The sequence below is a fragment of the Notechis scutatus genome, chromosome Z (genome assembly GCF_049901735.1).
Source record: "Notechis scutatus isolate UNSWTSFEM ecotype Mainland chromosome Z, rNotScu1.2, whole genome shotgun sequence".
In the NCBI taxonomy this organism is placed as follows: domain Eukaryota; kingdom Metazoa; phylum Chordata; class Lepidosauria; order Squamata; family Elapidae; genus Notechis; species Notechis scutatus.
In genome coordinates, this window is record NC_142025.1 from 29,962,454 (window position 1) to 30,206,246 (window position 243,793).

The window sequence follows — 243,793 nt, forward strand, 5'->3', positions numbered from 1 at the left end:
CTAGGAAAAAAAATGCAAGTAAGCCAAGAGCAGAAGTCATTATGTTAGGTTTAGAAAAAGGAGCAACCTGACCTAATTAATTTTGGGTACAGGGATGTTTTATGGTGGGCCCAACTCAACTGTGGCTGCCATTTGGTGAATTAGCATACATCTAGAATTACACTCAGCAAATTGTATAATTCAGAATGACTATCTACATCTACTATCTATATTTCATAAAGAAGCAATAGATTAAACCATCAAACAATGATTTAGCAAGCTCATATGACATTTGCAAGATGTCATGTGAGCATGCTAAATTCATGAGACATGTTGGCATTTTGTAAGAAAAATAATTTTCAAGGGAGGAGCAGAGGCATTGTTTGGGAAGTGATCACATGTTCTAGCATTTGCATGCAGTATCACCGAGACCTCGTGTAGCATAAAGGGTACATATTAGCTATGCAAATTATGTTATGTTTGAACTTCTTAATATTTTCTCTTAAGTACCTTTTCTACTTAACTTTTAGGGGAGGAAATAATAATTGATCTATGGTCAGTCTAAGGAAATACCTGGATATTTTCATGGGACTGCTATTATTTACATTTTCATATAACTAAAGACTTTTAATACCATGTTCCTAACTGTGTGATATTGTTTCAGATGTAATTGCTTCATAATTCAGAAGAGCATTCATTAGTACTAATGAGTCGAGCCTCAAAAAACTTAAGAATACAGTAGACTTAACTCTTTGAAAAAGTAAGGTCAGTTACTTTGCTTTTCACATGACATCCCTTTTCAGGAAACTATTAGTATTCCACTTGTTTTCAGCAGAGAAACATGATTGTGAAAACTAGGACTATAATGCCTTGTATTAATTAAATTAATCAATAATTCCACAGGACCCTGTTCAAAATCCATGCAGTCTTGTAAGTTTACTTAAATGCAAAATATTGGAGTCATTTGCAGAAAAGGTGGCTTTTATGAGTTTGGTTCTCATTATACAATGTTGCAGATAGAGAATGAGCATATGCTGAATTAGTCTGGATTAGTTTGCTTTTTAGGGGGCGTGTCTGGAGGAAATATAATTTAGTTGCTGCTCTGTGGCTTTTAAAGTAACTCTTGGGAAACCTCTGCTTTGCTCTGCCTCTTTCCATTTTTACAGTTGTTATAATGTCTGCACTTCCTTTGTTGTTGCAGCTACATCTCACTCCCATTTTCAAAGGGAGTAAACTTCTAAAATTGTTTTTAATTGCTGCTTTGGCCAATGAAAAAAGGCTCAATAACAAAGATTGCCACTATGCATTTTTATAATATTTTAAAACTCTCTTAAAAGCCTTTGTGGTTATTCTCAACAACAAACTTTCAACTGCTGATCTACAACTGCTGATCTACAAATTACAAATCATGTACAAATCAGAAGGTCCTGCAGTTGAAATTGCACCACTAAAGGAAATGGTTACATTATATTCTTCACATGCTTTACTCTTAGCCAAGTAATTTCGGTTCCTGAAGAAATCAAAACCAGCTCATCATAGGTTGATTTTTGGTACTGATATTCAGATTGGCTTAAGCCCTTTATAATTATTAACAGAATCTGAAAAATTATAGCAATACAGTGTCATGCTTAAAGGAAAATTACAGGTAGCCCTTAAGTTATGATCATTTGTCCATTCAGTTATGGTGGCACTGAACACATGTGGTCCTCACATGTGGTTACAACTGTTCAGAACTTCCCTCCCCAGTCATGTGATAAAAATTCGAGCCCTTGCAACCCAATTAGACTTACAACTGCAGGGGCATTTGAACTCATTTTGGATCATGAGATGGGTATAATATAAATTTGATAAATAATTCTCCCATCTCCTACCAGGATTGTTTTCCTCCTAGGTCTATTTTCCTCCCATACCTATCCTTTGGCCTCCCTGCCCTGCAATGCCTCTGCCATTGCCACCTTCTTGCTCCTACTGCTGACCAAGCATGCCCAGCCTGGATCTTAATGCGGCAGCTATTGGTCATCCAAAATTTTCTGAGGTTACACACTTATTTCCATTCAAGACATGGGGAAGAAGACTTCACATGGCCAGCAGTTGCATCATGAAAGGCCAGGCATACCTTATCAGCAGCAGGAGAAAGAATAGGGCAAGTCAGCTGGCCTCAAAGTGTAAGGTGGTGAGGGTGACTGCATCTGGGCTGCTTCACATGCAATTCAAGGGCTTCTTTCTTGCAGTTCAACAGCCACAGCATGGCAAGCAGCCCCAGAGCCATGTAATTTAGGTGCTGCTTGCTTGCAGGACCAGAATGGTAGAGTTGGGGGGAAAAGAGTATTGTCTTACCTGAATGCTCCTTCTCAGCACAGCGATGGAGAATCCACAGATGGGTTGACACATGCCTTTCTGCCCAGAGACTGAGTCCTCAATCTTTTTTTTTTTTAAACAAATTTTATTAATTTTAAAGACAAACAAAGCATCATTAGACATTAAAGACATTAAACCTCTTTCCATTATAAATTTTTACAAGGCAGATAAAACATTATTTTATACAATATAATTCTAATATATCCCATTTCCACTTAAATATTTTTTAGCAAATTTCTCATTATTTCTCTTTACATTATTCAATAACATTTCTTCTATATTTATCCATTTTATACTCATCATATTCATATTTCCCTCTGCCTTGTTTACAAATATTTCTCTCGCTTTCTCCCAAGGTTTTATTAAATCTCAATCAAACATACACACACAAAACACAAAAACATAAAACTTCTTTTTAAAAAGTAGCTTGGCCCCGGATTACCTCTCTTTGTATGGACTTCAATTAAATTCATGTTCAACTTATATGCCATTACCTATCTTATTACCCTTCTATATCTTCATTATAACTTCTCCCGCTTTCCACTCTTCTTAATTCTATTTTATTTATTTCATCTTAATTTAAATCATTATATTTGTATCTTTTGTCCATTCTTTTCCAATTATCCATTTATCTCATTCATATTAGAAAAAAAAAAAATTCTCCTGAAATCACTAATCGAAGTATGATGCCTTTCCATCGCTCCCTAAATTAACATTTAAGGTAACACCTAGTTCCCTATCTAATTCTGCTTAGTACATTCTACTTACTAAAATAGTAAATCCATAAAGTAATTAAATATATAATTAAACATTAAATCTCATAGCAATCCAATTGTCTATCTGAAAAACAAATATCATAATAAGTTCATACACATATCCACACAATAGTCAACTCTATACTTAAACTAAGTATTTTAAACATTCCTTTTAATATTTTATTAAATCTTAAAATCTATCATTATTAAACCTTTAATGTTTTAATCTTTACTTAAATCTTATAAAATTCTAATTTTCTATTTCTAATACAAATACTACAATACTATCATGTACCTTGCAGAAACATTTTGGAACAAAGTTATGCATTACCCATTATCCCTAAAAAAAGATTTCTTTTCCACATCTTGTTTCATACCTTTGTGGTTTTTCCCCCCCTTCTTCCTTCCTATCTTATCCCTTCTGGTCTTTTTACCCCCCTTAGCTTCCCCTCTCTGTTGTATTTCTCTTTTCTTTTGCTTTCTAACATTGTATTGATTTTGCATCTTATTTTTCTCTTTCTTGGATGTTTTTTTAAGTCTTATGTCCTTTTTAATCAACTTTGTAAACTCGTTAAAGATGGCTTCTTCTTCTTCTTCTTCTTCTTCTTCTTCTTCTTCTTCTTCTTCTTCTTCTTCTTCCTCTTCCTCCTCCTCCTCCTCCTCCTCCTCCTCCTCCTCCTCCTCCATTAATTGCTGTGTTTGTTGATAGGTGGCAAGCGCCATTTCTAAAAAGCGAAAAATTTCTCTCACACCGTCTTTTACCTTCTTTTTTTATTTTACCATATTCCTCTCTCAGTTCATCAACAGATAAAGCCATTATAAACCTTTTCTTCTTCTTTTTTCTCTTCTTGTTCTTCTTAAAACAACCAAGATAATTCAAAGCTTGAAACAATTCCCCAAAATCCCAAAGTCATCAAACAATCCAAACAAAGCACAAAGTTCTTCACACTTTTTCTTCCTGGGGTAATATCAATTGGCAAGGGGAAAAAAAAAACCCCAATCTGTATTTTAAAGTCTTATTGCAATTAACTTCCAATCTCAAAATCTTCCAGGCATCTCCTCCAACAAAATCTTAATAAAATTTTTCCTTTTGTCCTCTCCCTTCCCACTTATAACAGAAAGCTTTAAATTTTTACCTTCTGTAAAATAGCAGGATTTTCAATATCCATTTGTTAAATCCATGTGGAAGGAGAGTAAACTTTCTCTTTAAGCACTTTCACTCGCCGCTTGTAAATCTCTTCTGGAAACAAAGTATCTTTCAAAAAAATCAGGATTTTCAGGATAATACTTGTATCTTATAGTCCCAGTTCAGCCAAAAAACTTTCGCTTCAAAACTTTCTCCTTCTTCCTCCAGCACAATCTTGTCCAGCTGTCAGCTTCTTTGTGGCGGCCATTGCTGACCGCCACTCCACCGCCTTGAGAAAAGAGGGTTAAGCCAGGTGGGGAAGGGGTCTGCGAAAACCCCAACCCCCTGTCCGGATCCCTCCTATCTTCGGCTGCCTCTACGGGGCAACCTTACCCTCCAAACCCATCCGGATCGGAGGCACCAAGACAGCTAGCGCAACAGGGATCGCGCAGGATCGCGAATCCCTGCCACTGCCGAAGCCGACAAACCGGAAGTCCCCCTTGAGTCCTCAATCTTTTGCCACTCCCCTTGTCAACTGCCACTTTCCCCAGTTCACGATGAAGGCGCGGCAATCTGAAGGACTCTTCGGTGGCATTGACTCTTCTGGTGTTCCTGTGCTGGATGAGGAACCTGACTGCCTCCCAGGGAGGGAGTGGATTCTCCATCGCCATGCTCTTTTTCCAGCACGACGATTGGAGAATCCATGGATGGGACATACCAAAGCCTTGTGTCCTAAGGGTGGGGATTGACATGGTCCTGAGTCCCCCTAGCTACATGCACTCATTGAAGCACTTGCCTCCCAAAGGCAGCCTCAGCTGAGGCAAAAGTGTCCAACTTATAGTGGCGCACAAAAAGAGATGGTGAGGACCATGTTGCCGCCCTACAGATTTCTTTGATTGAAGCTTGCATTGCCCATGCGGCTGTGGTTGCAGTGCTTCGAGTGGAGTGAATGGTTAATCGTCTGGGTACTGGAATGGACTGTGTCTCATAGGCCTTTGCAATACATGCCCTTATCCATGGCCTATGGTCGATGAAGTGACCTTTGAACCCAGAGAAGGTTGGAATGAGACAAACAGTGATTTGGATTTTTGGTGAGGCAAAGCCCATTTTATGTATCTGCGTAGGGCCCTCCTTACATCCAAAGTGTGCCACCTCTGTTCCAGTGGATGGGCAGGACCTGGACAGAAATTTGGCAACACTATCTCCTGGGCCCGGTGGAACCAGGAGTTGATCTTGGGGGATGAAGGAGGGATCCAGACGTAGAACCACCCTGTCTGCATGGAATGTACAGAGTTCCTCCCTTACAGAGAGAGCAGCCGATTCTGAAATTTACCTGGCCAATGTGATGGCAACTAAAAGTGACCTTGAAAGACAAAAATCGCAGACTCGTAGACCTGAGAGGCTTGAAGGGTGGTAAGGTAAGGGGGTGTAAAACCTTAGCTAAGTCCCAGGTTAGATACCTATGAACAACAGGTGGCTTTAAATTAACCGCCCCCCTTAAAAAGGAGCACACCACTAGATAGTGTGCTATGGAGCCTAAGTCTCCATAAAAGGCTGCCACTTGTCTTCAGATAGTATTAGGGGCTAACCCCCTATATAGATTCTCTTGCAAGAAGTCCAGGATTTGAGGGATGGAAACTGATGTGGGGTCCACACCTGACTTAGCACACCAACTGCAAAATGCCTTCCAAGTAGAATTGTAAATTCTGTTGGTAGAAGGCCTCCTGGAAGCCTGTATCATCTATATCACCCTTCTTGAAAAGTTGTCCCTTGTCCACCTTTCAAGTGCCAGGCAGTCAGTTGGAGCCACTGAGGCTCCAGGTGGACCAAGACCCCTGGGCTGAGAGAGACCCTGTCTTGAGAGATTCTCCAAGGCTGGGACACAGAGATGAGGTCTGCATACCATCTGGGCCAATGGGGTGCGATGAGCAAGATCTCTGCCTGCTCCATGAGAAGTTTCCAGATTACTCCCGGTATGATGGGTGGAGGAGGGAATGCATATGACAAGCCCCTGGGCCATGGACAGCAAAGGGCATTGACTCCCTATGCTCCCAGAGTTGGAAACCTCATGAAGTATTTGGGCAGTTGTGAGTTCATCGGGATGGCGAATAAGTCCAGGATTGGACAGCCAAAACTCTGGCACAGTTCCTGGAAGATGTCCAGGTGCAGCTGCCACTCAAAGTGGTCCACTGTGCTCTGGCTGAGAAAGTCTGCCTGCACGTTTGCCAGCCCCAAGATGTGTTCCACCTTGATGGAGCTCAGGTGAGTCTCTGCCCAGAGAATTAGCTGGTCTGTCTCATGCATGAGAGTCCTCAAATTGTCCTCCAGTTGATATGCACTTTTGCGGCCACATTGTCTGTTAAGATTAATAGGTGTTTTCCCTCTACTGTGGCTTTGAAGTGACGAAGAGCAAGGTGGATCGCTTGGAGCTCCAGCCAGTTGATGTTGTTTTTCAGGTCTGAGACTATTGTCCTTGAGCCAGTTGCTGCTGGAGATGGGCTCCCCATCCAAACAGGCTGGCATCTGAGGTCAAGTTCAGGCTCCTTGAACAGTGTCCCCCTGGCTATTGCTGGGGATACCCACCATTGAGGGACCTGAGTGTTTCCAATGGAACTCTAACCTTGGCGTTGGAATTGCTGCCCCGTTCTCTGGAATGGCAGGAGGAACCATTGCAGAGTTCTTAGGTGCGATTGGGCCCATGGGATGATGGCTATATATGAGACTATCTTCCCCGAGAGCTGAGAGAGAACTGCCAATGGAACAAGACGTTCTGTCCTGATTTGAGTGACTAAGGACTTGATACTGTCCTGTCGCTCCAGGGAAAGATAGACCTCGCACAGCCTGGTGTCTATCACTGCTCCTAAATGGAGCAGTCGAATGGTAGGTATCAGATGACTTTTCCGAAAATTTATGGAAAAAATGTGTTCCTGGAGAACATGGATTGTCGTCTCCAGATCCTCCTGAACAAGCTGGGGCGAGGATGATTGGATGAGGATATCGTCCAGGTAGCACTGGAGGCGCACTGGAATGGTTCTGAAATGCACAGCCAGTGCTGCCAGGATCTTTGTGAAGGACCTGGGGGCCAAGGCTAGACTGAACACTAGAGCTCTATACTGGAAAGGGTGATCCGAGTAACAGAATATGAGGTACCATCAGTGCCAGGAATGGAAGGAGATGTGGAGGTATGCCTCCGTCAAATTGATGAATGACAGGAGGTCACCCTTCCTGATGCCCTCCAAGATTGACTGCAGAGAGCATTTTGAACCTCTTATATGTCAAATGGATGTTTAACCTTTTGAGGTCCAGAATTAGTCTCCAACCCCCCGAGGACTTTGGAATGACGAAAACAATCGAGTAAAATCCATGCCCCTGTTAATCTTCTGGGATTGGCTCGATGGCCTGGATGTCCAGGAGATGTTGAATCGCCTTGTCCATGAGATCCCTCTTGATGGAGTTCCTGGAGGTGTGGCAGCGGATAAAGTGCCACGGAGGAATGGAGAGAAATTCCAGAGTTAAGCCGAATCTTAAGTGTATTCAGAATCCACAGATCTGAAATCATCTTCTTCCACTGGTGGGCAAATAGAGTTAGACGCACACCAAAGGGGGGTGAGCTCTGGCAGTCACTTGAAGTGGTGAAAGGGGCACCCCACGCTCCACAAAAGGGCCACTTGGTCTGATGTTGCTGTTGTTGTCTGAAGCTATCCCTAAAGGTAGATCTGTCCTGTTGGTCAGATCTGGGGGGGAAGGGCGCTGAAAGGAGGAGTGATTGGTAACATTGTCCAGCTGATGAAAGGAAGACCAATGTCCATAAGGCGAAGCCCACCTATGAGCCCTTCTAGTGACAGAGGACAAGACTTTATGCTTGTCCTTGTTCTCTGTTAGGAATGGGTTCAAGGCCTCTCTGAAGAGAGAAGAACCCTTATAGGGAGCAGAAGTCAACCTCTATGTGGTTTTGATGTCTGCCTGCCATTGGCAAAGCCATAAAAGTCTGCGGGAGGTGTTGTTAGAGGTGAGAGCCCTAGAGGAGAAACGGCAATGAGGAGTCGGCCAAAAACTCAGCTGCTGCCACCAGTTGATTAATGTCTTGGTGAATGTATGTCTCCTCTGGAGGAACCCTCACCTGCAACTCCGTGAACCAAAGTATTTTGGCTCAAGGATATCCTTATGAAAAAGGAGGTGGCAGTGGCCGCCTTAACTGCCCAGGAATTTGCTAAGTGTGTCCAGTGGAAATTAATTTCCGCCTTCCTGTCCTTGGCCTTCAGAGCCTCAGCAATGTCCCCAGAGACTGCTGAGGGGGAAATAAGGAAGGCCAGAGGGTCATCCACTGAAGGCAACTCCAAGGTGTCTGACAAAGAAGGAACCGTATTAAACTGCCTCCTGTCATTGCTACCCAGCTTGGGGAACAGGCTGGTTCCACTGTCACTGAACTACCTCAAGGAAGAACCTGGGGCAGGGGTTGTTTTCCTGCGTAATAACAAGTTCAGAGAACTCAGCCTTGTCTGACACCTGAGGATCCAATAGTTCCACAGGTGTGGCTGAAGTACTCCCAATCTGGGCAGTGGCCTTGGCTTTATGAAGGAGGGACTTGAACAGGACAGGACAGAAGAGTCCAGTGAAAGGTGGACGGTAAGGGACAAGGTCAAGGTCATCATCCGATAAACCTTGCTCCATCTGGTCCACTTCCTCTAATACAGATGCCCTGTCTCTGAATGAGTGGGTGGGAGATGTAGTTTCATGTACCTGCCTAACCTCCCTAGTATACAGATAGTGATGTGACTGCTGAGGAGGGATCTCAGAGGTAACAAAAGCAGCACGACTTCTAAGGTGGAGGGTATTGGCAACTCCCTGGGAGATAGCTAGTGAAATGAGGAATTTGAGTTCCTCAGATAGACCAGGCCCCTGCCTATCTATTGGGTGGAGCCCCACTGCAGTAGGAGTAAAGGTTGCCTCAGGGATTAAAGCCCTCTCCCTAAGCTGGGGATCAGCTCCTTCAGTTGTCCTATAGTCAAAGGGAAACTGCTCTGTCTGAACCTGACCTTCAGTTGGAAAAATAGAAAAATGTTCCCTATCGGCCTCTGGTGATCAGCTCATAGGAACTGCAACACTAGTTTGCAAAGCTGACTGGGGCGGGGGGGATAACTGTTTCAGTCAAGACAAGAGATGTAATACTTTCCTGCTGAGCCTTCTTCTGCACCCTGGAAATTTGTTTCTCCAGAACCTTCATTCTTCTATTGGCATTCTTTTCTTCAGCTCTAGAAGGTTTTCTAGAGTAGATAGCTTTGGCTTTGATCTTGCCAGCTGCCTCCTGGCTGGCTGATCTACCTCTTCTGGAGCTGGATCTCTTGTTGGGAGGAGAAGAAGAGGCTTCTTGCCCTGCCATGCTGTTGGCTGACAGAAGCTGTTCAGCCATTTTGACAGCGCCTTGATAATTGCTGCTTAAAATGGGGCTAAGTAGGGCTGGGCTTTGTGGTGGCACATCAGCACAGGTAGCCAGCACACTCTTCCTGTAGCTCCGCGTTCCTGAAACTGCCCAGTGAAAAATCTGGCAGCAGAAGATGGCCAAGCCAAAAGGGGCTGTCAGAGTGGGCTCCAGAACGCAAGGGGTGCTAAAAGGTGAACCGCTAAAGCTGCTGAAGTCGCAAAGCCTGAAAAGTCAAGAAAAGCCTAAAAAACAGCTGTTGAGTGGCTTGCAGCGCATGGGAAAAACTTTCCATGTCAAAGGCACGGCTGCAAGCGAGGAAGGCTACAGGGAACGGCTTGAAGGAAGAAAAAGGTGAAAAAGGTGAAAAAAAGTCTTGGCAGTGCTTTAACAGTACTGCGAGAGCTAACCTGCCAGCACAAAATGAAGGATTGAAGAATCCACGCTTCTGACCAGAGATTGAAAGATAATCTTTGCCACAACCTCTCAGGGCAAGACTGAGTCGTGAACTGGGGAAAGTCAGTTGACAAGGGGTGTGGCAAAAGATTATGGGCTCAGTCTCCAGGCAGAAAGGCGTGTGTCAACCCATCCATGGATTATCCAATCGTCGTGCTGGAGAATAGACAATTTGTGGAGTTGAATATGAGGCAGTCCCTTTCCTTGGAAGAACTAAAGCTAAGAGGTGGGAGAGGGTAAGCTGTGAATTGCTTGGATTGAGGTGGGACTTCAGCTAAAGACTGATGAGATTTGAATAACGAGAGCAATAAGTAGCGACAAGATTGCTATTGCTAAACCATGTGACATGGAGCTTTGTGATCACATCACTTAGCAAACAGTTTCAATGAACATCATAACTTAAGGGCTATTTTTATAAAGCAATTTATTTAAGGAGACAGGTTGAACTGTCTTTACTGGAAACAAATATTGCATATTGCTTTAGTAGTAAACCAATATTGAAAGAAACCTTTTTCACTGAAACTGAGTTGTAGAGAGCAGAATACTTTAATAGAAGGTGCCAGCAAATAAACCTACATATGCTGAATTACACTAAGATCATCTTTTACATTGGTACCTCCCAGTAATCTTTATATTATTTAGGACAGTAAAGCAGTCAAAATAAATAAATATATGACCAAATCCAGTTGCTGCTCCACTTAAGCAGACTATCACGACTTTTTGTGGTTGGAAGACTTTCATAGAACAAATGGATACTTGCACTGTCAGAAACAAGTCTCAGCATGTTCAAAGGACCTCCCTGTATTACACTCTAAATTTCCCATCTTATACTGTCATTAGATTAACATCAGCCTACATACAATTGGGGAAAACATACGAAGCTCAATAGGTTTTCACTTAATCATTTTCTTTTTTGCACCATCAAATCTTTGATGGATTACTGTGCATAAATTATGTTTCAAAATCTCTCTTATGTAAGATAAAAATCTAGCTGAGGACATTCTTTCAGAAAAATAATCTAGAGAATAGAAACCAACTGTATTTTCACCAGGTTCAATACTAGCAAGTATCCTGTTCTCTTCTAGAGCCCGTGGTCTTTTTTATAGTTTTCAACCATATATTTTTGGGTTATAGTTAATGTCCAGAAATAGTAATGGGAGTGTGTATAAGTAGATAATGCAATAAACTTGACGTTTAACACTAATTAATGGACTACTTGTGTGATTCTTTAATTAGTATCCCTTTATTATTTTTACAAATAACTCAAGGGGGTGAACAATCCAACATACCTTCCTCCTATTTTTCCTACAACAATCCTGTGAGGTGAGTTGGGCTGAGAGTGAGTGGCTACCCAAGGTCACCTAGTAAGCTTTCATGGCTAAGTTGGCATTGAACTCAGTTTTCTAGTTTCTAGCCAGGCACTTTAATCATTAAACCAAACTGTTTTTTCATCCTAGGGAAACCACCACTGAGTGTATGAAGAACAAAGGATTAATAGTTAAGATGTAGCATTATCAATAAGGAATCTCTCTTACAAATAGGGATAAAAATGGTTGGGATGATGCCACAAAATTATACCAAGAGCTGCAGTGGCGCAGTGGTTAGAGTGCAGTACTGCAGGCTACTTCTGCTGATTGCCGGTTGCCTGCAATTTGGCAGTTCAAATCTCACCAGGCTTAAGGTTGACTCAGCCGTACATCCTTCCAAGGTTGTTGGGGACAATATGCTGACTCTATAAATTGTTTAGAGAGGGCTGTAAGCACTGTGAAGCAGTATATAAGTGTAAGTGCTATATACTCTGAACAAAATATTAAAAATGGTTTAAAACTCTAAAAATTTAATTAAATGTGCTTCAACTAAATTGCAGTTTATTATTTTGAAGCACATATAACTGCTTATGGCATAAACTTCAGAAGGCAGATCTTGGGTTTGTAATCTTCATATTAGAGTATGAATTTAAAACAAATCACAGCAATATGTTTAAAGGTACTGAATAGCTGTGCCAGGGGTCCTCAAATTTTTTAAACAGAGGGGCCTCATGGTCCCTCAGACAGCCAGGGGGGCTGAACTATAGATTGATCTGCCTAAAGACCAGATGGGTGGGGGTCTGGTCAATTTAGCAGTCCATTTTGCATTTGTGTTTCCTAAGCTGTACTTGCTCAATCTAAGGCAGAGGTATGAAAATTACTTTTATTGAGGGCCAGATCAGCATTGTATCTGTCCTCCGTGGGCAGGATGGGAAGGACATGGCCAGAGTGGTCTTGATAGACTTGATGTGGCCAGGGGGCATGACCCACTTGACATCGCTCACATGGGTGCTGCCTGTGGGTTTGGGCAGGGTTGGGAAGGGAATCAAAGGGTCTCTGGTGGGTGGGGTGGTGGACGGGAAGCTCATCCTGCAGGATGTGGTGAAGGCGGGGGGGGGGCAATTATAACCGGAAACACATTGACCATTGTGCACTCCTGTGTGTGCAAGAGGAATGGTTTCCAGCTGCAGACACAGCCTGCCATCCCTTCAGCTAGCACACGCTATGGCTCTGGAGCCAGTTGCCAGCACTGGGCTGGCTGTCCAAGCAGCAAGTGGAGGAGGGAGAAAGGAATGTGATGCGGACTGCTAGATGCGCTTATTCCTGTTTTGGCTTGTGGTTGGAGAGCAGGTCGCCACTGGTCATCTTTTCCTCAGCCCCCTTGTGAATCTTGCCCTTTGAGCATGTTCTCCTCACTCATCTGACTAGAGTGGTGGATGCACAAGGGGTACTTTGCCAGCAGGCCCTGCAGGAAATGGGGGGGGAGCATGGCATTTCTCTGTCCACTACCAGACCCAACATGCAGTGCCCATCCAGGCTTCCCCAAAGCATGGCGGGAAGCAGGGTAGGAAGTGGTGCCCATTCCAAAGTTGGGAGCATACCAATTTGGGCAAGCCCTGCTGACTCACCCGCTTGCATGAAGGGAAGCCCACTACCCTTGAGCCGCGCCTTCTCAGAATGCCGGCTGACCGGGGAATTTGGCTGCAACCTTCATCTTGGAACAGAACTGCAGTTGGGAGAGCTGCAAAACAGAAGGCTGCCATCAGTCCAAGGAAGAGATTGCAGCCTCGGGGTCTCCGTCTGAAGGAGCTGTGTCAGTCAGGCAGAGCCCTGAAAGGACTCTGGAGCTGCTGCCTCACAGGGCAGGGCAGGCCTTGGCTCTCCCTGCAGAGCAGCCCAGATGAAGGAGGCATATCATTGAGGGTCTCTACCCCTGGCAGCTCCTGGGTTGCAACTCCGCCGCTTGGCAGACCCTCCCAGCTTGAAGGAGGCAAAGCAGCCAGCTAGAAAGGTGCATTCCCCTCGTACACATCGGCACCAAGGCCGCCAGCAGCTCACGCAGGCCCATTAGGTCACTGCTGTTGCCGCCTGGAGCACCAGGCCTGCCCACCCCAAAGGAGGCAAAGTGGCCTTTCTACAGGCCGAGTTGGTAAAGCACGCTCAGGCCCACCAGGCAAAAAAGGGCCACCGTAAGTGGGGAAAGCCAGGTCCCCATCGGAGCCCTGGCTGCCCAGGCCCAGCAGAGATGAGGGGAGGCACACAATCCTAGCTGGGCTTGGGTGGCCATAGCCACGGGGATAAAGCTTTCTGCACTTGCAAGCTGAAACAGATGGGACAGAGTAGGCAGCAGTTGCCCCACACCCTCCTCACCTTCTCTTCTCTTGCAGTGGCAGCAGTAGCTGAGGGCAGAGGCACAGGGGAAATGCATGTGGTCATGCCTGCTGAATGCGTTGGGCAGCCACCTGTCCTGTCCCAGCCAATGGGATGGAGCAGATGTAACCAGAGGTCAGCATCACATGCCTCCCCTCCACTGTGCCTGCTGCTGGTGCCAGTGCTGCCACTGTCATGCCTGTTTCTTGGAAGGCCAGTTGCAGAGTCCCTGCTGACGGACACCTGCACCTTGGCGGATGCCACTCCTTTTGCATCACCTGCTGCAGCTGCCAGCGGGTGAGGGGCAGCCAGGGACCACAAGGGTATTCCACCTACACTGCCCTTGTGCCCGGTTGCAGCCGTTGCAGGTGAAGCACTCCTCCCAAGGCCCCCATCAACCTGGAAAAGCCAGCCATACAAGTAGTGGCTGGGAGGAGAGAGGCAAAGTGCAGGCTGGAAACATTGCAGGGGTGACCCGTATCTGGCCCACAGGCTCTAGTTTGAGGACCTCTGAGTTACTGGACCTAGAGATTAAAACTTTATTAAAACCTGAGACCAGCAAGGAATCAGTTTAGGCAACTAATACGGGAACCGTATCATAAAACATTTTAATATGAATACCTCACATCCACAAAATAAGAAAAACTATTTACAAAATTTTGTTTACAATTTGGTCACTTTTATATTAGCTTTAGACATGTACAGATATTCTTGTGCCTTACTCAGGCATTTATTGGCAGATTAATTGCATGTTTTTATATGCAATGGCTCTCCCTTAGTGCACTATCCCAGAGTAAGCATGTTGTATTTACATTCCCCTTTTATTTATGGCTCAACACAACAAAAGAAACCCCAAACAATAGCACTTTCCAATCTGAACACTGCCAAGTTTCTTAATCACACAATTCTGTCTTCAGTAACACAATTTAGTAAAATGTATATACTTCTACAGTTTTCCTCTCCAATTTTTACAAATCATGTATCAGCAATGGGTTTAATTGTCCAAACTACCCTAAATCAAGGAAAGTATATACAACATAACTAGATCCCCCCCACCGCCCCGCCCTGATCAAGGCACTTTTCTGGGCAATGACAAAAGCTCCTTCCCTTGCCATTATAACAAATGTAGAAACTGGATTTGTTTCTCTTTTAATAACAATTGTATTTTCTGCATTATAGTTCTTGAATTATGGCATTTTACATATATAAAGAATGCTTTAACCAGCAATATTATTTCCATGAAAATAATTCAATTGCCTTCATATACAGAGTTGCTACATTCACAGTTTTCAGAAATTGTAATTAGTTTCTCCAGTTGTGCTTTTAAAACTCCAAGATTGATTCCCTCCCCTTCCCACAAAAAATAGTAAGTGCAAAGAAAAATGTCTTGTGCAACTGCAACAGTTACAGAGTTATAAACTCCAAAGGAATGAGAATTTTCTTTCATTCTCAGTTTCTTTCTGCTGTCTTTCCAGATATTGCTTATGAGCTTTGTCAAGGCTTTGAAGATTCAACATTTGCAGATGATACTGGTTTATTCAACCCACATGAAATAGCAGCATCGTGGATTTGCTTTAGGTTCTCCAATGCCTCATTTTTAGCATACTTGAGAAGATCAGCTTGGCCCTGTAAGAACAAAAGGAGTTTCATTTATCAATATTAAGTCCACCAGCCTTGATTTATCTTACAATAGCACCCCTCTTCACGAAGATGAAAAACAGATCGCTTTCAGCTAAGACACATGAAGATAATACGGCTGGGCTGCTCTGTATCCAAGTGGTCAAATACATATTTTTAAAAGACAAGAATCTTTCCCACCAAACAATTTTTGGCAAAAGCAAACGTTTTTGTATTTTGAGTGGAATCCAAGAACCATGGAAACCATGAGAAATTTATTATTGCTTGTGATCCAGCAATTATAATGATCATACATTGTACATCTTGTTTTTTCAATGATGAAATTAAAACACTGCACATTCAACTGGGAATTCCAAAGTGTCTAGAGTAGCATTTTTCAGAAACACAGAACTGGACCAGCACCCATCAAAGCATACCATACATCTGAAAGATTTTGAATTATTATTATTATCAACTGTTCTGTCTCGAATCTCACATATTGGGAAAATTCAGCTTGCATATCAGATATGTAATTATGAAAGCAAACTGATAAAAATTATTAAGTCATGCAAAGTTTCTATAATGGAGAAGGTAGAAAATGTACACCTGTCTTACAGTCAGGATAATGTAATCATAGTCATAGCAACTCCTAAGAATAATGAAATCCAATGATATTTTGATCAATGATAGGTATTTATAGAAATTAAAAAATATATATTTTTGCCTAAGACAAATAATTGGACAATTAAAATGGAAAAATCAGAATACCGATTATATTTGGCAATTTAGTTTGTTGTGCAAGAGACATTTATCAATGGAACTTTCACTTTAATTGCATTCCTTAATTTATCAAAATAAAACTGCTTTTTATTTTCCCATAAAAACAAGACCATTAATTTAAAACATAGTAGAATAAATATGAATAAATGAATCATATACTTTATCAGAATCATTTCCATAAATCTGAGTAATGCGTTATTTATTTTACTTATTTTACTTCATTACTCTTGTCATAAATCAAGTTTGTATTTGCTGAAATTAACCTGGTGAATTGCATTTTGAATTCAATCTGCAAAGCAAGATTTGCAATCTCACTATTAAGCAAAGTGAACAAAAACTTTGTTATTTCATTGAAGCTTGCCCACTTCTATTATTGGTAAACCAAGTTATTTCAAAATAGTGGGGAATTTAGAAGCAAGTAGCAAATAATTGGCTATTCAATTTTAGATTGATATGGGACAATAGCTGATGGCTCACATTCATAGCAGAATAACTTAACTTGATCAATAATATACCAAACATTGCCACGGTTCAGAAATATCTTGAAATGAGTACATGACTAAAATTTGGACTGTAGAAACAATGTCATTCTGCATGTTAAATATGCTCCTCAAATTCTTTTAGGTACCCATAATGTCAACTCTCAATGAGATCAAAAGATAGTTGATTTAACAAAGAAGATGGAGATGGCTGCAACTGATAGTAATATTAGATTTGAAGATGCTTAATGGATCTGTTTTTTTTTAAAGATACAACATGTTATTATTGTAGTAGCTCAGGAAAAATGGCTGCAGAAAGCAACAACAGTGACCCAGTGCATTGGTGTGCATGTGCATGCTGTATATATTCCAGATTCAATACAGAGTGAAGGAGTTTGCCTAAGAGGAAAGCAAGCATATTAGATAAACTGAGCTAGCACAAGTAAAATAAAAACCATACTTTTGGCACAAAGGAAAAGATAGTCAGAGCCTGACTTCTTAGTGAGCTGGAAAGAGGAGATATGGTTAGCAGCTTCTATTTGTGCACTAGTCTGATTAGACTATGACAAATTGCTTTATAGATCAGAAAGAAATATTTTAAGTGTTACACAATCCATGGTCAGAAAGAAATATTTTAAGTTTTACAGTCCATCTTTGCTGATAAACAATATTTTTCTTTACCAAATTTCTGCAGTTGTAGTTCCTGTCACTCTTGCATAAGAGAATGAAACATCCTACCTACAGAGTCAGCATAAAGAAGGTCTTGTAGATCAGTTAAGAATATGAATCTAAATGTATCTTTCCACAGGTATTCAGGAGCATGCTACACACTATTATCAGCAAAGCAATTTTTTTCTTTTGAAGACACCAACATTGACAACTTCCATGTTTTACAATACACTTTTTATAGACAAGTCTGCACTTGCAATATTTTCTGCAAAATATGATTTAAAATTGCTCTACAAGCTAAATCAAAACTGTTCAGCACTAATCATAATCATGAATAGACTGTAAATATTAAATACATTACTTGTAGTTTCAGAACACTTATACTACAATATATAAAATACAATTTATGATCTACATACCTATTCCTAATACTGTAACTTAATTTTAATAAATATTAATACTGGTGATTAATAAAATTTTAAATTATTTTTAAAATTCTATCACAGGTATGTAAAACCATAATTTTATCCAATATTTCTAAGCAATTATATTTGAATTATGGATAATTATGATACAAGCAGAACAAATTATGTGCTGGTCCATATAGCCTCTATGGGCCTATTTTGCTTTGCAGGTTAAATTTCCAAATGAATGGCTTCCAGTTGTGTTGAGCCTTCTGTCTGTGTTGACCCAGCAAACAAAACAATACCAGGAAAGGGAAGAAATCATTGAATTAATCAGTAGGAGGACAAAATAACCCAAATTTCATTAATTATGGTTTTTTCCCTGCAAGAAACAGAATAGTCATATTCAGAAAGTTTTAAAACTCTACTTCTATGGGCTATGTTGGAACAAAATTCAAAAAGTTAGTGTTTTGTTATAGGAAACAATGCTTCTTGCTCCTTCATTTTTTACAAAAATAGATATGATTTCTGCAGAGTGCTACCACCAATCAATCTACAGAGAAAGTGACCAAGGGATGATTTCAATATTCTAAATTCCAATCGCAAGCAACAAAAGCAATAGTTAAGCAAACTTTTTGTGCAATCTTCTGCAAAATCACATCACTCAATTAATAGTATTATTTTGAACAAAAATTATGAAAACACAACTATAAAAATACACTTTACTAGTTACTAGCTCTCTACATTTGGTAACCAGCCTACATAGCTCAACAAACAAGCAAAAAGAACATAATTCGACCAATGTACTTTCTGAATTTTAATACCCTGAAGGATATAAGTACCATGGGAAGTTAACTGTGGAATGCTAAAACACTCAAAACAATGCCTCATTATTGTCCCAAGATCAAAACAAAATGCTTTAGCGTCAAATGTTTAGCTTAGAACATTTCAAGCTCAGAACATTTTGCACATCTCTCCAACCAAAAACTGAATGCTACTATGTCTTTTTCAAACTGATCATATTTCAGAACCAATGAGCAAGTGCTTTTAAAACATCAGCAATCTTAGAACTATTTAGGAAAGTTCAAATTTCTGCATAGCTGATCCCATCATATTATTGGAAACAAAAACTAAGTATAGATGGATTCTATATTCAAATTAAGCTACTATTCTTAAAAATCAATCAATCCTAGTTTACCGTTACAAACAATATAACTAATATGGACAAAGTAAATTATATGTACTAACCATTCTTAAAAGCTCTGCAACAGGAGCAGAATAACCTTGAAAAGAGGTTAAAATGAAACTACTTTTTAAAACTGAAAGGATTTCAGAAGGTTATATGGTGGGATAGAAAGAGCCTGAAATGTTATATTATCAAAATAGATCCCACTATTCAATGCATAGATGCTTTCAGAAACAAATGAAATTTTTGTCCATAAAATATATATTGAATTAGATGGTAAATACAAAGAAGCAGCTGCACTAATTTTGTCACATTTCTTTCCTTTTGGTGAATCAAAGACACTCCAGATGACAAATGGGAACAATTTTGCATTTTAATCGCATGTTTTAATTTTTATTTTAAAAAGCTCACTTTACAGTATGATTTTATATTCAGACAGGACTTACAAGGAAAAATGTCCTGCAGTTAAGCAGAGAGAGAACCATGAGGCAAGTATATTCCATTACTGAACAAGAAAATCTGTTAATACTTTAATTTCTGTGGTTAAATCATTAAATTCTATTGATGAATTTTGCTAAAGATTGAAAAAGTACTTAATTTCTCTCTTAACTGTTACTGTTAATGCAGCAGCTGCTACTTTAAAAAACATATGATAGCTTTACAGCATCTTTAAAACACTTATCACTTCAGAACTTAACACTTATCACACATCAGAAAAGTTAGTCTTCATCATTCCAGGCTTCTAAATGGAGATTTTCATTATGAAGGGCTCCCTACTATTGAAATCACTTTGTATTTATATTTATTTATTTGATTTTTATCACATATTTATATAATACTCCTTCCTCTTCCTATTTTTTTCACAACTCTGAGAAGATGGGTTGGGCTGAGATAGCCTTTCAGAAATAAATGTATGACTTTGAGAAGAATTGTTTGCTTATCCCTCTTGCAGGAATGTATCACCTAAACAGGCATATTGTCCCATTACTTTGCTTTATGCTCAAGTCACCGTTTCCTCGATCTCAATCCTTTTCTTCCTCAAAATATTTTCAAAAATCAGCTCAAATATTCAAAAAATATTCAATTGATGCTACAACAGACCACACCTACTATTATTTACATAATAGTAATATTCTGTAAATTTCTGCATCAATTGTTCTTTTGAAACACCAAATTACCTCAGTAAAATATTCTTTTAGTAACAAATTAAAGGGAATAATTTATGATAGAAAAATACTTCAATAAACAAATGTTACCTTTAAAATGGTAATATTCCAGGTAAAACTCTCCACTGCTTTTTGTAGTTTTCTCTCTTTCAATCCTTCCTTTGCTCCTATATTTTGTAAGTTCTCATGGAACTCCATTGCTGGGGAGTAAGAAATATTTAAACCTTCTTATTCAACTTTTAATGTTTTTACTGTAAGATCTTTTTTTTTGTACTAAAAAGGAAACACACTTATTAATTTCCTATCAATCGATGACTTATCAAAATTAGAAAATACATTAAAAACAGGAATGAAATTAAATTATGCTATTATTGTAAACGTATTAAAATAATTTGTTTTTGATGTTATATACAAAGGGATCTCAGCATGTTTTCAGTTCAGAAACTAGAAACACTGCAAAAGAATTCATATTCAGTCAGTCCCTGGTTGGCTACCTCCTCAATCGGTGACTATATGCAAAATCATTTTTGGAACACTGCAGTATTTACAGCAAAATTTCTTGGCCTGAGAAGAACAGCATTGGGTAGTTCTGATCAGTTTCAGGCAGCAACATGAATCAGTGGGAGGGTTCTAATCAATTAAGATCATAGACCTCAGCTTGTTAATTTTCAGTTAGCACATTTTAGGGCAGCATTCCATTGCAGAGGAAAGCAGCTCTGAAAGAAATGATTTGTTTAAGCAATCTCTTTGGCCAGCAGCAACCAGTGACTTCACTGTGTCTCCCTCAGTCATGTTTGCCTAGCAATCATTCTGCTTAACATCAAAGTCCCTGGAAGTCACTAAATGAGGAGAGGATGTATACAGTTCTCTGCAGACTGCTTTTAAAGAAAAATGGTAATTTTTAATCTTCAATTCTATTTAAGGTATTGTTTCTTTCCATTTGAATTAGTGGCTATGTATTGGTAGCCATAGGACCTACATCACTTAAGTGGAGACTCCAGCCACTGTTAACTTCTTAGCCAATTTCAGCACATTTACTTTATCTGCCCAGTTGGAGGCTCAAGAACTACAAGACAGCTTGAAATATTGAATTTGTGTCTGAAATCATAGTCTCTTCACCTGCAGAAAAAATACAAACAATTCTCTGCCTGAGATACCCTTCTAAGAACAAAGATGTATTGCTTAATACATACTGAACAAAGAAACTGAGTTTCAGCTAAGAATGTTTTATTGTGTAAGCTATATTGATGGGAAACATAATTCTCAATTTATTGATTATATGGCAGCAATAAAGAAATAATACTGAGAGCAAGTGCTTTAGTGCTTGTAAGGCTCACCTTGCCCCTGACAGTTTGTCAGTGGGAGGAGGTTTTCCGCTTTTTAAGGAAGAGTGTTGGGGATGGGGAACGGAATGGTTCTCAGAGAAGGCAGAGGAGGGCAACCTATTTCAGTGGTGTTGGATAATGGGAGATACAGGAGGCAAGGAGGGGGTTGGCATGTGGAACGCAATTTCAGTGTTTACTACAGTGTGTGTGTGTTCTCCTTGTAATTTACCAGTACATTTTGGTTTTGCCTTCTTCAGAATTGGAACTGTAATACATTGGAGAAAAGTAATTTTTTAGGCAGGAGATCTGGTCCAATGGATCCTGTTTAAAGCCTCCACAAAATGTGAGAGCTTCCTGGCAGTCTTGACGATGTTTTGTCCACAAAACCTTTAATAGAAGCCAAAGATCTTTCAATGTGCTGGCAAAGCTGTTTCAATGTGGAAAAGGACCTGTCTAAACTAGGCCTCATTTCAATCTAATGCATCAGGTCTCTCTCTCTCTCTCTCTCTCTCTCCCTCCCTCCCTCCCTGACTGGCTTTGCTCTTTCCCAATGTGCCTGCGGGGCCGGCACTTCGAACATGGATGGATGGATAGAGAGATAGAGAGACAGAGGGAGACAGATAGGTAGTTAGGTAGGTAGATAGATATATTGGTAGATAGGTAGATAGGTAGGTAGGTAGGCAAACCTTTTGGATGGATGTATGGATAGATAGGTAGGTAGATAGATCTATATTGGTAAATAGGAAGGTAGGTAGGTAGACAGAAAGACAGGCAGGCAGGTAGGTAGGCAAGAAGGCATCAGGCAAACTTTTTGGATGCATGGACAGACAGACAGACAGAATGCGACAGCAGTGGCACTTTGGGAAAGTAGAGCAAAGCCAGAGTGACTTTCCCAACGTGCTGCCGCCGCTGCAGTTCAATGTGCCGGCTCTGGTGCAACAGTCAATGGGATGAGCCTGCAGTATTGGCACCTCAAACGCCCCCCTGCTGCCTCTTAGCACCCCTCCTTCAGCAGCCGCTTCCAAGCAGTGCCCTTCCCACCTCCCGTAATCCCCGACATCACTTTGCACTGACTTCTAGGCCTTGGCCCACCAAGCAAAACCTCCCGACACTTGCCTCTACCAGGAATGCTCAACATATCGAAAGGCCCACCCTACATAATTCCTGTGACACAACGAGGCGGCGCATGTGCTTTTACCTCGCTTCCTTGGGGGCGCTAAGAGGCAGCAGGGGGGTGTTCGAGGCACCGGCTCAACAGGCTCTGATGCAACTGTCAATGGGGTGACCATTGACTGTTGCACAGGAGCCTGTGGAGCTGGCGCCTCGAACGCTCCCCTGCTGCCTCTTAGCACCCCCTAAGGCATCCCACCGCCCCCCAGGGAACCACTGTTTTAGGCCCATGTTTCTCATGGTTTGTGAAAGCTCCCCAGGAGGTGACAGGCAGATGGACTCTGGCAGTGATTAACGCTTCCCTATAGGAGGGGTAGTGCTCCAGCACTTTAAGGAGGCTGTGGTCTTCCCTCTTAAGAAGCCATTGCTGGATTCCACCCTACTGGATAATTTCCGATCTGTCCCAATCTTCCCTTTTTGGGGAAGGTTGTTGAGAAGGTGATTGCATGGCAGCTCCAGAAATTTCTGGATGAAACGGATTATCATGACTCCTCAGGCCTGGATTTGTGACAGAAATGGCATTGGTAGTACTTTTGGATGATCTCTGGTGTGATGGGGGTAGTGCATCCATCCTTGCTCTACTTGACCTCTCGGTGGCTTTCAATACCATTGACCATAGTATTCTCCTGAAGCGGCTTCGGGGGCTGAGAGAGAGAGGCCTTGTGTTATCATGGTTCACTTCCTTCCTCTGCGGCCGCTCCCAGTCAGTGTTGATAGGTCACATCTACCTGACCCATCAGAGCGGGGAGGTATCTCCCTGAGGGAGATACACCTGGTGGGATCCAGAAGAATGGCCTTCTCCGTGGTGGCTCACTCTCTCTGGAACATCATTCCCCCCGATATTGGAATGACCCCTACTCTAATACTCTCCCAGAAGGTGCTGAAGTCCTGGTTCTGCCGGCGGGCCCAGGGAACCCAGAGTGGGATGGAGTCCATTAAATGGCTCATGTGATCTACTGTCGTGGGGTGGGGGGTGTTTTTATTGTATTATATTAATTTATTTGATTCTTTTTACTAATTTTATTGTTTTAAATGAGGTTTTATATTCTGTAAGCTGCTTTGAGTTGCCATAGAAAAATAGGCAGCAATATAAATTCAATAAACAAACAAATAAATAAATAAATAATACAGATCCATCCAACTTGCCCTTTCTCTATTTTTCTGGGACAAAAAAGTAAAATATGATTTGATTTTATTGTGTTGTATTTTGAAATGCCAATCAATATTGCTTATATTAGTAAAGAAAATCATTGGCATAAATCTTAAAATTTTTGCTTGTGCAAAGCAAAATGATAGTGAATAAGCTTTCCATTTTAGCACCAGGCTATGCACAGAACTCATATATATTTGGATTTTGTAAGTTGGGAGTATCAAGAAGGAAAAACTAAATAAGTCTCCATATTTTATTGTTTTAAATGAGGTTTTATATTCTGTAAGCTGACTTGAGTCGCCATAGAAAAACAGTCAGCAATAAACGAACAAATAAATAAATACTACAGATCCATCCAACTTGCCCTTTCTCTTATTTTTCTGGGACAAAAAGTAAAATACTATTTGATTTTATTGTGCTGTATTTTGAAATGCCAATCAATATTGCTTATATTAGTAAAGAAAATCATTGGCATAAATCTTAAAACTGTTGCTTGTGCAAAGCAAAATGATAGTGAATAAGCTTTCCATTTTAGCACCAGGCTATGTACAGAACTCAAATATATTTGGATTTTGTAAGTTGGGAGTATCAAGAAGGAAAAACTAAATAAGTCTCCATCTTTTACAATACTAGCATAGAGAAGTTTATGAATGAAAATAATGTATTAACCACAGCATAGAATCATCCTATGTTAGCCTTAGCAATCGTTTTTTAATCTAAAAAGTTAGCATTTAAAAAGATGTTAAATTAAAAAATAGTAATACCACCAAATTAAATATAACTTTTAATACACAATAAAATGTGTTTTCCATAAAAACTATACATTGTTATCCAAATTCATGTACATTCAGAAATAGGCAGCTGGGCACATGCATGCAGGTCACAGATATTTTTGGGGACAACTTTTACTATATGCTCAGAAAAGTTGGGCAGCCTTTGTCTAGCAAAGAGTTGGCCATAGGCTTTACAGAAAACTTGTCATTTAGTTGTAGCTACTGAATGGAAGTTTTGAGTGATAACAAAAGTATGCTCAGCAGCTATTGATAGGTGCAATTTATCCTTCAAATATGGAAAATGAAAATAGCATTCATCTGCCTTTTTTTCACTGACATGTGTCAACTACTAGCAAAAAGACAGAAATGATTACTATACAATATAGAATTATAATGTGTTTGTCTTAGATTAAATGTACTGTTGCAGAGTTAAATGTTTGGGTTAAATTAAATTTGGTATTGCAGAATTATTAAGAATCAGTAAAATTATATATCTGTAATTATGCATGCTAAAATGTAGCATGCGAAGAAATAACTACAGGTGGTCTTTGACATGTTACCACAACTGAGCCAAAAATTGATGTTGCTAAGCAAGATATTACATGAGTTTTGCTCCACAATCTTTCTTGCCATTGTGGTTAAATGAATCACTGCAGTTGTTAATAACATGGTTGTTGGGTGAATCTGATTATCCATTGACTTTCCTTATCAGAAGGTCACTAAAGGTTATCACATGATCCTGGGACACTGCAACAGTCATAAATATGAGACAGTTGCCAACCTTTGAATTTTGATCACGGGGATGCTGCAATGGTCGTAAGTGTGAAAAATGGTCATGTTACTTTTTTCAATGATGTTGTAATTTTAATCTGTCATTAAATGAACGATTGTAAGTCAAGGATTACCTGCACAAGAGAAGGTGAAAATAACAAAGCAACGCCTAATTTATATTTTATCAATGTAAATCTTATAAAATCTGGTACAATTGAAAAACATGTTTAATTTTAATAATAGTTGCTGAAAGAGTATCAAGCTTCATGTTATTTACTTTTTTCTTAAGACTTTTTTCTTTGTGACATCCCATTTGTGGAACATTTTTGTATAATTTCCTGTGCCAGGTTTCTATAGTTCTTCTATTAGTTCTATTTTATCTAGATAGTTACATATTTAGTATTTTTTTACTGTAGTATTTATTCTGTATTGTATTATTTATTATGTGAACTGCTCTGATAAACAATTGCCAAGAAATACTTCAAAACCAACCAACCAGCCAACCAATCAATCAAAAGTAAGTAAGTTATTTTAGATAATGGTAAGAAGTATGATGATTCACTTCAATGTAGCATATAGGTTTTATACCTTTACAAAGAAGTACTCAATGGTTCTTATGGGTACCTTTGGCACAGCTGTTCTATTACAAGGAGATTTACAACTCTCTGAGTTCCCCTTGTATTTACTGTGGCAAAATATGCAAAGTGAGATAAATAATTACAAAGGTTCTTTCTAGAAGATCTCATGATACTTCTAAAATCAATTAATTAGTTATTTTAATGTGATTTTATCATAACTCCTGGGCATAATTAGTATGTAAAACTTACATGTTCACCATTATAAACAACATATAGATATATTGAAGATTGCAGTATGTTTTTACTACTTGGTTCAATGGCTCAACTTGAAGCAATTAATGATAAAGAGCAAAAATTACACATACATACGAAGAGAATGAGTTTGCTTTCTTGCTGTTTTCACAAAAGAAAAATGTTATATTATAGTTAGAACAAGTGCAAATGAAGATTATAAATTACTAATCTGACTTCAAGTTTTCTAAACAAAATTTAGTATTACAGTTTAATCTTCATACAATATTTTGGCTTCAGATGCCAAATAGGATAAACCATCATTAAGAATGCAGTATGAATGTTTAAACAAATCCCAAATTTTTCTACATAAACTTGAAACAGATGAGTTAGAACATATGTGCTTACAGAGGAAACATGAATATTACAAATTTGTGAATTTTTTACAATGCAGTATTGAAAATGCCTTTTCATAATGTAACTGGCAAAGACCTGATGTCTTTTAATATGACTCAATTTTTCTATAATTTTGTATAATTACATACATGTTCATACATACAGCTATGCCAGAAAAAGTTTGAAAAAATATTTTTTTATTCTAGGGCCACAATGTTGGAAACATAGAAGACTGATTCCATACAACAAAATTTAACCAATATCCAAAGAAAAGGCATCTTCTTGATTGGAAACATGGAAAAACAGTGGCCATTTTACCTATTTTTTCGTATTAGTGGAATTCTATGTGAGCTACAAAACTGGTAATTTATGCCATTACTCACTATAATGTTCTGGATACAAAAATAGCCAAAGTGTAAAGAGATATTTCTTAAAGAAATGTGACATGCATATTAGAAGTGTTTTAACCAACAACTATTTCAGAGTATCATCATCTGTCTTTCACATACAACAAAAGGTTATTCAATTATTAGCGTTACTTCTTATATCAGAAAATCCTACTACAGCACAAACAGCAAAATGCCAACATAATTTACATGATTGGGGTTTTTTGTTCCAAAGATTGTGTAATTGTACATTACTATAGAGTGACTTACTGTAAATCTGGGTTGCATATTAAGCTAGGTCCTAAAGTTTTCTTACCTTCTTAAAATTAGTTTATTCTATTTCTTATAAGAAAAAAAAAGACAAAAGCAAACAGTTTAAATGAAATCTTAACAAACTTCAAAGTCACATTGCCAATTGATTTTTCCTAAATGAACTGTTCAGCATTGTTTCTTATACATTAATGACTATTATTTATATCTTACTGATGCAATTTCTTAATTTTATATTACAAATCAATATTTCAAAGAAAATAATTTCTTGTCACAGCTGTTAAGTGAATCACTGCATTTTTTAAGTTAATAACACAATTAAGAGAATCTGGCTTCCTCACTGTCATTGTCAGAAGTTTCAACAGATGATCACATGACCCCAGGACACTGCAACCATCTTAAAAACAATTGTCAGTTGCCAAGTGGTTAAACTTTGATCACATAACCATGGCGATGCTGCAAAGGTTGTAAATGTGAAAACAGTCATAAGTCGCTTTTTTCAATGCCATTTGTAACTTTGAGTGATCATTAAATTAACTGCTGTAATATGAGGACTATCTGTATGATCATACAGGACAGCAGATATGGTGGAGAAATGTTACTTAATGTCAAAGGATTGATATAAAAGAATGAATTTGGGTTGTTCTAAGAGTTTCAACACACATAAAAATCCAACAAAAGAGTGTACTGCTATGTTCCATACAAATCATTCTTTCATATAACCAATTCATCTGCTGCTGTTGTGTCCCCCCGCCCGGGCTCTTACCTGACCTTTATTTCCTGCTTTTTCAACTGCAGTTGCTTTGTGCGACACAGCTGCAGTTGAAAAAGCAGGAAAAAAGGGCTTTTCCAACTGCTGTGCACTTGCACATAGCGCTGCTCAGCTGTCCAGCAGCTCAGCAGGTTGTAAATTGCACTTGCACGACTCACGCATGCACGTGCGACGCTAATAGACAGAATCGGTAGTTATACAAGTCGGATCCCATCCCTCATTTTGCAAATTCTTTAAGCCGTACATTTCTTCTGCTTAGTAGAATATATAATACATAATAGAATATCTAAGCCACCCAGAGTAGCCCCACAGAGAAATGGGTGGCTAACAAATTTAATAAACAAAATACAATTATATATAAAGTATGTAATAGAACAATTGCATGCAATGCAAAGTAATTTCCTTACCTGCTCTTTGACACTGAGCAATTTTTTCATATACAGTATCTGCATTTTCTGTCAGAATCTTTATCATATTAATCATCTGCAAAAACAAAGTTAGCTTTTGTGAATACTGAAGTGTACATATAAAAGTCAACTATTATCCCATTAAAACCAGCCATCTGCCCTGACTGGCAGCAGATCTCTAGCACGTGTACAGCTAAAGATGCCAAAGATTAAACTTTGGTATATATAATGATATAGTATATGCCACTGAAATAAGATTGCACCTTTACATAGATTAGGGAGAGGAGGAAAGGAGGAGTTTTTAAAAAAAAATATTATTTGTAATATTTATTTCTTTAGATTCTTTATGCCCCATTTATCTTAAAGCTAAAAAAATGTTGATGTGCATTTTTGTTTAAAACATTCAGATATTCATTCCCATGTCCCAAAAATTAAAAATCCAGATGATTATATCATAAATAATGTTGGAACAAAAATAAGTCTTGTTTTATTTTGAATTATCTACAGTTTTTTTTTCTTGGTGTATTTGCTTGTGTAAAACATTGAGTTATGCCACTTACATCATTGCCACAGATTCAACCAAAAAATTCAGGAAGCAACAACAAACAGAGAAATTTTTAAATTTTTTAAAAACATTAATGAATGAAAGAAAAGTAAGTATTGAAAGAATCCTATATGTAATCAGTTTTAACACAGACCTATCATCAGCATTAACAACTAGTTTTGTGAGTCAGCTCTAAAGACTCATTGTAGTAATCATCAAGTTATCAAAAAGTTCCGATCAATATGTTGAACTTCAGGTCTGAAAATAAATTACAACCATATTTTCTAAAATACCCTAAACCGAATGACTGAAAGTAACGCTCCAAATTTTTCTTTTAAAATGCTGTATTTTTCTTTTAAAGTGTTATATGTTTTTCAGTCTCATTTTCAAGGTTGCTAGAGTTGTATGCAAAAATGAGTCCAGCAAACGCATATTCATTCATACAATAAAAGCCATTGCAAAAACCAATCCCAAACAAAAAAAACTTCGCTCAAGACCAGACTTATCCATACTGCAAAAAATCTGTTCCTGTGAACTCCACACAGAACTCAAAAACCGTCTAGACAATGGAGAAAAGGATCTATACATTGACTACAGAGCTGATCGCATCAAAAGAAAGTCATACAACCCACAATTCTGCATCCAACCCCACCCTATCCAATCCAACATCACTCAAAACTAGGCACACGTGCCCCTAACTACCTCTATTCCAACCACAACTGGCCTTAAATGCAAGCTACTCAATGCAAGAAGCCTTGTAAATAAAATACCTGAATTTCTCCTCTTACTTATAAATACAGCTAAATTCGATATTATATTTGTCTGTGAAACATGGCTCAACGCATTTCTCCTTGACTCCATTACCACAGTAAGAGACTATCATGTTTACCGATCAGATCGTGAAATCCGTAGAGGAGGTGGTGTTGCTATTTTCTATAAAAAGTCCTTACATCTAAAAAACATCCAAGTAAACCAGGAGCTTGCTATTCCTGAGACCATCGTCTGTGAACTGTTCTTAAATACCACATTTCAGTTCTTACTATGATACAGAGCCCCCGATTATGACATCGAACATGCAAACAAGCTAAATACACTACTAACATGGGCAGCATCCTGCCCACACACTTTTATCTTTCTTGGTGACTTCAATCTACCTCATATTAACTGGACCCTTAACAAATGTACAACTGAACCCACACATGCAACCTTCTACAATGCAGTAACATATCTGGGACTAGAACAACTAGTAACCAACAACGCTAGACTTAACAACTGCCTCAATCTCATCTTCTGCAATAGTTTGAATTCAATTTACGGAATACAAATTAAAGAACCCTTTTCCAACAGTGACCACAACATGATTGACTTTTGTCTCAACATACGTCCACACAAAAATCATCACAATGACGGAATCCCCAATTATAACTTCAAACAAGGCAACTATGATCTTATAAACAACGATCTCTCATCCCTTGATTGGCAATTTCTATTCACTGGATGCAATACTGTAGAAGACCATTACAACATATTTTTATTTGAAGTCAAAAGAGTCATCGAACTATATGTGCCAATAACAACTCCCAAAACCAGAAAAAACAAATTACCCAAAACAATAAGGAAGCTTCAATCCAAAAAGAAATCACTTTGGCAGAAAAACAAATCTAGTCACATTGCCAACTTCAAAAGCCAATACAAAAATTTATGCCACCAGATAAAGACTGAATATACCAATTATTACATTAAACAAGAAGAAAACCTTCTACACACCAATTCCACCCCCACTTTCTACAATTTTGTAAACAACAAACTAAAAGACTCAAGGTCCATCCCACTCCTGAAAGGACCTAATGGTAAAGACTGCAATGACGACACTATTAAAGCTCTATTAAAGCTCTTTAACACATTATTTGGCTCAGTATTTGTAAACAGCAACGGATCATGCCCAGTATTTCCTAGTCGAACCACAGACAACTACAATGATCTAATACATATCGATTTTACAGAAGACAATGTTGAAAAAGCACTACGCAATCTAAAACCATCTCTATCTATTGGACCAGACGGAATATGTGCCTACTTCTTTAAAAAGCTACCCACTGGCATAGCCGAACCTCTAAGCACAATCTTTGAAAAATCTTTTAGGACCAGCTCCTTGCCAAAACTATGGTCACAAGCCACGGTTATCGCCATCTTCAAAAAGGAAGACCCCAGCCTAGTTGAAAATTACAGACCAATCTCTTTATGCTGCATCACCTGTAAAGTCATGGAATCAATTATTAACCAATCCATCATCCTCCACTTAGAAACAAACAACCTGCTCTCTAATAAACAATTTGGTTTTAGGAAAAAACTATCATGTAATCTGCAACTCTTACACTGCAAAAACATATGGACTACACAACTCGATCAGGGCAAAACAATAGACGCAATCTACATAAAGCTTTTGATTCAGTGGTACACAACAAACTACTACTAAAACTAAAATCTTACGGTATCTCTGGACACCTGCATTACTGGATAGAAGCATTCCCATCATACAGACAACAAATGGTCAAAATTGGCACCGTCCTATCAAATTCTGTACCTGTCAACAGTGGTGTCCCCCAAGGCAGTGTTCTAGGACCAACTCTTTTCATACTCTACATAAATGACCTCTGTGATCATATCAACAGCAACTGCGTTCTCTTTGATGATGATGTGTTGAAAGGCTGGAAAATGCCTTTCTTCTGAGGGTTCGGTTTTCCTGCTGGGAGAACTCCAGTGCAAGGATTCAGACAACTGCTTGGAAGCTGGTTCTTTTTATTTTTCAGGAAGGCGAGAGATAGCAAGAAGTCTGCGTTCCTGGGGCTAGCTCCCTTTGTATAATAAACCCCTGATTTTTATACTTTTTCTCCTTTTGTGTGTGAGTACTTGTGTTTGTATTTCTTAATGTTTTAAATCCTGTCAGGGTTGTCTTCATTTCCGCCGGAGGGTAAACTCCGTGGGGTGCAGAAGGCAAACTTTGCAGGGTAGTTTGATTGGATTATCAGTTTCCTAATGTTTTCTTATATTTGTTTTGTGGCAATCTCCTGTCTGCTATGGAATTTATTTCGTGTCTTTTGTCTATTTGTTTTGCTGATTTGGCATGACCTGTTGTTTGTAAGGGATTTCTTTTTCTTGTTTCCCTAGCTTTCTTAATTACTTGGCTTTTGTCTAGGGGGCTTCTTTCAATACCTTTTATTAAATCTCTTTTCCTATGCAAGTTTGTTTTATGGCTGGCCTGATGTTCCCTTTGGGCTTTTCCTGCTTGGGTGTCACCACTGTCATGAAGTTCCCTTTCCACAGATGTAAAGCTATTTAACACCACAGACAATACTGCTACCCTTGAAAAAGACCTTGACTGTGTATCAGAATGGTCAAACAAATGGCAACTTCAAATCTCAACAAATAAATGCTCTGTCCTACATATTGGCAAAAAAAATCAGAAAATAAAATACAGGCTGAATAGTCAAGACCTTGTTGATGATCCAAACTCTGTCAAGGATCTTGGAATACTCATCTGTAATAGCACCTAAGTGCTAGAGCCCTTAGTGAAATTCAAGCAATGCAATTCCCATGTGTACAGGTTGTCAAGATTTAGCCTTTTCTTTATACCATTATCTTGTTTCATCAATTTTTTTACTATTTCCCTATTTAACCAATCATCTTTTCTTCCCACTGACAGATCTGTGATTACAGAGCTATGATTTTAAGCAAGCAATATTGGCAATTATCCAAGTATTAAAATACACGCTGAATAGTCAAGACCTTGTTGATGATCCAAACTCTGCCAAGGATCTTGGGGTACTCAACTCTAATGATCTAAGTGCTAGAGCCCACTATAACTACATAGCCAAAAAGGCGTTTAAGAGTTGTTAACCTAATCTGACACAGCTTTTTCTCTGGTAATATTACACTAATAACTAGAGCAGTGGTTCCCAACCTTTTTTTTGCCTGACTAATATTCAAATACAGCTCATCAGTCCGGAACCCATATTACGTATCTGACATTAACACAGTTGAGAAAGGCCAGAAATATTTCACAAGAAGAGTTCTCCACTCCTCTACTCGTTGCAGAATACCTTATGCAACCAGACGTGAAATTCTAGACCTAGAAAACCTAGAATTATGCCGCCTTCGGTCCGATCTAAGTATAGTATATAAAATCATACATTGCAATGTCCTACCTGACAATGAATATTTCAGCTTCAACCATAACAACACAAGAGCAAACAATAGATACAAACTCAAGGTTAATCGCACCAAACTTGATTGCAGGAAATACGACTTCAGCAACAGAATGGTCAATGTCTGGAATATTCTACCTGACTCTGTGGTTTCTTCCCCAAACCCCAAAAACTTTAACCTTAGACTGTCTACTATTGACCTCACCCCTTTCCTAAGAGGTCTGTAGGGGATGTGCATAAGTGCACCAACGTGCCTACTGTCCCTGTCCTATTGTTTCTTTTAATTGTTTTATTTTTCTTATATGTATCCATGTATTCATAACTATGTTTTTACTTATATCTATTATCTTGTAAGCAATTGATGAAAATAAATAAATAAATAAAATAAAAAATAAAAGTGCTTTTTTTCCTGAATGTTGTCCCATTGGAATTAATTTTCTATTTGTTTCTATCAAAGTTATCTTAATTGTCAGTATAGTAGGTAACAGCTATCACAAAGAAACCTCTGCAGGTGTATGTATTTTTTGATATCAACAATTGAAACTTCAAACCTGGGTTCTAAATGTGCAGGTATAACTTTCCGCACATTAGAATAATATCCCAATATCCTCAAGACTGTTCTTGAGTGGAGAATACTCTTTTCACTTGGATTTTGGATGGAAAAGAAGATAAGTTTCTTCTTACCAAAAATCAAGCTTTCAAATTAATTATTTCAGTTTCCCCTTAATACTAGGAACCAACCATTTTGAATGTTTGATGCTAGTACAACTCAAAACACTTGAGTAATCAAGAATAGATTGTTATCATAAATAAAGTCAGCAAAGAACATATCTGCAATTAGCTATTGAAGAACCAGTATCTCCATGCAATATGATGAGCCATGTAGAGATTACATGATCAGAATATTAGCAAGAGTAAAGAGCAATAGCAATAGCACTTAGACTTATATACCGCTTTATAGTGCTTTTACAGCCCTCTCAAAGTGGTTTCCAGAAAGTAATGCTAGAAAGCAGCACAGAAAAGAAATAAATTGCCCTTAACATGTCAAGTCTATGCTTTTCTTACTAGCTCTTATCTTATGGGGTTCAGTTCTTTCTTGATTTTTTGGCATTGAACAGAAACCTACTCCTAAAATGATTGTGTTTTTTTTAGGACTTATAGACAATGACCAAAAGATAATAACCAGTCAGCAAGCTCTTTAATCCAGGGATTGCCAACCTTTTGGACTTCAGGGACCACCAAACTCATAATTTTAAATCCCACGGACCAGAGACCCAGGGAAAATCCCCAAAAGTCTGCAGGAAAATTCCCCACCCTGTTTTCCTACCAATTGATCATTCTTTATTTGGGATCACAGGATACCGTCTCCAGCTCTGTTCTCAGGGAGAGGGGAGAGAGAGAGAGACTTTTGGCTTCATGCAAGGAAAGCAGCAGAAATCTTTCTTTTTCTCCCCCAAACTCCACCAGAAATGAGTCTTTGTGAGACTTGTCACACCGGCGCAGCCTCTTGGAGCAGGATGCCTTGCAGGGTTCCAAAGACTCATTTCTGGCAGAGTTTGGGGGAGAGAAAGAAAGATTTTTGCAGCTTTCCTTGCGTGTAGCCAAAAGCAGAAGCGGAAAGCAGTCCAGTGGCCAGGCAAGGTGTGTGGGGCAATTGGGGCAAATTGCCCCCCTCCACCCTTTCCCCCTCCCCTTACTAGCTCGTGTTGTTCGCAATGCAAGCGATGCAAGCCATGTGTTCCCACGGGCCATGTGAGCGGTGCAGCCTTGTGTTCCCGCGCAGCCTGGATCAATTGCTTTGGTGGGTGCTTTGGGGATATTTCTCTGTAGACCACCAAAATTTTCTCATGGACCACTGGTGGTCCCCGGCCCACTAGTTGGCAACCACTGCTTTAATCCACTGCCTTTTTTCTTAAAAGTACTGTACATTAATATTTCCAGACTAATTGCGCAACACATGTACGACATGCCATTATGAAAGTTTCCGGTGGAAGCATGAAATGGATTTTAATAATTCAAGGATAGACTTTCTTCATAATGCCAATTTCCCTACAGTGGTGTACAGCATGAATCCATTATTTATATCTAAAAATATGATTGTTGTTGTATTGTGATAGTTCAAAGATTTCCCTAAACTATTTAACTGCTACATCAAATTATTTAAGAGGGATGAAGGGACTTCTGGTGACGAGATATGGGCGAATGGAGGTGCTGAAGCTCTTCCTGGGTTTCACACTATCTCCTTTTGCTGTTGGAGTGACCCTTAGGGGTGCACGCATCTTGTAGAGAAGCGTGCCAGTGTGGGGAGACTCAAGTCGCGGTGTGGAAAAGGTGATTCTCATTGCGACCTAGAGAAACCCTGTGGAGACCGACAACGAGAGGCTGTCAGCAATGGCGGTCCTAAAGCCTTGATCGTTGCATACAAGAGGAAGCGAGTGAGTGACAGACTGTGGTGAACGAAGAGTGCGAGTGAAAGAATTTGCGATCCTGATTGAGCGTTGAATATTGGAGTATCTTAGTTAAAGTGAAGCCTGAAAACAGCGGCCAAAGCAGATACAAGCGGCGGCGAAAGCGAAAGGGCTCATGAGACGGAAGAAGGTAAGGACGCGAGCGATCGGACAGAGAAGATAAGAGAATCGGAGGGATCTGAGAGACTGATAATAATTGGGGGAGAGAAAAAAAGAAGAAGAAAGAATAACAATTTAATTTAGGGGAACTCTGAAGGATTTGAATTGTGGACTTTGGGGAAAATTGGAAGGACGAATTGGAGATGGGGGGAGACTTGAAGTAAGGAATTAAATTACAACTTTAAATATTCCACGAATGAAACTGAATAATTTACTGGTCTCCTTTTGGATTATTGGATTGGAGCTGTAGTAAGTGGAGATGATTTATTAAACAAAGAGACTATTTGAATCTAAAAATTGACTTGTAAAACTTTTAAACGAAAGGAGAAACAACTACAGCGGAAAGTGTGGTGAGATAGTGAAATCAGAGACATTACTCAGCAACTCTGTGCTTCCGGTGCACTTGGTGAAGGAATCCTGAAGAACTGAACAATTATATTAAGACACTTTAAGCCTTTAAATTTGCGGATTGCAACAATTATTTCTTGACATCAACTTAACTGATTTTTGAATGTGGTAAATGTAATTTATATACATTTAATTGATACTTTAGTAAATATTGAAGTTATATTTGGTTATAACACACACAAAAAAGGGAGGTGATAATTAATTATTTAGGTATAGATATTTGATTATAGGCGTTGATTAGATTGAATTAAATAATTAATTGTGATTAATTGTGATTACTATAGATTAACTAATTAATTATTGTATAGTAAGGTTGATATATCTTTATTTAGATTTGTAAGTACTTGAAATATTATTTCATAACACTATTTTGAGATTTGGGATTCTATAGCACTTATGGATATACAGGTCAATAGTATTTAAATATAAATAGAGGAATTTGATATATTATTAAGATTTACAAATCCATATATTTGATTTAGAAATTAGCTGTAAAAGTGTTCTGCAGAATATATATATATTGATAAGAGAGGTTAATCCTGTAACATATCATATTAATTAGCTTAGTGGCCATTTATAGTTGATACTTCTCAATAGTGAATGTTAATTTGGGACAACATATTCAATATAATACAAAAACAAATTTTACAAGAAATGACCTCTGTCACTAATACGTTTAAAACTGGAAAGAAGACCTCTTCAATACAAACAACTTCAATGCCATCAACCTCAGTGATGGCACTAAAGACAATTGAAGAAACTCTACCTGGAGAAAAACAACCTACCATCATGAATGCCAATATTCAATCGACCCTTCTTACTTTACAAGAGTCCATGCTGAAGGAAATACTGGTAAAAAATCATATCGAATCAAGAGCTGACACAAATGAACTAAAAGAAGAGATGGGAAACTTAAAGGCAGAAATGAAACTAGACATCCTAAAGTTGGATCAAAAAATTGAAACAATACAGCAAGCGCTAGAAAGGAATGAATCAACAATCAAGGAAGTTGAGAAAAGAACGGAACAAATGGAAAAGAAGCTGGAAATGGTTGGTCAGCAATTAAGAAATGTGAGTAAAGAAATGGACAACTCCTTGGTATATTTGGAAATGGACAAGGCTGCAGCATATCTGAGATTCCAAAATATAATGGAAATTAAAGAAGAGGACTTAGAACAAGTGATAGCAGGAATATTAGCAGACCTGTTAAGCCTGGATTCCTCAACGGGTGTTAAGGAAAACAAACTAAACAGAATGTACAGCGAAGTCAGATAGGAAGACAGGTAAATGTGTGAGATAAGTTTTCCAGTTAACACGCAGTAAAAATACAGATACGCTTGTGCTATCAAAAGTATAGTTTATTCCATTTAAGAAGTATAGCATAGTCATATAAACGGTCCATTAGTCATATATCAATTTCAGTCAAGTCTTGTCGGGGATACTCTATTTGCAAAGTCCGTGTTGAATAGCCAATGTCAGTTCACTTACAATAAATCAATCCAATCTTTATTTTCTCTCCGTTGAGAAAAATCAACACTCCTTCTTCTCTCCCCGTTTCAGCAAGAACGCAGTCATCAATCCATTCAGTAATTAGGGATCAGTAGGCCAGAGAGAGAGAGAGAGCTGCATTTGCCTCGCTTCATATATAGTGCTTTTACAACCACACCCTTGAATTACATTCTTGCAGTTAAAGTTACACACACTTTAACTAACAAACCATGATACCATTATTTATTATTTTTACCTAAACCAGTTAGGGTAAACAATGTTATCCCTAACATTCTCCCTTTTGGGTAATAATAATAATATTACAATAATATAACCATTTACACCTTTAAATCATAATTGTTACAACTCTCTTTAAATTTTACAACACCTTGAGCTTTTGTAAACTGGTCTGCAAAGTTTTCTTCCGTCATGCAGTACTTTCAGTTTAATTAGACCATTTTTTTACAGATTCTCTAACATTTAAGTATCTTAAATCAGTTTGCTTTGATCTAGTCTTTACAGCAATATTAGTAGCTAATTGTATAGCTGCCTGGTTGTCCTCGCACACAATAATAGAATCTTTAACAGTTATACCCATGTCTAATAATAACTGTTTGTACAGAATTAAGTCAGTGCATAGTAATGACAGACATGAAAATTCTGCTTCCATCGTGGACAAGCTGATATGCTGTTGTCTGATTGACCTCCACCCTATTAAAGTATTACCAAATAATATAGCTATCCCAGATGTTGATTTTCTAGTGTTTATGTCAGTTGCAAAACTTGCATCTGCATAGGCACTAAGATTCAAATCACCTTTTGGCTCTAGATACAATGCATGGTGCATTGTTCCTTTAAGATATCTTAAAAGAGATATCCTAAGAGGTCTGTAGGGGGCGTGCATAAGCGCACCAACGTGCCTACCGTCCCTGTCCTATTGTTTCTCTTATTCTTTTATTTTTCTTATATGTACCCATTTCATATATTCACAACTATGTATACACTTGTACTTATTATCTTGTAAACAATTGACAAATCAAATAAATAAATAAAATAAATAAATAAAATTCTCTTTAATGCTTGTCAATGACATTGATGTGGATCATTATTATATCGTGCCAGCTGATTAATACTATAAGCTATATCTGGCCTTGACCAATTGCTTATATATGATAAGCTACCAATCAAAGATTGATATATGGTCTTATCAAATTTGGGACTTTGAGCATCAATTTTGCAAATTTCCTGACTCATTGGAGTCTTTGCAGGCTTACAAAGTTCCATTTTATATAATTTAATTAATTGGCAAATTTTATCCTCTTGAGATATCTTAAATCCTTTTGTGGTTTTGTTAATTGACAATCCTAGATACTTTTTAATTTCACCTAAATGCTTTAATTTTATCCTTTTTGGCTAATAATGAAATAATCTCAGTAGCTTCATTATTGGTCTTAGTAATCAAAACAATATCATCTGTAAATAATAACAATAATGACACCGCTCCATTATTTTCTCTTTTAAACATACATGGGTCTGCTAAACCAGATTTAAACCCTATATTGTTTAATTCTTTCACAATATATTGGTTCCATTCATAGCCAGATTGTTTCAATCCATATAAACTCTTCTTGAGTTTCCAACAATCATTGCTATTTACTTTATTATCATTTATACCAACTGGTTTTTTCAAATATATTGTATGCTGCAATGGTGCATGTAGATGTGCAGTTTCTACGTCTAAATGGTTAACTATATAATTATTCTTAGCTGCCCATACTAAAGGTGCTCTTAAAGTTGTAGCCTTAAGATTTGGTGCAAATACCTCATCATAATCATATGTATTTTGGTTAAATCCTTGTGCTACTAACCTAGCCTTATAAATTACTTTCCCATTATTTCCAGTCTTTACTTTAAATATCCATTTGCATCCAATGGATTTTTCTCCTGGAGGTAATTTAGTTTCTTCATAAACCTTCATTTCCTTTAATGAATTTAACTCTTTTTCCATTGCCTTTTGCCAATTCTCCTGATCCTTTTGCCAATGAGATATGTTGTGTACTCATGGACATTTTTACAAATTTTTTGTTATCATTTGTAATACAGTGGAGACGCACCACTGTCAACCACCCATAAATTATTTTTTACAACTCCATTACTATACATTGCTAACTCATAATTCTTATTTCTTCTTTGATGGCTTCCAGCATTCTGGCTTGCATTCTGGCGCTTTGGTTTCTTACAAAATCTTGCAAAATGTCCTCTCCCTCCACAATTAAAACACTTTTTAATTGCGAATGCAGTAGGAGATTCATTATTTTCCTTTTGAGGTTGCTCCTCCTTAACTGATCTCTTTCAAGCCTTCTTCTGGCCTCTTCAATCAATCTGCCAGTGATATCAGTTAAAGTTAGGCTTTCTTTAGGCAATATTTCAAGGGAAGTTACGTAGTCATCAAAACTTTCGTCTAATGAAGATAGAATTATGTAGACCTGGTGTAGCTCAGAAAATTAACTCCTTCTCATGAAGTTCTTGAAAAATGCTTTTCATAGTATTCAAATGACTCAGCATATCACCATTCTTTTGAAGATACGTCCGGAAAAGCTTCCGTGTTAGATTTATGTGAGCACCGTTATCTCTGACATAAATCCTCCTCAGTTTTTGCCAACACCCAACTGCAGTTTGCTCTCCGTGTATATGAACAAGTTGCTGATCAGTTAATGTTAGTCCTATGATGCAAAGAGCTTGTTCATTTTTCTGTTTAAATTCTTCTATCTTTTTACTATCTTCCTCATCTTCAGAATCCCATTCTTCTACGCTTGGTGGGTTTTCAATTATGTTCCACAGACCTTCTTCGTAGAAGTAGACTACATTTCATAGACCATGAAACATAGTTTGTTCCATCCAGCTTGATATAAGGGACAAACTTTGTAGACTGACTTGTGCCATGTTTCACTATATGGAAATAAAACTACAATTGATAAAACACAGCTGTCTGTTTACTGTAACGTGTAACAAAAATCTCACTTTTACATAAACCTGTTTTTATCCTAGTTAAACTGACTTTGCATTCTCTGGGCCCATAACCAGTGTTAAGCCTGGATTCCCCTTAACGGGTAAGGAAAACAAACTAAACACAATGTACAGCGAAGTCAGATAGGAAGACAGGTAAATGTGTGAGATAAGTTTTCCAGTTAACACGCAGTAAAAATACAGATACGCTTGTGCTATCAAAAGTATAGTTTATTCCATTTAAGTATAGCATAGTCATATAAACGGTCCATTAGTCATATATCAATTTCAGTCAAGTCTTGTCGGGGATACTCTATTTGCAAAGTCCGTGTTGAATAGCCAATGTCAGTTCACTTACAATAAATCAATCCAATCTTTATTTTCTCTCCGTTGAGAAAAATCAACACTCCTTCTTCTCTCCCCGTTTCAGCAAGAACGCAGTCATCAATCCATTCAGTAATTAGGGATCAGTAGGCCAGAGAGAGAGAGCTGCATTTGCCTCGCTTCATATATAGTGCTTTTACAACCACACCCTTAACTACATTCTTGCAGTTAAAGTTACACACACTTTAACTAACAAACCATGATACCATTATTTATTATTTTTACCCAAACCAGTTAGGGTAAACAATGTTATCCATAACAAGAACTATTGGAAAAAGATAAGGACGATATTCTGAAAGAGTTAGACGAAGTATACAGAGTGAGCACAAATTATGCAAGACGACATAAACATCCAAAAGAGGTCCATGTGAGATTTGCCAGAAGGAAAGTTCGAGATATTATATACAAAATTTCTAGAGAAGAAACAATTACATACAAAGGAAAAGAAATCTTGGTGCTTAAACAAATGCCAAGAAGAGTGAGAGAGCAGAGGCAAGATTATAAATTCTTGGCGAACCAATTAAACCAAAAAGGTATCATATTTAGATGGCTAATCTCAGAGGGAATGCTAATCACTTGGGAAGAAAGAAAAATTAAAGTAGACTCCGTGGAAAAAGCCCAAGAATTCTACGAACGATTGATAGGCCATGAAGAATCTTGTAGTAGAGACGAGTTAGAAATGAATTCGCAAGATGACCAAGACTACAAAAAAAAAAAAAAATAGAGATGGGAATTGTAGGAATTTGAAAAATAAACATCAAGAGAGAGAAGAACCGAACACGCACAATCAGCCACAAAAAGAGACAGGAGTAACGATGAAGAAAAGAAAATACTATCAATTAACATAAATGGCCTAAACTCTAGGATAAAAAGGAAAAGAATATTAACCAAATTAATTAAACAAAATGCAGATATAATATGTTTACAGGAAACTCATATAAGGAAGGAAGAAGAAAAATATCTAGAATGCCCCAAGCTAGGGAATTTGTATACGTCGCCAACAGATTTTAGGAAAAGAAAGGGATAGCAGTATATGTGAAAGATGATATGAAAGCAGAGACAATTTGATAGACCCCAATGGAAGAATTCTGGTGTTACAAATTTGGATTAAATCAATTCCAATTCTACTAGTGGTAATTTATGCCCTCAACGATAACCGAAAGGAATTTTTTAAACAATTACATGGGAAATTAGTGGAATTAGATAAAGGAATATTTGCATCTTGGGGGATTTCAATGCTATTGTGGACCACCAGAAAGATCATAGTGTAGTGGGGGGAGAGAAAAAAAAGAGAACTACCAAAAACATGAAGAAATTATGATTGAATTAAATTTGATAGACATGTGGAAGTAAATTAAACCCCGAGAAAAAGCAATTTACATTTTACTCCAATCCTCACTAATCATGGACACGAATCGATATGATGTGGATGAATGGTGAATTAGTAAATGAATTAAAAGAGATTGAAATTTTACCAAACGAATGGGCAGATCACAATCCGATTCAGATAGTGTGGAAAGGTAGGAAGAAACCAAGGAAAAGGTGGACCTTAAATACACAGCTAATTAAAGAGAAAGAATTTATGAATTGGCGAGGAATTAGACTATTTTTTAAAAGAAAATAATAATGAGGCAACTGTGAAACAGAATATTTTGGATACAATGAAGGCAATAATAAGAGGCACAATGATATCGTACACTGTTAAAAGAAATAAAGAAAAATATGCCCAACAAAATAGATTAGAACAAAGAATCAAAGAATTAGAAATTCAGCTGCAAAACACCCCAAAAGATTGCAAATTGAAAAAACAGATGATAATAACTAAACATAAATTAAATTTAATCAAACAAGAAGGAATGGTTTCAAAGTTAAATACAGCCAGACAGATATTTTTTGAACAGGCCAATAAACCAGGAAGGTGGTTGGCCTATAAACTTAAAAAGAAAAACAAAAAAAGATTGATCTACCAATTAATAGATGAGAACAGGGATGCCCAACAAGGGATAGAACAGAAAAAAAGAAATTGCATGTAAATTTTATGAAAATCTTTATAAAAAGGAGGAGGTAAATGAGGATATGATAAGAAACTATTTGGGTATTACTAAAGATAAAATAATCAAGGAGGAGATGAAGGAAATGTTAATTAGAGATATTACGTGGCCCGAGTTAAAAGCAGCAATAGAAAACCAAAAGAATAATAAAACCCAGGACCCGATGGGATACCAGGGAACTTTATAAGAAAATAGGAGAACAAATAGGACCTCTCATGGTGGAAGCATATAATGAGGTCCTATTATCAGCAAGAATGCCGGATTCATGGAAGGAGACACTGATATCGCTGATTCCGAAAGAAGATTCAGATTTACGACATATACAAAATTATAGACCAATTTCCCTGTTAAATACTTATAAAATATTTACCACAATTATAGCAAATAGATTGAAAAAAATATTGAATGAATATATACATAAAGATCAACATAGATTTCTTCCCAACAGACAAATTAGGAACAATTTAAGAATAGTATTAAATGTTTTGGAATACTACGAAGCCCACCCGGAAAAACAAATAGCCCTTGTAGAAGAAGGGCTATGACAATCTAAATTGGCAATTCCTTATCCAACAAATTTACAATATGAATTTAGGCATTAAATTTGAAAACATGGTGACTACAATTTATGATTCACAAAAGGCGAATATAATTAATGGAGAGTACACGCGCTCAATAAAAATAGAGAAAGGAGTCAGGCAGGGATGTCCATTATCTCCCTGCTCTTCATATTATCTTTGGAAACATTGCTTACACGAATTAGACAGAACCCAGGAATAAAAGGACTAAAAATTAAAAAGAAGAATATAAACTCCAATCATTTTATGCGGATGATATGGTATTTTTCATAGAAGAACCAATTGAAACAGGTCAAGAATTATTGAAAGAGTTAGATCAATTTGGGGAAGTTGCAGGACTTAAAATTAATAGGGAAAAACCAAAATTAATAATTAAAAATCTAACAGAAAAACCAAAACTAAAATTGGAAAGGATAATGGGATTGCAAATAGTAAAAAAAGTTAAATACTTAGGAATTTGGTTACAGCAAATTATTTAAAATTGATCTTTTTCACCTTTATTAATTTTGGTAGCATTGTTTTACTCAAGAAATTACGTATATCTAGTATTAAAACATGAAGATTTTATTTCTCTTGCAAAACTCCACTTAAAGGACGCATCTGAAACAGATATTCTTCCTATATAAAAGAACAAATTTTGAAAAATTCATAAAATACTGGCATTTAAAGATATTCATCTCTTTTACAATAGTAGTACCTATTGTACATTTATTTGGCATTAAAATGTATGCTGTTCAAGTTCTGATATGTTAATAGCTACATCTAATGTTCAAAACTGATTTTCTTTCGTCTCAACATACTCTTAATGCACTTTTGTTATATAAATTCATTTGCCTTAGAAAAAGGAACCGAATTCAACTACAGTGTTCCTTCTATCACAGGCTTATGTAGGGGTGGGTTTCTACTGGTTTGCACGGTTCTATAGAACCGGTTGTTAACGTCACCGGTAGTACTAAGAACCAGTAAACCGACTCCTGCTTGGCCCCACCCGTCTGCGCCGCTCCTACGGGCCAAAAACCAGTTTTTATTACTGCACATGCACGAAAATCCCTTCACTCGCCATGGCCCAAGGGTTGCTGCCTTGCCTTCCCACCACCGATTGGTAGTGAGGAGGCAAAGGAGCACCTCCTGCTGGCTCGTTCCCCTACCTCCTCCTGCCGCCGCCGCCAGCCGATTCCCAAGTCTGGGCTGCTGCCTCACCCACCACAGCCCAAGGGTTGCTGCCTTGCCTTCCCACCAACAATTGGTAGTGAGGAGGCAAAGCAGCAAGTCCTGCTGGGCTGGTCCCCTACCTCCTCCTGCCGTCGCCGCCAGCCCGGTCGAGAGCTGACTCCTGGGCTGGCCATCCTCGCCACAGCAAGCTAGAAAACTGAGGAGGACCCCGGCATAGTTGGCTAGCCAACTTGCCTGTTTCCTTTTTGGTAAGTTGCTTTTTTATATTTATGTATTTATTTATTGTTTTACTATCTGTTTTTATTTTTATTAATCATAAAAACAAAACAGATACTAAAGAAATAAACATACATATAAAAATTATTTTACTATTCATCTTGATGTTTTAAGAAAAGGAGAAACATCAAGATGAATAGTAAAACAATTTTTATTTATGTGTTTGTTTATTTATTTAGTATCTGTTTGTTTTTATGATTAATAAAAACAAAAACAGATAGTAATATATATATATATATATATATATAAATACATAAATAAAGAAAAGGAATTTATCAAGCGGAGACAGGCAACTTCTTGTTACATTGATGTTGCTGTATACAACTTATAACATCAATGTAACAAGAAGTTGCCTGTCTCCCTTTTGGTAAGTTGCTTTTCTTTATTTCCTTTCCAATTTGCATTAATCCTTATATCATGCTAAATAACTGGCTACTAAGCGAGCACCTGGTCATTAAGTGAGGACCACTTAAATTTGGGTTGCCAGCCACATGGCCATGCCCACTCTAGTCACATGACCATGTAGCCACGCCCAATCAGCAAGCCACTCCCACCCGTCACATGACCACCAAGCCACACCCACAAATTAGACCACGCCCACAGTACTGGTTGAATCCCACCCCTGGGCTTATGTAAAACAAATTTGATTGTAAGATATTCATTTTAATTTTGCCTTGATTTTAATTTTAAATATAAAAAATAAAAACTGCCAGTTAATTTTTTTTATTTCTGCAAGTCACCTTGAAAATTGTAGATAGAAAAAATGTTCAACCAATAATAATAAAATATAATTGAAAACAAACAAAAAGCTTTCAGGGTTATTAGCTTCCTTCTTGAGTCTCATTTAAGTCATTTACAATCCACTCTTTAAGATTGGCTTAACTGAAGAATGTTTTGAAGAATTTGGGGGGGGGGGGGAGAAAAAACTTTTTATTTTTACACTCTACTGAATTTTTTCTGATTCCAATCCTAATTCAAACCAATCTTGATTTGGATTGTTTTCCATTTCAATTCATTTCTTCATTGTCTCCATCTTTTTCTGTTACAATTGCCTTATATACTACATATGCAAGGGTGGTTTAAGGACAAGATCGGGGAAGCTAGAGATCAGTCTGTGATTTATTTTTCCAGGAAAAATAAATTATTGGGACAGACAGAGGATCACAAATCTAGTTAATTAACAATATTACATAGTGATACAGATATGTATCGTGATCCCTATTGATATTAATATGGCCAGATACAATATGACCAACTTTCTGGCTAAATGTTATTAAAATTATTTGTAATGGAACATTCAAATACCAAAAACTAAAGCATTACTTGTAGTATCAACTTTACTTCCAAGATGACTCTGGATGGATAAAAGCCTGAAGTTTTGCTTAGACTCATATATATATATATTTATATTTATATTTATATATATATATGTGTGTGTGTGTACACACACACACACACACACACACACACACACACACACACACACACATGGGGAGGGAGATAAACAAGTATGATGGAGAACATGTTGTAAAACTGACTGTACTACTGGAGCAGCCTGGCAAACAGATATTTTGTTCACAGCAATTACAGCATCCATTTTGAAGGCATATTCTTGTCATCCAGTGAATGTCCATCCATCCATCAACTCATGGCAGCCATTTTATGACAGAATTCATGAAACATGCTAAAATTCCAAAGTTGTTTAATGATTAAAAATAGTTGTCTGTCTCAAAGATATTTATCTACCATTTGGAATAGATTAAGCTTTTTGAGATGGACTGGTACATGCATCATGTAAATCAAGAGGAAATTAGCATAATTTCAAATAATGCTTTTTTCTGTTCTTGGTTAGTATGCCAAACTTATTCTAATCTTTGGTGGCTTTACACATTCTTCTAAATTATGTTTCAAATATTCTTAATTGCTGTAGAGACATGTTGTTAAAATTTAGCATACTACGTTAATGTACTACAATATACATATTATGTAATCAGGTTGATAAATAAAAGGTAAAATGTTTTTTAAACATTATTTAATTGAAAAAGTATAAAAATAATCTATGAACGAACACATAGATATTATAAAAAATGTGATTTGCAAGAATACAAAGGTGGAAATGGAAATTATAGTAAATTATATTTTTGGCTTCTGATCTCATGCCTTATTCCTCTTTTTATATTTTATATAACATACCCAAAATGTGATGAATATATCCTTATGCATGTTTATAATAGCAGTCACCTATTCATTTTCTCCCAAAAAATAATTTTATTTTTATAACTTCCTAATGTAGCAATATGTTCTGGGATTGGTAAAGGACAGGCCCTCCTTTCCCCGTACTAAAATATGAATTTTTGTACAGTGCAGAAGAAAAAAGAAACTTGAAATAAAACAAAAACCAATAGTAACCTCATTACAAGACAGCTCTGATTAGGCCCAGACTGTCCAAGACAATTCATAATGAAGCGGAATCAATATTATTTGCTTTAAGTGCTGTTCAAAATTGCCAAAATAAGGAAATATTTCTCGCTGTTACTTATACAGTACTAATTGTGATTATACTATTTTGGCAAAGATTAAAACAGTGAATCTATTGTAATTTTCAATTAATCTAAAAAAGTGTACCATTAAAAAAGCACGTATCACATCATGTCTTGAAAATGCTAATATAGTAAACCAGAACTTCAGAATTTGTACTATAAAGTACTATAAATAATAAATAAATGATGTGGGGAATAAAATTTAAAATAAGAATAAATGATAAGATATAAGGTAATTAAACTACATTTTCAGATAAATTATTGGCTTTTAAGAAAAGATTAGGAATATTTACAGTTTGAATATTAAAGTTGACTTTCTGTTTCAGGCAACTTTTGGTTCTTCCTTTAAAAATTATTTTTGTTTAAAGCAAATTTAGTCTGGACAGCTGTTTAAATGGTATTCAAACTTAGAACTATCCTCAATCTTTCAAACAGAAGACTGTTTTCTATAAAGGAGGGACTAATGGTCATTCCTAGAATACATAGAACTCAAAAATGCACTGTTTGTTGTACTTTCAATTCTATGGTAATGGAGATAATTACTACTAGGAGTGAACACTACAATCCTGCAGCATCAAAGTAAAAATGATTCAAACCATTAAAACACACAACTTTAATGTAATTTTCAATGAAGCTGCATCTTTTTTTTTTTCAGGCCTAGTCACAAGCCTTTAAAAACTGTGTGCAGTAAATAGCAGAAATGTATAGAACTCATATCAGAAATAAAGTACCGTATATACTCGAGTATAAGCCGAGTTTTTCAGCACATTTTTTGTGCTGAAAAAAACCCCTCGGCTTATACTGAGTGAGATTCCCTCTGAAAAAAAAATGGTGTGGAGCTCCGGAGCTGGGCAGCCGCTTCCCTGCTTCCGTGTTTCCTTTGCAACTTTTAAGCATGGGGGTAATCGGAAGCAGAAAAGTTCTTGCATGAGGATATAGTTTTTTCTTTTTTTAACTGTTTTTAGGGGGGGAAAGACCCACCATGTGAGAATGCTCAGACATGAAATGTATCCACCCGAAAATAAGTGTGTGTGTGTGTGGGGGGGAATTTTAACAGAGGGAAGATGTAGGGAGAAGGCAAAAGTGACGGAAGATCCTTCAGGGGAAACTGAGGGGGAGACTCACCCTTGGTCCAGATGAGCCCCTTCCCACCCCTAAGGAAGCAGAGGCAGCCAGCAAGGGCAGGCAAGCCCCACTTCACGGACTCTGTCCGTCCTCGCTCCTACCACCACTCTTCACCCATCTCAGCCACGGTCCATCGCGCAGCCCAGAATCGCCCTTCAGGGGGCAGCAACGACGCCAGTGCTTCTCGAGAGAGAGTCGCCGCGTGCATGCGCCTGGCCAGGCTCAGAAAACAACGCAGCCGAGTCGCTTGGCTCGCCAGCCGCTTCTCAGTTCAGCTGCTTCAGTCCGCCGGGGGAGGTGGTGGCGGTGGCTCGCATTGCTCTCTGAGCTCTAGAGTTTAGGCTCGCGGGCTCTGAAAACAACGCGAGCCGAGAGTCACTCAGCTCAGCTGCCAGCCTCAGCTGCTTTCAGTCCGCTCAGGAGGAGGAGGAGGTGGTGGTGGTGAAGTTCACGCTTGTTTCTGAGCCTGCAAGCCCAGAGCCTAGAGCTCAGAAAACAACGTGAGCCGCTGCCACCACCTCCTCCCCTCCTCCCGAACGGACTGAAAGCAGCTGGGGCTGAGGAAACGAAGCTGAGCGGAGCCGAGTGAGCCTGGCTCGCGTGTTTTCTGAGCCCGCGAGCCCGCAAGCCTAGAGCTCAGAAAACAACGCGAGCCGCCGCCACCACCTCCTCCTCCTCCTGAACGGACTGAAAGCAGCTGGGGCTGAGGAACGGCTGAACGGAGCCGGCGACCTCGGCTCGCGTTGTTTTCTGAGCCCAGAGCCAGGGCGCTTTCATTGCACAGCGGAGCTTGTCTCGGGAAACACCGGGCATCGTTGCTGCCCCCTGAGGGCAGGGCGATTCTGGGCTGCGTAATTGGGGGACTTCGTGGCTTTGGGTGGGTGGGTGAGAGCGAGGATGTTGACTTTAAGCGCTGCCGACCAAGTGTTTCACAAATACCAGTGGGACCTCTGTCCACCACCACCCCTCCCTCTTTGCCTCCTTCCTTCTGATCAATCAGGTTTTCCCAGTATTTGCTCACAGCTGCGTTTTCTCTTCTGTGCTAGGTGTTGAACGCGGGATTTCTGATTCCCCTTACACGCGTGTGGATATGCCGCGGGCGCTTTTCCCAAACGCCCACGGGCAGAGAACACTGACTTTCATGATAGTGAGATCATTTCAAATTATTGATTCACTCAACCTGAGAAGATGTTGATGACAGTGGGAGGCAGGAGTCATTTTCTCCTTGCAGCAGCAAGAGTCGCCTATGATCTTCTCTCTCTCTCCCGTAATAGTCAAGCTTTTCAGCACGCTGTGATTCCGCCTCGCCGCTTAGACCTTGCAAATGCAAAACCCCGGGATTTTGCATTTGCAAGGTGCAAAGCAGCGGCAGCGGATCGCGCGTGCTGGAAAGGGCTTGACTGTATTACGGGAAAGAGAGAGAGAGATCATAAGAACGGCTCTTGCTTTTTCTTGCAAGGGAGAGAGTGACTCCTGCCTCCCACTGTCATCATCTTCTTCTTTGGGTTAGTGAATCAATTAAACCTTTCATGATAGTGAGATCGTTTCCCAAATTTCCCTTAAATCAGGGAAGAAATCAGAAACAAACCTTTGGACTGAGAATAAGCCTGTTCCTATAATGCCATTTTTGTCCACTGCAGTGTGAAAAGTGTGAAAAAACACTTCTTTTTCTTCATCTTCTTGTTCCCTATTTACTGGTCTCTTTCAAAGAGGAAATTGTGAACATCAAACTTATTCTCAACTGTCCTAGTGAAAGTTTTTATTGGTATCTATTTTTATTTTTGAAATTTACCAGTAGCTGCTGCATTTCCCACCCTAGGCTTATACTCGAGTCAATAAGTTTTCCCATTTTTTTGTGGTAAAATTAGGCGCCTCGGCTTATATTCGGGTCGACTTATACTCGAGTATATACAGTACTTCTTTGAAGCATGCACAGTTCAAATGAAAAATAAAAGCAGTTTTACATTTTGTTGCCACTTTCCAAGTGCTATAGCAAAAAATAAAATACAAAAAATTAAAAAAACAAGTCAGCTATGCTGCAGTAACATAATTCGAACTATTTTTCTTATAAAATTTCTACTAAAAACATAACACAATATTTTCACAATTTCTAAAAGTACATTTAGATTATAATAGTAATTTTTTTTATGAAAGTTAATGCATTTTCATGATAATGTTACTATAGATTACAAGGATATGAACAGCATAACTATGTTACTCTACTGGCAGTCCTTGATTTATGACCACAATTGGAACTAGAACTTTTATTATATGTCATTGCGGCAATAAATCATAATAAATTTATGATAATTTTTATAGCAATCATTAAACAAATCACACAAATGTTAAGCAAATTGCAGAATCAAAGCAAATTCAACTTTCCCATGGGTATTTTTTGATGGAAATTAGCAAAAAAGGTCACAAATCCCAATCATTTGGACCATAGACACTGCAACTCATTGTAAATGCGAGCAAATTAATTAAATATGGCCAATACATTTTACTTATAAACAAATAAGTAAATAAATAGAACGAACAAATGAATGAATGAGTTGCAAAGCGTACAAATTGCAATCACAATCACAGATGTGATACAACAGTCATAAGTATGAATACAGGCCGTAAGTCACTTTTTCTGAAATGTTGTAACTTTGAATTGTTGTTAAACATTTTCAATTCAAGGACTATTTGTAGTTTAATTTATGTCTCACTTTCTTATCTAAAAATCCTTCAAGATAACATGATCAATAACCAAAATCAGTCTGAACTTATTAGCAAAACCAAGCACAACATTGCATGCATCTTTTGAGTAAGATATATTCTCAATTCCACATTGTTTATAAATGGGTTATCTACACTTGGTTGTTATTAGTTCATTCCAAAATTGTCATATATAAACCATATGCATTTTAGAAGTATAAATCTTCATCCTTAAAGAATGCTTTTTCCCCTCTATACCAGGGGCTTGGACCTCAGGGACCACCAAACTCATAATTTTAAATCCCAGGGACCACTAACCAGTTCTGTGGGCATGGCCTAATTTGTGGGGGTGGCTTGGTGGTCATGTGACTGGCTGGGCATGGCTTGTATGTTAAGTATTATAAATATTTATATATTGAATTTTTTTATAGAAGAAGAGCAACTTTTACCCAAAATCAGGAAAAGCAGGCAGGTAGCTGCTTACAGCATCACAGATTCATTCAGAGATCTATCTATCTCCCATTGGCTAGCTCAGTGTGTCACATAAAATTTGCTAGCAAGCAAACTCACAAAATTAACTCACAACACACCATGTATGTAAATATTAAATGTTTTATAAAAAAAGACCAACTTTTACCCAAAATCAGACAAAGCAGGTTGGCAGATTGAGTTGCTCACAGATTCATTCAGAGATCTATCTGCCATCGGCTAGCTCAGTGTGTCACATAAAATTTGTTTGCCATGAGTCTGCACTGAATAATAGAAGCTTCAGTCCGAAGGGAGGTTCGGCTGTGCTTAAAGCAGAGCTGAAGATTTAAAGACTAGCTAGAAAGCAAGATTTCGTGCTTTCTAGCTAATCTAATCAACCATTTCGTGCTTTCTAGCTAATCTAAATCTCCCGGCACAGCAGAACAGCTGATGGTCGGAAAAAGGAAAAATAGCAATTTAGCAGGCAAGTTTGCCAGGTAAGGAGTGAATGGGGGGGAGGGTTCCTGTGGGCCATGGGGATGGCACAATCTTGTGTTTCTGTGCTGCCTGGATTAATTGCTTTTGGGGGGTACTCTGGAGGTAAGATTTCTCTGTGGCCCCCCAAAATGTTCTCGCGGCCCACCAGTGGGCCATGACCCACTGATTGGCGACCGCAGCTCTATACCTTGTCTCTGTATCTACCTCATAGGGTTGTAGTGGTAAGACAAACAGTAATGAACACTTCATATGCAAATTCTATATGAAGATAGGATAGCAATCTAACAAATAAATAAAATACCCCAATGTAAATCCAATTGTTTGTCATTCAATAATATATACTAAAAATTTGTAAGACAAATTCTATCCTGTTCATGTCCCTGTAGAAAAATTAATATAATGCAATGTAATTCCATACTATCCAGAAATATTTTAATTAAATAAAATGTTCATTTGAAACTAGCAGTAATAATCATACCTTTCATTTACAATGTGGTAAATCTGATGCTCACTTTATTCCTTGCAATCATTATTCATTTTCATTTTTACAGTGTGGTATTTTGGTGAAAAATGTTTAATATTTCTTTGTGGCCCATATTACGCCACTGCTTCATGTGCTACACTGGTTGCCAATTTGCTTTCAGGTGCAATTCAAAGTGTTGGTTTAAAGCCTTGCATGGCATGGGTCAGACTACTTGAGGAACTGTCCCACCCTGATGGAATTGGTCTACCCTACCCACACTGGCAGAGGGGTCTACACCGGATCCCATTAATCATGAAATTTTGGCTCTCAGAATCTGGAGAAGAGTCTTCTCTGCCATGGCTGAGATTGACTCCTATTCTCTTAAGTGCCTTAAGACCTGGCTCTGCCAGATGGTTTGGGACCCAACGGGGGAGCTTCATACTGGAAGTGGTTGACTAATTAAAACTTAATCCAATATACAGTTCCCTCCTGGCCATCTTGTGGTTAATGATTTTATCTGTTGTGGGTTTTTTAAAAAGAAAAAGATTGATGATTTTAACGTTTTCCAATGTTTTTATGTTCTAAGCGCCCAGAGTCACAAGACATGAGATGGGCAGAATTTTTTTTCATAATTTATGGTTTAAGTTTCTATTCTCCCCCAAAAGCAAACATTCTAAGCAAAATACAGAATACATTTTGTTTGTATAGTTTAAAATTTTAATTTGAAGTTCTACTATTAAGTTTATAGTGATGAATTCTGATAGTAATTCCTATATCTTTAGAGAAATAGGGCATCAGATCAAATGAGAAACACATCTTAAAGTTGCCAAGATTTACAATGTACTGAAATACAGTACAGAATCTGCCTTAGTTACACAGAACCTACACATCTGAGAAGTTGGGGAGAAGATCCTTATGTTATTTTTAGTACTTATAATGTGTGAAGTGGTTAATGGTATTATTCTCTAGATTTTACTTTTCATAAGAAATGGCAGTTGTGTGTCACAAACCAAGAAGAAAGCAAAACTTGAGAAAATATAATTGGTGCTATTTCTTTGATTTACTAAAGAACAATTTTACTTAGACTCAACCACATTCACAACTAGATTTGACTTGCACTTAAGACCACATTTATTTCAGCATGATTTCAATAAGTATGAAATGTTTACATAAAAAACCCCAACCATTTAAAAAATCTTTTTTGTAGAATCATCTCTACCATATGAATGATTTTTGTATTTCTATTAATTTAAAATGTGTATCAATTTTAAAAGGTTTTTTAAACATGGAAGGGCATTGGCTTACCTGATACGCTCTTTCTCAGCATGTCGATGGAGAATCCACTCAGGTTGACACATGTCTTTCTGCCCAGAGACTGAGTCCTCGATCTTTTGCCACACCTCTCCTTCAACTGCCAATGCCCCAGTTTCGACAAAGGCACAGCCATCTGATGGACTTCTTCATGGTGTTAGCTCTGCCCCTCCTGGACACTGGACCAGACAGTCACCAGGGTAGGTGTGGATTCTCCATCAACATCCTGAGAAAGGGTGTATCAGGTAAGCCAAACGCCCTTTCTCCAGCATGCCTATTGGAAAATCCACACTTGGGACATACCAAAGCTGGCTGTCCCTATGGGCAGGAAGCGGTCTGGTCCTATGTCCCCTATGCATCTGTTGGGAGTACCCTCCTGATAAAGGCCGCTTCAGCCGAGATGAAGGTGTCCAATTTGTAGTGCCTTACGAAAGGAGATGGGGAGGATCATGTTGTTGCCCTGCAGATGTCCTCAATAGAGGCCTGCGTTACCCACGCAGGTGTAGTAGCTGCACTTCTTGTAGAATGGGCGGTTACTCATCTGGGTACTGGGAGAGCTTGAGTCTCATAGGCCTTGGCTGTGCAAATCCTTATCCAACGGCCTATGGTCAATGAGGTAATCTTGGTACCCATAGAAGATGGTTGAAATGACACAAACAGAGATTCTGTTCTACGAATTGAAGATATTCTTTTGATGTATCTGTGGAGTGCCCTCCTCACGTCCAAGGTGTGCCACCACTGTTCCAGAGCATGGGACGGACAGAAATCCAGTAGCTCTATCTCCTGGGCCCAATCGAATCATGAGTTTACCTTGGGGACGAAGGAGGGGTCCAACCATAGAATCACTCTGTCTCTATGGAAAATATACAGGTCCTCTCTAACAGACAGGGTTGCCAGTTCCAATATTTGCCTGGCCAAAGTGATGGCCATTAAGAAGGTGACCTTGAAAGTCAGGTATCACAGACTAATAGTCCGAAGTGGTTCAAAGGGTGCTGAGGTGAAGGCCTGTAGTACCTTAGACAGGTCCCAGGTGGGGTACCTAGGTACCACAGATGGTTTTAAGTTAACTACACCTCTGATGAAAGTATGCACCACCAGGTGGTGGCGAGGGATTTCAAGTCCCGTAAGTTAGCATTGTGGACAAGACCGCCACTTGTCTGCAAATGGTGCTAGGGTATAACCCCTTGTCAAGACCTTCCTGTGTGAAGTCCAGGATCTGTGGAACAAATACTGCAATAGGGTCTAAGCCCTTCCTAACATGCCATTTACAAAACTCTTTCCAGGTACAGTCGTAAACTCTATTAGTGGAAGGTCTCCTGAAAGCCTGGGTTGTCTGTATCACCTTCCTTGAGAAATTGTCCTTCCTCAGGATTCTCCTCTCAAGTGCCAGATGATCAGTCACTGAGGCTCCGGGTGGACCAAGACCCCTGGACTGAGGGAGATCCTGTCCTGAGGAATCCTCCAAGGACAGGATACTGATAGGCTGACCAGGTCTGCGTACCATGGCCGTCTGGGCCAATGGGAAGTGAGAAGCAGAATTTCTGCCTTTTCCAATAGAAGTTTCCTGATCACCACCGGAATGAGGAGAAGAGGAGGGAAAGCATATAATAGGCCCCTGGGCCATGGACTGTGGAAGGCGTTGATGCCCTCTGCTCCGAGTTTGCCGGGGTGGCGAACAAGTCCAGAACAGGATGGCCAAATCTCTCAGACAGTTACCTTGTCGCCGCTGAGATGTGCTCTGCCTTGATGGATAGCAAGTGAGCTTCTGCCAGAGTCCCAGTTGCTCCACCTCGCGCATGGGACCTGGAGTGGGTACCCCCTTGGCGGTTGATATGCACCTTGGCAGCTACATTGTCCATCAGGATTAGTATATGTCCTGATACAGCATTCTGAAGATGTCGTAGGGCAAGATGGACTGCTTGGAGCTCCAGCCATTTTATGCTGTTCTTCAAACCTGCCTGAGACCATTGTTCTTGTGCCAGTTGGGCTGGAGATGGGTGCCCCACCTGAAGAGGCTGGCATCCATGGTCAAGGTCAGGCGGCTGGGCTTCTTGAACAGGCTTCCCTTGGTTATTGCTGGGGAAGCCCACCATCTGAGGGACCTGAGAGTCTCTAATAGCACCCAAACTGGTACTGGAGGTGCTGTCTCCTGATCTCTGGGATGGTAACAGAAACCATTGCAGGGTTCTGGAGTGTAGCCATGCCCAAGGAACTATAGCTATGGATGATACCATTTTTCCCAGGAGCTGTGAAAGCACCGCCAAGGGAATGGGCGTCGGTTCTTACCTGATACGCCTCTTCTCGTGGAACTGCGTAGAGCATCCAGAGAGTGGGAGGTGCTTCAGTCCTTCCTTCTCACAGGCTGAGTTATAATTGAAGAACGCTCCTTCCTCCACGTGGCTCCTCCATGCGTTCTCCCAGTTTCGCGAAGACGAGAGGGCAACCAGAATCCTCTAACTGAACTAGTAAACAACTCAATTATATACAATAACGATCATTGGCCGAAAACAGAATTCCCTACCAGACGAACCAAGAAGGGTGGGGCTGGATGCTTTCACGCAGTTCCACGAGAAGAGGCGCATCAGGTAAGAACCAACGCCCATTCTCCGTAGAACTGCTGCGAGCATCCAGAGAGTGGGACATACCAAAGCATGTTTGTCCCTACGGGCGGGACTCCATCTGGATCGGAATCTCCTTAGGATCCCCAACCACTTGCTGTAGGACTCGCCTGTTAAAGGACGCTTCAGCCGAAGCGAAAGTGTCAATTTTATAGTGGCGATGAAAGGTGACGGAGATGCCCAAGTGGCGCCCGGCAAATGTCAAGAAGCGAGGCTTGAGTAGCCCAGGCTATTGATGTAGCTGCGCTTCTGGTGGAGTGAGCCAGTTATCCCACTGGGGATTGGAAGAGCTTGAACTGAATAGGCCTTGGAAATGGTTGCCCTAATCCACCGGCCTACCGTGGATGGTGGTACCCTTCTGACCCAGCGTTTTAGGCTGAAACGACAGAAACAGGGACTCCGATCTCCTGATGGATTGCGTGCGACATATGTAAATACGCAACGCCCTTCGAACATCGAGGTGTGCCACCGCCTCCCTATCATGCAGAGGCTTTGGACAAAAATTAGGTAGGACCAACTCCTGCGCCTGTGAAAGGCTGAATTGATTTTTGGTAAAAAGAGGGGTCTGGTCTTAAGACAACTCGATCGGAATGAAAATGCACAAGTCCTTCCTCACGGATAGAGCTGCAATTTCAGATATCCTTCTAGCTGAGGTGATCGCTACAAGAAAGACCACCTTAAAAGTGAGAAACTGGAGCGGTACTCCCTGAGAGGTTCAAAGGAGGCCTAGTCAAGGCCAGGAGAACTTTGTTAAGGTCCCATGTTGGATATCTATGCACTACCGAAGGGCGCAAATTAGAAGCCCCTTTTAGAAAGGCCTTAATGCGAGGGTGGTGGGAAAGAGAGCTGAAGGAGCCGCCAGCCACCACCGCTGAGAGGGCCGCGACCTGTCTTCTCAACGTGTTGGGAGAGAGACCTTCATTTAGACCATCCTGTAAAAAGGCTAGAATTTGTGCTATAGAAGGAAAGCGTGATTGACAGAGGATTTCCGGCACCACCTACAGAAACTGTTCCAAGTTGCATCATAAATTGAGTAGTGAAAGGCCGCCTGGCAGCCAGAATGGTATTTATGACCTGGGTAGACAAGCCTTCTTCAATCATCGCTTTCCCGCTCAACCTCCAGACGGCTAGTTGCAGCCACTGTGGTTCTGGATGAAGCAGAGGTCCCTGTGACAGGGAGATCTTGTCCAACGGGATCCTCCACGGCGGGACCACCGATAGATTGCCGCGAAGATCCGCAAACCACGGCCTCCTGGGCCAATATGGGGCCACCAGAAGGATCTCCGCCTCTCGAACAGCAACTTCCGAATTACCCTGGGGATCAGCGGAAGGAAGGCGCACAGGAGGCCGTGGACAACGCAGGGCCATCGTGGTTCTCTGCCCCGTGGGAGAGGAACCGAGAGAAGAACCTTGGTGTCTGCGTGTTGAGCGGCGAGGCAAAGAGGTCTACCAGAGAGACCCGAACCTGTCTGCTGCTTCCCTGAACAGCCGCGGATGCAGGCGCCACTCTGCTGGGTCCAACGTGGCCCTGCTCAGCCAGTCTGCTTGGACGTTGAGACCCCGGAAATGTGCTCTGCCCTGATGGAGGAAAGATGTGTCTCTGCCCACCGACATAGTCGTCGGCTTCTCTCATGAGGAGGATGGAGTGGTGCCTCCTGACGGTTGATATGGGCTTTGGTGGTGGTGTTGTCCGTAAGGACCAGAATGTGGTGCCTTCTCACCTGAGGAGCGAAAGCTCGCAGGGCTAGGTATACCGCATGAAGCTCCAACCAGTTGATGTTGTGTCGCCGCTCCGAAGGAGACCAAACTCCTGGGCTGACAGAGACTGCAGATGGGCCCCCATCCGGAAAGGCTTCAAATGCCTGTCGTAAGAGTGACCCTTTGGGGCTCCTTGAATAGATGACCTCTGTTGGTAGAAGGTCGAGTCCACCAAAGAAGGGATGAGAGAACCCTTGGAGGTATCCTTACCACTGACTTGATGTGCTCCTTCCCGAGCGCTGGTACGGCAGAAGGAACCACTGCAAGGATCTGGAATACAAATGAGCCCATGGGATAATAGAAATGCAGGAAACAAGTTTCCCCAGAAGCTTGGATAAACTGAGTAAAGACGCTTCCAGTTCGCCTGATAGTCTGATAGTCCGGATAGCAGTATGAATACTATGAAGCCTCTCCTGGGAGAGGAAGACCTTACCCTTAACAGAGTCAATTACAGCCCCTAGGTGGGCTATGCGGGTGGAAGGGCTAAGTTGGCTCTTCTCCCAATTCACTAAAACCCGTGATCCTGCAGCACTGATAGGGTAACACTAGTATCCTCTCGGCCGCAGTCGGGAAGGGATACGATAAGGATATCGCCGAGGTAACAATGGATGCGGATGGGAACCTGTCTAAGATGGGCTGCCAGAGCTGCCAACACCTTCATGAAAGACCTCGGGCTGAAACAAGGCCGAAAGGAGGGCCACATACTGGAAATGTTGGTTATTATAACAGAATCTCAAATACTTTGAATATGAGGAATGAATGGGAATATGGAGGTATGCCTCCGACAGGTCAACTGACGTGAGCCAGTCCCCTTCCCTGATACCCTGTAAAATAGACTGTAGAGTCTGCATCTTGAACTTCTGGCGCCTGACAAAGCGATTAAGCCGCTTGAGATCTAAAATAGGTCTCCAACCCCTGAATGTTTAGGCACCAAGAACAAGAGGGAATAAAAACCTCTTCCTCGTTGAGAGGATGGGACAGATTGGATGGCCCTAATGTCCACACAGCTTAAATCCAAAGAATTACACACAGCCAGGAAAAAATATTTTTTAAAATAAAACAAAATGGCGCCGGCCACGAGGCGGTTCCAAAATGGCCACCTGGCATGACGCGAGGCAATCAGAGGTGCACCAGCCCTATTCGCCTACAAAGCAATCAAAGGAACAACGAAAAACCAGGGCTGGGAGAGGAAGCGTTGCTTCCTCTAATGCGTTCTAGGGGGGAATGACGATAGCGCGATAAATAGAGGCGCGGAGCCAAGCGGCTGGATAAAGGCACGCTCGGAAATGCAGAGAAAGGGAGGAGGGGTGGGGTGGGGCGAAGGAAAGCTCCGAGCCCTTAAACCCCTTCCTACAGGCAAAATCGCCTCACCAAATTAAATTTAAGAGCACACTATCAACGCAGGGACAAGGAGGAAAGGAATAAAGGCAAACCTGAAAAACTTAGAAGAAAAATTCTGAAAAACGGCCAAGGAACAAAGAGATCGCTGTCTGCTTTCTTGAAAGGCTGAGTGAAACTGGGAGAATGCATGGAGGAGCCACGTGGAGGAAGGAGGAGCGTTCTTCAATTATAACTCAGCCTGTGAGAAGGAAGGACTGAAGCACCTCCCACTCTCTGGATGCTCGCAGCAGTTCTACGGAGAATGGTTTGTTCCACTTAGATTTGATTCACCAAGGACTTGATGCTGTCCAGGCATTCTAGGGAAAGGTAGACCTCGCATAACCAGGTATCTATCATCGCGCCTAGATGTAACAGGCGAGTGGATGGCACCACAGAAAAACCTGTGGTCCTGAAGGAGGTGGATTGTTGTCTGCAAGTCCTTCTGTGCCTGATGGTAAGGGCCACACTGAAAGAGAATGTCGTCTAGGTAGCTTCATTCACATTTACAGCTAGATTTGACTTGCACTTAAGACCACTGTGATGACCAGGGGCATGGCACAAAGGCAACACAGTCACATAAGTAAAAAGAGTCCCTTGAATAACTCCAGTTTTGTCCCCAATGTCCATGTTACCTTCGGCTGGAGAAAAAACTCTCTCAAGAACAGTCTAAGTGGAGGAAATTCAATCCAATACCAAAGTACATACAAACTGTAAATAAAAATCCACACAAACCATGCTGCAACAATTAATTTGACAGGGCAAGATAAGAAATTGCAGACTTGAAAGGCCAACAAAACACACACAGTTGGGAAGATGCCAGGAACACAGATAAGCCATGACAATAATAGATAACTCACAATTTGCTTCCAACAAGTTGCTGTGTGCAACTTTCCTTTTTAAACATTGTGTTCCCAGCTGCAACTAATGAAGGGAATCAGGGCCCTTTCCTCCTCCATAAGCCACGCAACTCACATTGCTCCCTTCTCCATTCCTCCCTGCATGCCCCAGGATGAAGGGGTGGGCCTGGGTCTTCCTCCGAATTCCCTCTCCCTTGCTCTACCTTTCCCCTGGTCTGCCCAGCTGGACTGTGCCCTTCCCCAGTTTCTTTCACAGCCAACTGAGCCACACTTCCACTCCCTGTCAGCTGCTTGGTTTCCCCCTCTAAATCAGAGTCCGCAGGGGCATGACAACCACATTTATTTCAGCATGATTTCAGTAAATATGAAAAGTTTACATTAAACATTTTTACATTGTAAAAAACATTTTTGTGGAATCATCTCTACCATGTGAATGGAAAAGTTATTCTAATCTGCAAAAACGTTATTAGAAATAAAACTGAATTTTAGCTACAAATTTCAATACAGAATGTGATTTATAGTTCAGAACTCAGTGATAACATTAAATTCTAAAAACAAATTAATTTTCCATTTTTTATTGAACTACAAAGTTACACACAGTATTATATATACATGTAGCAAAATTACTAAATCAAATCAATAGCAAATGCCCAGGCAAGATATATGCAAGCATGTTTCCAATAAATTTTGCTTAATTACAATAAGTGGTTTGCATAAATCAGTTACTATACTAACTTCAAACTCCAAGACATGCTCAGCAAGAATCCAGATAACTATAAAGGGCAGCAAAGATAAATTTTTGTGTCTCTAGCCCAGATCTGGTAACTACAATTAATTTCCCGAAACAATTCCTCCATGTTCTTAATGGTAATTTTCCAAGCAGCAGATGGGTGTTGAGGAAGTATTGCAGAACACACACACACACAAATATATGTGTGTGTGTGTGTGTTTGTGTGTGTGTGTGTTTCAAACTGAGAAAAAATGGTAGATTACTTACTGTTTCATATGATGTGATAATTTTTTTTAAAACTTCTGGAACAATCCCTTGCAATTCCATTGTGGGATACTGATCACTGAGATTTACCACAACCAAGGTTGTATTATCGGATTTCACTAAGCGGCTAGACATTGCCAGAATACATTGTATAAGATTTGCTACAGGAGCAAGCCCACACAACTCTTTGAATGAAACTACTGCATTCTATTTGGGAGAGAGAAAGAGAGACAGAGAGAAAGGGTGAAGTGATGCTGTACTGGTCAATTAATAGATTTCAAATAGTTTATAATGTAGAAGTTATAAGAGCTAAATTATTAAATAATACATAGATAGGCCCTGGGAAAATAACTACTTTCCCTAAGCAAACAATGAGCTATGTGTATTTGCAGCATTTATAACAAATACTCGATATTGTAAATACATTTTAAAATATTGCTAAGGAACCAATTATTTTAACTTGCAATTGACAAGAACAGCTTGCTTTCTAAAGCAGAAAAATACTGAGGTATCCATATTATAATTTTACATTATGGTCTCCATTTCAAAACCTTCTATGTTGAAAGTTTGTCGTGCATATTTGTCATACAATCTTCTTATCCTTGGAGGTTAAATAACTATGGATCATTTACTTAATTACCGAGGTTTTCTTAAAAAAATCAATAATTACTTATTTTGCTATAAAAAATATGAGAGATAAATGTTTTTATCTTTCCCATTTGTTGAATCTCAGCTCCATTTCAAACTCTGATTTCTAATTAAAGACAGTAGTGAAATAATGGATTGCTATTCCATTATATAAATGACTTTTTTTAAAAAAAAATATTGAAACTTAGTTGAGGCAGCTAAATAAGCCTGTGTCTACAACTGTGAAATTGCTCGACATAGGAAAATATTCTCTCCACAAGTAATTTTCCACCAAACATACATCTAAGTTCATCCAGGCATTTAATTAATGTATGTTTTTGCATAGGTGGATGGGTAGATGGGTAATTATGGCAAGAAAATGCATTGATACAAATGCCAGAAAAATGAAGAAAAGAAAATGATCCCCACAGTACTATTTAGATTCAACATTTTCCCCATTATAATGGAATCAGCTTATCTTCATCACTTCACTAAACATAACATCTGATATATACATTGCAAATCATGGCTAAAAATAAACAACTGCCATTTAATAAAGAAGACTTTAAAGAAAAACAATTCATCATTTTAGCCTTGAAATTACTGTACTAAACAGACTCCTGACCTAAGGAAATAGGTTCATTTACTTGATTGACAAAAGTTTACACAGTGTTTGGGTGCATCAGCTATTTTAATTGCCCATGCCAGTTTTCTTTGGAAAATTGCCCAAGGATACTATCTGGCAACAATTTTTATACTGAAGGACTGACATTTAATTATTGACTGAATGTTAAGTTACAATTAAAAGCTTGTTCTCACCACTATGTATTCCAAGTTTACATAAGTGCTATTTACTGAAGAGGTATCCTCAGTAAAAATACTCAATTTTAAAATAAAAATAACCTGCCCACGTTTAATTTTTTTTGTATATGTTATTTATTAGATTTTTGTCCCACCTATATTATAAATAATTCCACATGATAAACATACCCAATACTCCTGCTTCCTATTTTCCTCACAATTAAAACTGTAAGGTAGGTTGATCTGAAAAAGACTGCCTGGCCCAAAGTCACCCTACTAAGGAAATTCATCAGGTAACCTTAATATTCCTTTATAAACTATTATTATTCCTACAAACTAATATTCTTTTTAAATTCTGGATTCATAATTAAGTGCACATGGAAAAATATTGTGTATGAAAGAAGATGAAAAGTCATACCTGCATATTTTCTCTCAAATCTGTGGCATCCCGAATGGGCTGAAGAGCATTCTTGAATACTTCATCAATACTTTTAATCCACAAAGTCCTCATACAGGCATATTCCCTGGATTTCTTGCTTTTTCTAACAGAAAGTCCCCGTTTATGAGGTTTCCCTCCACCTCTTCGATTAGTGATAGCAACATGAACAAACAAGGAAGCATATGCTAGAGCTTCTCCTGTTAGAGACTGAAGCGGGACATGACGATAACCTGGTTGTAAACATTCAAAAGGAATTGTGTACTGCCCAATGAATTCATCTCCAATGTAATCATCATCTAACACAACAAAGCGTACCATAGCAAGTTCAGGTAGGTTAATCTGAAATTCAAAACTCTCATCAAAAATAGGATTGTCTCCATTTTGGTGGACAGTTTTTGTCCTTTGTTCTGCACAGTCTGCTGGAATCCCATGGATTTCTACATACACATAAGGATCTACTATATCACCTTTGGCACCTGAACCTTTTGGCTTTGGAAAATTCTGCCCACTAATAATCTTAACATGAAGAAGCTGAGGTGATACACCAGGCACTGAGTCCTTTGTATTTGCACTAAAGAAAGATACTTCCTCCCGCATGATAGCGGGTCGCAGCACATAGCCACAATTGCCATTTTGTCGAAACCAGCCAATGTTGAGGTCCATCATTAATCCAGGTGTCTGAAAGTTCATTGCTACAATTTGACAGCCACATTTCCAGAAATCCTGTGGGTTCATGTTACTAGAATCAATCCTCATAGGGCTTGGGAAAACCCTTGCAAGAAAGCGTTTATTATAATTCACAAAGTCTCCAGGATGTTCATTGGCATATTTGGTGGCAACCACTTCATTAAAGGAGCAAACTTCCCAGTATTTCTGAAGTTGAAATGAAACCTGAAAATCTTTGAACTGAACTGATTTACATATGCTTACCAGTTCCGATAGTTCTTTACAAAGCTGAAACCGTTTCACTGGGACAACATTCTGTAGTTCCACTGCCTCTTTTCCCATTCGCTGTGACATTTCTGCTCCTTCATCTTCATCTGTAACATCTCCCTCTAGCCCAGAGCAATTAGACGATAACTTCTTGGCTTTAATTAGTATTTTTCCTTTAAGATATTCAGGAGATGGCAGGTAAGACTCCTCTGTATTTGGAGGATTCACATATAATTTATCCTCCAGAATCTTCTTCATATGCTGGACCATCACATTCTGTTGCTTGAGAGAACAATGATTTTCCAAACACAAAATAAGAGGATATTCCGAAGCGAAAAATGCATATGTGTTAATTATGTCAATTACACTACGGAAAACGATTTGTGAAGTCATTGTGTGACCAGTATAAATTACAGGCTCATTGTCAGGACCATCCCAGACATCCAACTCAACACTGCGGCATCCCATTTTTAGAGCCCGAATGTAACCAGTGATATCAGATGGCCCTCGAAATTGATCTTCTATCAAGTATGTATTGTGAGAAGAGTTTATGAAATAATGAGATAAAGTCTGGTTCATGTCCTGGCACACCTTTTTGTGCTCTGGATCAAATATATGACATTCTGGGGAGGTAAGATAATTTGTAAAACCATCTATGGAGAGCCAGCCTCTTTTTTGACCTTCTTTAGATAGTTCATATTTGTGAATAATATCAAGGCTAGTCTTCTCTGTGACATGAGCCATACCCTGTTCTGCTTCTAAAAACATCATAAGGTCCTTGGTATCAAGAAATTCTTTATTACTAGAAAACTGAACTAGTAAGAAATAGATCTCAGGACGAGTGCAAAGCTCATGGAAAACTTCAACAAATTCAATCTTTGTGATTTCTGTATCAGGCTTGTCTTTTGATCGCTGCAGTTCTTTGAATTTTAATTCAATTTTATTTGTTTTTAAACCAGGATTTAATTTTTTTATAAACTTCACAGCTGTATCCAAGGATATCCGCCCCATATGATCTATATCTGTTTCATTAAACATTTGGGAGACCCATGAGGTGCGCATTTTATCTTGCCTACTTTCTAGCATGTCCAGTGTATGTTTTCCATAAGATATCAAATACCTTAGGCCAGTAACCCAAATATTTGCAACATCTGCAGAGTTTGCAACCAGATCAAGAGATTCATAATTGTCTCCATAAATAATAGAAAATGCACAATCTTCTGAAATTTGGTCAGAAATTCCATTGCTACGAAAAATGTCTGTATTTTTCCCTATTCTCACTTCTTTGACTGATTTGATGTCAATCTTTGCTTTTTCAGAATCCTTCTTTGAAGGTTCCCATCTTAGTGACTGCATATCTGCATCTAAAAGAAAATATCGATTGTATATCCTAGAGTTGGATCGAACTTTTCTGAGTTCTGAACCTTCAACCATAGCATTAATACAGTCACTTGCACTACTTATCTTCTTCTCAGTAGGCATGCTGCTGAACGAGACTGTTTTTTTCCGTTCCCTTTTTTGTTTTGTGCCATCCTGGAAATAGAGAAGAGAGAAAATATAAAATTACATGGAAAGATTATAGAAGGGGACAACCTGCAGAAGGATGGATGGATTCACTTACAGTAGCAATGAGGACATCATTGGAAGATTTAAAAGTTCAGGTTACAGATAGATTTTAACAACTTGATGGTATATAATCCATCAATTAATCAAATCAATATAATATTGTACATGGATAATCAGCAACATCTTTCCATAAACTAAGCCAGGTGAAATGTCCTACTAATATCCTACTAATGTAATGTCCTAAAATGATAACAGAATGAAGAATTATAATTTTCTTCAAGAGTAAAAATAATTTCTGGTAATAGAACTGAAAATAAGTGTTCTTCCCAAGCTGCAAATAAGACAGAGGTAAAAAGAGGTAAAAAAACCACATTAAAAAATGGAGCAATTTCCTGACCTTTCTAGAGAGCAAATATGGAAACAAGATAGAGAAGCAATATAAGAACTCCATTTCATTTTCCAAGCCTTGAGTAACTTTGAGCTAATCACTGTATACCAGTACAAGTATATCACAGCGTACCACTATGCATACCAATATAATAATTGAGAGTCAGGTATAATGCTGTCCTAGAAACCAGGAGATTGGGTTCTTAGGCTTGAAGATGAATTGAGTAACTTTGAGCCAATTATTGTCTTTTAACTCAATCTATCTCAAAATGCTATTGTGGAGCATACAGAAGGTAGGAATATTAGGCATGTTCACCAACTTCAGTTGACCAAATATATAAAAAGGCAGGAAAAATATTTTTCATCAAAAGAGAAATAGTGAGTATATATTAAAAATACATTTTTAGAGACAGTTTTGTGCGGTGATTAAGAGTCAGATTGTGACTCTGAGTCCTCCGTGAAACAATAAAATTGCTTGTGTGACTTTAGACCTGTCACTCAGTCTCAGCCCAACCAACTTCAGAGTTTTTGTCTCAGACAATAACATTAATAACTGTTGCAACCTACAGAATTAAAGAACAGTAGGACTTTTTTTAATGAAGAAAATATTTCAAATAATAATCATTTTGACAGAAATTCATAGAAGTAATGCTCAAAGACAGTTATTGAAGTAATATTCAACAAAACTACACATGGATTCAGAATAATATGATTTAAAATGACAATATAGTACAATACAGTACTTGAGACAATAAGAGATATGGAGTATCAGACTATATATTTGAAATAATAACAAATAGAACACATAGAATGATAAAAAACAATCACTCTAAAGAACATATAGCCTACTAAAAGCCAGGAACATTATCTTCAGAGTGTAAATCAAACTTTCTAATAAATATCAGTGGTGTTTAACATAAAATTAATTTTGGTGCATGCTGATCTGCCATTGCGTTTTTTCCTTTCAAAAAGTTTTTAAATTTGATTTTTAAAATATTTTATTATTAAAAAATAGTTTATCTAACTTTAATTATAGTGTGCCCTTTTTATACTAACCTATGCTTTATTGTCATACTTGTGGCTGTGAACAGATGTCATTTTTCCCCCCTGAGTAGTTTTATTTGTTCCTCCTACTAGAAAAGTCACCAAATTACTTTCAGCTGTCATAGCCAGTGAAGCAGTGACCTTGATGGAAGGGAAGATCAGTTACCAAGGCAATGAGCAGGTAAACATTGCAGAAACTCAGGTGAGGTAGTAATATGAAAACATTTCAGACAGGGACACACTCCTGAATTTACATGAAGATAGAAGAGGAAGGAAGAGAAGCTTTTTCAGACTTGCATAGCTCTCATGATATTGTTAATCTTAATAAAAGTAGTTTTAGGCACATGTGGCATCTGTTTCATGGGGTAGTCTATCTTGCATAGCTAATATTGCCTTAAATAAAAACTATTTTAACTTTCTGATTCCATTAGTGAATAATTGTATTCCATTATTAAAAAACCCCTATACTGCGTCTAGATCAGTGGTCACCAACCGGTGGGCCGCAGCCTACTGGTGGTCCGTGAGAAAATTGTGGTGGTCCGCAGAGAAATGTCACCCCCAGAGCACCCCCCAAAGCAATTAATCCAGGCTGCAAGGAACATAAGTTTGCCTCACCAACATGGCCCGCAGGAACCCTCCCCGCCCACTCACTCCTTACCTGGCAAACTTGCCAGCTAAGTTGCTATTTTTCCTTCCCCCCCCCGCCCGACCATCAGCTGTTCTGCTGTGCCGGGAGGTTTAGATTAGCTAGAAAGCAGGAAATCGTTGGATTTCTTGCTTTCTAGCTAATCTTTAGATCTTCGGCTCTGCTTTTAAGCAAACCTCTCTTAGGATGGAAGATTCTATTATTCAGTGCAGACTCAGATAGCCGATGGCAGAAACACAGATCTCCAAGTGAATCTGTGATTCTGTGAGCAACTCAATCTGCCTGGCTGCTTTGTCTGATTTTGGGTAAAAGTTGCTCTTTTTTTATAAAAATAATTCAATATTTACATACATGGTGTGTTGTGAGTTAATTTTGTGAGTTTGCTTACAAGCAAATTTTATGTGACAGACTCAGGTAGTTGATGGCAGAAAAATAGATCTCTGAATCTGTGATTCTGTAAACAACTCAATCTGATTTGGGGGTAAAAGTTGCTCTTTAATAAAAAATTCAATATTTACATAAATATTTATAATATTTACATACAAGCCATGCCCAGCCAGTCACATGACCACCAAGTCATACCCACAAATTATGCCACGCCCAAGAACAGATTGTTAAGAAATTTGAATCCCACCCGTTTGTGTGTTTGTGTGTGTGGGACAGAGGGAGAGAGAGAGAGAGAGAGAGAGAGAGAGAGAGAGAGAGAGAGGTAGGTTAGATCAGATATCTCTCTGTCTTTCTCCCATCAACATCACCAAGCCACCATCAGTAAAATTCATATTAGTGGTCCCCAGGATTTAAAATTATGAGTTTGGTGGTCCCCGAGGTCCAAAAAGGTTGGCAACCCCTGGTCTAGATTACATCTTTGTTGTTATAGTGTATCACAAAGTAAAATTTTACTTATTTACATTTGTGTTCATAGAACTCTTTTCTATATTCATTCAATAGCTCCACATTTAAAAGGTAAATTTCAAAATTTTACATCTCTTTTATTAATTAGTTTGCTATTTTGTTTTTATCATCCAGGTTTTATTTGTTGTATTTTGTTACCTGTACTCACTAATTGCATAAATTTGTTGTAAGGACTTGTCAGGCTCCAGACACGCCACAACACATGCTGGAGACCGACAATGTCGGGCAGCGGGAACTGCTATTTACCTTGTTACCAAGTTCACCCCAGCCGCCCCTATGGAGAGACTAGGATGATGTCATCAGGAGGCGACAGGGAGATTGCAGCTGATAGTCATGCTGACTATGGAGAAACTAGAATGATGTCATCAGGAGGTAACAGGGAGATTGCAGCAGGCTGGGAATGGGTGGCAGTTATTGAATCCAGGACTGAAGGAGGGACGAGCGGTGGCTGACATTTGGAGAATGGCCATGGTGGTGGGTAATCTGGGCACAATCATGGGATAATAAGGAAGGATAGTAAGCACACAGGTGAAGGGAGCTGCAGATAGGAGGATGTTAGTATAACGAAGGACCGGATGTTAGGCAGCCTAGATGAATGGGAGGGGCGGAACTAGGGTATTTAAAGTGCTGAGAGGCAGTGGCTCTCAGCGCTGGCTTTATTTGGAAATATCCTTACTCGTTGTTGCATTGTTTTGGTTGCTGGAATAAAGCGAAGATTACTCCAAACTGAGTCCTGGCTGCTTTTTCCAGGTGGGAGACAAAGACACCAGAGGCAGCTGAGAGAACTTTTATAGATATTTTAGAAATGATATATTACACAAATTACATTTGTCCCTTATTAGGACCAAAAATTGATGAAAAAATAATTTTATGGTTACATAATAAGCCATAAATAAGAAGAATTGAATTGAATTCTTTATTGTCATTGTACATATATACATAGTATACATACAATGAAATTCACGTAACACCCAGATGGGTGTATTGGTATTGGGTGTATGAGGTGCATGTAAAAATGTTATGGGTTTAAATTCTATATTGGCCTTGAATATGGCAGAAGCAAAAATAACTAGCATGGTTCAAAACAAAATATAAATCAATTATTCTCCATATTATAAAAACAAATATGAATGGAAGTCACATCAGAGTGTAAGAGGCTAAAAGGAGGCCTGTCCCTTCTACAGAAGCACAACTTAATAAAAAAAACCTCTAATGATAGTCAAATTAATTGATGTTATTACTAGAAAAAAACATTTTTGAGAGCCAGCAGTGTCTAATAAAAGTTAAACAAGGGAGACTCAAGGTCTAGTTATTCCACCATTAGGAACAGAAGCCAGCTGGGTGACCCTTGGCCAGTCAATTTCTAAATCCAAATCAGTATCAGAGCCTTTGAGAAGCAACCTGAAAAGTCAAGTCCCCCTTGTTGCATCATATATTGATAATTTTGTCTAAGAACAGGATGAGTTTAGCACAAAATAAGCAGAATCTGCAAGTAAGCAAGGCAAATGCACAGAAATAAAATACTGCTGCAAAATATTTGTTTATTAAATGTATTGGGCAAGTTTTCCTCCAGGAGTTTGAGAAAGCAAACAAAGCATTTAAATACATGAGAATATATGCAGTTTACTGCCAGAATTCATGAGATCCTGTGATCATCCATGGGATTCTATGAGGATCCCATTAAGCATTATTCATGGGATCACCACTCTCAGGACTCAAAACAGGATTTATACATACAACCAAAAGTATAGGTCCAGTATGTATAAAAGACAAATGAAACAATCAACATCTTCAACGAGACAGAAGAAAACAGAGCACAAGCACATCCCATGATTGTACAGAAGTTTCAAAGATGGTTGTTAAATACCTTTTTAAAAAGCCATTGTAACTTCACCCAGTCATTAAACACCCCAGTCTTTAAGCCAAATTACTTGTATTGTATAAACAAATTAGATGTTTAACTGTTTTCATCTTATTGTAAATAAAGCTTTGGGAAAGAAAACTATTATAAGACTTATTAAGTAATAATTTATAATGACATTTGCTCTATTTGTGTTAAGTGGGTCATTTTTCTCCCATGAGCTTTTCAGAGCATCCAGTGATGGGAGGTGCTTCAGTCTCTTCTAGGAAGGCTGGGCTTAAACCTGAGGATGCTCCTCCTCCTCCTCCACGAGACTCCTCCTTAGCATCTCCAGTTTTAGCTCAGCCTTTCTTCAGACAGGTTGTGTTATTGTTTTCCTGGTCGGAACAGAACACTGGCGATTTAGCTGATTTATTTCTTAGGTCAGGTACCATAGTTTCTGTCACCAACTAGCCCCCACCCCTGGGAACCTCCAAAAGTCATTTCGCTTGTTTTTTACGAGAGCTCCAGCCTCCCAAGGCTAAAGCCTCATAAACGCAGGTTATCTTTCTGATCTGCCCTGAGGCTAAAAGCCTCCGATTTCAGAGCCGCAGCCTTAAACTTCTTAACAAGGAGGCTTATCTCTCCGATCTCCCAGCCGGCTGAATAAACGCTCTTTTTTTTTTTTTAAACAAGTTTTATTAATTTTTAAAACACACAAATTATCATTATTCATTACATGTTTAAACCTTTTTCCCTTGTAAATTTAACAAGTCAGATAAATTATGATTCTGTTTTAAACCATTTCCATATAATATACCAAAACCTCTTATTCAATTTCTCTTTACTTCTCTTTACTCTTATTCAATATCATTATTATTATTTCATCTGTTTCTTTCTGACTTAGTTACCATTATTCTCATTCTATATTTCTACAAGTTTTTATCAATTCTCCCCCCAAAAAAGACATATACACACAACACACAAAACATAAAAGAAATATCTTTTTGGAAAGTAACTTGGACCCAGGTGTCTCTCTCTTCATGGACTTCAATTATATTCATGCTCATCTTACATATCATTACTTATTTTATTTACCATTCTAAGCCTTCTATATTAACTTCTCCACATATTTCACACTTCTTAATTCTACCTTAATTAATCATCTTAGTTTAAATCATTATATTTGTATCTTTTGTCCATTTTTTTCCATCCCTTTGTCTCATCCCTTATGAAAAAAAAGAGAATCAGTTTCTCCCGAAATCATTAATCAGAGTATGATGCCTTTCTATCTCCCCCTAAGTTAATCAAATTAATCTTTAAAATAATATCTAATACCCAATCAGATTTTGCTTGGTACATTCTATCTAACTAATACATCCAACACAATTAAGTGCATAATTAGAGAATAAATCCAAATATTAAAAAGAAATACTATAATAAAAATTTTATAATAACATCAATACCATAATTTTATTAAACTCTTTAATTAAAACAATATTCTAAACCTCTCCTATTATTAAGTTTTAAAACCAATCATTTTTAAACATTTTAACATTTTAATCTCTTATCAACTCTTAAACCATTGCAATACTACCATCTCATCTTATGTACCTTGCAAAATCTTTTTTTTAAAAAAAAATTATACTTTATCCATTATCCATAAAAATTCCTTTTTCCATTTAATTTCAAAACGTTGTAGCTTTTCTCCACCTTTTCCCTTTCTTTCTTCTCCCAACAAACCTTTCTACCCCCTTCTTCTAGCCTCTGCCTTACCGGCTTCCCTTCTCTGTCGTATTTCTTTTCCCTTTGTTTACAATCATCATATTGGTTTTGCACTTTATTTTTCCCTTTCTTAAATGTTTTTTTAGATCTTAAGTCCTTAAATCCTTTAGTTTTCTTCTTTTCTCTTCTTTTCTTTTCTTTCTCTCTTCCTTTTTTCTGGATCAAATTCTGAGATTCATTAAAGATGGCTCCTTCCTTTCTTTCTTGTTCCTCTGCTGTCTTCATCTGTTGTAATTTTTGTTGATAATTAGTAAGCGCCATTTCTAAGAAAGAGAAAGCTTCTTCCACACCATTTCTTAGTTCCTCATCAGAAAGAGCCATTATAAATCTTTTCTTTTCTTTTCTCCTTCTTTCTTCTTACAACAACCAGAGTATTCAAAAGAAAATAAAAAAGATAAAACAGTCCCAAAGTTATCAATCAGTCCAAACCAAGGCAGAGTTCTCACTTTCTCCTTCTGGGGTGATATCAATCAAAGAGAAAGAAAGTCCAAATCTATTTAAAGTCTTGTTACAATATATTCTAGTCTTCAAATCCTTAAGGCATCTGCTCCAACAAATCTTAGCATACAAATATTTTCTTTTTAATCCTCTCTTCCCACTCATCGCTTAAAACCAATTTCCACCTAAAAAATAGGTTTCTTAATATCCAGTTATTTATTCCGTGGGAAAAGAGGGAAAGCTATCCTTTCAGCACCTTCAAGCAGCCGCTTTTTCCTCTTCTGGCAGGTATTATTCAGAAAGTCATACTTTTCAGGAATTTTATTAAATATGTCTTAGAGTCCTAGGAGCCAAGAAAAACTTTCTCCTCTCAATCACTTTCTCCACTTCCTCCTGCGCATTCTTACCCGGCTGCCAGCTTCTTTGTGGCGGCCATTACGGACCGCCGCTGCACCGTCCTGGGAAAAGGGGGTTCTGCCGGCCAGGAGGATCTGCAGCACCCCAAACCCTTCTCCGGATCCCCCCTACCTTCAGCTGCCCCTGCAGGGCAGCCTAGCTCCGCACTCCGGCTGGGTCGGAGCCCCAAAAACGGCTAGCGCGGCAGGGATCGCGCAGCCGCTAAATCCCTGCCGCCGCGAAGCCGACAAACCGGAAGCCTCTGAATAAACGCGCTCTTAAGGCTCGGAAGCCTTAATTTAAACAGTGCAGCCTTTTTCCTTTTATTACGAGGCTTTTCCCGCAGAACACTCAAACATTAGGGCACATCAAGATGTGGCTAAATTAATCGCCACTGCAGAGTTTTCCGCAGACACTACCTTCAATGTAGTTAAATTTTCCTCTAGGGCCGTTGCTTCCCAAATTGTGGCTAGGTTACTTTGGCTTAGGCATTGGCAGGCAGACGTCAAGCACAAGTGGCGGTTTGCCTCAGCTACCATCTCGGAGAACAAACTATTTGGCAGTGCACTTGAAACCCTCCTAATTGAAACCAGAACCAAAGAGAAAATTCTTCCCTCTCTTTTTTGTCAATCAGAGTCCAGATCACAGCCCTTCTGTAGGGGTTCTTTTCGCCCCTTCTATCAACCCTACTATCCAAGATTTCAAAGACAGCCTGGATTCAGATGACAGATAGAATTGAACCTGGGAACAGATATAGAAGGGGACTCCATCCTAGGAGACAATTTCGAGGAACAGGATCTAGGCCCTTCCGCAGGTCCAATGTAACTGACCACAATGAGATTCCCATTGGCGTTGCCTTAAAATGTTTGTCGACCAATGGGTCTCCTCTACAACTGACGCATGGGTCAGGAGCACAGTATCATTTGGTCTGGCACTGGAGTTCAGCTCCACCCCTCCAGATTTTTTTATGAAGTCCCCAATTTCCAGGGACGCAGAGAAAAAGGTTTCTCATGGACACAGCCATAGCACATCTACTAGAGATCCGGGCCATACAACCCGTCCCTTCTAATCAAAAGGGTCTTGGTTTTTGTTCGCACCTCTTTGTGGTCCTTAAAAGTTTGGGGGGATGGAGGGCAATCCTGGACTTAAAACATCTAAACCAATTTTTAGTTTACCAAAAATTTAAAATGGCGACTCTCCAATCCAACTTACTTAACAACAGAAAAAACGATGTCCTTACTCCCATAGACCTCACAGAAGCTTACTTACATATCCTAATTAGGCCCTCACATTTCAAATTCCTTTGTTTCTGTTACAGCGTCCATTATGAATATATTGTTCTTCCATTTGGCCTAGCTTCAGCTCCCAGAACTTTTACAAAGGTCTTGGCTGCCTTGGCAGCATCACTCAGAGATAGGTCCATCCGACTTCAATGCTACTTGGATGACATTCTTATTCTGGCATCTTCCATCAATCAAGCAAATTTGAACATTCAAACTACACTTGTAACCCTCTACTAGACTCATTCACCTGGTCGAAAAGTCATTTAACACCCTCTATTAGACTCATTCACCTTGGCACCATCATTGACACCCTGGAAGGCAAAGTTTTCCTCTCCCCTGACAGACAACAAAACACCTGAGATTTGGCTCAACAGATCAGAACTCTTAGGAAAGTACAACTATGTCTCCTTTCTAAATTGCTCGGAAAAATGATTTCTTGTATTTCTATTATCCCTTGGTCCCGGTTCCATGAAAAAACCCTGCAATGGTTCCTGTTGCCATACCAACACGCTGGGAGAGACGACGCCAAGACTCGCGTAAAAGTTCCATCAACCATCCTCAGGTCTCTACGATGGTGAACATGACCCGAAATCAATAAGGGCTGCCTTTTCAATGATCCACTCAGGTCCATTGTTACAACAGACGCCAGTCTAGTGGGATGGGGCCCCCACTTCCAATCACATACAGCGCAAGGCCTTTGGACGGATTCAGAGAAGGCACACAATATCAACCAGCTAGAACTGAGAGCGGTGTACTTGGCACTCTGACAATTCCTCCCGCATCTCCATTGCAAACACGTGCTCGTCTTAACAGACAACATACCTACAAAGGCCCATATCAACAAACAAGGGGGTACTCATTCCAATCTACTAATGAGGGAAGCAGAAAGACTATTCTGTGGGCCAAAATCCATCTTCTTTCTCTAAAGGTGGAGCACATATCTGGAGTAGCGAATGTACAAGCGGATTGGCTCAGTAGAGCCATGTTAAAACAATCAGTGGCGTCTGGACCCCAAGATTTTTCTGGAAACTACTCAGAGGTTGGGCCAACCGGTTGTCAACCTGTTTGCCTCCCCACTCAATGCACAGCTTCCCCGATTCATTTCTTGTTACCCATCGCAAGGAGCGGAGATGTGAACGCTCAGATGTCACTGGCCCACCGGACTGCTATACGCCTTCCCTCCCCTCCCCGTGATACCCAAATTGATTCATAAGTTGCTTTCAATCATGTTCAAACTCCCTCCTAGTGCCTTCTCCCTTGCCCTCCCTAGTCCTTATATAAGATGAGGATGTGGATGTTTAGGGACTCTTTGAACTCCACAGCCATTCACTGAGATTCAACAGAATGGCCACTTATCGAAAGGAGGGAAAAGGAGAGAAGCAACAGCAGTAATGGCATTTTTCAGTAAATCTTGGTGAAGTTGTCTAGCAGGAGAGTGTGCCATTGTTATAAAAGAAGCCAAAAGAGAAAGAATGCACTCGTGATGCCATCTACACTTGAGGCTAAAGTAAAAAAACAGTGGGCCTCCAATTCCTAGGCTCATTTTCTAGGACTATCCAGATGGGCAGTCCCATTATGGCACTTTGCTTACCCTGTTCATGGCAGGACCCAGTTTGTGCTTCAGGTGCAAGAGTTTCATGAGACAATGAAATACTCAAAGCCACAAACCTCCATACTTCTCTGTTAATTAAAGGGATAATCACTAAGTGCCAATTGCAATTTCTCTCTCTGACATAATGCATTTACATCACATTTTTAGCTTTTTTCCATTAAAAATAATCTGAAATTCTTTTTATAAGAGGGAAGTATGTGTCAAATTAACAAAAACCCTTCCCATACATTTGTTGCTTGGTGTATCAGGGACAAAAAGATAGAAGGAATGCTTATCAAATTTGCAAATGGCACACAACTGAAGTTAGCTAATATTCCCAATAGAGAAAAGAACTGAAAGTAATAAAATGAAAATTGATGGAGATATAAAATTAATTTAGGAAACAAAACTCTAATAATGTAAATACTGCAGGCTTGATTGCATTACTGGCAAAATGGTTTCGGAATAAAAGATGACCACAAGCCGAAGATGAGCCAGTGGTATGCTGATATTGCAAACAGAAAACAAGAAGCAGAAAGCCTCAACAAAAAATCTATTAAGGAGGAAATTCACCAAATACTTAAAGGACTGACACCCAGGAGAACTTTCTTGTTCCCAAAGTTATTAGAAAGCAGGATCCGAATAAATGCTGGAAAGAAGCAATTACCTAGTGAAACATTATGCTTATGTTCAGCTAGAGATTAGACTGCCATTTGTATGACATACATTATTTTGGATTCTGCATGAAGTGTAGAGAGGTGATACTCAGTGGATTAAATAACATTTTCCAACTCCATATTCTATTGTGGTATTTTACTATTTCAAAAATAACCTAAAACATGATGCATATCAAACATTTTAGTAGTTCTAGGAAAAACAGATAATAGAAGAAACTATGGATATTTTTTCTCAAATAATGTAACATATTTTCTACCCATTTCAAATCATTAAAAATTTATTGATAGAAATTAAACTAGCAACATTTTCTGGGGAAAAGGGGGGATTTTATGACAACTGGTTATAAAGTAATTGATCATTATAGGAATATATCAAATAATTTCCTAGGAAAATGTGCTGTACTCTCCATATCTAAATCATGTTGATAATCCCTGGTGAGATTAGAGTGCAAGTGCTGAGTTTAAGTGTGTTTAAGAACACCTTTGAATGGGAAGCCAGTCACGAAATATAAAAATACTTAAATCTTAACCAAGCAGAAACTAAAACCACATACCAATATGCACAGACACATCAAAGTACCAAACCTAAACAACGGACACTATTTTTTTTCTGTCACTTGTGTGTTGGTACATTCATAAACATACACATTTAATATATTTCTGGCAGTCAAGCTGCAGATTTTTTTTTTTTTACCCATTCATATGTAATGCATTTTTCCGATAGGAATCTACAAAAAAACAGAAGTGGCTCACTTTTCAGGTTATCAGGGAGTGGCAACAGGAAACATCTTTTGTTTCTGCGTAGTCTGTGATATTTATTACTAACTACACGCTGTATAGGTAAATGCCACCATTCATGTGGTCTCAGAGCAAGCAGAGTTTGATCCAGCTCAGGGTGTCAAACTCGATTTCTTGGAGGGCTGGATTAGCATTTTAGTGCTCTTCTGCGGGCCAGCAGCAGGGGTGGGGTGAGGGCAGGATGGATGCCTCCTGCAGCCTCCTGCCAGCCAAAACAGGGTTAAAACAGGCCCCAATCCTGCAGGGACAAGGGAGGAATATGGGGGAGAAATAGGTGGAGGACCTGTTGCAGCATCCTTATGGTTGGTCTTAGGGGCAAACAATTGCATAACTTTGGAACTGGGTCATAAGTAGTTCATAAGCGATCACTCATAATGAATCAAGGACTACCTGAATTTCATTGCAATGTTGGTGGTTTCTTCTGTTTTCATTATTGCTTTCCTTCATACATATAAAAGTGAAGATATATCTTTTAGATTTCAGTAATCTATTACTTCATTTGGAACTAAAATAAAAAATGCCATAACATAAATTCACTCAATAAATGTTTAATTAACAATTATCTCTATAAAGAGTGCAAAAAATAAATATAAGCATTAAGAAATGTTCCTCAAATGTTCTAGCTAGCTTTTTTCTCATTGCTTCAGTTCCAGAACGTCATTTCTACTGAAAAATGGTAGAGAAATTAAAGGATTAATATGTGCTTTAACTTGCTTTAATTTAAATTGGAAGAGTATGCTAATGAGCTGTGACAGAATTCCAAATAAATTGGACTGAAAAATATGAAAAAATCTGGTGGATATTTCTGGCCAAGTAAAAAGCTTTATGACAAATATGTGGCCATTTGCTTGATTATAGAATTATTATTATGTAAACATATTTTTGACACACATACAAAGAGGTTTGTTGCCATTATTGTTGAAGTATATATGTTGAGGGATTATAAGATTATTTTTTAAAACATCATCCAGCAAATTCCCAATTCATGATGGATTTAGAATTCTATCTAAAGAAAATTCAGAATTTTCCAATTTTCCACATTCTTCCCAAAGGCTAGGTTAATAAAACATTATGGCAAAACATTCACAAAATAAAAACACTTTAAAATCTTGACTATCCTTTCACTTCTTAACAGTATCTACAAATTAGGAAAGTTAACACATAGATAATTCCATAATTTCATGTCTTATGTTTTCCCCCAATATTCTTACTAACTTACACATTAATTTTTACAGATTTTTATTCAGAAATGCAATATGCAATTATACTTTTAGTAAAATAGAGTAATTAAATAAATTTCAAATACATTAGGATGTTTTTTGTAAGTTTCATTTTAAAGCTACCAGAACAATTAAGAGAATACCTACTTTATGAAATAAAGTATAAAGACATTCTTAACTGAAGTGCTTCTGAATGCAAATGTGTATCTCTGACATGATGCGTTGGCAATTTTTCTGTCTAGCTAGTATAATAATTTTCAAACTTTCTAGCAACAGGAGACATGGTTCCAAAAGGGTGAAATTGAATGCCAAGAGCTCTTTCTCGCATTACTTTATTCTGAGATAGGAATATGAATATAATATGAATCTCCAAGTAGCCTTCCATCTATGAATTAATCAGATATGATCTCGCTTAGCTGCCTGATGAAATCAGACAGATCTATTTGGTTCAGAATAACAACAGATGCCTACATAAAATAAGTAATTTTTGTATACCAAAAAACTTTTAACCCAGCAATTTAAGAGAGACTCTTTCTAAAAATATCTCTTTCCTTCAAAAAGGATAATTAGCCATTGGAAGGCTAGAAAGGGTTAATAATTTGATTTTTTAAAAAGTCTTTCTTAATCCCATCTCCATTGGGGTGTATGTGGATGAATCCCTCTGAATGATAGCAAAGTATAATGATTTATCTTCATTTTGTTAAACTATGAATCTATAATATCTGCTATGAACAATATTCCAGAAGCAATATACATGCCATTTGCTCTTCTTAATTGATGAGAACAGTACTACGGATGTTAAAATTATTATTAGGTAATTTATTTTGTGTTTTTAGGATAGGTTTTGCCAACCATCTGGCATATTTTAAACCAGATACAGCATAATATTCAAACATTGTGTAGACAATTTTGTGTTGCCATCATTTTCTGCTAAGATTTAATATTAGAAAAAAAATGTGAACTTTGAAAAAAAACTACAAAAGCCTTCTAAGACATGTTTAATAAAAATAAGTTTAAATATACTGATAGAAGAGAATATTTGTAGCTCAGGACTGAATTGGGGTCCTTGGTGTTTTCTGATCTTGGTTGTTTTCTTGCAGACATCTCATTACCAAACTAGGTAATATCATCTTATGTATTTTATTATAAAAAATCGATTATTTATTTTGGGCCTTCTAATCGGTGTTGACTCCTGGTATACCTGAAGTAATTCCTATAGATTTCTTGAAAGATATTGAAGGTGATTTACAATTATCTTCTTCCTAGGGCTATCAGAGAATGGACCCAAACCACCCAGGTGTACCTAACGTGGGTATAGAATTCATATTTTCCCTATTTCAAACATCATGCCTTGACTACTATTCCAAACTTGACCTCTTTACTTCTTTTTTTAAGTCAGCCAGAAATATGTATGTCTTGGGATAGAAAATAAAGTGAGGGGGAGCTATCTATATAAGATATCATCCTTAGAAAAGCAAACCTAGTAAGAACTTTTTATGCCTATACAATATATAATCACAGTGAGTTGAAAGGAATAGGTTTCTGAAATAACCTTATATAATACAGCAATCCTTTTCCCAAAACAGAAGAAATTCGTTGGGTTTATGAGGTATCTGCAAGAGCAGATATATACAATCATTACTCATTGCATATACAGTACTGCTCTTTCTAGACAAATTAAATGCCATGTATATTATACATTAATATAATTACACTAGTTCTTAGAAAAGCTAAATTAGATTTTAGATACCCTAGTGAGTTTCTAAAATATTCATAGCTACTCCCTTTTACAATAAACTTTATGAAGCAAGTTAAAAAATTCTATAAGTTTTTTCTCCCATACATACTGTATATCAATATCAATGTCTATCTTTTATAGGTATAATTGCATTTTTGGAGATCATAAAATTTTTTCACTGCAAAATTCATATTGACTTAAATTGGGAAACTGGGAAAAATAAATAACAGCATTCCTATACAGTTATCAGAGAGAAAGTACTTACAAAATTAAAACAAATATTTTTTATGTTGTTAGTCATCCAACAATAATTAAGAAATAGCCAATTTATCAACATATATTGCTGTTCTTATCTATATGTGTTGAACAGTGCTGGAAAAGCCATTATCTGTACATTTACCATTGTTTATAAATGGCGAAAAGGTGGAGAAGGTTGGTAGTTTTAAATTTCTGAGCACTTATATCTCGGAGGACCTCTCATGGACTGTGAACGCTAACATGCTTGTGAAGAAGGCACAAAAAAGGCTGTACTTCCTGAGAATGCTCAGGAAGATACATCTATCTCTCAGTATTTACTTCTGTCCTACTACCACAGCATCACTGAGAGTGTCCTGACATTTGGCATTCTTGCATGGTATGGGAGCAGCTCTTGTAGCTGACAAAAAAGCTCTACAAAGAATCATTAAAATTGCCCAGCCCTGGACAACATCTTCACATCTCGCTGTTTGAGGAAGTCGCATAACATTCTCAGAGATTCTTCCCATCCTGCTTACAATCTTTGTGAACTGTTGCCTTCTGGAAGAAGGTATAGAACAATTAAAACTCGGACCGTACATTATCTAACAGCTTTTATCCCAAACGTATAATTGCACTTAACAATGAACTTAAAGACCACCATCAGTGAGCCGTTGGGACAGTATTACTTGGTCTGTTGTGTGGATTCTTGTGTGTTTAGGGGGCGGGGTAATTTGGTGGGTGGGGGTGTGTTTGGGGATTGTCATGTGTGTGCGTGTTGGGTCTGGTCTCTGGGTGTTATGTGAATTTCATTCTATGCGTATACTGTGTATATACTTACAATGACAATAAAGTATTATATCTTATATCTTATTATCAAGGAAAATGTTCACAAGTAGAAACTAAGTTGATATCTCTTTCTTTCCCAGGAACTGATAGCTCTCATTCTCCTCACTCTATTTGTAGAAGAAAGAAAATAATCACACTCCCACTCATATGGGATGGCCAGCACAGTCCAAAAACTGTGGAAGACTGGTGAAAGGAAATGGGAGTGCCAATGGAGGCTTCATATGGAGGACTACTGCAACAGAAGAAAAAATGGGAGCAGCTTCTATATTCTCTCCTGCCTTCTCTATTGACTTTGCTTAGGGGAACCCAGCAGAGAAAATTATAATCATATTACTATGGTTCCCTGTGACGTCATGGTTTTTGAGCAAATGAATATAAGCTGGGGACAAGCAACATAGATTAAATGTCATATATTCTATTTTCTGGCATAATACATAAAAATATCCAATTATTCTTCTAAACATATTTACAATGAAATGGGCGTTGGTAGAAGTTACCCTAAATGCCCTTTCTATCTATGCTGTGAGAGAGCCCAGGATGTGTTGACTCCTTCCTATGACGTCATTTAGCTGAGTCTGTACTAAGATATAAAATCCAGCCCCCGGAAGAAACCCCAGCTTTGGCAAAGATACTTGACAGACTGAAAGGTGGTTCTGAAAGCACAAATGAATACAGAAATATGACTTACCCTCTCCGGACGAATCAAGGGAGGGGCTGGGCTCTCTCACAGCATAGATAGAAAGGGCATTCAGGGTAACTTCTACCAACGCCCATTCTCCTCCATGCTGCATTGAGAGCCCAGGATGGGACATACCAAAGCTTGCATGTCCACGGGTGGGTCCTCGTCCGGCTCATCACACTGACTGTTGAACCACTCATTGAAGCACCTGTCTGCCGAAAGCTGCAGTTGCCGAGGCAAAGACATCCAGACGGTAGTATCTGATGAAAGGAGACGGAGATGTCCACGTGGTCGCACGACAGATCTCCTCCAAGGGTGCTTGGGTCGCCCAGGCAGCCGAAGTGGCTGTGGTTCTGGTAGAGTGCACCGTCAGACCTCGAGGAACTAGAAGGGCCGCAGCTTTGTAGGCCTGCTCAATGCAAGATCTGACCCACCTGCTAATAGTAGAAGAGGCCTTCTGCCCCAAGTGAGAAGGGAAAGGAAACAAAATGGCTTCAGACTTCCTGAAGGAGGAAGTGCGCTTAATGTATATTCTAAGAGCCCTACCTACATCTAGTGAGTGCCACTGCTGCTCTAAGTCATGGTGCAGGAGGGGGCAGAAGCCAGGCAACATAATGTCCTGGGACCTGTGAAACAGGTGTTAACCCTTGGAATAAATGAGGGGTCCAGACTGAGGACAACCCTATCATCGTGAAAGGAACAAAGGTCCTGTCTGATGGAAAGAGCAGCGAGCTCGGATACCCGCCTGGCTGAAGTGATGGAAACGGGGAACACTACCTTCAGAGTCAGGAAACGGAGAGACAATGTTCTAAGGGGTTCAAAAGGGGGCTTTGTAAGGGCATAAAGGACCACATGAAGATCCCAGGAAGGATACCTGTGAATCACCAGAGGGTGCAGGTTGGAAGCCCCTTTCGAAAACCTCCTGACTGAAGGGTGATGGGATAAAGAAGGAAGCGAACCCCATGAAAGAACCAAGGAGAGGGCCTCAACCTGCCTGTGTAAGGTGTTGGGGGCCAAACCTTTCTCCAGATCATGCTGAAGGAATCTAAGAACCTCTGCCAACTGGGTTAAAGCGGGAGAGAGAGACCCTCCCTAAGGCACCATCGGGAAGGGCCTTCCAGGCAGTATCATAGATGCGCCTTGTGGGAGGTTTGCGAGATGCCAGGATAGTGATGATGACCTTTTCAGGAAGATCAGCCACCTCTAGCTGCTGCTGCTCAAGTGCCACATAGTCAGCTTGAGCCACTGGGGCTCCGGGTGGAGCAGAATCCCCTGATGAAGGGAGATTAGATGGGCTGGGATCCTCCAAGGAGAAGCCACCGACAGGTTGATCAGGTCCGCAAACCAGGACGTCCTTGGCCAATAGGGTGCCAGGAGGAGGAGCTCCGCTGTTCCCCCAACATCTTCCGAATTACTGCCGGAATGATGGGAGCGGGGGGAAAGGCATAGAGGAGACTTTTGGGCCATCTGCACCGAAGGGCATTGGTCCCGTCCGCTCCCTGGCAAGGAAGCCTGGTGAAGAATCTGGTGACCTGGGCAATTTGAGGAGTGGAGAAGATCCACCTCCGGTGTTCCGAATCTGAGGGAAAGGCCCCTGAATAGAGAAGGAGGAATAGACCATTCTGCCTGGCCAACTAGGCTCCTGCTAAGCCAGTCGGCCTGGCAGTTGTTGATCCCAGAGAAGTGGTCCGTCGAGATCGACAACAGGTGTTACTCTGCCCATAACCCCAACCGTAGAGCCTCTCCCATGAGGGCTCTGGACCTCGTCCCCCCCCGCAGGTTGACATTAGCCATGGTGGCCATGTTGTCCATAAGGACTAGAACATGAGAGCCGGTCACTGAGTGCCTGAAATGCTTGAGAGCTAGAAAAATGGTTCTGAGCTCTAGCCAATTTATGGAAAGGGCCTGCTCTGACCTGGACCAAGGTCCTGAGCTATCTGGCCCTGCATATGGGAACCCCAACCCAGGAGGCTGGCATCGGTGGTTATCACTAGCCTGTCTGGGACCCTGAAAAGAAGTCCCTTCCAGATTAACGGGGAACACCACCAATTGAGAAATCTCCGGGACCTTGATGGATGAGTGGCTGGTTCCTGCTCATTGGTAGGGAAGCAGGAACCATTACAGTGGACAGGAGTGGAAAAATCCGTGGCTCTGGAGATATGACAGGGTAATTTGCAGATCCATCGCGATTGGCTGCATGGATGAAGGAGGACAGAATCAAAATGTTGTCCAAGTAGCATTGGATCCTCACTGGAACAGAAAGCAGAGATGCCATCAATGCTGCCAGAACCTTCGTGAAGACCCTTGAAGCCGATGAGAGGCCGAAGGGAAGTGCTCGATACTGGTAATAGGTATTCTGATAACAGAAACGGAAGAACTGGCGATGATGAGGCCAAATCGGGATGTGGAGGTAAGCCTCCATGAGATCAGTGGAAGAGAGCAGATCGCCCTCCCGAACGCTCTCTAAAATAGAATGCAGAGTCTGCATTTTAAATAGCCTGTATTTTACAAATTGGTTGAGAAATTTTAGATCCAGGATGGTTCGCTACCACCCCTGAGGTTTTGGGAACGATGAAAGGCGAGAATAAAGCCCACGTCCCCATTGAGAGGGGGGGAACAGGTTTGAATAGCTCGGATTTCAAGAAGGAGTTGAATGGCCTGATTCATGAGGTCTTGCCTTGAAATGTCCCGAGAGACAGGACAGATCAAAAAAAAATTTTTTTTTGGGGGGGGGGGGTACATTAGGAAGTCAAATTGTAATCCTGACCTAATAGTGCTGAGCACGCAGGCATCCACTGTTGACTCCTCCCATTTGGAGGCAAAGGCGGCTAGGCGACCTCTGATGGGTGGGGAGAGCGAGGGATTACTTAGAGCGACGGCAGGAATGACCTCCATCCTCCCGAAAGGGCTGTTTACCAGTATAAGGAGCTGGGCGATACTCTTCCCAGAGGAAGAGAGAATTTTATGTTTATCTCTGGTTTCAATAAGGTTCCAGAGCATCGCCAAAAAGCTTATCGCCCGCGAATGGAACTGAAACCAGCTTCCATTTACGGCGTGACTCCGCCTGCCAATTTCTGAGCCATAACAGTCTTCTTGCTGCTACTGAAGATGCCATGGCCCTAGATGCAAATTTGGCGGAATTGAGAGTGGCATCTGCAGTGAATTCTGCCGCTGCGATAATCTTATTAAGGCCTTGGTGAGACCGAAGGTCAGATATAGGCAATCTAATCTGGAGTTGGTGCAGCCACCATATGGATGCCCATGTGAGAGTGCCAGAAAATGGAAACGAGGCCAGAACCGGAATGTCAACAGAAGGCACTGCCAGGGAATTGTCCAGGGCTGTGCTGACGTTGTAGAAACGCTTATCCAGAGAAGATGGGCGAGGACCTGCCAAAGGGGAAGCGCACTGTTCCTTGACCATGTCCAGGAACAAAGTGGAAGAAGGCAAAACCCCTGCATGCACTACAGGCTTGGAGAAGAATGAGTCTCCCTGGCTAGAGGGAATTCCTTGTGGCTCAGGAGCCACTTCCTCTGGCGACAGCTTGGCAGTGACCAAGGCCATGCTGAGTAATAGCCTGAAGAGAGAAGAATTGAAGACCAATGCAGAGGATGTCTGCTCTGGGCGAGAGTCCTCTTCCTCTGAAAGATTTTGGTCAAAGGTCTCGCCCTCTTCACGTTCTGAACGAGAGGAGTAACCGTGTTCAGATGGTGAAGCCCTTTCCTCCTCATCAACCTCCTCCCATCCTGGTAGAGAAGAATGGACCCTGAGGTCCTGGGGCCTGTGTAAATCAGGGTGATGAGGCAACTTATAGATTGAGAAGGGAGAAGGGCCTGAACCCTTTCCGGAGGTCGAAGGATTTGCTTGAAGCCTTCAGCCAATCCCTGCCTAATGGCCAAAGAGACAACATCTTGGATATCCCCTGGTCTATGCTCAAAGGTAGGGGCAGAAGGCCGAAGGCCCGCTGCTGAGGGAGTGAAGGTGGCTTCAGGCCTAGATTGAGAAGAGGTTTGAGGCCTGGAGGGAGGGGGAGGAGCATAGGGCCCAGACGCCTGTCGGAAATAAGGCCCAGATCTGCTTAGATCCTGAGGATCATTGTACTGCAAAAGCCTCAGGAGACCAGGATGGAGGATGGAAAGGCTCAGAGATAACTTCTCCTCCCCTGGGAGGGCTTGGTTGCGGCCCACAGGTATCACCTGAAACCTGCTGTAGTTGCCCTCCCTTCTGTTGAATAGTTCTGTTGAACTGCCTCTCTAGGGCTGCATGTCTGCGCTTTTCTGCCCTCAACTCAGCCTGAGTTGCCTTCTTAGGGGCTAGAGCCTTAGCTCTGATTTTAGCAGCCACCTCCCTCTGGACTGATTGGGTGCGTTGCCTACAACTTTTTCTCTTATTGGCTTAAGAGACTGTTCTATTGGGGGGGGACTCTGCCTGACCCTTATCTTGCTCCATTTGAAGAATAAAGGCTCTTACGATGGAAAGAAACTGTTTGTAAATTTTTTGTATTAAGCCCCTTAGGGTATAAATTGGCCCCCGGGCTTACAAAATGGCCGCTCACCTCATGGTGGAAGGCTTCAATCCAAGATGGCCACTGACTATGGGAAACAGGCTCCGAGATCAAAGAATTTCTCCTTAGGCTATAAAGAGCCCCGAGTGAAGTCAGCAAAGGAAAGGGCAGTCTCTGGCCACACGATCAGCTGGCTGATGCTGGTATCGTTTTGCCGATCGCTTTTCACGACTGCTCAAACCACAGGAGGTCTACAGATGCTGCCCAACTTGCCTGAACAGCACTCTGGCAATGCTGCTCCCAATGCTGCAGGAGAGAGAGAGAGCCCTGCTCTCCTGGAAGAGCAGCTGCCCAGATCCTGGGAGCTGCTGAAGCGAGGAAAAATGGTACTGAAGATCGCTGGTGAGTGCTATCTACAGAACCTCAGCTGGCTGAAGCTGTTATCGGTTTGCCGATCGCTTTTTACAACCGCTCAAACCGCAGGCATGGGGGAGGTCTACAGACGCTGCCCAACTTGCCTGAACAGCGCTCTGGCAACGCTGCTCCCAACCTTGCGGGAGAGAGAGAGAGAGCCCTGCTCTGCAGGAAGACCAGCTGCCCAGATCCTAGGGGCTGCTTGAAACGAGGAAAAACGGCACTGAAGATCGCTGGTGAGTGTTATCTAACAGAAGCTTTCAGAGACACAGCTACTGACTGAAAGGAGCTGAGTCAAAAGCTGGGGTCTCTTCCGGGGGCTGGATTTTATATCTTAGTACAGACTCAGCTAAATGGTGTCATAGGAAGGAGTCAACCCATCCTGGGCTCTTGATGCAGCATGGAGGAGAATAAAAGATAGTAATAAAATTGAATTAGTTGAACTAGTTTCATTGAACTAGTTCAAAATGGGGAACAGAATGAGACAGAGATGCATTAGTCTGCATACATTTAAAGTATACAGCATGTATACCAATGGGGTAATTATTAAATGATAATGGCTGGTATTAAGATTGAAAGTCAGAGCATTAATATTTCAGATATGATGACTCCAGTTTGTTAGCAAACATAAAACTGAATAAACTTTAGAAGAGCTTATTATGGGATTATAAAATGAAAAATCCAGAAACTTGTTAAGCTTAATATCAACCAGCATGCTTCATTAACACAGTTGTCAACCCAGAAGAAAAAGATGGTAGATTGTTAAGCTTTCTTTGGCTCAGGAATAGATAAAAATGGCTAATGTGCTGCAGAATTAAAGAAAAAAATATTCTAAGGAAAGGGGTTATAATGAAAATATAATTTCATAAAAATAATGAAATATGATATTTACTCACAAAAACTGCAGTAGTTAAACCAATGGTCTTTCGAGTGGTATATAGCTTTGAAAATTGGATATTGAGAAAAAGAAATTAGGGGCCTACGAACTATAGATAAGAATACAATTACCAGAATTACCACAAAGTAGAAGAAGCAATTGATCTGTCCTGGATAAATAAAGATTGACTATTCTCTCGAGGAAGTATTCATCAAGCAGAAATTAATATACTTAGATGAGTGTAAGTGGGTGAGTATTAGGAAAAAATGTTTTATGTTGCAAATATTCAGGAAATGGAAAAAGGAAATGACAATTGATAGCTACCTGGATATATAAGATTATATTTTACATTTCCAAATAAGATTCTGGAAATATTCTTGGGAAAACTATGAAGTTTTTTATTAATAAAGTCAGTAAAAATAGCAGGTATTTGAGAATTCAAAAGTTAATTCAAAAGTTCAATCTTGACAGTATTTTATAAGCAAGACATACTTCCGGATTAAAAGAAAAAATAAAATTATGTTGTTACACATTGTTAAATTATTTTATTTTAAAGTTTTTCTTTCTTTTTTTGCCACATTTTCAACATAAATGTGTCATCTTAAGAAACCATGCTAATAAGTACAGTCCTTTAAAGGATTCTCTTGGAGTGTCTACTTTTATTGCATAAACATTGTGCAATATGTTTTGTGAAATCTATCATTGGAGTAAATTATATTCAGAATTGAAGAACTAAATTACAGTAATTTTTTAACATAATAAAAAGCCAAAAATGTTTGAAGAGCTGCAAAATCTAATTAACACTTTTAACACATCAAAAATATTTATACCTACTGCTGAGCTTCATAAATCTAGTAACGTTATTTTAATGCTACAATGATAGACGAGTATTTGCTCCTAAAACACTTTTAATCATTCCTATAATCTCAATGCTATTTTCAATAATTTAAAATAACATATCAAGTCCCTGCAATAGGATAAATAGATGGATGGATAGATTGTTATGAAAGGAGTTGCCTGGATTCAAGTAAGAAAAATATATTCATCAACTGAATTGTTATATAATTTAGTATTTTGTCAAAAGTTAATGTTAATTATGGCTATGTAGGAAAATATTAAGCAGCAATGAATATGATTATTCAAATGAATATGCCCAAAATCATAATTGTAAAAGCAGCAATGAATTTTAGTAATTTCTGTTCAGCAATGTCTATGTCCATTCCGCGCCATCCAGTCAGAGCTGAAGAAGCTCCTTGGATATGAAGCGAAATGTCTTCAAAGAAAAACTAGAAAGTCCAGTCATTCTTTTTAGTTCTTCTCTGAAAATGAGTTTTCATCCACTCCTTGCACATTATTTTATGTAAGATATTTGCATTGTAGCGAATCTTTTTTCATCATATGATCACTTTGTCTTAATTTCAGATTCTATTCATGGATTTTCTAAAAACTACTTCTGTGTACAAATTTAACATAAAACACGTCTAATTTTAGGATGATAAAAAGAGGCAGCATATACGCATTCATAAAGCTGGTTGGCAAGTCATGATTAGCCAAGAGCCAATTTTACATCTGCTGTAAGATAAAATGTTTCTCCCATGAGCTGTTCAGAGCATCCAGTAGTGGGAAGTGCTTCACTCTTCCTAGTCAGGCTGGGCTTAATTATTAGGATGCTCCTCCTCCTCCACACAGGACTCCTCCCTAGCGTCCCCCAGTTTTAGCTCAGCCTTCATAGAGACAGGCACCTTTTACTTTGGCCAGAATAGAAGCTAAGACTGTTAGAATTAGGACTTTCAGGTTTGAATTTCTAAATTGCATTTGGGAGACTCCACTCGTCTTCTAGGAGCCTCTGCAATCTGACAGTTTGTTGTATCACTAGAATCGTCAGAGCTCAACAGCAACTTGGAGGGACTGCGAGCCTCCGAATTTAAATTGAGGCGGCAGCCACCAAGGGCACTTATCTGCTGATTGCTCTTGTGCCGCTCCGAACAACGGGCACACAGACAACAGCTGAGACTCTCCCCGCCCCAGAGAATACTGGCCCCTTCCAGCCTCACGATCTCGCACTGGTCATCAGAAATTGTTTTATCGTGTGAGCACGCCACGTGGTGACCAGGCGCCATTTTAAACAGACCACGTGGCATTTTTCCTATTACAGCCTGTGAGAGGTTTTTCCCTGCGAGGTTTCCCTTCCTGGGACCAGGGGACTGACAACCTCACCCCCAATTATATCTGGGGGGGGGGGTTTGTGATTAAAATGTGTTGGCTATCCTCACAGCATTCCTACAGTCAGCACCAGAGGTGCAGGTCAGATGTTATAGGAAACTTAGTCTAGAGAGCTGCTCTCAAGTTAATTATAACTTGGTCATAAGTTTGATGACAATTTGTTTAATGACATTAAAAAAACAAATAAGAATAATATAATAAAATAATTTAAAATCAAATTAAATACCAATAGGGTTAATAAAAAAAATAAAAAAATTAGAGGGCTCTTTATATTTGATAGGATCCACTGCCCCTTCAGGAAGCAGGCTCCTAGGTGCGCCAACCACCTTGCATCAAAGTCTCATTTCTATAAAAATTGACAGTATCACTACCATAGCAGGGGGGCACAGCTCAAGGGCTATAACAGTATCCAAGGGCTTGGGACAAATCCACGGACCCCAAGAAGCCCTCAAGGGCGGAGGAAATAGATGCCCAGAGATGCCATCAGGCTATAGAAAAGCAAGTAAAGAAACAAACCAGGGAAACTGAACAAGCCGCATCTGTCCAGATTCTGCCCAGTACGGCTCGGGCTCCCAGCCCCCCCATCTCTACCCCTGGACTTGTCCACTCAATCTAGGCATAGCATTGCTAGACAGGCTCCTTTCCAGCTCCCAATGGCTGAACACACTCAACACAGAGCACCAGAGACAACATTTACTCCCACGGCGGCCGGCCTGCATCAGGAAGAGGATCTCCCTGAGGAAGTCCCCGCCACAATGAGAACGTGGATGGAGCTGGCAATACAGAAGGGCGTTGCGGCATGCATACAACAATCAACATGGGCCAGGTGACATTCTGCAGCTTCGGACTGCAGGTCTCTATCGGAACCGTCTTCATATATGATGGATCAGCATTTCCCTCAGGTATCTCCCCAAGGGGAGTTTCCCACCCTTCCAGATAGAATCCCACTGGTTTCCAAGAACAGGGGGACCAAGAGGAGCAGCTGGATCAAATAGAGGAGGGGTCAATATAGAATATTGACCAGGGGTTATCAGAGGTGGACCCATTGGAAAGGGGCATGTCTGATGACGAGGGTCTCATGCTCGACCAACCTGTTTTTACAGGACTGTTCCGCCCACAATTATTCAAGTCCCTGTTATTCAAGGCTAAGAACACCGCACATCTTGACACATCTAACCCTTCTCCACTAACTACAAGGCCTCAAGACGAGTCAGAAGATTTAATTTTCTCCCAACCCATCCATGAAGCAGACGTGATACCCATCCCTCATGTTTTCAGACTTAATCCAATGTCAATAGGCCTCCTCGGCGTCATATCCCGCTTCAACAGGATATGGTAAGAAATTTTATAATCTGGCTCCCAATTTTTCAAATTCTTTAAACACTCCTGAAGTAGATGACCCGATAGTGGCCCTAGCATCCTCCTCCACCATTCCCACCGAGGCGGAGGAGGCTCTGAAACCTGAGGAAAAAAGGGCAGAACTAGCTCTCCGCAGAGCACACGTGTCAGACACATGGGCCATTAGAGTGGCTATGGCCACGTCCTTTTTACACGATCTTCCCTCAGATGGCTTCGCCACCTGAGGGATGTAATTCCAGCTTTCAATATCCGAGCACATCAGGACATTGCCAAAATAATTGCAGCGGCAGAGTTTTCTGCAGATGCAACTTTCAACGCCATCAAATTCTCTTCAAGGGCTATTGCATCTCAAGTTTCAGCCAGGAGGTTATTATGGCTTAGTCAAGCAGGCACCAAACATAAGTGCCTCAGCCCCTCTTTCAGAAGAGAAATTGTTTGGCAGTGCCCTTGACCCCCTCCTAATTGAAACAAAGTCCAAGAAAAAGATACTTCCCTCTCTTTTTCAGAAGTCAGAAAGCAGAACTCCCCAGACATTTCAGAGGGGCTGTTTTCATCCCTTTTATCAGGGACCCTACTATTCAAGATCACAGAGGGCGCCAGGAGTCAGACAAGGGCTGCAGCAGGACAGAATCAAATTTGCAGACAGGTATAGAGAGGGAGGACAGACCAGAAGACAGTTCCATGGAGCGGGAAACAGGTCCTTTCGCCGCCCTAAGTAGGAATGTGAGGAAGTACCCATTGGGGGCCATTTAAAATTATTTGCCAACCAATGGCAGGCCTCTACACCTGACTCTTGGGTCAGAGACACTATTAGATTTGGTTTGGCTCTGGAGTTCCAATCCACCTCCCCCGAACTTTTTTATGAGATGCCCACTTTCTAGGGATTCCGAGAAAAGAACCCTTATGCAAACTGCCATTGCCCATCTTCTGGAGATCCGGGCCATTCAACTGGTTCCACTGGAACAACAAGGTCAGGGGTTTTACTCACAACTTTTTGTAGTCCCAAAGAATTTGGGGATGGAGGGCAATTTTAGGCTTAAAATGCCTTAATCGATTCCTAGTTTATCGTAAATTTAAAATGACCACCTCACAATCCATTCTCCTTAGTATCAGACAGGGCAATGTTTTAACATCTATTGATCCCACAGAAGCATATTTACATATCCCAATCAGGCCTTCCCACAGTTAATTTCTCAGGTTTTGCTATAACAACCTCCACTATGAGTACATCACTCTCCCATTTGATTTGGCTTCTGCGCCTCGAACCTTTACCAAGGTCTTAGCGGCCCTAGTCGCTTCCCTCGGAGACAGACCAATCCGACTACAAATCCTGATGACATTCTAATCCTGTCATCATCCATTCCAAAGGCCCATATGGATACTCAAATTACACTAAGGACCCTTCAACACCATGAGTTTTCTATAAACTGGGAAAAAAGCCATTTATGTCCTTCGACTAGATTAATTCACCTAGGAGCCATTGTAGATACCGTAGAATGCAAGGTCTTCCTTTCCCCAGACAGGCAGGAAAGTATCAGAGGATTGGCCCTGGAGATCAGAACCCTTAGAAGAGTACCCCTAGTACTCCTGTCTAAACTATTGGGGAAAATGATTTCCTGTATCTCCATTATATCTTGGGCCCGATTCCATGCCAAACCTCTGCAATGATTTCTGTTGCCATACCAACGCTCCGGAAGGGACAATTCCACAATTCAAGTCACAGTTCCGCCAGATGTTTTGAGATCCCTTCGCTGGTGGACAGTTCCCACAGTCAACAAGGGTTGTCCTTTCAAGGACCCACACAGATTAACTGTCACAACAGATGCAAGCCTGATCGGATGGGGAGCTCACTACCACTCCCAGTGGGCCGAAAACAACCTACTCTCCCTCAGAGCAGAACACATATCGGGATTGTGAAACGTCCAGCTGGACTGGCTCACCAGGGCCACAGTCAACCATCTGAATATCTTTCAGGAAGCAGTACAGAAGTTTGGCCAGCTGGTAATTGATCTTTTTGCCTCCCCTCTCAATTCCCAGCTACCGCACTTCATCTTGTGATACCCATCGTAAGTGGTGGAGGACGTCAATGCCCTCCGCTGTCATTGGCCTCCAGGACTTCTTTACGCCTTTCCACCTCTCCCGGTAATCCCCAAGTTGATCCAGAAGCTTCTGGAGGAGAGGGCAAATTGTTGTTGGTGACTCCGCACTGGCCCAGATGAACATGGTTCACAGAGTTATGGGACCTGTCAACAGAGCAGCCGTGGAGAATCCCACCGTCCATGGTCTCCCTCTCTCAAGGTCCAGTTCACCACCCAGACCCACAATGGCTCAATCTAGCCGTATGGAGATTGAGCGAAGATGTCTGAGAAACGAGGAAATTTCCAATGATGTCATCGACACCATACAAGTGGCTAGATGCCCTTCGACAAATCGGATATACGACGCCACCTGGTTCATTTTTTGTCATTGGTGTGTTAGGTTTCACGTAGATCCCACCTCTCCATCAGTAGCACAGCTGTTGGATTTTTTTTGCAGGAGGGCCTGAACAAGAGCTTATCACCAAATACCCTAGGGAGACAAGTGGCAGCTCTAGTATTTTATGATCAGAACAGATCCAACCTTCACTCTGAAAGTAAATTCGGCATTCTATAGAGCTCAGGACCTGATGCTCCCAAATTTTTGTCTGGCCCATCTCATAGACTCGAACACCAATGGCATTGTCTGGATGTAAGACGGGCTCTACGCATATACTTAGAACGAACAGCAGCCTCTCGAAAAACAGAGGTCCTCTTCGTGCCTTTTCAGCCTAATATCTTGGGGCACAAAATTTCCTTGTCAACTATTGGCAGGTGGTTGAGGGCTACAGTAGATAAATCATACGAATCTCATTCACTACCAGCACCCAAGGGCATAACTGCTCATTCTACCAGGAGCACGGCAACATCTGCAACATGGGCCACGCAAGCGCGAATAGAGGAGATCTGTAGAGCGGCAACTTGGGCTTCTTCATCGCCCTTCATTAGAAACTATGAAATTGATGTTTTCACCTCCGCTGAGGCTTCATTTGGTAGGAGGGTCTTACGAGTCCATAGGGACTAGCAGCGGGCGTCAAGCCAGACGGAGTCCCTCCCTTAGGACTGTCCAAGCTTTGGTATGTCCCACTACTGAATGCTCTGAACAGTTCATGAGAAAAGGGGTGTTGGTACTTACCTGATATGCCCATTCTCTTTGAGCTGTGAAGAGCATCCAGCCCCACCCAAGTTCCGTCTGGTGGGGGTTCTATTCCAGCCAAAGGTCTAGATAGGGTGAAGTATAGAAGGGTTCGTAACTTCGACCTTGCCAAAACTGGGGTATGCTAGAGAGGAGTCCCATAGAGGAGGAGGAGCATCCTAATAATTAAGCCCAGCCTGACTAGGAAGAGACTGAAGCACCTCCCACTACTGGATGCTCTTCACAGCTCAAAGAGAACGGGTGTATCAGGTAAGCACCAACTCCCTTTTTGCTATTAGTATTTTATCCAGAAATATGACACATGCTATAGGATTAGTTTTCAACAAATTTCATCAATAATCCTGGGTCAAGGCACCAAGAATATTTGGAGAGAAAATTGCAATAACTGCAGCTAAATTGTGATAAAATTTTGTATGAAACATTTTATGAGACAATATGTTGTTCAACTCTTATATATCTGAGATTATATATATGATTATCTACACCATTTTAAATTTCTGTCTGATGTTGAAATTTTTTTTTATAATGCTGATTTATTCAGGCAATCCTATATATAGTACAGATCTACTTTAAATAAAAGCAAACCCTTTGCAAATATTAGCTGAATGAGGGAAAGTAAAAAAACTAATTTTAAATTTGCGTCTTTCTTTGCTCATTTAATGCTTCTCCCTTCTTTCACTTTCTATTTTATGGCTTTTCTTAATCCATTTCCTCCATCCACACTCACCCACACACAAGTTTTCTATTACAAGTAGAAGCTGCTAAAATGAAATCTTCAGTAAATTTATTTGAGATTTCTTCAGGAAATAAATATTATGATCACTTTAACTTTTTAACCCAGGTTTTGGACACTGATACATGTAATTTCATGGGCTTGCACATTTCAGGTAACCAGCAGGCTTACAGTAAGCAACTTCTACCCTAATTTTGCAATATTTGCCTCTTGGCCATAAAATGGTGGAAAAGTAGAACTGATGTTTTAATTAATTTAATTACCAAACCTATTGAGGATTAATCCTTCCAGGTCAGCTGAAATCTTTTACTTAAATAATAGGCCTTAAAAAATATTCAAAGTCTTTGTATTCTAGTTTGCATATTATAAACCAATAAATTAGATACAGAAGGCTCAATTTACTATTTTGATTCTATTAGATTATACTATGGCAAAATCTACCTTTTTAATAGAACAGGATTGATGTAAAGCCTCTTTTGGTAAAATAATATTGCTTGGAATCTTTTTCTGCTAAAGTTAACACATACAACATACTAATACAGATCAATAAGGATAATAGGACTATGTATGTATCTCTTTTAATCAACATACCACTTGCCATAGAATCAGAAGAGTAGATGAAGCCTTCAGAGACCTTAAATTTTCTATAATTACAAAAAGTACGCAATGATCACATATACATACATGTTGTGGCTCAGATTCCCGAGCCTGTGCTGTCAGAGGAAGAGGACTTGGAAGATGAGGAGGAAGAACTGGGAATGCCTTCCTCCCCAGGACCTTCCTCTCTGGCAATGCCTTCCTCCCTGATAATGCCTCAGGTTTCATCAGACAACCGAGAGGAACAGCCTGAGATTAATCAGGAGGAAGGCATATCGGAGCAGCCCCTGACAGGGAATCAAGAGGAAGAATGTTGGCTTGATCCTAAGCAGCGTCGTAGGGAGAAACGTAAGCAGCAACGTAGGAGGCATGGGAGGGTCAGAGAGTGAGCTGAGTCATTGAGCCACACCCCACAGGGGATAAAAGTGGGTGTGTTGTTGGCTGGAACTTTGTACGGGACAAAGTTTAATCTTACTTCAGGTTTTCTTTGTGAATGATTTTTGTGGTCTGTCTTGTAATTTTCTGTGAGTAGCTTTTTACTTGTTATCAGTTCGGACTTGGCAGGCAGAGCGTGTTGGAATGCCAAGGAGATTATCAGTTCCAAAGAATTAACTCTGTGAAGTCCGAGCCAGCTTGCCTGCCTGTGTTTGTGTGAGTTTGTACTCTTTCATATTTTGGGAAAGAAGAAAGGTGAGACAGAACACATACATATATGTGCCCAGTATGGCACAGGGACAGGAGGAATTACTTGACTTATTTATCCTACTGCTCAAATCAGTCAAGGTTGGCACACTTTGTATTTGGTGCTTTGAAAAGCCCTGAAGACCTGGCTGTTCAAAAAGAATATTTGTAGTTCAGGATTGAATGGCAGAGTCCTTGGTTCTCTCTGAGCCTGGCTGTTTTATTGCAGATGTTTCATTATCAACCTATACAATACAGACAGTGCTGATGATGTTACCTAGTTTACTAATGAAATATCTGCAAGAAAACAACCAAGCTCCAAAGGCAACAAATACCTGGCTATTTGCTCAGACCTTTCTCAAACATAACTGAAGCCCTTTGTTCTTTTTTGTAGTTTCCTTGTTCTAAATATCTAAGTTAGCTACCCAGAGCCTCTAGTAGAGGGGTGTCAAACTCAAGGCCCAGGGGCCAGATCCGGCCCGCGGGGTGATTATATCTGGCCCGCAGGGCCACCTTGTAAACGGCGAAAGACTGGCCTGCGGTGCCTCTGCCAGCAAAAACAGAACTCGGGTGGGCTGCACACAGCCCTCTTGAGCTCTGTTTTCATTGGCAGAGGGTTACTTACAGGAGGCCGTTGCAGCCGAAAATGGAGCTCAGGGCTCGGGCCACCACAGGCACCCCGACACGAGTGATATCGAGCTGACCACACCCACTCTGGCCATGCCCACTCTGGCCCTCCAAGGTAAAATACAATTCTGATGCGGCCTTCAATGAAATCGAGTTTGACACCCCTGCTCTAGTAGATGTGCAGCATATAAATGTAAAAATTATTATTACATATAACTGGACAAAATATATTGTCATGCCCCTGTCGGAATCTGATTCAGAGGGGGAGGCCAAACAGCTGACCGAGTGGGAGTGTGACTCCGTTGGCTGTGGAAGAAACTAGGGAAGGGCAAAGTCCAGCTGGGCAGAGCAAGGGAGAGGTAGAGCAAGGGAGAGGGAATTCAGAGGAAGACCCAGACCCACCCCCTTCATCCGAGGACATGAAGGGAGGAACAGAGAAGGGAGCAATGTGAGTTGCATGGCTTACAGGGGAGGAAAGGGCCCTGATTCCCTTCATTAGTTGCAGCTGGGAACGCAGTGTTTAAAAAGGGAAGCTGCGTGCAGCAAGCTGTTGGGAACAAATCATGAATTTATCTGGTCTCATCATGGCTTATCTGTGTTCCTGGAGTCTTCCCAACTGTGTGAGTTTTGCCATGCTTTCAACTCTGAAATTCCTTCTCCTGCCCTGTCAAGTTAATTACTGTAGCTTGGTTTGTTTTGATTTTTAGTTATAGTTTGTATGTACCTTGTTTTGGACGGAATTTTCTCCAGTTAAAGGCTGTTCCTGGGAGGTTTTTTTTTCTCCTGCTGAAGGTAACCTGGACAATGGGGGCAAAGTTGGAGATCATGAAGGGACTCTTCTTGCTTATTTGACTGTGTTGCCTTTGTGCCATGCCCTGGGTCATCACATATATAGATAATGCTTTCTTTCCATATGGATGATATGTAAGTTGCATTCTAGGTTAGGGAGGTATTCTGCCTCCATTTCCTCCTTGTGGACACTGATTGCTTCAATAGATTTAGCCCAGAAAGTATGAAAGTCATTACTTGTTTGCTTTTTCATCTGATTCTATCCCAACTTTTATTTTATGGAAATCAAGAGGAAGTGTTTCATTTCTGATTTTATCCATAATTAGAATATATGGCCAAGAAATGTCAAATACAATTCCATATGGGCTAATAAAGATAGCCCTTTGACTTACAATTGTTTGCTTAGTGACTGTTCAAAATTACAATGACTGGAAAAAGTGACTTATGACCATATTGTATATGAGTGTTGCAGCAACCCCATGGTCACGATCAAAATTTGGAGTTAGCAAATGTATGAATGTATATATGATGGTTGCTGTGGCCTGGGTCATGTGATCACCTTTTGAGACTTTCTGAAAAGCAAAGTTAATGGGGAAGTCAGATTCACTTAACTATATCATTAACTTAACTGCAATGGTTCCCCTAATAACTGTGGCAAGAAAGATCATAAAGTGGGCCAAAACTCAATAATTGTCTTGCTTAGCAATGCAAATTTTGGAATGAACTGTGGTTGTAGCTTGACTACTTGTAAAGTAATAACATGAAAGTTTTCATAAAGTGGCCTGAGTTTCTGCTAACCATTACTCAAAAACACATGCTATTTAAAATTCTTTACTTATTAACTTTAGGGGACATGGTTATTCAATCATTAACTTTTATATATAATAAAGTAGTAATGCAAAATCCATCATTTAAAAAATAGATTTGTACTGGAATAATGCTGTTAACAAATTAAAGTAATTACTTCCATTCTTCCTCTTCCCACAAATAATCTGATGTTCACAAAAAGAGACTATTTTTCTCTTTGCCAAAGTATTTTGCTTTGAGCCTTATGCGTTATGGTATTTTCTTCTTAATAACAGCATAATATTCTTAAGCCAGACTGATTTGTGTCTGTACCACTGGATATAAATTGAAAGGCACTTTTATAAGAATGAGATTTACTACAATATGATATACATTATTTAGGCAGTATACTAATCCAACCCATAAACAAATACATCATGTTCTTTAAAGTTTTCATTCAATGCTTTCCATATTATTATTGGATTTTTTTCATTGTAGCTTTTGGACATTTCTTACCACTCTTCTTCATAATATTCCCCAGAAGAGAGTGAATATATGAAATGTTAGGATATTAAGATATTACAATATTGAAATTGCATTATTATGGCTGGCTTGTTTTGACTGTAGGAATAAAAACAATTCACCTATTATTATACAAAATTAAACGATTAGATTGAAACTAATCATTATAGTCCAATAACCAACTATTCTATAGTGTCTTTAGAGAATTCAAATCACATTACAAAAATATGATTGGTTGAAAATCTATCAAGATTATTCAAATAAAGAAGCACATTAATTAGCAGCATTATGATGCTCTTTCTTCAGTTTGAATTTGACAAGTTCGTTCAGAATACCATCATTTTTAAGACAAAGTAGCAGATACATTTATGATAATTTAAATAAAGAATATAAAATGGAAAAAAATTTCAACTATACAAATTCATTTTTCCACAACGGCCAAACAAGGAAGGTAGTGTTAAGGTTAATATAGATTTTAAGGATTATTACACTAGAAGTGCCATATTGAAAATATGGAGCAGATATAAATCCCAACTGCCCAGCACAAGAAGCATTTTACAAAAAAAATACGTAAAGAAAAATGGTTAATTTATCAAAAGTTGTTAGAACAGGAACATGGAAAATGTAAAGTGAACTCAAAAGAAAAGTTTCTTTATGATAAAATGAGCTAGGAATTTTGGACACAATATACTACCGTGTTTCTCCAACAATACGGCCTCCACCAATAGGAAGACCCAGCATGTTTTCTAGGCATAAAATCAAATTAAGCCCCTCCCCAAATTTAGGCCTAGTTTAAAACATGCAAAATAGGGGAAGGGTGGGGGGACTTGCCATTTGGACTGCCGTTGGAGCTGCCACCGCCGTTTGGAGCTGCCGCCACCATTTGGAGTGCCGCCGTCACGTTTGGAGCTGCCGCTTCCGTGTTTGGAGCTGCCGCCGTGTTTGGAGTGGCGGTGGTGCTCCAAACAGCAGCAGTGCTCCAAACGCTGGAAGCGGCAGCTCCAAACGTGACGGCGGCACTCCAACGGCGGCAGCTCAAGCGGCGGCGGCGGCTCCGCTTCGTGTTTGGAGCTGCCTCTGCCGTTTGGGCTACCGCCGCTGTTTGGAGTGCCGCCATCACGTTTGGAGCTGCCGCTTCACGCATTTGGAGCACTGCCGCCGTGTTTGAAGTGGCGGTGGTGCTCCAAACAGCGGCAGTGCTCCAAACGCGGAAGCGGCAGCTTCAACGGCGGCGGCGGCTCCAACGGCAGAGACAGCTCCAAACGGCGGCAGCAGCTCAATGGCACTCCAAGCGGCGGCGGCTCCAAGCGGCAGAGGCAGCTCCAAACGGCGGCAGCAGCTCCAACGGCACTCCAAACGGCAACGGAATGGGCAGAAGGGAAAGCAACAGCGGCAGGTGCCAAACGTCTTGGGTCTGCAGCAAAGGTGTTTGGTGGGAGTAGGGAGCTCTCTGCGCTTCGCCATGATCGCCCGTTAGGAGCGGCTGGTGGCGAGGCTGCCGCGAGGCGCTCTAGATGAGGATGAAAGGGGAAAATTAGAGTTACCCCCGAAAAGAGGCGGCCTAGCCGTTTTTTCGGGGCTCAAAAAAAAATAAGGCCCGGCCTTATTATGTGAGAAACACAGTAGAAGAAAAGTATGTACGTAACAGGAGTGAAATTGTTATATAGAATTTTTACAATGATGCGTCACATGAATCTAGAAAAATCATCTAGAATGTATAAAAGTATTTCAAATTTATGTTTGACGTGTGAACAACATGAAGGCTCACTTTATCATGCCTGGTGGACTCATAAAGGAGTTAAAATTTCTGGGTTCAAAAATGTATAATAAATACATATATATAAACATTTTTAAAAATCAACATTCAACTGAAACAGAAACTTTTCTTGTCCAGATTGATGGATAGTTGATTAGAAAAAAGATTGTTCCTATATATGATTTCTGTTGCAAGACTAATATTTTTGGGAGAAATGTAAAATTTATTAAATATTCACAAGTATTCAAGATGCTTGGTGAAGAGGACCTAACCAGCAGAAATGGCAAAAATAACTTGTTTATTTAAAAATATCAATTAACATTTTTTCTGTGATTAAAAACCCATTATGAACTTTTTTTCTGAAAACAGAAAAATAAACTTGTGATTTATGATTTGAAGATTAGAAAAAATAGTTTTGGGGGAAATATGATGCAATCTCATAGATAGATAATATCATATTTATAACTGCTGTGAAAAAGATCAGAAGCTTCTTTCTTTTCTATTTTCTTTTTTATTGGTTCTTTCTTATTTTTCACTGTTTCATTTATAATATTTGTATTATCTTGTTAAACTTTTCTCTAATAAAATAATAAAAAAGAAAAAAGCACCTTCTCATCCTTGTACTCTGACACATATAGGAAACTTTGTAGAGCCTCATTAAGATAATAGGTGTAAAGGTGTAAGTTTTCCTTAGAAGATATGTAAAGGAGCTAACTGATGTGAGTTCAAATTTGAAATAAGGTTGTAGAAAAAACAATAGCATGACAGCACTTAAGATTTATACACTGCTTCCGCAGTCTAAGCAGTCATCATATTGTTCCCCAATTACTGACTTCAAAAGGATGGAAGGCTGAGTCAACCTTGAGCTGGTCAGGATCAAACTCCTGGAGTGAGCAGTAAGTTAGTCCTGCAGTACTGCATTCTAATCACTGCGCCACCAAGAGGGAGTAGAGACCCTTCAAAAGTATGAGCTGAGATTAGATAGTTAAAATGTAAAACATTCCTCAGAAGACCTCTTTTAAACCATCCCTCAGAAGACTGTACTTCTTATCAAGTTTCATAGTTCCTACTGCCACTACATATCTCCCAGGGGCTTTCCATTTTCGGTCTCCCTCTTCCAGTGTATGAGAAATAGGATTCTCATACTGTACCACCTTTCTGGTAATTAAAGCATAAAAATGCAAAATGTTTCAACATATTAAAACTTATATGTATTTTTATTTGTTAAACTGATTTGCCACACCATCTTGTCTTGGGGCTATTCTAGGCAGTTTACAATAAAGAATGAAAGGCATGTAAACAGAAGAAAAATAATAAATGAATACAAACAAAAAAAAGTAGTGTTTCCCCGAAAATAAGACCTAACCAAAAAATAAGCCCCAGCTTGATTTTTTATACCAATGTAAGCCTCAGTCCCAAAATAAGCTGTACTTAAGACCCCATTCACTCTGTTGCACCTGGTAAAATCAAGCTAGAGTGGGGATGAGGTGCTTACCTTCGGACAATTTCAGCCAGGCCTTGCAAACCCTGGCACCTACCTTGCCAGCCCACTTCTTCTGCGGCCACTTGCCAGCGCATGTGCGCATTGCCCCATGGCCTCTGTTTCACTCTCAGAGGCCTTCAAGACAAGGCCTCTGAAGCCGAGAAGAGCTCAAAATTGACGGATTCAGTGTTCCCTGGCCTCAGAGGGCCATTAGAGCTCATTTATCTGTTGCAGAGGCCTTTCCTGAAAACAGAGCAAAACAGAGGCTAGAGATGCTATGAGTGAGTAGCATCGTGTGTGTGTGTGCGTGCATGTGTGTACATGTGTGTGTGTCTGTGTGTGTGTACACATATATACAAAAAGACCTGGTCTTATTTTCAGGAAAACACAGTAGGAACATATGTGAAATAGAATATGTAATGTTTCAGGCATATTGTAAGACAGTGCTGGTTTATTACAAATAAGTATGTTTTGTGCCAAGTGTGTAAAACAGGGAAATATTTAGATGTTTCAGATTAATATTATATGAATATTCTAGAGAGATTTGCAAATCTTCATATTCTTTGACAAATGGAATTAAGACTGAAGTTACCCACTCACTTTCATAATTTGTAGCAAAATTAAGAATTAATCAATTTAATTAAAAATTAAGAATGTTAGAATGCATGAAAAAACAATCAACCTAAAATAAGTTCTGGCTATACTTTTATTAGTTCCACTGGAATTGCAACACCTCAAGCATTTATTTCTCTGTCTCAATTTTCCTTTCTTGGAAATTTCCAATTAATCAGAGTTTAAGGAAATGATGAGAGTTACATATGTATCCAACCTCAGTTTAAATCTTCATCTATATCCTATCACATCTTAAAATAAATAGTCTATTTGTTTTAGCAATAGAAGTAAGTACTTGAGTAATCTGAATGTATGTGACCTTGTCTCACTGAGGAAATGTATGTTGAAAATATCTTCAATATTTATGCAGGCATCTGTATCTTTTCTGAGTCCTGCCAACTGGCAGAGAAATCACATTCATAAGAGTCCCAGATAGTAATTCTTCAGCTCTTATCCAAATAACATGCTACTGTACTTAATGCCAAAACATACAGGAGTGGCTTATGGTTTTAAGTCTGTTTACAGAAATGGGAAGGAAGGAAGGAAGGAAGGAAGGAAGGAAGGAAGGGACTGTTTAACATATAAATTTAATTAAGGGAAAGGTTGTCATCTTAAAAAAAAACGATATGATAAAATGACACAAACATTTTGGGGAATGTTAATTTGGTATTCAGGTAAAAAGTGTAGGAAAAGGATTGTTAAGAATGGCAACTGGCTTTTGAAGGATTTGCTAGTACCAAAGGTTTAAAAAGGAAAAATGGGTCTAGGATAAAAACGACATTTAATTTCATTTTAGATTTAAAATGAAAATTAAATTATTAATCATGTATTTCATTAAAATTATAGTTTGGTTCCAGTTTCTCCAAATATTGGGTTCTCAGGTTGTGAGAAAAATGAGATTGATGAAGTTAGCAAAAAGGAATCATTTACAGTTTTCCCCATGCACTTTCATTTTTTGCCATAACTCAAAGAACAAAGAATCCTCCATTTTAATTTAATTAGAGACACTTTTGGATTTCAGTTTATAATGATTTGCTAAACATGATTAAGAATTACGTTTCTATGCAAGAAGTCTTCATATAATTGAATCCGAAAAAGTAGGTTGTAAGTTATTGTAGTTAAGTGCGTCATCGTGACCTGATTCAATTTTACAAATGGTTGTTATGATGGATACAAAGTAAGTTGCCATGGTTGTTAAAGAAAGCTACTGTCCTAAATATTATTTTCTGCTGGAAATTGACAAAAACATCACAAATCATGGTCACATAATGGAACATGACAACTGTTCAAAAATGCAATCCAGTTTATTTTTCATGAAATTAACGCTGTAAATAAGGTAAATAAGGTAAATAAGGAACCTTTTATTTTAAAAGCTAATATGATCTGTGAACTTTCATCTAAAACCTTCTAAAGGTAATGAACAGTACCTTAAAATGCACCTGGAAGCAGACTGGTAACAAATACAGATTGTGCAACAGTGATTGTATGTGCCACTCTAAGTTTCCCTAATTGGCCATATTCTGTACCAGTTGTAGCTTCCAAATACTGTTCTGGGTTAACTTCATGTGGAGGCTTTGCAGCAAACTAACTGCGAGATGAACAGGGCGTAAGTAACTGTGCTAAGTAACAAATACATAGTAATTCCATGTGTCCAATCAAACTTGGCCAATAAAAAATTCTATTTCTATTCTATTCTATGAGTACTATGATGACATAAGGGGATCAAGCAAGATAGTAACATAATGAGATTTCAGTATTCTACAACATATAGACTCTTAGAATTTTCTTTTAGAAAAGGTAATAGATCCAATTTAAAAGATACCTTGCTGAACCTTTTCTCAGTTCTCTATCTATTTCTCATTCTCTTTTATAACCAATATAATCTTGACTTTGCATAAAATCTTTTCCATAGCCTGGTACCACTATATTCAATTTTTCAAGTTGGAACTGCAAGCTATATTTGCTGCAAACCTAAATAGCTCCTGAATTATTCTCCAAATAATTTTAGGAGGTCATAGCATCTTTCCCTCCAATTGAGGTATACATTTTTTTCTTTCAACTAATTCTCATCTTAAGTGTTACTTATACTTACTCTTTTTAAATCTGAGAATTATTTTGAAATTTGGGGCCTTTTTCTTTTCTACTTCTACAAACAACATGAGTGATCTGTTGTCTTATCGATTTCTATTTTTCCCAGTTACTAGAAATCACATTATTATTATAGAGCTAAAGTGACCTGTGCTCTAATAATGGCAGCTTACATACAGTTCCTAAGAGGTTTCTTACTACACCTTTTTATGTTTAGATATTTTTATTCTACTTTTGTTATTTTTATAAATAAGGTGGTGAACATATCCAATATTTCTTCTTCCTCCTGTTTTCCCCCAACATCACCTCGGTGAAGTGAGCTGAGCTGAGAGGTAGTGACTAGCTCAAAATCATCCATTTGGCTTTCATGCCTCAGGCAGGACCAGAATTTATGGTCTTTCAATTTCTAGCCTGGTATCTTAACAATTATAACAAATTGCTCTTTACAAATAACTCTTCTACAAATGCAGAAGACTGCATATTTACAGTTTTAGTAGTTAAGATTGTTTTTGCCTCTTATCTACCGTGTTTCTCACAAAATAAGGCCGGGCCTGATTTTTTTTTTGACCCCCTAAAAAACAGCTAGGCCGTCTTTTTGGGGGTGACTTAATTCCCCCCCTTGCATCTTTGGGTGGGCGGGCAGCGACAGCTTGGATGCTGACCTCGGCGTTGGTGGGGCACTTCGTATCGGGAGACCTTCCGCCACCATTGCTTTCCCTTCTCCCTTGCTGCTGCGGTGTTTAGAGCAACGCCGTGGCGTTTGGCACAGCCATGTGTGGCCAGCCTGCAACCGGAGCCCGGCGGAAACACTCAGCTTCAGGCGCTCCTGTCACCGCCTTCCCTTTGCCTTCGAAGGTAAAGCCAATTATTTTAAAAACGACACCCTACTACAACAAAGACTCCCCTGCCTGAGAGGGCAGCCCAACCCCACGTGGGGAGGTGAATCTCCTGGGGCTGCAGCACAGGATCGGCCCACCTCGGGAGAAGCACCCAGCCGCCATCCCTGCCCGGCGCCAGGCAGAGCGCGAAGAGCTTCGCCTGGGGCGCCCAGCGCAGCTGACAGGCAGGCCCTCCTTCCCAGCAGCAGAGCTCTCACCAAGGCAGCAAGCGCCTCCCCGCAGGACCCTCCGCTCATCCCGCCAGGGGCGCGCCAGAGCTTTGCGGGTTGGGCAGAGCCAGGAAAGCGAGCCGCGGGTGCGCGCCCGCCTGCCAAGCAAAAGAGCTGGGCCGACCTGAGCTTGGCTTCCTTCCCAAGTCCCTCCAGCGCGAACCCAAGGAGGCCACCAGAAGAGACTGCCCGAGGCAGTGATAGGGCCCACCCGTCTGCGGACAGGGAGGCGAGGTAATGGCAACGCTGCTTCCCTGGCTGGAGGAGAGAGCCCGAAGCTGCCCGTCCTTTCCACCCCTTGCCCAGCCCGTCCCCACGCATCTCCAAATGCGCCGGCAGCTCCAAATGCTGCAGCGGAATGGGCATCAGGCAGAGGCGCTGACTCAGCAGGGCTCAGCTCGGAGAACGCGGCGCAGGCCATCGCCTTGCCTCCCTGTCCACGGATGGGTGGGCGCTATCACTGCCTTGGGCGGCCTCTCCCGGTGGCCCCTTCGGGTTCGGGATGGAGGGACTTGGGAAGGAAGCCAAGCTTGGGTTGGCCCAGCTGTTTCACTTGGCAGGCGGGCGCGCACCCGCGGCTTGTTTTCCCGGCTCTGCCCAGCCCACAGGGCTCTGGCGTGGCCCTGGCAGGATGAGTGGAGGGCCCAGCAGGGAGGCGCTTGCTGCCTTGGCGAGAGCTCTGCCGCCGGGCAGGAGGGCCTGCCTGTCAGCTGCGTTAGGCGCCCCAGGCAAAGCTCTTCACGCTCTGCCCAGCGCCAGGCAAGGATTGCGGCTGGGGGCTTCTCCCGGGGTGGGCCGATCCTGCGCTGCAGCCCCGGGAGATTTGCCTCCCCACGTGGGGTTGGGCTGCCCTCTCGGGCAGGTGAGGCTTTGTCGTACCAGTAGTAGGGTGTTGTTAGGGATAACATTGTTTACCCTAACTGGTTTGGGTAAAAATAATAAATAAGGTATCATGGTTTGTTAGTTAAAGTGGGTGTAACTTTAACAGCAAGAATGTAATTAAGGGTGTGGTTGTAAAAGCACTATATTAGAAGCGAGGCAATTGCAGCTCTCTCTCTCTCTGGCTTACTGATCACTAATTACTGGATGGATTGATGACTGCATTCTTGATGGAACGGGGAGAGAAAAAGGAGTGTTGATATTTCTCAACGGAGAGAAGATAAAGATTGATTTATTGTAAGTGAACTGACATTGGCTATTCAACACGGACTTTGCAATTAGAGTATCCTCGACAAGACTTGACTGAAATTGATATATGACTAATGGACCGTTTATTTGACTATGCTATAATTCTTAAATGGAATAAACTATATTTTTGATAGCACAAGCGTATCTGTATTTTTTACTGCGTGTTAACTAGAAAACTTATCTCACACATTTACCTGTCTTCCTATCTGACTTCGCTGTACATTCTGTTTAGTTTGTTTTCCTTAACACCCGTTGGGGAATCCAGGCTTAACACTGGTTATGGGCCCAGAGAGACTGCAAAGTCAGTTTAACTAGGATAAAAACAGGTTTATGTAAAAAGTGAGATTTTGTGTTGTTACACGTTACAGTAAACAGACAGCTGTGTTTTATCAATTATAGTTTTATATCCATATAGTGAAACATGGCACAAGTCAGTCTACAAAGTTTGTCCCTTATATCCAAGCTGGATGGAACAAACTATGTTTCATGGTCTATGAAATGTAGTCTACTTCTACGAAGAGAAGGTCTGTGGAACATAATTGAAAATCCACCAAACGTAGAGGGATGGGATCCTGAAGATGAGGAAGATAGTCAAAAGATAGAAGATTTTAAACAGAAAAATGAACAAGCACTTTGCATCATAGGACTAACATTAACTGATCAGCAACTTGTTCATATACGTGGAGAGCAAACTGCTGTTGGGTGTTGGCAAAAACTGAAGAGGATTTATGTCCGAGATAACGTTGGTGCTCACATAAATCTAACACGGAAGCTTTTCCGCATGTATCTCAAAAGAATGGTGATATGCTGAGTCATTTGAATACTATGAAAAGTATTTTTCAAGAACTTCATGAGAAGGAGTTAATTTTCTCTGAGCTACACCAGGTCTACATAATTCTATCTTCATTAGACGAAAGTTTTGATGACTACGTAACTTCCCTTGAAATATTGCCTAAAGAAAGCCTAACTTTAACTGATATCACTGGCAGATTGATTGAAGAGGCCAGAAGAAGGCTTGAAAGAGATCAGTTAAGGAGGGAGCAACCTCAAAAGGAAAATAATGAATCTCCTACTGCATACGCAATTAAAAAGTGTTTTAATTGTGGAGGGAGAGGACATTTGGCACGATTTTGTAAGAAACCAAAGCGCCAGAATGCAAGCCAGAATACTGGAAGTCATCAAAGAAGAAATAAGAATTATGAGTTAGCAATGTATAGTAATGGAGTTGCAAAAAATAATTTATGGGTGGTTGACAGTGGTGCGTCCCACTGTATTACAAATGATAACAAAAAATTTGTAAAAATGTCCATGAGTTCACAGCATATCTCATTAGCAAACAAATGGAAAATGAAGGCAAAAGGTGAAGGTATTGCTCATTGTTCTAGTATAAATGAGAACATAAAAATGTTATATGTACCTCAACTTAAATTTAATTTGCTTTCAGTTAGAATGTTGGTTAGATTAGGATACATAGTTACCTTTAGGGGAGATACTTGTTTAATTAAAAAAGAAGGTAAGAAAATTACTGCATCTTTAAGAGGTGAGTTATATGTGTTAAATGATAATGGTTTAGAGGTGGCTAACATAGTTTATGATAATAAGAAACCTCATGATGAATGTATTCACTTGTTACACCGACGGTTAGGTCATTTAAATTTTAAAATGATTAAGAGAACTGTTCAACTATCTAAAGGAATAAGTTTGAAACCTTGTAATAAGTATTTGCAATGTTCTGCTTGTAATCAAAACAAAAGCAAAGTTATACCGGCAAATAGAGTTGATGGATTTACTACCAAAGAGCCTTTAGAGGTAGTATTTGCCGATATAATAGGTCCTAAAAAGCCAAGTGTAGGTGGTGCTAGATACATATTAAGCATAATGGACCACTATTCAAGGTATGGTTTCTGTTTTTTAATGAAGAGAAAAACTGAAACGTATACAAATTTCTTTAATTGGTTAAAATTTGCAGAGAGAAAAACTAAAAAGAAATTAGTAACTCTTATAACAGATAATGGTACGGAATTTACAAATAATAAACTCCAGAATAGACTTAGAATGGCAGGTATTCAACATAAAAAGTCTGCACCATATAGGCCTCAACATAATGCATTTATCGAGAGACGAGGCCAAACACTGCAATCAATGGGAAGGACAATGTTATCTGATTCTGGATTACCTGACAATTTGTGGAGAGAAGCTATAATGTATGGGAATCACATATTAAACAATGTTGTTAATTCAACAACAGGTGAATTACCATTCACTCTGTGGCATGGTAGGAAACCTGATTTGAGTTATATTCACACATTTGGTGCACCAGCATGGGTGCATATCCCTACACAACTCAGGCACAAAGGACAACATAGAGCTAAAAGATTAATTTTTGTTGGCTATCAAGCAAACCATAGATCTGATAGATTCTGGGAACCAGGTACATCTAGAGTATACTGCAGTGCTAGTGCACAATTCCTAGAACATATAGGATGGAATAGATTAGAGCAGGATTCAGATAATGATGTAATTATAGAACACTACAAGAGGCAGAAAGAAAAGACTAGTTATAAGAAAAGTCCAATTAAGGAAGAAGTCCATGAAGAGCAAATAGAATCAGATCAAGAGGAGAGAAATGATCAAGAAGAGATAGATAGTCAAGAACAGGAAATAAAGGAAAGTCCACCTGTAAGTCCTGTTATACCTAGACGCACAACGCGTATAACTAGACCACCTGAAAGATATCAGGCAAGTATTGTTTGCCAAGTAAATAAAGTTCCTACTAGCATAGATGAACTTAAGATGTATCCTGCTAAGGATCAGGTGAATTGGCAAAAAGCAATGGAAAAAGAGTTAAATTCATTAAGGGAAATGAAGGTTTATGAAGAAACCAAATTACCTCTAGGAGAAAAATCCATTGGGTGCAAATGGATATTCAAAGTAAAGACTGGAAATAATGGGAAAGTAATTTATAAGGCTAGGTTAGTAGCACAAGGATTTAACCAAAATGTATTTGATTATGATGAGGTATTTGCACCAAATCTTAAGGCTACAACTTTAAGAGCAGCTTTAGTGTGGGCAGCTAAGAATAATTATATAGTTAACCATTTAGACGTAGAAACTGCATATCTACATGCACCATTGCAGCATACAATATATTTGAAAAAACCGATTGGTATAAATGATAATAAAGTAAATAGCAATGATTGTTGGAAACTCAAGAAGAGTTTATATGGATTGAAACAATCTGGCTATGAATGGAACCAATATATTGTGAAAGAATTAAACAATATAGGGTTTAAATCTGGTTTAGCTGATCCATGTATGTTTAAAAGAAAATAATGGAGCGGTGTCATTATTGTTATTATTTACAGATGATATTGCTTTGATTACTAAGACCAATAATGAAGCTACTGAGATTATTTCATTATTAGCCAAAGGATAAAATTAAAGCATTTAGGTGAAATTAAAAAGTATCTAGGATTGACAATTAACAAAACCACTAAAGGATTTAAGATATCTCAAGAGGATAAAATTTGCCAATTAATTAAATTGTACAAAATGGAACTTTGTAAGCCTGCAAAGACTCCAATGAGTCAGGAAATTTGCAAAATTGATGCTCAAAGTCCCAAATTTGATAAGACCATATATCAATCTTTGATTGGTAGCTTATCATATATAAGCAATTGGTCAAGGCCAGATATAGCTTATAGTGTGAATCAGCTGGCACGATATAATAATGATCCACATCAATGTCATTGGCAAGCATTAAAGAGAATTTTAAGATATCTTAAAGGAACAATGCACCATGCATTGTATCTAGAAACCAAAGGTGATTTGATTCTTAGTGCCTATGCAGATGCAAGTTTTGCAACTGACATAAACACTAGAAAATCAACATCTGGGATGGCTATATTATTTGGTAATACTTTAATAGGGTGGAGGTCAATCAGACAACAGCATATCAGCTTGTCCACGATGGAAGCAGAATTTTCATGTCTGTCATTACTATGCACTGACTTAATTCTGTACAAACAGTTATTATTAGACATGGGTATAACTGTTAAAGATTCTATTATTGTGTACGAGGACAACCAGGCAGCTATACAGTTAGCTACTAATATTGCTGTAAAGACTAGATCAAAGCATACTGATTTAAGATACTTAAATGTAAGAGAATCTGTAAAAAATGGTCTAATTAAACTTGAGTACTGCATGACTGAAGAAAATATTGCAAACCAGTTTACAAAAGCTCAAGGTGTTGTAAAATTTAAAGAGAGTTGTGACAATTATGATTTAAAGGTGTAAATGGTTATATTATTGTAATATTATTATTATTACCCAAAGGGGGAGAATGTTAGGGATAACATTGTTTACCCTAACTGGTTTGGGTAAAAATAATAAATAAGGTATCATGGTTTGTTAGTTAAAGTGGGTGTAACTTTAACAGCAAGAATGTAATTAAGGGTGTGGTTGTAAAAGCACTATATTAGAAGCGAGGCAATTGCAGCTCTCTCTCTCTCTGGCTTACTGATCACTAATTACTGGATGGATTGATGACTGCATTCTTGATGGAACGGGGAGAGAAAAAGGAGTGTTGATATTTACACGGACTTTGCAATTAGAGTATCCTCGACAAGACTTGACTGAAATTGATATATGACTAATGGACCGTTTATTTGACTATGCTATAATTCTTAAATGGAATAAACTATATTTTTGATAGCACAAGCGTATCTGTATTTTTTACTGCGTGTTAACTAGAAAACTTATCTCACACATTTACCTGTCTTCCTATCTGACTTCGCTGTACATTCTGTTTAGTTTGTTTTCCTTAACACCCGTTGGGGAATCCAGGCTTAACAGGTGTCATTTTTAAAAGAATTGGCTTTGCCTTTGAAGGCGAAGGGAAGGCGGCGACAGGAGCGCCTGAAGCCAAGTGTGTCCGGCGGGTTCCGGTTGCAGGGAGGAGCCCTGGCTGGCTGCGTATGGCTGCGCCAAATGCCGTGGCATTGCTCTAAATGCCGCGGCAGCAAGGGAGAAGGGAAAGCAACAGTGGAGGAAGGTCTCCTGATACAAAGTGCTCCACCAACGCCAAAGTCAACGCAGGCAGCACCATATCCGGGTATGCAACAAAAGTACTTCCTAATGGCAAGCCCCCCCGTCATTGCCCCCCATTTCGCATGTTTAATATAGGCCTTAATTTGGGGGGAGGGGCTTAATTTGATTTTATGCCAATAAAACATGCTGGGCCTTCCTATTGGTGGAGGCCATATTGTTGGAGAAACACAGTATTAGTATGGAACATATACTAGGAAAAGTATCTGACAAGCTGAAGGTTCAGTTTAGATCCCAATTTAAATAAAGAATTATGTCATAGATTCAGCCACTTGCTCCATGGCCAAGCAAAAACAACTGTCTTAATCCACATTCTTTTTACAGAAACATCAAAGAATGAGAAATAAAGTCTATAATGTTTATAAAAGAATTCTTCTAAAGCTTCTGCAGGGATTAAAGGGCAACTTACTATGCTTCAACTCCCAGAGAAATGAATCCACAGAAATAGTTAGAGGAACAGTCTTACTCAATAAAAAATAAATTGCTTATTAAAAATTAGTTTCTAAGTACCCTATTTTGACATTTCATTCAACCTTTTTAATAGTATTTACTTATACACAAATATTTCAGTTTTTTCTCTCTGTACTTACAGTATTTTAGACCTTTAAAACATTTTACATTGTTTTTCACACACACACACACACACACACACACACACACACAGAGTTAAAAAAACTGAGATAAGCAGTGTGTTGGGATACAACACAGTACCCTCTCCTTTGATCAAATAGAACAGTGGTTTGGAGATCCCAGGAATTTGAAAGGACATATAATAAGAAAAAGTTTAAAGATTTCCTTCATTTTAAAAGCAAGTTCATCATCAAACACTTTTTACTTCAAGGATAATTACCCCAAAATAATTTTATATATACCAATGAAGGAAGGAATTTTCCATGGTTAATATAGTTGCATGTAACTGCAAAAAAAAAAAAAAAAAGCGATCTCAAAAAAAGCAGACTTTTGTTAGGAATGATAGTCACCTAACAGTTGGGTTGGCAATATATAAACCAGGATAGTTATCTGATACTGTTGTATCTTTAAGAGAATGCTGTAATTGTGATTGGCTGAGGTTCCTTTGACGGCCATAAGATGGAGCCAGAAACCTGGTTTGCTCTCTTCTTGCATTTCCTTGTTGCCTTTTGCATGAACGTCGTTCTGCTTCAATTGCTGCGAGTCCTGCAAACTGTTAGCAAACTCCGTTTACTGAACTTTGTTTATGATACTGCACTTCATTTTTGAATTATCCCTGGACTGATTGATACTACCTGCTTTAACCATGTATGATTTGGACTGTTTGTTGGACTTTTTTTACCCGTTTACTGGAAGTAAAACCTACATTTTACTATTCAGTGTATCTGTATGCTGATTGCATGTTATTCAACACCACTCTCACTATGTTCCCCTGAGTGCACTCATTCTCCTAACGGGGAATACTTCAACAACTTTTGAGGAAAAAAAAGCAGAATTTTAAAATTCTTATATAAAATCAAGATCATGTATTAGGATCTTGCTGACACAGAAAAAACAATTCAAAATGATATAATAACTGGATGCAAAAGGACACAAAATATAAAAGACATAATTACAGCAGATCAACAGGAAGGCAATGAAAAATCAATAAAATTTGTCCTCGCCACAATCTAAGGAAACTGTTTTAGTCTATTGTTTACAGATGGTAAATAATTCTTTGATTGCCAACTTAGATAAAATGCATACAATGTTAGAAATGCTGTAACTAAAAAGTAACATATTACCACATGTAGGGATCATGCAAAAACATTCAAAAGCATTACACCATAAAAATTTAAAAATACATAAAATAAAGTCTGAACTAAGCAACAGATATTTCTATTAGGAATAAGGCCAGAAAATATAAATGAAAAATATAATTTATTAAATGCATATTGAAAGCAACCAGAATAAATCTTACAGAGCACTGAAAAAGAGATACTTTGTCTGCAATACCAGATTCGGATGCCAAAATGGGAAAATATGCTGCAATGACAAAACTGACTATATCTATAACAGATGCCTAAGATGTCAAGCAGGATTAGCATCTTTGTGTACAGAATAGCATACAGCAAGGCAAATTATGTTTGTTAGGGCTTAAATAGAAATTAACAATTACCAGTCTTTAATACAAAAATTAAATATAGTTAGTGATTGGGAATATACCGAAAGGGGGGGGGTAAATTAACAGAAAATATAATTTATTGTAAATCTAAATGTAGAATTTAATTATTCCTTCCTTTGGAGTTTAATATCTTGACAATAAAACATGAATTATAAAAAATAATACTGAAGATCTTTTAGTCCATCTGGCACTGAGAACATGCAGTTGTTAAAACAATATTGCAGACAAAATGTTTATTTTTTATAAAAGGAAAATTGAATAAGAGAATATTAGTTGTTGCTTCAAAATTCGTCCAATCAGGGACAAAAAGATTTCTTCATAAAATAGATTTGGCGTAGAGAATTCGAGACTCGGAAGAAATTTAAACACACTGGGGAAAAGGGGACAGACAAAAATCCAAACTACAACATTAATTGTATAAAAATTGCAAGCTCAAAAGTTAACTGATACATGGAGAGCTTTGCAACCAATTAAATGGACTTATGTATTACTTAAAACATTGATTTGACTCAAGAATTGATTATATATATAGCTTTCTAAATTCTTAATGAGACAGACTCAGCAAACGGAAATTGATCCTATCTATATAATTAGACGATGTAAAATTGACTCTAGTTAAAATTGAATAACAATATGCCCTGCCCTTATTTCTGGCAATCAATACCTAGCTCCAAGTAGCAGAATAAAAAATATCCATCTTAATAACAATTTTATGGAAAATGAAAGAAAACACCAGTAATAAGTGAATTCAAATAAACTTATAAACTAATGCTAGTGTTGATTTAAAATGGAAATGGAAAAGAATAATATATGTTGTAGAGCAGATGCAAAGCAGCATCCCTTTTATAGTTTTCCCTCTGGAATTTAGGAGAGAAAACAGAACATGTTGCTTCCACTTCAGGGAATTCAGCAAATGAGGTTCAAATCAGAGAAAATAATATATTGGAAACTGTTTCTAGACTCTGCTGGAGACAGAAAAAAATGAAATTCTTGACTTTGAGATTTGCTGATTAGATTAACTTCTACAAAAATGGCTAATATTACTAAGTATTTAAAGATTTGAGGCTGTAATTTTGTATTCTACTGTACTGGAAAAAGTTGGAACTCAGTGCATATTTTGTTTTCCCTTGTACAGGTGAAACTCAAAAAATTAGAATATCGTGCAAAAGTTCATTTATTTCAGTAATGCAACTTAAAAGGTGAAACTAATATATGAGATAGACTCATTACATGCAAAGCAAGATAGTTCAAGACGTAATTTGTCATAATTGTGATGATTATGGCTTACAGCTCATGAAAACCCCAAATCCACAATCTCAGAAAATTAGAATATTGTGAAAAGGTTAAATATTCTAGGCTCAAAGTGTCCCACTCTAATCAGCTAATTAAGCCATAACACTTGCAAAGTGTTCCTGAGCCTTTAAATGGTCTGTCAGTCTGGTTCAGTAGGAATCACAATCATGGGAAAGACTGCTGACCTGACAGTTGTGCAGAAAACCATCACTGACATCCTCCATAAGGAGGGAAAGCCTCAAAAGGTAATTGCAAAAGAAGTTGAATGTTCCCAAAGTGCTGTATCAAAGCACATTAATAGAAAGTTATGTGGAAGGGAAAAGTGTGGAAGAAAAAGGTGCACAAGCAGCAGGGATGACCGCAGCCTGGAGAGGATTGTCAAGAAAAGGCCATTCAAAAGTGTTGGGGACTTTCACAAGGAGTGGACTGAGTCAGTGCATCAAGAGCTACCACACACAGACGGATCCTGGACATGGGCTTCAAATGTATTCCTCGTCAAGCCGCTCCTGAACAACAAACAACTTCAGAAGCATCTTACCTGAGCTAAAGAAAAATAGAACTGGTCTGTTGCTCAGTAGTCCAAAGTCCTCTTTTCTGATGAGAGCAACTTTTGCATCTCATTTGGAAACGAAGGACCCAGAGTCTGGAGGAAGAATGGAGAGGCACACACTGCAAAATGCTTGAAGTCCAGTGTGAAGTTTCCACAGTCTGTGTTGATTTGGGGAGCCATGTCATCTGCTGATGTTGGTCCACTGTGCCTAATTAAGTCCAGGGTCAACACAGCCTTCTACCAGGAGATTTTGGAGCATTTCATGCTTCCTTCCATAGATGAGCTTTTATGGGGATACTGACTTCATTTTCCAGCAGGACTTGGCACCTGCCCACACTGCCAAAAGCACCAAAACCTGGTTCAATGACCATGGGATTACTGTGCTTGATTGGCCAGCAAACTTGCCTGACCTGAACCCAATACAGAATCTATGGGACATTGCCAAGAGAAAGGTGACAGACATGAGACTGAACAATGCAGAAGAGCTGAAGCAGGCTGTTGAAGCATCCTAGTCATCCATAACACCTCAGCAGTGCCACAGGCTGATAGCTTCCATGCCACACAGCATTGAGGCAGTAATTGCTGCAAAAGGGGCCCAAACCAAGTAGTGAGTACATATGCATGCTTATACTTTTCAGAGGTCCAATACTGTTCTATGTACAATCCTTGTTTTATTGATTGCATGTCATATGCTAATTTTCTGAGATTGTGGATTTGGGGTTTTCATGAGCTGTAAGCCGTAATCATCTCAATTATGACAAATCATGGCTTGAACTATCTTGCTTTGCATGTAATAAGTCTATCTCATATATTAGTTTCACCTTTTAAGTTGCATTACTGAAATAAATGAACTTTTGCACGATATTCTAATTTTTTGAGTTTCACCTGTATCCTATGGGGATACAAACCTGGAGAGCTGGCAGCCCAGGTTCAAGCCCCAAATGCCATGTGATTGGCTAAGCTCCCATCCTCATCCTAGCTCCTGCCAACATAGCATTTTGAAAACATTTAAATGCAAATAGATAAATAAGTAACACTTCAATGGAAAGGTAACAGCACTCTGCGATGTTATGCTGGCCATATGATCACGGAAGTATCTTCAGACAGTGGCTCAATGGCCTTAAAACAGATGAGCACCTCCCCTTATAGGCAGCAATGACTAACGAAATAAAATCCACACTTTTACTTCCCCTTTCTTTTCCTTTCCCATTTCCATATTATCTTTATTTTCATTTGTATTTTATAATAAAAAATAAAATGACAATTGTGTGACCACAGAATAAAGTAGGCTCATTTCAACCAAGAAAAAAAAATGAATTCTTAGATCTGCAATCAACATAAAGCAGCTGTTTTCCATCTTATGCCTGTTGATAATCTTATGTACAACAGATTATAAGTGTTAACAAGAGAATGCATCAAATATTTTCTACCTAATCTATTCCTATTAGTAATTTTTAATTTCTTTTCTCCCATATAAGATAATGACATTGCAACATTTTGCATCTCCTAAATAGTATTACTTTGCAACAGCCTAAATTCTGAGAATGAAATTATCCTCTTAAAAAAATAGTGCCATAATCTTGAGTTTATAGAAGTTGAAATTTAATCTGTACAACTTCTTTTCCTTGATGCTATTAACAAGAGATCTGAAATAGCTGGTGTCTGTCTGTCTCTGTGTATGTGCGAAATCATGTAAAACAAGGATTAGGAGGTGATGACTTTCAGGGAATGTATGTTGAGCTAGCACAACTCTGATTAAGCAGAGACAATGACCACAGCAAAATACAAATAACAGGTCCTACAGAACCTGTTTGCATCTACTGATAAGGAGAAAATGGGACATTACCCACATGTGCTCCAGATAGCAGCTCCTCATAAAGTGCTGCAGGGTTGCTGCAGTGCTTCTCACTTCTCTCCCATTCTACTCTATCAGGACCCGGCAATACTTGGCCCTGCTCTCCACACACATCCATCACCCACTCACACTGTTTGAAGCTCTCTGGAACTCATGTTGAGGAAAAAGCAAGTCACGTGTCCTGGCAGCAACCCAAACATGGACAGCATTTTGTTGCACCTGCTTGTGGGTGGGGATATAAAGGCAACCCACTAGACAACCTGCTTTATTTTGCTACGTTAATGAGGTGTGCACAGCACCATAAGCTTTTGAATGTTGCAGAAAGCTTCTGAATCATTCTGCAGACCTAATTAAGGCAGCAAAGTAAAGCGGTTTGTTCTGGGGCCATCTGGCAGCAACCCAGAAGTAGCTCACATTTTTGGGCCGTTTACAAGTCCTTATAAAGTGCTCCATTTTACTGCCTTAAGGTCTGCACAGTGCAAAACTTTCTAACAGCTTCAGAAAGCCACTGGAAACATGGTGGCACTTTCCAGAATCCTCTGGAAAGCTTCAGAGCTCTTCAAAAGGTAAATGGTGTTTGGCTTGGTAGAGTAGGAAAGGCCTATGGAGAGAGACCTAAAGGGTGGGAAGCAGACCACAGAACATCTCAAGAAGGTGGGAGTGGCCTTGGGAGGGCTAGGGCAGGCTGGCCTCCAAGGGCCTGCCCCATCCCAACTAATGAAATGCATGATAATTTAATGGTTCATTGGGGAGAGCTGGGAGGGAAGGGTTGTTAATTGAGTTGTTTCATTTAATGACTTGTGACAAATGACTGTAATAGGTAAGCTCCAGTCATATCTTGGGGACCATAGCCATTTGCTCTTTAATAGAGAAATGTCTGTTAGTTATTTAACAGATGAGCTACCTAAAAATAAAGATGTGATTTCTTTAGTAACAGAAGATTCCCTTCTAGGAATATATAATCTTTTCTCTCTTAATACAGTTCTTTCCATACAGATAAGCACATTTATTAAATACAATCTTAATCCTGACAAAATACTTAATCTCATAATTTTCCTCTTATGTATTTTATCATTTAATGATGCTCTACATGAGAAATATTATGAAATACATTCTTTAGCAATTTAACTGTTGTTGTACCAACTATGAGAAATGATCTTTAACGACCTTCTGATGAGCAAAGTCAATGGGGAAGCCAGATTCATTGACCAACTACACGCCTAACTTATAAACTGAAGTGATTCACCGAAAAACTGTGACAAGAAAGGTCATTAAACAGGGCAAAACTCACTAACAAAAGAAATTTTGGGTTCAATTGTGGTCGTGAGTTGAGGATTACCTGTATGTGTAAATATTGATAGAAAGATAATGAACAATATGATTCCTTATAAGGAATATACAAACCAGCATTGAAATCAGTGGATATGACTATGTAAAAGTATCCTGTTGATTTTGAAAAGTTGTTATACGAAAGTTAGGTGATAATAGGTTTCTCAACAAGAGATGGAGACAAAAATGGACATTGAATGAACATAGATGAATACAGATGTGATTACAGAGTCAATTTGGTGTATGGTTTAAGCCGGGAGTGTCAAACTCGCTGCATCTTGTTACCAAGAAAAGCTTGCCAAGAAAACTGCAGGAATTTGCCCAAGCAGTCTCCACAAATTAAATATAACTGAAAAGAAGAAAAGAAAAATCTAGTCTGATAGTATGTTGAAGTAATTTGAGAATGTTTAAGAATAAAGATATGTGTGTGCATGTTTGTATATGTATGAATGTAAATGAGTTGTATTGAGAAAGTTATGGCTAGATGGACTTAATAAGATGTATCAGAAGAAACAAAAAGTTTAAAGCATGGGTATCCACATTCAGCTTGGCTGGGCAGCACTCACTGAGTGAAGAGGTATTGTTTTGGGCTGTATTTAAAGTATATAAAGTAGTCAATGTATATTATAAATCATATAATAATTTTAAAAGTTTACGATCTTGTGAAGCCACATTAGTTGCCGTTCAGAACCACATCTGTGATTGGATGCCTGATTTAAAGAATAAAAAGCAATATATATAGCAATATATGGACATGGAAATAATGATAGCTTGCAGGGTTAATATGGTATACATATACAAAGTAATGCTAGTGGAATAGACTAGATTCGCTATATAATGCTATTATTTTCCTTCCTACCTCATATCTTTAATTTCTTTGAATAGCATTTCCTTACTTCCTCTGTGCAATGCAGACAGTTGCTTATCATAAAAGGAAAAAGCATAACATATATGTTTGCTTTGCTTTGTTGATTTTACATAACAAATACATTTTATAATAAAATACTGTAAGCACACATGGAGCTATTTATAGCGGGATATGCCTGCTTTATGTTAAGCTTCAGTCCAAAGCTGGAGTGCTAAAAACATTATTTTTAATAAAGAACAAATATGCAGTTTATTTCCTTTGGAATCCCAAACTGAAAAGCTACATTACAAGAAATTATACCTATGCTGCTTCAGTGGGAAAAAATAGAATTCAACCTCAGAATATTCAGGCAATAAAAATTTTGTATGTTTCGAGATGTATTTTTCACTAGCCATTCTTTGGCAATTACTTATACATGGCTGTTATATTTACAGGTAGTATTTGACTTATTCGATGGACTCCAAAAAAATTCACAATCAGGTTCCAAAGTTATGGTCATTGCAGTGCTTCGGCAATCATTTGCCTTTATAAGCAACTATGGTGGCCACCCTGCCCATCTCTCCCTATACTCCTCCACTAGGTTCTGTTTCTCATTCCATTAAGCACCACAATCTCCTCCTTACTTACCTTTTGAAGATCTCTAGCTCAGTTTAAGACAGCATTGAATTGTGGCTGCTTTAAAAGTGGCAGCCATTTCCAGGATTGGAGCATATGGCCAGAAATGAAGCAGCCTGCTCTGCTTCCTTAATGTGAGAATCAAATAGCTACAGAGCGCTCAAGGTCACTGTAAAGCTTCCGGAAGCTTATGTCAGGGAAACAGAGTAGGTCTCTTCATTCCTGGACCAAGTGGCAGAATCCCAGAAGTGGCTGTCATTTTGGGGGAAATCACATTGAATTGTGGGTACTTTGAAAAAAAGCCACCACTTTCTTTCTTTCTTTCTTTTTAAAGCAAGTTTTATTAATTTCAAAAAACAAACAGATCATCATCAACCATTACATATTTGAACCTTTTTCCATTATAGATTTAACAAGTCAGATAAAACCTTATCTTATACAATACATTTCTATATTATTTCATCTATTTCTTTCTGACTTGATTATCATCACTCTCTTTCTATGTTTCTACAAGGTTTCACCAATACTCTCAAAGACATAAACAAACACAAACATACATATAAAAAATCTTTTAGTAAAGTAACTTGGCCCCAGGTACCTCTCTTTATATGGGCTTTAATTATATTCATGCTCATCTTACAGATCATTACTTATTTTATTTACCATTCTGTATCTTCCATATAAACTTCTCCATACATTTCACTCTTCATAATTCTCTCTTATTCAATCCATCTTAATTTAAATCATTATATTTGTATCTTTTGCCCATCCTTTATTATCCCTCTATCTCATTCCTTATAATGAAAAAAAAAAAATTTCTCCTGAAATCTCTAATCAGAGTATGATGCCTTTCTATCCTCTCCCTAAATTAATTAAATTAACATTTAAAATAACACCTAATACCCAATTTGATTCTGCTTGGTACATTCTATCTACTAATTTTTACTTTTAGTAACAATAAAAACAGAGTAAAAATCAAAAATGTTTAAATACATAATATCCTCCTAAATACGTAGTTAAATAATAAATCTAAATAATAAATCTTATAGCATTCTCATTGCCTTTCCTTCAATATTTTATTACATTTTAAAAATCAATCATTATTAAACATTTCAACATTTTAATTTCTTATTAACTCTTAAGCCATTCTAATTTTCTATTTCTAATACGGATGTTACAGTACCATCTTGTGTACCTTGCAGAATCTTTTTAAAAAAATTTATGCTTTACCCATTATCCCTAAAAAGGATTCCTCTTTTCCCATCTAATTTTAAAACTTTGTGGCTTTTCTCCGTCTTTCCCCTTTCTTTCTTCCCCCACCAAATCTTCCTACCCCCCTTCTTCTAACCTCTGTCTTGCCGGCATCCCTTCTCTGTTGTATTCCCTTTTTCTCTTGTTTGCTATCATTGTATTTATTTTGCATCATATTTTTCTCTTTCTTAAATGTTTTTTAGATCTTAAGTCCTTCATTTTCCTCGCTTTCTTCCTTCCTTCTTTCTTAGATGAATTTTGGGGTTCATTGAAGATGGCGTCTTCATCTTCTTCTTGTTGTTCTTCTACTTCCATCTGTATTGTCTGTTCGTAGTTAACCAACACTATTTCTAAAAAAAGAAAAGCTTTTTCCATACCATCTTTACAGGCTGCTTTTGTTTGCTCATATTCATCCCTCAGTTCCTCAAAGGAAAAAGCCATTGTAGATCTTTTCTTTTCTTTTTTCCCCTCTTTCTTCTCACACCAACCAAAATATTCCAAAAGAAAAACAAGACAACCCCAAAGTCCACAATCCTCAATCAATCCAAGCCAAGCCAAAATTCCCCCTTTCTCTTCCAGGGGTAGTATCAGACAAAGGAAAAAAGAAAGTTCAAATCTGTGTTTTGAAGCCTTATTAAGATTTTATTTCTGTTTTCAAATCCTTAAGGCATCTCCTCCAACAAAATCCAACCAGATAAATATACTTTTTGTCCTCTCCCTTCCGACTTATCCCAAAAAGCTAGTTTTACCTGAAAAAAAAACAGGTTTCTCAATATCCATTTATTAATTCCGTCGGGGGGGAGAGTAAACTTTCCTTTCAGCACCTCAGAATTGCCGCTTATTTCCTCTTGTGGAAAGAATCATACAAAAAGCCATCATTTTCAGGAATTAAATTAAATATATCTTAGAGTCCTAGGTCAACCAAGAAAACTTTCACTTTTCAAAAACTTTCTCCTCTTCCTCCAGCGCATACTTGCCCAGCTGCCGGCTTCTTTGTGGCGGCCATTACGGACCGCCGCTGCACCGTCTTGGTAAAAGGAGGTTCTGCCGGCTAGGGAGGGGGTCTGCAGCACCCCCAAACCCTTTCCCGGATCCCCCTACCTTCAGCTGCCCCTGCAGGGCAGCCTTGCTCCGCACCCTTTCGGGTCGGAGCCCCAAAAACGGCTAGCGCGGCAGGGATCGCGCAGCTTCGCGAATCCCTACCGCTCGCAAAGCCGACAAACCGGAAATCAAAAGCCACCACTTTCTGAATTGTGCTCCACAACCCAAGAACAAAAAGGCCTGCTAGATTTCCTGAACATAAACTCTAAAAATTTCCATAGAAGTCTGGAGTTTGCATGAAGAAAACAGAGCAAGGCACTCTATTCCTAGGCCATATGGCATGATCCAGACATCAGCCACCATTTTTGGAGCACCCATAATCCATTGTTGCCAAAAATAGTGGCTGCTTCCAGGAACACACTACATGAGCAAGACATGGAGCAGCCTACTCTCCTTTCCTAATCTGAACTCCACAGATCTTCAAAAGATTAAGCGTACTATGGATAATGTAGGGAGTGAGGTGAGCTGTGGGTCTGATGTGGGCTACCTTGGGATAGGGCAAGCCTTGGGAGGCCCAGGGCAGGACCTGAGCTCAGTTTCCTGGGGCTTCTCCCAGTGTTCCTGAGGTAACTCATGTTCCACTTATTGCCTGCATCAGGAATAACAGCATAGGGGGTTGTGAGGCAATCAAATGAACACTTAATGGCCATCATTATATTTGACCATAATGAGCAGACTCCAATACAGTTGTCCATTGTGAACTACTTTTATATTTAAAACTGGGCATCAAAGGTTGATGAAGTAAATGGGAAGAATTTTTAGAGAACAATGCCTTAGATATGTTTATTTCCAATAAAATTGCTTAAGCAGTCATGATTTCTATATTCAGAAGCCATTAAACTGGTCCACGCAGGACCATGAGGCTGCCCTGCCCACATCACCCCACCCACCCTTCAGCCAAGCACAGGACTTACTTTTGCAGGACACTCCAGCTAGAACTGGAAGGCCAATGTTTTTGGCTGGCAGAGTGCTTCTGGGGTGGGGGAGGCCAAAACAGGGCATACAGAGGCCCTGGGAGGCATCCCCACATCCTGTTTTTGGCTGGCAGAGTGCTTCTGGAGAAAGGACAGGCCAAAAACAGGTGGGCAGAGGCATCCCTGCACCCTGTTTTTGGCTGGCAGAGTGCTTCTGGGGCTGGGGGGGCAAAACAGGGCACACAAAGACCCCGGGAGGCATCACTGCACCCTGTTTTTGGCTGGCAGAGTGCTTCTGGGGGCAGGGAAGGCCAAAAACAGGCCACGCCTTTTGCCAACAGAAGAAAGAACTTGAAGATTTGCCAGGGACTTCAGTCCACCATCTCTACACTGGGGAGGAAAAACCGAAGGGCCCCAACGGGAGAGGCTGCACATGCTGTGTAATTAAGCATCGCTTCCAAGAGTCGTGCTTAGTGCCAGGTACGTGCGTGCTTTCCATTCATCTTGGGTGATACAGAGCAGAAGCAGAGAGGGGTGAGAGGACCGAGAGAATGCCGCACTCCAGCACGGCGCTCTCTCGAGGCAGCCGGACCAGCCCAGAAGAAGCAGATCCCCCAGTCACGGACTGAATGTGGGGTCCGAGGTGGGTGGAGGGCGAGTGGGCACCCTTAGTGGAGAGTGCCACCCTGGCACTAAGCATAACTCTTGGAAGTGATGTTTAATTATACAGCATCGGAGCCTCTCCCACTGAGACCCTTTGACTCCCCCTCTGGCGGAGCGACAATGGCAAATCTTTGAGCCCTTTCCTTGGCCAGAGAAAGGTGCAGCCCTTCACTCGCGAGGAGAGCTTTGCAGCCTGCCTCCTTTCGCTCCCAGGAACAATGGCATCAGCCGCTCTGAACAAGCCTCTTTCCTTACTTCCTTCCCTTCTGACAGCCACATGGTGGGAGGACTGCACGAGTGATGCAACGCTGGGAGCTGAGCGCATTTCAGCCTCTGAGAGGTGCCTCCTGTCCCCACCCTCATCCTGGTCTAATGGCAGGATTTGTACATTGGGTGGTGTCCCTCCACCTCCGCTTCTTAGCTCCAGACTCTGGGCAGGGATCAACCAGTGTGCTCCAAGCCAGCAAGCAGCCATGGCGGCCCTGGAGCTCCCAGCCTGGCCTGAAAGAGGCTCCTGCAAGCCAGCAGGCACCTGTTGGAGTAGCGGGACTGGGATACATGAGAGAGCTATGGAGTGGGTGCCTTTTCTCCCCCCTGCTCCCACTTCTTGGCTGCCCCTCCTTCTCTCACTCAGCATTAAGCAATTCCAGGGTGGTGGCCGATGAGGCTGAGGATGGCTGTCTCTGCCCCTGAGGGAGAGGCAGGAAGGGCAGTCAAGTGGTGGCGGCGGGGTGGAAGAAAGTGGCAGGGCGACTGTTGCGGTACCTGCTCCCTAGCTCACTCGTGTCTCAATGGCTGTTGTGCCCCCACTTTGGGGCTTCCTTGCCAGATCTTCTCCGAATGATGCCTGCCCTATCCAATCCTGCCTGCCAGACGTGCGGAGCCCTTGCTCGAGCCTGTTGTGTGCGTTTGGCACATTCAGAGGAAACTCCAGGAAAACCAGTAAGATTCCAAAAGCGGATTGAGACTGGTGTGATGTGAATAGAATGGAATGGAAATAGGAGAGAATGGAATGGGAATGGGAATAGGATTTGATGGAATAGCAATAGGATGGAGTGGGAATGGGAATAGGGTGGAATGGAAGGGAATGGGAATGGAATGGAATTCAATGAGGTATCCCAGGTGGCCCGCTGGATTTCTTGCTTTCTAGCTAAGCACAGCCGAACCTCCCTTAGGACTGAAGGTTTACTTGCAAGCAAATTCAGTGCAGACTCAAGGCAAGCAAATTTGAGAGACTGAGCTAGCCGATGGCAGAATGAATGATTCTGTGACTGAATGATTCTGTGAGCAACTCAATCTACCTACTTTGCCTGATTTTGGATAAAAGGTGCTTTTTTATATAAAAAAATTCAATATTTACATACATGGTGTGTTGGGAGTTAATTTTGTGAGTTTGCTTGCTAGCAAATTTTATGAGTTTGCTTGCAAGCAAATTTTATGTGACAGACTGAGCTGGCCAATGGCAGATAGATAGATTTCTGAATGAATCTGTGATTCTGTGAGCAACTCAATCTGCCTACTTTACCTGCCTACTTTACCTGATTTTGGGTAAAAGTTGCTCTTTTTTATTAAAAAAAATCAATATTTATATAAATATTTATAATATTTACATACAAGCCATTCCCAGCTAGTCACATGACCACCAAGCCACACCCACAAATTAGGCCACACCCACAGAACTAATTAATGGTCCCTGGGATCTAAAATTATGAGTTTGGTGGTCCCTGAGGTCCAAAAGATTGACAACCCCTGGTCTACAGCATTACATTATTACTATAAGCAGCCTCAATTAGTTCATAAGAATAACTGTCTTAGGAAACCAGTTAGGGAACTACAGTAATCTTCTCTATGCTGTTAGTGAAACTATATACCAACCATTAAAAACATTAAATATTCCAAAACAAAAAACTCACAATTTTTTGGAAAATATATATTTTAGTTTTCACTGCTTCTATTCTTAATTTATTTATATTCAACCTTTCATATTCACCAACATATCTAACAGACCTTTCTCCTCCTATTTTTCCACAACAACAACCATGTGAGATGGGTGAGCCGAGTGTGAAGACCGGCCTAAGGTCATCTATCTGGCTTTCATGGCCAAGGCAGGACTTGCTCACAGTCTTTTGGTTTCTAACCCGGTGCCTTAACCACTAGACTAAACTGGTTCTTTTAATCCAGAATTATCAGACAAGCAAATCTAATAGATGATTTTATTTATTCAATAATTTGAATCCTAAATTTAGACAATACTTGTTTCCAAACATCTATCAAGGCCTGAATGAAAAATAATGCCTCCAATGTTATTAGCTGCCAAAAGATGGCAGTACTGACATGCTACAAGCTTGGATGGGTTGTTTAGCATCTGTTCTTTCACTTCCGTTGATAAAGTTGCTGTATGAAAAGGTTGAATTGCTATGAAATGGGAGCCAGCAATAAACACTTATCAATGCATTTTATACAATGCATCATGACAGAATTTTTTATCATTGAAGGAGTCCCTTCAATGACATTCAGTGCTAAATGTAGGCTGTTTATATAATGGCTCTGTTGATGCAAGTACTGTGCATGACTGGGCCAAACTATGTAGATGGTGAACCAGAAAGCACTGATTTGTGTGATTAAGCATGAAGTGCATAATCTATCACAGTAATCAACAAGAAACATTAAATTGGTAAAGGACAATCAGTGGATTAGTTGAAGGGTAACCGTTAAGCTCAGCATTTCACAGGAAGGTATAGGCTATATTATTGGAAGAGTCTGTAAAATGGGTTCACTGCATGTGACAGCAGAGATGAAAGCTTTGAGAATTGAAATTTGTCAGTAATCATACTATGAAAATAAAAATGTCAAATTTTTTTTCACAACATTGTGACAACCAAAGATGATGGGTCCATCATCATGAATCCTTCATTATGATTCAAAAATGAAGTGTCAGTTTATCAAATATGATCATAAATCTTCACCAGCAGGAAAAAAATAATCAAATCCCAGGCTCTAATTTTAAAAAAACTTGTGGTAAAATATTTGGAGATACATATTATTCACATGGACTTCTTTCAACCTGTTATCAACTCAATGTTATACTGCAACATTCAAAAATATAAACTTTGTTAATATTCAGAAGCACAAGAAAGAAATTTTGCTACAACAGCAGAATGCAAGGCCTCATATCTCAGGACTCACCCAATAGGCATTTAACAAAATTGAATATCATCTTACCTGTTCCTCCATATTGTCCAGACCTACTACTATGTAACTTCCATTCTTCCTCAAAATTGAAGGAGTACTTTGTAAACAAAAGAAGTAGGAACTGAAGAATCAAATGAAAACAAAGAATCAGTTTATTCTAACAATTAAGTCACCGGGCTAGAAATCAGCGATTGTGCTCTTGAGTCCTGGCAGACACAAAAGGCAGCTGGGCGACTCACTGCCAATCACTCTCTCAGTCCAAATCACCTCACAGAGTTGTTGTTGAGGGAAAATACAAGGATGAAAGAATATTAGGTATGTTCAACTACCTTTTATAATTATTTATAAAAATAATAAAGGTGAAATTTAAAAAAACTTCTAAAAAATCTTATAATTTAAAAGAACCAGGGTGAAGAGATGAAGTGTGCAGTTCTTTGTGCAATGCTTTACAAGGCCTTAATTTGCATAAGTGTGCAGTAAGTAGTAAAAAGGATTCAATTTCTTTGGATATTGATATTTGCATCTTTCCACATCTCAGACATCTTTCCTCCCCTATGATAAAATTCATCATATTTTACAAAATTTGCAAATATTCACACCCAAAACATTCATTAATTAGAAGCTCCATGTTGTTCCAGCACTTTTTCTGGTTTAACTTTTTGTTTTAAATAATTTCAGAAATCTTTCATTGTTTAGGTCCATTCATAATGGGTCTTTGCTTCGCTGCATTCTTCGGTAATTTTTTTTTCAATATCTATTTTGCACATAGAAATCATATCCTTTGTACAAATTAGAATAACTGATGACATGCTTTTTGTACTATCATATTATTCCTTAATCGGGTGTCTTTGATATTTTTGAAGTTTCAGTTTTTTCTTTTCTTAATTTATATGTCAACCATTTCCCTGGTTTATTCACAAATTCTTTTTTTTTGCTTTGCAGAATTCATGTTTATTTCCATTTCTATATTGATGCAAAGCAATAGACGCAATCTGCATAGACTTCTGTAAAGCCCTTGATTCAATGGTACATGACAAACTACTCTTAAAATTAAAATCTTACAGTATCTCTGGACACCTGCGTTACTGGATAGAAGCATTCCTGTTAAACAGACAACAAATGGTTAAGATTGGCAGCGTCCTATCAAATTCTGTACCTGTCAACAGTGGTGTCCCCCAAGGCAGTGTTCTAGGACCAACTCTTTTCATACTCTACATAAATGACCTCTGTGATCATATCAAGAGCAACTGCGTTCTCTTCACTGATATGTAAAGCTATTATTCAACACCACAGACAATACTGCTACCCTTCAAAAAGACCTTGACTATGTATCAGAATGGTCAAACAAATGGCAACTTCAAATCTCAACAAATAAATGCTCTGTCCTACATACTGGCAAAAAAAATCAGAAAATAAAATACAGGCTGAATAGTCAAGACCTTGTTGATGATCCAAACTCTGTCCAGGATCTTGGAGTACTCATCTCTAATGAGCTAAGTCCTAGAGCCCACTGTAACTACATAGTCAAAAAGGTGTTAAGAGTTGTTAACCTAATCTTATGTAGCTTTTTCTCTGGTAATATTACACTAATAACTAGAGCATACAAAACATTTGCTAGACCAATACTCGAATACAGCTCACCAGTCTGGAACCCACATTACGTATCTGATATTAACACAGTTGAAAAAGTCCAGAAATATTTCACAAGAAGAGTTCTCCACTCCTCTACTCATTGCAGAATACCTTATGCCACCAGACTCAAAATTCTAGACCTAGAAAACCTAGAACTACTCCACCTTCGGTCCGATCTTAGTATATAAAATCATACATTGCAATGTCCTACCTGTCAATGAATAGAGCAAACAATAGATACAAACTCAAGGTTAATCGCACCAAACTTGATTGCAGGAAATACAACTTCAGCAACAGTGGTAACGTCTGGAATACTCTACCTGACTCTGTAGTTTCTTACCCAAACCCCAAAAACTTTAACCTTAGACTGTTGACCTCACACCTTTCCTAAGAGGTCTGTAGGGGGCGTGCATAAGCGCACCAATGTGCCTACCTTCCCTGTCCTATTGTTTCTTTTATTTATTTATTTATTTTTTCTTATATGTATCCATGTATTCATAACTATGTTTCTACTTATACCTATTATCTTGTAAACATTTGACAAAAATAAATAAAAATAAATAAAATAAAAATAAACTGTTGCTGTAATAGTTCTGTAATTGTTCTTTTTATTTCATTCAAAATAACCCGTTTTCTTTTGGCAATTCTTTTTAACTAAAGTATTACATTGTGTAAAATATCACTAAAGCTCTACTTGCCAAACAATTCTAAAGTTGATGCCCAGATTTAGGTTACTAAAAAATGTAATTTTTTAAAAAAGTAATTTTCTTTTTACAATAATTTGCTATTCTTTTTTCTGTAATATTATTTCAAAAATATTATTTCATTTAGTCTCCATTGAAAGTAGCTTTCTTTTTCTAAACCAAACTCATCCTATTACGGTCAGAAATATTCTTTAATAAGATCTTTACTTTAGAAATCTTAATAGCCAAGAGTTAATTTTAGGGATTTTTCTGCTTCATCTGCTTCAATTAAAATTATGGAGCTGGAGACTTTTCATTCAATCTTCATAGATGGTGCACAAAATAAACAGCTAATGAAGAACAGGAATAGGCCATCTGATACTCTCCAGGAATTTTAAATCTGATCCCCTATTAGCCTGACCAATGGAGCTATATTGTGGATACTTAATCCTAAATTATGATAGTTAGAGGAGAACCAGAGATACTCAGGGTCTGAAGGTTCTTAGACTTGAAACTCACTTTCTTTTCAATCCAACTTACTTCATAGAATTATCCTCAGAAAAGGATGAAAGAAAAAAGTAGACCATCTCCTGAGCAGCTTAGATGAAATATAGATTATTGGTTCTTCTAAAGATAGAAGAATCATAAAATCTTATCTTACTTCCTCATTAACATTCTGAGAAATAGCCAGCAATGGACAAGTTAATTCAGTTCATGAAATATACATTCTCCTAGTTCTCCTCTGCCTTGTATTTCACTTGCATAGTACACAACTATAAATTTATCATTGAAATGCACAGAAGTATTTCTCAGAAATTGAGAATATAAACTGAAATTTTAAAGGCAGTTTTCATTTAAATCACCAAATGTATCTATTCATTTCCTTTTGAGACACTATGTTTAGAAAAGAAAAAATAGTAATAGAGAAAACTTTTTCAATAACTATTCCTTAAATGAGGGGGAATCTGCCTTTGTTATATTCTCAATGAGTCTAAAACAGGGGTGCCAAACTCACACGTGGGCTGGGTGCTTAGATCTGGCCAGCGGGACTGTCCTGGAAACAGCGAAGTACTGGCTGGCAGTGCCTCTGCCTCTTCCCAGGCTCCGTGTTTGGCTGGGAAAGCCTCCTGCAGCCCTCTGCCAGCAAAAGGAAAGCTCCATTTTTCACTGGCAAGAGTGATAGCAAAACAAACTACTAACAAAAGTGGCATCTGATCACAAGGCAAAGGAGGTATCGAGAAATGTTTCCCCTTTTGCATTTGAGCATCCAAGGACAGGAACTGAGAAAGGAAAAGAGGAAAGAGAAAGAAAATGAAGGAAAGAAGGGAAAAGAGAAGGAAGGAAAAAGAAGGAAAGAGGGGAAGGAAGAATAAAAGAGAATAGAGAAGGAAGGCAAAAAAAGAAAAGGGGAGAAGGAAGGAAGGAGAGAAGGAAGGGAATTATGAGAGGGAGAGAGGGTCTGAAGTAAGTCTTGCCTTAGCTTAGCACTTGGCCACCAGCAGCCCTGCTGCCCTTTTGTCATCCCCTTGTCTCTTCCTCCTGACCTCTCCTAGTGGTCTCCCAACTATCACTGAGGATGCTTTGGTTACAAAGCTGGGTCTCCTTTCGTGGAGAGGAAGTAGGCCTCCCTCTGACCCACACACATTGCCCTCCCACACACACCATGAGCAACCTGGCCAAGAGTGAGATTAGCAGTAGCAGCCTCAAGGAGAAAAGCGCAGCCCGGCACCCTGCTGGGAAAGTGAGACTGGGCTGGGATGTGGGATCCTGGTGCCCTGGGAGCTCAAGGGCCGGGGGGGCTTGCTCTCTGCTGCCTAGGGCTCTGGACAGCCTGCGCCACTTTCTGGGGGTCCTCTGTGTGGCCTGAGAGTAATGGTGAGGATCCTCTGGAGCAGGGGTCGCCAAACTTTTGGACCTCAGGGACCACCAAGCTCATATTTTTAAATCCCGAGGACCACTAATACAATTTTTTTTAAAAGATAATATATTTAATATAAAAATTTATTTTTATATTAAATATAAATTTAATAAAAAAATTATATGTATGTATGTATGTATGTATGTATGTATGTATGTATGTATGCTTATTTAATTATAACAAAATTGTAAATGCTTAATCACAACTGTGGAGCAGAGTGAAGGGAAAGGAGAGGCCTCTCTCATCCTTTGGGGGAAAAGAGGATTTAATACTGCTGGGATTCAAAAGAAGCCAAATGATGCCTGGAGGCTGGGAAGATCTAGCCGGGGAGGAACTGGCTCCCCCTCAAACCGAAGCAGAGCCCTCCCCAATCAGGTCTCCTGTCATCTCATATCTCCCCCAAGCCAGGTACGGCTGCCTGGAGTTGGGGGAGAGAAGGAGGGCCAGGCTGGAAGCACTGAGGAAGACGGACTCCTAGTAATCAGGCAACACCCCCCCCACCTTCGGCCTCCACATACGAAGAGGACTCCCCAAGGCTAAGCTCCAGGTTTCTCCTGCCGCTTCCAAGCAGAGAAGTGTTCCTCCCTGTGTGGAGGCCGAAGGGGGGGATTGAGCCCAGAAAGGCTGGAGATCTCACCTGCACAAACATCCTGGTTATTAGGAGCCCATTTTCATTGGTGCTCTTTTGGTCTGGGCATTTGGTCTTTTCCCCCACAACCCATGCCAAAGGAAAGCCAGCTAGGCTTCTCCTTCCCTACTACCCTTCCCTCTGCTCCCTTCTCCCCACTCAATCCTACTTCAGGACAGAGAAGAGAGCTCTGGAAATGTGTGTTGGCATTTCCAACATGCATTTCTCTGGTGTACGCCTGCAATTCTTAGCGTTCCTCCAGGCCTGGCTTGCAGCCCAGACATCTCTGCTGCCCCCTTCCCCATGAAGAGAAAGCAAGCATAGCGCTCGCTGTGGCAAAAGAGAGGAGATTGGAAGGCACAGGCAACAGGAAGCAGCTCTTTTCAAAGGCGACAACTTCTGTCTTCTCTTGCCTGTGCCTAGCTCGACCTCAGCTCTTTCGCCCCAGCTGTTTCTGTTCACTTTCCCTGTGCTTTCCCCAGGCAGCGATGGCTGGGGCTGTGGGAGGGGGAAGCAGAGCAGAGTGCCAACAGGGACAAGAAAACTTATGCTGCCTGATTCCGGACCTCTGAACTTGATGGCACAGACTTGCTCACTCTGCCCCCTCTCACCACCAGCAGCCAGTACTTTTCCTGCCCTGGGCCGTCCCTACAGCCTGCAGCCATTGAGGAAAAGCCCAGGCCAGGAGAGGCAAGCTGGAAGGTGTGGGAGTACCACGCAAATGCAAGTAGTGCAGCGCTCCTACACCTTCTGGCCTTCTCCATCGCTGCTTCAGCCCGCTTGTGCTACCCTCTTTCTGCAACAGCATCATTACCTCATCCTGGCCGGTGAGGGCTGCGGCTGCTTTTTGCAGGTTTCCACTCGGCCAAAAGGTGGGGGTCAGCGGGTGGGTGGGCCATGTGGGCAGCGCAGCCTGGATTAATTGCTTTGAGGGGGACATTTCTCTGTGACCCACCAAAATTTCCTCACGGCCCACCAGTTGACGACCACTGCTCTGGAGGACAAGGATTTGGCACTCTCCCTGGTCTTGCCTTCCTCCACTGAAGACAATAGATCCTCCAGCCCCACCGAGACCACCAAAGGCACCCCCGATTTAAATGACGTTGAGCTGGCCACATCCACTCTTGCCATACCCCCCTGAAGTCAAACACAACCCTGAACTGCGCTCAATGAAATCGAGTTTGACACTCTGATCCAAAACAACCATTTTAAGAATAAATTCTCTTAGAGATAAAGCAGCACATGCATTTCTAGAAACATCATTTTTTAAATAATATGAACTCAGTGGAGATATATTACTTGCATTATGTAGAATATTATGAAAAACATGAGTAGCAATATTACTGGAAAACAAAAAAGGATAGGAGACAGTAACAAATTGAAAAGGGAAAAATATTTTGTTTGTCAACAGATCTCACTGTCAATATTTAATATACACAATACAAAAAAGACATACTTTTAAACAAAAATTGAAACTAAAAAATCTTTATAGAAAAATAAAGTACAATAAGTACTATCTGTAATATACTTATTTACAAATACCAAGTTTACTACAACTTTCCCACTCTCAAACACATGAAAAAAGCAGGTTCATTACCTTATATTGCCTCCTATAAAAAAGCAAAGTGATTTACAAAATATAAAATGCAAAATAGTAACAATGCATTTAAATGATATTTTAAAAAGAAGAATGGGGGAAGGGAAGAAAAACAGTAAATAAAACTCCATTATTCAAACTCCTATAGAATTTCAGGAGAGAGAGAATTCCAGAATGTTAGCCTATAAGCAATTACAGGATGACATTTTGTAATTCTATCCACAGGCAATAGGATCTATCCAGATGAACTCAGAGATAAACTATGTAACAGTCAATTTGAGCAGTTTAAGGCCTTATTCACTATAAGTAAAACCTTGGTTATGGACTTGCATCAAGCATCTGCATCCTGATAGCTATAGCAGCATCCTAAAAAGGACCAGAGCTTGAATGTGCAGTCTTACAATACTTTCCATTTAGCTTCGTCTACTGCACTGAAAACTTTGATGTAATCAGGAATGCTACACAACCACAATACCCAGAGGTTACAAATGGGACATGGAGAATTTTAACAGAGATGAGGCCTACTACAGGAAACTAATACAGAGACTAGCTTTTTGGAAGCAGGAACTATCCTTACTACAAGATCAAGACGGCCCTCAGAAATATTATCTAGTTTAAATCAAGATTTTATACATGCAACCGAAATTGACAATAATCAGGTTTTAAAGCTAACTGAAAATAGATGAAACACTCCTCTTGCAACTGGGATTATTTTTTGCCAAATCTTAAATTCAGCTGCAAAAACAAAATAAACTGTCTTTGGACAAAATGAAATTTAAGAAAAGAACAGTAAGAGACTGGATAGCAAGAACAATATATTTCTCAGTCAAAAAGGTAACAAATATTTTTTTAAATACAATGTATATAAGGGAAAAAACAGCACCATATCTACATAAATATGGATTGATACCTTATTTCAATATCAATGTTTACCATATAATTTGGAGGAAATATATAGAATCAAATGACAAACAACCATTTTAAAAATATGTACCTATTACATTTAAATCTATTCATTTTATCAATAGATTTCTGCATTAGCCACCATATATATTGAAAATATCACATATCGCATATATTACTGACTTTAATTTGGAAAATAACTGTTTTACAGTGAATATGTATTTCTGCTCTGTAATCATGCACGTGTAGAAAGTGTAATCACCCTGAATATAGATATCTATAAACAGCGCATTAAGAAGGAAAGCCCCGTTTTCAGAAATTTTGCATATATATTTATATACAGTGTATATGATTATGAAATTCCAAGATATGGCTCACATAAAATTAATATAGCTTTAGTGCTGATAACATTTACATAGAAGTAAGCTCCACTGAACCTAACCTTGGGCTAACTTCCAAGTAAACTTATATAGGATTTGGCTCTAAGACAATCCAGTCCAAAATAAGAATGAGCCAATGCACCTAAAATAGCACTGAAACTCAGACCACATGAAGTAATTACAACAGATATACAGATAATACAAAAATAACTTTATATTATATGCAGAAATTGTCAAGCAATTATGTCCAAAAAATGTTAAAAGAAATATGCAGTTTTGCACTGACCTTTAGATAGGTAATTTAATGTCAACAATTACACAGAGAAGACAAAGTTCATATTTGTATACCAGCGTGGATCCTTAGCTTATTTCAAAATAAGTTATAATTTAGATTAAAATATTTCAAATAAAAATGCATATTTTAAAAGTACATTTAATAAACTATGCAACATAGCACAAATTACAATATCCCTGTTTAAAAGTATCTAGAATATTTGAATCTGGCATTCTTAACTAAGATCAGATTATACTTATACACAAACATAGATTATTGTGTATGTGTAGAAAATCACTTAGCAATGTAGAAAAACTTTGCTATACATTACATACATACAAACTTTACATACGCTGTTTTGAGTTATTAACAGGCTGCAAAGCCACTCTCTAAAGAAAGGGTAATGCAAAATTTTGACAAATGGATTATGGTAATGCCTGTCCTTGAGTTCTACCCTTGAATCTCAAACAAGATTTTGAAATAGAATTTAAGACAACCCAAAACATTTACTTCTAGAGAACTATAGAAATAACACTGATTGCAGTACTGATATATATGTCACTCCATATAGAATCCTATTTTATGTAAGTTTTAGTGCAGCTCATTTCTGCACTGAACAGCCAGGATGGTATACATGCAAATCAGCAGCTTTAACTGGGAAATTTTTTGTATACTTTCTCTATAAACAAAGCACATAGAAACATTTTGTTTTTACTTTATATGATACCCCTGCTATTGTCTCATTTCTAACACTGTCAATCTCCTGAATGATATGGTGTCACCTTCAAGAAAGCATTTTATATTTTTGTCTTACCAATGTCATTAATCCCTCATGTTCATGACTTGCTGTTCATCAGTCAGCAAGAGGAAAAACAGGTGCATCTAATTGCCCCTATGATCAGCAAAAAACTATTTAATCTATAATCTGTGTAAGGTGAATTGATTTCATACTTTCCTGGGGTGGCATATCTTCCCATCCAATTTGAGAGTGTAACAACTTATTTGCCAAGAATCTTTTACAGAGATAGACTTTATATAAATTAAGAAACATATTAACAAAATTTGTTATTGGAATTTTGACATCTTTCCTGGTCTGCATAGCTGCAATTACTACCAATCAGCAGTCACACTGCTTAGAACGCGAAGTAGTCATGATCACCTCACTTGCACAGGTCCTTCTGTATCCCCAGTAACATTTACCTTCAGTTCCATCAACTAATTTGTCAAGAACCTTTTACAGAGATAATGTTTCTTAATTTATATAAACAAAACTTGTTATTCGGACTGTGACGTCTTTCCTGGCCTGTATAGCTGCGGTTTCTGCCTATCAGCAATCAAACTGTTTATGACACTGAGTGACCAGGACAACCTGACTTATACAGGGTCATTTTGTATCCCCAGCAAGTTATCTTCTCTGAGTCAATAAAAGCTAAAAATATACTGTCTTACCTTGATAATGCTGGCTTTCTTGGGAATACCAGATTTGCCTTCTGGGTGCAGATTGGAACATCCTCTCTCTATGGCAGGGCTGCCTGGTTGAGGAGAATCTATGTGTTCTTGGTTTCCTAGAGCACAATCTCCATTGGAGACCCCATTGCGAGCACTGTCCAAGTGGATTCTTGCAATACCACTGCCCCCTCCTCCTCCTCCTTCCCCATCACCTGCTTTAAAAGCCACCTTTCCATGTGCCAAATTTGGGGAGGAGGTTATTCTCCCCCCACTAGTGTCTCCTCCTCTGTTACCAAATTCCGCCATCTGATTCTAAAGAAGCAATACAAGTATTGTGATTTTCCTGCTTTGCTTTTTCTTCTCCACCTCCTGCAGGCTCAGTAATGATGATTGCGCTTCTCCTTCCGCTTTTTTTTTCTCCCCGACACAAAAGATCTGAAAAGACCAGTGGCCAAACGCTCCCCTCTCCTTTTGTAGTTTAAATTGCAAAGTGCTGGAGACACCTCTGAGATCTACATAAACCTGGGGAAAGCAAGAAAAAGGAGAATATAGCAGGTTAATCTGCTCTTAAAAGAGGCTCCAGAAATATTCATAACTTAAAATATTAAGCACGACATGCACGAAAGATGAGGAAGGAGGAAGCGATGAAATTTTACAATCAAACGCTTTAGCAGCACACAAAGGTTAAGACTACAAGCCCTTCCCACTACAACAAAGACGGTTTCTCCAAAGGAAGGGAAATGTAGAAAAACAATCGCAATTCTTTCCCCCCCAAAAAATCTAGAGGCGCCCGTGTGCGATGTACGAGGCGCAGCAGTCTTGCCCAAAGGTAAACGCTGCTACTAGCAGTTCGCGTTTGCAAGTTCAAGGCAAAGGGAATTAGTATTTCCTGCACCGTCTGCAGTGGAATAGTCAAAGGAATATATTAAGGTAGCAAACGGTAAGCATCGCCGTTTCCCTCCCAACCATCAGCAAGCATACCGCACGGCTACCGTTCCCTGGTTTTCAGTTCCCCCATCTCTGTTCCAATACACTGAGGAAAGAGCCAAGCCTTGTCCCTTTATACCCGCTGACAATCCACACCCGCCGCGTGTTAGCCTTGAAATACAATTCCCGCCCTTCTCATTATCTAGGCGTCCGGGGAGCAAAGGGCGCGAAGGAAACAACGTACGGACCTCCATCCAGAAAGAGAGCTCGGTCGACCGCGCCAAAGGAGTGGACAGATCCACCTCTGAGATTCAACGCGGACAAACATCTCTTCCGACAGCAGTAACGGAGCCTGCAAGACCTGGTACAGATCCTTCTTCCGGCAACAGGGCGCCCACGTGCACAATTTGCCTGCGTTACTCTGAGCCTGCACTTCCCCACGTCCTCCGCTTTCGGCCCGCTGCCCCTGGCAATTCTTCTAAATCCCGATCCCGCAACATACCCCTCCCCCAGCACCATCTAATGCTACCCTTTAGGCTACTTCTCACATTTACTACCGCCCAATTCTTTCTCACCCGCCCAAAATAACACACCTCCACAAGGTAAGGGAAGTCACTACTGCTGGCTTCGCTGCTCTTCCTCTGGCCTCAATAGCAGCAGCAGCAATCGCGGCTTCCTCTCCCTTCCCGCCTCTGCCTGAAGCCGGATACGCGCAGTGATAGATTCTCGGAGTCGCCGACTTGCTAGGAACTAGCGTGTGAAGAGCGAGACACCCTTCGGCAAGGCAAGGCAAACTGGGGTCCACCCACGCAACAACAGCAGCAGCAGCAGCCTCGGCTTCTGGCTCTTGCACCGCGGTGGGCCTAACCCAATTGTCAATCATTCGAAGGAGCGCTACTCAGATTGGGCAATCACCCAGGACCCCTTTCGGCAGGCCAAACACACTACGGTGGAATGGACGGAGGGAAAAGCCCAAGTCCCGGACCGACGCTACTCTAAAGGAGAAAAAGGCCACTTTATCACAACCCTGCCCTCCCTTCGGTTATTAATTAAACAAACATCAGAATTAATACTGGCTTGTTTTTAAGCATCGGGTGCCCTTTCCTCAGTCATTCCCTTACCGTATTTGCTTAAATTTATTTCTTAAGCTGCATTTTTTCATAGATGCGCTTGTCTGTGAAGAGCATGCCAGTGAAGAGCATGACTTTGAGAAACATGCTTTCACAAAGGCATGTTTGACAGCTTTTCATTTTCCATCTGTGTTGGAAGTAAAACCTAACCTGACTAAATTGTGCCCTCTGTTAAAAAATGATGCCCTCCACATTAATGATGGTCAGAAATATTAGTTTTCCATGCTAAGCAATATCGTTGTCTTCAGTTGTGAAAATACCCCATGTCTATCAATGATTCATCAGACCAGCTGGATTGGATTAGAGCAGTCATATTCCTATATAATCAATTCTGACCATAAATCGCTACCGAAGTGTAAATCAAACTGAAATGAATGCATTGCATAGTATATGCTCAAGGATATGCAGATGACATTTCCAAAAAGTAAGAAAGATGGGAACTAAAGGTGCCACCCAAAAAACATGCAAAGGAATATCTCTTGCAAATGTTTTCCAACAAACCAGCCAGATCATGACACTCCAAAGCATTCCAATGTACAATCAATTAGGAAAATGACACCTACAAATGCTGTATGCTTGTATTTCATACATTTAAATATGTAATAAATTAGTAAGACTTATATGTTTGCAGTATTTCACATGCTATACATATGTCAGTCATCAAAATTCATACCAAAAAAGCCCCTTTTTAGAGGGAGTGTAGCTTAGTGGTAGAGCTCATGTTTTCGTATGCTAAATTAACTCTGGCATTTCCAAATAAAGGTAATAAAATGTAAATTCCAAAAGTCTAATAGGAATCGACAATACTGGACTAAGTGGATCAACAACATTACTCAATATAAAGCTACTTTTGGTTTTCAGTAGGGAAAACTGCTCTCTGCTTGTTAGACGGCCATATAACTATACAAAACATATTTCTTAGAGATTTTCTTCCATTTCAGTACCATAGTCTTCAAATTATAACAGTTTGCTTAGTGACCATTCAAAGTTATAATTGTACTTAAAAAAGTGACTTACGATCATTTTTCACAGTTAACATCTTTCCAGTATCCCCATCAGGGGTGGGATTCTACTGGTTCTGTCCACCTCCGGTAGCTCTGAAGAGCAGCAAACAGAGAGCATACATAGAACCGGTTCTATATCTGCTGCTGTTTTGGCCCACATGCCAGGGATCTTACCTGACCTTTATTTTCTGCTTTTTCAACCGAAGCTGCTTTGCGCGACACAGCTGCGGTTGAAAAAGCAAGAAAAGGGTGCTTTTTCAACTGCTGCGCACCCGTGCGCAGCACTGCTCAGCTGTCCAGGCAGCTAGCTGGTGAAGTATTAGAGCACGCGCAGCAAAACATAAAATCACCGAACGAGTAGTTACACCGGTCGGATCCCACCCCTGATCCCCATGATCACGTGATCAAAATTCAGATGCTTGGCAACTGGCCCGTATTTATGACTGTTGCTAAGTCTCAAGATCATGTGATCACCATTTCAAACCATTGCCTTACAAGCAAAATCAATGAGGAACTAACTTATCAACTGCAGTGATTCACTTAACAACTGAGGCAAGAAAAGTAATAAAATGGGGCAAAATTCACTTAACAAATGTTTCACTTAATAACACATTTTGGGCTCAGTTGTAGTCAGAAGGACTATCTGTAATCTTTTTTTACCCAAACTAACCATTTACACCAAAAGTAAACAGAAGTCTATAAACAGCAACCAATCTTTTAAAACAGCATAAATAAAAAATAGGTAAACAGGGATTGCAAAAGAGATTAAATTATCTGAGAAAGTGATGAGAACTTATCATATATAGCAAATAGTGGAAGAAAATATGTTCCAAAAATGCTTTGGAAAAAGAAGCAATTATTTGGAGTGACAAAAGGAGGCACGTTGCCTGAAATGAAATAGGAGATTGTACTGAGAACAAATTTCTCTATTCACATCAACTCTTTTTCTGGAGAAAATGTGTCCTGCAAACTAAGAAACTCCTTTCTCCCAGGAGTAAAAGACAATACGTAATAAAATCTGTAAAAAAGCAAAAGAGGAATACCATTTATAGTCTGCAAGATTTTAAAGTCTGCAAGACTTTTCCTTCAGATTTTCTCCTATACTGAAGTTCTGTTTTTTTCCTTGAAAACTGGTAGACTTAAAGCAGGGGTCCCCAACCGCCGGTCCGTGGACCGGTACCGGGCCGCGGAACAAGCTGGTTGCTGGGCGCCGCCATCTGTTTTTGGTAAAAAAGTGCTTCCGTGAGCTTTTCCGGGTAGAAAGCTCACCGGGCGCTTTCATCAAAAGATGGCGGCGCCAGCGCTCGATGAGCTTTTCCGGGTAGAAAGCCATTTCTACCCGAAAAGCTCACCGGGGCGCTAGCGCCGCCATCTTTTTGACGAAACAGCGCTTCGGTGGCGTCACCGGAAGCGCCTTTCGTCATAAAAAGATGGCGGCGCCCAGTTGACTCGGTGCCGGGCGCGGCGCCCAGCTGATGCCGGAACCGGGCCGCGGTGTCGAAAAGGTTGGGGATCCCTGACTTAAAGGGATCTTCCAAGATGTGCACTGGAGCTCATGCATTATAAGCCAATAATTTTAACTTTATTTTATTAGCAGAGTATTACCTATTGCACAGGAAATGTAAAGAAGTACTTACTGCACATACTATGAACTTCAGCATTTACAAAGCTAAGGACTTAAATTTATTTTATTTTTATTTATCTATTTATTTTTATTTCTCAATTGCTTACAAGATAATAGGTATAAGTAAAAACATAGTTATGAATACATGGATACAAATAAGAAAAAAATAAAAATAAAATAAAATAAATAATAGGACAGGGATGGTAGGCACGTTGGTGCGCTGATGCACGCCCCCTACAGACCTCTTAGGAAAGGGGTGAGGTCAATAGTAGGCAGTCTAAGGTTAAAGTTTTTGGGGTTTGGGGAAAAAAACCACAGAGTCCGGTAGAGTATTCCAGACATTGACCACTCTATTGCTGAAGTCGTATTTCCTGCAATCAAATTTGGTGCGATTAACCTTGAGTTTGTATCTATTGTTTGCTCTACTGTTGTTATGGCTGAAGCTGAAGTATTCATTGACAGGTAGGACATTGCAATGTATGATTTTATATACTATACTTAGATCGGACCGAAGGCGGTGTAGTTCTAGGTTTTCTAGGTCTAGAATTTCGAGTCTGGTGGTGTAAGGTATTCTGCAACAAGTAGAGGAGTGGAGAACTCTTGTGAAATATTTCTGGACTTTCTCAACTGTGTTAATATCAGATACATAATGTGGGTTCCAGACTGATGAGCTGTATTCGAGTATTGGTCTAGCAAATGTTTTGTATGCTCTATTTATTTATTTATTTATTTATTTATTTATTTGATTTGCCAATTGTTTACAAGATAATAAGTATAAATGTATACATAGTTGTGAATACATGAAATGGGTACATATAAGAAAAATAAAAGAATAAGAGAAACAATAGGACAGGGACGGTAGGCACGTTGGTGCGCTTATGCACGCCCCTTATACACGCCCTCTAGTTATTAGTGTAATATTACCAGAGAAAAAGTTACGTAAAATTAGGTTAACAACTCTTAATGCCTTTTTGGCTATATAGTTACAGTGGGCTCTAGCACTTAGGTCATTTGAGATGAGTACTCCAAGATCCTTGGCAGAGTTTGGATCATCAACAAGGTCTTGACTATTCAGCCTGTATTTTATTTTCTGACTTTTTTTGCCAATATGTAGGACAGAGCATTTATTTGTTGAGATTTGAAGTTGCCATTTGTTTGACCATTCTGATACACAGTCAAGGTCTTTTTGAAGGGTAGCAGTATTGTCTGTGATGTTAAACAGCTTTACATCATCAGCGAAGAGAAAGCAGTTGCTCTTGATATGATCACAGAGGTCATTTATGTAGAGTATGAAAAGAGTTGGTCCTAGAACACTGCCTTGGGGGACACCACTGTTGACAGGTACAGAATTTGATAGGACGCTGCCAATTTTAACCATTTGCATTCCTGTTTGACAGGAATGTTTCTATCCAGTAATGCAGGTTTCCAGAGATACCGTAAGATTTTAGTTTTAGGAGTAGTTTGTTGTGTACCACTGAATCAAAAGCTTTACAGAAGTCTATGTAGATTGCGTCTATTGCTTTGCCCCGATCGAGTTGTGTAGTCCATATGTTTTTGCAGTGTAAGAGTTGCAGATTACATGATAGTTTTTTCCTAAAACCAAATTGTTTATTAGAGAGTAGGTTGTTTGTTTCTAAGTGGAGGATGACGGATTGGTTAATAATTGATTCCATGACTTTACAGTTGATGCAGCATTAAGAGATTGGTCTGTAATTTTCAACTAGGCTGGGGTCTCTCTTTTTGAAGATGGGGATGACCGTGGCTTGTGACCATAGTTTTGGCAAGGAGTTGGTCCTGAAAGATTTTTCAAAGATTGTGCTTAGAGGTTCGGCTATGGCAGTGGATAGCTTTTTTAAGAAGTAGGCACATATTCCGTCCGGTCCAATAGATAGAAATGGTTTTAGATTGCGTAGTGCTTTTTCAACATTGTCTTCTGTAAAATCAATACGTATTAGATCATTGTAGTTGTATGTGGTTCGACTAGGAAATACTGGGCATGATCCATTGCTGTTTATAAATACTGAGCCAAAGAATGTGTTAAAGAGGTTGGCTTTAATAGTGTCATCATTGTAGTTACCATTGTTACCATTAGGTCCTTTCAGGGGTGGGATGGACCTTGAGTCTTTTAGTTTGTTGTTTATAAAATTGTAGAAAGCATGGGTGGAATTGGTGCATAGGTTTTCTTCTTGTTTAATGTGATAATTGGCGCATTCAGTTTTTATCTGGTGGCATAAATTTTTCTATCGGCTTTTGAAGTTGTCAACGTGACCAGATTTGTTTTTCCGCCAAAATGATTTCTTTTTGGATTGAAGCTTCCTTATTGTTTTGGGTAATTTGTTTTTTTCTGGTTTTGGGAGTTGTTAATGGTACATATATTTTGATGACTCTTTTGACTTCAAGTAAAAATATGTTGCAATGGTCTTCTACAGTATTGCATCCAGAGAATAGAAATTGCCAATCAAGGGATGAGAGATCGTTATTTATAAGATCATAGTTGCCTTTTTTGAAGTTATAATTGGGGATTCTGTCGTGATGATTTTTGTGTGGACGTATGTTGAGACAAAAGTCAATCATGTTGGAAAAGGGTTCTTTAATTTGTATTCGGTAAATTGAATTCAAACTATTGCAGAAGATGAGATTGAGGCAGTTGTTAAGTCTAGTGTTGTTGGTTACTAGTTGTTCTAGTCCCAGATTTGTTACTGCATTGTAGAAGGTTGCATGTGTGGGTTCAGTTGTACATTCGTTAAGGGTCCAGTTAATATGAGGTAGATTGAAGTCACCAAGAAAGATAAAAGTGGATGCTGCCCAAGTTAGTAGTATATTTAGCTTGTTTGCATGTCCGATGTTATAATCAGGGGCTTTGTAACATAGTAAGAACCAAAATGTGATATTTAAGGACAGTTCACAGACGATGGTCTCAGGAATAGCAAGTTCCTGGGTAACTTGGATGTTTTTTAGATGTAGGGACTTTTTATAGAAAATAGCAACACCACCTCCTCTATGGAGATGCGTTGAGCCATGTTTAACAGACAAATATAATGTCGAATTTAGCCGTATTTAGTAAGAGGAGAAATTCAGGTATTTTATTTACAAAGCTTCTTGCATTGAGTAGCTTGCATTTAAGGCCAGTTGTGGTTGGAATAGAGGTAGTTAGGGGCGTGCATGCCTAGTTTTGAGTGATGTTGGATTGGATGGGGTGGATGCAGAGTTGTGGGTTGTGTGACTTTCTTTTGATGTAATCAGCTCTGTAGTCAATGTATAGGTCCTTTTCTCCATTGTCTAGACGGTTTTTGAGTTCTGCCTGGAGTTTACAGGAGCAGATTCTTTGCAGTATGGATAAGTCTGGTCTTGAGCGAAGTTTTTTGTGGTTGGGATTGGTTTTTGCAATGGCATTTATTGTATGAATGAATATGCGTTTGCTGGACTCATTTTTGCATACAACTCTACAAAATCTTGGGGCCACAGAGCTGTCATTGTATTTGTATCCATGGCCATCTCTGGTTATTTCAATGATATCTTCAGGAGAGATGTTTGTTGTATTAGCGTTGCTTATGCTATCACAAACTTTGGTGATGTCATCTGATCCGTTGGTGTCTTCAAGACCAAATAAGATGGCATTTGGACATTTCTGTTCACGTTCCATGGTGTCTCTGATGAATAAGGAGATATTATTTGTGAAATTATTTGAAGGGATAGTAATTGTTTGTGGCTGTGGTTTGATTATTTTTGGTTGTAGTTGTGATTGCAGTTGAGGTAGTGGTTGTGGTTGTTGTGGGATTTGATTTTGAGCTGATACTCACTTATCTGTGCTGTATTTTTTTTCCCAAGAGAAATTAGGCTTGCTTGTATAGTTGTTTCAAAATGTGTTGCTAAGTGTTTTTCTATTGAGTGAATGAGTGACTCTATGCTTTCAACTCTGTCAGGTAGGGTACTCAGTTTGTTTGGCTTAGGAGAACATGATGGACATAGAAAAAAGAATGTATCTGAATTTTTAACCATATCAGCTAGGTTTTTGTTTGCATTTAAGAAGGCAGGGTGGGCTAGATTATTGCATAGATGGCATTTGATGTAAATTTCACTTTCATTGATGGTTTCAAGACATTTGAAACATGTGCAGGAGTCTGGAAGGTCATTGGTAGAGTCATTTTTCTTTTGTTTTGGTTTGGAGTTTTTGGCTGGCATGGTCAATAGCAATAGTAATCAATTACAATAGCTAGTTAATGTGATAGGTAGACAGTTACTTAATGAATGTTGGTAATTAATAAATGTTAATTGATATGTTAGAGAGCAAATCAAAAGTAAGGTTGCTTATTACTAAAAATCAATCAATCAATCAATTGGTTATTCAAATCACTCTAATCAAATTTTGCTAAGCAACAAACAACCTAATTTATTACAGTAATTACTAAACACACTGGTCAATTAAATTCACTAAATCACCGATTTTACTAATCAGATATTCAGTAATTACACTATATGCACTAAACATTCAATCATACTAAGCAAAAAACAATAAATCAATTGATCATTTGTTAAAATTATTTTAAAGAAATTGATTTTTTGAAATAATGAAAGTAAGTAGTATGAAGTAGTATTGAGAGTTGGTAAGTAAAGGCTTAATGCTTTGCTTTGTTTTGCTTAGCTGTTGCTGATATCTGAGAATAGGTTTATAACCCTTTATAAACTGGCAGGAGGTCTCTTTTCCTGGGCTGCTTGAAAACAATCAATGAGCAAGAGTTTACACTCTCTTTCTTGTTTTGTAGATTGAGTTTTTGAGATAGTAAAGATGCAAAGATGTTGAAGGGGGGATCTCTGGCCTGTCACTGGGAGGCAACAGGAAACTTTTTGTTTTGTTTTCCCTTGATGAATGGGATTTCTGGCCTCCTCCTAGTTAATTTAAATACACTTTCAAAGTTTGTTGCTTTTAAGAGAAAGAGAAAGAAAGATAGTCTTGCACTGGCAATTTGAACAGTTTATATTTTTACTATGTAGACTCAGATTTGTATTGAGCATTCGCTCCTGGCTTCAATATACTTCTGCTTATATCACAGGAAATAAAATTGCTTCCAATCTTCACAGGAGTTCGGTTATAACAATACTTCCCTACTTATTGAAAGTCCAAAGTTACTGTCCTTTTAAAGAGAAAGTCCGGATTTGCAATTTGGTGAAGAGGGAAGAGGGAAGGAGGGGCAGCAGGGGGGAAGCAGTCTGTTTCACACCCTGGCTGCAAATGTCTGAACACCGACTCACAGCTCCCGGTGCTCACTGCCCTGCAAGGATGGGATGAATCTCACCCTCTCACTGCCCTGCAAGGATGATCGTTGAGCCTCCCGGTAAATCCCAGTAAATGGTTGGAGCTGAGGTGCAGTAATATAATAGGAATAGCAATGGTACCATATTTCCCCCAAAATAAGACCCTGCCTTATATATTTTTTTGCCACAAAAAGGCACCAGGTCTTATTTTTGGAGGATGTCATCCACTGACTAACCTCACGTGCGTGCGTCGCCCCTGGACTCCTTTTCTTTGTCAGAGGCCTTCAGGAACTTTTTCTGAGGCCAACAAAGCTTTCCTGAAGGCCTCCTGCAGCCGATAACAGAGCTCTGGATGATCTGGAGCTTTGTTATCAGCTACAGAGGCCTTCAGGAAAGCCTTGCCAGCCTTGCCAGATGCAGAAGAAATGGGTCAGCAAGGCAGGTGTCGGGGGTGTGTGTGTGCGATGCCTGGCTACAACTGTCCAAAGATAAGTGGTAGGGCAGCTCCACTCCCCCATCCCCACCTTAGCTTAATTTTTACCCATCCAATCTAGAGTGGGCAAGATCTTAATTTGGATGTCAGCATTCCAGCAAAACCAGAACTCCAAGAGAGGCATTTTCTTTTTATTGGAAAAGTCATACTGGCTGGCACATCTGGGAAAACCTGAATCTGAGAGTTCCGGATTTTACCTCAGTAAAATCAAAAATCAAAACCCAATCCCTGCACCCATCAATCCATTACATGTTCCAATCATCATCGGTCCCAACTTGAGACATCCCTTCAACCACTCCTCCAGATGCAGGAATAATATGACCCTGACCAAAAAGAAGAATGCTATTATGCTACAAACACTCTAAAAATCACCCCTCCTAATTTCCCAGGCACAGGAATGTGGCAGCATGAAAGTTTCTAGTTTTAATAAAGTTTTAAAGTTTTAATAAAGTTTAATAAAGTTTTAATATGGCTTTAATATCATGAAATTGTTTAACTAATCTATTAGCTTTGACATCCCAACTTTTCACCCAAGTAGTTTCTGACAAAGGGTATCCTTTCCATTGAACTAAATATTGTAATCGCAGTCGAGAATCAAGAATTTTTTAAACTTCATAATGTGTTTCACCTTTTACTACCAGAGGCTTTCGAGGAGCAGCAGGTATAGGTCTTAAAGTAAAACCTATTTCTGGTTTTAATAGCTGCTGTGAAATACTGAATGTATTTTCCCTAGTATTTGAGGGAGGCTTATCTGAACAGTAACAGAGTTAATTACTTTCACTATAGGAAAAGGACCAAGGAATTTTGGTCCAAGTTTTTTAGTCAGTAACCTTAATTGTAGGTACTTAATTGACAAATATACTTTGTCTCCCACTCAGAAAGGTGGCTGGAGGGATCGGTGTTTGTCTGCCTGTTTTTTGTATTCAACAGCCGCTTCCGCTAAAGCTTTCTTTGTATTTTCCCACCCTTTCTTTAACTAGTCTATCCATTATGTTAGGGACATGAAGGTGAGTGGTTCTCTAGGTAATTCAGGCATAGGAACAAAATCCATGCCAATAGTTATTTTGAAAAGTAGTTATTTGTGTACTACTGTGCACAGCATTATTATAAGCCACTTCTGCGAATGGTAACAAGTCCGCCCAATTTTCCTGTTAATAATTTACATAATATCTAATGTATTGTTCCACCATGGCATTCACACGTTCTGCCAATCCGTTCATAGCCAGATAGAACACAGAACGAAGCCCTTGGGATGATCCAATGGACTTTAGGAACTCTCTTCAGAACTTAGCTGTGAACTGGACTCCGCGATCCAAAATTACTCACCGTGGAACTCCATGAAGTCTGTAAATATGTTTCATGAATAGTTTTGGCAGCTTCTTTGCCAAAGATAGTCTATTGCAAGGGGTGAAATGTGCCTGCTTGGAGAATAAGTCGATGACTGTCCAAATTACTGCATTCCAACCACTATCTGGGAGCTCAACAATAAAGTCCATTGCAATCCCCTCCCAGGGTTTTGTTTGGCTCAAAATTTGTTGGAGAAACCTAGACAGTATCTCTGGTCTGTTTTCATGATCACACAAACTGAGCAGCTTTTTACATAGTCCTTTACATCTGTTTTCATCTTTAGCCACCAAAACTGTCTCCTCGCCAGATGGAGGGTTTTTAGAAATCCAAAATGCCACCCCTAGCCAAGAGTCATGACTCTGCTTTAACACCATTAGTCTCATGCTGTGGGGCACATAAAGTCTTGCAGCTGCTCTGGTATTCCTTGGATGCCACAGGCTGTTCTGACTTCCTGATCAAGGGCTTCTTTGAAATAGTGCAGAAGGATTCTATCAGATCAAAGTCCAAGATTTCCTGCAACCCACCTAAAATCCCATACAAAGTCTTTTATGAGTTTTTTATTGTGGCTTCATTACCATTGATTCGGTCTGGGTCTTAAAATATGGCCTGGAGTAGCTCAACGAACCCATCAGCATCATTTAGTTCTGCAGCCCGCTCATTCTTTAGCTGGGCTGTCCAGTAAGAAGCATCCCCTTCATTCATGCCTTCCGAAATAGCCGAAACTAGATCACTTCATATTGTTCTCCAAATTGATCTATGTCAGCCCAGACTCTGCTGAGGAAATAAGCCAGTTTTGCAAGTCCTGGATCAGGAAAAGTGAATGTGGGTCGTGTTAAGCTCCATCTCAGTTGAGAAGGTTGCAACCTCTGAACATAACTTCCCACTTTGAGTTGCTCAAAACACTCTGGGAGATCTGTCAACAATTGGCTCTGAGACGGAGGCAACAGGTTCCAGTCTCTGGAGCAGTCAGACCCCAATGCTCTTAACATCTCTCCATTCCGGATTGTGGGCTGGTTTCACTGAGTTGGAGTAGGAATGATATTCAGGAGGCTTCTCCTCTGGTCCCGTCTTGGGAGTTGGATCAGACTAGCAATTTTTCCAGGAATCCGTCACCTTGGGCAGAGTGCCAATCCTTCGTGGCATCTCTGCAGCTTCAATGGTTCGCACGTCTTTAGAAGGAGAATACAGGGTCTCAATCAGCTCCACGGTATCTGTTCCCACAGCTCCTTCTGCAATTTCTTCTTTCTCCTTCATTTTCACTGAGTCTTTGCACTGCCTGATGAGCAAGTCGGTACTGGGGCTCAGCACCCGGGACAGCCCCCTTTTAGGGGCCTGCTTGACAATTTAGAGATTTGGGTTAATACCAGCATTCCAGCAAAACCAGATCCAATCAACAACTCCAAGACAGGCATTTTCTCAGAGTTTCTTTTTATTGGAAAAGTCATACTGGCACATCTGGGAAAAATCCGAATCTGAGAGTTCTGAGTTTTCCCTCAGTAAATCAAAAATCAAAACCCAATCCCAGCACCCATCAATCCATCACATGGTCCAATGATCATCTGTCCCAATTGACATCCCTTCAACCACTCCTCCTCCAGGTGAAGGAATAACATGACCTTGACCAAAAAGAAAAATGCTATGATGTCTATCTACTAACACTCTAAAAATCCCCCCTCCTAATTTCCCAGGCACAGGAATGTGGCAGCATGGAAGTTTCTGGTTTTAATATGCTTCCAAAGCTGATTTTGGGGGGTAGAGCTTATATTGGACACATGTGTAAAAAAATTAAGCTAGGACTTATTTTCAGGGTTGGTCATATTTTCAGGAAAACAGGATACTTACACCTAATACTGTTTCACAGCCCTCTCTAAGCTGTTTACAATGTCAACATATTGTTCCCAACAATCCGGGTCCTCATTTTACCAACCTTAGAAAGATAGAAGGCTGAGTCCACCTGGAGCCTGATGAGATTTGAGCTACCAAATTGCAGTCAGCCAGCAGAAGTAGCCTGCAGTACTGCATTCTAACAACTGCACCACCATGGCTCCAATAGAAGGCTATGTCCAAGAAATCCAGCAGTATTGTATAGTAGCATATGTTTAGATATGCAAGCAGTGCCAGATAATCTGGGGGTTCTTCTAGACTCATGGCTCCTGCTTGAAGAGCAGGTGGCAGCCTTGGCTAGGAGACCCTTTGCATATATTGGAGGGAAGCTCTGCTCACTGTCATCCATGGTCTTGAGAACTCCTGCTTAGATTCTGTACTCTACATAGGCTAGCCTTAAGAGCATTCAGAAACTTTAATTGGTGCACATTGGGGCTATGTGTAGTAAATCATGACAGATATTTGGCACACATACTACTACTGTGAGCTACACTAGTTACTCGTCTGTTGTAAGTGTAATTCAAGATGCTGATTATCACCTTTAAAGCCCTACATGGTTTGAAACTGGGATACCTAAGGGACTGTCTTTTTCTAATAGTCTCTACCCACTCAGTATGATCTAGCAGATTTGGCACACTTGAGAACCTATCATCTAGTGTCAGCTGGCAGTGATCAAAAGATGGGCCATTTCTGCAGTGGCCCCTGCTACATGGAATATTCTCTCTGCAGAGAACAGAATGGCCCCAATCCTGCTGGTCTTTTGTAAAGCTTTTAAAACTTGGCTATGTACTGAACCTGGGCTCTGAATTTTTAAGAGCCCTGTTTCTTGTCTTTATGATTAATTGGTTAATTTTCTTGGTTGCTATATATATCTTGATTTTGGACATTTTTAAAGTTTGTTTTTGTATTTTTTGAATATAAGCTACCTCAAGTCTGTAGCAGAGATGAGGATAGAAATGGATGTATGACAAAAAACAGAAATTAAACCAGTTTAAGCCCTTCTTGTCGACGGACCGGGGATTGCGACTATACGCAGCTTCGGTCCGTGCTCTCTCGTTGGAGAGCCCCAATCACTGTGATTAGGGACTGAAGCTGCCTCGGAGGGGCGGCGGAGTACAGAGAAGCCACCAGCCAGGTTGAGGGGAGCCACATCCCCCTCCCTGGGCTAGGCAATTTTTTCCCCCTGAAGGTGACCGAGCGGTGGTCTAAAATGGCCACCCTGAAGAGGAGGACTTAGCTGGACTAAGATTTGTGCAGGAGAGAAGAAAGAGGTGGACAACGTAAGAACTGGGCAACATGGCACAACAATTAATTAAAAGGTACCCCAGGACGGTATTTTAAGAATTTTTATGAAAGAATAAGAAAGCGGCGGATTTTTAAAGGGAAAGGGAAAAAAGTGAAAATATCTTTGACAGCTGAGCAGGGCTTCGAACCAGGATTGGGAGAAGCTGGAACAAGATATCCAAACAAATTGAATTAAAATACATTGCTAACAAATAGGCACAATTTAAAACTGGACTTAGGAGTTTTCCAAAAGAAGGGGGAAATATTTTATTGGAAGATTTTATTGGAAGATTTTATTGGTTTGGAATACCAAGGTTTGGAAAGCCCTGGGGGGGGGGGAGGTGAGGATATTGTATAATGTAGAGTGCCATCTGGTGGACAAAAATTTAAGCTGAAAAAAGGAAAGTTCCTATTTCTCTATGAATCGGATCTGATACAATGAAAAGGAAATATTGAAACAATATAACAAGTACCCTAAAAAGTGAAAATTGAATTAGAACAAAAGAAAAAATATGGATTGTTGGACTGATTGGTGATTTTGCTATAAACTCAGTTTGGGAATAGTTGTTAATCCAGAAAGTTTGAAGAAGAAAAAAGAAAAAGATTGGTGATTGGTGGATTTTAATGACTATAAGATATAAGAGTGTGTAACGATGATTATCTCTGCGGGATCTAAAAATGGAATTAAAATTTTGAAAGAACTACTACATGCAAGAGGTGAATCACTTGCCTCTGAGTTAAAAGCTATGGAAATGGCGATTGAAGAATATGAAGAAGAAACATCAGAGAAGGAGGAGTTCAAGAAGAAGCCATCTTAAATAGACAATCAACACGAAGAAGACCACAAAGAAGAGGAAAAAGAAGGGGGGTTAAAAATGGGAGATATAAAAAAGTAACTAAAATGGGGAATATTTATAAAAATCGGAAAGAAAGAAACAGCAGAAAAGTAAAAGGGGGAAGGAAAATATATATAGAGAGAGGGGGATATAAATCAGAGGGAGAAAAGATTTGGAAAAACAAAAGAGAAGAGAGGTAACGAGGAACAGGAATAGGAAAGAAAGAAATATGGGAATTGTAAAATAAAGGAGAAAAATTTTCTTTACCTAGAATACATTGGGACAATGGTTAATGAATTAAGAAGGGATTCCGCATTGATATGAGGGGTAATAATAATGTACTTTGCAATTACAAGTTATAGAATATAGTTTATTGAGAGGAGGGAGGGGCATTGATATCTATTTAGAAGATGAATGTATTTTCTTATTTTTATTGTTACAAGAAAGGTTAATGTTTATTATATATATTGAAATGATTGAAATGAATTGTGAGGAGGTTTAAAAATGAGATTAATATCAGTGACCAAGCAAAATGGATTGTTTCTTTCTTTTTTATACTTTTTTATTTTTATTTTTTTGATACCATAAATAAAATTTTATGGAAGTAAAGGGAGAAAATACATTGTGGAATCTGACTGAAAAGTACAATGTAAAGTAGTTTATTTTTCTAGGGATTGATTATTACTATAACTAAGTAAAATGGATGTTTAATTGGGAATTACAGATGAGGGAATTAAGGCATACTTAAACCACTGAGGTGACACCCCAAACTAGTAAAAGGGGAAGGGAAATTTATGTTTTGTTTTATGTGAAAAACTTGTATTAATCTAGACTTTATGAAAAGAATATGTGATGGAATTGCAAATTTGACAAGATAAAAAATAATTAAAAGGGAATAAGTATGAAGATATGGAAACTATTAGTGATTTAAATGAGAAAAGAGTACTTTGGAAAAGGCAACGTTTAAAAGAAACATTAAAGCTTAAAAAATACATTTGAAATAAACTGAAATGAATTGAGAAGATGTTTAGAATGAGAGTAATATTAATGAATAGCATTAACTTGCCTGTTCCTTTTCTTATATAAAGTTGAGAGGTAAAATGAGAAAAGAGTACTTTGGAAAAGGCCATGCTTAAAAGAAATGTTAATGTTAAAGAAATATATTTGAAATTAATTGAAATTAATTGAGAAGATGCTTAGAATGAAAGCAATATCACTTAACAGAATTAATGTGTTTGTTTCTTTTCTTATGTAAAAGTTGAAATGGAGAAGTAATAATAGAATTAAGTTAAAAATGGACTAGACAGAATGTTGAATGTAAAAATGAATACATAATTACTGTCATATTTGCATGTAAAAGTGGTGACTTGGAATTATGCTGTACACTGAAAAGCGCCTTTTTATATTGTTTTGGAATAATTGAATAAAACTTGTTTAAAGTAAAAAACAGAAATTACAAACCATATTATCACAAATCATATTATAGTATTATAATTTGTTATGTAGGCTCACTACAAATCTAATAAAAATGAAGAGTGATTTTTGCCATTCTAAATATTATAGACATTAAAGTTCTCTGGCTAATTTCATAGACAGATATAGTCCTATAGTAGAGCATCTGCTTTGTATGGAAAAAGTTCCAGGTTCAATCTCAGAGTAAGTTTGGAAAAACTACCTGAAATCCTAACAGCCACTATAGCAGCACGTACAAACAATATTCCCCAGACATAAAGTTGTATAGAATTATACAATAAGGCAAGAGATTGGGAGACATAATATTTTCCTCTTTTAACAGGAATCGCTTAGTATAATAGAGCCAGTTTGATGTGGTTAAGGTGCTTAGCCTAGAAATCAGGAGACAGCGAATTCTCACCCACCTTGGCAGAGACATGGTGACTTTGGGCCACTCTTTTTCTCTCAGCCCAACCCACCTCACAGGATTGTTGTAGTGGAAACAATAAAAGGAAGGAATGTTACATTGCTGTCTTTAGTTATTTATAAAGTACTTAAAGAAGGTTTTTTAAAAATCTAATAAATCCATAAACTCTGGGTTCCAACACCAATACATTCTTACTCGAATTGTATCAAATATTAGGATTCTGCGCAGTAACATTTTGGAAAGATAAATAAAGACTGTGGATTTGTAATTTATATTTACACATTCTTCTTTCATCAGGTAATCTATTCTGAGTAATGTGCAGATTATTTCCCTAAAAATAGCCAATTCGTATTGGAAAAATGTCTGAGCAGATACTTATTTCCATCCCATTCTCAGAAATATTATCATCTTCCCAAATATCAGTGAAGTCAAAGAAGAGACAATCAGAAGAAGAAATGTTTAATTACTTTTCGCATATAAAAAGTAAATTCAAACTGATCTCAATTCCATTTTTGACTTCAAAAATGCTGTTTCCTTGATAAAATATGAAAGTGGATTGTCTTAGCCTACTTTCAGATATTAATTCCATTTCCCATTCTAATCTTCATCCCGAAAACTTTTTAGTGATCTCTCATTCAAGTATTAAGTCCTACTTTGCTTTGAGTCAATTTGTGCACTTTTATATACCAATTTTATGTTATGCACTAGTGTAGTGTAGTTAGTGTAGTGTAGAGGGGGTGTGATGGCTTAACAATTAAATATGCTGAGCTTGTCAGCTGACAGCCGAGATTTGTGAACTGAGTGCCATGCATTAGGGTTAGCTCCCATTACTTGCCCCAGCTCCCACCACCTAGCAGTTTGAAAGCATGCAAATGCAAGTAGATTAATAACCACTTCAGCAGGAAGGTAACAGCATTCCATGTGCCTTTGGGATATAGCCTTGCTGGCCACATGACCATGGTAAATATTTTCAGATAGTGCTGGCTTCTTTAGACAATAAATGGAGATAAGCATCAGGCCCTAGAGGTGGACAATTGGACAGGGTACCTTTTATTAGTCTGGTGTTTCTCTATCATGGCAACTCACAGATGTGGAGAGTTTAACTCCCAGAGTTCTCCATCCAGCAAATACAAAGCTGTCTGGAGAATTCTGATAATTGAAATCCATATATCTGAAAGTTGCCAAGGTTGAGAAATACTGCACTGAAGTCTCTAAAAAAAAAAGCACAACAAAGAATGTTCTTTCTGTGCCAACTCAGAAAGCTCAAACTGCCCAAGGAGCTGCTGATACAGTTCTACAGAGGAGTTATTGTCTATCATCTGCACTTCTATAACTGTCTGGTTTGGTTCTGCAACCCAACAGGAAAGACACAGACTTCAGATGATAATTAGGACTGCAGAAAAAACAATTACTACCCACTTGCCTTCAATTGAGGACCTGTATACTGCACGAGTCAAAAAGAGGGCTGTGAAAATATTTACAGATCCCTCACATCCCGGACATAAACTGTTTCAACTCCTTCCCTCAAAACGACGTTATAGAGCACTGTATACCAGAACAACTAGACAGAAGAACAGTTTTTTCCCAAAAGCCATCACTCTGCTAAACAAATAATTCCCTCAACACTGTTCAACTATTTACAAAGTGTACACTACTATTACTGTTAATCTTCTCATCACTCCTTATCACCCATCCCCTCCCACTTGTGATTGTAGGACTGTAACTTTGTTGCTTGTATACATACGATTTATATTGATTGTTTCCTAGTATGATTTGATTGTTGATTGTACCCTATGACTATCATTAAATGTTGTACGTTATGATTCTTGATTCTTAACGAATGTACCTTTTCTTTTATGTATACTGAGAGTATTTACACCAAGACAAATTCCTTGTGTGTCCAATCACACTTGGCCAATAAAGTATTCTATTCTATTCTATTCTATTCTATTCTATTCTATTCTATTCTATTCTATTCTATTCTATTCTATTCTATTCTATTCTAAAATCACATACAAAGTAGATCTCTGTACTCTGGACAAACACTGTTAAAGCAGTTGTCCCTGCCTCATTTCAATTGTATTCAAGATGAGTCCTAACCATGCAAAATACAGTGGAACTGTATAGTCTAGGATTTATTTTCCAGGATTTGGAATACTAAAATAATTCATCTGTGATTTGTTGAATAAGACAAAATGAGGTGTATACCAGTGGAGGTATTCTACTGGTTTGGCCTGGTTCGGCCGAATCGGTAGTAAAAAAAAATACTACCAGTTTGGTTGAACCAGTATTTCCGACTGTCAGCTGGGCAACCATCAGCTGTGCAGCATGATTTAGATTAAATATAAAAAGAAAAATTCTAAAAACATAACTATATATATATATATATATATATATATATATATATATGGATCTTTGGTTATTCGGGTTTTCTCCCGCGTAAGATTGGAAGTATCTAGGCAACGTTTCGATGAAGTCTCATTCATCATCTTCAGGCTTCTGTCTTCAGCTCTGTGCTTCTCAGAGTGATGTGAGCTTGCAGCTGCTTCTTCCTTTTAACATAAGAACTCGATCAAAAAGAAGAACCGACCTCTTCCCTGGTCCAACACCTCAAAGCCACAGGACATGAGATTGACTTTAAAAATACCAGAACTATCGCCAAAACCGAACACTTCAACAACAGAATAATCAGAGAAGCCATAGAGATAGAAAAACGCCCACACAGCATGAATAAAAGAGATGACACCTCCCGCTTACCAGCCATTTGGAAACCCGCCCTCATGAACAGACGAGAACCTAACATGATGAATGACACCAGACCCATACCCACGAGGCCACACAAGATGCCACCACCACACTTCCACGTAAAAAGCAGACTCACACCCACACAGAAGATGAGACACGACCACAGACCAGAAGCCGCACTGCAGCTGCATCACTACCCACTTCAACCCCTCTGAGCCATACATGAAGCGAACTGACCCCCACCATGAAGATGCAGCACGACCACAAACTCGAAGCCAAACAGCAAGATCACAGCTCACCAGCTCAAATCCCCAGTAACTAAGACCAACCTGAGCACAACCAAGCCCCCACCTGAACAGAACACACCTCCAGCCAATCAGAACATGGCCAACCCCCAACCAATCAGAACACAGCCAAACCCCTACCAATGAGAACACACCCCCACCCAATCAGAACACAGCCAAGCCCCCAACCAATCAAGTCACACCCCACTAGCAGTTAAAAGGAAGAAGCAGCTGCAAGCTCACATCACTCTGAGAAGCACAGAGCTGAAGACAGAAGCCTGAAGATGATGAATGAGACTTCATCGAAACATTGCCTAGATACTTCCAATCTTACGCGGGAGAAAACCCGAATAACCAAAGATCCACATACAAATACCCACGAGAACCTCAGAAAATATATATATATATATATATATATATATATATATATATATATATATATATACACACACACACACACACACACATACACACACACACACATTCGTAAACAAAATAGTTATTCAAAATCATTCTAGTACTGGTATGAACCTTGTAAATCTTTCACGTTTCTTTTCAATATTTATCAATCTTTAGAAACAATTGCAATGTTTCCCTCTCTTCTTTATTATTGCATTAATTATAAATAAACATACCATTACATAACAATACAGTTTTATCTCATGGATTATTTACTTATTTCATTTCTAACTCATTACAGTATTCTACTGTCACAACACTATCTTTTGTACCTTTGCAGAATCCTCACTTTTAACTTAATTTAACCATTGTCTCTGTGTTTTCTAGCTGAGCAAATACCTTTAATCCTAGTACATTTCCCCCTTTTCTTTATTTCCTGTTTTTGTCCCTCATAAGTTCTTTCCCTTTCTATCTTTCCCCCCTTTTTCTCATCCCTTTTTTTATACCCTTCTCTCTCTAATCTTCCCTTCTGTAGTTTTCTTTTCTGCTTCTCCTTGCTGTTATACTTCTTTTTCAGACTATTTTTCTTTTTGGCTGTTCCTTTGATCTCAAACTTTTAACTCCTTTCCCCTTTTCCCCTTATTACCACACTTTGCATTATTTGATCATTGAAAATGGCTTCTTCTTTGTCCTGCCCTTCTTCTTGCTCTTGAAGCTTTTCCTTTTGCTTTTCATAGTTCAGGATCTCCATTTCAAAAAATTCAAATACGAAGCCAAAGGATCTTCCTCCCGTTTCTGCATCTTCTTTCTGTTTTTTAAGACTCATCTTCAATTCCTCCAGGAGTGATGGCATTTTAAACACTTCTGAACAACCACCCGATTGACTTTAAGTAAAAAACAGAAAAAGAAAAAAAAAACCAATGCCAAAAACTTTTTTAAATCATCAAATGATCCCAGACTGTTCCTTCTTGTTTCTTTCCTTTACTTTTCCTTTCCGTGGATTACTGTATCTTTTAATAAGGTTTCAGTTACAATGTATCCTTGGGAGTCTTTTCAAAGTTTCACAGTTAATCCTCTTTATTTTTCCAGGTGGCACTCCATTTTTCCATTATTCCAAGTTCCACCCTTTTGCCTCCACTCTTCTCCTTTTTAGGGCTTTAAAATGACCAAGAAAAAATCTTTATTCTCCTTTTGACACTGACAGATTTCAGCTTAAGGTTGCCTATTAGTGTCAAAATAGATTAATATAAATTTATTTCCATACCATTTGTAATTATCAATATAAAGGAAAAAGGGGTTTTTAACCTCCTTTTCTCTCTCCTTTGCCGCTTAAAGATCTTCTTTCAGAAGTATCCCTCTAGGTACTTTTAGATTCAGGGTACCTTGCTTAAATGTTCTCTGTTGTTTAGCCCAGTCTGTCCTGCTTTCCTCTTTGTCTTCCTCCTGCACAATCTTATCCAGTCGGGTTCTTCTTTGAGGTGGCTATTTCTGACCACCGCTGCAACCACCTTCGGGGAAGGGAGTATAGACCAGCCAAGAAGGAGAGATGCAGTTCCCCTCCACTCGGCTAGCAATCTCCCCCCTCTTCACCACCTCTACGGGGTGGCTTCAGACCCGAATCCAAAGGATCGGGGCGCTCCAGCGGCAAGAACAGATCGAAACTGCACACGATCGCGGATTTTTGGTCTGTCGCTGAAGAGACCCAAACCGGAAGTCCCCTATTGACTTTCTTATGGGAAGTCTGCAGAGAAGGTTGCAAATGGCAATCACTTGGTTGTGGGTTGCTGCAACCATTGTAATTTTGAGCCAGTGGCCAGGTGACTGAATTATGACCACATGATTGCAGGAATGTTGTGACAATTGCAACCTTGATGACTGATCATAATGCATCTTATTCAGTGCCATTCAATTTTGAACAGTCACTGAACAAGTTGTAATCCAAGGACTACCTATAGTGATCAATCTGCAAAATAGGATTAATTTCCAGGGTTCGAACATCACAAAAATAAAAAGGGAATTAAAGTATATGAACTTATCATGCTGTCATTATGAAACCAGTTAACAAAATGGAAAATTAACATTCAGATTTAATAGATAATCAGAGTTGGAAGGGACCTTGTAGGTCATCTAGTCCAACCTCCCGCCACCCAAGCGGGAGACCCTACACCATTTCTGACAAATGGAAGTCCAACCTCTTCTTGAAAGTCTCAAGAAGGATTCCACATATCACACAACTATGAGACTCCCTTAAAGGTGGAAAAACAAAACCTTATTTTGTGCACTAAGAAAAATAAAAAGTAAAGGAGGTATCAATAATTACTAGTACTTCATTTTGTATGATTAGATGCTAATTCAGGGTGTGATATTATGTGAAACTTGAAATACAAAATAGTATTTCTGTGCCTGGATCTCCTCCAATTTCTTCATGCAATAAATCCATAATGCTATTTAAATCCATTAATTTATAAGAACTGGTTTTGGAAGAAGGAAAAGTACGTTCAAGAAGATATATAGTAAATCTGGTACATGAGTAAATATCTGATGCACTGTATCTATATGGTGTTTACAAAAATCAATGTATTCATGCATTTATTTATACATACATCCTGGAAGAGTTACTTCAAAAAAATTAGAATTATTTGTATGAATTATTTGAAACACATTAAAATTATTGAACTAATTATGGAACTATTAACTAACTGAATAGAAACTGAAGTGCAGGTAGTCCTTGTCTTACAACCATTTGTTTAGTGACTGAAATTACCACAGCACTGAAAAAAGTGACATGACTCTTTTTCAGATGTGGTATTCAGCACGTTCTGACCAGTTCTGGAGAACCGGTAGTGAAAATTTTGAGTAGTTTGGAGCCACCTCTAACTGGATATTTTACAGTATCCTTCCCCTGCCACGCCTATCAAGCCACACCCACAGAACTGGTAGTTAAAAAAAATTTAATCCCACCACTGCCCTTTTTTACACTTATGACAACTGCAGCATCCCTACAGTCATGTGATCAAAATTTAGACACGTGGTAACTGGCATATAATTATGATGGTTGCAATGTCCTAGGGTCAAAGTTATCATCTTTTCTGACATTCTGAAAAGAAAAGTCAATGGAAAAGCCAAATTTGTTTAACAATTATGTTACTAACTTAATAACTGCAGTAATTCACTTAACAACCATGGCAAAAAGATCATAAAATGGAGCATGATTCACTTTACTAAAGGAAATCTTCAAGTTGCAAATGTAATAGAGCCTGTCAATTGCATTCGGAACCCAAGGAATCATTAATTGGATCACATTAAATGAATGTGATCCCTCCCTGCTTTCTCAACACATTTGTTAATCAAATGTGCCAGTGGTTAAGGTGGTTAGTACCTTATGATGGTGAAGACCATGGGGAACCTAGTTCTAGAACAGGCCACCTGCTTCAGACCACTCAATGCCTCCTCTGAACCACTGAGATACCTCATGTTCCCCTAGGATCCCAAAAATTATTTTCCCCCTATCCTGCCCCTCTGGGTCGCACAGACACTAGATCTGTGGAGGCTCACTTACTTTCTCCATGATCATGCTTATGACCAACTGCGGAGACACTGTAAAATTTCCTTCTACCTACTCCCCCTCCCCTCCAGAGACCTAACAGGGACTGGGTCTGTAGAAACTAACTTATCTTGTGAAGATCTTCATGATCAAGCAAGCTGTTTCCTCTGCAACCACTCTGCTGTGGTTTCTTTGCCTGATCACCAACTCCAATAGTGGAGCGGTGAGAGCAGAGGCCAAGTGGGATAATGCATCCTGCTCAGCTTGGCTGACTCACCAAGACTGCTTACGCAGGATAACCAATCTGCCAGGCAACCTCAGTGAGTCTGAAGAAGTGCAAAATATCCTGAAGGCTTCCATTCTCCATGCCAAAAGCTTTTGCAACAGAAAATGAAGGCCTACAGGGGCACAAGATCATGTCCCTGAAGGCTTCTATTCTCCATGTCAAAAACTTTTGCTGCAAAGAATGGTGGCCTACAGGGGTGCAAGATCTTGAGCTTCTTCAGTTCTCTGTTCCCTGCTCCAAAAGGGTACAGGGTACCCTTGCAAAGGGTACAGAAAATTTCAGGAGTGCAATCTCATGCTACTTGGGGTCTCTCTTCCCTTTGCAAAAGCTTTTGTTGTGGAGAATGGAGGCTGAAGTAATACCCCAAAGTCTTTTATTCCCTTTGCAAAAGACTTTGAAGAGGAAAATTGAAGCCTTTGGGGGCACAATCCCACTCTTTTTCAGCTTTCTGTCCTCTGTTCCAAAAGCATTTGCAAAGGGATGGAAAATTTCAGTACCTCATGCTACTTCAGGTCTCCATTCCCTTTGTAAAAGCTTTTGTTGCAGATAATTGAGGCTGAAATAGCGCGAGATCGCACCCCAAAGTCTTCCATAGACCCACTGCCTGTTAGGTCGCAGGAGGGAGGGGGAAAAGGCAGGAGGAATGTGGTCGGTTGTAAGCATGAATAACTGCCATGGTGCTGCAATATTCGTGACTTTGGTACTGTGTCATAAATATTTTGGGGGGGTAACATCATACCTTTAAACCATTGCTAAACGAACTAACTTAAGAATACCTGTACTGTCTTGATTAGTAATGTAAATTTTGGGCTCAATCGCTGTACATTGAGGACTACCTGTGGAAAAATAGGAAACATCAGGAAATTAAACTGGAAGGGGACTTCTGGGAAAGCAATGGCAAACTTAAGACAGTTCCCTTGAGAACAGAACCAACAATCGCAATGGAATGAGGAACCTATGAATGGACCAGCTTCTCAGAATTCCTCTCCAGACAAGGACAAGACCTAAAATCTGCTGCATATGCTCCAGACAGTTGCCTATCAAAAAGAAATAGCAGTCTCCACTGGATTTGAATTCAGGAGCTGATGGAATAGCTAACTTTGCCCAAGCTGCGCTGGTACCTTTAAAAGAACATTCAGCTTGAAACTTCCTTTCTTAATCATTCCTATAAATTCATGTTAATTTTTCCTACATTAGGAGCCTTTCTTATATTAGGAGCCTTAAGAATGGGCTTTGGTATAATTACCTGAGAACGGCCTTTCTATCTACACTGCTGGAGAGCCCAGGATAGGTTAGACTCCTCTTGATGACATCATTAAGCTAAGTCTGTCAAGTATAAAAGGACAGCCTGTGGGAGTGACCCCAGCTTTGGCGAAGATACTTGACAGACTTTAGTGAGTGTCTCTGAAAGCCAAACAGAATCTAGAACATTAATCTTTCTTACCAGAATCCGGACGAAGCAAGAGAACAGCTGGGCTCTCTAGCAGCATAGACAGAAAGGGCATTCTCCTCGATGCTGCTGTGAGAGCCCAGGATGGGACATACCAAAGCCTGCATGTCCACAGGAGGGTCCTCATCCGGCTGATCACTCCGACTGTGGAACGACATGCTGAAGCACTCGTCTGCCGAAGGCTGGAGTCGCAAAGGAATCCAGACAGTAATGTCTCATGAAGGGTGACGGGGTTGCCCATGTGGCCACTCTGCAAATCTCCTCAAGGGATGCCTAAGTGGCCCAGGCAGCCGAAGTCGCGGCGCTTCTGGTAAAGTGTGCTGTTAGGCCTTAGGGTACCAGAAGAGCTGCCTCCTTGTAAGCCTGTGCAATGCACGCCCTGATCCACCTGCTTAAGGTGGGAGGAGAGGCTTTGTTCCCCAAGTGCAACGGGGAAAAGGATACAAACATAGCCTCAGTTTTCCTAAAGGTGGAAGTTTGTTTGAGGTAAATTCTAAGCACTCTCCTAATGTCTAAAGTGTGCTGCTTGCATTCTAAGTTGTGGTGCAGAAGGGGACAGAAATCTGGCAACACACTGTCCTGGGACCTGTGGAACCAGGAATTGACTTTTGGGATAAAGGTGGGATCTAAGCGTAGCACCACTCTATTATCATGAAAAGTGCATAGATCCTGTCTGACTGAGAGCGCAGCGAGCTCTGATACCCTTCTAGCCGATGTGATGGCTACCAGAAAAACCACTTTCAGGGTCAAGAAATGCAGAGACACTTTCCTGAGGGGTTCGAATTATGGTTCCGTCAGAGCCTGGAGCACCCTTGGAAGGTCCCATGAAGGTTACCTGTGTACTACAGGGAGTTGAAGGTTGGAAGCCCCTTTTAAAAACCTCCGGACAGAAGGATGGAGTGACAGGGAAGGAAAGGATTCCCAGGATAGAACCGAGAAAAGGGCCGCTACCTGGTGACGTAGGGTGTTAGGTGCTAGTCCTTTTGCAAGGCCATCTTGAAGGAAACACAGGACCTCTGCTACCCAAGCTGAAGTGGGAGAAAGACCCTCCTTTAGGCACCAGTGACAAAAAACCCTCCAGGAGGCATTGTAGATGTGCATTGTAGAAGGTCTACAAGACGCCTGGATAGTGAGGATAAGCCTGTCAGGGAGATTAGCCTCTCTCAGCTGTTGCCGCTCAAGCGCCACACGGTCAGCGTGAACCACTGGGGAATTGGATGGAGCAAGGCTCCCTGATGAAGGGAAATCCTGTTGGCAGGGATCCTCTTGGGAGTGGCTACAGACAGGTTCATCAGGTCTGCAAACCAGGGTCTCCTTGACCAATAGGGAGCCAGGAGAATTAGCTCCACCTGTTCTTCCAACATCTTCCGAATGACTGCCAGAATGATGGGAAGAGGGGGAAAGGCGTAGAGGAGACCCCTGGGCCATCTGCTTCGAAGGGCATTGGTCTCCTCCGCTCCCTGGCAAGGAAACCTGGTGAAAAACCTGTTTACTTGAGCATTTTGGGAAGTGGAGAAGAGATCCACCTCCGGAGTCCCAAATCTGAGGGAGAGGTATCTGAATAGGGACAGGTGAAGGCACCATTCTGAGTGGTCGACTGAGCTCCGGCTGAGCCAGTCGGCTTGGGAGTTGTTTACCCCGGAGATGTGATCCGCCATGATAGACAACAAATGTCTCTCTGCCCATGGCCCCAAATATTCGGCCTCCCTCATCAGGGCCCTGGACCTCGTTCCCCCCTTGACTGTTGACATGTGCCTTTGTGGCCATATTGTCCATCAACACTAATATATGGGTTCCAGTCACCGTGGCCCTGAAGTGTTTCAGAGCCAGTAATATGGCTCTGAGCTCCAGCCAGTTTATGGGGTGGGCTCTGTCTGCCAGAGACCAAATCCCCTGCACTATTTGGCCATCCATGTGGGACCACCAACCCAAAAGACTGGCATCCATGGTGAGTAGAAGTCTTTCTGGTTCCTTGAATGGATGGCCCCTCCAGATAGCCGGGGAAAGCCACCACTTGAAGGAATACCAGATCTGAGGAGAAAGCTGTACTCTGATTGATTTGTGGTTGGTTCCTGCCCATTGAAAGGGGAGCAGGAACCATTGAAGAGATTGGGAGTGAAGCCGTGCCCACGGGACAATCGCAATGCACAATATCATGTTCCCCAGTAGTGTGGGCAGCTGCAACCATGTGTTGATGTTGAATCTGATGGATGATGTCGGTAAAGCTTTCCCCCCCCGATCTGGAGATAGAAAGACTTGGCACAGGGATGGGTTGATGACCGCTCCCAAGTGGAGTAATCTGGTTGTAGTAGATAGATGCCTTTTCTTGGTGTTGATGGAAAAAACATGGTTCTGGAGAACAGCACAGTGTAGCTTGTAGGTCTTGATGGGCAGATTGGATGGACGACTGTATCAAAATGTCATCCAGGTAGCATTGGATTCTCACTGAAACTGACTGGAGCAAAGCCACCAATGCTGCTAAGACCTTTGTGAAGACTTTTGGTGCCAACAAGAGCCCAAAGGGAAGGGCCCGATATTGGAAGTGGAAGTTCTGGTAACAGAAACAGAGAAACTGGCGATGATGAGGCCAGATGGGGATATGGAGGTAAGCCTCTGTGAGGTCAATGGAGGAGAGGAGGTTGCCCTTTAGAATAGAATGCAGGGTCTCCATCTTAAAATGCCTGAATAAATTCAAAAAATTTAGATCAAGAATGGCACGCCACCCCCCTGAGGTCTTAGGGACCATGAAAAGACAAGAATAAAAACCACATCCCCATTGATGTTCAGAAACTGGTTGAATAGGCCATTATGTCCACTAGGTGTTGTATGACCAAATTCATAAGAGCTCTCTTTGAACTGTCCAGTGAGACTGGACAGAACACAAAATTTTCAGGGGGTGGTGAGAGAAATTCCAGTTGTAAACCATACCTGACTGTGTTGAGTACCCAGGCGTCCATCGTTGACTCCTCCCATCTGGAAGCGAAGAAGGCCAAGTGATCCCCGATGGGTGGGGAGAAGGAGGGATTACTTAGAGCGATGGAAGGAATGACCCCCTCCCCCACAAAAGGACCGTTTACCAGCAGGATGTTGTTGTCTGCCGTATGCATCAGGCAGCTGTCCCTGGTGCTGGGGATATGACCTCTGTGGCCTGGAAAAACGGGTTAGTCTTGGCTCGGAAAGGAGGTCAACGGTAAGGTGCCGGGTGGTAGTCTGCCCTCTTTCCTGTGGAGGAAAGTACCTTCCTTTTGTCCCTGGTTTTGATGAGGTATCGCTCTAGTGCATCGCTGAAGAGCTTTTCACCTGTACAGGGAGCAGAAGCCAGTTTTCATTTCCAGCGAGATTCCACCTGCTAATTCCGGAGCCATAGGAGCCTTCTCGCTGCCACCGAGGAGGCCTGGCCCTGGAAGCAAATTTGGCAGAGTGAAGGGTGGCGTCTGCCGTAAATTCCGCTGCTGCTATAATCTTGTTTAGGTCTTGGTGCGACCTGAAATCATATGCTGGTATGCGTTCTTGTAGTTGACGCATCCAACGGATTGAGGACCTGGTGAAAAATGATGCAGTGGTCGAAGCCCGGACAGCCCATGCAGCTGCTTGATGGTTGTGTTTAAGGGTCTGTTTGGAGCGCTTATCGTCAGCCTTGAGAATGTCCTCTGGTTCAGTGGGGGTGCCAGACGAGAAGGAGGTGACGACAGGAGCGTCCACAGAGGGCACAGCCAGAGCATTAGCCAGGGAAGGACCCATATTGTAAAAATGCCTGTCGTGGGGCGAGGGCCAGCTGCAGGGGAGACACACTGTTCCTTGACTAAGTCCAGGAATAGGGGAGGGGAGGGGAGAACCTCAGTAGAAACTATGGGTTTGGAGAAGAGGGAATCTCCATGCCTAGAAGGTTCTCCTTATGGTTCAGGTGCCACCTCCTCGGGGGACAGCTGAGCTGTAACCAGGGCCTCGTTAAGGAGAGTTTTAAATAAGGTTGGTTTAAAGACAGTGGCCGAGGGTGGTTGATCTGGGTGCAGATCTTCCTCCTCCAAGAGGTTTGGGTCCCAGATCTGCCCTTCTTCCCGATCCGACCCTGATGAGTGACTGTGTTCATATGGAATTGCGCAGTCATCTTACCCGTAATCATCCTACTCAGAATGGGTGGAATAGGCCTTTTGCTCCTGGGGAAGAGAGCCTGCTTGTTGAGGAAAGGGTACTTGGGAGTAGGCCGGGAATAGGGAGTGAGCCCTTTCTAATGGTCTCAGGATTTGTTGAAATCCTTCTGCCAAGCCTCATCTGATGGCAGTGGAGACCACGTCCTGAATCTCACTGGGCCTGGTGTTCAAGGAAGGGTCACAGGGATGAAGGCCCGCAGCAGAGGGGGTGAAGCTAGCCTCAGGTCTAGGCCATGAAGTACCCTGGGTAATGGAGGAAAGAGGGGGAAGCTCCAAGTGGCCTGTTGAAAATTAGGCCCTGAACTGCTTAGATCTTGAGGCCCTGTCTGATTCTCAAGCCTCTCCAGGGACCAAGATTGTAGGTGGCCAGGGAACCTGGGATTTCTGATATCCCCCTGGAAGGGCCTCCATGGCTAGCCTGCGGATCACCTGGCTGAGAGGCCTGTTTAAGTTGCCCTCTCATCTGTTCTATAGTTTTGTTGAACTGTCTCTCTAAGGCAGCATGTCTATGTTTTTCGGCCTTGAGTTCAGCGTGGGACATTTTTTGGGGGACAGTGCTTTTTCTCTAATCTTAGCTGCCACTTCCCTTTGGATGGATTGAGGTTGCTGTCTGCAACTCTTTCTTCTGGCTGGTTGGAGGCCTTGGGCTTCTGGGCCAGAAAGTTCTGCCTGGGTCCTTTCTAGATCCATGGTGAAAAATAGGTCAAGCACAAGAGGTGCTAGAAGCAACCCTCAATATGTGCTGCCTATTAGAGGGCTTTTGCTTCTGAAATATGAAGGATGGTTGCTCTAGGTCTGACAGTTAGATCTTGAGGCCACCTAAAATGGCCGCTCGCCACATGCGATCGGGAATTGCTGTCCCAAGATGGCTGCTCACACCTGCTGTGGTCTGATTAATATAGCCTCTCCTTAGGCTGCTGTAGGCCCCGAGCAGTTGAAAGATTGCTGCCCCCAGTAGTTGAAGAAATCTCTCTTTAGGCTGCTGTGATCCCTGAGCGGCAGTTGCGGCTGGAAAAAAACCCCGTCAGCCTGAGTCAGGTGATCAGCTGGCTGGCACTTTATCTCCGACCCAATCTTTATGATCGTGGCCAGCTGAATCCATCGGGGAGAGGCCATGCGGGAGGCTGGATGACACTTTGCTACTTACAGCTCCCCCGACAATGTTTCTGCCTCTCCCTTGCTGGCAACATCAAATCCTTGGCGTTGCAGGAGAGCGGAGATCCGCTCTCCTGAAGGCACTGCTGCATTGGAGCCCCGGAAGCAGTGCCTGAAGCTCGATCGGCTTCCTATTGTTGTTTTAAAATTAGGAGATTTTAAAGGAGTAAATCTGATTAACGCGCTGCTTGAGAGACACTGTCTTACAGATACAAGAAGCTGAGTCAAAGCTGGGGTCACTCCCACAGGCTGTGCTTTTATACTAGATAGACTCAGCTTAATGATGTCATCAAGAGGAGTCTAACCCATCCTGGGCTCTCGCAGCAGTGTCGAGGAGAATGACATATTTCACTATACCTGGTGAGTCTCCTTTTATCCACAGCAAAACAAGTTTTATGTAAGTTTAAGGGCTTAAATATTTTGGACAGCAAAAGGGTAATTATAACATAGATTTTGAAAAGTTATAAATGGTCTAAGGGGCCAGAAGTATTTTAAGTAAGATTTGGAAATTAACTATTTCCTTTTTCCTGAGGAAAAAACATTCTTTAGAATTCTATTAAAATATTCGTATTCTATATACGAATATTTGGAAATTCAGTGTAAGAAATCTTCCTGTAGGGAAAAATGTTTAGAAAATAAACAATAACATGGGACTTTGAAGATTGGTTACTAGTGAGAAATAGAAACAACTAAAATCATAATTAAAGAAGAGATGTACTACCGTATTTTTGGATTATAAGACACTCTAGACCAGGGATCCCCAACCTTTTCGACGCCGCGGCCCGGTTCCGGCGTCAGCTGGGCGCCGCGGCCCGGTTCCGGCGTCAGCTGGGCGCCGCGGCCCGGTTCCGGCGTCAGCTGGCGCCGCCATCTTTTTGACGAAAATCACTTCCGGTGACGTCACGAAGTGATTTTTCGAAAAATAAGCGGCGCCAGCGCTTCTGGTGAGCTTTTTCGGTAGAAATGGCTTTCTACCGGAAAAGCTCACCAAGCGCTGGCGCCGCCATCTTTTGACGAAAAATTGCTTTTTTACCAAAAAAGATGGCGGCGCCAGCAACCAGCGGCCCGGTAAGGCTTGTTCCGCGGCCCGGTGCACGGTCCGCGGACCGGCGGTTGGGGACCCCTGCTCTAGACTATAAGACATACTTAGCTTTTGTGGAGGAAAACAAGAAAAAAAAAACTGCCTCTATCTCTGCCTCCCAGCAAACAGCAAATAGTCTGGTCAGCTTCAGCACATCCTGATTTAGCACGAGCAGCTGATTGGCGGTTGGATTGGCCTCTTGGAATACCACCAATCAGCTGTTCCAGGCTGCAGGGATCACTGCCGCCCATCAGTCCCATCGCCACCCATTGCCACCTCCACATGCCTAATTTTCAGCCTTTATGCATCCTGTTTTAGGTTTCTGTGCATCCTATCCCCGCCGCCTGTTATGGGCCAAAAATGGGATTAGTGGAGATCAAAAATGGGGTGCATGGAAGATGTTGTATCTTATGATTCTTTAAAAAAAAAACTTTATTGATTATACAACTAAAATATCAAACAAACACATACACAACACACAGAAAAAAAAGGAAAAAGAAAAAAAGAAAATGATTTAAAAACTAGCAGTTCTATTATCGACAGTCTATGGTTCCTTGTTTGTTATCAATATTGGTGATACATTTACAAATACATCTTATTGCGAATATATAATCACTACCTCTTTTACATTTTACGTTGTTTACTAATATATTTTCTATTTTTGTTCTATCCAGTCATACCAGCATTCCCAGCTTCTATAATATTCTGATATTTCTTTTTCCTTAAGTGCTAAGGTTAACTTATCCATCTCTGCACAGGCTGTTATCTTCTGAATGACCATTTCCTCTGTTGGAATATCTGCTTGTTTCCAACGCTGTGCAAAGGTTATTCTGGCTGCAGTAAGAATGTGCAGTATTATATATTTGACTTTTTTAGAAATTTGTCTATTAAATATCCCCAATAAGAAGAATTCTGGTTTCAATTTGCTCCGCCGTTATTTCCTCTAACCATTTTTTTATTCTATGCCAGTATCTTTGGGCTTCAGTGCAGGACCAACACATGTGAAAGAATGTTCCATGTTTCTTTTTACATTTCCAGCAATTTGGATTCATGTTAGAAGACCTTTTTGCTATTCTCGAAGGTGAGAGATGCCATCTACAAAACATTTTATAGGCATTTTCTTTATATGTTGCTGATTTTGTAATTTTATTGTTCCTTGTCCAGACCTTTTCCCATTCTAATAATGTAATGCTACGTCCTATGTTTCTACTCCAAGCTATCATGTTGCCTTTGACTACTTCCTGTTCTAATTCCATCTCTAATAAATAATTATAAAATTTAGTTATATTTTTTTTATCTGGACTAGTAGGATTTTATCTAATTGTTGTGCCTTAGCATAAATTCAAAAAATTTTCTTGTCCTGGCTATATCTATTTTGAATTTGCAAATAAACCCACCGGTCTACTTGTAGCCCTTGTTCTTGGAGATCTTGCCATGATTTTAAAGTTCCTTGCGCATCAAGGTCTTTGTATTTTATCATTTTATTAAGATCTAGATTATTTGGATGTATCATCACCTCCATCGTTGAGATCCAGATTGGAGGTTTTAAATAATTTTTTTTTATTTTGTTCCAATTAGCCAATAAGGAATCTCTAATTATATGTCTGTGAAAATACTTCTGCTTAATTTTTCCAGTGTCCCATAAAAATGCATGCCATCCCCTCTGTAAATCGTGGCCTTCTAGAAATAAGATTCTTTTATTCGACAGATTTACCCACTCTTTCAACCAAAGTAATGAGGCTGCACTATAGTATAATTCCCAATTTGGGAGTGCCATACCTCCTCTGCTATTCATATCTTGCATTGCCTTTAGGTTTATCCTCGGTTTTTTCCCTTGCCAAATAAATTTGGTAATTATCTTGTTAAGTTCCACAAAGTAATTTTTAATGTATTTTTATTGGTATTGTTTGGAAAAAGTAAATAAATTTGGGCAGAATGTTCATTTTTATAGTGGCAATCCTCCCTAATAAGGAAATTTGCAATTTAACCCATAACTCTAAATCCTTTTCACTTGCTGTAATAATTTATTATAATTATTTTCCATTAGAGTTTTGCATTGAGCTGTCAACCAATTTCCTAAGTATTTAACTTTTTTTACTATTTGTAGTCCCATTATCCTTTCCAATTTTGTTTTTGTTTTTCTGTTAATTTTTTAGTTATTAATTTCATTTTTTCCCTATTAATTTTAAGTCCTGCAACTTCCCCAAATTGATCTAACTCTTTCAATAGTTCTTGACCTGTTTCAATTGGTTCCTGTATGAAAAATACCATATCATCCGCAAATGATTGGAGTTTATATTCTTCTTTTTAAATTTTTAGTCCTTTTATTCCTGGGTTCTGTCTAATTCGTGTAAGCAATGTTTCCAAAGATAATATGAAGAGCAGGGGAGATAATGGACATCCCTGCCTGACTCCTTTCTCTATTTTTATTGAGCACGTGTACTCTCCATTAATTATAATATTTGCCTTTTGTGAATCATAAATTATAGTCACCATGTTTTCAAATTTAGTGCCTAAATTCACATTGTAAATTTGTTGGATTAGGAATTGCCAATTTAGATTGTCAAAGGCCTTCTGTGCATCCAAGAATACAAGGGCTATTTGTTTTTCCGGGTGGGCTTCGTAGTATTTCAAAACATTTAATACTATTCTTAAATTGTTCCTAATTTGTCTGTTGGGAAGAAATCCGTTTTGATCTTTATGTATATATTCATTCAATATTTTTTCAATCTATTTGCTATAATTGTGGTAAATATTTTATAATCAGTATTTAACAGGGAATTTGGTCTATAATTTTGTATAAGTCATAAATCTGAATCTTCTTTCGGAATCAACGATATCAGTGTCTCCTTCCATGAATCCGGCATTCTTGCTGCTAGTATGACCTCATTATATACTTCCACCATGAGAGGTCCTATTTGTTCTCCCATTTTCTTATAAAGTTCCCCTGGTATCCCATCGGGTCCTGGGGTTTTATTGTTCTTTTGGTTTTATTGTTCTTTTGCTGCTTTTAACTTGGGCCACGTAATATCTCTAGTTAACATTTCCTTCATCTCCTCCTTGATTATTTTAACTTTAGTAATACACAAATAGTTTCTTATCATGTCCTCATTTACCTCCTTCTTTTTATAAAGATCTTCAAAAAATTTACATGCAATTTCTTTTTTCTGTTCTACCCCTTGTTGGGCATCCCCGTTCTCATCTATGGTAGATCAATCTTTTTTGTTTTTCTTTTTTAAGTTTGTAGGCCAACCACCTTCCTGGTTTATTGGCCTGTTCAAAAAATATCTGTCTGGCTGTATTCAACTTTGAAACCATTCCTTCTTGTTCGATTAAATTTAATTTATGTTTAGTTATTATCATCTGTTTTTTCAATTTACAATCTTTTGGGGTGTTCTGCAGCTGAATTTCTAATTCTTTGATTCTTTGTTCTAATTTATTTTATTGGGCATATTTTTCTTTATTTCTTTTAGCAGTGTATGATATCCTTGTGCCTCTTATTACTGCCTTCATTGTATCCCAAATATTCTGTTTTGTAGTTGCCTCATTATTATTTTCTTTTAAAAAATAATCTAATTCCTCGTCAAGTCTATTCATAAATTCTTTTCTTTAATTAGCTGTGTATTTAGGGTCCACCTTTTCCTTGGTTTCTTCCTACCTTTCCACACTATCTGAATCGGGTTGTGATCTACCCATTCATTTGGTAAAATTTCAATCTCTTTTAATTCATTTACTAACTCACCATTCATCCACACCATACCGATTCATGTCCATGATTTGTGAGGATTGGAGTAAAATGTAAATTGCTTTTTCTCAGGGTTCAATTTCCTCCACATGTCTATCAAATTTAGTTCAATCATCATTTCTTTACATGTTTTCGGTAATTCTCTTTTTTTCTTCTCCCCCCCCCCACTACTGTGATCTTTCTGGTGGTCCACAATAGCATTGAAATCCCCCAAGATACAAATATTCCTTTTATCTAATTCCACTATTTTCCCATGTAATTGTTTAAAAAATTCCTTTCGGTTATCATTAGGGGCATAAATTACCACTAGTAGAATTAGGATTGATTTAATCCAAATTTGTAACACCAGAATTCTTCCATTGGGGTCTATCCAAATTGGCTCTGCTTTCATATTGACTTTCACATATACTGCTATCCCTTTCTTTTTCCTAAAATCTGCTGGCGATGTATACAAATTCCCTAGCTTGGGGCATTCTAGATATTTTCCTTCTTCCTTCCTTATATGAGTTTCCTATAAATATATTATATCTGCATTTTGTTTAATTAATTTGGTTAATATTCTTTTCTTTTTATCCTAGAGTTTAGGCCATTTATGTTAATTGATAGTATTTTCTTTTCTTCATCCATCATCTAACTGACTCTTGCTCTTTGTCTTGTAGTTACTCCTGTCTCTCTTTGTGGCTGATTGTGCAACTTCAGTTCTTCTCTCTCTTGATGTTGTTTGTTTTTTGAATTCCTATGATCTTGAATTCCTATGATGATGATTCCCATCTCTATTTTTTTGATAGTCTTGGTTGTCTTGCGAATTCGTTTCTAATTCGTCTCTACTACTCGATTCTTCATAGCCTATCAATCGTTCATAGAATTCTTGGGCATTTCCACGGAGTCTACTTTAATTTTTCTTTCTTCCCAAGTGATTCGCATTCCCTCTGGGTTTAGCCATCTGAATATGATACCCTTTTGGTTTAATTAGTTCACCAACAATTTATAATCTCACCTCTGCTCTCTCACTCTTCTTGGCATTTGTTTAAGCACCAAGATTTCTTTTCCTTTGTACGTAATTGTTTCTTTTCTAGAAATTTTGTATATAATATCTCGAACTTTCCTTCTGGCAAATCTCACATGGACCTCTTTTGGATGTTTATGTTGTCTTGCATAATTTGTGCTCACTCTATATACTTCGTCTAACTCTTTCAGAATATCATCCTTATCTTTTTCCAATAGGTCTGCTAATATTCCTGCCATCACTTGTTCTAAGTCCTCTTCTTTAGATTCCATTATATTTTGGAATCTCAGATATGCTGCAGCCTTGTCCATTTCCAGATATACCAAGGAGTCGTCCATTTCTTTACTCACATTTCTTAATTGCTCACCAACCATATCCAGCTTCTTTTCCATTTGTTCCGTCCTTTTCTCAACCTCCTTTATTATTAATTCATTCCTTTCTAGTGTTTGCTATATTGTTTCAATTTTTTGATCCAACTTTAAGATGTCTAATTTCATTTCTGCCTTTAAGTTTCCCATCTCTTCTTTTAGTTCATTTGTATCAGCTCTTGTTTCGGTATGATTTTTCACCATTATTTCCTGAAGCTTCAGCATGGACTCTTGTAAAGTAAGAAGGGTCGATTGGATATTGGCATTCGTGATGGTAGGTCATTTTTCTCCAGGTAGTTTCTTCAATTGTCTTTTGTGCCATCACTGAGGGTGATGGCATCAGAGTTGTTTGTATTGAAGAAGTCTTCTTTCCAGTTTTAAGTGTTGTGTTAGTGACAGAGGTCATTTCTTGTAAAATTTGTTTTTGTTTTTGTATTATATTAAATATGTTGTCTCAAATTAACATTCACTATTGAGAAATATCAGCTATAAATGGCCACTACGCTAATTAATATATGTTACAGGATTAACCTCTCTTGTCAATATATATATATTCTCCAGAACAATTTTAAAGCTAATTTCTAAATCAGATACCTGGATTTGTAGATCTTAATAATATATCAAATTCCTCTATTTAAATTTAAATACTATTAACCTGTATATCTATCTATAAGTGCTATAAAATCCCTAATCTCAAAATAGTGTTATGAAATAATATTTCAAATACTTACAAATCTAAATGAAGATATATCAATAATTAATTAGTTAATCTGTAGTAATCACAATTAATCACAATTAATTATTTAATTCAATCTAATCAACGCCTATAATCAAATATCTATACCTAAATAATTAATTATCACCTCCCTTTTTTTGTGTGTTATAACCAAATATAAACTTCAATATTTACTAAAGTATCAATTAAATCATATATAAATTATGTTTACCACATTCAAAAATCAGTTGAGTTGGTGTCAAGAAATAATTATTGCAATCTGCAAAGTTTAAAAGCTTAAAGTGTCTTAATATAATTGTTCAGTTCTTCAAGATTCCTTCACCGAATGCACCGGAAGCACAGATTTGCTGAGTAATGTCTCTGATTTCACTGTCTCACCGCACTTTCCACTGTAGCCATTTCTCCTTTCGTTTAAAAGTCTTACAAGTCAATTTTTAGATTCAAATAGTCTCTTTCTTTAATAAATCTTCTCCACTTACCACAGCTCCAGTCCAATAGTCCAAAAAGAGGCCAGTAAATTATTCAGTTTTGTCCGTGGAATATTTAAAGTTGTAATAAGACTATGTAATTCCTTACTTCAAGTCTCCCTCCATCTCAAGTTCATCCTTCCAATTTTCCCCAAAATCCACAATTCAAATTTTTTAAAGTTCCCTTAAATTACATTTGTTGTTCTTTCTTCTTTCTTTCCTCCCCCAATTATTGTCAGTCTCTCAGATCCCTCAGATTCTCTTATCTTCTCTGTCCGATCGCTCACGTCCTTACCCTCTTCCGTCTCACGAACCCTTTAGCTTTCGCCGCCGCTCGTATCTGCTTTGGCCGCTGTTTTCGGGCTTCGCTCTGACTAAGGTTCTCCAATATTCAACGCTCAATCAGGATCGCAAATTCTTTCAGTCGCACTCTTCATTCACCACAGTCTATCACTCACTTGTTTCCTCTTGTATGCAACAATCAAAACTTTAGGACCACCATTACTGACAGTCTCTTGATGTTGGTCTCCACAGGGTTTCTCTACGTTGCGATGAGAATCGCCTTTTCCACACCATGACTTGAGTCTCCCCACACTGGCACGTTTCTCTACAAGATGTGTGCACTCCTAAGGGTCACTCCAACAGCAAGAGGAGATAGTCTGAAACCCAGAACAAGCTTCAGCACCTCCGTTTGCCCATATCTTGTCACTGGAAGTCTGCATCTTATGATTCTTGATGAATAGATTTTTTCCCTTTATGCAACAAATTCCTCATGTGCCCAATTACACTTGGCCAATGAAGAATTCTGTCTATCTATCTTACTTTGTATTAGTATTTTGATTTTTAAACTTTAACAAAAATTATTGTACAAACAGGAAATTGAACTGGAACAGAACTGTTTTGTTTTGATTTTTAATGTTTTGTTTTTTAATATTTATCTGGCATTGTCACTACTTTAATTCAAAGGATGCAGAATAATCTGTGCTGACATATATAATTTGTTCAAGTGCAATAATCACAGTTGATCTAAAAATATACTATTAATACAGAATACAGTATGACTAAAAATGCTTTTACTGTTGCTAGCAGAAGTCATTTAACTGTAAAACAGAGATAACAATAAAGGTCAAAGACTAATCTCTTGCTTTCAACCATTTAAAGTACAAGCCATAAGGTCATTCAGTGATGTGAATATTAAGATGTATGATCCATCACAAAACTGACTAGAAGAAGTATATAATGCAAATAATATTATCAATTTCTTATTACAATAAATAGTTCATATTACTTCAGCAGTCGAACAGTAGCTTTATTTTAATTACATTATATCTGTTATAAGATACTGTAATCATTGTAACTACAATTATCTATATAGAAAAGCTATTATACTGCTATATTTACGCATAGATATAGAGAAAGAAACTTAATGACTATAAAAATGGTCAAGATCCCCTGGTTTCAGTACTACAGTAGTTTTCAAACTTCCTTTTAATCCTTATTTCTACATCCTACTATACTTTTTGCTTTGTTTGATTTTGCCCTAGCATTTTGCATTTAATATCTAGCTATTAAAACTAATGCCCAAGATTATGTTACTGTATTATAAGAATCCAGGTAATTGTTATTTGTCAACAAAAAAGGTTATTGAATTAGTTACTGGGTTAAGTGAGATCTTTGATGGTAATTCAAGGGTTAAAAAATTGAAAACTGAAAAAAAATATACAACAGCATCTTTAGGATATTCTGAATATTTCTGCATACTTTGCTACTTTAACAAATTCTCACATATCAGGAAAACTATCAAAAGGAATAGTCTGACTAGCAAAATAAAACTTTGCCCTGTTGATTAGCATTTGTTATTGTTTTAATTGGCTCATTATAAGCTTGAGTTTGCATCAGAAAAGCTGAAACACAACTTTTAAGATTGGGATGCTGATTGTAAGGAGCATGGCCTTCTATTTCATGGCACATGCACATGACATTCACTTACCCACACAAGCCATACATTTGGCTAAGTATCCCCTTTGAATAGAGAAACTTTATAGAGCAGGGGTGCCAAAGTCAAGGCTGGTGGGGCAGCCCACAGTGCCTCTGCCAGCAAATGGAGCTCAGGAGGGCAGTGTGTGGCCCTCACCAACTCCATTTTCGGCTGCAATGGCCTCCTGTTTTCACCAGCAGAGGCCTGCGGGAGGCCGTCCCTGCCCATGCATGCATCCCTGAGCTCTGTTTTTGCTGGCAGAGGACCGCCCCCCAGGTCAAACACAACCTTGATGCAACCCTCAATAATATTGACACCCCTGCCCTATACCATTTCAGACAAAGGTTGTCCAATCTTATCTTAAAAACCTCCAGTGCTGAATGCAGAAACAACACCTCTCTTCCTTTTATCATTCCACAACTTCAAGAACTTGAGTGATATAAGTGATTGTTATCAAATAATGTCCTTCTTACAGGAGATCAGTAGAGTATAGCTTATGTGGAATCCCTTCATTTTACCTACGCAATAATATACTTGACCCTGAAGTAGGTTAACCAGAAAGAAGGAAAGAAAGAGAAATGGTCACCCAGTAGATTTCAATGACAGGGACACTTGTACCAGTATCTTCCAATTCATAATCTATCTCTTTTACAGCACAGCATGAAAGTATGTTGAAACAGGAATATGTTAAGATAGTACAATTAAGTCAAAAAGGAAGAAACATTATTTTTTCTAGGCAGGGACTTCTTTGTATATAAACTGAATACCAAGTCTTTCATATTAAGAAATTTAGACAACTAACTGAGGTATAAAAAAATCTCCAAGTTAGAGACAAATATTGAATTGTCTAGAAACATGTTACTTTGCACCTATGAAATAAGAATGAAACAGATTTAGCATCATAGCTCTACAGCACATGCATAAATTCATCTCAAATGTTGATCAAACAAGAAGACAGGAGTGTGCTCAATTTCAGTTTCATATCTTTTGAGCCACAACCCTTGTCTGCCTGTGCACTGGGGCAACAGCAACAGATAAAGTAACTCTGTATGGATATTAGCCTAACCCTATAGCAGGGGTGTTGTTGAGATAATTCCCCGTTAGGAGAATGAGTGCACCCAGGGAGACGTAGTGAGAATGGTGAGGAATAACACACAACCAGCACACAGATACACTGTATAGTAAAATGTAGGCTTTTACTTCCAGTAAATGGGTAAGCAAAGTCCAACAAGCAGTCCAAGTCATACACAGTTAAAGCAGTCAGTTTTTCAGTCCAGGGATAATCCAAATATCAAAGTCCAGTATCATAAACAGTTCAGTAACAGACTTACAGCAATCCAAGAAAAACAATGATTAGCAACAGTAAATAGGGAAAAATTCAGGAACCAAAAACAGCGAACATCAGAACATCGACCAGCTAGCAATTAGCAACAACAGGACTAAACAACCCAGGTTTCTGGCTCTATCTTATGGCCATTTGAGGAACCACACCCAATTACAATTTTAGCATTCCCTTAAAGAGACAGTATTAAATGTCTATCCTGGTTTATATATTTCCAACCCAACTGTTAGGTAACTAGCAATTCCTAACATTTTTCCCTTTGGGTAGGACAATATATAACCCCTTACAGTTTAAGTCCATAATCCTCACAGCAAGCCTTATGCTTTACAGAGCCTTGGGCTTTTGTAAAATGATCTGCAATGTTATTCTCTGACATGCAGTACTCCAGTTTAATCAGTTTACTTTGCACACATTGTCTCACATTTAAATATCTTAAATCTGTGTGTTTTGATCTTGTCTTTACAGCAAGATTGGAAGCCATCTGTATTGCTGATTGGTTGTCTTCATAAACAACAATAGAATTTGTTACATCAATTCCCATATCAATCAATAGTTGCTTATAATAAACTAAATCTATACATAATAGAGATAAACATGAGAATTCAGCCTCCATTGTTGACAAACTTAGATGTTTCTGTCGAATAGACCCATCCAATCAACACCTTTGCTAATAATACTACAGTACCTGATGTAGATTTACATGTATTTACGTCTGTAGCGAAACTTGCATTGGCATATGCAGTTAAACTTAGTTCATCCTGAGGCTCCAAATATAATGCATAATGCATTGTTTGTTTCAGATATCTTAACACACGTTTAGCAGCTTGCCAGGGCCTTTCATTTGGCTCAGTGTTAAATCTAGCTAATTGGTTAACACTGTATGCTATATCTGGCTTTGACCAATTACTGAGATAAGATAAGCTACCAATCAAGGACTGATAAATGTTCTTATCAAAAACAGGACTTTGAACATCACTGTGACTAAACTCCTGGCTCATTGGTGTTTTAGCCAGTTTACAAAGTTCCATTTTAAAATTCTTTAGTAACTGGTTAATTTTATCTGCCTGTGAGATTTTGTATCCTCCCCTAGTTCTATCTATTTTTAATTCAAGATATTGTTTAATTTCTCCTAACTGTTTTATCTTAAATTTCTTCTCTAACAGTGATATTATTTTAGTAGCTTCTTGTTCAGTTTTGGTGATTAGTGCTATGTCATCAGTGAACAATAGCAACAATGAAATTACACCATCATTTTCCATTTTAAATAAACATGGATCAGCCATGCCAGCTACAAAACCTATCATAGTCAATTCCTTAACTATACACTGGTTCCACTCATATCCTGATTGCTTTAAGCCATAAAGACTTTTTTTCAATCTCCAGCAATCAGTTGTATTATCATTTTTGATACTTAAAGGTTTCTTTAAATATATAGTGTGTTGCAACGGTGCATGCAGATATGCTGTCTCTACATCTAAATGATTTATAATGTATTTCTCCTTAGCTGCCCACACTAATGCTGCTCGTAATGTAGTAGTTTTCAGACTAGGCGCAAACATCTCATTATAGTTGTTTGCTGTCTGACTGAACCCTTGTGCTACTAACCTGGCTTTATGGATAACAGTCCCATCCATACCTGTCTTAATTTTAAAAATCCATTTACACCCTATGGCATGTTTACCTGGTGGTAATCTGACATTTTTATATACCTCCAATCTTTGTAAGGATTTCAGTTCCTTATCCATTGCTTCCTGCCAAGCAGCCTGATCCTTAGCAGGATATAGTTTCAGTTCATTATATAGTTACCAGAGGTTACCATAGAGACAAAGAGTTGATGCTCCCGAGAGTAAGCATGGGAAAGTGAAGAATTCGGGGGGAGTGGAGGGAGAGATTCCCCCCTCCCCATGGAGCTGCATGCAGTTGGTCAGTCTGTGGGCAAAAGTGAGAGGGGCAAGGAATTAAGTTGGCAGCATGATCAAAACTGGGTCCAATGTATGGGACACTACGGAGTTAGTTTGGCCAGGCAAATTAATATTCCCCTCCCCGCTATCAAAGTAGGTCCTGGGTGCTGTGCTATACTGCAATAGAGAAATGGGCAACAGAGCACCGGGCACAAGGAAAGGAGGAGGATCAGGGAGAAGAAAGAGGGAAAGTGGCCTTCTCTTTCCCTCGCACCAGCCATTCTCCATTGCAGCACAGCACAGTGCCCAGGATCCACTTTGATAGCGGGGATGGGTAATTTAACAACTGGTTCGCATGAACTGGTGCGAACTGGCTGAATCTCACCACTATACTTAGCCCAGCAGAAGCTACATACTTTATAAAGGAATAGACAGTTATGCCCTTTGGGAGGAAAAATAAAAATGCTAGGTTACATTCAGCAAGACAACTCCATTCACTTCATCCTACAAACTATAATAAAACTGTATTTGGTACGGCATGCGTTATTAGTAACCAAGCACAATTTTGTTTTTTGTCTGTTTGTTCACCAGGAGGTGTGAACAAACAAACTTGATGTCTTATGCTTAAGGGTCACAAGTTTAGAGTTGCTGCAGCAAAATCTGCAAACCTATAAACACTAGAAATAAATCTATTCAATTTGACAGCCTTACTTTTCTTACTTTTGTGCATTTGCTTCTCAAATAAGCAGTAAATTTCTCAGTAATGGAAATTAAAACAACATTCACAGCTATTTTGCACTGATATAAAAAAAAACACTCTTGGAAGCTTTTGAACAGCATTTTAGAGAATAATTGGAATTAGTCAGATTGGTAACTTGTTATTTTCCCCAATTTGTTAGTGCACAATAGCTGATCAAGGTATTATTTGAACACTGGCTCTACAAGACATCACCTATTCACAGAAATTTTGTGGATTGGGTGGGTAGAGGGAGACAAGGAAGATCTTTCCTGAAGTATTCACATTTGGTATCTTCCTTGCCTTCCTGCAGGCAAAGTAGATTTAAGTAGAGATAAATGAGAGTTGTCCTACAAAATAAAGATGGGTGCTCCATTAATATTTAAAATGCCTCCTTCATGCTTTTACAATAATGTCATTCATTTCTTTTAGATTACACCAGTAGGAAGATTAGTCATAAATGATGCTGCTGAAAATAATTGAACGACGACTAGATGGTACTAGAAGAAAAGCCATCATCTATGCTCAAACAATTGTTATTTCCTATTGGAATCATCCATTGTTCTCATTTGATTTCAGTATGGCTCAATTCAGTCCTACAATTTCCTTTGTGCCTATTCCAAAATTAATATATTCCTGAGTCCCTTCACACATGGTGTTGGAAACATTTAGCACAACTGCCTGCTGTCCAATTAACACCTCAAGATCCTGTCATGGGGAGTCTGTTCCATGACAAAGTTGTTCCAGTTTCAGGAGAGAACAACAAATGGACAAAAATGAGTTATAGCAGCAATTGTTGGATTACCATGTTGTCAGCTATAATCACCATGAGTGTTATCATTTTATATTTGTGTGTGCTTCCATTATATAATAATAAAATATTTTATCCATTATAAAAAATAAAATATATAATATTTTGAAAGAATGTCAAAAATAGATTGTGCAACTAAAAAAATCAGGTTCATGTAGAAAAATATAGGCAGATAAGCAACAAATATAAAATATCATAAAATAATATTTATAATACATAATTAGATGTGTATGGCATATTTTATAGCTATTCAAAATCCATGTGCTTCTTAAACTTTAAATTAAGGAAGGAATTACAATAGTGTATTTATTTATTAAACTTTCATTCCACCTTTAATATTTTATAAGTAACTCAAGTTGGCAAATATACACATTATTCCCTCCTCCTCCTATTTTCTCCACAACAAAAATGCTGTGAGGTGATTATTTTTGAATAAATTATAACGAATACAAATTAGTAAAAATTGAGATTTGCTCTAAAGAATATGGAATTGAATTTAAAATCTAATGATGGTGTAATAATAATATGATATGATATGGAAAGTTAACCAATGCAATATGAATGTAAACTTAAGAGGAAAAAACTATAGATATTGTGCACAAGATACATGTACTAACCAACGCACTGTATAACTGAAGGAAGGTTTTATTTGTTGTTTTATATTTATTGTTAAAAATAAAAAACTTTTTACACAAAAAAAATGCTGTGAGATGGGTTGGGCTGAGAGACCACGGCTGGCCCAAAGACACTCACTTGGCTTCTGTGCCTAAAGCAGAATTCAGACTCACAATTTCCTGGGTTTTGGGCTAGCATATTAACCAGCACACCAAACTGGCCCTCTTTGATTATCAGCATCTGGATGGCCCAGAAGACCCAGAAGATTAGGAATTATAATTTAAGATATGAAGAATAGTTATCTCCGGAGAGGCTGAGATTACTAGGTTACTGGTGCAATTACAATTGAAGACATGTTTCAACTAAACATTCACATTGCAATTACAAGTGATTTAGATACTTGATTCTAGTTTCTATCATTAGTTCTTATATTTAATTTAATTACTATAAAACAAATAGAATTTCATATCAAATTCAAGAATTCTAACAAGGTTTAGAATTTTACTGGAATCAAATGTACAAGTTTATAAGACATTCTAAACTAATTAGCCAAATGATATTGAAAACTGAAGCAACTGAAGTACAACATGCTTTATAGATAAAGGGGGCAAGATCCAGTGTTTGATGTAGCCAGATGTTTAAAAAGGCTGTGTTCTAAAATCTTGGAAATCTGCTGCCAGTTAGCCTGTAATAAACCTAAACTGGGTAATCTAGTAATTTGACTTGACTGAAGAAAGTATTATGTTAGAGTAGTTATCTCAAGATAGTAAATCATGCCATTTTTAACATTAAAATGTTTCAACAATGCTTACTACTGTAGAAAGTTAGCACCCATCCCTCTCCTAGAAGAATGAAATATTCTAGGAAATATTTAAAAAAAATATAACTCCCTGCATGAGAAAAGGAGAAATATGCTCTTGGAAAGCAGCTCTGTTGAGGTATTCCCCATTAGGAGAATGAGTGCACTCAGGGAAACGTAGTGAGAGTGGTGTTGAATAACATACAACCAACATACAGATACACTGAATAGTAAAATGTAGGTTTTACTTCCAGTAAACGTCCAACAAACAGTCCAAATCATACACGTTTAAAGCAGGTAGTATTCAATACAATCAGTCTAAGGATAATCCAAAAACAAAGTCCAGTATCATAAACAAAGTTCAGTAAACGGAGTTTGCTAACAATTGCAAGACTCACAGCAATCCAAGTAGAACAATGATCAGGCAAAAGGCAACAAGGAAAATGAAAGAAGAGAACAAACCAGGTTTCTGGCTCCATCTTATGGCCGTTGGAGGTACCTCAGCCAATCACAATTATTCTTAAAGATACAACAGTATTAAATAACTATCCTGGTTTATATATTGCCAACCCAACTGTTAGGTGACTATCAATCCTAACAAGCTCCAACCTTTGTTAATAGCCCCAGAAAGACTAGGGTATCCTATCTACAAGACAAAAGGCCTTCAGCTCCAGGGTGATATGATTAGCCCTCACTCAAGATCCAAACCAGGACAAAGCCATTAAGCCATAATAGGAATTACCCAGCACCCTTTCAGAACACAACCCTCTTCATTATGTCATCTCACAGCAAGATTCAACCAAGCCTGGGACACAGACAGCCTACAAGGTTAGCTGGACCCAAGCATAGCCCCCTGGAATCTGACAACCAATAGGATACATTTCTTGCAAGGCCGAAGAGCGGGTATCTCATTCTCACTCCATGTGTTCAGTTATCCAGAATCATACTGCTTCACCATTAAATCATCCTTCCAAGCAGCCTCCATATTTCCAGTGTTTTTCTTCCCACTTGGAACTGAATGCAGATGGACATTTCTTCAAACACTACTAAATAACAAGCCTCCAGAAATATAATCTTGTGTGCTTATCTCTCATCTTGCGATGAAGCAATTGATATAAGCTGATGATTGTCCTCAGAAATTCAGTTTGGTTAAAATTTAAACTGTTTGTGCAATCTTTGTCTTCTTTCCCAATTCAGAAGCACCAATCAAACAGGGGAAATGCAAAGATATTGTACACATTTGGAGGGCCCCAGCTTAGAACAGGCTAATTCTAGTACTTTGTTCAGCCTGGGAAATTATGCCTGATTTTCTATAATTATTATTTCTATTTGACCCACCATACTTAGTATGTGTAAAAATATCATATTTAAGCAAATAATTAAGTGATAATATATCTGGGTCACTGAAAAATAAAATATTTAAGGTAATGCTCAGATTCAAGAAAACCATCCTTTTCAAATTTTCAGGTTTACTCTTCTTCTGAAATTTAATTAACATGTTACCAGTTAGAAAGTACTGTTCTTACTAATTTCTTCATTGTATTTTACATGACTTACCCTATATAGACAATTTCTTTACTCATGATCCTAGAAGCAAATTCTTGCTATGGCAGTTAACAAGCTGGCAAGCATAAAGATCTATTGCACTGATTCCTTTTTATCCCAAAAGAGTAAATCTTGGGTATTTGGGGATAAATCATGTCTTGTGAAAAAGACTATCTGCCATAGTGAAGGAGTAAAATTGGGATGGTCAATCACTTTCAGTGATGTTTTAATAAGGAAAGTTTATAAAAACTGCTCAGATTTTTGTCTTTTAATCCAGTGTTCTTAAATGCAAGAAAATAGGCATTGGCTTACTTGAATGCAGTTTCTCAGCATGCCTTGGGATAATCCACACATATGGGACATACCAAAGCTGGCAGTCCCTATGGGTGGGAAGAAGTCTGGTCCTGTGCACTCCCGTCTGTATGCACTCACATACAGACGTATTTGTCCAGTCTGTGGTGCTTTACAAATGGAGATGGGGAGGATCATGTAGCCGCCCTACAGATGTGGAGCCTGTGTCACCCAGGCAGCTGTGGTAGCTGCGTCACCCAGGCAGCTGTGGTAGCTGCGCTTCTGATCGAGTGAGCTGTTATCCATCTGGGTGTTGGAAGAGCCTGGGTCTCATAGGCCTTGGCTATACAAGCCCTGATCCAGTGGCCTATAGTTGAAGAAGAGACTTTAGTGCCCATTGAAGATGGCTGAAATGAGATGAACAGGGCCTCAGTTTTACAATACATTGATGTATGCTTGATGTACCTGTGAAGAGCCCTCCGAACATCCAATTTGTGCCATCTGTGCTCTCTGTCATATGAAGGAGCAGGGCAAAAGTCGGGAAGAATGACTTCCTGAGCCCTGTGGAAACAAGAATTTACCTTTGGGATGAAGGAGGGATCGAGGCGCAGGATAACCCTGTTGTTGTGGAATGTGCAGGTCTTCCCTGATGGAAAGATCTGCCAATTCTGATATGCGCCTGGCCGATGTAATGGCCACTAAGAAGGTGATTTTGAGTGTTAAGAAGCGTAGGCTTACAGATTGAAGAGGTTCAAATGGGTCCTGAGTAAGGGCTTGTAACACTGTAGACAGGTTCCAAGAAGGATATCTGTGGACTGTTGATGGTTTAAGATTGACAGCTCCTTTGAGGAAAGAGCAGACGACCAGATGATGAGCTAAGGAATTCCTCTTCCCATAGTGCAACATGGTGGACAGGGCTACTACTTGCCTATATAGCGTACTAGGAGAGAACCCTTTGTCGAGTCCTGTTTGTAGAAAGTCCAGGATTTGCGGCACTGAGGCAGCAGTTGGGTCCATGCCCTTCTTGGTGCACCATTGATAAAACGCTTTCCAGGTAGCGTCATATATTCTGTTCATGGAAGGCCTCCTGGAGGCTTGTATTTTGATGACATTTCTAGAAAAGTTATCCCTCCTCAGGATCCTCCTCTCAAGTGCCAGGCACTCAATTGGAACCACTGAGGCTCTGGGTGTTCCAAGACCCTCTGGCTGAGAGATATCCTGCCCTGAGGGATCCTCCAAGGGTGGGACACTGACAGGCTCACTAGATCCGCATATCACGACCATCTGGGCCAGTGGGGAGTGATGTGGATGGTTTCTGCCTGTTCTAGAAGTACTTTCCTTACCACCCCTTGTGTGAGCCTCCGTCAGATCAATGGACATTAGGAGATTCCCCCCCCATGGCCTCCAAGATGGACTGCAGAGATTGTATCTTGGATCACTTGTATTCTAAATGAGCATTGCGCTTTTTGAGATCCAGGATTGCTCTCCACCCCCAGCGAGGACTTGGGAACTACAAATAGAATGGAGTAAAACCCGTGCCCCCTCTGGTCCAGGCTTGATGGCCTGGATGTCCAGCAAATGCTGGACTACCATGTCCATGAGCTTTCTCCTTAAGTGGTTCTTGGAGGTTGGGCAACAGGTAAAGGTCCTCGGAGGAGTGGACAGAAAATCCAGGATAAGACTGAATTGCACTGTTTTCAGGACCCAGGAATCGGATGTGATGGTCTCCCATCGGTCTGCAAATAGAGCCAGTTGGCCGCCAATGGAAGGAAGGGTCCAGCAGTCATTTGGATCGATGGTAGGGACAATCTCCTGTGCCACAAAAGGGCCGTTTATTGTTTGTTTCTATCTTGAAATCCCAATCTATCTGTGGGTCGATCTGATTTGGGCTGGTAGGCCCTTGGAATTGAAAGAATTCTTGGCCTGAGTCTGAGGAATGAAATGGCTGTCTACAGGTGTAGGGAGAAGCCCTCCTATCAGCCCTCCTGGTAAGAGAGGAGAACACTTTTCTCTAATCTTTAGTCTCGACTATGAAGGGATTTAAGGCCTCTCCAAATAGGGAACAACCCGTGTAGGGAGCAGAGGCCACTTTCCATTTGATTCTAGCATCTGTTTGCCACTGTCGTAGCCACAGCAGACGACTAGAAGAGATGTTGGAGGTCCAGGCCTTGGAGGAGAATCAGGCATGCAGGGAGGAATCGGCCACAAATTCAGAACCGCCACCAGTTTGTTGATGTCCTGATACATTCTGATTTCTTCAGGGAGAATTCTAACCTGTGGAGCAAGAGAAGGGATGTCCTAGTGAAAAAGGAGGTGGCTGCGGTTGCTTTAACTGCCCAGGCATTGGCCTGGTGTGATTTGCGGGAATTTTGTTCCGTTTTTTTGTCCTCTATCTTAAGGGCCTCTGCTATGTCACCCGATATTGCAGAAGGAGAGACCAAGGACACCAAAGGTTCATCCAGGGGGAAGTTGTAGTAACTCAGAGAGGAGAGGAGCCATATTGAAAAAATCTTAAGGAAGAAGAATGGCTCCTCCCCCTCAGGTTGGAAGCTACCCCTTGAGAAACGGCCTGAGCAATAAGGGCCTTAGGATCCTCTGATAATACTGAGGCCACTCTATCTGCTGAGCGCATCCCTGCTGCAGTTCGAGTAAAAGTGGCCTCAAGTGTTCCAGTCCTGTCTCTGATCTGCAAATCTGCAGGACGAGGAAGCATACAATCAAAAGAAAATCTCTGAGTTTGGATTTCCTCAGCAGGAGGGATAAATTCCTGCTCCCTATCTTCCTCTGGTGACCAAGCCCCGGAGAACTGCAGGCAAGTCATTGCTACTGGCTGCTGAGGGAGGGGACTAACAGGCCTTGGCTGGGGGGAGGGGGAATATCTCTCCTGGTCTGCTTGCTTCTGAGCTCTGGAGAACTGCTTTTCCAATGCTCTTTGCCTTCTTTCTTCTGCTCTTGTGGGCTTTCTGGAATAAACAGCCTTTGCCTTTATCTTGTTAGCAGCCTCTTTACTTGCAGATCTGGCCTTTCTGGAACTCTGCTTGGATCATTTATCACTCCTGGGCTCCATGCAGCCTTGGTCAGCCATGCTGCTATTGCACAGATTATTGGGAGGAGAGCTCTCTCAATCCTCCAATCCTGCTGCTCCAAAGGGAATTCAAGGCCTGGAAGCCTTCCCTGGGCTGTGACAGTGGCAGCCCTACCAGTCTCCTGGATAGCCTGCACAACTCGCCATACAGCCAAAATGGCCACCGCCAGTCCTGAAAATCAGCTGGGGATTGCAAAAACTAAAGCAGCTGCTCCAGAGTTACCCGGTTAAGCCTGGGAGCGCAACAATGCGCTGGAGGCGACTGCGGTTTCAGCGCCCCCCAGGGGAGGGGGATCATTTTGGGGCTCCCCCTTGACTGCCTGGGCAGTTAAGCCTTCAATTGGTAGTTCAGCGGGCCGCCGCAAAAAAATGGAGCAGGCAGAAGTTCCGATTGCTGCCTGTTTATAATGTTTGGATACTTGAGGGAGTTTTGCAAACCTTTGGGAGAATCCACACTTTAAACTGCTGCTTTCTGATGAAATTGTTGGAGCCAACCTTTGCCATGTCTCTATAGGGCCAAGACTGGGGCTAGGAGGCTTCCTGCCCTGGCAGGAAAAGGCGTGGCAAAGATTGATGACTCAATCTCTGGGCAGAAAGGCAGATTCAACCCATATGTGTGGATTATCCCAAAGGTATGCCGGAGAAAATTAGCACAGGATAAACTGAGAGCACTTCAGACCTCTGTATTCTGACACTGAGTAATTATTATATTGTTATAGTTCTCAAATCTAGAATCTTCAGTATTCAGATAGTATTCAGATAATGTTAATCTGAAGGCTTTCAGTTTACTGATATATAGGGAATGTAGATGAAGGTTTTCCTGTTATAGCAGACAGAGAGGCGAGGATGAAATGATAAAACTATCCATAAAACTATCTCTCCTATATAAGATAAACTTTTCGAATGACTTGCAGGGGCAGGGAAGAAGTCCTGGGACAAACATATGGCTTATTTTAGAATAAGACCATGTTAAGAATGTTCAGATCAACCAAGGCCCAGTATTAATTTACTGAGACAAATAATGTTAATATAAATCTGCCTCACACTTTCATGCAATCATTATCTATTTATTGCTCTTACATATGAGGCAAACTTGCCTGTAAAGTAATTCTATAATGAAATATTACATCATATTTTAAGGCAGTGATAATATGATAGATTGTTGAAAATAATTTCAGGTACAAAGACATTTTTGGCAATGAGGTAACTAAGTCATTCTACTTTATAAAAAAATTGATCATCTGATAATTTCTTTTCATAGGTTATCAGTTTGACAGTTACAGAAATACATACATTGTATCTATACATGGTTAGCAGCACAAGCCTCAAAAGTTTTCTATAATCTTCCTTGTTCTTGAGCACTTTAGCAGGGTCTCTGTCTGATGCTTGCTCTGTAATATTTCCCTTAAACAATTAAAATACCATTTCAATTTCCCACAAGGATTGCTTCTGGACATTGTGGGAAATGAAAGACTTTCATTACTAAATCCTGAAAACAATGTTTATTGTTTGGAAGTTGAGTCATGGCAAGTGGACTTTTTATTTTTATTTTTGTTTGAAACCTTATCCAAGTAGTTTCTTTACTCTCAGCAACTGTGACCCCAGTATATGGTTCCATTTCTCACCTAATCTGAATAGGCTCATTAGGTGGATAGGCAAGAGGGTCATTAAGGGTCTTTGCTTCTAAATCCTTTTCTTAGGTTGGGTGTCGGCAACCTACGGCTCCAAAGCCACATGAGGCTTTTTGGGCCCCCTGCTGCGGCTCCCTGTCAGATGATCCAACCACTGGCTGGCCCTGCCCCTCACCCTCCCCTCCAACTAACTCCTCGCCTGCCCTGAAAAAGAAGAGTGATGATGGCAGATGGTGACTCGCTCCATATTCCAGAATGGGAGCAAAGCATCCCTATACTTCCCCCTTCCTCCAGCCCTTGTTGGTGCTCTGCGCATTTCCGCTGGTTGGGGAGACGCGTGACTTTCTCTCCGTCCCAAGACACTGGCCCAGCTGCGGCTGATGCCATGCTCATTGCCTCAATGGCCTGCTCACTGCTCTTGCAGCGCCTTGCGCAGCACACTTAATATAGCACACTTCACAATGGGGGAGACAGCATCCCCTCTTCCTCCTCTTGAAGCTCATTATGATGCGGAGCATCAACTGCAGCCAGGCCGGGCCAGTGTCTGGGGTGGAGAGAAAGATGCGCATCCCACCCAGTGACCGAGGTGCATGCAGCACCAACAAGGGCCGGAAAAAGAAGTGAGTAGAGGGGTGCTTCGCTTCTGCTCTGGAATATGGACCGAGTCTCCATCTGCTCCTGGAAGCCATAGCGGGGGGGGCAAAAAAGTTTCATTTATCTGGAAACCTGAAATGACTCTTGATTTAAATCATATGGTAAAAAACACCCAAAGAAGAAGAAAGAACAACATCAGCAAAAAAAAAAAAATCCCAACCCTCACCTGTTTTTGAAATGGTTCAAGAGGGAACACACACACACACACACGAGAGAGATGAGAGAAAGAGAGGGATGAGACAGAGAGATGAGAGAAAGGGAGAAAAAAAGAGAGAGATGGGAGAGAGGGAGAGAGAGAGAGAGAGAGAGAGAGAGATGAGAGAGAGGGAGAAAGAGAGAGAGGAGAGAGAGAGATACGTTTCCCAGAGAAAAGAAAATACCAGGAGCAACAAAACCAGGGTAGGCATGGTTGGGGGGGGCGGTCATGTGACTCGTGGGAGTTGAGTGACATTGAGTTGGCCACCCAGTGGCTCCCAGTGTTTTCCTTTCTTTGGGAAACGGGTCCAAATGGCTCCTTGAATGTTTAAGGTTGCAGACCCCTGTCTTAGGTGGATTGTTAACAGGGTTGTAACCTCCCTGGTGAACTTGTAAAGTCGTCTTGATCTTTTGGAGATTGATGTAAGAGCAGCATAAAGAAATGGGCATTGTCTTACCTGAACGCCTGTTCTCCTTGTAGGCAAGACAGGTCAGGAATGGAGTTGCTCTTGTCCTAGCTGCTTGGACTGAGTCTGTCTAAAAGGCTTATTAGCCTAGCTCCACTCACTCTGGGTGGCTCTTCACAGCTTTCTGTGAAGTCATCATGACAGACAGGACTGTCTCTGAGAAAAACAAAAATCCAAAGAGATCATTATCGGTTCCCCCCTCCCATCGGCCCACTGTAAGGACCAGTTCCATCAGGGTGGGGCTGACCTGTCTTGCCCTCAAGGAGAATGCCATTGTTCAGGTAAGACAATGCCCATTCTCCCTTGTAAGGCTGCGACAGGTCAGGAACGGGCGTTAGTTCTTACCTAATACGCCCCTTCTCGGCGAGCCGCTCGGAGCATCCAGAGAGTGGGATGTGCTTCTGAGTCCTCTTCTTGCAGGCTAGCTGAGGAAACGCTCCGCCCCCTCACGTGACTCCACGCAGCGTTCCCCCAGTATTTTGCGATAACGAGAAGAAAGGTTATGAACTCCTACTAATCAACTATTGGCTCCTTGGCTGAAACAAGAGTCCCCACCAGACGGAGAAGCTAGGGTGGGGCTGGATGCTCCTTGCGGCTCGCCGAGAAGGGGCGTATCAGGTAAGAACCAACGCCCGTTCTCCCACGAGCCGCTCGGAGCATCCAGAGAGTGGGACATACCAAAGCTTGGCTGTCCTACGGGTGGGACTCCGTCTGGGCCGGAAGCCCCTCCGGGTCACTGATGACCCTCTGTAGGACTCGTCGCCCAAACGAGGCCTCCGCTGAGGCATATATGTCTATTTTGTAATGCCTGATAAATGGGGACGGAGAAGCCCAGTTGGCCGCCCGACAAATGTCAGCGATTGGAGCCTGCGTGGCCCAAGCCGCCGAAGTAGCTGCACTCCTGGTGGAATGAGCGGTTATTCCACCAGGTGCGGGCAGAGATTGTGATAGGTAGTACCTGGCGATAGTCGCCCTGATCCAGCGACTGATGGTTGAGGGAGAGACTTTGAGCCCCAGCGTCCTGGGCTGAAAGGAGAGGAAGAGGGATTCTGACCTTCTCAGGGGTTGTGTGCGCTTAATGTATATGCGCAAGGCCCACCTAACATCTAGGGTGTGCCAAAGGATTTCCCTGTCCCTCAAGGGCCTGGGGCAAAAGTTTGGGAGGACCAGTTCCTGTGACCTGTGGAAGGGTGAATTTACCTTGGGTAGGAAGGTGGGGTCGGGACGAAGGACCACCCGATCAGCGTGGAACACGCATAGATCGTTTCTGATGGACAATGCTGCTATCTCCGAGACTCGACGAGCAGAAGTAATGGCCACTAGAAAGACTACCTTAAACGTTAGAAATTGAAGGGAGGACTCCCTCAGAGGTTCGAACGGGTGTCTGATAAGCGAAACGAGGACCTTGTTGAGGTCCCATGTGGGGAACCTGTGAACAGTCGGAGGGCACAGGTTGGTGGCGCCCCTGAGGAAAACCTTGACCCGGGGGTGATGAGAAAGGGAACCGAAGTTGTCACAAGAGACAACGGTTGAGAGGGCAGCAACCTGCCGCCTCAGGGTGTTAGGGGCAAGCCCTTTACGTAGGCCTTCTTGAAGAAATTCCAGGACCTGCGCAATAGAGGGGGAGAGGGGGTCAACTTGGGACCCACTACACCACTTGCAAAAGCCCTTCCACGTGGCATCATAAATTCGTGTGGTGGAGGGTCGCCTAGCGGCCAAAATAGTGTCGATTACTTGACTGGAGAATTTCTCTCCTGTCAAGCGGATCCGTTCAACCTCCAAACGGTTAACTGGAGCCATTGAGGCTCCGGGTGCAGAAGGGGCCCCTGAGAGAGGGAGACCCTGTCCGGAGGATCCTCCATGGGGGCGCTACCGATAGATTGCGGAGGTCCGCGAACCACGGTCGCCTGGGCCAATAAGGAGCCACCAGGAGCAGGTCTGCCTTCTCGTGAATGAGTTTCTGTATGACTCTGGGAACTAACGGCAGCGGAGGGAAGGCATATAGGAGCCCTGGGGGGCAAGGGCAGCGTAGTGCGTTGTGGTTCTCTGACCCTTGAGACGGGTACCTGGAGAAAAACCGTGGGAGCTGTGCGTTGGACGGGGAAGCGAAGAGATCCACCATCGGTAGGCCGAATATTCTGGACGCCTCCTTGAATAGGGATGGATGGAGGCGCCATTCTGCTTGGTCCATCGTGGCCCTGCTCAGCCAATCCGCCTGGATGTTGGAGATTCCGGAAATGTGTTCGGCTTTTAGCGATAGGAGGTTGGACTCTGCCTAACGGCAGAGACGCTCGGCCTCCCTCATCAACTGAATAGACTGGGTGCCCCCTTGCCTGTTGATATGGGCTTTGGCCGTGACGTTGTCCGTGAGAATCAGAACGTGACGTCCGCGAACCAGGGGGAGGAAGCTGCGCAGGGCCAGATGGACGGCGTGAAGCTCCAGCCAGTTGATGCTGCATCTTTGCTCTATCGGTGACCACTTGCCCTGTGCGGAGAGCGAGTTGACGTGAGCTCCCCAACCGGATAGGCTGGCGTCCGTGGTGAGGGTAAGCCGCTGGGGTTCCGTGAAGAGGTGGCCCCTGTTGATGGCAGGGTTGGTCCACCAGAGGAGAGACGAGAGGACCTTTGGAGGCACCTTGACTCTGGACTTCGAGTTGCTTCTTCCGGATCTTTGGAATGGGAGCAGGAACCACTGAAGGGATCTGCTGTGTAAACGGGCCCAGGGAATAATTGAGATGCATGAGACCATCTTTCCCAATAATTTAGAGAGGTCAAGTAACGCCACCCTCCTTGATCGCCTAATCTGTTTGACCAGAACTTGAATGCTGAGGAACCTCTCCAAAGAGAGGAAGACCTTTTCTGAAACTGAATCGATTATAGTTCCCAAGTGGGTGATTCGGGTGGATGGGGTCAGTTGACTCTTTTGCCAATTGACGAGGAACCCGTGTGCCTGGAGAGCGGAGATAGTGACCCTGGTATCCCTGACTGCTTGGGTCTTGGACGGAGAGAGAATAAGGATATCGTCCAAATAGCAGTGGAGGCGGACGGGAACGCTCCTGAGGTGAGCCGCCAGGGCCGCGAGGACCTTGGTGAAGGTCCTGGGAGCTGAGGCCAGACCAAAGGGGAGGGCCACGTATTGATAGTGAAGGTTATTATAACAGAACCTGAGGAATTTGTGGTGAGAGGGCCGGATTGGAATATGCAGGTATGCCTCTGCGAGATCTATGGAGGATAACCAGTCTCCCCGTCTGGTGCCAAGAGAATCGATTGTAAGGTGTGCATTTTGAATTTGCGCTGGATAAGGTGGCGATTTAGCCGTTTCAAATCTAATATGGCTCTCCATCCCCCAGAATGCTTGGGCACCACAAAGAGGTGGGAGTAGAATCCCCGTCCCCTCTGGGCCAGTGGAACGGGTTGAATGGCCTGAATGTCAAGCAGGTGATGGATGGCTGCATCCATTAGTGCACGTTTGGCGGGATCCCTCGAGGGGGGGGATGTCATGAAGAAATCAGAAGGGGCGTACCGGAATTCAAGGGCGAGACCAAACCTGACGGTGTCCCTAACCCATGCATCGGATGTGGATTTGTCCCATTGGGCGGCGAAATGTCTGAGGCAGCCGCCGATGGATAGGGAGGAAGAAGTTCTATCTGGGTCGGCGGTAAGGCCTCCCCCCTGACCTCCTAAAGGACCTCTTATAGCTGCCGCCCCGTCTGCTTCTGTCGACTGAGTCCGAGCGATCCTGGGGCCGGAAGGAAGGGGGTCTCGGGTATCTGGGCAGGAAGGGGTTGGTAGAAGGGCGGGGAAGCCCCTCCGAAAGGGCTGAGGGCCTCTTGTCTCTGACCTCCGAAAAAGGGAGGGCAGATACTTCCTCTTGCTGCGGCCCTCGACCAGCAGGGGTTCCAAGGCCTGGCCGAACAGTTTGTCTCCTTGATGGGAGCAGTGGCCAGCTTGACCTTGTTTTTAACATCCGCCTGCCAGTGCTTGAGCCACAGCAGGCGGCGGGCTGTGACATGCGAAGTTATGGCTCTGGAAGAGAACTTGACCGATTGGTAGGTAGCGTCAGCTGAGAACTCGGCTGCAGCCACCAATTTCGCTATGTCTTGGTGTGCTCTCACATTGGACGCGGTGACGTGCTCTCTCAGCTGCCGTAGCCAGCGGATAGAGGACCTTGTGAAGAATGAAGCGGCCGTAGCCGATCTAATGGCCCAAGCGTCAGATAAATGGGCCCGGCGCAATGCCAGTTCCATCCGCTTGTCCTCAGGTTTCAGGGCCTCTAAGGCCTCACTGGGGAGTAGAGGAGGAAGCGAGGCCCACAATGGGATCGTCCACCTCTGGGATGTCTAAGAGGCTAGACATTGCCGAATCGAGATTAAAGAATCTCTTGTCTTGGCTAGAGGGTGTAGGGGGGGCCCCCGTGGAAGCAAGTTGTTTCGCCACTAGCTCTACGAAGATGGGTGGGGTCGGGATGACCTCAGCCTCCACCACTGGTTGTGTGAAAATGGAGTCCTCTGGTCCCTCTGAGGCGGGGGGGAGGTCAGAGGAAGACTGGGGGAGAAGACCAGAAACGTTCTTGGCTTTAAAGAGGAGGGATTTAAACATGTGTGGCTTGAACAACCCCCCCAAATACGGGTTGGTCGGGGGAAGCCCCCTCGTCCTCCGACATTTCCCCCTCCATGAGGTCCGCCCCTAAGAGAGGCTCACTATAACGGGAGGATCCCATCCGGGAATCCTCTTCCCCTTCCCTGAAGTCACCAAAGTCCCCTTCCTCCTCCTCCTGGGCCCCTACCGGAGGAGGGCTGTCCCTCTGAGAGAGTACCTGACCAGCCAGGGGATCCGGCTGTGGAAGGGATCTGATGGATAAAGAGTCGTGCTCGGGAGCCCGTGGAGAGAAGCCTGATCTGGCCATGTGCTGCAGGCCCTCCGCAATGCCCTGGCGGATAGCCGATTCCATCCAAGCCTTGATGTGGGCTGGGACCTCGGATGTAGAGGGTTCTTCCTGGCGCAGACCAGCGGCCGTAGGTGTAAAGGTGGCTTCAGGGGTCCATCTGGTCGGTGGTCCAGGGGTCAAGTGACCCTGAAGTGGACTGCGCCTAGATAGGGAAGACAGGTCTGGAAGGGGAAGAGGTTGAGTAGAGGTTGGGGGAGTGGGAGGAGGAAGGGCTGGAGGCCCCGAGCGGGACTCCCTTGATCGCCTATCAAACTCCTTTTCCAACGCCTTATGGCGCCTTAGGGCGTCCCGTTGGGAGGCCTTGGAAGGTTCCTTGTCCTGCCTGCGCAAGTAGTGGGACTTTGCCTTAGCCTTCAAGGAAGGTCTTTTAGATAGATTGTCGTCTGCCATTTTGATAATGATAATGATAATAGTAATAATAATAATAGGAATAATAGCAACAGGGCGGTTGGCTCGCCCAGAATTGGCCTGTGACTAGGGCTGGGTGAGGTTTGAGCTGGCCCGCTCCCCCTTTTGGAATTTAATATGTACAGTGATAACAGGTAGTAAGGTATATTATATATATATATATATATATATATATATATATATATATATATATATATATATATATATATATATATATATATATATATATACTATTCGTATGCAACGGTTATCTATATATATACATATAACTATATATAATTTTGTATATAAATCTTTCTCTGTTTTTTATTTTTTTATTGTTTTTTATTATTATTATTATTATTTATTTATTTTTATTATATAAACAGTAACAGGAAAGAAACTAGAGGTATCACAGTACAGGCCGGATGAACCAAATAAACGCCTGAGGCCTAGAGAGAGAGAGGCCTCTGGCAGCAGGCCTCCAGACAACAACAAAAAAACCGGAGGGGGGGGCTGCAACTTCGCCCCGATGAAAGGCTGCGGGAGGCCAACAAATTAGTAAAAGTGAGCCAAGAAGATCGCTAGAAACAACTACACATTTGACCCAAGGGGTCTAGAACAGTGGTCCCCAACCTTTTTTATGCCGTGGCCCGGTACCGGCATCAGCTGGGCGCCGCGGCCCGGTACCGGCATCAGCTGGGCGCCGCCATCTTGTTTTGATGAAAAAGTGCTTCCGGTGAGCTTTCTACCTGGAAAAGCTCACCGGAAGCGCTAGCGCCGCCATCTTGTTTTGATGAAAAAGTGCTTCCGGTGAGCTTTCTACCCTGAAAAGCTCACCGGAAGCACTTTTTCATCAAAACAAGATGGCGGCGCCAGCAAACCAGCGGCCGGTAGGATTTGTTCCACGGACCGGTACGGTCCGCAGACCGGTGGTTGGGGACCCCTGGTCTAGAACGTTTGTAATCACCGCAGCAGCGAGAGTCAGAAACAAAAATGGCGCCCGACCACGATGCGGCGTCAAGATGGCGGCTGCGAGCTGAGCTATGTCAGGTGCCTTCGGGACGGTCGGGAGGGCTTATCCGGATAGCTCAGCGCACCTGATGCTCTTAAGGGGCGACTAGCCCTTCCCGGTCGGCGTTTTGGTTGGGGGAGTCCAGCAATAATAAACGCGCCATGAGGCAGCGCGGAGGCAGCGATGCGATATAGAAGTGGGGGGGGGGTCGCGCGAAGTGCAGCGAACCCACCCGCTTGGCCCCTAGGGGTGAGGGAAGATTCCCCCTACGTCCCAACCCTTTGCGCAGGAGGAGGAAAGGAAATTCAAACCTTAGGCACGAAGAAAAATAGCCAGAAATTGTTATCGAGTTGAGTCAGCCAAGGAGCTCTTTTTCACAACAGCCTGACTCTTCGAGGCTGAGCAAAAGACTGGGGGAACGCTGCGTGGAGTCACGTGAGGGGGCGGAGCGTTTCCTCAGCTAAAGCTCAGCCTGCAAGAAGAGGACTCAGAAGCACATCCCACTCTCTGGATGCTCCGAGCGGCTCGTGGGAGAATGGGACATACCAAAGCTGGATTGTCCACGGGAGGGATTAAGACTGGTCCTGGTCCCCATGCTCCATGACAACTCTTTGCAGAACCCTTCTGCCAAACGCTGCATCCACTGAAGCAAAGGTGTCCAGACAATAGTGGCAAATGAAAGGAGATGGGGATGTCCAAGTGGCTGCCTTGCAGACTTCTTCAATTGAAGCTTGTGTTGCCCAGGCTGCAGTCGTCACAGCGCTGCGTGTGGAATGAGCCGTAATGCCTCTAGGTACTGGGAGGGACTGACTCGAGTACACCCTGTATATGTATGCCTTGATCCACCTGCTGACTGTGGATGGAGTCACTTTGCCCCCCAACATGGAAGGAACAAAAAAGAGATTCCGTCCTGCGGAATTTAGATGTCCTTTTAATATAGACCTTCAGTGTCCTATGCACATCTAAGGTATACCAAGCTTTCTCCAAATCATGGACCAGATAGGGACAAAAATCGGGAAGCAGCAGCTCTTGAGACCTGTGAAACGAAGTGCTGACCTTGGGGATAAATTCTGGGTCCAACCTCAAAACTACCCGGTGAGGGTTAAATATACAGAAATATACAGAGATCAGTGCAAACTGAGAGGGCGACCAACTCCAATACTCTTCTGGCTGAAGTGACTGCCACCAAGAAGGCTACTTTCAGGGTAAGAAGGTGCAGACTAGCCTGCCTTAGATGCTCAAACAGAGCCTTAGTAAGGGATTGCAAAACCCTAGACAAATCCCACGTAGGGTACCTGTACCACCGAAGGGCAAAGATTGGTCGCACCTCTGAGAAACCTATGGACTCTAGGATGCTGAGCCAAAGACTCCAATTTGCCACAAGTCAACACCGAAGAAATAGCCACCATCTGACGACGAAGGATGTTGGGAGAAAGGCCTCTATCCAAACCAGCCTGTAGAAATTCCAAAACATTTGCCACAGAGGCCTGTAAAGGTTGAATGTTTGATTTGGAGCACTAGCTAGAAAAGGCTTGCCAGGTCGCATCATAGATACAGATGGTCAAAGATCTCCTGAAGGCCTGAATGGTTCTGATTACTTTGCTGGAGAGATGGACGCGTTTTAGCATGCTCCACTCAATCGCCAAACTGTCAGTTGTAGCCACTGAGGCTCTGGATGACTCAAGGACCCCTGGAGGAGAGAGAGATCTTCTTCAGGAATCCTCCAAGGCTGAGCTACTGAGAGACCTCTTAAATCTGCAAACCAAGGGTGTCGAGGCCAATAAGGGGCCACTAGTATGGAAGAGACTAGGAAGAAAAAAAAGAGAATTCTACCAAAAACTTTTTCGATTTAACACAAGAGACCAATTTGGAAGACATATGAAGGAAGAGAAATCCAAATGAGAAGAAATTCACATTTTATTCTAGTCCACAAAAATCATGGTCCAGAATCGATATGGTATGGGTCAATGGGGCAATTGAAAAAGACATTAGTGAAGTAGAAATAATGCCCAATATATGGGCCGATTATAGCCTGGTTAAAATTACATGAAAAGGACATAATAAAAGGAAAAAAAGATGGATATTAAATCCACAAATAAAAAAGAAAAAATATATTCAAAGAATTAAAAATGAGTTAGAAATATTCTTTATGGTTAATTTAAAACAACATACTAGTTTACAAAATTTATGGGACACCACAAAGGCCTTCGTGAGAGGCATATCAATAGCCTATATAGCTAAGAAAAATAAAGAAAAATGGAAGAAACAGAATGAATTACAAGAAAGGATTTTAAAAATTGAATATGAGCTCCAAAAAAGACCCAAAAAATATGAAAGCTAAGAAAGAAATAGGGATGATTAGACATGAATTAAATTTGATAGATATTGAGGAAAATGCACGCAATTTAAAAACTCTTTAAGCATAATTTCTTTGAATCAGCAAATAAACCAGGAAGGTGGTTGTTCCATAAATTAAAAATAGAGAAAGAGAAAAGATTAATTCAGCAACTTAAGGATGAGGAAGAGACAGTGTATTATCAGATGGAGGAGAAAAAGAGAATTGTGCGAAGGTATTTTGGCGAGCTTTATAAGCAAGAAGTTATGGAAGAAAATATTAGATACTACTTGGAGGAAAATGGTCTGAGCCCAATCTCAGAAGAAAACAGAGAAATACTTAACAAAGAAATAACACTAACAGAGCTACAAAAGGTGATACAAAAAAAAAAAAAAAAAACCAAGTCCAGATGGTCTACCAGGCGAATTATATAACAATTTATCTGAAATATTCGAACCAATATTACTGGAACTATATAATGAGGCAATAATGCAAGCTAGACTTCCGAGGTCCTGGTCCGAGGCATACATCTCCTTAATTGCAAAAGACGGCACCGATCAACAACTAATTGCGAACTATAGGCCAATCTCGTAGCTAAATATGGATTATAAGATATTCATGACAATATTGGCAGAAAGAATGAAACCAATTCTGAGAGAACTTATACATACAGACCAGAATGGTTTCCTGCCAAACAGACAAATCAAAAATATTAGAACAGTACTAAATTCGATTGAATACTACGAAGCTCAAAACAGGCAGCCTTAATCTTCATAGATGCGCAAAAAGCATTTGATAATCTCAATTGGAAATTCATGTTATATCAAATTAAAAAGTTGAATTTTGGCACCAATATAGAAAAAACATTACAAGAAATATACTAAAATAAAAAAGCAAGTGTATTACTAAATGGAGATAGCACTGAAGATTTTGAAATTGCAAAAGGAGTGAGACAAGGGTGTCCATTATTGTCCCTGCTATTTATCTTGTCTTTAGAAGTGTTGCTAGCTGCAACCAGACAAAACCCAGACATTCATGGAATTAAAATTAGAAATGAGGAATATAAAGTTCAGGCATTGCCAATGATTTGGTATTTATAGTGGAAGATCCAATGAATTCGGGACCAATATTGTTGCAACAAATAGAAAAATTTGGGGAAGTGGCAGGATTCAAATAAATAGAAATAAAACTAAGATGATAGTCAAAAACTGTGTAACAAAACAGAAAGTAGAATTATAAAACATAATGGGACTGCAAATAGTAAAAAAGGTGAAATACCTGGGAATTTGGCTATCACCCAGATGTTCATCACTAAAAGAGGACAATTATGTTAAACTGATTAAGCAAATTAGAAAAGAATTGGAATTATGGGCCAAATTGAAACTGTCTATATTAGGAAGAATAGCAACACTGAAAATGAATACTTTACCAAAACTAATATATCTATTCCAAATCATCCCAATTAAATTAGGGAAATCTTTCTTTATAGAACTAAATAAAATAACATCCAAGTTTGTCTGGTTGGGCAAGCGGCCATGTATTAAAATGAAACTATTACAAAATAATAGGAGCAGAGGAGGTCTTGGATTACCAAAATGGGAGCTCTATTATCAGGCAGCGGTGTTGAGTTGGATCAAGGATTGGGTTATATCAGGGGTGTCAAATTCGATTTCATTGAAGGCCGCATCAGGATTGTATTTTACCTGGGAGGGCCAGAATGGGTGTGGGCAGAGTGGGTGTGGTCAGCTCGACATCACTCGTGTCAGGGGTGCCTGTGGTGGCCCGAGCCCTCTGCCAGAGAAAACAGGCTCCTGAGCTCTGTTTTCGGCTGCAACGGCCTCCTGTAAGTAAGCCTCTGCCGATGAAAACAGAGCTCAAGAGGGCTGTGTGCAGCCCACCCGAGTTCTGTTTTTGCTGGCAGAAGCACCGCAGGCCAGTCTTTCACCATTTCCAGGGTGGCCCTGCGGGCCAGATCTAATCACCCCACGGGCCAGATCTGGCCCCCGGGCCTTGAGTTTGACACCCCTGGGTTATATTAAGAGACAAGAGAATCTTAACATTAGAAGAACATGACCTCCTGATAGGTTGGCATGTATTTTTGTGAGAAAACAAAAGTAATGTACATACCTATTTTAATCAACATCTAATAAGAGACTCATTGATCACAACCCGGAAAAAAATCAAAGGCAAGCACTATATGGAAGTCCCACGATGGCTGTCAACCATGGAAGCCATAATCCATCCAAACAAATTAGACCTAAGGAAAATGATAAGCTATGAAGAACTATTAGATGGTCAAGGAAAATTAAAATCAAATCAAGAACTAAAGGAAAATGGAGTCATAATTGATTGGTGGCCATATTTACAAATTCAAAATAAATATAAAAAAGATTTAAAAGATTTTGGCTTTGACAAATTAGATAAAATTAGACCAATTAGATAAAATATTAATGGGACCGGAACAAAAACTTATAATTAAAATATACAAATATTTATTAGATTTCAAAATGGAAGAGGAAACAGTCAAAGGCACAATGATTGCATGGGCACAGAATTTTGGATACACTATAGAATTAGAGGAATGGGAGAAAATATGGAACATAAATTATAAGTTAATGGTATCCGCAGCATTCAAAGAAAATATGTACCAAATGTTTTATAGATGGTATTTAGCTCCAACGAGATTGGCAAAAATATATCCCAACATGAGTCCCAAATGTTGGAAATGTAAAAAAGTTGACTGTACATTTTATCACATGTGGTGGTTATGCCCCGAGATCAGGACATACTGGATCCAAATCAAAAATTGGTTACAAGAGATCACTGGATATCAGATTGAGCTCAGATCTGAAACCTTACTCTTAGGAATCATCAAAGGTAGGTTACCGAAAGAAGTAAAATACTTATTGTTACACATTATAACAGCCGCCAGAATAGCCTTTGCGCAGGTATGGAAAACCCCAAATACTCCTAATGAAGAACTAATAATACATAAAGTAACAGAAAGTGCTGAGATGAACATGTTAACAAGGAAATTGAAAGAAAAAGATAACTCTGAATTCTTTCTAATTTGGAACAATTGGTATAGATGGTTAACGAACAAAACTAAGAAGTGAGACAAAAAGCCTAACTGAAATAATCCTTAAGAAAGTCAAACAAAATTTTGTAAATTATATAAAGATATAAGAATAGTAATCATAGTTAAAGCTATTATTTAATATTAGACAAATGTAATATAATGTATTATGATATTTAAACCAAAAACCTGTACAGATGCCAAGAACGTTGTTGACACCATGATGTTTTATGATGTAATAAAAGAAACTCAATTAAAATATATTAAAAGGGGCGGCCACTAAAACCAGTTAGACTCTTTCTGTCAAATTTTTTTGAACTACTGCCGCCAACAAGGGTAGTGGAGGAAAAGCATATAACAAACCTGGTAGCCACTTACTGTGTAATGCATTCATCCCCCAGAGTGGCAAATCTAAAGAATCTAGGTAATTGAGCATTGAGAGGAGTAGCAAACAAATCTACCACCGGAAGCCCGAATCTCTGGGTAATTTTTAGAAAGAGAGAAGGGTGCAGACTCCATTCCGTGTGGTCAATAGTGGCTCTGCTGAGCCAGTCAGCCTGCACATTATCAAGCCAGAAATATGCTCAGCCATGTGGACAGAAGGTGATGCTCTACCCATCTGTCCAAAGCTTCTGCTTCTGATATAAGGGATTTGGACCTGGTGCCCCCCCCATCTGTTAATATGGGCTTTAGTGGCTACATTGTCAGTCATGACAAGGACATGAGTGCCAGAGACATGTTGACTAAATTTTCTAAGAGCTAAACGGACCACTCTTAGCTTCAACCAATTTATGTTCTGTAGCTGTTCTTCAAGTGACCATAAGCCTTGGGCCATGTGAGAAGCCAGGTGAGCTTCCCAACCTGATAAGGAGTAATCAGTCATGAGGATGAGTCTGTCCTCCACCTTGAAGGAGTGGCCCTTGGAAATGGCTCTGGAGAGCCACCATTGAAAGGAACGTAACACTTACTTTGGCATCTTCACCTTCATTGACTCTTACCAACTTTCTGATGAGGCAATAGAAACCACTAAAGGGCCCTGGCATGAAGCCTGGCTCAGGGAACAGTACCAATACAAGAAACCATCTTACCCAAAAGTTGGGAGAGATGAGCTAAAGGGGTAGAACTCTTGCTCTGTATCTTTCTGCCAGCAGCTGCAGGCTGTCTTGCCTTTCCTGTGAAAGAAAAACCCGACAAACCCTTGTGTCAATGATGGCCCCCAAATGATGCAGGCAAGTTGAAGGAGTAAAATGGCTCTTTTTAATATTAATAGAGAAACCAATATCCTGCAGAACTGAGATGGTGGTCTGCAGATCCCGCTGAGCCCTTTGAAAAGAAGAAGACAGTATCAAAATATCATCTAAGTAACATTGCAGACGCACTGGGAAGGAATGAAGATGCGCTGCCAGGGGAGCCAAAACTTTGGTGAAAACTCTAGGGGTGGAAGATAACCCAAAGGGGAGAGCCCTATATTGGAAGTGCTGCTCCTGATAACAAAATCTTAAGAACCTCCTATGGGAAGGACAGATAGAAATATGTAAGTAAGCTTCCGTCAAGTCAATGGATGCCTAACGCTCTCCAGTATAGTCTGGAGGGAATACATTTTAAAACGCCTGTAAACTATGAACTTATTGAGCCTTTTAAAATCAAGAATTGTCCTCCACCACCACCACCCTGAGGCCTTGGGGATGACGAAGATCCTGGAGTAAAAACCTGTCCCCTGTTGGTCCATAGGGACTGTTAGGGATAACATTGTTTACCTAACTTAGTTTGGGTAAAATAATATATAAACTATGTTAGTTAGTTTAAGTGTATGTATCACTTTAAACTGTAAACCAAGTTTTTGGGTGCGGTTGTAAAATCACCATAAGAGGGAGCAAGAGAGCTCACTGTTTGCTCGGCTTTTACTGGAATGCTGACAATGAAGGATTGATGGTGATAAACTGCGTGTTTGCTGAAAGAAGAAAAGAGGTTTGATTTTTCTTCATATCTCTGACTGCAAAAAAGATATATCACTGGACTGATTGATTGTAAGTTTACTGACCTCTTTTTCGACACTGGACTTTGCAAACTGATTAACCCCGGATGGACTGAACTTAGTGTATGATATATGGACTGTTTTGACTATGCTATAACTCTTGCTGGAATAAAAACTATTTAACTTGCACAGTGTATCTGTCTTACTGAGTGTAAGCTACAACAACGTTTTTATCTCACACATACCTGCCTGTCTGCTAGACTGCCGTTGCACATTCTGCTAGGGTGTATATCCCCAACACTGGTTATGGGCCCAGGTGCACAGTCAGACTAACCAGGATATAACAGGCTTGTGAGTGAGAGTTTGTGTAGCAACACAATACTGTAAACAGACAGCTGTGTTTTATTAATTATAGTTTAATATCCAGAGAAAGATGGCACAAGTCAATTTACAAAGTTTGTCTCTAATATCCAAACTGGATGGAACAAACTATGTTTCATGGCCTATGAAATGCAGCCTACTTCTACGCAGAGAGGGTTTGTGGAATATAATTCAAAACCCACCAGAGGTAGATGCATGGGATCCGGAGGATGAGAATGATGCCAAGAAAATACAAGAATATAAAGTGAAGAATGAGCAAGCTCTCTGTATAATAGGACTGACACTCTCTGACCAGCAGCTTGTACATATTCATGGAGAAGAAACAGCTGCTAAGTGTTGGGAGAATTTAAAGAAGATTTATGTTCGAGACAGTGTAGGAGCACATATAAATCTTACACAGAAGCTGTTTAGAACACATCTTCAAAAGAATGGAGACATGCTGAATCATATAAACTCAATGAAGAGAATTTTTCAAGAACTGCATGAAAAAGAACTTATCTTCACTGAATTACACCAAGTTTATATAATTTTGTCTTCGTTAGATCAGAGCTACGATGACTACGTAACTTCACTTGAAGTTCTGCCAAAAGATAACCTTACACTAACTGACATTACTGGCAGATTAATTGAAGAAGCCAGGAGAAGGCTTGAAAGGGATCAACTCAGAAGGGAACAACCACAATGTGAAGAAGAGAAAATATCTTCGTCAGCGTATACAATTAGAAAATGTTTTAATTGTGGAGGAAAAGGACATTTGGCTAGATTCTGCAAGAAAGCAAAAAGCCAAAAAGCCAGCCAGAATACTAAAATGCATCAAAGGGATAAAAAATGCTTAGCGTTAGCAATGTATAGCAATGAAACTGTGAATAATCATTTATGGGTGTTAGATAGTGGAGCATCGCACTGCATAACGAAAGATAAGAAAAGATTTGTTAAGATGTCCACGAGTTCACAGCAGATATCGTTAGCTAATGGCTGGAAACTTAAGGCTAAAGGTGAAGGTATAGCATATTGTTCTTGCATAAAAGAAAATGTAAAAATGTTATATCTACCACAGCTTAAGTTTAATTTGCTTTCAGTTAGAGTTTTGGTTAAACTAGGTTATGTAATTACCTTTAGGGGAGACAATTGCATAATTGAAAAAGAAGGTAAAAAAGTTACTGCAACTTTAAGAGGTGAATTGTATGTGTTAAATGATAATTTAGAGGTGGCTAACCCAGTTTATAATAATGTTAAACCTCATGATGAGTGCATACATTTGTTACACAGACGTTTAGGGCATATAAATTTTAAAATGCTTAAACAAACCGTAGAACTATCTAAGGGTATAAAACTGAAGCCTTGCAGTAAGTATTTGCACTGCAATGTATATAGTCAAGAGAAAAGCAAGGTGATACCAGCAAATAGAGTTAATGGATTTAAAACAAAGGAGCCTCTAGAGGTAGTATTTGCTGATATTATAGATCCTAAAAAACCAAGTGTGGGAGGTGCTCGTTACATACTAAGTATAATGGACCATTATTCCAGATATGGTTTCTGTTATCTAATGAAAAACAAAACGGAAACATATCAAAATTTCTTTAATTGGCTTAAATTCGCTGAAAGAAAAACTAAAAAGAAATTAGTAACTCTTATCACTGATAACGGTATGGAATTTATAAACAATAAATTCCAAAATAAACTGAAGATGGCAGGTGTTGAACATAAAAAGTCTGCACCATATAGGCCACAACATAATGCCTTTATTGAGAGCCGAGGCCAAACATTACAAGCAATGGCTTGAACTATGTTGTCAGATTCAGGATTACCTGAAACTTTGTGGGGAGAAGCAATAATGTGTGGTAATCATATATTGAATAATGTTGTTAATTCAACAACTGGTGAATTACCATTCACACGGTGGCATGGCAGAAAACCTGACCTAAGCTACATGCACACATTTGGAGCACCAGCATGGGTGCATATCCCTACACAATTGAGAAAGAAAGGGCAACATAGGGCTAAAAGGTTATTCTTTGTAGGTTATGAATCTAATCACAATTCATACAGATTCTGGGGAAAAGGTACATCTAGAGTTTACTGTAGCGCTAGTGCACAATTCCTAGAACATGTAGGATGGGAAAAACTGGAGCAAGATTCAAATAAGGAACTAATTATATAACCCTACAAAAGACCAGAAAAAATCAGTAATAAGAAGAGCACAATTAAAGAGGAAGTACATGAAGAGCATATAGGACCAGAACAGGAAGAAATACCAGAACAGGAAGAAATAGATAATCAGGAACAGGAAGAACATGAAAGTCCACCTGTAAGCCCTGTAATACCTAGACGTTCTACACGTGTAACCAGACCACCTGATAGGTATCAAGCAAGTATAGTTTGCCAAGTTAGTAAAGTTCCAACTAGTGTTGAAGAACTTAGGATGTATCCTGCTAAGGATCAGGAGAATTGGCAAAAGGCAATGGAAAAGGAATTAAATTCATTAAAAGAAATGAAAGTATATGAAAATGCCAAATTACCTCCAGGTGAAAAGTCCATTGGTTGCAAATGGATATTTAAGTTAAAAACTGGTAAAAATGGGACTGTTACCCATAAGGCTAGGTTAGTAGCTCAAGGATTTAATCAAACTGCATGTGATTATGATGAGGTATTTGCACCAAATTTAAAGGCTACAACCTTGAGAGCAGCTTTAGTGTGGGCAGCTAAGAAAAATTATATAATAAATCATTTAGATGTAGAAACTGCCTATCTGCATGCACCATTGCAGCACACTATATATTTAAGAAAACCAGTAGGTATTAAGGATGATAAAAATAATAATGACTGTTGGAAACTTGAAAAAAAGTCTCTATGGATTGAAACAATCTGGTTATGAGTGGAACCAATATATTGTAAAAGAGTTAAACAATATTGGATTTCAAGCGGGTTTAGCTGATCCATGTTTATTCAAAAAAGAGACAAATGGAATAGTATCATTATTATTGTTGTTTACAGATGATATTGCTTTAATAACGAAGACTAATAATGAAGCTACTGAGATAATATCATTATTAAGTAAGAGGATAAAATTAAAGCATTTAGGAGAGATAAAAAAGTATTTAGGATTGACAATAAACAAAACCAATAGTGGATTTAAGATATCACAAGAAGATAAAATATACCAATTGCTAAAAATGTATAAAATGGAACTTTGTAAACCGGCAAAAACTCCAATGAGTCAGGAATTTTGTCGTACTGATGCTCAAAGTTCAAAATTTGATAAGACTATTTATCAGTCATTAATAGGTAGCTTATCATATATAAGTAATTGGTCAAGGTCAGATATTGCATATGGAGTTAATCAATTGGCAAGATTTAACAATGAACCCACTGAATGTCACTGGCAAGCGCTAAAGCGAATATTAAGGTATCTTAAAGAGACAATGCACTATGCATTGTATTTAGAGCCAAAAGATGATTTGATTTTAAGTGCATATGCTGATGCTAGTTTTGCAACAGATATAAAAACTAGGAAATCAACTTCAGGTATGGCTATACTATTAGGTAAAACACTGATTGGTTGGAGGTCAATTAGACAGCAACATATAAGTATGTCCACAATGGAAGCAGAATTTTCATGTCTATCTTTATTATGTACTGATTTAATTCTGTATAAACAATTGTTGTTAGATATGGGAATAACTGTTAAGGATGCCATTGTAATTTATGAGGACAATCAAGCAGCCATAAGGTTGGCTACAAATATTGCTGTAAAGACTAGATCTAAGCACACTGACCTTAGATATTTGAATGTTAGACAATCTGTGAAAAATGGTCTGATAAGATTGGTCTATTGCATGACTGAAGAAAATTTTGCAGATGGATTTACAAAAGCCCAAGGTGCAGTAAAGCACAAGGAAAATTGTGAAAACTATGGGTTGAAATTGTAAATAGATATATATATTATTATATTACCCAAAAGGGGAGAATGTTAGGGATAACATTGTTTACCTAACTTAGTTTGGGTAAAATAATATATAAACTATGTTAGTTAGTTTAAGTGTATGTATCACTTTAAACTGTAAACCAAGTTTTTGGATGCGGTTGTAAAATCACCATAAGAGGGAGCAAGAGAGCTCACTGTTTGCTCGGCTTTTACTGGAATGCTGACAATGAAGGATTGATGGTGATAAACTGCGTGTTTGCTGAAAGAAGAAAAGAGGTTTGATTTTTCTTTATATCTCTGACTGCAAAAGAGATATATCACTGGACTGATTGATTGTAAGTTTACTGACCTCTTTTTCGACACTGGACTTTGCAAACTGATTAACCCCGGATGGACTGAACTTAGTGTATGATATATGGACTGTTTTGACTATGCTATAACTCTTGCTGGAATAAAAACTATTTAACTTGCACAGTGTATCTGTCTTACTGAGTGTAAGCTACAACAACGTTTTTATCTCACACATACCTGCCTGTCTGCTAGACTGCCGTTGCACGTTCTGCTAGGGTGTATATCCCTAACAGGGACCTTTTGGATGGCTCTGAGCTCCAGCAAGTGCTGGATAGCTGACTCCATGAACCCCCTTCTCACCGATTCCCTAGAAATAGGGCAGGATATGAAAAACCTCAGAGGAGTGGAGTAGAACTCCAGTGAAAGACCCGATCTTACTGTACTTAACACCCAGGCATCTGAAGTTATCTCTCCCCATTTGTCAGCAAACCAAGCTAATTGTCTGGCAATGGGGAAAGACTGAGCAATGTTAGCATTGGCGATGCCAGGGCGACTTCCTCCTCCTGGAAAGGGCCATTTGGCCTAGAACTGCTGTCTGCCCTTGGCTGAACGATCTGGAGGAGGCTCAGGATATTGGTAAGGGACCTTGGCTGTACAATAGAAGCTGGATCCCAATTCATCCCTGAATGATGGGCGCTTGAAGTATGGAGCAGGCTGGTTCTCTGCTATCTTGAAAAGGGATGGAAGCACTTTCCTCTTGCCTTTGGTTTTGACCAGGAACGGTTCCAAAGCTTCCCCAAATAGTTTGTCTCCTTGAACAGGAGTTGAAGCCAAATTCCACTTCCTTCTTCCATCAGCCTGACAATTATGCAATCAGCACATACGTCTGGCTGCAACAGATGAAGCAATAGCTTTGGTGGAAAACCTGGCCCCATGAAGAGTGGCATCTGCTGTGAATTCAGTTGCAGCTAAATCTTATTGAGGTCCTGATGAGCCCATATATCTGCCACAGGAATTCTGTCTTGGAGCTGCTTCAACCATTTAAGAGACGTCCTGGTGAAAAACAAAGCTGCTGTAGATACCTTGACCACCCAGGCAGCAGCATGGAGAGACCTCTGAAGAGAGGTCTGCTTTTCCTCTGCCTTGGGGACACCTTCCAGATCAGAAGGAGTTGACGAGGTGGAGACTAATGCTGCAACAGGGCATCAATCAAGAGCACCTGAAAGGTTTTGGTGAGCTTAGGACTGACATTGAAAACCTGTGGTCCGAAGACAAGGGATTAGGTCCTGTGGCAGATGACTCCAGCTGTTTCTGAACACCTTTCAGAAAGAGCCTGGGAGATGGCACCACCTCCTTCCTCACCGCAGGTTCATCTGCGTCCTTCAGGTTGGCAATATTTCTCACTTTGAACAACAAAGGAGTGAATAAAGCATGCTTAAAACAGCCCGTGAACACTGGAATCTCAGGGGTAACTCCCTCATCTTCCAACATGTCAGACTCTTGTTTGGTGTGCCAATCAAGGAATGCTCAATAGCAACCGCAGGAGCATAGGCCAAAGCAGAAGGAGAAGCGTTCCTAAATCAAGGAACCCCTTTCTGAAAGTAGAGCCTCTCGATCCTGGGACTGTCTCTCTGAAACTTCAGAAGCCACTGAAGAATGACGAGAAAACCTCTGACTTTCAGAGATACCTTTCCTGATAGCCCTATCAATCAAGAGCTGCAGATTGACCGGGACATCTGACTCAGAAGGCTCAGCAGGTGTAAGGCCAGCTGCAATAGAAGTAAAAGAGGCCTCCACCCCAGGCCTACTGCACTCACACTCCTGCCAAGGTACAGCCCTGAATCCTCCTTGAGGATCACCATGATGACTTCCCTTAGCTGAGGGATGAAGAGTGGCCTCCCCTCTGGCTGCATCAGGGGACCAAGTCTGGACAATGGTCCTGGAGGAAGGTCCAAGCTCTTGATCCTGATGGTCCATCTCACTGCGATGCGAAGCAGGAAAAGTTTCTCTTTCTGGAGATCTAATTGTAGAGGCCTGTTGAACCATGGCAATATGCTTCTCCAAGGCCTGATGGTGCCTGGAAGCATATCTCTCCTCCGCTTTAGAGGCCTTTTTTGCTGGCTGCTTTCCCTGTTTGTTACTTGAAGCAGATGGAGCTGCCCTGGGTGGGCTAACTGCTCTGGAGGCTCTGCTGTCTCTAGGGGCATCCGCCATCTAGAAAGCAGAAAGGCCTTCTCTGGACTTGTAGTCCTGTGCAAGGAGGAGAACACATGAAGGGATTTATTTCTTCAACAAATTCAGGGGGTATCTTCTTTCTAATCCCCTACCTCCAATAACCACTCTTCTTCAGCCTTATGCAATCTTCAGTAGAATGTTTTAACACTTCCTACTGGGACTCACACCCTTTGGGGCCTAATAGGGCTATTAAATATAGACCAGGCCTGGCATGAAGCCTGAAGGCCCTGGTCTACTTTGGGATAGGGACCAGTCCCCCATCGGAATGAATAAATTTAAACAGCGCCTACCCTTCATTGTTTTCTGGCCTAGCAACAACGAGAGGCTGATGGCCTAGTGCTGGCCCAGGTGCAGGAGTGGCTATGCAGAAGCAGGCTGAGCCTCTTCAAAATGGCTACCTCCGGCTCAGGAAGTCTTCAAAATGGCCACCATTGGCCACGAGGCTGCCTGCTTCACCAAGGAACCCTAAAAGGGATCCTCAGTCTTTTGCTGCTCCCTGGAAGCAGGGGCAGGTCCTAAGCTGGCCGCTCAAACCACGGTTTTCTTCTTCACCGCAGAGGCTCCAAAGGCCCTGCAACTCAGGACAGCACAGCCTGAGCCACCCACCCCCCAAAAATGGCCACCTCTTCACCACGGAGGCCCAAAAAGGGCCCTGCAGCCCTCTGCAGACTGCTCCAGACTGCCAGAGCAGCCTCAGCTGTTGCACGGTTCTGAAGAACAGCTGAGAGTCCAAGTGTTTTTGAAATTGGAGTCTTTTCTTTCTCAAACGAAGTAAGGCTGCCTTTGGAAGAAAAAAAAACAAAGGTAGGAGAGGCAGTGACTTGCATCCGTCCTGGCTATGGACTGAGTCAAAAGCTAGGAGGAGCCACCCAGAGTGGGCAGAGCTAGGCTAATAAGCCTTTTAGACAGACTCAATCCAACCAGCTAGAACAAGAGCAACTCCATTCCTGACCTGTCGCAGCCTTACAAGGGAGAATGGGAGACAGATTGTGCCTGAGGCCTCCACCTCTATTGAGGGAAGGATTTTCAACTTTAGCATAAATGGATTCCTTCAGTCTTCTCTGAAAATATGGGGTCCCGCTAATTAACTTGCTCAGATTGAAAAAGCTACTTGGATAAGCAGTGAAATATGTCAAGCCAAAAAGGAAAATAAATCCACATTCCATGACAACTTCCAAACTATTCATGCAACTTATTCATCCAACTTACCTATTAACAAACTATTCATCCAAGTTACCCAGGAGCTTGCTCTTCCTGAGACCATCATCTGTGAACTATCCTGAAGATCACATTTCGATTCTTACTATGCTACAGAGCACCTGATTATGACATCGAACATGTAAACAAGCTAAATTCACTACTAACACGGGCAACATCCTGCCCACACGCTTTTATCTTTCTTGGTGACTTCAATCTACCTCATATTAACTGGACCCTAAACGAATGTACAACTGAACCCATACATGCAAACTTCTACAATGCTGTTACAAATCTGGGACTGGAACAACTAGTAACCAACAATACTAGACTTAACAATTGCCTCGATATCATCTTCTGCAATAGTTTGAATTCAATTTACGGAATACAAACTAAAGAACCCTTTTCCAAAATGAATACAATATGATTGACATTTGTCTCAACATAGGCCCCCACAAAAATCATCACAATGACGGAATCCCCAATTATAACTTCAAAAAAGGCAACTATGATCTTATAGACAACGATCTCTCATCCCTAGATTGGCAATCTCTATTCACTGAATGCCATACTGTTGAAGACCATTACAACATATTTTTTCTTGAAATCAAAAGAGTCATCAAACTATATGTACCAATAACAACTCCCAAAACAAAACAAAAAATAGATTACCCATAACAATAAGGAAACTTCAATCCAAAAAGAGATCACTCTGGCGGAAAAACAAATCTGGTCACGGTGCCAACTTCAAAAGCCAATACAAAAATTTATGCCACCAGATAAAGACTGAATGCATCAATTATCACATTAAACAAGAAGAAAACCTTCTACACACCAATTCCACCCATGCTTTTTACAATTTTGTAAACAACAAACTAAAAGACTCAAGGTCCATCCCACCCCTGATAGGACGTAATGATAATGACTGCAACAACAACACCATTAAAGCCAACATCTTTAACACATTCTTTGGCTCAGTATTTGTAAACAGCAATGGATCATGCCCAGTATTTCCTAGCCAAACCACAGAAAACTACAATGATCTAATACATATCGATTTTACAGAAGACAATGTTGAAAAAGCACTACGCAATCTAAAACCATCTCTATCTATTGGACCAGACGGAATATGTGCCTACTTCTTAAAAAAGCTATCCACTGCCATAGCCGAACCTCTAAGCATAATCTTTGAAAAATCTTTCAGGACCAGCTCCTTGCCTAACCTATGGTCACAAGCCATGGTCATCCCCGTCTTCAAAAAGGGAGACCCCACCCTAGTTGAAAATTACAGACCAATTTTCTTATGCTGCGTCACCTGTAAAGTCATGGTATCAATTATTAACCAATCCATTATCCTCCACTTAGAGACAAACAACATACTCTCCAATAAACAATTTGCTTTCAGAAAAAAACTATCCTGTAATCTGCAACTCTTACACTGCAAAAACATATGGACTACACAACTCGATCAGAGCAAAACAATAGACGCAATCTACATAGACTTCTGTAAAGCCTTTGATTCAGTGGTACACAACAAACTACTCCTAAAACTAACATCTTATGGTATCTCTGGACAACTGCATAACTGGATAGAAGCATTTCTGTCAAACAGACAACAAATGGTCAAAATTGGCAGCGTCCTATCAAATTCTGTACCTGTCAACAGTGGTGTCCCCCAAGGCAGTGTTCTAGGACCAACTCTCTTCATACTCTACATAAATGACCTCTGTGATCATATTAAGAGCAACTGCATTCTCTTCGCTGATGATGTAAAGCTGTTCAATACCACAAACAATACTGCTACCCTTCAAAAAGATCTTGACTATGTATCAGAATCGTCAAACAAATGGCAACTTCAAATCTCAACAAATAAATGCTCTGTCTTATATATTGGCAAAAAAAATCAGAAAATAAAATACAAGCTGAATAGTCAAGACCTTGTTGATGATCCAAGCTCTGTAAAGGACCTTGGAATACTCATCTCTAATGATCTAAGTGCTAGAGCCCACTGTAACTACATAGTCAAAAAGGCGTTAAGAGTTGTTAACCTAATCCTACATCGCTTTTTCTCTGGTAATATCACACTACTAACTAGAGCATACAAAACATTTGCTAGACCAATACTCGAATACAGTTCATCAGTCTGGAACCTACATTATGTATCTGATATTAGCACAGTTGAGAAAGTCCAGAAATATTTCACAAGAAGAGTTCTCCACTCCTCTACTCGTTGTAGAATACCTTATGCCACCAGACTTGAAATTCTAGACCTAGAAAACCTTGAATTATGCCATCTTCGGTCTGATCTAAGTATGGTATATAAAATCATATATTGCAATGACTTACCTGTCAATGAATACTTAAGCTTCAACCATAACAACACAAGAGCACACAATAGATACAAACTCGGGAGGCGGAGAATAAATGAGGGCGGAGCCCGCCAGAGGTAGTATTTGCCGGTTCTCCGGACTCCTCAAAATTTCCACTACCGGTTCTCCAGAGCCTCTCAGAACTAGCTGAATACCTCCTCTGTTTGCAGTGTTGTGATGTACAACAGACATGGTTGAATGAGTGGAAACTAATCATGGGGAGAAGCTAAGAAGCTTGGAACTAAGGAGAAACTTCCTGACAGTTAGAACAATTAATCAGTGGAACAACGTGCCTCCAGAAGTTGTAAATGCTCCAATACTGGAAGTTTTTAAGAAGAGATTGGATAACCATTTGTCTGAAGTGGTGTAGGGCAGTGGCCCCCAATCTTTTTTGTGCCACGGCCCGGTACCAGCATCACAAAATGATCCGCGGCCCGGTACCGGCATCAGCATGCATGGCAAGGCGAGCCGAGCGACCGGCCAGCCAGCCGTCCTCCGCTTCTCCCCGCCACCTTCAACTCCTCCTTTGTACCTTTGTCGATGGGCTTCGGGACGGCTTTGGGACGGTCGCTCGGCTCGCCTTGCCTTGGGTGCTGAAAGAATCTTCGTGCCTTAGTTTTGTTCGAAGCCGCCCCCCCTTCGATGAAACTAAGGCGCGAGGATTCCTTCAGGACCCAAACGCCACTTTCCAACCGGAAAAGCTCACCGGAAGCACTTTCTCATCAAAACAAGATGGCGGCACCCAGCAAACTGGCGGACCGGTAGAAAATGTTCCACGGACCGGTACCGGTCTGGGGCCCGGTGGTTGGGGACCCCTGGTGTAGGGTATCCTGTCTAGGCAGGGGGTTGGACTAGAAGACCTCCAAGGTCCCTTCCAACTCTGTTATTCTATTCTATTCTATTCTATTCTATTCTAACCGCACCAAACTTGATTGCAGGAAATACGACTTCAGCAACAGAGTGGTCAATGTCTGGAATACTCTACCTGACTGTAGTTTCTTCCCCAAACCTCAAAAACTTTAACCTTAGACTGTCTATTATTGACCTCATCCCTTTCCTAAGAGGTCTGTAGGGGGCGTGCATAAGCGCACCAACATGCCTACCGTCCCTGTCCTATTGTTTCTTTTATTTTTCTTATATGTACCCATTTCATGTATTCATAACTATGTATATACTTATACCTATTATCCTGTAAGCGATTGACAAATCAACATAAATAAATAAATAAATAATAAAATAAATTCTATCTGGATGATTGAGAATTTTAATTGCCATCATGATTATTGTTCTTTCATCAGTGGCGTATCAAGCCGGGGAGAGGGAGAGAGCAATTCACTCTGTGTGTACGCCGTAAGGGAGATGCCACTGAAGATGAGGAGGCTGCAGGTATGGATTCAATTCTCTCCTGCCAACACACTGTTCAGCTGTATAGTGACAGAAGAAAACATGCCATCAAGTCAACTTTGACTGTTGATTCAGTTTTCTTTCCCTGAAGTTTTCTTGGTAGCATTTTTCAAAAGTTGTCTTCCAGTTTTTCTTTCTATAGCTGAGAGAGAAAATGACTGGCCCAAGGCCATCCAACTGACTTTTATTCATGAGGCAAGACTAGCACTCACAATCTCTCTGGTTTTCAACTTTTCAACCACTGCACTAAACTGAATCTTGCCTTATTCTAGCTTCATTTTCTAAATTCAAGGCAACCATTATTCTTCCCTATCCCATTCTTAAAGAGCTTCAGCATCATATTCCTGGTGTCTGTTTGTAAGCATTACTTTGAAGGTATGGCCTTCTAACCCCCACCCATCCACTTTAGCAATATGCAACCATGGTTACAGCTATTGCAAAAAGAGTTAGCATGAAAACTGCTCACATACTACCACCTCACCTTCACAGCTTGCACAGCTATCATTTCACCTTCACAGCCTTAATTGCAAGACAGCATCTTTGTAACTGCTCATAGCAACCATTCAAATTTTGTTTGCATACAACATGTATTGAAAAGATGGAATACTAACTATTTATTTTAGTCCCTATTTGTATAACGCAAAAATGACCAAATTTTGTTGCTCCGGGATCTGTGGTAACTCAGGAGCAGGACAATGATTGAATTACATTTTTGTATTCAGCTATTGAACAGGTGCATGGTTCATAGTGCTCATTTTGAGGTCTAAGAAATTAAGTATATTTGTAGAAATCAGAAATTTCAAACGGCTTTATGAGGGAGTAGAAATGGAAACAGTATGGTATGGAATGCCATACTATTAAACACAATATTTAACCCTGGTGTGAAAGAATAGTGTGTAAATTTCAAAATAATACAAAATGCTATTTTTAAATGGGAAATATAAGCAGAACTATTCTATTTTTTGAAATAACATGAGCAATTTTTAACAAATCCATGCTCAATAAAGATTTCCAACTGTGTGTAATTACATATGCCAATATGGACTCTTAAAATTCTGATCACAACAAACCACTAGGTTGAAATGCTATCCATCAGTCCATTAACTTGCAGAAAAGCAAGGCAGCATCATATTTGTAACCTTATTTGCCAAATCTGCTATTTTGCCAAATCTGCTATTTTGCCAGTATCTGCTATTATAACAAAACTACACTATCCGTACAATTTTAGTACAGGGCAGTTTAAGGAAAGCAACTTCAGAACTCTCTTCCCTCTTATGAAGTATCATCTGATAGTAAAAAAATAAATAAATGGGGGGAATGGAGTTGACAGTAGAAAAATGCTTAAAATGGTGTGCTGAGCCAACTGTCCAATTGCCGAATTCAATGGATATAGAGGGCAAATGGCAGAGGGGCAAATGGTGAAAATGGGAGTCAATGATAACACTTTACCCAAATGTACTGAGACAAGAAAAAGGCAGTGATAGCCAGGTGTGGCAGCATGTGGACTAACAAAATTTCTACAATACCAAGAAATAATCTAAAGTATAGCCACACACAAAAAAGGTTGATAGAAGCAGTGAAAAATCTGTGAAATCCTTAGTGGTCTCTAAGTGGTCCTTAGTGGTCTCTTAGTGGTCCTTAGTGATCTCTAAGTTGGTTCTTTGAAGATGTTTCATTAACCAACTAGGTAATATCAACTTTCACCAAGCTGAGTAATAAACACCTGCAAACAGCCAAGCTCAGAGAACTCTAAGAATTCCACAGATGTTTTCTATGTTTTCTTCTATCAGAGTGGAAAATATATACTGTATTCCATGGTGAAAAAACTACTTTCTCTTTCTCAGTTTATACCAACCTATGCAGCAAACTGTAGAGTATAGAACTATCACTCAGAACAGTACTAATATTTGTATGAGAAGTCTACATAAACCCAATAAAAACCTTTGAGATATCAATGATTACAAGTTGCTGATGTTGCTGGAAAAGTTACATGTCTGGACTTTTCTGCAGCGGAAGACATTCTGGCAATGGACCACAGTCCATACGATTGTAAAGACAGGGCATGCCTACAACAATCTCAATGGCCAATAGAAGCATCTCTCAGCTTCTAATGGCATTATCAATCCCATTGTTAGGGAAACCTTCCACAGCATGTCCCTGACAAAAACTATGAGGAAAGGAGAAAATGCTCTTTTAAAATGGAACAGTTAAAGATTATTTTAAACTGCATCAACTGTGAACTGGGGATAAAATAAAGGCAACATGACAAATGTACATCCCTTTTTTAAAAAAAACCAGTTACTATGACATGTTCATGCAAGAATTAGGTGGATATGGAGATAAACAAATGAGCTGTTTAAAAGTGTATTTCAAAAAGCTACATTGTCCACTTTTTTAGAATAACCATTGAAATAACCTTGTTTATTTCCCAATTAATTTTTCTCAGTTGTTTCAGAAACAAAGTCTGTACCATTCATTACAGCAGATGCGGTAATGGTAGAAAGATACTATTTCCCTCAAGCTCTCCTATCGTAGTGAAAGTTACCTGCTGATTGTGTTTGGGTCATTCTCTTTATTTTGATTTTCATGAAATTATACCACAGAGAGAAACAAAACAGGAACAAGTCAAGGAATTATTACACAAAAGAGAAAAATGTTCAACCAAATATTAATAAACACAAAAAATTGAATGAGACAGAAAGCAAATGGAGCCATGGAACAAGGGTATTACAACAACATGTTTTAATGCTACATTTCCACATAGAATTTTTCAAAATCTCAGAATTATATAATGGAAAAAGATGAGGCAAAATTGTAAAAAAAGGATGGGAGTTTCTTAGACTAATTTCTCAGTATGTGCACCCACACATATACACAGATGAACAAATTATAAAGTACTAGTTGGATACCTGTGCTTCGCTACGAAACTATGTGATCGGGCTTAGTTTTTGGGGAAGAAAATAAGGAGAAAAAAAATCTGCTTTTGCCTACCAGCATCCATCGGTATTCATCTGGTTAGTGCCCTGTCAGTGTGTGAGAGAGTTGAGGGCTGTTTGGAAACTGAAACAGTATTTGCTGTGTGAGCAAGAAGGAGACAGCAAGGAGTCTGGGTGTGGCTTAGGTCAACTATTCTATACAAAAGCTGCTTGCCGCTGTGAAACTAAAACTGAAACTCCTCTCCTCTGCTTATGTTTTGCAGATGGGGAGAGGGAGTAGAACTCCTTAGCATCAGAGCTTATTAATAATAATAATACTATTGCTCTGATGGTCATTTTGAAAAATCCTTTCTTAGTGAGCACCTAGAAGCCAAGAGGAACATACTTGCCAAATTTCAAGTTTGTAGGTTTTACAGTTCTGGAGATTTTGTGATGATGCATAAGTAATATTTCGCTTTTATATTTATAGATTCTAAGACAACTCTTCTCCAGAAGAAAGAAAAAGAATATATTATATTTTATTATACACATACACATTCAAGGCAGGAAACATACTAATATCTAATAAAGACAAAAAGGACAAGTATAAAAAGAGGAAAGAAGGGCACATAACTAAGGCAGACTATCAGCAAATAGCCGGAACCTGAAAAGATGAAATCAGAAAAGCTAAGGCTTAAAATAAACTAAGGCTTGAGACAAAAGTCAAAAATAACAAAAAACTTCTTTCAACATGTCAAAAAACAAGAAAAAGGTCAAGGAAATTGGTCCATTAATGAGAGAAAATGACAAGATGACGAGCAATCAGAAGGAAGTAGAACTCTTTTTTTTGCATTTGTCTTTATTCAAAAGAAAAAACAGTCCAATCCATAAAAAAGAACCCCTGTAAAGTGCAGATTAGGAATCAAGTCAAAATAAACAAGAAAATGGCAAAAGGACACCTATCTGTTCTAGAGGAGTTCAAATCACCAGGATCAGATGGATTATATCCCAAGGTTATGAAGGAACTGGCAGATGTGATCTCAGAACCAATGAACCATATCTTTGAAAGATCCCAGAACACCTGGCAACTACCAGATGACTGGAAAGGAACTGATATAGTTCGCATCTTTAAAAAAGAAAAAATATTGGATCCAGGAAACTACAGACCTATCAGACTGACATCAATACCTGATAAGATTCTGGAAAAGATAATCAAGCAACAAATCTGCAGACACCTAGAAGTAAATAAAGTCATAATCAGAACTCAACATGGGTTTGTCATGCCGGGCAAAACTTACTGCAATCTTTGACATTGTGACAAAATTAGTGGACCAGAGAAATGCTGTAGCTATAGTTTACTTGGACTTCAGTAAGGCATTTGATAAAATAACCACAATCTACAACTAGATAAGACAGAAAAATGTGGGTTAGACAGTATCACCACCAGATGGATTTGTACCTGGCTGACCAACTGCCCACAACATGTAATCTTTAATGGAACTGTATCTACATGGAGGGAGTATGCAGTGGGATATCCTGAGGCTCTGTCTTTGGCCCAGGTACTCTTTAATACCTTCATCAATGATTTAGATAAGGGAATAGAAGGGGAACTCATCAAATTTGCAGATGACCCCAAGTTTGCAAAAATAACCAACCTCAAAATATTGCGATCACCTTAAAAGCAACTGCGTGCTTTTCACAGAAGATATAAAACTATTCAACACCATCGACAATGCTACTGCTCTTCAAAGTGACCTTGATTATGTGTCTGAATGGTCAAACAATTAGCAACACCAAATCTCGACCAACAAATGCTCTGTCCTACACACTGGTAAAAAAAAATCAGTACACCAAATACAAAGTAGGCATTGATGACCTTCACTCTGTCAAGGATCTAGGAGTACTCATATCTAATGCCCTAAGCGCCAAAGCTCACTGTAACAGCATTGCCAAAAAGGCATTAAGAGTTGTAAATCTAATCTTATGAAGCTTCTCCTCTGAAAATATTGAATTGCTAACTAGGGCATACGAAACCTTTGCTAGACCAATACTCGAATACAGCTCATCTGTCTGAAATCTGCACTGTATATCGGACATTAATACAATTGAGCGAGTCCAGAATTATTTCATGAGAAGAATACTATACTCCTCTGCTCTCAACAGAATACCCTATATCACCAGGCTTGAAATTTTGGGCTTGTACAATCTTGAACTACGCCGCCTACGGTTGGACTTAAGCATAGTACACAAAATTATCTGCTACAATGTCCTACCAGTCAATTACTACTTCAGCTTTAACTGCAACAATACAAGAGCACACAACAGATACAAACTCAATGTTAACTGCTCCAAAGTTGATTGCAGAAAGTACGACTTCAGCAACAGAGTGATCAATGCTTGGAATGCACTACTCTGTTGTTACATCCTCAAACCCCCACTACTTTAACCTCAAACTATCCACTATTGACCTCACCCCATTCCTAAGAAGTCTGTAAGGGGCGTGCATAAGTGCACCATCGTGCCTCCCACCCCTGTCCGATTGTCCCCATTTAATCGTACCTATTTTCTGTATTCTTACTCATGTTTATACTTATACCTATTATTTTGTAAGCGATTGACAAATCAAATAAATAAATAAATCAAAATAAAGAAGGTGTCAACAGACTTGAACACTGGAACATAAAATGAAATTCAATAATGAGAAAAATAAGGTCCTACATTTATCCAAAAAAAACCAAATGCACAATATAGAATAAGTAGTACTAGGCTCAGTAGCAGTAACAATAAAAGTCCTAGTTGACAATCACTTAAATAAAGCCAGCAGCTGCCAAAAAAGCTAACACAGTCCTAGGCTGCATTAAGGGATAGAATCAAGATTATGAGAGGTGTTAATATCACTTTATAATGCCTTGGTAAGACCACACTTAGAATATTGCATCCAGTTTCGGTCATCACAATATAAAAAAGATGTTGAGACTCTGAAAATGCAGAGAAGAGACCCTGAATGCAGAGAAAAGCAACAAAGATGATTAGGGGACTAAACACTAAAATATATAAAGAATGGTTGCAGGAATTGGATATATCTAGTTTAATGAAAAGAAGGACTAGGGGTGACATAATAGCAGTGTTCCAATCTAAGGGGCTACCACAAAGATGAGGGTCAACCTATTCTCCAAAGCACTTGAAGGCAGGATAAAAAGCAACCAAGAAGAGAACTACCTGGAACCAAGGACAAATTTCCTGACAGAGTAATTAGTGAAATGACTTGCCTTCAGAAGTGGTGGGTGATGCTACACTGAAGAAATTTAAGAAGAGATTGGACAACAATTTATCTGAAATGATATAGGGTTTCCTGTTGATCAGGTTAAGTTCCTTCCAATTCTGTTATTCTTTCCTCATGCTTTCCCCCACAATAGCCTTGAGATAGGCTGTAACTTGGATTGGCCCAAGTCACCCAGCCAGCTTTCATGTCTAACTAGATCTCAGTCTCTTGCTTTTTAGGCCAGCACCTTCATCACTACACCAAACTGGCTCTCTAGAGTCTTCACATTCTTCAGGTTTTCAAGCAAGCTTTAGCAATCTCTTGGACAAAAGTTGCTAATAAGTTCTTCCTTTCAACATTTCTTATAATAATTAAATCACTTTCACAATTGTCACAGATGGATAAACCAGCTTCCTAGAATGAAGAGTCTGTTTTTTCAGGAATCAGCAGTCTCAAATCTTACTGTTTGCTTTTTTTCTCAGTTCAGTAAATACTCACTATAAAGAGACTTAAAGGATCATATTCTCACCAGTTCTTAATATTTTACATTATTTTCTGACTTCATTTGCAAGCATAGTTCAACATTCGTTTTTTGTTTCATTCCAAGTGATATTTGCAATCACTAAGAGTCAGGCAAGAACTATAAAGTCCTTCATTTAACCAAATTCTTTCAGCTTCTTATTTTCTGCCTCACCTCCCTGGGTGACTGGGTGAGTGTGGCCAACTCAATATCACTCACGTCAAGGGATGCTTCACCTCGTCCAGCCTCTATTGACTATGGGGATGCTGCAACGGTTGTAAGTGTGAAAAACAGTTATACGTCACTTTTTTCAGTGCCATTGTAACTTTGAATGATCACCAAATAAACTGCTGTAAGTCAAGGATTACCTGTATAAAAATACAAAAAGTTTCTTTGCTTGCAAAAAGCTGCCCTAAATACCAATCATTGGATTAGAAATGGGGAAATACACACTGAAGATCAATGACAGTGGATATAATTAATATTATGCTTCATTTTATTATAATAAAAGAAGAACCAGAAATTATTTTTGGGAGCAAGTTTGCAATTCTTAAGAGAAAAATAATTATCTAAATCTAAAAATATATTTGAATTGACCATTTATGAAAACCAATATGAGTAAAGGTGCTGGGCCACATCTTAGGGAAATGGAGGTTCAAGTTCAGCTAGAACCAGTCAATCTCTATTAGCCTAACTCACCTCACATGGCTATTGTTATTTGTCATAAAGACAGAATATGATGTATACCATTGAATAAAACATGGTATGTGTATGTGTATATGCAAGGATGGGATTCAAATTTTAACAACTGTTTCTGTGGGTGCGGCTTAGGTGGTAGGCGTGGCTTGGTGATCATGTGACTGGGTGGACATGGTTTGGTGGTCATGTTATTGGCTGGATGTGGCCAACTCAATATCACTCATATCGAGACACGCATCTCTTCGCCTGGCCTCTCATGACTGTGGGGATGCTGCAATTGTCGTAAGTGTGAAAAATGGTCATAAGTCACTTTTATCAGTGCCATTGTAATCACTCCACACAAAGTACCAGCAAAGGAGGGGGAAAAAACTCCAGAGACATTCCTGAGACAGGAAGTCTAGTCCTGCTAAAAATGTAATAAGGGTTAATGGAGGCAGTTTCTGTAAGCAACACCAGAATGTTTCCTTCCTGCCTTCCTTACAGGATTAGGCCAGTAATTTCTTCTAACAACTGGTTCTCCGAACTGCTTAGAATGTTAACAACTGGTTCTAGTGAATAGGTGCGAACTGGTAGAATCCCACCCCTTTGTATATGTATGTCTAGATAAGAAAACTGAGAAAATTATTAACAAACTCAATATAGTGGTAATATATTATTTAAGAAGTGTGTTTACTAAATCAGAAGAGATAGAATCAACTATTAACTGATGAATTAATGTTGACCAAATACAAGAAATATGCAAAAGAAATGTGCAAAAGAAATATGTTTCGCCCTCATTATAAAAGGAATATATGAAGGAAAAATGAGTGCTTGGTTGGTTGGAATTGATAAGATTAGCAAACAGATGGGAAAAATTTAAAGAACAGAAGATAAATGTATGAATCAGGGTGTAGGGCATGATGGAACTAAAGATAGTTTGCAAGACTACACAGTTACTGTGAAGTTTGACATTATTATAAATTAGATTTTTTTCAGATGCCTTTAAATTCTTTGCTTATGGAGTTATCCTAAGCAAATGAATGAAGACACTGAGATAATCCCTAGTTTTAGCCTGTTACAAAACAAAAACTTTGCCTCCTAACTGTTCAGCTACCTTACTACTAGTTTCAACATTAGCTAGTCACATTAAGTAGCAGTTTCATAGGTAAGTGAATAATCTGCTAATGTAGATAATCCTCAATTTATGAAACAATTGAGTCCAAAATTTATGTTGCTAAGACAGTAGAATAGATAATAACTTTATTACGGTCTTAGACCACCAATACACATCACTATTTACAATATATATAAAAAATAATACTGACACATTATAATACATTAATAGTGGATAAAAACATCCCTGTTAAGAAAATACATGTTCTCAAACAGTTAGGGTCATTCCCTGGTTTATATGAATAGAGAGCCAATAAGTATGTGTGTAAATATCATTTTCCAAAGATTGTTCTATCTCCAAAAATTGGCACAAATTGACAGCTATAATTCTGTAACTAATTTTTTTCTTGTAGTCGTTGCAGCAACACAGAATTTTGCCACTGCACATGTAATAGCCAGGTTTGAGTCCTGGAGGAGAAAGACTACATAAAAATTGTCTGCCCTCCCTGGCAATCTCTCTAGTAAGGGAAGAATATACAAGACCTATAAACTCTGTATAGGTCACTGTACAATAAAACATGTGAGATATCTTCAACTTCTCCTTTACCACATATACATAACCATTCTGCTATTGATGTTTTCTTATACCTATCCTGAAAGAGTACTGATGGGAGAATATTAAATCTGGCTCTGAAGAAAGCTATTCTTTGTTTTGGGAATATCAGATCATTTAGATATCTTGCCAATTCCCACACTCCCTGTTTCATTTTGTCCCTATTGTGGCGAACAAACCTATTTAGTTCTTTTGAAACTCCACGTCCTTCATTCTATTGATTACTACTTGCTTTGTTTGGTCAAAGCCTAGGGACATTAAAAATACTGTTGAGAGCCCATAGGAGCCCAGCTTGTGGTCTATCACCTGTTTCCAGGGGGAGGGGTAGTTATCAGTCAGTACTAGCAGGGTCAGTCCCTCTGGAAAGAAATGCATTTTTAGCCAATGAATGATCATCATCTTCCAGGCTCTTACCTGAATTTGAGGCATGCCTGTCTCGATTCTTAACTGGGCATTTGGAGTTCCTTTGGGTGCAGCTAAGATGGCTCGCAGGAATTTGGTTTGTCTAGCAAGTCTTTTTTTGCAAGGATTCCTGTTTGTACCCCATATAGAATTTGTGCCAATGTCTTGGCCTCAAAAAATTTTAAGGCCGCAAGTACTAATTGCCCTCTACTAGTGTAAAAAAATGTTTAATTGCATCTGAAGACCTATAGGCTGCTTGCAAAGTGTGATCCAGGTGTGCCTTCCATGTCCATTGCAAGTGGAAAACCACCCCAAGATGTTCTAACCTGTTTTAAACTATATTCTTCTATTTCCAGGAGTATTGTCTAGGTTTTTTTAGCAAAAACTAAAACTTTTGATTTATCAAAGTTAAGTACCAGTTTATTCTGTCTACAATATTCAAGTGTTGCCGTAATTGCTCTCTTCAGTCCTATGGGAGTTTGTGAAATTATAGCAGCATTGTCGGCATATAGGAGAATCAGAATTTTATGTTGTGCTATGTTAGGAGGATGTAAATCAGAGTTCTGTAAGAGATCAATCAGGGGGTTAATATAGAAGTTAAAAGGGGAGGGGGACAGGATGCAACCCTGCCATATCCTTGAGGATTACATCTCACTTTCAAGGTGGAATTAGCATATAATTTTTCTATGACAAAAAGAAGACATTTATTGATGGTAGTGCATTTTAATTTCTCAAAAGAGGGTGTTCCTGGATATTGAATCGAAGGCCTGCTTAAAATCAAGGAAGGCCACGAAAAGGGAGGATTTTTTTTTATTCATATATTTTTGAATCAGATGGTGAAGTACCAAGATATGATCCACCGTAGATCTTCCTTCTCTAAAACCAGCTTGCTCATCTGATTATCCCACCGGAAATTAGCCAATCCTGAAGTTTATAGTTTAGTTGTTTGGCATACAATTTACTAATAACACTCAGAAGGCTAATAGATCTATAATTGCCTGGGTCATTTCTATTACCTTTTTTATAAATTGGTATGATAATTGCTAATCCTCAATCTCTTGGCATACAGCCTTTTTTATCTATAAATGTAAACAGAGATGCTAAAAGCGGAGCCCACCAACCGGCATTCTTTTTCATTATTATTCTGATCAAATTATGGAGGCTGAAGCCAAACACCCAGATTCCCCTCCCATCATTTTAGGGGATTTCAATCAAGCAAATTTAAGGAAAGAGCTCCCAAAATATTTCCAACATATAAATTGTCCCACCAGAGGCAAAAAAAAAATACTTTAGACCACTGCTACACAACAGTAAAAAGATGCTTATAGGTCTTTACCACGAGCAGCTGTGGGACACTCTGACCACTGCATGATTCATTTTGTACCTGCCTACAGACAAAGACTTAAAACCATGAAACCAACAATTAAATCAGTGAGGACTTGGTCTAATGAGGCAAAGCTGAAGCTCCAGGCTTGCCTTGATTGCACTGATTTGAATGTTTTTGAAGATACCTCTGCAGACCTAGATGAGCTCACAGATACTGTAACATCATATGTCAGCTTCTGCAAAGACTTATGTGTACCAACAAGGAACCTGCAAATATATAGTAACAATAAACCTTGGTTCACAGCTAAACTTAAGCAGCTATGTCGTTCCAAAAATGAAGCCTACAGAAAAATTGACAGAATGCTATACAATCAGGCCAGAAACATATTAACAAAAGAGATCAGAGCAGCAAAAAGAAGCTACTCTGAAAAGTTAAGGAATCTGTTCTCAACAAATGAACCAGCAAACATGTGGAAAACTCTTAACAACATCACTGGCTACAGCAAACCTCCTTTCCAGGCAGAAGGAAATCAACAACTAGCAGATGACCTGAATGTGTTTTACTGCAGGTTTGAAATGAAACTACAGCCTCCTATCTCCACAACTCCCATCTCAAACACACCAACAGCCAAGCCTACAACTGGCCCCAACCCATTGGGTTCACAACCTCTGGTGATCACAGAAAAAGAAGTGCAAGATATATTTCACAGACAAAAGCCAGGAAAAGCACCAGGGCCAGACAAGATAACTCCTTCTTGCTTAAAAGTCTGTGCTGACCAATCGGCTCCCATCTTCACCCGAATCTTCAATAGATCACTGAAGATGTGCTATGCTCCTTCCTGCTTCAAATGCTCTACTATCATCTCAGTGCCAAAGAAGCCCTCCATCAAGGAACTGAATGACTACAGACCAGTTGCTCTAACATCTGTAGTTATGAAAATCTTTGAAAAGCTTGTGCTGTCCCACCTGAAAACTATCACAGATCTGCTGCTAGATCCCATGCAGTTTGCATACTGAGCAAATAGATCGACAGATGATGCTGTTAATATGGCTCTGCATTACATCCTACAACACCTTGAATCTCCAAATACCTATGCAAGGGTCCTCTTTGTAGACTTCAGTTCGGCATTCAATACCATCATTCCAGACATTCTTCTAAGTAAATTAAACCAATTAGCGGTACCTGCACACACTTGTAAGTGGATCATAAGCTTCCTAACAGACAGGAAGCAGCAGGTGAAGCTAGGCAGAATCACATCTGATACCTGTACAATTAGCACAGCCCCCCCGCCCCAAGGCTGTGTGCTTTCTCCACTTCTCTTCTCCCTATATACCAATGACTGCATCTCAAACGATCCATCTGTTAAAATACGGAAGTTTGCTGATGACACAACAGTGATTGGTCTTATTTGAAACAACGACAAATCCGCATACAGACAGGAGGTTATACAACTTGCCTCATGGTGTAACCGGAACAATCTGGAACTGAACACACTCCAAACCGTAGAAATGGTGGTAGACTTTAGAAGAAACCCTCCCATACTACCACCTCTTACAATACTAGACAACACAGTATCAACAGTAGAGACCTTCAAATTTCTAGGTTCTACTATATCACATGACCTAAAATGGACAACTAACATAAAAAATGTTATCAAAAAAGCACAACAAAGAATGTTCTTTCTGCGCCAACTTAGAAAGCTCAAACTGCCCAAGGAGCTGCTGATACAGTTCTACAAAGGAATTATTGAGTCTATCATCTTCACCTCTATAACTGTCTGGTTTGATTCTGCAACTCAACAGGACAGTCACAGACTTCAAAGGATAATTAGGACAGCAGAAAAAATAATTACAACCTGCCTTCAATTGAGGACCTGTATACTGCATGAGTCAAAAAGAGGGCTGTGAAAATATTTAGACCCCTCACATCCCGGACATAAACTGTTTCAACTCCTCCCCTCAAAACAATGCTATAGAGCACTGCACACCAGAACAACTAGACATAAGAACATTTTTTTCCCGAAAGCCATCACTCTGCTAAACAAATAATTCCCTCAACACTGTCCAACTATTACAAAGTCTGCACTACTATTACTGTTAATCTTCTCATCACTCCTTATCGCCCATCCCCTTCCACTTGTGACTGTATGACTGTAACTTTGTTGCTTGTATCGTTATGATTTATATTGACTGTTTCCTAGTATGATTTGATTGTTGATTGTACCCTATGACTATCATTAAGTGTCATACGTTATGATTCTTGATTCTTAACGAATGTACCTTTTCTTTATGTATACTGAAAGTATTTACACCAAGACAAATTCTTTGTGTGTTCAATCACACTTGGCCAATAAAGAATTCTACTCTATTCTATTATTTCTGGCAGGACAGTATCAGCACATGGTGCCTTATTAGTCTTGAGGGTTCCGATCAACCAGGATATCTCCCCTGTGTAACCAGAGGCCAGTAAGGAGTTTGGTCCAAACTAATTTGGCTCTCCTTAGTTACATAGTCGGGGTCTGTATATAGTTCTGTAAAATATTCTTCCCAGGCATGAATCGGTACCTGATTAGTTGGGGATAGGGGGGATTTCCCCAATCCTCTAGCGATGTACCAGAAAAGAGAAGTATTTTTTGTCCTGACTGCTGCAAGACTCTATGTCAAGACTCCTTCAGAGCCGCACTTTTCTTTTCTTTTGGCAGGGTCTTATATTGTGCCTTCAACTGCTTTAAGTAGTGAGTGTGATCCTCAGAAGGGGCATTTCTACTTTTCCTATACTCTTTGTTATACGTCCTTTTCAGTTGCATGCAATCTCTATCAAGCCATTTTTTATTCTTTAAAATCGGCTTTTGGGATTGAGCTAGTATTCTGTTAGTGAAAACCGATTTCAAATTTCAAATTAAAGTTTCAAACCCCTCTAAGTATGATCCTTCAAACTTATTTCTTAATAGAGATGTACGAAGTTCTATTGTTTCTGCTACCAACATCCATTTAGTAACTTCCTTTGCATTTTTTTCAGTCCATTTAATTTTTCCCTAGGTATTATTGCTCTCTAACCTGGGTACATAGATTGAACCAGCCCGTAGAAATTTCTGGTGTAATATAAGAGTAAGGATGTGAACGTTTTCCAATCATGAGTCTACCTCCATCTTCTGCAAGAACTTCTGGAGGTCATATGATATTATCCAATAATCAACTGTGGATTTTCTTCCTGCTCCCCGATAAGTATATTCTGCTGGGTAGTCACCTTTTGTGGAACCATTAAGGATACAAAGGTCCAAACATAAAGTCATCTGTCTTACACACAAACCTGCCTGATTTGCTTTAGGGTTTTTAAATTGTCTGGAATGCAGGGGATCTTCTGGTACATCCTCATCATAATGGATCTTAAATTGATTAAATAATGCTTGATCGTTTGGACCCATCCTAGCATTTAAGTCCCCTCCAATAATTATTGCTGCTGTGGGGTATTTGTCTGAGCAACCAAGGATAAAATCTTCTGTGCCATTCCAAATCTTGTTGATCAAATCATTCTTTATTGAGTGGAGGAATACAGATATTAAAAAGCAAAATCTCCACCTGTTTAAATAAAAGTTAGTCACAACCCATGGCTGAAAAGGTGGCAGTGATACACATTTAAATCGCAGGGCTGTATTAACTAGTGTCACAATACCCCCTTTAGCTCTCCCACCCACCTTACTTGGGACAGCAGGGTTGGTCCAATAACCATCTAACTGTATCTATGTAGGGGCCCAGGTTTCCTGTAAGAAGGGGATGTCAAATTGTGATATGTGGTAAAAAAAAGAGTTAGTCTTTTGATGGGATAGTCCAACCTGCTATATTCCAGGTTATAATGGAGGGGGGATCATCTTTTGCCACTCATCAGGAAATTTGATTTATACAAAGGGAAGTTGTGTTGCAATGGGTTGAGGTGTTGTCACACACAAAATTGGCCTTCTCTAAAAGGAGGGGAGCCCAATCTGAATCCTGTGTAGACTCCTGAGAAATTTTTCAGAGTAAGAGGTTTTAGCACCAGCTAACAGAGCTTGCCATTCTGGTGCCTCTTCTCTAGGTGTAGGGCAAGGGTTTATTAGGTCATGCTTCATTTGACTTTGAGATTATGGTACTGTCGTGGGACCTCTCCCAATCTCTTGATGTGGTGCTGAAGGTGTCATAGGATATTCACATAAGGATGAGAGTATCTCCATCTCTACTGGGGCCTCTAGTGGTCCCTGTGTATTTTGGCTTCTGTTTTCCATCTCATATTCATGCAATCCCTTGCCCTCTGGGGGAGAAGTAAGAGGCTCAATTATTGAGGCTCAGATCTATAAGTGGCTCAGCAGTGTCCATTGTGACCAACAAGGATTTCTTTAAATTTTCTAACTTGAATAATATGTTGTCTTGTTCTTTTCTTGGGAGAGCGCCAAAAATATTAATGATGCCCATTCTGTGCTATTAAGTACATCTTCACCAACTAAGGCTGGCTGACTCCCACTTTCTTTCTCTCTCTTTCCCAAGGTTGAGAATGCAGAAGAGTCAGCAGCCGTGGGAGCTCACATGGTAACAATTAAAGGTTTAACCTTTTCCTCACAGAAAACTGATGGGAAAGATTTGAAAGGAGGCTAAATGTGCCTTCATCTTAAATAGCATCAGCGGTATGGTGGGCTGCTGGAAAGACAGGAGTATCCGCTTCCAATTTGGGGCCTCAGGAAGCCACTCCACAGCATGAAGATCAATCTGCCCCCGGTGGCAGTGAAGAAGCTGGCTTAGGGAATTTAGTATAGCACTTTTAGTATTCCAGCGTCCGTAAGTAAGACTGCTCATATGGATTCTAAAAGCAATCTGTTGTGTTTGCAATGAGCGATGTGATTGTAGGGGAGATGCTTTCCTGGCTTCCAATTAAACTTCTCTATTGATAACTCCTCCTCTTGTTGCCTTGTCTGGAGAAGGTCTGTTTTTCTGAGAGGGCTGCCAATTTTTAACAGGTTTTAAACTGTTTCCTTGGGTCTTTGCTTTTTTTCTTCTTCCTTATTCTGAGTATGGGATTTACCCAGGTCTGCTGTAAGAACGTTGGTGGGGGTGTCTGCAGCCGATGCTGTGCTTGCAAAAAGACAGTGATATCTTTTTTTAGTGTCTCTACATCATATTGGATGATTATTAATTACTTGTTCAAATATTGAGACAACCGTTTGCACTGTGAAAAGGCATTACTTTGCCATAAACTCTGCTGTATTCTCCCGTGGTAAGCTCTCCTCACTCTGAATTAGTTTATTGTTAACCTTTTTAGTCTTTATCACAGTCTCCATATCAGCTGTAGCTGGCTTAGTTGTTTGTGAAAAAATCTGGCTGTCATTTTGCTCCTCCTCCACTAGATCGGGAAAGTCTAATATCTAATATTGTCAGATCTCTTTGCAGGTCCCGTTCTAACTTCTCAAGATTGTTGAAAATGGAGGGGGGTAGTTTTACTTACAGATCTCTTGCCAGCAAAGGGCTCCTCAATTCTTGGTTGTTTTGCCGTTTTCTCTGGTGGGAGAGATCCTGAGCTGGTGCCATGGCGCTTCTTTCTTTTTCCCATGCCTTATTAGTCCCCAGCAAAACAAAAACTTTTGTCTGTGTTGTGATCTACGCTGTTGTCTTCTCCAAAAAATATTATTTAAATAAAAAGGATCCAATGGGAGTACTAAAAGTTGATAAAATAAAATAAAACCAAGAGGAGCTGCTGTAGCACGGTCCAGCAGCAGCAAGCTTCAGGATCCATCCAAGACAGTATGAGTTTTGTTACCTATGAAACTGCTACTTAATGTGATTAGCTAAAGTTGAAACTAGTAAGGAAGCTGAACAGTTAGGAGGCAAATTGCCAATGTAGGTAATCCTCAACTTATGACACAATTGAGTCCAAAATTTATGTTGCTAAGTAAGACAGTAGTTAAATGAGTTTTGTTTCATTTTACCTTTCTTATTACAGTTGTTAAGTGAATTGCTGCAGTTATTAACACAACTGTTAAGTGAATTGCTTATCAGAAGGTTGCAAAACATGATCACATGACCCGGGACACTGAAACCATCATAAATACAGGCCCAGTTGCCAAGTATCCAATTTTTTACCACCTGATCATGGGATGCTTCAACAGTTTTAAGTTACTTTTTTTCAGTGCTGTGAAAAAAAAAAAACTGTGAACAAACAAATGGTTGTAAATCTAGGATTACCTGTACGTGGCTTTGGCATGATCCCAAATGATTTGCAATATGATAAAGAAAGGTTTCTCTTCAAGTAACTTTTTTAAATGATTTTTTCCACACTAAAAAATAACCAAACATGTTTGGTTTGTCTCTTTATTTGCCAATCCCTTTATGTGCTTTCCAGATTCTTGTTTTTGATTCAAGTTTCCATGTAGATAATCTTTATGAAAGCTAAGTAAGTGCAACTATAATAATATTCTAAAGCTGTTTTCCAAAATGGAATTAAAAATCTGGATTTGTTTCTTCCAGCATCTCATAGTTTGGCTGAACTCACTCATTCTGTTTTGAATACAGAGGTTTGCAATATATGATACTGTTTGAGTTCAATGGCATTACATGGAGCAGAAACCAACCATGTGACTTTAATTTTTCCAGTAGGTGAAGGACTGACCACCACTGATTGTTATGTTGGCCTTACTCCAGCATACTGCTGTACATTGTTGATCTACATTAAATAACACACCAATGATAAAATAAACACTTCAAACAAGCTATGCAATACATATCAGGATGGCATATTAATATTAATATTTAATATTTGTATTAATCTTTAATATTTGTATCAGATGTAAAGTATAAGAAATATGGCATAAAATAATATATTTTATTAAATTTATACAAGTAGCTTTTGACTTGCGACCAAAGTTGAACCTAAAATTTTTGTTGCTAAGCGAGACAATTATTAAATGAATTTTGCCCCATTTTCTTGACACAGTTGTTAAGTGAATCACTGCAATTGTTAAGTGAGTAACACGGTTGTTAAATGAATCAACCCAGGTTGACTTTGCTTGTCAAAAGGTCGCAAAAGGTGATAACATAACTCTGGGACATTGCAACCATCATAAATAGAATATAGAATAATATGACACAGTTGCCAAGCAGCTGGATTTTTATCACGTGATCATAGAGATGCTGGAATGGTGGTGTGAAAAACAGTCACTTTTTCAGGGCTGTTGTAACTACGAACCATCACTAATTGAATTGTTGTAAGTTGAGGACCACTAAAATAAAGTTATATAATTGTATTAAATGCATAATAAATGCAGCCTTCCAGTGACTTTAAAGTATTTTTTTTAACGAATACTGAAAACATTAAAAACAGCACAGGACAAAGGCACAACAGAAAGGAAGAAAGGGGAAAGCAATCGTCCTGTCCAAAGCTCTGGATAAAGAGCCAGTTTTTAAGACCCTTCGAAATCTCAGAAGGGTGGGACCTGTTCAAATTTCGGGGGTGGAGACCTCATTCCAGAAGGCAGACAGGCAGATCCATAATTAACTGAAGAGCCTAGTCCTATGCAAGTTTCTTAGAATAGATCAAGAACAGCAACGTAATACCTCAATATAGCCTCAAACTGGTAGGTGATACAAAACGAGAATTGAGGCTTTCTCTTTCTCTTTCTTTCTGAGTTATGAAAAAAATTCCATTACCACGTTTGCATTTCGTTCAGAGACAGGAGACTACTTCCATTTTTTCTAAGTCTTGTTTATCTACCACTACATGGCAAGCGGATCAAAAGTACTAGTATTCAGAATAGAACCATCATTCCTCATGTTTTCTTACAAGAGGTCTTTGCACCCCCAGATTATCTTCAGCTCATTGCCTTCCGTCTTTCCCACAAAACAACTATTCATTTCACAGCCCCAAAACAACCGGGGAGTTCAGTGTAAAAAAGCTCTTCCTTCCTTAAAGTGGTGCCATGACTTGTGTCAATGGCTTTTCTAGCAAAACTCATAAACTTCCTGTTTGCTGGGGAGGAAGGCAGAGAAGATGTTTTGCAATCGGAAATGATTTTTGCTTCATTCGAAATATTCCAAATAAATAACATTTATAAAAGTTTTGTTTTCCTTTTGTGTTTGAAAATAATTCCTCCCTAATATGAATTACTCCCTTGCTGCTAACTGGGCACAATGCTATTTTGATTCGTCTTCTTATAAAGCGCAATCCGTTACAGTAGATCGTATTTCTCAGACTGCGGCGTGAACATCGCGGGGGTGAAAATATCTTCTTCCTGTGCCTTGCCGGGTTTGCAAAAAAAAGCTCGCAATAATAACATATTTTGCCCAACGGTATTATTGGCCTATGCTGTCTCTTTGCCCTTTGTTATAAAATTTCTGGTCAATAAAACAGAGATTGGAATGACATTTCCCTCCCGGTTTTCACAGGAAGATAGTTCTGAGCCCAGCAGGACTCCGCTGAGCTTAGTTCTAATGCCTACACAGGACAGGTGAAATTCCTCCTCCGTGTTTCTCATCTTCAGCCAAACTAAACAGTGCCGAGCGGAGCCCTTTCAAACTTACCTTAAAAGAAATGTCAACCTGCCATTTCTGGCCGAAGTGGTTGCAGCCCCTTTTTCTCTTTCTTTCGATTCCCAACCCTATCTCCACCCCTAGGTTGCTAGGCAACCGCATGATATGGCTGCGCTTGTATGGCCACCAATACCTAACCCTGCCTGATCATTTTTATTTCATGTCTTTCATGGAATATAATAAAATCCCCTGGTGCAGCTTCCCTTTCAAAGAGGGAGGGCCGTTTCCTAAAGAATGTTGGAATCTGTTATTTTCAAAATGTCATCACCATGGCCAAGGGCCTATCTCTTGCAAGACTTTCTTATTGTGATCCCTAAAAATAGCAGTGCTACCCAACATAGTTATGTAATCCTAATTTTGCTTTGTTTTAATTTTCATATGCTAATTATTTATTTGGAAGGAAGTAATTAAGATCATTTTGTGGCTTTATCTTTTAAATCCAGGGTTGATTTTTTAAAAAAATAAAATATTTGGTGGTTAGAGGAACAAATTTAACTAAATAATTATCATAATTTAGCCCAGCTAAGGCTAAATATTTGTAAGAGTTAGGGCAATGTTTTTCAATATTGGCAATTTGAAGATGAATTTCAACCCATCATTATGTGGCTAAGAAATTCTGGGAGATGAAGTTCACCCATTTTCAAATTGTCAAAATTGGAAAACCATTTTATTTATGACTGACTGGGAAATATAAAGATGTAAAGATGGCAGCCACAACTATATGATCTTAGCCTTACTCTTTTTACATGTGTTTCACAAGAGTTTCACTTAAACAATTTCAGCCACTGAGTTGAATATTTCAACTTCCTCCCCTTTCAGATACCTCTGGTAAGGCTGCAATCCTGTGCATTCTTAACAATTACTGAATCCAATGGTTTTACTTCAAATAAGCAAGTACAGGATTGATTTACATGCTCCATTTTATTTCAGCCATATGGCAGAGATTTGGAGCACTGTTAACTTCAGCCCAGTGAGACAGAAGGCATTTCCAAATGAATTGTCTATTCTACCTCTGGCTTTCTATAATCTAACAGCAACAGGGTTTGAGAGCTGAGGTTATTTCTGGGACAGGCATAATGCGTTTAAAACTGAGATAAAACTGATATTTTCTGTAAAATGTTGTAGCCAAGGGGAGAGTACAATCTGTTTCACCATTTCCAAGAAATGTTGTTTTATTTTGTTTCCCAGTACTTGGGTTTAAGCTGCCCTAGCACATTTTCAAGGAGAAAAGTGTTTTGATAGCTCTTAAGTTGGCCTTCATAAGAATCATGACAAATGCACATAAAACTAAGTTAATAATATGGAATGTAAGCAATTTGCTTTATTTGTCTTTTGCCTGATGTAAAGATGAGGGCATTTTGTCACCATAATCTGTAGAATCTTCAGGTGGACACTGATTCTTTCTGCTTTTAAATATTTTATATTTGACAGTTTAAGAATAGAACTAGAAGTACTGTGACACTGCTGCTACTTCCAATAAACATATCAGGCAGAATTGAGGAACTAGGTCAACCGTTCAAAAAAATTGATGAATTGGAGGATGGTGCATTAGCAATACACATATACCACAATACACATGAACATTTGATCTGAGCCTCCTAACCATACCTCCCTTTGGAGGATTGATGATTATTTGTTATAAAACAAGTCTTAATCCTTTGTTATAAAACAATTCCTAATCCAATTTTCTCTTTTTGTGTACTCATATACAAATTCAGTTACTATTCCTGTCAAATTATTAAATTGGATTATATACCTTGCAAGAGTAAGAGAAATAAAAGAAAAAAATGAATATTATATTTTCTGAGAAAAAGCTGGATGTGTAATTCATCAATAAATCCTTCTTAAGAGTTCCCACATACTACTTCTTTCTCCTTTCTTGTCTAGTTACTAAATAATTTCTTGTCCACTTGTTACCTTCTTTTTTCATCCTTCTCTCCCAGTTTTCTTTCAATTTTTCAATAGTTTTCTTTCTTTCAGAATTGTCTAACAGCTATTGCAAGATATTATTATAAAATTGCAATCTCATCTTAGGAGATGGAAGGAGAAACCTTGAGATAGAGACATTCCACTAGATTTCTTATTTTAAATGTAGGAATGTTTTGGAATGCGAAAACAAACCACTCCTATTTTTTCCCCTTCAGTCATCTGGTGCTTTGCATGCTTAAATGTTGAAGTCCCAGACCAGAAGAAATGGAATGATACTTGTTGTAATGACGAGGCAGTCGAGTTGTTTGATCATGAACAACTGAATTATGATGATGATCTTTATTGGAGTATAGTCTTGCATTTATATACATTTTTAGTTATCCTCCATCATTGGTTAACTTTGGTTACTGCTTCACTTTCGTTACTGTTTAGTACAGTAATCCATACAATTAATTATCTCTAGTTAAAGTCTAACATATGTCTACTTCCCCTCTCTAATCCTCCTTTATCCATAGATTAGTGACTTTGTTTGCCTGAGTTGTATTTGCTTGGAAACATTCTTTATCTGAGGTTTGCCATCTGAGATTGGAACATTCCTGCAATTACAACTCTACATATCCTCCTTTTTTATTTTAAATGGAGGATTCAAAGATTTATAAATGTATCGCAATTGAAGAGGGTTAAGAGAGGGGGAAGTGGGATGAAACAATGCGAATAAATCTGGAATACATTGAATAAAACAACAGGTTGCAATTAGTACAACAATAATAATTATAGCATAAAAGAAAAACTGTCTGAGCCAAGACCAATCAGGGAGCCAATTGGTTAGCCACTCAAAAGGTGAGTAATGAGCATGGATATTATTTTGAATGTATCATTGTAAATTGGCAAGCTCATCCTCAATAGTTTTATTCAAAGAATGAAAATGCACAGCACATCCACAGCATCCAACTAACATACAGAACCCTCCCTGTTGGGCTAAAACATAGTCTATGGCAAAACGCTGCTGTGAGACATCTTGATTTAAGTCTTCTATTTCATGCTGCAAATCACGAATAATAGCAGCGGTAGCATTGATGGATTTTTCAAGTCTGCAGGTGACACCAAGAATAGATTGTCTGTTTTCTTGAGCAATTATGCCAGGATAAGAGCCTAGAGTAAGGACTCCTGTAACGCACGGCCAAATGCACGGCCAAATGTAGAACCAGAAGACAATTGTGTGTCAATAATGACTTCATCATTACATGTAGGCCCCAGAGAGGAATGCCGCTGTCGAGTTGATGGGAGTGTACCTATTTGAACAGGTAGAGTAAAATAACCTATAGTTGCACATTGATAATTCTGAGGATGAACATTAGTAGCATATTTATCAAAAAAGAACCACATATTAGGATCCTTAAGCTGCCAACCAGCGCATATCAATCCTGTATTAGATTGATCAGAGGCATTAAAAATAGGAAAATTGTCAGGATACATATCAGGAGCTATATTAATTCCATGCAAAGAAGAATTAAAGGTACCTGACAACCAATAGTAGTCAGAACAATAACTATAATTCCCTAGCTTTTTAATATGTGCTGAGCAGCATCATAATCAGACCAATTATGAAGCCAAGTGTGTTTAGCGTGACAACAGAAACACAGACCCCTTGTAAATTGACTAACTTTCAAGTAACGCCAACGTACAGAATTCAATTACATAGGGGTGTAGAAAATAGCCAGAAGTGTGAAATAGATTGTAGTTGTGAGACAATAAATGTAGAAGACATGATCAAGTTAGGGATAAAAGAAATTTGACCAAATGCCTTTGAGGGCTCATAGTATAAAGTAATATTTGTGCCATGGGTCATAAACATGTATTGGGCATGATGAACCCACAAATTAGGGTTAAGACGAACCACAGAAGTGTCATTTTGAGCAGAAACACCATTAACCATAAACAAGAAAATACAAAGTAAAATGGTAACAGAGTTAGCAGTAATAATAGCAAAAACAGCAGCAACAAGATTTTCAGGAGTCTGAGGTAATGAGGCCTGTTGCAGTTGTTGTTGAGCTTGATATGTAGTAGATTTAACCTGGCCCCAAGTGATGGGTTGTGGGCGCGTTGACCTTGGAAGACGGACTTCCGTGTTCAGATGAAGTTTGAAATCCGGAATCGGGTTGTGAAGGCCCTGATGCCATGCCATGATACGGACGAACACAGCGCGCTGGAACCCACACTGCTTGTCGAGTAGAAGGATCTTCCACGGCGGCGTAACCACGACCCCAGGTGATCAGCGGTGTAGGGCCTTTCCAGGTTGGATCTGGAGCTTGGCGATACTTTACCAAAGGCCTTGCTAAAGATTCAGTAGTTTGAAAATGCAAATTAACAGGTGAGTCTGCAAGAGAATCTAAAAAGGTTAAATAATTCCAAGTATATAATGCTACAGCAATGAGATTTTGAATCTTTCGTAGATGGTAAGGGCCAGACTCAGTTTGTAATTGTTTCTGAAGCAATGCCTTAAAAGTACGATGAGCTCGCTCAACTATAGCTTGACCCTGAGAATTATAAGGAATTCCGTGCACTAAAGTAATATTCCATTTCTGACAAAAGGTTTGAAGTTCCTTACTAATATAAGCGGGGAAATTGTCAGTTTTAAACTGAGAAGGCCGACCCATTACAGCAAAAGAGGATAGGCAATGAGAAATAACATCTGGAGTACGTTCATGTTTTGAAGCAGTAACCCAAAGGAAGTGTGAATGAGTGTCAATAGATGTATGAAGATAACAGTATGGCTTAAAGGTTGAAAATTGAGTTACATCCATTTGCCAAATTTGATTGGCTTGGGTTCCTCCTGGGTTGACACCCACTGGAAAGGGAACTGCCAGTTGCTGACAAGCTGGACAATATCCCGGGCTTGAGATAATTAAATTTTAAATTGCTTTGCAAGCGATTTGGCATTTTGATGAAAATAAGAATGACTAGCAACAGGATCAGCAAACAAAGACGCAACATCCTTTAAGGATTCATCTGCCTTCCGATTTCCTTCAGTCAAGGCATTAGTAAAGGGAGTATGACTTTGAATGTGTTCTACATACAAAGAATACAAGCGAGTTTCCAAACTATTCTTTAAAGATAAAAACAAGGATAACAAATTCTTATCCAAAGAGAGAGCACAATAAGAAAAGGGAAGAGATTGCATAGCTAAATACACATATTGAGTATCAACGATCAAGTTAATAGGTTGGTCATTGAACTATCATAAAGCCAAAATCACAGCAGCCAGCTCAGCAT

At 39.9% G+C, this 243,793-nt stretch overlaps 1 protein-coding gene across 6 annotated transcripts; it reads right to left on the bottom strand.

Annotated features, from left to right (window-relative positions):
• Positions 1-14,355: 14,355 nt before the first annotated feature.
• Positions 14,356-238,647, bottom strand: PLCL2 (phospholipase C like 2). Of its 6 annotated transcripts, none has more exons than XM_087948066.1 (7): positions 238,583-238,647; positions 138,550-139,071; positions 63,599-66,085; positions 61,756-61,959; positions 28,301-28,376; positions 20,162-20,271; positions 14,356-15,396 (listed from the first exon to the last, which is right to left on the bottom strand). In XM_087948066.1, exons 2-7 carry the CDS (start codon positions 138,853-138,855, stop codon positions 15,265-15,267), a joined length of 3,315 nt encoding a protein of 1,104 aa, XP_087804192.1. In that variant the 5' UTR covers positions 138,856-139,071; positions 238,583-238,647; the 3' UTR covers positions 14,356-15,264. The 6 variants fall into 6 exon arrangements, with proteins under 6 accessions (XP_087804192.1, XP_026529357.1, XP_087804191.1 ...); XM_026673572.2 differs by lacking the exon at positions 238,583-238,647 and adding an exon at positions 139,725-140,317; XM_087948065.1 differs by lacking the exon at positions 238,583-238,647 and adding an exon at positions 139,531-139,581.
• Between the last annotated feature and the right edge of the window lie 5,146 nt (positions 238,648-243,793).

Coding starts and splice junctions, on each gene's coding strand:
- PLCL2 (XM_087948066.1), bottom strand. CDS start 138,855: ATGGCGGAATTTGGTAACAGAGGAGGAGACACTAGTGGGGGGAGAATA. Junction 66,086..138,549: donor AGAAAGCCAGCATTATCAAG/GTAAGACAGTAT, acceptor CTCTATTTCCAG/GATGGCACAAAACAAAAAAG. Junction 20,272..28,300: donor TGCTCAGTGTCAAAGAGCAG/GTAAGGAAATTA, acceptor CTTACTCCCCAG/CAATGGAGTTCCATGAGAAC.